This window comes from Schistocerca serialis, chromosome 9 (assembly GCF_023864345.2).
Source record: "Schistocerca serialis cubense isolate TAMUIC-IGC-003099 chromosome 9, iqSchSeri2.2, whole genome shotgun sequence".
Lineage (NCBI taxonomy): Eukaryota > Metazoa > Arthropoda > Insecta > Orthoptera > Acrididae > Schistocerca > Schistocerca serialis.
Window position 1 is genome coordinate 247,086,245 of NC_064646.1, and position 288,358 is coordinate 247,374,602.

The window sequence follows — 288,358 nt, forward strand, 5'->3', positions numbered from 1 at the left end:
GCGCCTCTATGGGGTTACAAGTCAGACTTGCTTTAAATACATGCTTTAACGGTGGTGAGCACTTTGTTGGTGGTGAGTTGATGTTAGTCGAGAACGCCTTTAAGGAGACAGAGAAGCCATTATCAAAACCACATTGAATTTGAACGAGGTCGTGTACTAGGGCTACGAGAAGCTGGATGTTTCTTCAGCGATACTGTACAATGACTTGGCAGGAATGTGGCCACTGTACATAATTGCAGGTAGCAGTGGTCACGAGAGTCTACGATCTAAAGAAGACAGGGTTCCAGCTTGCCACGTGTTACTTTCAAGAGGGAAGATCATCATGTTCGATGTGAGACTCTGGCGCATGGTACTGCATCTGTAGCGGCAATCTGAGCCGCAGTTGGCACCTAAGTGACACAACGAACTGTTATAAACCGGTTACTTCAACGACAGCCCCGAGCCAGACAACCTGTAGCTTACATTCCACTGACCCCAGTCCATCGCTTTTTGCGCCTTCAGTGGTGACAAACGAGAGCACATCGGAGGGCAAGGTAGAGGTCTGTTGTATTTTCTTTAAAATGTGGTTCTGCCTCGGTGCCAGTGATGGCCGAATGTTGGTTAGACTGAGGCCAGCTGAGAGCCAGCAGACATCCTGTCTGCGCGCTAGAGACACTGACCCTACACCTGGAGCTATGGTGCGGAGTGTAATTTCGTATGACAGAAGCAGTACTCTCATGATTATCCCACGCAACCTGACTGCAACTTTATACGTCAGTCTGGTATTTCGACTTGTGCTACTAATCATGAACATCATTCAAGGGAGGCCGGCCGGGGTGGCCAAGCGGTTCTAGGCGCTACAGTCTGGAACCGCGCGACCGCTACGGTCGCAGGTTCGAATCCTGCCTCGGGCATGGATGAGTGTGATGTCCTTAGGTTAGTTAGGTTTAAGTAGTTCCAAGTTCTAAGGGACTGATGACCTCAGAAGTTAAGTCCCATAGTGCTCAGAGCCATTTGAAGCCATTCAAGGAGGTGTTTTCCAACAGGATACGTACTCTCACTTACTGCTGTTGTAAGCCAGCATGCTCTACATAGTGTCGACATGTAGCCTTGGCCTGTTCGATCACCAGATCTTTCTCCAATCGAGCACACATGGGACAACTCTAGCGTCATCCACAACCAGTATTAACCGTTCCTGTCTTGCCCGACCAAATACAGCAGGCATGAAATTCCATACCACAAACTGACATCCGGCTTCTGTACAGCACAATGCACGCACGTTTGCATGCTTGTATTCAACATGCTGGTGGTTACACTGATTGCTAATGTAGTAGCTTTGCACATTTTCAATGACTTATCTCGGGTTTACATTAACGTGTGATCCTGTAACGTTAATCACTTACGTATGTTACCTAGATAAATGTATTCCTTAAATTTCAATACTCTACGTTAATTATTTTTTGGTGTTGCGATATTTTCTCCGTCAGTATATGTCTGTCCAACTGTTGAATTCACTATCACACTGCCTACAGCGTTAGCGAATTTCACATGTATCTCATCATTCCTTAGTAGTTCAGTATACGACTTCTTTCCACACTGATTCTTCTGGTTGATCCGCTCAAACTTCAATCCACTCTCCATCATTACTAAATTGTGGAATGAATCTGTATGCGATCACCTTACAATCCAGTGTCTCCTTACGGATTCGCTGTCTCGCCATGGTGTGATTCAGCTGGAAGCTTCCCTTGTTTCCGGGACTTTTCGAGTATATCTCCTCCTCTCGTGACTATGGACAGTGTATTCACTATTACTAACAGAATTTTGTTTGCAGATTTCAATGAGTCTTTTTCTTCTCTCAATCGCGCTACCGAGCTCTTATACTTCCATAGCTCCGTAATGTATTCCTTCTGCTTGCATGACGTTACCGTCACCCAAGATTATTTTATTTTCATCTCCGTTAGCATAATTAACTACACTTTCAGTATCCTCGAACATCTTCCCTATCTCCCCATCTTTTGCCTGACTTACTACCTTTGCCACTGGTTCCCTTTCGATTTTCATGGAAATAATCCTATTACTGAACTGTTCGCAGTATCTTACTCTCTGTCCTGCCTTCTTCTTATTTATGACAAATCCTAGTTCTGTATAAAGTAACTTCCACTGTAGGAAAATACCACATTTTTAAAATGTGGTCGGCTGAATTACCTGTGGAAATCCAACTTTTGTCCTCGGCTGCAGAGGATATTTTGCGATGCACACCCTGTCTCGCTACTGACTGAAGTAAAATTCTATTTTCGTGGCTCCCCCGCGGAACGCAATTGGCCATTGTTGATTGCCACGTCGGTATTTTTATCACCCTGTGGTGGAAGACCGATACAGCACCGAAACCCAGATACCATTTGAGAGGTGAGAAAGGCCTTTGAAACTGATTTGCTGGATGCGAAATTGGAGTATCTCATCAATGCTTAGCTCAAAACTGGGTATTCGTCCGGTGAGATAGACTTTTAAGACAACCACCAGAAGAAAGGTGTCCGCGAAGGCGAAGGCCTAACTGCCGTCATTAAAGACGTTACTGACCGCTTGACGGAATGGAATATCACTTAACGTACAAATTCACATGGAAGACACAAGAATACCTCACATCAGCCATGAATGCTCATAAACCGATGCAAAACAAATATTTACAGGATACTGTGTGGTTGTTGAGAGGTATAGTACCAGAAGAACGTTCGAAAAAAGTCTAGAATAACATGATGGCGTCTAGAAGTAGAGAAACAGGCAGATCATCTATTTCGAAACATGCTTTTCAGCCAGGAGACCACCAGAATAGATTTGATGAGACTAAAGTTATGGGAGGCTGAAATGGAGACTATGAAATGCTACAAGGAGAAACGGTTGGGATCCTAAACACCTTAATAATTTAGTCGGAAGGAGGAAGATCTGAAATTAAGTGGTATCAGGATTCCGGTGAAGAAGAAGTGCACCTACGTACTTTGCCCTGTTAGAAAGCTTGTATCTTACAAATTACCTCTCTCCCTTGCATATGCAATATTTGTCGCTTACCACCAACACTCATGATAGCTCGCAACAAATGGAATAAAATTTCGCTACGATAATGTTTAATGCTCGTATTGGCTAAGTGATTCACGGTAGAGCACTCATAAGACTACTGACAGCACATTGGTTCTCAGAGATTGCGTGACGTAGATACACAGAGGAAGCTTAAACTCTACCGCCGTCGTTCATATCTCCAGCTACAAGACCTGTGAATCCTACTCCTGTTATATTACTTTTTGTTAAGTTTGACATTACTTTATTACGCCCTAAATCCTCCCCACTGAACCCTACTGTGTGTAGACTGATGCTTGTATACCCTTTTTCATATTTGCCAACTTCGCTAACACGTTGTGGCATCTGACATTTCACTCATTCGTAGAATATTGCCATTTCATGGATATTTTTTATTTCATTGCCAAAAGGTACTGTCCGTTGGCAGACATCTGCCACACATCCGCAATCTTCTTTTTGCCAATGGAGAGATCATCACACCACTTTTCATTTACAGGTGAAATGCCCTTCGGATGTTTCAGTGCCTCATGCATTTCTATACTGTTTACTGTTATTGATCCTTCGACTATTAGCAGAAATTTTTCCACCTCAGGATGAAGAGGCTGCCCAGAAACCCTGTACGCTCTTCATTCTATGATACAGCCGCTGACAGAACTAGGGTGACTACTTATAAGTCTTTGTCATAGCTCATAAATTTTATTCAAAATTTAAACAGTGGTTGGAACTGAACCCGAGGCACACAACATATTTGTTATTAGTGAAATTCGCTTCTCCTAGACCTGTTCAAAATCAAATTGAAATGAAACTGGATTCAGGACCACCTTAGTCTAATTACTATTCAAAATTAAATTGAAATGAAATGCGACTGAGAAGCATTTCTTGGATGAGCAGTTACCATTCAAATAGTGCATCTTCCTGGAGTCTTGCACTTCTAGTAGCTCATTTTATTTTCTCAGACGCATTTATTAGTTAGGTGTGGGGTTTAGTGTAGAAGAGTTCAAAGTAACATCAAAATATGAGAATGAAATTATAGCTCTGTAGACAACCAATGCAGTATTTTTCGTTTTTTTCCCTTTTTTCCGAGATTTTGATAAGACACTTAACAGACTTGTTTATCAGGAACACCTTTCATTTAAGTATTTGCGAAAAATTACAGCGCAAGTAAGATTAAAAACTACATTTCAACATGTCAAAGATATAGTACAACGATTTCTCTTTGGTCGGAGTCAGTGTGCAAAGGTACAATTTTTCGAATGTTTTACCAAGGCAATGCTATCACTAAATGATGGCACAAGATTTCATCACTGTATATTAATATTTTTAAGAAAAACGTAGATAGTTTGTGAGGCAGCTCATCTTCAGTAAAATGTTTGCGCAACTCACAAAGTACCACAACGTTAATTCTTGCTTCTGTTTCATAATTTCGATTTCATGGCAGCTTCTTATCTTTACAATTGTGACCTTTCTATTTCAGTGCTCTCTGCAGTTGTTCTGCATTTAGGTTATATTCTCAGAAATTAAATATCTGTTAGTTTGGATTCCTTACACGCCAGAACCATGTGGTACGTTCGTATATTCGCAGTGATCGTCACCTCTGCGTTTTCAGAATGGGTGTCTTTCACAGACTTCGTTTTCAAACATTTAATGTTTGTGAATTTATGAATGCCTGCTGATTACTGAGAGGAAAGTGTGTGCTTTCCCTAAATGACAAAATTTATTTAGTTACGTGGTCAAAAAAGTATTGTTCCTGTACATGTACCGTTCGAAGCAGGATATTTCTAATCAAACGTTTTTTAACCAAAACATATTTTACAACAAAATTGTAATCAGTTATTGTTTTTTCACGTAATAATAATAGATGTATATTTGATTCCACTGTGAAAACCAAAACCACAACGAATAGACACTGTAATCTTGTAATAGGTCTTAAGCTGAAAACCACATATGTTGTCCTCCCTACTCACTTTAAAATATAGTATTACAGGTGATTCAAAAATATTTCTGTTGGCTGATGACACCACCTTGGTAGTGAAGGATCTTGTGTGTAATATTGAAACATTATCAAATAATGTAGTTCATGATATAAGTTCGTGGCTTGTGGAAAATAATTTGATGCTAAATCACAGTAAGACTCAGTTTTTACAGTTTCTAACCCACAATTCAACAAGAACTGACATTTTAATCAGACAGAATGGGCATGTTATAAGCGAGACGGAACAGTTCAAGTTCCTAGGCGTACGGATAGATAGTAAACTGTTGTGGAAAGCCCATGTTCAGGATCTTGTTCAGAAACTAAATGCCGCTTTATTTACCATTAGAACAGTATCTGAAATAAGTGACATTTCAACACGAAAAGTAGTATACTTCGCATATTTTCATACGCTTATGTCATATGGTATTATTTTTTGGGGTAATTCTTCTGATTCAAAAAGGGTATTTTTGGCTCAAAAAAGGGTATTTTTGGCTCAAAAACGGGCTGTTCGAGCTATGTATGGTGTAAGTTCGAAAACCTCTTGTCGACCCCTATTCAATAGTCTGGGAATTGACATTGCCCTCACAGTATGTATTTTCTTTAATGTCGTTTGTTGTTAGCAATATTAGCTTATTCCCAAGAGTTAGCAGCTTTCACTCAGTTAATACTAGGCAGAAATCAAATCTGCATGTGGAATGCACTTCCTTGACTCTTGTGCAGAAAGGAGTGCAGTATTCTGCTGCATCCATTTTCAATAAGCTACCACAAGAACTCAAAAATCTTAGCAGTAGCCCAAACACTTTTAAGTCCAAACTGAAGAGTTTCCTCATGGCTCACTCCTTCTATTCTGTCGAGGAGCTCCTGGAAGAGCTAAAAAATTAAGCAAATTCCAGTGTTACATTCTTGATTTTCTTTATTTAAACTAACGACTTGTCGCCTGAATATGTTTCTTATATTTAATTTTATCTGTTTCTACAATCGTGTTATAATTTCATGTATTGACTCGTTCCATGACCATGGAGACTTCTCCTAAATGTGGTCCCACGGAACAATAAATAAATAAAAAAAAATGGAAGTCAGTTGGAAAATGGAAGCTTTATTTAAACGGTTTCAACGTTTATAAAAAGTTTTCTTTAGAGAGAAAAGAGTGACAACTGGGCTACGTGTTTTAACGGAAGTACGTTGAAATATGGCCGAAAGTCTTCAGTAAAATGGAAAATTTCAACTCCATAATATTTAATACACTAACAAGATGATGGTCGTCATTAAGTACTATTTGATGACTACCATCATATTGTGTTTTCAATATTATGAAGATTAAATTTTACATTTTACTGACGTTTTTCGGCCATATTTCAACATATCTACGTTAAAACATGTAAACTATTTGTCATTACATCCTTCATAAGACGATATTTATATAAACGTTGGAACATGGTCTAGGGGTTTCAACATACCTTCCATTCTGCAACTGACAGGCTCTTTATTATTTTTCACTGAGATCTTATCCTACAGTTACTGCTTAAACCGTGCACAAAATTTTAAAATTTAGTTTTAATTTGTTACAGTAATCCATATAATAATGCATCAAAATTATCGGTACTAAGACCTATAGCTTCCTAAAGTCACTTAAGAAAATACTGATCCGCATGTTTCCTGTGGCCACTTTGAGCTGCAGCTAATTTTAAGCACAGTGTCCAGAGGAAAAATTGGGTGTTAAAAATTGGTTCAAATGACTCTGAGCACTATGGGACTTAACATCTGAAGTCATCAGTCCCATAGAACTTAGAACTACTTAAACCTAACTAACCTAAGGACATCACACACATCCATGCCCGAGGCAGGATTCGAGCCTGCGACCGTAGCGGTCGCGCGGTTCCAGACTGAAGCGCCTAGAACCGCTCGGCCACTCCGGACAGCGAAAATTGGGTGTGATTATTAAGTGAATGTTTATGGAGCATGAGATGTAGATAATAATAATTACAATGCTAATAGCAGTAATAGTACTAACAATAATAATAGTAATAATAATGAACGCAGATATAAAAAACAAACACATTTAGAGTCCAAATAAAAGTGCAGCGGATTTTACAATGCTCAACTGTGAGACCAATGATAATAGCGTATATGATAGCAACTCAGTCGGCCATATACCCTGAGGGTGTGGCAGTGCCTCTGCCAAAAGATAAAATAGTAGCATATTATTAACCTCACGCACAGCACAAGGAATTTACAGATCTTGTAGCAATACAGAACCGATGTCTGTTGCGCAAATGCTGCAGGAGCATCTCACAAATAAAATAAATAAGGTTTTTACTGCATTGAGCTACAAATAAGATAATGATGTAGGCGTTGTGCTCATTAGGAACACAGCGCAGCAACCTCTGGACCGCCTGTAGCAATCAGCGACACGACAGCCGTAGGTGCGCCCACGACGGTTCGGCTTACGAAGTCCAGCGAGTGCGAAGTCGTAGACATCTGGGAGCCGCACACAGCCCGCCTCCTGCTGGGATCGCCCGGTGCCGCTGCCGCCGCTGCTCTGATGTGCGTTCGCGTCGCTGCAGCTGCTGTGATCTTCCCACGCGCTGCCGCTCTTGCCACACAACACGGGCTGCGACGGCTGCACAGCGGGTGGCGGCTACTGCAGGCGCTCAGCGATCACAACGCCGTCCTTCACCTCGCTCCAGGCACGCTGCTATCCTTTGGTCCAAACGACTTAGCCAATCACATGAGACCTGTAGTCGCAGCAAAATCTCGCAGTTGCGAAGCCCACAGTCCCACCACTATACCACTAGCCTGTCGCACTAAGCTTCCGGCAGCTGCTGTCTTGTGGCAGCGTGGGTTGTGAGCAGAACAGTTATGTGTTCATGACTTACAGTTGCGGGGTAAATATTTTATCTGCTGTTACTACTGTTTCTCGTGTGATTCTGAGCAATGTTGAAAGCAAGTTCGTTAAATTTTATCCAGTTTTTATTTATTCGTATGGCTGGAGCCCCCCGTCGGGCAGAGCGTTCGCCGAGTGCCGGTCTTTCAATTTGACGCCACTTCGGCGACCTGCAGTCGATGAGGATGATACGATGATGATGAGGACAGCACAACACCCAGCCGGGAATCGAAACCGGGCCTAGAGGATTGACAACCCGTCACACTGGCCATTCAGCCACCGAGGGCGGAAATTTTATCCAGTGGAGTAGTTCGATGTCCACTGCTGGCCAGGGTATTGCCGCACCATACCATTCGAGAGAAATGGGTCTTAGCAATAAGTGTAGGCACCATCCATCATTACCCTGAATAGTACTTTCGACCATTCTGTCGTAACTGGCCATGGCAAAGTGAAAGGAGAACATCGTTGATTTGCTTCAGCCACTAGACTGCTTCCCTCTTACTGCAATTTCAACCAGGTATACAGGGCGACGCACGAGAAACCGGCCCCCAGTACAGGGACTGCACATTGTCGCCCGCCAGTTGTCATCTATTGTTTCGAAGCTGTTGCGACTACGTTTTGTATTGTTAGTACAAAAGCCGTTGGGACTTGGTTACGAATGTGGAGTAAATATCTTAGCGAGATGCATCCTCTTCAAGAAGAAATTACGATCGTGGAGGCGTACATGCCTACTGGATCATAAAACGAAAAGCCGGACACTTTTGCAAAAAAGTTTCCGGTTGATTCCGTACCAGTAAAGAGCACTGTACAAGATTTGGCGACAGAGAGGCCTACTACAGGGTCAGTTGGAAGTGGAAAAAAGATAGGGTCCGTTCCGTTCGTACACCTGCTGCAGCCCCGGATATTCGAGCACGAATGATCCAGAGTCCAAAGAAGTCGCGACGTAAATTGCCGCAACAAGTAAACTTTTTGAGAAGGTCTCATCAACGTGTTTTATACCAAAGATGTATACAAGTGAACTGTCGCAACAAGTTAACTTTTTGGGTAGGTCTCATCAACATGTCTTATACCATGTAGGGGCGAAGTAATGAGTAGTAGTAGAAATGAGAACAGTGAGAAAACTTAACATCAGGATTGATGGTCACGAAGTAAATGAAGTTAAGGAATTCTGCTACCTAGTCATCAAACTAATATATGACGGACGGAGGAAGAAGGTCATCAAAAGCAGACTGGCACTGGCGGAAAGGGCATTCCTAGCCAAGAGAAGTCTACTAGTATCAAACATATATCTTAATTTGAGGAAGAAATTTCTGAGAATGTTCGTCTGGAGTACAGCATTCTATGGTAGCGAAGCATGGACTATGAGAAAACCGAAACAGACGAGAATCGAAACTTTTGAGATGTGGTGCAACAGACGAATGTTGAAAATTAAGTGGACTCTAAGGTACGGAATGAAGAGGTTCTACGCAGAATCGGAAAGGAGAGGAATATGTGGAAAACACTGATAAGGAGGACAGGATGATACGACATCTGTCAAGACATCAGGGAATGACATCCATGGTACTCGAGGGAGCTGTAGAGAGCAAGAACTGTAGATGAAGACAGTGATTGAAATACATCCAGCAAATAATTGAAGACGTAGGTTACAAGTGCTACATTGAGATGAAGAGGTTGGTACAGGAGAGGAATTCATGGTGGGCCGTATCAGACCAGTCAGGGGCTGATGATCCCAAAAAAAGGGTGAAGCCCTACATAATGATATTTGGTCTGGAACTGAAGGAGGAAGATAAAGCAAAACTTGTGAATTGCGGTCGTGACCATGCCAAACAATTGAGCCTGGAATGTTGGATTCCCTGCAATATTTCACGAGTGATGATGCGTGGTTCCATCTGACAGGACATGTAAACTCGCAGAACACCAGATACTGGTCAACAAAAAATGCCTATACGATTAATGAGGAACATATTCAGGGTGAACGAACAGGAGTGTGGTGTGTCACGTCAGTATGCCGGATTGTGGGTTCCATATTATTTTGAACAACAATAAACATTGCTGTGCGTATGTGAATGTTTGAGGAACTTTACTCACAACTGACTACCCCCTTGCTCTCCACGGCTGCCACCATGATGCTGCTTCTCAACAGCGCAGGGGAAACCTGTTACATTTCACGTGCGTCAGTCTCGCGAATTATGAAAAATTCACAGAAGAAACGACTGTCTGCAAAGGATTGTGGCCTCCGCGTTCGCTGGACCTAACCACCATGTGACTTCTACATTTACAAATACATCTACATAGATACTCCGCAAGCCCCCGTATGGTGCGTGGCGGAGTGTACTCTGTACAACTACATGTCATTCCCCATCTTGTGCCACTCGCAAATAGAGCGAGGGAGAAACGACTGTCTGTACGCCTCCGTACCAGCCCTAATTTCCCGTATCTTATCTTTGTGGTCCTTGTGTGCGATGTATGTTGCCAGCAGTAGAAATGTTCGGCAGTCAGCTTCAAATGCCGGTTCTCTAAATTTTCTCAATAGTGTTTCTCGAAAAGAACGTCGCCTTCCCTCCGAGTTTCCCATTAGATCTTGGGTATTAATAACCACTTCAGCTGTATTTAGTCTCTTATTACTGGATCACTACCGGTCTCGTGCTAAAAGCCACATCTTCAGGTGAAAATGTGTCTAAAACACTTGAAGATGTGGCTTTTACTACCACGAATCCGGTAGTGATCCAGTAATAAGAGACTAAATACAGCTGAAGCGGTTATTAATACCCAAGGTGACTACTCATGGCCGTGGTTGCCCATCTTCAAGATTGTCTGCATTCCCATTTGAGTTCCCAGAGCATCTCCGTAACATTTACGCTTGGATGTCTTCCTTCAATCCTACCTGGTACGGATCCCAAACGCTCGAGCAGTGCTCAAGAACAGCTCGCACCAGCGTCCTATATGCGGTCTCCTTTACAGATGAACCACTCTTTCTTAAAATTCTCCCAATAAACCGAAGTCGACCATTTGCCTTACCTACCACAGTTTTCACATGGTCGTTCCACCTCGTATTACTTTGTTACGCCCAGATATTTAAACAGACTTGACTATATCATCCAGGACACTAATAATACCGTAACCGAACATCATAGGTTCCTTCTTCCTACTCATCCGCATTTACTTACATTTTTCCACGTTTAGGTCTAGCTGCCATTCATCACACTAACTGGAAATTTGTCTAAGTCTTCTTGTATCTTCCTACATCCACTCAACTTCGACACCTTACCGTACACCACGACATCATCAGCAAACCACCGCAGACTGATGCCCACCCTTTCACCCTTTCCGCCAAATAGTTTATGTGTATAGAGAACAACAGCGGTCTTATCACACTTCCCTGGAGCACTCCTGATGATACCCTTCTCTCTGATGAATACACGTCGTCGAGGACAACATACAGGGTTCTACTATTTAAGAAGTCTACGAGCCACTCGCATAACTGTGAACTTATTCCATATGCTCGTACCTTGTTTAACAGCCTACAATGGGGCACGGTGTCAAATCTAGAAATATGGAATCTGCCTGTTACCCTTGTTCCTACTTCTCTGTATGAGAGAAAAGGGTAAGCTGAGTTTCACACTAGCGATGCTTTGTAAAACCGGTAGTCTGATGACAAAAATTTGTTACCATAGACGTGAAGTAAAGGAAATTTATTTCATGTACCTATCTAATTATGCATTAACAATAGCAGGCCGGCCGCTGTGGCTGAGTGGTTCTAGGCGCTTCAGTTCGGAACCGTGCTGCTGCTACGCTCGCAGGTTCGAATCCTGCCTCGGGCATGGATGTGTGTGATGTCCTTAGGTTAGTTAGGTTTAAGTAGTTGTAAGTCTAGGGGACTGATGACCACAGATGTTAAGTCCCATAGTGCTTAGAGTCATTTGAACAATAGCAGTTTCAGTTTAAAGTGGCCTATTGTAAAGGCCAGAAGCGGGCGTGGAGTTAATAAAGTTCTTATTATCAACGTAATAAATTTTGTGTGGTTTCATGTGTAAACGTCGACTCAGCGCACCCCAGACGGACATCGGGGGCATGTTGAGTTGTCGAGCTGCATGGCGAACGGATTTCTTCGGACTACTTGTGAAACAATGGCAGATGCGTTCGACGTCTGTGTCAGACACTCGGGGAAGGCCCAGCAATTTGCCTTTATAGAAACAACCTGTTTCTCGGAGTTGTTCATGCCAGCGTCTAATGCTCTGTACTGTAGGAAGATGCACACCAAGCCTGGTACTAAAGTCACGCTGAACGGTTATTACTGATCCGTACTAGGTAAAACTTAGAACACAAAACACTCTCTGTTGTCTCGACACCATTTTTGCTAGAACTGAAATGGGCACACACTGCTGATACCTAGCGGGAACCATGTAAAACTCGAGAGTTTGTTCTTTCCAACAGTACGTCGTTCACGCATATATCTCAAAGAACATAACAGTTATGATTTTTTAGAATCGAATGAATCTTTTTGATACACCCTGTAGTTTTTAAGGGGACCCGGAACGTCCTATACCTCCAATGTTAAACGTAAGGAACATTTTCTTATGAACTATTATCACTAGAATGATGAAACTTTTACAGTATAATATTACATATATTTAATATCATGTACCATATGGATTTTAATTTATTGGTGTTTTTTGGGAAGATATTAATTATTTTGTTACTGAAAATAATTGACACATTTTTTGGCATAGTATCTGTGAAATAAAATCTGTTACCAATTATGTATCACAAAAAGGCTATGATACAAGATGTATATTGGCACTGTTTACATTCCTTGAAAATTTTAAGTCATTATCTCTAATAGTTTAGCAGAAAATGTTCCTTATATGGCAAAAAAGTGAACTTGTGGAAAACGAGTTTCAAAGTTTCACTAACATTTTAGTGGAGTCCAGCACTATAAGACGGGTTTTCACTGTCACTAGACATCTCCCCATCTAGCTTTCTTTTCACACCTTTCATTCTTTGTCTGGCTTGCCTCCCACCTTCCTTTTCTTTCCTTTCAGCAACCCGTTTCCTCTCATTGTCTATCGGCATCATTGCACTCACCATGTACTTTCCGGGCATTACATCGAACTTCTGCAGCACATTGTACTTTATAATGTTACCTTTGTTGTACGTAGCAATGGCATCTTATATTCCAAAATGAAGAGTATGAATTTCCACAAATACGTTTTTTGAGATTCTGGTCCAAATTACATTATTCACACTCTCATTTTGCTTTTGTGTACGTCTATGGAGACATTTCTTCAAAATTTAAGTTGCAGAAAGATCTATGAAAATTGGTTTTATAGCCTTCGTGACAGTTTCTGGTAGACTGTGATGATGCTTGTATACATGTTTACATCCCTGATATTTTTTGTACTTGCACCAGGAATTGGGCCCTTGTGAGCATAGTCCATGTAGTGGTTCCTCGTCAGTCGATAAGGTGTGGTAGTAAAGTGCCATTACAGCCTTTTCCATTGCATCAACACTGTGAGTATTTTGTCTTATTGCCAGTCCATAGTCTCTCTGCAATCTGTAGATTACCTCGTCTGTCAATCTTTTAGCTCCACCAAAAGGTTTTCAATCACTGAGTACTTGGCCTTTAATTGTGGTCTTCAGTCGATGCAGCCTTGTTCCCATACGTTTCTGAACGTGACTTATGCACTCCTGTTTAGTAATGGTAACATCATTTCCGTAAGGTTTCAGCTCAGATACAGCACAAAACACTTCGAATCACCATCACCCTGGAACTACAGGTATCTGACCTTGTGCCACAGAAGAGAGCGACTGAAAATGTCTTTCACACCGGAAACTTCCGTGGCCCCACTAGACCCACTGTAATTCCTTCACAGTTTTCTGCATGCTCGTCCTTCACTCTTTTAGGATACCTACAGTGCTTGGATTTAATTATGACATCTATAACTTTTGTAGTACCAGCACTTCTTGTCGTTATTACCCCATTACGTGAAGTGTGCCCGCGCTTCTGCCACGTACCATCTAGTGCGACAGTCAGGTCCCGAGGATTCTGAACATCTGGAATTTCTTCATTCACCGCCACAGCCTCCTCCACTGCTTCTTTCATGGATTCTTGGGCAATATCTTCTAAACACAGGATCCAACAACCGAGTTATATTTTGAGAATTGCGTTGGTGGTGGTGGTAGATTCATTACACCAGAAAACATTTGACCTGCAGAGTAAACCTTACCGATTGACCTTAGAGTATAAACACATCTAATATTTACACCACAGTACTTGCTTTTCTCACTATCAGTTTCACCTTGGCCTATTTCGACATATTCTGAGTTCCAAAATGAAATACTGTAATGACAACTAGTACAATGGAGACAGATTTCTGCTGCGAGTCCTATGTGTCGCTTGACATTTACTGACATACTCAATTTGCAACATTCCTTGCACAGTACTGAACTCTCAATCACCTTTGAGAGCAATGAAATGTTAATTATTTCGTTCACATTATCCTCACTACACTTCTCCAATAAACTGCACTATTTTTCAGTCGATCCATGCAATTTCTTGCTTGTGCTAGAGACAGAAGTAGATTTCACTTCATGAGTAACCTCACTATTTTCACAATCATTTTCCAAGGTCGGAGAAATTGTCACAGTTCCACTAGTGTACCTCGGAGGAGGCTTCGTCCTCTTGTAAACTCGGTTAATAAATCGAGGTATATTTGTTAAGTTCCAGTTACGCAACACAAATCGTGCAATAACCACCAAATGTATCCAAAGACTACATTACGCAGACAAAACAATTGCCTATCAAATCGCGTTGCCAACATAATATAAAGTCTTTGGAAAGACCGGAAGTTTTGAGAAACGATGTTTTCAATGAACATGTATCCATGGAAATTCAATGTCGCGACATGCCCTCTACAGCACATTATTGAAAATAATATTTTCAATACTTGGAGTTGAGCTACAGGTAAGATTAATATGTCATTTTAAAGAGGAAGATCTGTAGTATTTTATTTCACAATAAACTGAAAACCCAAAATTTCATCATTTTTAGGTTCAGGGTTCCCTTAAAATGGAAGTATGTAGTTTCTAATCGAGTTACGTGCTTACGGATTAGATCTATACAAAGGTCTTAAAAAGAGTGAATAAAACTGTAGAGGTAATACTGGGGTGTGAGTAGGCATGATACTCTGTTTGCAGTGACGTTGGTAATCAGTGTGGATAGACGACTGCCATAGCTACCTCGGGCACGTGCAACAACGCCAGAATGCTACAGTGCTTAGTAGTTTCCAGTTTGTTTACAACATCTACTATTGCCGTAATTTAAGGTACGACCTGTACATATTTTAATACTTTCATGATGTGTCTTTGTGAATTTTGTGGATAGTAATGAAACGTTATTTACAACTTGCCTTTAAATACGGTTTCTCTAATAAATCGAAACTAGAAATCTTCAGAAAATCCGCATTTGTGATACTAACGGATAATAAGTATTCTGTTACCGTATAACTGTTTCACGTTGGGCACTGCAGAACTAACAAGCACCATTACTTTGCCTTTAGAGCTAGAAGCCAATTTAAATTGATCGCAGCGTTATAGTTCGGATCCAATGATCTGAAACTAAATCAAACGTTTATTCTGCTATTTTATCGGAGTAAATATTTAAGATCTATTGAGGTTCTAGGTTCTAGTAATTTTTATGGCAACTGATCGCTAAATCATTAAAAAGTCTTTTATCAAGTATCAAATTCGGCTATTACTCCTAGAATTATTATTTATACATATTTGCGTACCACTATACAGTTTGGGTTGCAATACTGTGGATAAATCTATTTTAGGTGATAAATTTGTCCTGATTTAAATGACAGGAACATTGTTTCCAAATGTCTCTCCAATATGAATTCCGTAACTATTTGCATCATATAAATTAGTGAAAAGACGAAAACTACTTGACCTTCCCCTTAGCCCCCTTCATTTAAAACAATTTCAATAGTTAATTTGGTGTGAACTATGTTCAGTAAACCGGGCAGACTACAAAAGAAAAAAAGAACTCATTTTAAGGTTTATTCTACCGTTGGTATAAAGATTCGTGTTGAAGATAATATAGCTCACACCTCTTTAGTTAAACTGGAAATTACTTCTTACATGAATTTGGTAAATGATAAAATTGATCAAGTCTGTCATTTCATCGAAACTGAAATAAGCGCTACGTAATCTATGTAAACAAAGAATATGGTGCTTGATTTTTAGCTGTTTATGAACTAAACTGTTTTAAATAATGAAAGTAGGCAATCTCGCATACTGATTACGTTAAAGCTCATAGCAACGTCAATTAGAATTTTTGTGGAACAATATACTTAATATCAGATCTTATTTAATGTGGAGTTTTAACTATTATAATTATGAACAAGATGATGGCAGCAAAATTTAGTTTTACACTGTTTCATTGTCTGATAATAAAATGATGTAGGTACCTGACTTATGGCACGAATGATACAAGAAGTTACAACAATAATTATACTACACAACTATTGTGTTGAGAGGTTTGACAAAGCTTTTCGTAAGGAACAAATAAACGCGTAGCATGGGTCCAACTCCGAAAAATTAAACAATTTTCATCTGAGAAATAATAGTAATTAAGAATTAATATTGCTTTGCATTACCTTTGTTTCACCACTTGGGCACATAACAAATCCTGTGGTTTCATCAGTAAGTTCTTCCCTACTTCATCTTGCCTATTTCTTTACCTGTATCTCTGGCGTCGTCTTCCTTCGTAATGAGCAGGTGGAACGAACGCCTACGTCTCTCAATGTTCCTGTCAGCTGGATTATACTTGCTTACGTGGGCCATGCTAAGATTGTTTATGGACAATGTTCAGATATCGGACTACTTCGCTGCTATCTTGCAGTTCTTCTTGTGAGCTAAATCCTATCTACAGGCTGTATTCGGGGACGCCGTTGTCACTTTGTGGATAATTAACGGCGCACTTAGAGCGTCACTAAGCAGGAGGGTAGGAGTACAAAATCCGGTTCTGATTCTCCCACGCCGTGAGACTGCTGCCAGGGCGCCTTTTTTTCATGAATTTTGTGAGGTCGAAACAGATGTCTGTGTTACTCCCGTTAAGATGTCTAAGTGGCAGCGTTACGCAGAAACTGCAACTTAGAGCAAGCATCCATAATATAATAATTTCCGTTCTGAGAAATTAGTTCTGAATTCTTCCTTTTCTGCCGATTAGATTTTTTCAGCTATTCTCATTATTGATGTACTCAGTCAACATATAAACGACTAGGTGAACAAATTCTACTTCACAATGAACCAGCGACGAGCGCCAGTAACCTAACGTCTCTCGATGAGTGTCGCACTGTAAGTCTTTCTAAATTAATTTTGTGAATGAAATTTGCTTGTCAGCAAAGTAGCGACAGGTGCGGTAAACATTATGTATAACTGCCACTGGTGAAACAAAACACGATAAAGAGTGTAAGTACAGAGCTACATCAGGGTTAATATTGAAAAGAAAATATTGTATGTTTGAGGAAAGCAAAGTGAATTACAGCATGTCACCCTGTAAAATCCAAAACCTTAAATTAATGCAACTTCACATGATCAGTCACAACAAACTGGGTCCTCGTATTATAGTTTTAAGCCTAAGAAATTGAATCAAAATTGTTATAAATTTTGCATAAATAATAAAAAAACTGAAAAAAAGATCGGTAAAATTTTAGTGAAATGGCCTTTGTGAAAGTAACAAAAATAGATTAGAGCATCATTTTTCTCGTAAATCCTCCATTTTGTACTTGATTCTAAGGAAGACTTTTTGACAGTTAAATGTCACATCAGTGTGGTTTTTATGTGAGAATTACTATTTCTTGAGGAGATGAACTTTTCGACACTTGATACTAATTAACTTTATCTAAAATGCCCTGACTGATTTCAAGTAGTTAAATATTTTGTGGTAAACTAGATCCCACGCTTGTCACTTTCACATCGAGTTTGTCCATTTCTCCCTCTTCATTTGGTCTTGAAAACTGGAACAAAGCCACTTAACTTTTGACTAATCCTATTTCACCAAAAATGCGCTGCACACGTATGTGTAAGTAATGAGTAAAAGGAAAAACATGGTGTACTGTATAATGTAGATCTAGAAAAGAAAAGCGGGTGTTTATACTCGCAGCAAGATGTTAAACAAGGCATAGAGTTTACGTGTGTTATTAGACTGAAAAGAATTTCATCATAGCTCAGATTCAAAACTGAAACAGGAAGCCGATAGGGAGGCTCCAGATTACCAAAACTATTCTTTAACCTCAACAGCCCTAGAGAGTTTTCTGCCCTCACAACTGGGGAAAAGAAGAACGAATACGTGTTAATGGAGGATGTGTCAACCAGCTTCCTTTTGCTGATGAAAATGTTGAAATGTATGAGGCTAATTCGGAAAGTAAGGGTACAAGAATTTTTTGAAGTATAAAAACTAAATTTATTTTAGTAAATTTACATCCTTTGTAACATAGATCTCGCATTATTTTTCCACATAATCACCATATACCTCAATAGATTTTGTCATCCGTGGGATAGTTTTTTGACTCTGGTGCTTTCCGCTGCCTTTTTCAGCCAATTTTTCACTTCGAGTTTCATCTCGTTATCGTCGGATAAGAGTTTTTCACGAAGATGTTCCTCCAATTTAGTGAACAGATTATAGCCACTAGGTGCGAGATCGAGGCTTAGAACATCCCAAGCAAACGAAGTCAACAACTCTTGTGTTGCATGAACAGTGTACGGACGCGTGTGTTCATGAAGGAGACAAGACTCCCGTTGTCAGCATCCGGCGACGTTTCTTTTGTGTGTATTCTCACAATATCTTGCAGCATTTATTGTTCCACCTCTTTGCAAAATATCAACGAGCAGAACCCCTTTACTGCCCCAAAACAAAGATGCCACAGTTTTCCTCGCTGTTTGCTGGGTTTTGAATTTTGTGGTTGGAGAAGAATGAGTATTGTGCCGCTGCGTTGATTGTTGTTTGCTCTCTGGAATATGGTGATAAGTCTAAGTTTCACCTCCCTTCACTACAGAGTTGAGAAAAGCCTCGCCTTCAGTTTCAAAAGGGTGAAGAAATTTGCCATTGGCAATGACTGTTCATTTTGAGTGCTTCGACAAGCATGTTGGGCATCCATCGCGCAAACAAGAACAAAAGTTCGTGAAATGTTTGGACAAACTGCATGCAAGTCGTCAATTCTCGAACGACGATCAGAGAGATGTTATTTAATTTTTCGATCCACATCATCAGTCACAACAGACGGCTTCTCGCTTTCCGCTTCTGTCATCATCGCGAATTTCCACCTAGCAAAACTGAAATTCCGTACCCATTTCGTTACATGCTGCCTTAACGTTGCGTCGTCTCCATAAACTGAAATAACCTCGCGATGAATCGCAGCGGCGTTCATGCCCTTAGCATAGTAGCGAATTCAGTTATTCAGCGCGGACACGGGAGCCGGAAAGATAACGCTGATTTCTGACAGTCACCACAACACTAATCGACGAGCTACTGATTGTTAGAAATGGTCGTTCCTTCCGCTGGTTTACCGCTACACGGCAGTTCTACCAAATTCCCCCATGGACATTCCATGCTAAAGCTATATGCCTCGTAAGTTTCCGTATAACCAATTTAGTGTCCAGTATAGACAAGCTACATCAACTAATTCAAGAATTCGACAGAACAAGCTGTCAATTAACTACAACAAGAATAAAATCACCTATAACCAACAAACTGAAAAGAAAAAACACGTCTTGAAAATGAAGTCGTAGAGTCACTTGACGAGCTTTTATATGTAAGGCAGTTTAAGAGAATGACTGAATGGACAACAAAAATAAACAGTGGACTAGAAGGCTGTTTCACAACGTAACTTCCGCTGTATGTGTATTTACAGTTTTAACTTATGGCTATGAAACACAGACATTTAATGACAAGATGATTCGATAACTGACTGGTGCTTAGTCAGCAACGGTGAGATCGAAAAAGAAGCAAATGAACCTTAGAGGCGTAGTTGTGTCTACAAGGAAAACTTTATAAAAATAGTCATGTAGCTGAAGTGACTGTGCTGGTTGTGGGACCAAACTGCTGAGGTCATCCATCCCTAAGCTTACGCACTATTTAATCTAACTTAAACCAACTTACACTAAGGACAACATCCATGCCAGAATGAGGACTCCAACCTCCCACTGGGGCAGCCGCGCGGACCGTGACGGGACGCCCTAGAGCGCACGGCTACAGCACGCGGCCACAAAATGATTTTCAACACATCTGTTTAGTAACCAGGACACTCGGGCTCGAATCCCGGTCCGGCGCTAATTTTCAACCTGCCCAATTGATTTAATCAACACCAACTCGCAGTCGAAAGAACAAAAACCTCATATAAATAAGTTTTCGCATGTTCGCCTAGAAGACATGTCATCAAGTACTATCACCGTCAGAGGGTGGTACGGGACTACAAGTCCCACCGCCACACCTCCAAAGTGAATTGCAGTGACGCAGTCATTGCCCTGTGGAAATTTACTGCCTCACCAACACAGCTAGACCGCAATAGACCGGTGATGCTGTATTGTACCATATCACCCCGGACTACAAGTTTAAGACATGTCATGCAACGCATTGAATATACCATCAGGTGGGCATTAACAAGGAGGACTAGTATCTGTAAATGTGTGTGACATAAATGTGCGCAAAAAGGTACCGATATCAGGTGGGCATTAATAAGGAGGACTGTAGTATCTGTAAATCTGTATGACATAAATGTGCGCAAAAAGGTACCGATAGTTGAAAAAACCATCAGGTGGGCATTAACAAGGAGGACTGTAGTATCTGTAAATGTGTATGACATATATGTGCGCTAAAAGGTACCGATATTTAAATGGCACCCTATACCTTTCATTCGGTATTTCACTTCCTCTTCCCACGACCCGATAAGTAACGTACTGTAGCGTAACATCAACATGTACATCTGCATCACACCTCGCAAGTCATCTGATGGAGTGTGGCGGCGGGCACTCTGGCACCACCAACTGATAGCCCTACTCTGCTGCATTCGCGAATGGTAGGTGAGGAAAATGATTCATGGCAACACTCTGTATTGGCTGCAATTACTAGAATTTTCTGTTCACGCTCATTACGCTTGATGTATGTAGAAATAATATTTTGTCCGACTCTTCCTGGAAAGTGCTTTCTCGAAATTTCGATAGTGAACGTTTGCCGAGAGAGGTGGCGCAGTGGTCAGCACACTGGAATCGCATTCGGGAGGATATCGGTTAAAACCCGTGACCGGCCTTTCTGATTTAGGATTTCCGTGATTTCCCTAAATCGCTTCAGGCAAATGACGGGATGGTTACTTTGAAAGGGCACTGCCGATTTCCCTCTCCATCCATCCCTAATCCGAGCTTGAGCTCCGTCTCTGATGACCTCGTTGTCGACGGGACGTTAATTACTCATCTCCTCCCAAACCTCACCGTGATGCACAACGCATCTCTTGAAACGACTGCCAGTGGAATTTGTTGATCATCTCGGTAATGTTCTCGCGCCGACTAATTGACCTCGTGAGGAATGTTCCGCTCTTCGTTGGATCTTATCTGTTCTATCAGTTATACCTGCTATGGATCCCATATCGATGAGCAATTCTCAACAATCAGTCAAACAAGAGCGTTATAAGCCACTTCCTGCGTGGGTGATCATTTCCTTAAGATTCTTGCTATGAATCTCAGTCTGGCATCTGCTTTTCCTACTATTCGTTTTTTATGTGGTCGTTCCACTTAACGTCGCTCTGCATAATTACTCTTAGATTTTTACGGCAGATGCTGTTCCCAGCAGATTCTCATCAATAGTATTGTTGTGTAGTAGTGGCTTTCTTTTGCTATGTATGCGCAATATGTTACATTTACTTACGTTCAGGTCGTCAGAGTCTACACCATTCAGCGATCCTCTGCAAGTTATTCTGCAAATGGAAACTGTCTTCTAGCATTCTACTTTGTTGCATACAGCCGCATCACCTGCGGTCAGTCTCAAAGAACATTCGATGATTTTTACCAGATCATTTATATCCACTGTAAACAATAACGGTGATATCACACGTCGTTGGAGTACTTCGGAAATTACTTTCACCTCTGTCGATTTTGTTCCGTTAAGAACGAAGTGTTGAGTTCTATCTTCAAATGGCTCTGAGCACTATGGGACTTAACTGCTGTGGTAATCAGTCCCCTAGAGCTTAGAGCTACGTAAACCTAACTAACCTAAGGACATCACACATATCCATGCCCGAGGCAGGATTCGAACCTGCGACCGCAGCGACCTAGACTGTAACGCCTAGAACAGCTCGGCCAACTATCTTCAAGTAAGTCTTGAATTGCAAATCTGATCCGTTTACTCGGTAATCTCGTTCTTTTCTTTTTTCCACTAAACGACAGTGCTGGCCGGTGTCAGATGCCTTCTTCAACGCAAGGAATACTGCATCAACCTGAGCGCCGTTGCCTACGGCACTTCGGATCTCATGGAGGAACAGAGCGAGCTGAGTTTTGCAGGATCTCTGTTAGCCGGAACACTTGTTGATTTTAGTAGTGGGTATTTTCGTTCTTCAAAAAAGTCATAATCTTGAGAATAAAACATGTTCCATAATTCTACACTAGATTGACGTCAACAAAATAGATCTATAATTGAGGCGTTGAGATCAAAAAGGGAATATGTCACTCAGTTGATGTTCTGAGATATATTGAAAAAACCGTATAATTCTGAACAGCGTTATTCCCAAACCTTATAGTTAGTCCCACAGACTCTCGAGGAAGAATGCAATGTTATACCAACAATCTGTAATCATAGGATGATGACAACTAAGAGAAAACGGTAATAGAAAATGACTGACATATCCCCTTTGTGATTTAAACAACAGTCATTGTACTGAAATATTGACTTAAGTGGCACAGTCTCTCCACTCGGCGTTTTGATATGCCATGGAGTGCAATAAAAGCATGCCATGGAGTGCAATAAAAGCTTTCATGCATACCATAGTTTCCATGAAGCCAACTTTAACCTGCAGATACAAGTGAATTAGTATCATAAAACACAAATCTACATAATCGTAATACTGTAACCCTATTAATTATATGCCTTACCTATTTGCCGCCGGCCGGGGTGACCGAGCGGTTCTAGGCGCTACAGTCTGGAACCGCACGACCGCTACGGTCGCAGGTTCGAATCCTGCCGCGGGCATGGATGTGTGTGATGTCCTTAAGTTAGTTAGGTTTAAGTAGTTCTAAGTTCTAGGGGACTGATGACCTTAGAATTTAAGTCCCATAGTGCCCAGAGCCATTTGAACCATTTGAACTATTTGCCTTAAAGATTTTACGAAAGGTGGATCAAAGATGTACCTAATTCGGGAAATAAATATTACACTTGTCATGCCAGTTACCTCATAATAATAATTTGCTGTCCTTCCACGATTTGTAATGGAATTTAGGCGCGGTCACCTTGCTTTCGGAAAGAAGGGAAGAACGTGAGCAATGAAGTACCCATCCTGTCCATCTTTGTTGGCCGTATTGTTGAATTCTGTCAACAATAGTTCCTTCTCAGCAAATGAGAACTCAAAACATTTACGCCGGCATCTGTAAACAGATATTAGCGTTTTATTAACCTACATACTAGGCATATAACGTATTTTTGCCGATTTCCTATATTACAACTAAAACATAAGTTTAAACTTTGTGTCTATGAAAGGAATTTATATTCACGTTTTAGTACAATGTTTTTACACAACTTTCCTCTGCTACAGAATATTACGTTACGTACAGAGAATTTAAACAATGAACATTGTATGGCTATTTACCCGCAATCTGCACCTGTTTCCTTCCTAGGAACAATGTTTCCTTTCCAGTTGGCACGATCCAAACCATTGACCTTCTTTTGTTTAATCAAATTCCTCTTCTACATTTCGGGGCTTCTTTTCTTCCTCCTAAATTCATATAAATCGTCTTCGGACTCTGACGGTTGGGTCCCCGAAGCCATTTGGAAATCTCACGGCTGATCACTGCAAACCACTACAGTGCTGCCCTCACGTTCTTTCGTGCAATATAGGGACTTGTATCTGTGACAAGTCCTCTTTCTGCACGAAATGTAATTTCAGAACTGAATTTGACAGGAAAAAATCACTGAGAAAGTCCAATTTTACAACCAACAGATGCGGAATCGTGCAAAAACACCAACTAAAGTAATAACTCATATACTCCAAAAACGATGACAAGTCCCGTTTCGGATCTCAACGCCTCAATTGTGTGCATCTGTTCTGCAGCGGCCGGCCGCGGTGGTCTAGCGGTTAAGGCGCTCAGTCCAGAACCGCGCGACTGCTACGGTCGCAGGTTCGAATCCTGCCTCGGGCATGGATGTGTGTGATGTCCTTAGGTAAGTTTTTTTTAAGTAGTTCTAAGTTCTAGGGGACTGATGACCACAGATGGTAAGTCCGATAGAGCTCAGAGCCTTTTGTTCTGCAGCCTTTACTGAAAACAGGAATGACCTGCGCTTTTTAGCAGTCACCTGGTACCATTCGTTTGTTCCAGCGACCTACGATAAGCTGCTGCTAGAATGGGAGCAAATTCATTTGCATAATCCTTGTAGTATCGTATAGGTATCTCGTCTGGTCCTGTAGCCTTTCCACTACTGAGTGATTGTAGTTGGTTTTCTGTTCGGCGGTCGATTTCTCAGCATCTGCCATTTCGGCGATCGTACGATGGTTGAAAGGAGGGTGGGTGTTACGGCCTTCCGCCGTGAAACAATTTCGGAAGACAGAGCTCAGTATTTTGGCCTTCTCTCTGTTGTGTTCGTCCCTGTTCCAGTATAATATCTGAAAGAATAGATGAGTTCGAACCTCTTACTGATCTTACATAAGTTGGAAACTTCTTGAGGTGATTACACAGATTGACTGACAAAGTTTTACTTTCATAGTCGTTAATACTCCTCTCATTATTCTCCTTACGCTCATTTCCCTTCGTTCAGCTTTTAGTTGTCACATTGGTTTTGACTTCTCTTGAATCTGACATGAAGCTCTTGTTGTTTACGGAGCAGATTTTGAAGAAGACCAGTGAAGTTAGGAATATTTACAAAGTTATTGCAACTACGACAGTCTAAGAAAGTGTAAAGCGAGATATCTGAAATATTTGAGACTCGAGTACAGAACACGGCTATTAAACAACGATAGGCCTTTCCCATCCCTTAAGACCTTAAACGTAAACGTCACATCCACCAGTTCGACGACGTAACACAAAAGTGACGTTGATTATCCTGTGCTAGGACACGGCGCAAGTGCAAGGGCGCCCATAGCCTGGGCAAGGAGATACTGTATCCCTCCTAGCTTTCAGGGAAATGAAAGAAACATAGTGCAATCAGGTGTGCGTCTTTCAAGAAAATGGTTTAAAAAACGATAATAAGCAGATTTTTAACAGAGTCGTAACTGGAATTTCTTATGGCTACTTACAAGTCGTCATTCGTCTCCATACACCGAGATCTAGCCCCCCTCCCCCCCCCCCCCCCCTTTCTCCCACCTGCAACTCGTATGGGCGCCCTTGGGCAGGTGCCCTAGATAATGTAAGTCGTCCACTTTCAAATACAAGGAAAATGGTAACTTACATTCTCCACAGATTAGACACATGTCTGTCTTCGCTTCCAAGATGTATACTGTATTCATACAAACTTACAACCGAAGACGGCTGACTGAATGATCGGTCAATGTTTTTCTTGCTTTTCCATTTGTTTACCTTCAACTCCAGCAATTACATCTCTCCTCTTCCCCGACCACCCTCTCTCCCTTCCCTACCACTACTGCACGGAACAGTAGGGAGGAGCAAAGTCAGTTTTATGTTACGTTTTCAATAACGTGATACTTCCAGTAAAAAAACGGAAACGAAACGATAATGCTAACTCACATTCTCCACACGACAATAGCCTTCTCTTCGTTGAGGCACCTGTTACTCATACAAGATCTTGAACTGAGGACAGTTGACTGTGTGACCGGCGTGTTTCCATCTGTTTACTGTTAATGTTCACCTCTCCAACGGCCTTGCCTCGTTGAATACGCCGGTTCTCAGTTAATCTAAGTTAAGCCACGTCGGACGTAGCCAGTACTTGGATGAGCAACAGACAGCGTACGTTCCGTGCTTATGGAAATAAAGTTCCCGATCACCAGGTTCTGCGCCAGTGTTCTGGATTAAATTCCAGCTCTCTTCACAGTGACTCATTAAGTGAGGGCTGCGACACAGCTGATGGTGATCCATCCATTTCTCTGCCTCGTGATGACTGGGTGTTGTGTGATGTCCTTAGGTTAGTTAGGTTTAAGTAGTTCTAAGTTATAGGGGACTGATGACTATAGATGTTAAGTCCCATAGTGCTCAGAGCCATTTGATCCATCCATCGGTTGGAGATGTTATGCTCGGCAGCTCCCTTGTTTCTGTTCGAAAGGATTAGACTAGGTGCCAACACGTGGTTTCCCCGTCTCCCTTCTCTCATCAATATACAAAACACACACGCACGCACGCACACACACACACACACACACACACACACACATCACAGTCACTTGCACTTAAGGGATGCACTCAAACACACAATCCTCGCATTCGCGAAGGAAAGGTGCTACTGTGCCTGTGGACACGAAGATCTTTCCAATTAGGCGGCTGAGCATGCCATTCGTGTTCTACTAGCCAACAATTATATAATTTTTACGTGAAACCCAGCAAGTGGGCGATCTACGTTACTCCCCGTACCTGTACTGTGTGTCAGTAGAGAAGAGTAAACGTCAAATTTGTGTTACGTTCTTAACAGGTTTATGTTTGCGTGAAAGGTGTTCCATGGCACAGTTTTCAACAGATCTTAAGGAGAGGAAATGGACTATCCAAAAAATATGATGTCGTATTTTAAAAAAAGAAGACGTACTGCTGTTCATGTCTCGGTAACGCACAATTATACAAGAAAGGCAAACATGCTGGTTAATGTTTCCTTAGTAGCTAAGCAACATTTGCTTGATACATTTTTTCTTCTCCTTCTGGACAAAAACTTATTTGGTGTGGCCAACGTCAATGGCACAAGAAATAATTATTTGCCGAAGTCTGTACAATTACCTGAAATCCATTTCCACAATTTTCCCGCAAATGTTGGCACGCTTCCTATACGAAGTTTTCTTCTTCTTCCTTCTGCGGGTTTTCTACACCACGCCGAGTATCTCGAAACCAAGTTTCCAGCTTCTTCGATCTTGCCAGTCCTTTTCTTGCATGGCTTTGTCCTGCATCTCACGCCTCACTGCATCCTTCCTATGTAACCGGGGCTTTCTTCTTTTTCTGCGTCGTGGAGGTCTCCAAAGCCATATTTTAGAAGGCCATCTCTCCTCTGGCATTTTTCTAAGACGCCCGTACCATGTCAGTCTTTTGTTTTCAGTTGTGTTCAGAAAATTGTGTTTAACTCCATTCTATTCTCGCAGCACTGCATTTCTTATTTCGTCTCTGGTTGTTACTTCAAAACTTTGTATCCAAACTTCTGTTTCCATTGCCTTTGATTTCTGTTCATCAACTTTGGAGGCTTCCCACTGTTCAACACCATAGAGAGCAATGCTCTCGATTATAATTTTGTATTCCCAACTTTTCAATTTTTTTGGCACAATATTTTCTCGTTGTTTCCACCCTTCTCTGAAATGATTACCCTAAATTTTTATGTGGTGGACTAGACTTCACTGTAGATTTATCATCCTTCACAAGATCCGTTCCTATACCTACGATAAATAAGAATTCAGTCTTCATACCCCACTGCTCAAATTCTTATTAAGCTTTATTGGCATATAATATACATCCTCTTTTTCCTCAGCGAAAATGACCCGACCATCAGCGAAATTTGTGGAGAACAGTGTGTCGTCACGTATCCTTATTCCTATGTTTCTGAACTTACTTTTCCTATTTGCCTTGCTACATTCAAAGCCATTTTAAAGAGGGTAGGTGCCAAGCAGTGTTCTTGTCTCCTTTTCTAACCTTAAATTTCTGTGATAGTAACTTTCCACCTGCTACTCAACAAGTGCTCTCTTAATACAGCTTTCCACCTGCTTGTACGTAAAATTTGTGAATGTTCTGATGATTCATTCCTTCCCACATCTTAGAAAGTGGTACACTTTCAAAGATCTTATGCAAGGCTATACATACCGTGTATCCAAGCAACGTGCAGTTCTCTTATCAGGTATTATCTATACAAGACCTACCTGCCTGGATGACCTTCTGGTTTTTTACGTCCTGAATTTCTCTTTCAATTTCGATTTTAATGATCTTACTATATCGTCTCCGCATAGAACTGAGATCTGTGATGCCTTGACAATTTGCGCAGTCATCCGTGTTTCCTTTTTAAACTTATATTTTATCAACCATTCTTTAAACACTAGTAGAATTCCCCTCCACTAAGAGAGAGAGTAAATAGCTTCGCGAGATGTTCAAATAATATGTCTGGTTTGGCCCTCAACAACTCCATAGAAACAGCTCGAGGTCCTGGTGATACGCCATTTAAGAATTGTTTAACTGACTGCTGTGCCTCCACTATTGTTATATCCTTGTTTTTTGTGTCATGTTCTATGCCTACAAAGGAGCGTATGTCTTGAATGTAGGATCGTTTTCGAAACAGTTCTTTATAGTATGTCGTCCATCTGTCTAGGCCTATCGTCTGTGAGCTTATACTACTTCTGTTATTTATTCTTGGCTTTTTAATCGTCTTCCACGCTTCGTTGGAATTTGAATCCTCTATGTAGTTATTCATTTCTTCACATTTAAGTTCCTGTACTGCATTTTTTGCGCTAACTACATCTTTTTTCGCCTCTCTCCTCACTCTTACATGCCTACTTGTGACACTAGTCTTACTACTCATAAGCCATCTGGGATATGTCTCTATTTTTCCCTTAACCCTTCTGTGGTATCATCATTCCACCTATCGCTTTCAAATTTGCATATTTGTTCTCAACTCCTCCGAGATTTTCGTTTGCCGTTTCACGAATAACTGTCACAACTTTCATCATCAGTCTGATGTAGCTTCCCATTGAATCTAAGCTTGTATAAGAGGGCAACTGAAGGATCCCACGGTAAACGTATATTGTGGTTGATCAAATTTCTCTCTATTCTCATTGCTGTTGTTTTGAAACTTACTGATTTTCTGGAAGGGGAACAAAAGTGCACACAGAAACAAATCATTTTCATGTTCCATGGATCATACACATATTGTGCAAAATGATCCATAGAACAGTCGGTGATACTTTTAAGAAACTTGTTTACTATTTCTTCTGTTACTGGATGTATGCTTGGACTGATAACAATACTAGTGTCATCCGCAAAAAGAATTAATTCTGCTTGTATGTTAGATGTAAGATCGTTTACATATGTGATGAACAATAGTGTACCCAAGACTGAACCTTGTGGAACGCCATACGTAATTCTTCCCAGTCAGAAGTATGCCCCTAAACTATACTGGTTGAATTACCAAATAAAAGCTCTTGCGTTATTTTGGTTAGATGTGACATTATGCGATGGTTAGCTATATTGTCAGTCCCAACAATTTCAATTTATCTAGGAGAAAACGGTGAGTCAAATACCTGATTTAATGGTTCTAAAATTTGGTGACTCAAGGTGTAAATGACATTCTCTGTAAAGCAACTCTTTTTGAAACCCAAACTGTGATTTGTTGAGGATATAAGCTACACACACTCGCTAATTGAACAGTGACCCGAAAATACAATAAATTTCCTTTACTTCGCTTCTACATTCACAAATGTCTATAATGACCATCTTCAGATCTCTTTCATAAAAATATGTCCTAATATTCTGGAGTCATAGTAGCATTTGACTATGCCACTACGGCTCTTGTAAATTCGGACATGTTTTTATGGAACAGGTATGAAGATGGTCATTACAGACCGAAACCGGTAGTTTGATGACATACAAATTGTGACCATAGACGCGAAGTAAAGGAAATTTACTGCTGACAATAGTATTGTTGCTAAGCTGAGATACTATTCTACAATACGTCACCTTCTAAAAAATTTTGAAAAACGACGTCAGCAGTGAATGGTCGATCCACTTTCCACTCGCCGGTAGTCTCTGCAATCCTCTGCCTCGGCACGATTTCTTTCCTTATAGTAGGCGCTTTAAAACATTTTTCGACGTGCCCCATCTTCTGAAACAAAAATTATTCGCCCCTCCCCCTCACCTCCTATTGCTGATAGGAACATAAGAAGACACAAAAAGTAATATATATACTTTCATTAAATTCGATTGTTTTTTCCTTACAGTACTCCATGAATCATTTCCTTGAGAGATCGTGTTACCGCTGTGAATCAGTAACACATCCATGGGAATGACGAACCTTATATCTCTTTATTTTAAATAATCTAAAGAGCCAAAGGAACTGGTACACCTGCCTAATATCGTGTAGGGCCCTCGCAGTCATGCAGAAGTGCCGCAACACGATGTGGCATGGGCTCGACTAATGTCCGAAGTAGTGCTGGAGGGAACTGACACCAAGAATCCTTCAGGGCTGTCCATAAATCCATAGGAGTACGAGGGGATGGAGATATCTTCTGAGCAGCACGTTGTAAGTCATCCCAGACATGCTCAATAATGTTCATGTCTGGGGAGTTTGGTGGTCAGCGGAAGTGTTTAAACTCACAAGAGTGTTCCAGGAGCCACTCTGTAGCAATTCTGGACGTGTGGGGCGTCGCATTATACAGCTGGAATTGCCCAAATCCATCGGAACGCACAATGGAGATAAATGGATGCAGATGCTCAGGCAGGATGCTTACCTAGCTGTCACCTTTCAGAGTCGTATCTAGACATATCAGGGGTCCCAACTCCAACTGCACACGTCCCACACCATTATAGAGCCTCCACCAGCTTGAACAGTCCCCTGCTGACATGCAGGGCACATGGATTCATGAGGTTGTCTCAATGCCCTTGCACGTCCATCCGCTCGATATAATTTGAAAGGAGACTCCTCCGACCAGGCTACATGTTTCCAGTCATCAACCGTCCACTGTCGGTGTTGTCGGTCCAGGCGAAGCGTAAAGCTTTGCGTTGTGAAGTCACTAATGATACACGAGGGGGCCTTTCGATCCGAAAGCCCATATCGATGATGTTTCGTTGAATGGTACGCACGCTGACAGTTGTTGATTTTCCAGCATTGAAATCTACATCAATTTGCGGAAAGGAGGCACTCCTGTCACGTTGAACGATTCTTCAGTCGTCGTTGGTCTTGTTCTTGGAGGATCTTTTTCCAGTAGCAGCGATGTCGATGATTTGATCTTTTCTGGATTCCTGATATCACGGTACACTTGTGAAATGGTCCTACCGGAAAATCCCGACTTCATTGCTACCCCGAATATGCTCTGTCTCACCGCTCGTGCGCCTGCTGTAACACCACGTTCAAACTCACTCAAATCTTGATAATGTGCCATTTGGCAGCAATGACCGATCTAACAACTGCGCCACATACTGGTTGACTTATATAGGCGTTGCCGACCGCAGAGCTGTTTTCTGCCTTTTTAGCTATCTCTGTATTTGAATACTCATACCCGTAAAAATTTCTTTGACTCTTCAGTGTGCCACCACTGAAAGTCAGCCACTATTTAAGTCACTGTTTTGGAAGTGACTCCTGTAGCGTGACTGAAATCAAGTTAATAGTAACAATGGCTGTGGTCAACAATGTCTCCTTGCGGTCATTGTTGGAAGGAAGTGACTGCCATATTGTCAAGCGGCTTATTGTCATTAGTGATTGGCAAATTTTAGGTAAGCGAATGACCGGTGAGCGGGCTGTGTGATGAAATAATTACTCTTAACTTTTCTTAGAATTCCTGCTGACAGGATCTACTGGTCGATTCTTGTGAAATAAGACAGCAAATTAACTATGGCGGAGCTGCCTATCTTGCTTCATGGCTATGATAATCATATGCTAGCAATATTTTCTCATTGGAAAGCTTTTTCTTAGCTAATACAAATATTTCAATGGAAGTCGGCGGCTTCCTACTTTGGAGACAAGTGCTCCAGCCCTATAGCGTAATGAACAGCAAATTAGGGGTGGATATTGTGAATGATAACGCAGACAGGCTGGCACAAATCTATGAACAGTACTGTCTTAAGGTATGGAATGATTTTCTCAAACGGTTCAAATTGCTCTGAGCACTATGGGACTAAAGATGCACAGCTGATGTCATCAGTCCCCTAGAACTTAGAACTACTTAAACCTAACTAACCTAAGGACGTCACACACATCCATGCCCGAGGCAGGATTCGAACCTGCGACCGTAGCAGTCGCGCGGTTCCGGACTGAAGCGCCTAGAGCGGCTCGGCCACCGTGGCTGGATATGATTTTCTCCTACACTATTATAGTATATGTGTACTGAATGATCCGCATTTAACTTTTGGTTCCATAAGACGGCCCAGCAGTTGTCACCGTTGTGGGCAGAGTGGAGCCGTACAGAAGCGAGCGGCCGGCTGTGGGTGTGTTGGCCGCGCGCGCCCGCATCCTTGCCGCTCCGGTCCGCTATATAAACGCGCCGGCCGGCGGAGTCCTCACGCACTCCATCCGCAGCGCGCCACTCTCCACGCACCGCGCACCACGCACCACGCACCCGCTCCTCATGGCTCCGCCGATGATGCTGGTCGCCGCGACGGTGTTGCTTCTGCTCAAGGTCAGTCACCCCGCACGCTCCACTGTCCTGAACCAACCGCGTGGATTACTTGTGCAACCGTTCCGTTCAGTGTCAATAAGAACACTGCTTTTATACCACAAAGTGCGTCTGTTGCTTATTGCTAATTCTAAACACGAACAGTATCGCGATCCCGGAGGAGAAGAAGGTTCTAACAAAGAACCTGCACAGATTTAGGACAAGAAATAATACGAAATGCAGCTTGCTTTTTCTTGTAAATACTAGACGCTTCTTCCCTGACTTCCGAAATCTTTACGATACTGTGCCACACTGTCAGTCGATAACTGTTATACAGAGCGACCGAAAAGTGATAGTAAGTATGTCTATAAATTAAAGATGCACTGCATTGTTTCGATCAACCATCCCAAGATAACACCACAGTTATTACTGATAATAAATGAAGAGAGCAATGTAACGGGTACAGGTCCCAGTGTCTACGCAGTTCAGCACACGATAAAATTACCGTTCGCCCTTGAGCAACGAGTCTTCATTGTTGATGAGTATTACCGGAAATGGACGACTCATGTCGCTGTTACTGAGAGACAGAAGTGATGACACTTTCTGCAGGACCTGACCATAATTTTGCAGGACAATGATCAAGCACGTACAGTGCAAGCTGTTGCTGATTTGTTTAGCTGATGGGGCTGCTAAGTGCTATACCACCTACTGCACTCCCCTGACTTAAGCCCCCGTGAGTTCAAATCGATTTCTAAACTGAAGGAAACACTTCAAGGCATTCGCTTCAGAGCTGCTGCAAATTCGTCTCGTAGTAGACCGCAGCGCTAGAAGTGTCAACGCAACTGGCACTGCTAAGAGTATCCTACGACTTCCACATCGCTGGCAACGGGTTATACACAATGCTGGTGGCTACTTTGAAGGTCAGTGAAACTGTGAAACACTTGTCTATTTTGTACGAGCTGTAAATAAATAGTTGCCACTATTAAAGTTCCAACCCTCGTAATTGCCTGTGACAAATACGTCCAGATTCGATAGAGTTTTACCAGTTGTTCGTGCCTACATGTTGTAGGACCATTTCGTAGGAATGATGCCACAATGCTGAATAATTCAACAGTAGTGAAATTGATCATCTATTCCCGTGAATACAATAAGTAAAGCCTATAAATCGGACATTTTGACAGACGCTAAACTGGCTGACTGGTATGATGTTGCGATCGCCGTCGAAAGGTCTGAGGGGATTATCTGACCAAACTCATGTTTCGTGTGATAGAGCTCAGAAAGTTAAAATTTTGAGTTTGTCATGGTTGCAGTGTACAGGATCTGAAGGCGCTGGATGAAGAAAAGCGTCTAGCGTACTGTGGGCTATGTGGCTTCCGTAATTTGTTGCCGTCCATGGAATCGCAGAATTAGACCATTCTCTGATGAGGTATGCATTCTCCTTAGTGCATACTTGAATACGCAAAAAACTAGAATTTAGTTAAGAGAAAATGCGTAAGTCTTTCATGAAATCATCTCCCGCTGTCAGATAATTTAAGTATGATGTGTCGTACCGTGTCGTCGAATTATGGCCCCTATTTTGTATGAAGCTACGGTGAACAGTGTGTTGTACCAAGACATCACTACACAGTTTATTTCGCTTCTTGACGCTGATGAACATTATTTTTGGTTTCCGTCAGATCTTGTAACTCCGTGGACATCTATTAATTTTTTTGTGCGTCATACAGAGTATCACCGGAAATACATGACTGGCTCAAAGAACACAAAACAAAATAAACTATAGTAAGGACAGGTGTCCTATAAGGAAGCGTAACATGATCTCCATTACTTTAAACGTGAATAAAGCTTTTGTCAGACAGCTATATTATCAGATTGCGGGTTTATGCTGTCTTCAGGAAAGTAGTGTCCCTATATGATTTTATGGAAATATGGGACGGTTGTAGACAATGTTTTCACAGGTGTTCAGAATTTAAGGTTCCGTGAGTCAGCCACAAAAAGAGGGTGAATCGTACATCATAAAATTACAAGTAGTAAACTTCTTGCGAATGTTACATTGTTCAAATGTTTGTGGGAGTAATACTGCGAAGCCATTTTAAATTGGGACAAAGGGACAGAATAGATAGTAGGGAATGCCGATGAAAGACAAACTTGTTGGAAGGGTTCTGAGAAGATAGGTGCCTGTGTACAGAAAACCGCATACGATACACAACGCTACTTCTGCAGTTCTAGAGCACTGTCTCAACATTCGGAATTCCTGTGAAGTGCGCTTGACAGCAGGCACAGAAAGAATTCAGCAGCTATAATGGGTACAACACATTCGAAATTGTGCTAGAAATGTAACTACGTAGATTTCTGCGGGAAAAGAGATGCTCAGATAGCTTAAAGGGTAATCTCTGGTAGAGAGATGACTTTGTTTCCGCGATACCTTGTCGGGAAAATTTTAAGAATTGTTACTCCAGGAAGACTGTGCAATGATTTTGTTCCTTCGTTCGTATATCTCGTGCGTATCTCACGAGAACAACGTGTGAGAGACAGTGGCGTGTCCCAGAGCATACTAACAATTATTTCTTACTTTCTACGCACGCGATGGAATAGGGCAGGAAGTGGCTAACCTTGGTACAAAAAACCCTCCGCCATATATTGTATAGTGGATGCCACTCTGTCTAATTTCAACAAGCTTCTCTAACAAAATAAATATAAAAAATATCTGACTGGAGAGCGCACGAGAATGCTAGTCACATAATTCCCTAGAAGATCCTGAACATCTTCAGGTCTGCGATATATCATAAAGTAACGTCGGAAATGTTCGGATATTCGTAGCTATGATTATGACGCTAGTATTTTCTGACGGTATTTTCTGAGCCAGAAAATCACTAACTTCTGATAATTTTCATTGGATATGTGTCTCACAAGCGCTCACAAGCCCTAACTTTAATTTTTGCTTATAAATTGGTCAATCCAGCTACGTGTTACTACTTGTGCCTAATTATTTCATACAGAACTGGAACAATCATTCTGGTCCCAAATATGAAAACAACTGATTATTTTCAAAGTTATATATCTTCCACTTAAGTGCTTTGTGACAGAAAAGGATAGACTAGATTTCTGTCCCACGGATGTTGATTCTTAAAGGTTAATGTCCTATCCGCCTATAAACGTAAGAAGCAATGTATTACCACAGTAGCTCCAATACAAATAAGTTTTAGTTGCAGCCTTGTCGAATTAATCGACCCAACATTCACGTGAAACTAAGTAGCTAAATCACGAAAACGAACTACTAATAGCTACACTAGAATATGTTCTCGACTTCTTCGGAGCTGAACACCTGTATTTTACTGCTACTTAATAGATTTGTTTTCTTGGCAAGTGCGCTGCCCATTAAGCAGCCATGATTTACGATTTCCGTGACTACGCGAACCGTTTTAAGCAATTAGTAGTGTGGATTAGCTCTCGAAAAGGCAAGGCTTGACAACTTCTACATTCGCTGTCCATATGAGTTCGTACAATGTCACTTAATGGAAGCCCTGTGTTGACAAAGCATTAAAAACTAATAAACCATAGAAGGAAAGACTTTTCCACAGTGTTCGGAAGTTAATAATAGTGACTTTTCAGTTGGTAGTTTATGGTTCGTCATTAAATGTGTCTACTAGCTAAGTTGTATTTTCATTGAGACGTCTTTTATCTATGGCTCTATTTCCTTCTTTACGCTGTAATGAATGTTAAATCTGTAAACATCGCATATTACTCATGAGACAACACATGAACATAGTGTTGTCGTACTGAAGCAATACCTGATCTCTGCAGCTATGAAGTTGTTGAGACTTTTACTGGTTAGATTTTCTACTAGATAAAATTCAGCAGTAATCGCGAAATATTCTATCCCAGTGCTTTGTTTAAATTGTAAGACGTTCGAGAATGGATAAAAGAGGCATGCTCTGGTCCGTTGTATTTGCAATCATATTTTTACTGAATTACAGTGAACGAAAGTACTCGTACTATGGATGCTACATAAGCTATGCTCGCTGTCTTCCAGTAGCAGCTTGTCAGCCCTGGTAGTGTAGTGGTAAAGCGCCTGCCTGGACACCCCTGAGGTCGCAGGGTCAATACCGGTCGGACCACGGAAATTTTCAGTTTGGTCCTGATCTATCCCTCTCCTCTCAACAATGTGAACAGTCGACAGGAAAAAATACTCATTCGAATTCGGCGTTAAGCTGCAGGTCCCTTTACCTCGGTTAGTTAGGGACATACAAGTCGCCGAAAAAGCGTCCAATTGAAATACCATTGAGCTTCGCTAAATTATTAATATTAGTAGCAACTTGCAGGTTTCACTACAATCTACGATATCAGAAAGGCTGACAGCGGCGGTAGACGGTAAACCTGAGTGTAAGTTAACTAATGCCTCCGTTGTGAGTCAGCGATTACACATTATATTCATTTAAAGACTTCAGTTAGCAGAGTACCGAGACGAAATGAAATGAAAAATTGTTTGCTTACAACTAGAACACATGAATCATATAACTTAATATATTCTGGCAGTAAGTAGAACGTTTGCACTTCATAGAGGAATGAAATCACTCTTTTCACTTATGACATATCATTATAAACACAACTGTAAATGTGTATAAAGGAGGGGATGTAATAAGTGTTTTGTTGATCTTCGGAAAGAAGAAAAAACTTAAAAATGTATACAAGTGCGCTATTTCTATCGTGGCAAAGGCAGTGACTGAGTGTTTACGAAAGCCAAATACTGTTACTTCACCTTGATAAGAACAAATTAGGTGTTACATGGGCCCAGAATATTTTCGTCAGAATTCAGGTGAAAATGGCAAGAAAACTCTGCGCTGAAATATCGTGGCAGGAAGTTGCAGACAAACGGCAGGTCCTGAATCTTACTCGAGCACCAATGCATATAGCCACATCAGAACGCCCCTACGGAGGTTCGACCTTCCAAGTGAGTTTGTAACATACTTACACAATTAAAGGTCGAACTAAAATCGCCATTAAAATAATAATCTTATTATGTACTAAACTGTCGAAAACTGAGTTGACGAGACCTTATCTGTTTGAAGTACGAGACAGTCATACTGGAATGAGGAAAAACTAATATCCATTACCCTCTACGCTTAAGTTCTATACAGACGTTATTAATTTCGAACTTCTGTTATTGATATCCGAAAGACATTCATGATTTGCATTTCGTTGGTGACAGAGAGGCGTGCGCACAGTGTAGCCGAATATCTATTGAATAGTTGTGCCGTGGGTAATTATATGAGGAAGACATCCAACAAGATTCATACAGTGGATAGGACACAGAGATCACACACCTAGCCGTTTCCCACGATTTCTTCAAACCAGGTCATTCCAGTGTCTGAGTGCCTCCTTTGAAAAAGTCACAAATTTCCATTTAAATTATAACTTTATGTATAAGTGCGTTAAAGTCATATTTCATTTCACCCTTCATTTTTTTCACTCCTGCAAGAAACTAAATGTAAATTATCATAACCTATGGTCACCGGAGCAGATAGAACAGCCACGCAATTACATTGTTTCCTCTTTATCGATAAGAGTGGATTTCGTTTTGATGTCCAAAACTTCCAAATTCAAATTTTTATTGCTCGATCAAATAGTAACATCTTTGTCATTATTGTCCTAATTTTTGTATTGTACTGGCATTCATGTTGCACAGTGATTCTGTAGAGTTCTGGTGGCGAGGCCATTAGACATTGGTTTTGTCCATGTTTCTTCCTCTTTAACCCTTGCCCCGAGAATTGTTGACAAGAGCCATCAAATGGTAGAAATGACTGAGCACTATAGGACTTAACGTCTGAGGTCATCAGTCCCCTAGAACTTAGAACTACTTAAACCTAACTAACCTAAGGACATCACACACATCCATGCCCGAGGCAGGATTCGAACCTGCGACCGCAGCGGTCTCGCGGCTCCAGACTGTAGCGCCTAGAACCGATCGGCCACCCCGGCCGGCCGGCAAGAGCCATCAGTAGAAGGGATGTTGCAGTATCTACAGATATCCATGTAAGTAGAAAGTATCTGAAACATTTCTATTACTCTGTTGCTAATGAACTACAGCTTCATTTGAAAGCTTTAGTTTCCCTCCTTTCCTCCTAGCGGGTAATTGAACGGTAATGTGATTCGTTCTCCAACTCAGGTTACAAATCCGTCACAGCTTACCTCAGTGAAACCTTCTGTCACTGTTGCTGTCAGTATGGAAGGCGTGTAATGAAATCAGCCGTTCCCTTTTCAAAGGAACCATTCGGGAATTTCCCTTAAGTAAGTAAGTAAGTAAGAGCTCGTGATCATTTTTGCACTTTTTATTATAAAGTTCCTACAAGGGCACAATTTTAATTTCATTGATAACTAGTTTCATTAGATTCTGTTGAAACATTAAATGAAAACAGAAAATTAGAAACATATTACATAACATTACAAAACTGCTGGATAAGTACAGTACAACAAAAAATTACGTGTATTTTTTCGGATACGTTGTAACTCGTTAGATTTGAATGCCACACACACGTGTTCTGTGAAAGATAGCAGACGAGTACTTTTTAAATCAAGGACAAGGGGGGATTCAAAAAGTAAGTTACACGTTATTTTGGCAAGCCAAATAAATTTCATTAAATGCTGCATTACACTTCAAAGTTACACATACATCGCACTATTTTTCAGCACAGACACCATGAATCTGTAAACAACGGTCGGAACTTTCTACAAATCCTTCAGTCCCTAGAATACAGAAATCCTCTCCCCGTTCACGGAGCCGTCCCAGAACTGCGTGTGAACGTCCTCACCGCTGGAAGATCTCCGATTGCTGCGTTACAGGTCCTCGATTGGCTGGACATTGCAGTCGGTGTAAATGGTCTTACTCCACGTTCAGTACCACCCACGTCTATGCAGCCTTGGTTAACTTGTTGGCACTATTCCACTGTGATTGAAGACGACATTGTGTTTGCCCCATGTATCTCCAGTATATCAGCGCGAAACAGCGTAGAATTAAGACCTAGATATCCATCCCCACTTGCCCATTCTCACTCACTCACTCAGCCTAATTAATTATCTCTTTGTGTCCCTTTGTCCCCTGTCTCACAGCCACACTCTCCTTCATTCTGTTTTGTTACTACTGTCTCACTTTCCACTGTCTCATTTTTGCTCTCTCTTACTGCTACCATCTCATTTATTCCTTTCCGCTGCCGCTGTATCTTTTCGCTGTCATTATAACTGTCTCTTACTCACTGTCATTATGACTCTAGCTCTCATTGTCACTGGCTTTCAGCAACTTCCACTTCCTCTTTCTCTTTATGTCTCTCCCAGTGGTGCTGTCTTCTTCACACTTTTCCTAGCACTGTTCCGTCACTGTTAACCATGTTCCACTGCCACTGCTTCCCCCTCCTTCTCTCGCGCTACCACTGCCTCATTCGCTCTTTCTAACGACTGTTTACTATCTTCCAGTATTTCTTACTGGCAATGTCTCCTTCTCTCTCAGCATAAATGGCGCGAATTTATCGCATTCCAAACTTTTCGGAAAAGTTTTTGAATTAGCTGAGAAAAGCAGAATGAAAAAAGCTGATATCCACTTTTCAGTCACAGTCTTTTAAACAGGAGCATATTCGCCTTTCTTGCGCTCCGTTAGGTGCATTTTTTCCGCCCAATCCCTTCTTTTCTCTGCTACAGAAGGATGTGTCATTCACATGAAAAGAACTTTATAGGTCAGTATAATTTTTATAGTTTACTTATGTGAAACTGAAGTAATGCAAAAATAATTTCACACATCATGCCAAATTTTAGGAGCACAAAAAATTTGCATGTGCATCAGTACTGCAATATGGGGTTCCCGGAACCCATACAATGATAACAGTGATGCTTTACAGCATGTTTCTCCGTCCACTCCCCTGTATAAACTAAGTTTTCGCCTCATGCCGGATTTCACGTGTACAAGTTACCCACTGCATCTCCGAAACGAATAAAGATAGAAGAAAATTTTCAAGGTTGTTAGAGATCGGGATCTTATGGATATATGGTAAACATTTCAGCCATTTTCTGTGCATAGCCGTCTTGGAATCAGAGACTACGTTTTGCTACCCAAAAACCATATTCTTGGAGTGTTTCTCGATAAAGGATAAAGATTTTTGAAAAAGAGATGACGACACTTCTAGATAACTGTATAGAGAATATCCCGTCAACATTAGAACAATGTTCTGCGATTAGTTATTTATATATCGGCTGCACACCGTAGACCACGTCTAATGCAGAGGAAACCAACAGATATGTTCCGTTTGCCTGAGCTGGAGAAAGTGTGTTGACCCTGTACTGCAGAGTAGTCACAGTAAGTTGATACTTCTGCTGGTTATACAAATGAAATCTAGGGCAAGGGCTATCCAAAACAATTTTACACTACCTTTCTATCACCAACAGCGCACGACGTATGAGCCCTGGGAAAATGTCGTTTTTGCGCGCAGTGTTTTGGAATAGCATGGTAAAATCATAAAGATAAGTAATAAGGGAAATATAGAAAATCTAAATTTGGATAGACGAACAGAGCTTTCAAATCCGGTCCGCCCAAATACGAGTATAATGCAAACCGCTCCGTCACCTCGTCCGCTGATGGCGGTGAGAAACTGTCACACATTTGGCAGGTTTTATGATTTATGGGTCACGAATGAGAATTTATGGTGGCTGTCAGCGGTTACAGCATACTTAGGTGGTTGCTCGTGTACGCACAGTCAGCGTCGCGGGGCGTGGGCCCCGCTTTGCAGGGGTGGAGCCGCCAGCGATGTTCCCGCGCCGCAATTAGGCATTCGCCGCGCCGCCCCGACCTGCCCAAGGCGGGCGACCTCGGCCCATCCGCGGCCGGCCGCCACTTCGCTGCGCGCCTCCGCCGGCCCAGCGCCTAATGCCGTGATGACCACTCCTTACATTTCTTATACAGCCTGATGCGCATGTTGCGTGGCGTTTAATGAGCAAGAGGGTCGTTGCGCCAATTTTGGCTCGTAGCCAGCCTAGGACGTGGCGCCCAAAGTTGTTTGCCCCTGAGAACACTCTTATTTACGTTGATATGTTTCTTTGCCGGTCTCACTGTTCAGACTCAAGCTTCGCGTTCTGGCCCCTAAGAACCATCTAGTGTGAATAAGGCACCGAGTTCTTGTCTGACAATGTTATGAGGGATATACGGATGAGTTATGGAGGAACATGTTGTTAGCACACCCTCGAACTGCGACTTCCCAGTCAGGTATCTCCTCAATTGTCGTCACGAGGATGAGTGCCCTCTGTTCTAGTCCTCTCACTAAGAAAAAAAAATCTGTTACAATACCTAGAACTGACCGTGCCATCCGAATTGTAGACAGACACGTTGACCGTTCAGAAGTGGACCTCATTATCTACATGTTGTCGGCTAGTCGACAAGTACTTTTGTTGTGGTGTCGTTGCTGTAGTTATCGGTCGATTCTAGGACGTAGTCGTCAGCATTCAGAGTTCACCACAATCTGGTGTCAAGGAAAGCTGTACTTGGTTCTCAAATATACGTCTGCTATCCGCAATATGTCTATCCTCTGCCTTTCCAGTCCCATTCGCGATTCCCTGTAAGTCTCCGAATTAACTCTAATGTCTCTGATGTTTACCTCGCGGCAGTTTTATGACACCAACAGCGTAAACCATAACTTAAAAAAAAAAGAAAAAGAAAAAAAAACTGACATGAGTGGAAATATGCGATAGTAGAGGCTAAAATCTGCGCTAAACACGTTGGCGAGGTAATTCCGAATTTGTGGTTACAAGCAACCACAGACGTCAGTATGAGTTATTGTCCTATTTGCTACAAATTTATTTTAATTTAAAGGTCCGAGTTATGTCCTCTTTCTAACTGCGCTCAAATCTCACCTTTGTCGTACCTGAACAAGAAATACCCAGTACAGTTCTACGTTGACATGTAGTAACCACTCAAAGACGGCAGGTGGCAGCACTAGCAGTGGAGGGTGTATAAAGCGAGTCGGAGGGGGGAGGGAAGTGTGGAAAACAGTACAGTCGATGTCGTAATGCGAATAGGAGCGATTTATCTGATGTCCAGAAGGGAATGGTCACTTCCTTTCGGGCCAAGGGTGGAAGCATTTCCGAAACATCTAAGACCTTAAACTGTCAGCTTGCCGCCTTGGTTCAAGTGTACCTTGCATAGCAAAAGGGCATTATCCAAAACGGTACCCAGGCAACAGTAGTGCGCCATACGCCTTAGATAAAAGAGGTGAACGATGGCTGCGGATGTGAGTGCGGGGGTAGGGATAGATATGCAACTGTTGACCGGCAAGATGAACCAAGGGGACACCAACACGGTGTCCTCAACGAACGTTCAGAGAACGTAGCTGCGTACGTGCCTCTGCAGCAGGTGCCCTGTCCTTGACCTATGCTGACAGCTGTTCATCGGCGACGAAGGCTGGAATCTGCACGTCAACGCCCGAACTGTACGTCCATTGAGTAGTTGTAGGTGGCCTTTCAAAGGAATCACGTTTTATCCTCCCTCGGATGGACGATCGTTGGCGTGTACGTCTGAAAGCAAAGGGGTCCAGGCCGGAGGAAGCGCTATGATTTCGGGAATGTTTTCGTGGAGTTCTCTGGGTGACCTCGTCATTCTGGAAGGCATAATGGATGAACACAGGTATGCATCTATCCTGGGGTGGTGTTCACCCCAACGCGCAGTGTATTTTTCGTTGGCACACCCGGAGAATGCAAAGTATCACACAGCTCGCAGTGTACTCGAAGAGCATCGGCCACCAAACTACCCGGATTAAAACTCAATCGAGAATTGTTGCGCCAGCTGGATCGGCCTGTTCGCGCCATGGATTCTCGGAAGAGAAACCCGGCACAGCTCGCCGCGGCACTGGAGTCGACGTGGCTCCACATCCCTTCCGGTACCTTCCAGAACCTCAGTGACTCTCTTCCTGCACGTCTCACAGTGGTTCAGTGTAAAAGGTGGGTATTCAGGCTTTTGACAGGTGGTCGCATTAATATAACTGGACTTCAATACTTTATGTATTTTAAGTTTCTGCACACTCACACTTGTTAAATGTGTCATCTCCACGCATGGATTCAATACTGCACTGTATAGTGAGTTAAAAATTCTTTCAGGCAGCGTCGGATCATCTCATAGAGCTTAATAAGACTGTTCAGTTCGTTGCTCCATCTTTATCAACGGCGGTGCAAAATCCACATACGGTTTTTTCTTGGAAGAATGTGATCGACTAGAACTCCTAAACACATTAAATGAGAAGCGCTGCTTATGTGATGACTAATGAACTGTATGTGGGCTAGCCCAAATTTAAATGCTGAGTTAATCGAATATTTAACGTGCTTTTGCACTAAATACGACAGTATCCCTTACTGCGGTGACAACGGCTCTTAAACACACATTCGCAATTATCTCGCAAACAATTCGCTGGCTTTAACGTCTTTGCTTCTATTATCGTATCCATTCAGCGGTATCAGTTTTCACCAATAACTATGATACGTCCTCTACTGTCTACAATCCAACACTATCATTTCCTCCAGCCATCCCCCATCCTCCTGCTATCCACATTTCCACGCCCTATTCTCTCAATGTCATTCGCGACTTTTGTTAGATCTCCACATGAATTTATCTGACCGAGCGAGGTCGGACCGTGATTAGTACACTGGACCTGCACCTGGGAGGTTGGCGGTTCAGATTCTTGTTCGTCCATCTAGATTCAGATTATCCGTAGTTTTACTGAATAACTTAAGGCAAATGGCGGTGTGGTTGTTTCGGAAACGACGCGGATGATTTTCTTCCCCATTCCATCTTTAACATCATTGACGAGGTAACGTTATACCGTAATTTTCCTTCCTTCCGTCTCATCGTGTGTTTACGCCCCTCGTGGTCGTGTTGTGAGATGTATGTGGGTGAAAGTAACGTGTTTCTCGTAAATATGCTTTCGCGAAGCGTAACACCTCTTCTATAACATCTGCCGTTGAAATCAGATGTAGATATATGTTCTGCTTTAACGCTCATTATACAAAATAGTGAGCAGGCAAGTTGCGCCCCATAAAATTTTCCCTATTATTCTACCTATTGAGCGATCCATATTGACGAGTAACACTCAATAACAGAATGAAAATTTTATAGGCTATCTTCTATACTGATCAGCTACATTTCAGCGGGATTCATCGACTCTGTCATCTTCACTTCCTTTTACTAGTGTCATACGGTCGTTCCACTTTAAATCGCCCTGATACCAAATATTCGAGGGTTTCTTTGTTTCCAGTGTTTGTTTGCTAATCCTGTAATAAAATCTTCCGCCTGTTCACGCGCATTACATGACATTCTGAGGGCCAACTGTCAGTCCCTGCACCAAGTGAATGTTCTCTGGGGCGTTTCTTAAACGCTACAATATTCTGGCGTTACGACTTCCCTTTTGACGTTATCCACTGGTCATTTACGTATGTCCTAAGGAGTAACACGCCCTCATTGTACGACCAAAGCTCACCTTTTCGCTAGTTGAACTGGAGGAGGGCGGGAGTAGATAACGCGTTTTGCTAAATCAAGTGAACCGTCCAGGCATTAGACTGTAGCCGGGCTGGATTCTCGGCCGGGTTGGGGATTTTCTCTGCCCGATGTTTGTGTTGTTCTTATCGTTTCATCATCATCATTATCATCATTCGTGACAGTGGATAGAGTGGATTGTGTGAAAAGTGGACTGTGTAAAAAGTGGGACTTTCTACAGGCGCTGATGACCGGACAGTTGAGCGACCCACAAATCTAACATCATCATGATCATTAGACTGTATCGATATAGGCAAATTGCAAGAAACCTAAAGGACATTCACCAGAGGAGCCTTTGAACCACCGCGTCTCGAATATGAGTCTAGCGTCCACCGTCGCCCCCTTTCATTCTCCTTTCCTTATTGTGCCATATGTTTTCGGAGAATTAGTCTTCTGAAGGAATTAATCTTCTGAGAACGGCACTGCGTTCAACCACAACTACACTGGTATGCAAAACTTAAGGACTATAGTAGCTTTCGCATGACGTGTATCACAGTTCGAAAATGCTTCAAATTGCTCTAAGCGCTATGGGACTTAACATCTGAGGTCATCAGCCCCCTAGACTTAGAACTACGGTAATTAAACCTAACTAACCTAAGGACATCACACACATCCATGTCCGAGGCAGGTCTAGAACCTACGAGCGTAGCAGCAGCACGGTTCCAGACTGAAACGCCTAGAACCTCTCGGCCACAGTGGCCGGCTCACAGCTCGATTGAACATACAAAGAAGTTTTATAGTGTACCACGGGAGGTAACTGAAAGAAATACCCAATGAAACCAACAAAAACGTCACTTTTATCTAAAGACAATAATTACACTGAAGTCACTGCGATTCATAATGGTTCCTTGTACATTACAAGAGGCAGGTTATGGTTCTTAAACAGACATGCGAGCACCACAGACGGCAAAGCATGTTCTGCAACGTCTTCCCATTCTGTCCTGGAGGTTGGTAAGGAGTTCTTGAGGTAGGGCGTTCCATTCCCCAAACAGCGCTATTGACATCTGCAGAATGTTCACTGGTGCATGTGCATGTGCAAGTGGACGTCAGGGCCGAAAGGAATCCCAAAAACACTCACGTGGGGAAGGTTACAGTGTCACAATATCGTTGACAGGTGATTGTACCGTGTTCAAAAATATGCAGCTCAATAGTGCGTCGGTACATAACGGTTACTGCTACTGTAGTCGCTCTTCCAAACTGCATCCCATACGAGCAAACCATTTGCGTCTGTATCTGTGGTTACTCGTACTTTGGCTCTGTTTAGAAAGGAACAGCTCGATGTAGTCGTATGGTCAAGACGCATACGTCTGCTCTCATGCCACATTGCTCATTCGCTGCAAATAATAACCTGTAGGTTTGATTCTGCAGTCAAATAGTCTATGCATTGGCTAGAATTGAGATTTAATAAAATACACAGAAATACAAAATAAAAGTTAAATGAATAATTTAATAACAGAAGTACTATTCCAACGTCTGTACTTGTCGCAAACGACAGAGAATTACGTTGAGAACGGACATCTCAAATAAACCGCAAGTGGTCCTATAATATTCAGTTAAAGTACAGACAGAAAATACCCTTATCAAATGCAGTACAGTTACATTGAGAGTGTTACGAGAACAGTAGCGAATTCCCGAAACTAAACTGTAATCAAAGATACGCGAAAACTCAGCCAATTTTGTAATCACAATGTACACAATATTCACCAGCTCAAACAATTCCAGATGTAAGTAGGCTGTTTAGGTTTTTATATTGGTAACACCAGGAAGCGCTCTGTATGAAAATCGCTGGCTGTGCTGTGTGCAGTCTGTGGCTGGTTTGCATTGTTGTTGGCTATTGTAGTGTTGGGCAGTTGGCTGTTAAACAGCGCGTAGCGTTGCGCAGTTGGAGGTGAGCCGTCAGCACTGGTGGATGTGGGGAGTGAGAGGGCGGAGTTTTGAGAGCGAATGATCTGGACAGAGAGAGTAAATTTGTAAGACTGGGTCTCATGAACTGATATATGTATATACGAGGGCCGTTCAGAAAGTAACCTCCGGTTGATTTAAAAAAATACACCAAGTTAAATAAAAATATTTTAATATATACATCTTACAACTACATCTTTGCAGTATTTTTCTACATAGTCTCCATAGCGATTGAGGCACTTATCGTATCTCTTCACAAGCTTTGAAATTCCTTCTGCATAAAAATCACCCGCTTGTGCCTGGAGCCAGCCTGTAACCGCATCTTTGAGCTCTTCGTCGTCATCAAACCGCTGTGACCCGAGCCATTTCTTCAAATGCATGAAGAGGTGATAATCACTTGGCGCCAGGTCTGGGCTGTAAGGTGGATGGTTGATAACGTCCCACTTGAAGGACTCAAGAAGGGCCGTTGTTCTGCGAGCAGAGTGAGGACGGGCGTTATCGTGCAAAAAAACGATACCGGAAGTCAGCATACCACGGCGTTTGTTCTGTATAGCCCGTCGTAACTTTTTTATTGTTTCACAGTACACGTCTTGATTAATGGTCGTACCACATTCCATGAATTCAACCAACAACACCCCTTTGGCATCCCAAAACACCGTTGCCATCAGTTTTCTGGCAGAAAAATCTTGCGAGGCTTTTCTTGGTTTGGTAGGCGAATTTGAATGTGCCACATCTTTGATTGCTCTTTTGTCTCAGGGTTCACGTACTTAATCCAGGTTTCGTCACCGGTCACGATTCTGTTTAACAATGGTTCTCCTTCGTCCTCATAACGTGACAGAAAGTCTAATGCAGAGGCCATTCTTTGAGTTTTGTGGTGGTCGGTAAGAATTTTGGGCACCCATCGTGCACAGAATTTACGGTAACCCAATCTTGCTGTCACTATCTCGTACAAGAGAGTCTTAGAAATCTGTGGAAAACCAGTAGACAACTCCGACATTGAGAAACGTCGATTTTCACGAACTTTTGCATCAACTGTCTGAACGAGTTCGTCAGTCACCAATGATGGTCTACCACTCCTCTCTTCATCATGAACGTTTTCTCGCCCACTTTTAAATAAACGTACCCATTCACGGACAACTCCTTCACTCATAACTCTTGGTCCGTACACGGCACAAAGCTCACGATGAATAGCTGCTGCAGAATATCCTTTGGCTGTAAAAAACCTTATGACAGCACGCACTTCACATTTGGCGGGGTTTTCTATTGCAGCACACATTTCAAACTGCCACAAAAACTAAACTAGCGCAGGTACGACGTTCACTCGACCACGGCTTGATGCCGACTGACCTGCTGAGTGCGTGAACGCACAGATGGCGTCGTTACTCCCCCCACAACCCGCACTGTGACCAATCGGAGGTTACTTTCTGAACCGCCCTCGTATATATATATATATATATATATATATATATATATATATATATATAATGACTTTTGAACACTATTAAGGTAAATACATTGTTTGTTCTCTATCAAAATCTTTCATTTGCTAACTATGCCTATCAGTAGTTAGAATCTTCTATTTAGCTGGCAGTAGTGGCGCTCGCTGTATTGCAGTAGTTCGAGCAATGAAGATTTTTGTGAGGTAAGTGATTTGTGAAACGTATAGGTTAATGTTAGGCCATTCTCTTGTAGGGATTATTGAAAGTCAGATTGCGTTGCGCTAAAAATAATGTGTGTCAGTTTAAGCATAGTCATGTATAATTTTTCTAAGGGGACGTCTCACAGAGTCGAACATGATGATTTCCAAATTATCACACACAATACAAATCATAGTAACCTGTAATCTGTCTATCCTCCGTTCCGTAAAATAAGCAGAAAAATTTAGAAGTCTACTCTGGAGCACATTCAGACCTCTAGAAATATAAAGTTTCTTCAAAAGTGTGGTAGCGGACGTTCACCATCCAGAATCAAACACCTACACCATCGAATAACACTCGTTACTACAGCCAAGTTTGCCTGTTTCCAGAACTCGCGTCAAGGTCCAAAATCAATCCCTTGAGCTCTTCATTCGAAAAGTCTGAGTCTCCACGTGACTCCCAAAGGAAGAAGGAAGGAGGATTGGGTTTAAAGTCCCGTCGGTATCGAGGTCATTAGAGATGGGACTTGATTCTCATAGTGTTCCGCTACTGGCTGCCTTCCCATTGGTTGAAGGCCATCCCCCCCCCCCCCCCCCACACTAAAAAAATACATCGTTCTACATTATACAGACATAACGTAACTCATCTTGACCACTTCCTGAATGAAACTAATATATTACACAATATTTACATACAGACATGTTGTAAACATTCAGTCACACTCAAATCATTCACAGTAAATGTAAATAAAGCTTTGTCCATTAATAAATAAGCCAGCATTCTTGCGTAAGTGCGCTCACGGTGATGAAAACTGATTATTGTTAATATCATTTAAGCAATAATTTTGGCATGCTTGTCAGGAGTGTCATTTGGCACTCTTTTCCAAAGGTGGCATCAGCTAACAAATGCGACTGACCACTTCTAAAATTACCGTGATTTTGTGTTATGTAGTTAATATGTAAATAAAGTTGCTGACAAGATAGTAAACGGTTCGTTAGGTAAATATACGAGTACGACGAAATATGAGGTATTCATGCAGTATTCATTTGCTGTGTAATTGTGGAGGATACAACGTTCTGACAAACATTTGCACGATGAAACGTATACAAAATGTAATACATCAAGAAATAAAGTAGACGCAGATACATAGCTTTCAGCGACAATAACTACAGTGCAGAGCTATCATCTGAGATATCGTTAGTTGAAATCGCATAAAGCACTTAAAATGTATTAATTCAGAGGTTCATTATGAAAATATTTGGTCACTATAAATTACTAACTTTTATTGTTTTATAGGTACTGAAATTATTGTTGTGTCATTGTATGCGGGTCATTTTTCTGTGATCTCCATTGTATTCAGATTTGCATAATTTTTTTTTTGTACACTATTAAAGACTCTCAAAGCGCTTCACCTTGTCTGACACTCTGTCATTTTTGGAGTATAGTCTGCTGCATAAAGGTATTGCTAGCAACAGCCGTTCAAATTCCCAGCTTTGGGTTTTACCCATTTCCGACGAGCTGCTCGTCAGAAGCTTATGTAGAAATATGTGTTTCAAGTTTTCGTCTTGTGTATACAGAACTTCACATCTGTAGAAGGCCGCGTGGGGTAGCCGCGTTGTCTGGGCGCTTTATCACGGTTCGCACGCATCCCCCCGTTGGAGATTCGAGTCCTCCTTCGGGCATGGGTGTGTGTGTTGTTCATAGCGTAAGTTACTTTAAGTTACATTAAGTAGGGTGTAAGCCTAGGGACTAATGACCTCAGCAGTTTGGTCCCAGAGGAACTAACCACAAATTTCCAAAATCTGTAGACGCTAACTGTAGGTACACCATCACATTTTTTTCTTCCCACTATGGTATACTCAGTGATAAAACAAAGCAGTAAGCTTTTACCAAAAATATTGACCCTTAGACAATGTGTCTAATAGTGTATTTTAAATACGACAGTATGCCATCTTAGGCACTCTATAACATTAAATCACTTGATAATGGCACTTTGAAGCCGAAATCATGATCATGTAAATGTAATACTGCAAATAAAAAACAGTCTAATGGGGGTACTGACCTTAAAGAAATATATTATGACTTTGGCCCCACATTATGAAAAAATTATTACACATCCAGGCTGGCTGGCCCTCGCCGTTAATCCGCCGGGCGGATTCGATCCGGGGCCGGCGCGCCTACCCGATTCCAGGAAGCAACGCATTAACGCCCTTTTTTTTCCACTCCCGGCTAACCTGACTGGTCGTGGTTTTGACAGTGATTATTATTAGTATATGTATCAGTGCACAATTTAATAAACAGTCTTTATTACCCTGTCAACGATGTTAATGTTAGGCTAGTTCAGTAATATGTTCTGACTACCAAGTTGTTAATTATGCCTCCAAACGTGCAAGAAAACTGCTCATAACAATTTCTAAATATTTATTCAAGAAGCTTCACTGCAAAAACAGACTTCTGTCGTGCTTTTAGGATAATTTTCTACTTTTCACTTAACTTTGATAGCATATTACTTACAGGACTTCATTTGTGCTTCGAAATACATTGTACGTATTACTCGTGTTCTTAATTGTGATTTAGAGTACTGTGGTATACAGTACGTTAACCTTCATCCAACTCCGCAGTTTTAATAATCTCTTGTACTACTATGCCTTACACTAAGATATGATATCTTAGCTGCTCTGATACTTCAGTAATTGTCAATAGTTCAATGAATAATTACTTTCGGCAGTTTTAATACTCTCTTGTACTATTATGCCGTACACCAAGATATGTTATCTTAGCTTCTCTGAGACTTCAGTAATTGCCAATAGTTCAATGAATAATTACTTTCGTGGTATTGAGCAGGGAGCGAAGTGCGAGTAGGAGGAGATGGAGCAAAAAGCATTCACAAATAAGTAGGAGCATAAATCACTGCGTAGCATGAGGTGTCAGCTGCAGGGCATCCGAAAATCCACATGATGCCAATTACAACTGGGATTTATGTTCTGTCTACCACCAAAAGTTATTTACTAGCGATGCGGCGTCAGAACTCGTATTCCGGACGTCAGACATTAGTTTTACTTTCTACTGACCATGAATAACGAACCAAATAAAACGGCTTAGGAAGTGGAGGTCAACGGACTAGACACGGTGACAAAATGAAAGTGAATGTCTCCAATTCAGAAGGATAGTGCTTACAGGTAAGTCACCTGTTAACAAAAGCTACTTTCGTTGGCAGGTTAACAGTATTCTGTACGTCGATATTCGCGATGTGACATAAAAATATGATACGTAGGTTTTTTTCAAATGGCTCTAAAAACTATGGGATTTAACATCTGAGGTCATCAGTCACCTAGACTTAGAAATACTTAAGCCTAACTAACCTAAAGACATGGCATGCATCCATGCCCGAGGCAAGATTCGAACCTGCGACCGGTTCCGGACTGAAGCGCCTAGAACGTCTCGGCCACAGCGGCCAGCCATCTAGGATCAGCGTTGGCAATAATAGAGATAACTGACTCATTCAGTATTTAAGAGTACGTATGGAGAACAAAAGTCTGCCATTTTGTCAAACTGATAAGCCGATCAAGGAAAACCGACATGTCCCAAGTAGGGGGCTCCATAGCGTGTGGAGGCGTAGTAGCTGCTCCAGTGCTGTGCCGTCTGAATTGAATCCGTTCGCTAGTTTGACGAACATCGGCATCGTGCAACGACCATTGTAATAGCTGAAACTCGAAAGAAACTACTTTGCTTTCTTTTGCCGGAAAAACGGTAACGTAAAAAAAATGAAATAATGGAAGAATAGAGAGAGTGTGTGAGAGAGAGAGAGAGAGAGAGAGCATAAAAAAAGTGATCGATAGAGCAGTAAGAATTCTATGGAATTCGGTGAAACAGACCATTTAAGTTCGATAGTACCCAATGTAGAAAATTAACTACAACGGAGTTTGGACTGAGTTTTAACGTACGAAATCAAATTATATTACTGCACCGTATGCATGGTGTCCGAACACAAGTGCGCTTTTAGGTTTCGTTGAGTAGCATCACTAAGCACTAAGCGCTCCGTCGTCAGGCCACGAGTGGCCTGCCGGGACCATCCGACCGCCGTGTCATCCTCAGAGGAGGATGCGGATAGGAGGGGCATGGGGTCAGCACACCGCTCTCCCGGTCGTTATGATGGTACTGTTCGGTCGAGTAGCTCCTCAATTGGCATCACGATGCTGAGTGCACCCCGAAAAATGGCAACAGCGCATGGCGGTTAGGTGGTCACCCATCCAAGTGCCGGCCAGTGGGTAGTTTATAGATAAACGGAAATTTATTGCAGTTTACATCTATTACGAAGACTTTTTTGTTGCCACTCTGATTCACTTGAACATCATATTAGGTGGTCCACTTTTCAACTTTTTCGCGTTCTTCACTGAAAGGGCATATATTTTGTTAAGTACTGATTAATCGTTAGGTGCACTAGCAGTAGACATAATTCTATATAATATGGAACGATCTTACGTATGAAAGGTTTTAGCTAAGATGCTGTGTAACGTTCATTGAGTATTTAAAAACACAGAGTGAAAAATTTTAGTGGAAAGATTCCATTAGGACTCGAGTAGCCATTAAGGGTAAGCTGTCGGAAACAGGCGAGGTATGCAGCGAAATAGGTCCGTCAGTTACTGTGACAGTTTGGAGTGACTTGTTTTCTGTCTTACGTTGGCAAGTTTCTGGAGCTTGTACAGCTCTGACTATAGGAGCTGCCTGATTGGGCTGTGTCCTGTTTGAAATCATATTTCGATATCGTAATGTACTGACAAGAAGTCCGCATGGATCGTATTGTATATGGATGACGTTCATTATCACCTCTAGCAACCTAATCTCCCTATTCGCAAATGTCCCCTGGGTTGAATATCTATGTAAAATTCTCTGTAAGTCATGGTGACAAATCTAATACTTCCGTGATGCGGGAAGTCTAAGACCTCTCATTGTTATATCTGTCCTCAGCTGTACCGAACAATAACTGAGATAGCACTTTTGGTCTGAAGGACGGTAAAGTGATCAATGTTTCGGGAGGCCGCCTTTCTTTTAGTCAGGTACGTGTAGCATGCAGGATTGGGATCTGTATCAATAAATGGCTATCCCGGGTCATGGTTCATTGTTCAAGGTCCCTGTTACAGTTTACCTAACCAAATGCTTCGAGGGCCAGCAAAAATTTGATTTCCAATGTTTGACGTAATTATTGATCAAATTTAAAGGGTTAAATGTTGCATAATGCACTCATTAAGCAGTACAATCTTATGATAAACTTTTAACCCTTAAGAGACGGTTGCTAACTGTTTGTATGCTTTGAGGCGCTAATATCCAGATTATAGTCTTTCAGCATTTGAAGATGTGAACACTTAGTTCGTAAACTGTACACATACTTTCAAAAGTTTTCGAGACCTCTTCTCGCTGACGCCCCCTTCCTCACCCCGCCCCCCTTCCCCACACACACACGGGCAAACACAACAAAAAGCAATGAATAAAATGTATTCTTTATTATATTTGCACTTATCTTGCAGTAAAACTGGTGCATCCGACATGACGATTTAATTTATTATTATTTTTACTACTAATTCTATTCGTAATACATTTTACAGACAGTGTCCACATATTCCAGTGAACCTAACTGCAAAATTATATAATTTGCCACACATATTTCCGGAGATGTGACTGCATAAACGCTTAGATGAGTGAAAAGTTAGATTTTGGTTAAAACGGATCCCAAATTATCCAGATATATTCAACCAGTGTTTGATAGGTAGAGCACATAGTGTCTTCCAACAAACTTTAAAAATAGTTTCTTCGTCTAAATGCCTTTGATCAAATGCGAAGATTTGTACACTTAGAAATACATTTTATTGAATATTAGTAGGGAATGAAGAAGTCCTCATATTGTGCATACGATATTGCAGCGCCTGTGTTATTCTGATGACTATGCACTGCGGCGACCACAGCCGTTACGAAACACATCAGATGAACTCGCAACTGCGAATAATGACTACCATCAGCTGTATAACGCATAGTGACGATTAGAAAGTTGTCCGGGTCGAACACTACTTCCATACGCCCTAGGAAATGACCTGCGGTGCAGCCACTGTTGAAGAATGGACCAGATGCCGTGCTGCCAAGTCCCACACGGGCTCACTACATCCGGATTTTCGTAATGAGAAAGGAATCTGACAAACAGCACTCAAATCTCAGAATTTAAAAGGAAATAGATTTCTACTAATTCTCCCCGAGTAAAATATGTTATCGTAACGGTGTTCCTTAGTCTGATACGGAGGTAATCGGGCAAACTCACTATCTTATTATGAATGTGTCCTGCACTATTCTTGCATCATACACCGTAGTAGGAAGGTCACGGTATGCTGCACGACGCCGACTGATGCACTCGGAAGGAAAGTAGGAATGAAGATTGGTAGTTAAGCCCCTTTTGCATCGAGGTAATTAGAAACGGAGCGCAAGCTCAGATTAGGGACAGATGAAAAAGGAAATCTGCCGTGCCCTTTCAAAGGGATGATGCAAGCATTTCCCTTAAGCGATTTAAGAATTAGGAGAACCTATATCTTGTTGGTCGGACGTGGGTTTGAACTCTCTTTTTCCAGAATGCGAATCCAGTGTGCTAAGCACTTCGCCACCTCAATCGGTGAGGTACTCTTGTTGTTACTTAAGTTCCCCATTAGACGCCGCACCCGCAAGTCATGTTCATTGACGTGAAGAAAGAATCGGTCTTATTGTTGGATAAGTACTTTATACCATCTGTCGATTCATCCGTCTCTCCATCCAAGCGTGCCGGTGGTTTGTAGAGGGATGGGAGAAGAGACCGGGCGAGAGCGCCTTCAATTGTAGCCCCGTTTCCAGCCGCAATTCTCAACTAAATTTTTACTGTCCTGTACTTAACCACATTCGACAAAAACGTTACACCTCTCAAGGGGACATCATGTTAACTCCGGCTCTGATCTTGGTAATGAAGTCAGCTAGGAAGGAGCCCTCATATATTTTCATGTATGCTGAAACCGTTTGATAACCATTTGATAACGCAGAGCTATTAAATTATCGGGTTATGCTGTCCCAAGTTATGGGATAAGATGTGGTGATTTAGCGGGTCAAGCGAAGTGTTAAAGGACGCCTTAGTTCAAATGGCTCTGAGCACTATGGGACTTATCATCTGAGGTCATCAGTCCCCTAGAACTTAGAACTACTTAAACCTAACTAACCTAAGGACATCACACACATCCATGCCCGAGGCAGGATTCGACCTTCCTAGATGGTGGAAAGGGCAACTTTTTGTCGCCAAGAATATTGAAATAAACATCCTGGCTCCAAGTGATGGTACGAAAACCGTCCTCAATACATTACAGAATCACCTCCAACCTGAGGTGAATCGCCTCAGTGGGAAGTCGGTGCTCCCGGTGCCTGGTATCATTTAAATGTTATCATTTAAATATAGACAAAATCCCGACTCGCCGAACGACGCTACACGCGTCCTGTCAATTACTTCCCAGTTTCTGTATAGTGTGATTCCCTGAAGACGTGCAGCTTTATGTGCTGCTGATAGCAACGGCCTACAGCGAGAAATAGGAAACTGTTGAGATGGATCTGCATTGAATGACAGCAGTAACTCTTGTCGAACTTCAAATCGATTGTAATTGACAAGGCTGACACTCGTGTCTGGTCCGTGTAGATTTGAAACTTTTCACGCCCACTGTTCTTGCTACATGGTGTACAGCGTGAGTCAGAAGAAAAGGTACATGCTTTGAGCGGTGATGGTAATTAGTGATTCAGAACGAAAAATTTCGAGGAGATGTGCCCTACTCCGAATGGTTTTCGAATTAGAACATATTTACTGCCACTTTATTTACGTATTTCTTAAGCAATTCGAAAACCACATCCCTCAGTCGAAACGAGTCGCAATACAAAATTAAACTACACTAAATTTCCTACAAAAGCTATCCTATTCATTTTTCTCTAAGACTAAGAGTGTTCATTAAGAGCGCAAGTATACTGAAAATCGCACGCGACGCGCATACGTTGTAGCTTAGGTACTTCTTGTAACCCAGTTTGAGGTAGTTTCCCGACTTGATGGACCACAAGTGTCCTAAATAGTTTGTCTCCTCTACACTAATGTGGTACATCGTAAGCAATGATAGTGTTTGAATAACACAAAAATTAAACAACATTATACATTAAATGTGTTCTATCAAGGAATTTATTCGGAATGGGGCATATGTTTATTTTATTTATTCGTTGGGGGCCATCTAGGACCACGTTAAGTCTAGTTGCACGTAGCACTGAGCCTGGCTTTTTTCTGAGCCCGGACTTCCCTCATTCGTTGTGAGTGGGCCTGCTTGTGCTCTTCTATCCAATGGACACCGTGTCTTCTTTTCGATTGCTCGTCTCAGGTTATTCCGCTTGTCACTATCTTCTTTTGGAAAAGAACTGTGTCAAAAGCATCTTCGGGTTTGACATGTAGCATCTGGAGGTCTTCTTTGGAGTTTTTAAACCATGACACCTCAGTTTTTGAATAAAAAAAGAGAAGTATATTTTTGATTAAACTACTTCCGTCCATTCGTTTGAGGTGACATCAAATTGTGCCCGTCTCATACGGATTGTGTCTGTATTTTTTTGTATTTTACTGTAGGTTTCGTTGTAGGATCTGTTTTAATGGATGCCATTCTTGTACTTGGATCCTAGGATTCTTCTAATGATTTTCCGTTCTTGTTCGTCCAGTTCTTCGAAGAGTCTTTTATCAGCGTTTAGGGATAGAGTTTCGGGTGCATACAAAACTACTGGCTTAAAAACTGTTTCGTCGTGACGTATCTTAGTGTTTTGTGAAAGGCATTTCTTGTTGTAGATAGTGCGGGATGGTTGGTAAGCTGTTTCTAGTTTGCGTATCCGTGCCCTAAGCGCTTCTTTGCCCAGTCCATTTTTCATGCCGATTTCACCAAGGTACCTGTATTTCTCTACCCGGGCGACGACCCCATATTTCGTACGGAATTTTGGAGTGGCATCTTATGTGTTAATTATGACTTCTGTTTTCTCAAATGGTATTTGTAGACGAGATTGTTCAGCGATTTCCTTTAACAGTTCGATCTGAACTCTAGCGGAGTCTACGTCGTTTGACAGAATGGCAATGTCATCGGCAAGAGCCAAGCAGTCTACATGACTCCCCTTCGGTTTGTCTCCAAACAAATGTCCGTATGTCCATATGAAGTTTTTATTTTTATTTATTATTTTTTTGTTGAGAATAACTATTACCCCTCAAAGTATGTGCCATTCCTCCTGACTCACCATGTATAAAGAAACCGGTCAACTTCACTCACAGTACTGTCATGGGCACATTGTCGATAGCTCATCTTTGCCTTTCTGTTGCATTTCCACGTTGTGGACCTGCTGGCACTTTCCACTGTATTGCTTTTCCTTTGGCCTGCGTTAGTGGCAGTCGGCCATGTTTTCTCGTAGTACTACTTGTACACCATGTACCAGGCTCCAAAGCGACTGATGTATTTTTTTAAGCGACTGACTAATATTTGACGAAGGTTGATTAAGAATTTTTTTATGTTTCCGTTTTACCTTACCCAGCGTATGATTCGTATTCACCGCATGTAGCGTTACTTATATCGCTTTTCTTAACATAGTAGGATTAAGTCAGTAACAGCATATCCAATACCAACAGCCGTGCCTTCTGCGAGACTGTCACACATAAGCCACGGAGGAACGTCAGACCTATGTACACGGAACCGCCTTCTTGGAACTGTTCATACATTTTGATCCAACCATGCTCCCGCCAACTTGTGCGGTACCGAGCTAGTTATCGGGGCAGCGGCAAGGCTGTTAATCTGACTCCACCCACGCAGCTGTAGTCCCACCTTTGCTGGCTCATCGCTGGCGATCACGTGGCCGCGCGCTTCGCTAGATTTACGATGTTGCCCGCAGCCAGTTCGCTCTAGTTGTTTTAATTACTGTGGCCTTCATATGGCGTCCTGAGTACGTAGGAGCGTCACACACGGGAGATGTCGTTTTGGCTGCCGTACCATAAAACTGGTTTTTCCGGCGACCCACGTGGTCCAAAGAGCATTGACTTTGGAAAATATGAGTTATTTCACCCTGATATCGTGCAGGGGCTTGCGTGGGAACCTGTATCAATTTTGAGACAAGCTTCGAGTTAAATTATCAGTGTTAATTTCCTGAGTGGACATAATTTAGAAACTTTTGAAATTTAGTCTGAATGTTTCACAGTGAGAGGGGCGGAAATGTTATGCTAAGTCTTATAAAAACTTAAGAACACACAACAGTTAATGGAGACACTGCAGACGTCCATATATTCCTTCATATTAGCTTGAGGGACTATTTGCTACAGGATAGTTCGGAACTACATATGCAGAGAGTGCCAACATATATCAGCCTATAGGCTTTGATGACCGTCGTCAGTGAAGGCAAAATTTACGAGGCTTTGAGGCTGCGACATAATCCCCTTCAAATTCTTAGTTCACAGTAGAAATTTTGACCCCTCTGCTGTGATCTCCTGGAGTCCCAGGTTAACTGAATACTCTTATGTGTTCATTTATGACCGCCCGGGGTGGCCGTGCGGTTCTAGGTGCCTCAGTCTGGAACCGCGTGACCACTACGGTCGCAGGTTCGAATCCTACCTCGGGCTTGGATGTGTGTGATGCCCTTAGGATAGTTAGTTTTAAGTAGTTCTAAGTTCTTGGGGACTGATCACCACAGATGTTAAGTCCCATAGTGCTCAGAGCCATTTGAACCATTTTTTTGTTCAGTTATGTTTCGCAGGTACAACACTCATGAAATAAATTATAGCACACTTAAGGCAGGAAGAAAGATATGTAACATCTCCTGCAGAGGCTGCTCAAGCACATACACTGTGTATGCGATTGCAGTCTTTCTCGACGTATTCCATAAATGAATTCTTCTCGGGTTATCAGCCGAGTGGTGGCGAAGTGAAGATCATCATCTTCGCCAAAAGATGATGGGTACGAAACCCATTGAAACGTCGCGACAAGACGACGCCACCACCCGGCTGATAACTCGAGAAGAATTCATCCCATACACAGTGTGTCTCAGTTCGTTAGGGCTGCTTGGGTGATGTTCCAAGTTGCAGTGCTATCTCGTGACGAGTTGTGGCGTTACGACGCTTGAATTTTCATTATCTGTGTAGAAGGTCAAAGTGGTAGCTTCTTTGTAGCAGGCGAGGCGTCCTGGCCGCAGACGTACCGGTTCGTGTCTGACACGGGTCGGGAAATGACGGTGGAGGAGCGAGGTAACATCAAGTTTTTTGAGTTCTCCATCGTTTGTGGGAGAGAAGCTGGTTCCTGATTGCTCCTCAAAAACGATGCCAGACCACACAAAGTGAAGGCAAGTGCGTGTTTTTGGGCACGAAATGGATCCCCCGCCGTATTCGTTCCGTTTACCCACAGCCGAATTCTGGTTGATCCCCGAAATGACGTTGACAATGGACAGCACACATTTACAATTCAGTTAAGGACATCCAAGGAAATTGTACTGCAGTACTAAATGAAGTTCTAAAAAAGACTGCAGTCTCTATTTTAGAACACTTTTAAAACTATTTTAGCTGTGTATTTATTCATGTGGAGACTATTTTGAATAAATACAGCGATTTTGAGAATATAATCTATCACTTTTATTTTTCATAGCCACAGTCCTAAAGGAACTGGGACACACTGTGTAGGAATATATTGCTCGTCCATGCCATATGTTCAATAGTGAAAATGATTGAAACGTGTTTGTCATGACTGATACTTGAAAGTAATTAATGAGCTCTCGTATAACAATGAAGAAATGGTACTGAGCCCATCTGAGACACGTCAGTGTGTTCTGGACTGACTCATTTATATTTCATTTCTCTATTTCATCCTGTAGATTCTGGTACCGATAAATGTATTAATGCTGATTATGAGTAGCCTCCATGATTGCAAAAATTAAGCCGTGATTTCTTGGTTAATTATCCTCTCTGTACTGGATAGCTTTTGCATGTGAATTTCCTGTAGCTGCATGTCTGGGACGCGTAATGAGCTCACAAAGGGATAGGCGTGGATCGAGGACCCCAGCATAGCCTCCAGGAGATGTCGGTCCTGTTCTAAGAGGAGTACTGGCGAAGACCAATGGATCACGTGCACGCCAGTTAGGCCGCCGATTGTTTTGTTTAGACAGACGCCGATAAGGAATAGCTCGGTAGGCAGTTAAGTTGAAGTGGTATGGACAGCTCTGAGAAGGACAATCATGGAAGCTGTAAAGAAAAACATATGCACCAAAATGGTAACTGCAAAGAAACCATGGGTAATAGAAGAAATACTTCTCTTGAACGACGAAAAAGGAAGTGCAAAAAAATTCATGGAAATTCAGGAATACAGAGATACAAGTCATTTAAGAATGTAAGCTGGAAGTGCAGGGAAGCAAAGGCGAAATGGATACATGACAAATGTGAAGAAACCGAAAAAGAAATGACGGTCGGCAGAACTGACTCATCATACTGAGAAGTCAAAACAACTTTTGGTGAAATTAAAAGGAACGGTAGTAACATTAAGAATGCAGTAGCAATTCCGCTGTTAAATGGAGAGGAGAGAGCGGGTAGGTAAAAGAGTACACCGAAAACCTCTGTGGCTGGAAAGACTTATCTGAACACGTGACAGACGAAGAAACGGAAGTCGACGTAGAAGAGATAGGTGATCCAGAATTAGAAACAAAATTTAGAAGAGCTTTGGAAGACCTGAGATCGAATAAGGTAGAAGGGATTGATAACATTCCACTGGAATTTCTAAAATCTTTGGGCAATTGGCAACGAAACGACAACTCAAGTTGGTGTGCAGAATGTAAGAGTCTGGCGATATACCATCTGACTTTCGGAGAAACATCAGATGAAGGTAGCAATAGCCAACAAAGGCGAGAATTATCGCAAAATCAGCTTAACAGATCATGCATACAAATTGCTGACAATAATAATATAGAAAAAATGGAAAAGAAAAATTGAGGATGTGTTAGATGACGATCAGTTTGGCTTTAGGAAAGGTAAAGACACTAGAGAGGCATTTAGACGTTGTGGTTGGTAATGGAAGCAAGACTAAAGAAAAATCAAGACACGTTCATAGAATCTGTTGACCTGGAAAAATCATTCGATAAACTCAAACGGCGCCATGTGTGAAATTCTGAGAAAAATAGCCATAAGCTATAGGGAAAAACTGGTAATATACAATATGTACAAGAGCCAGGGGGGAACAATGAGAGTGGGGGGGGGGGGGTCAAGAACGAAGTGCTGGGATTGTGTAGGGTGTTAGACAGGGATGTAGTCCTCGCTCCTGCTGTTCAGTCTATTCGAAGAACCAGTGATAGAAATATAAAAAAATTCAAAATTGGGATTAAAATTAGAGGTGAAAGGATATCAATGACACGATCCTCTTATGACATTGCGAGCCTCAGCAGTAGTGCACAACAACTATAGCATCTGCTTAATGGAATGTACCGTCTAATGAGTAAAGAATATGGACTGACAGTAAATCGAAGAAAGACGAAAGTAATGAGAAGTAGCATAAATGAGAACAGTGAGAAACTTAACACCAGGATTAGTCATCACGAAATAGATGAAGTTAAGGAATTCTGCTACCTAGGCAGCGAAATAACCCATGACTGACGGAGCAAAAAGAACATGAAAATCATACTAGGTTTCAGCAAAAGGGCATTCATGGCCAATAGTAATCTACTAGTATCAAACATATGGCTTAACTTGAGGAAGAAATTCCGAGAATGTACACTTGGAGCACAGCGTTGTACGGTAGACATGGACTATGGTAAACCTGAACGAAGAGAGTCGAAACATTTGTGATGTGATGCTAGAGACGAATTCTGAGAATTAGGTGGACTGAGAAGGTAAGAAATGACATCAAGGAATAACTTATGTGATAGCAGAGGGAGCTGCAGAGGAAATTGGGACACATTCCGCAAATAAATGAGGACGTAGGTTACAAGTGCTACTCTGGGATGAAAAGATTAGTACAGGAAAGGAATTCGTGGCGGGCCGCATCAAACCAGTCAGTAGACTGGTGAATATCATGGTCAGTAAAGCATGAGGGTGCTCTGATCCACCATAAAACGCCGTTATAATCAGCCATGAGGAAACCCTGTGAAGACAACTACCTATTTTTCAGAGCCAAAGCTAATCGGCCTAAGGTCTGTCACCGGGGACACAGCAAGAGACTGTGTAAGTAGGCTCTATAGGTTTTTATGTTGGTAACGCCACGTAGCGCTCTATATAAAAATCTCTGTCTGTGCTGTGTGAAGTCTGTGGCTGGTTTGCATTATTGTAATATTTGCTATTGTAGTGTTGGGCAGTTGGATGTGAATAGCGCGTAGCGTTGCGGAGTCGGAGGTGAGCCGCCAGCTGTGGTGGATGTGGGGAGAGAGATGGCAGAATTTTGAGAACGGACGATCTGGATGTGTGTCCATCAGAAACAGTAAATTTGTAATTCTGTATATCATGAACTGATATACATACATGATGACTTTTGAACATTATTAAGGTAAATACATTGTTCTCTATCAAAATATTTCATTTGCTAACTATGCCTATAAGTAGTTAGTGCCTTCAGTAGTTAGAATCTTTTATTCAGCTGGCAGTATTGGCGCACGCTGTATTGCAGTAGCTTGAGTAACGAAGATTTTTGTGAGGTAAGTGATTCATGAAAGGTATAGGTTATTGTTAGTCAGGGCCATTCTTTTGTAGGAATTATTGAAAGTCAGACTGCGTTTCGCAAAAAAAAAATATTGTATGTCAGTTTAGTTATGATCAGAATAAGTAAAGAGAGAAATGTCTGAGTACGTTCAGTTTTGCTCAGCTGTTTGAAAATCAAATAACGCAAGAGCACAGTAATTCATAAATTTTTCTAAGGGGGTGTTTCAACTAGAACGCCACTATCAGATCAAGATGTCTGTCCTTTTCATGTGAAAAGAAATAGGTGGTTTCCATTTAGAATTTTTCTCCGTTTGCAGGACCGAAGTGCCGCCACCTAGGCGTTGTCTCCACGCAGGGTGAACGGTCTGTCACGCCATAGGAAACGTGAAAAGCAACTCCATCGGGTGGCCCTAGCAAATCACTCGGGAGTGGTATGTACCAAGGCTCTTAGCTGCAATTAGAGACGAGCAAGGCCAGCGTACTGGATGAAATTATTACATCTGTAAACAGTGGAAATTTTGTATTTAACTTTGAGAGAAACGGTACTCGCAGTAACATAAGCCACTGGGTAACTGACAAACTTTTCCCACGGAGGGGAGTTTACCAGTTTCCATACAAACATATTCGTTGGACAGAATTTAACGGAGCCTTGGCTTTGGCGAAACGTAGCCTTATGTGTACTTCAAAGGAGAGGGGCGTTACTGTGGGACAGGAATTTGGATACAGCTCTGCGAACTGTGAGGACACAACCCTGCTGAGGTGCTCTTTTTCGACAGCTCTAGCGAACTTGCATTATTGAGCCACCAATACGTCAGGAGCCGTCCACACTACTCCTTCCTGGAGCTTACAAAGGTGTTTTGGATATCTGGAAGAAAGCAAGCAAAAAATGTTTCTTTTTTTTCCGTAAACATCTCACCTCACTTCTCTACATAGTCTCCTATGAGGGATATACAGCTGGTCCAGCGATCCTCCCATCGTAAATACAGGTTCTGTCAGACTCTGCAAAGTAGTCTTTGATTGCAACTATCAATTCCTCATCTGACGAAAATTTCTTTCCATCAAGCCAAAGTTTCAAGTTAGCGGATAGGAATAAGTGACTTGAGGCTATGCCTGGCGTAAATGGTGGATGAGAAACAGTTCAAAGCCCAATGCATTCATTTCCGCCGTTGTTATCGCTGATGTGTGGGGTGGTACATTATTATGGTGAATGATTACATTTTGGCGTGACAACCTTGGTATTTTCAGCCAACGCCAGTTTCAAACGATCCATCAATGAACTAAAATAGGGTCCAGTTATGGTTCTGCCTTTTTTCCAAGTAATCTATCAGGATTATTACTTGGCAGTTCCAAAAAATCTTACCAGCTGATAAAATGGTCTTTGCATCATTCGGTGCACTTACACCAGTATTGACTGCCAATTTGATTCTGGTGTTTAATCTGCTGCCACAAATTGGCGTAAAATGTCTTGCATACTGCAATGAAACCACGCTAGACATTGTGTTGAAATGCTGAGCCGGATGTGCTTTTGGTCGACTGTGAGCAATCGCGGTTTCCACCTCGCACATAGCTTTTCCACAGCCAATTCTCGGTGCAGAATATGACACACTCTCTCTATTGAGATGTTTACAGTCTTATCACTCTCACGAAATTTTGTTCGACGGTCTTGCATTGCTATACATAGATGTCACCTGTGTGGTGACCTCAATTCGACGGCACTTCCTCTTCGTTGCTTGGCCGACCACGTTTAAATTCACCAGTCCAGAAGTAAACGGTCTTCACTGATGGTGCAGAGCCCGTGTGAAGTTCATCCAGTTCTGCTTTGATTTTTGCAAGAGTCCAAGCCTTCAAATTAAAATGTTTATTAACAGCACGAAACTGTGTTTTCACCATTTTCAGTCACAATCGACGCACTGATCAATACAGACGCCTGTCAACAATGAACTGTACACTATACAGTGTTGACATTCTTTAATGATCCTTGGAATAATCGAAGTTACCAACCACGAAGGCGCTACAAAAATGTTCCATTCTTTCACGAATATCTACCCGAGCCATCAAGCCATCCTCGTAAATCATGGGTTAAAATTTGATGCACATGCGAGATATAAATTGTCGTTGAAGGCGTAATTTTGACTTCTTTTGATTCGGCTCCCAGAGGTCATTAACGATCAATCACTATAGTTGCATGTGATATCCTATGTCTTTTGTGGAAACATCGGAGCAAAGACTGAGCAGACATCGCGATCGTTTCTTTTTATGAATGATGTGTAAAGTTGTAAGGAGACGTTTATATCCCTTGTTCTTTATTCTCTCGTTGTGTTACTTTCTGTGTGTGTTATTTTTCCAGATATCAGTTCTTTTTAATATCTGATGTTAATTATCCGTCATAGACGTTTGATAATAAAATAATGGAGATAACACTTCCCGATATTTTATTTCAGTAGATAAATGAACCCACTTTTATTGAGATTATTAATGCTTATTGAAAGAAGCAACACCCCAGGTTCATTTGTCAGGGCTGCCCTTTTCAACACGTTATTCCGTTCTGAATACCACATCTGAGAGGAGCGATTTTCCTATTGGAATTTCAAACCAACGCAGATTAGTGTAGTTGCCAGAAGGCATGTGCAACTTGTTTGGCATCTTTAATATTCCTGCAGCGTTCGACTACTTCCAGAAGTTCACCGTAACTTCACTGTAACAGTAAGGCTACTTATGTTTAGCTTGCGCATTCTCGCAAACCATTTTAACTTTAAAAAACTTATTTGTTTCTATATGGGATGTCTGTTGAAAATTTATGATAAAATATCAGTTGATGGGAGGAGCCTTTGAACTTAGCACAATAATGTCTACATTCAACCTGATGTGCATGTCCAGCTAAATGTGATGGAACTCCTTCCAGGCTGATACTTTATCACTGTTCAAAAACTTATTGAATTACCTCGTTCCAGGAAGTCGTATGTAGAAACAAAACTGGCAGGAGGATTAATGCTACTGCACGTAGTGACCGTAAACCACTTCTTGTTACGCTACAGGAAACGTGGTTAAATAGAAAACGCCGAGTAAAGCTGTCCTCAAACATTACAGTGTTTTGCTGGGCATGGTCCTATAGAAAGCGGTCTGTCCTCGCTTTCCTTGAACGCTGATTGTAGGGGACCTGGAGTATAACGTGGAGTCTGACACAAGACGCTGGTTGGCATATTCTACAATAGAAAATCGTTGAGAGGGCTGGAGAGGTGTAGGAAGTAATAAGCGATAGGGAAAACCGTGGGACAGCTTGGGGATCGAATTTCAGCTCTTTAGATTTATTTTCTGACTCATGTTCATCGAATTACATTACACACTCTGGAATACTAAACGCCACATAAATGGAAACACTGAGGTAACATGTAAAACACTTATGTGTGCGTATTTGCCGTTATTTCGCAACTAATTCAAGTAATCTACTGTGACCAGTGGATGAAAACCTGTGACTAATGGAGGGGATCAAATATTTTGTTGAACGCAGTTCGAAGATGTTTGATCGTGCCTACGTTAGCGATTAATGTTTCACTGAGTCTTATTCAAAAATTGTTATAAAATGAATATAAGCAAAGGTAAAACAACGGTAACAGAATGTAGTCGAAATAAATCTGGTGATGCTGGTAGAATTACATTACGAAATGAGGGACTAGAAGTGGCAAGTGAGCTTTGCTATACCGACGATGACTGAAGTAGAGAGGTTGTAAAATGCAGACTGGCAGTAGCCAGAAAAGCGTCTCTGAAAAGGAGATATTAGTTATCGATCATAGAATTGTAGGTACTTGTACTTGCACGCAATGTAGACGAAAAGCGATTTAAAGAAGAAGATTCGAGAAGCTTTTGAAATGTGGTAGTACAGAAGAACACTCAAAATTTGTTTTTGTCATTCGCATTACCGGCTCAGTGAAACTAATAGGAATGACCTAGTTTAATGCGATTTGCATTTTCATTATTGCACAGTATAACAAGAAGAAGCGCATTTTCAGTTGCCACGTTGAACACTACTCTTCGAATTCTATAGGAAACGTGAAAGGATCTTGTATCTATCGCTCTATCATCTCGTACATATGCAGCTCAAAACAATTAAAGGGACTAGCAGTTGATCAAAAGTAGCATGGACGTAGTCTGTGCTTAAGACATATATTGTCGCTCATAGCCTTCCGATGTGTTTTAATAATGAGAACAATACTCCACAACTCTTTTGAAAGCCATGGCTTAGTGCCACCATCGAAATGCATCATGCTGTGTCTTAAGAGTGAAACGGAAGGAGCAATGTCTCACTCTGTCATCTAATGAGTGTCAGTAACGAGTGCGTCTCTATACAATTTAAATTGATGGTAAGATCCTATGGGACCCAACTGCTGAGGTCATCGGTCCGTAAGCTTAACACTACTTGATGTAACTTAAACTGACTTAAGCAAATGACTACACAACCATCAATGGCCGAGGGAGGACTCGAACCTCCGACGGGGGAAGCCGTGCGAACTCTGACAAGGCGCCCCAGACGGCGCGGCTACAAATCGCGCCCGTTTCTATACTATTTGTGCACGTTTCATCAGTTAACATGAGGCATTTGCCTGAAGCAGCAAGTGACATTACTGGAGGAAGACTGGGCTACTCGTGCGGTGTCTGCAGATTTTAGCTTCATCTCTTGTTGGGAGGGGTTGGGAATGATTTCGTGAAACTGGTACGCATACCACGAGAACCAGGAAAAGGGAGAAAACAGAAAACTTCGACCAGAGACGGCCGATACGTGGTTAACTTTCGTCTTCGCCTGCGGACTGCGACTGTACAGGACCTATAAAATTAATTAAGAGCAATGACTGGTTGCAGTGTCAGTGATTAAAAAGTAGGCAACAGACTACGAGAGGCTGATGTAAGATCAAGAAGACCTCATCACGATCCTCGATTAACAGCTCGACAAATGAGACATCGATTTCGATTCGCTGAGGAAAATAGGCACAGGCAGTTGCGTCACTGAAGCAATGTATTGTTTACAGACGAGTCCCGCTTTCGTCGAACATGGCGCGATGGACGCATTCGTGTGTATCGTTGTCATGGTGAATGTTTGTAACGAAGCAGCAGTCCAGGGCTCACTCGTGTGGTGCGGAAACATCGCAACTGGGCAGTTCGGACGTACAGATACTCAGAGGCCGAATTAATGCTCAGAGATACATAACCAGGATTGTGCTGAGCCATGTTATGCCCACTGTAGTTGTAAAGGGTCCCCACTTTATTCTGCAACAAGACAAAGCGAGAGCGCATTCAGGAACATGCACCACGGGAACGTTACAGGTCCTTGCGATTCAAACAGATTAGCTTGCTTTCAGTCCTTTCCTGAGTTCTTCATCTTTTGGATCTGCAGCTCTTGCAGATGAAGGACCATTCACAACAAAACGTGAGTAATAACGAATACATACGACACACCAAAATCACGAAAAATCGCGGGATGTGTTAACTCGCTGGTAAAATTCACGTTTACATAGTTTGACTTGCAGATGACAAGCCATCAGCGCAAGACACAGTACAGATGATACTGCAAAACCAGATAATGTAAAATCATAGTAATAACAAAAACGAGCAAAAACTGTCTTTAGGCCTCATTTTGTTAGATCGGTTACAACCTAAAATATGTTCACTATTTACAGTTTTTCAATAAACGAAAACCACTGATGATGGCACAGAGGTGCCGAAACATGTTTGGAAACAAGGAAAAACAGTGTTTTGCATAAAAGGCGGACCCTGTAACCAGTAATTCCCGAATTCTGTTGATCATTTATGAGATACACTCGACAACCAACTTCGGGCTCGTCCTGTAGCAAAACAGGCTCTTGATAAATTTGCAGAGGCCTTTATTGAGGAGTGGAAAAAAAAAATCCACAAAAAATGTTGGCGGACATATCAGCAGCATGCCTCGAAGACGTGAGACTGTAATACCGGCACGTCGATGATCTACCAGATGTTGAAATGCTCCTTCTTCTGGCTTAAGTGAAGTATTTTCCGCTCTGATTTACTAAATTGTGTTAAATTTCTGGTCGTGGTGAGAACAGGATATGTACATTTCTGTTTAACAAAGGTTTCATTCTCCAGAACAAAAATCTCTTTCACTCCAAACATCCCTGGAAAAAGTATGGAGGTGTTTGAAATGTTTTCGTTCTAATTGTTTCACCAGTGCGTACGGATGTCTGTATTGTGGGAAAATAACCAGGTCTCATGTAATAAAATCACACTCTCGTTTTGCGTGTATTAAGTGATAAATCCTGAAAAAAACAAAGAAACTTATTTGTTAGCCATTTGTTTTAAGTTTCATGATATTCGCGAATTAGGTTGTCCGAAGCACTCTGTACTGCTTGGTCTTTATGCTTTTTTCCGACGTGTCGTGTGTGTTTGCTAATTGTCGTCAGGTAGGTGGACTGACGACGCGTGAACGCGGCAGCAATTTACGTCACGTTAGGCTGCTAGGAATCCGCGGCGGCCCGGCCGGAGGTGGTCATCTGTCAGGGGTAAACGGCCGTCCGTGGCGTCGCGGCCGCGGTAATTACCCCGTGGCAGCGCCGCGCGTCCCGTCCGGCCGGACCTCGGATTACCATAATTGCTGGCGTGGCACCCCAAGCGGCGGCAGCGTGGGCCAGGTCTTAATGGCGGCCGGCTCTGGGCCGAGGGCACCGACCAGCGGACACCGGCGGCCGCACACCTCTCCCTGCTCAACGACCCGTGGACCTTTCCTTATCACCTCGCTTTGCACCGGATAGAAGGTTGAATGAGTTTGTGCTCTGGCTGATACACTACTGGCCATTAAAATTGCTACACCGCGAAGATCACGTGCTAGAGTCGCGAGATTTAACCGACAGGAAGAAGATGCTGTGATATGCAAATGATAAGCTTTTCAGAGCATTCACACAAGGCTGGCGCCGGTGGCGACGCCTACAACGTGCTGACATGACGAAAGTTTCCAACCATCTCATACACAAACAGCAGTTTACTGGCATTGCCTGGTGAAACGTTGTTGTGAAGCCTCGTGTAAGACTTTGATAAAGGTCGGATTGTAGCCTATCGCGATTGCGGTTTATCGTATCGCGACATTGCTGCTCGCGTTGGTCGAGATCCAATAACTGTTGGCAGGATATGGAATCGGTGGGTTCAGGAGGGTAATACGGAACGCCGTGCTGGATCCCAACGGCCTCGTATCACTAGCAGTCGAGATGAAAGGCATCTTATCCGCATGGCTGTAACGGATCGTGCAGCCAAGTCTCGATCCCTGAGTCAACAAATGGGAACGTTTGCAAGACAACAACCATCTGCACGAACAGTTCGACGACGTTTGCAGCAGCATGGACTATCAGCTCGGAGACATTGGCTGCAGTTACCTTTGACGCTGCATCATAGACAGGAGCGCCTGCGATGGTGTACTCCACGACGAACCTGGGTGCACGAATGGCAAAACGTCATTTTTTCGGATGAATTCAGGTTCTGCTTACAGCATCATGATGGTCGCATCCGTGTTTGGCGACATCGCAGTGAACGCACATTGGAAACGTGTTTTCCCCATCGCCATACTGCCGTATCACACGGCGTGATGGTATGGGGTGCCATTGGTTACACGTCTCGGTCACGTCTTGTTCGCATTGACTGCACTTTGAACAGTGGACGTTACGTTTCAGATGTGTTAGGACCCGTGGCTCGACGCTTCATTCGATCCCTGCGAAACCCTACATTTCAGCAGGATAATGTACGACAGCATGTTGGAGGTCCTGTACGGGCCTATCTGGATGCAGAAAATGTTCGACTGCTGCCCTGGCCAGCACATTCTCCAGATCTCTCACCAATTGAAAACGTCTGGTCAATGGTGGCCGAGCAACTGGCTCGTCACGGTACGCCAGTCAGTTCTCTTGATGAACTGTGGTATCGTGTTGAAGCTGCATGGGCAGCTGTACCTGTACACACCATCCAAGCTGTGTTTAATTCAATGCCCGGTCGTATCATGGCCGTTATTACGGCCAGAGGTGGTTGTTGTGGGTACTGATTTCTCAGGATCTATGCACCCAAATTGCGTGAAAATGTAATCACATGTCAGTTCTGGTATAATATGTTTGTCCAGTGAGTACCCGTTTATCATCTGCATTTCTTCTTCGTGTAGCAATTTTAATGGCCATTAGCGTACAATGGAGTCTTCTTTATGCCTGCCTGTATTCCGCAGCTTGACGGGTTCAGCGTGTCAATTAGTGGAATTGACAATGATAACTGAGCTATATCAAAATTACCCAAGATGGTATACTCAATTCGGTAGTGGAAGACATCAAAATGTGTCGTTTCCGGCACTATGGTCATGTTGGCTATACTCTCTTTTGTTGCTGAGGTACCAGAAGAAGGGGAGTGACTCAGTACAGTTGCGCGTCTCGATATATGTACGGTCAGAGCAGACAAATAGTTTACTTGGCTCTAGACGGAAGGCGCCGTCAATGTCTTACTAGAACTCGTTATTGCGTATATTGGTCACGAGAGTACTGAAGGGTGTGTAAGAATAAGACGTGCAGAAAGTATATACCTTAACGGTGTTGGAGACTCAGTGTTTTCAGGAAGTGCGTAATGATCATTGTGTCTCAGTTTCTGACTTTTTGCTTTCAAGTTCTGTGACTGTTCTTAAAGCAACTCCTAGATTTGGTGCACCACGTGTGACACTTGCATTGCAAACTTATTCTTTTACTTGTGCTCCAGTCTTAACCGCCTCCAGACTATGTCACTGATCTGAGTAAAATGGATATAAAATGCGCATGTTCCATTGCCAATATTGCATTTAAACAAGTGCAATGTATTTACTTGATTCTGCTGAGATACGTTAAGCTTGCTCTGGTATCATATATTAGTGAAATATTGTACTGTCTTTTCTAAGACTGCGTTGATTCTGGTGTAGGATGATATATTTTCTATTCTGAAGGACTTTGATCAGACGAATACTTGGATGTCTTCACCTACAGCTTTTATCGTCTACAACTCCCTCTAATACTAAGGAAGTTATTCACTGATGTCCTACTATTCTGTCTCTTCTCCTTGTTAGTGTTTTCCAAATATTCATTTCCTCGCCGATACTCTGAGGAACCTCATCAGTCCACCTAATTTTCAACACTCTCCTGTAACACCACACCTCAAATGCTTCTCATTTCTGTTGCTTCTTTCATTTCTCTTCGATTAACTCTCAGCCCATATTCTCTACTTATTAGAGACAAGACCTACTCTTTAAACTGATGAAAACAATTCACTGTCAAAAAGTGACAAAGCTTATTGGTAACATGATTGGTAACAGAGGATTCCAGTTCCTCATGGGAAACGAAGTCAGTAGCCAGAAATTCCTTCAAAATGGTTTACCTCAAGGCTCGGTTCATCCCCATTGCTTTTGAGCCTATACATTGCTGACATGCCAGAAACAGCTTCTAGGAAATTTGGCTACGTTGATGACTGTGCTATTGCAACAAGGCACACCGATTTTGAGACAATGGAAGAAACCCTGTCATCCAATCTGTCTGCCCTGGTAGCATACTTCTGCAAATGGAGGCTTAGGCCAAATGCCACGAAGACAGAAGTAACTTGCATCCACCTCAACAACAGAGAAGCCGACAGAGCTCTGGAAGTATATCTTGACGACACGCGCCTCAACCACAATAAGGAGCCAAGGTACCTAGGGGTCACGTTAGACAGAACCTTGTCATTTAAATCACACCTTACAAAGCAGCTGCCAAGGTGAGAACAAGAAACAACCTTATCCAGCCCCAGCCTCACTGCGGCTGAAATCAACTCTTTGAGAATAGAATGGCTGCAAAATGCCCCAACAACTTACCACCTAAAGCCTTGTACTACTGAGGCAGTTCCTGGGTTTGATCAGCCCCGCAAGATCTGGTCAACTCTGAACGGACCTAGAACTGGCCATGGAAGATGTGCTGACTCACTCTTCAAATGGGGACTGCTGTATTCACCAGCATGTGACTTCGGCGAACCTAAGCAGACCATTCAGCACATCAGAGAAGAATGCAGTGCTAGAGCTTTCAGCGGGGACTTTGAAGAATACCTCGTGGCATCCCAAAAATCCATTGAATGTACACAAAGACTAGATGTTTTTTTGTCATTACATGTAATATTATGTAATGTATAATACTTATTAGACTACTCATTCCGTTCATCAGATCTTGTAATTCTTCTTCACTTTCACTGAGTGTAGCAATGGCATGAGCGGTGCCAGATACCGATGGTTATTTTGTTGTACCATTACCTACTTTTATGGTGGAATTTTCATCTTAAAATTCCAACCTTAGTAGAATTATCAGCACCAAAGTGACGTTACCCAAAGACTGGGACTCCTCAAATTCTGTTGTTTGTAGTGGAACTTCAATTTCAAAGTCTTACAAGATGCTCTTGTGAATATCTGTTCATTGAGATCAATCGATTTTTAATTCCGTCAACTGTTTTGCTGTTGGGTGAATAATTGTTTGATGAGCAGTTTAATACACTCCTGGAAATGGAAAAAAGAACACATTGACACCGGTGTGTCAGACCCACCATACTTGCTCCGGACACTGCGAGAGGGCTGTACATGCAATGATCACACGCACGGCACAGCGGACACACCAGGAACCGCGGTGTTGGCCGTCGAATGGCGCTAGCTGTGCAGCATTTGTGCACCGCCGCCGTCAGTGTCAGCCAGTTTGCCGTGGCATACGGAGCTCCATCGCAGTCTTTAACACTGGTAGCATGCCGCGACAGCGTGGACGTGAACCGTATGTGCAGTTGACGGACTTTGAGCGACGGCGTATAGTGGGCATGCGGGAGGCCGGGTGGACGTACCGCCGAATTGCTCAACACGTGGGGCGTGAGGTCTCCACAGTACATCGATGTTGTCGCCAGTGGTCGGCGGAAGGTGCACGTGCCCGTCGACCTGGGACCGGACCGCAGCGACGCACGGATGCACGCCAAGACCGTAGGATCCTACGCAGTGCCGTAGGGGCCGCACCGCCACTTCCCAGCAAATTAGGGACACTGTTGCTACTGGGGTATCGGCGAGGACCATTCGCAACCGTTTCCATGAAGCTGGGCTACGGTCCCGCACACCGTTAGGCCGTCTTCCGCTCACGCCCCAACATCGTGCAGCCCGCCTCCAGTGGTGTCGCGACAGGCGTGAATGGAGGGACGAATGGAGACGTGTCGTCTTCAGCGATGAGAGTCGCTTCTGCCTTGGTGCCAATGATGGTCGTATGCGTGTTTGGCGCCGTACAGGTGAGCGCCACAATCAGGACTGCATACGACCGAGGCACACAGGGCCAACACCCGGCATCATGGTGTGGGGAACGATCTCCTACACTGGCCGTACACCACTGGTGATCGTCGAGGGGACACTGAATAGTGCACGGTACATCCAAACCGTCATCGAACCCATCGTTCTACCATTCCTAGACCGGCAAGGGAACTTGCTGTTCCAACAGGACAATGCACGTCCGCATGTATCCCGTGCCACCCAACGTGCTCTAGAAGGTGTAAGTCAACTACCCTGGCCAGCAAGATCTCCGGATCTGTCCCCCATTGAGCATGTTTGGGACTGGATGAAGCGTCGTCTCACGCGGTCTGCACGTCCAGCACGAACGCTGGTCCAACTGAGGCGCCAGGTGGAAATGGCATGGCAAGCCGTTCCACAGGACTACATCCAGCATCTCTACGATCGTCTCCATGGGAGAATAGCAGCCTGCATTGCTGCGAAAGGTGGATATACACTGTACTAGTGCCGACATTGTGCATGCTCTGTTGCCTGTGTCTATGTGCCTGTGGTTCTGTCAGTGTGATCATGTGATGTATCTGACCCCAGGAATGTGTCAATAAAGTTTCCCCTTCCTGGGACAATGAATTCACGGTGTTCTTATTTCAATTTCCAGGAGTGTAATTTTAAGCTACTGCAGGTTTTGAATAGGTATCATATTGCAACATAATAATTTTTTTCTTATGAGATGTTTGATGATGAAAAGCAATTATTCCATGGAACACACAATTGTAATTTGCTGAGCTGTGGAAAATCTGCTTCATGTAACGTATCTGTCACTGAATCAATCGATTCCCCTTTTCCTAATCTACGCGTCCCAATGCTTCTGCACAAAACGCACCTACGAGGAAAGAAAGTACAATTTTTTCATAATTTTATTTTATCAGTAACTCTCCTAATTCGAAATAGAAAACAATAAAGGCCACCAACAAGAACAATAACATTTCTTTAAAACATACAAAGTGTAAACATTACATTACATAAAATCCCTTTGTGGAGTACAACATCTCACAACAGTTTCAAAAATAGCCGCTGGGTATAGCTTTCCAAAATGTTCCTCTCTCAAACAGATTAATTATGATACAATGAGGATCACATTCTTCACTGATCCAAAACACACATGAGAAACAGTTATACACACGTCTTAAAGTGAAATAAGCAAGAAAATCCTCTACAGTCTAAAAAGAGAGGAACTCTTTCTTCGGTAATGTGGTCTGAAAACCAAACAATGGTGCTATAACATACCTTAATTTAGGAGCCCCATTGAATAAAAGTCAGCTCTTAACTTAAATTGACAATACTTGGACAAAATATCGGGCACTAAAGATCGAAACATTTTCCAACAATGTGATTTCAAAAGCATCTTGCCTGACATGAATAGCTGTTTAGTCAAACCTTCTCAATAGAAAACGGATCACTAATCTTATTCGAGAGCAGAGCTATAAAAATATAATTGCCTTTAAAACAGTTTTAAACAAATATTTAGCAAAATGAAGGCACCTGTTCACACATAATTTCTTAAAAACACTGTACACAAAACTTAACAGCAGCCCCCAAAACAAAGTACTGAAAAGTCTGGAAACCGAGTGAGCACACAGTGTATCACTAACCATATAGACTATTAAACAAGATTAATTGGTGGCGAACGTTAATACCAAAATCTGTCCAGTGTTTGCGTGTCAAACCATAAGACTTCTTCATTCTTTTACTGCGATGAAAATCCACAAGCAACACGGTGAAATCCAGATGACTTGGGCCGTGCTTGTTGCGCCTGCTGACCGTTTGACACAACAGACATCACATTCAGCAGCAGCACACACACACACACACACACACACACACACACACACACACACGTAATCTCGCTGGAGAACTAACTGAGCCAGCAAGCATAACGCTTCCACGTCAAGTCAAAGTTAAATCTCCAAACATAACTCGAATTCCACTTCAGTTGCAGATGGCCCTGTAAGCTGCTACTGTAGACAACATGTAACTAGATGAATATATTGATAAATCGGAAAGATAATATCGACATATACCAGCGATATATAAACAAATAACCGCAAAAGCTTATCCACGATATATCGATGCGTAGATATGAAAATGGCAATATCGAGTGCCTGTATTTTTATTTCATATTATATTCTTTTCGTAATTTGCGGTAAATATTTGAAATAGTCCTTTTGAAAATGTGGTAGAACATAATTTTAGTTTCACTGTGTGGAGTCTTACTACTTTTTGAGCTTTCATCACGTCCAGTCTTTCTCTTTGACTGCGTGAAGCATGTATTAGTTTTTTTTCTTTTTTTTTTGTCATCTGTCTGCTGACTAGTTTGATGCGGCCCGTCACGTTTTCTTCCCCTGTGCCAACCTCTTCATCTCAGAATAGCACTTGCAGCCTACGATCTAACTATTTGCTGGATGTTTTCCAAGCTCTGTCTTCCTCTACAACTTTTGCCTTCTACAGTTCCCGCTACTACCATTGAAGCCATTCCTTGATGTCTTAACAGATATCCTATCATCCTGTCCCTTCTCCTTCTCAGTGTTTTCCACATATCCATTTCACCTCCGATTCTGCGCAGAACCTCTTCATTCCTTACCTTATCGGTCCACCTAAATTTCAAATTGTTCAAATGGCTCTGAGCACTACGGGACTTAACTTCCAAGGTAATCAGTCCCCTAGAACTTAGAACTAATTAAACCTAACTAACTTAAGGACATCACACACATCCATGCCTGAGGCAGGATTCGAACCTGCGACCGTAGTGGTTGCGCGGTTCCAGACTGTAGCGCCCAGAACCGCTCGGCCACACCGGCCGGCCCTAATTTTCAACATTCATCTGTAGCACCCCATCTCAAATGCTTCGATCCTCTTCTGTTCCGGTTTTCTCACAGTCCATGCTTCACTATCATACAATTCTGTACTCCAAACGTACAGTCTCAGAAATTTATACCTCAAATTAAGGCCTATGTTTGATAGTAGCAGACTTCTCTTGGCCAGGTATGCTCTTTTTGCCAGTGCTAGTCTGCCTTTGATGTCCTCCTTTCCCCGTCCGTCATTGATTATTTTGCTGCCTAGGTAGCAAAATGTCTTAACTTCATCTAGTTCCTGACTATCAATCCTGATGTTAAGTTTCTCGCCGTTCACATTTCTGTTACTTCTCGGTGCTTTCGTCTTTCTTTGTTTTCAAAAATATGGCTCTGAGCACTATGGGAATCAACTGCTGAGGTCATTAGTCCCCTAGAACTTAGAACTAGTTAGACCTAACTAACCTAAGGACATCACACACATCCATGCCCGAGGCAGGATTCGAACCTGCGACCGTAGCGGTCTCGCGGTTCCAGACTGCAGCGCCAGAACCGCGCGGCCACTTCGGCCGGCTTTTCTTCGTTTTACTGTCAGACCATATTCTGTACTCATTAGACTGTTCATTCCATTCAGCAGAATGGAAAATTGTATTTCTGTATTCCTGAATTTCCCTGAACATTTTTGTACTTTTTTCTTTCATCGATCAACTGAAGTATTTCTTCTGTTATCCATGGTTTCATTGCAGTTACGTTCTGTGTACCTATATTTTTCTTTCCAGCTTCTGTGACTGCCCGTTTTAGAGATCTCCATTCCTCATCGGCTGTACTGCCTACTGGACTGTTCTTTATTGTCGTATCTACATCCATAGAGAAAATCAACCGTATCTCGTCATTCCGTAGTACTTCCGTAACCCACTTCTTTGCGTATTGTTTCTTCGTGTCTAACCTCTTAAACGTCAGCCTTGTCTTCATCACTACTAGATTGTGATCTGAGTCTGTCTCTGCTCCTGGGTACGCCTTGCAATCCCGTACACCCGGCCTTTTCCAAGTATACCTCCTCCTCTTGTAATTCTTGAACAGAGTATTCGCTATTACTAGCTGAAATTTATTACAGAACTCAATAATTTGTCTTTATCCTCTCTCATTTCTTGCCCCAAGCCCATATTCTCCTGTAAACTTTACTTCTACTCCTTCCCCTCCAACTGAGTTCCAGTCCCCCATGCGTATTGCATTTTCATCTCCCTTTGCGTATTGTATTACCCTTTCAATATCCTCATATGCTTTCTCTCTCTCTTCATCTTCAGCTTGCGACGTCGACATGTATACCTGAACTATGATTGTCGGTGTTGGTTTGCTGTCGATTCTGATAAGAAAAGCCCTATCACTGAACAGTTCAGCGTAACACACTCTCTTCCCTCCCTTCCTATTCATAACTAATTCTACTCCAATTATAATATTTTCTGCTGCTGTTGATATTATCCTATACCCATCTGACCAGAAATCCTTGTCTTCTTTCCATTTCACTTCACTGACCCGTACTGTATTCAGACGGGTCCCTGTACCCTTTTCAGATTTTGTTGCTTTCCTACCACATTCAAGCTTCTGACATTCCACGTCCCAACTCGTATAACTTTATCCGTTAGCTGATTATTCAATCTTTTTCTCAACTGCTACAAAAGTATTAAAATTACAGTACTATAAAATAACTGCAGGGCAAGAACTTAAACCGGGTTACCCTGCAAAGAGATTCCAGCTCTGTGAATGGATTTTGAGTAGGATGTATAACGGAGTAAGAGACCGTCACCTAACTGGATACGTTAATCCACTAAAGTATGGAGTTCCTAAAAGCCTAACGTAATACACGAGGCACCCCTGCATGATGAAAAATAGGAGTGACATGTGGTATTGTTGGTAAGAGAATAATAGATCCTACTTTTACCAGCAAATAATTAACAGTGAGAGATATGTGGAAACTATTTTGCGTCATTTTTTGATCACTTGTTTGAGAGAGAACGTGCTTTTGCAACCTTTCATCAGAACACAGCGACGACACATACAGCCAACTCCTCGTTACAGGAATGTCCTGACGGTTTTCAAGATAAGAGTTACCACTAACATCAAATGATTTCCTCGTTCTCCAGCTTCATCAATAAGGGGCATTAAAGTGGTGTACAAGTCAAGTCCACGCACTGTAGATGAGCATTTAGAAGAAACTGCTGCCATTTCTCAGAGGGAACTGAAGAATGTAAAGAGCAATATCCTAAGCAGGTGGCAGAAATGCTTGAACAATGCAGGGAGGCAGTCACAGTATCTCCTTGCTTAACAGACGTGAGTAATTTACTTTTCGTTTTAAGTTTCTTCCATTAAGAATGTTAGAAATAACTTACGCGACAAACCGTACTACATTCACTGCGGACCTTGCGTCCAGCTGGTCTCGCTGGCAGTGCCGCAGGCCGCATAAGCGGTTGTGAGAACGATTAATCACCTTGTACAAAGTTTGCTAAATTTCGAATTGCTGCTTTGCGGTATAACATTTTCCATTATATTCAGTGTACAAACAAAAAAAATTATATACAACTACACTGGTGTACAAAATTAAATCAACAAACCTCTGTTTCCCCGTCCTGTGTCTAATTCACGATATAATCATACGAAATGTCAATAGACTACCGTGGGATCCCGTACCGCACGGAAGATGGCATTCCAGTCAACGGACAACAACACCAACGATGTCGCCAGGGCACCTCTCACACGGAGTAATGTTTGCCGTGTAGTCCCACATCCACAATCGCTGTGTTCACAGTCACAGACGGTGAAGTATGACACAGAGAAGACGTCTACCTGGCTCTCTGCGATGGATTTCCATAAGAAGAATGGAAGCAGGACAGTAGCAAATTGATGTGGGCCGACAGCTTAATGTGAATCGTTCTGTTGTTTCTCGGATGTGGTGACAGTTTGTGTGTGTGTGAAATCTTATGGGACTTAACTGCTACGGTCATCAGTCCCTAAGCTTACACACTACTTAACCTAAATTATCCTAATGACAAACACACACACCCATGCCCGAGGGAGGACTCGAACCTTCACTGGGACCAGCCAACAGTTTATAGAGACCGAAACGTTATTCCGAGGACCAGGGCACAGCCGTCCACGTAAAAGGTGTACAGAAGGTATCGGAAGAGTGGACTTTATTGCCGGACACGTGCTGTATGTGTACCTCTGACCCCTCTTCAAAGAAGAGAACGTCTAAAGTACGATCTGAACGGTCGAACAGTGGGCCCATGTTATCTTCACAGGTGAGTCCCAGTTTGGTCTGGAGAGTGATTCTCGACGAATTCGCATCTCGAGGAAGACGATTTCGGAACCCAAACGTTGTATAAAGAATAGATACCGAGGACGATCCCTAATGGTGTGGGCTGAGATTGTGCTGACTACTCGAACACATCGCCATGAAATTGTACGGGTGAATCGGCAAGGTTTACGTATCGTGACGATATCTTGGGCCTCATGTGCTGTTACTGCGACGTGGTTTGGGCCAAGACTTCGTATTCACAGACGACAATGCTCGATCTCATTGAGCACAGGTGGTTGATGCTGTCGTGGAAACGGAAGATACTGCACGCATGGCGTGACCTTCTCGCTCTCTCAATTTGAATCCAATAGAGCACATTTGGGTTGCACCATGTCACCATTCACCCACCCCTCTCCAAGACTTGCGAGCAGCTCTGCGGGAAGAATGGGCGTTATTGCCTCAACATGAGACTGATGACATCATTCATAGCATACCCTATCGTTGCCAGGCCTATATCGCCGCCATAGGTGGTCAAACGCACACTGAGCACATTAACGAGCTGTATGGAAATCCCTTAAGTTTGAAAAAACGAAGACTTTTTTCCGTTATACATGTTGCAGTTGTTTACGTTCTGTATTTTTTACATTGTTTTTAGTTTATTATCACCTATTTATACAGTTTTGTGGCAGAATAAACGCAGCCTTGCAAAATTTCCGTTTGTTGCCTAAATTTTGAACACCAGTGTAGACAAAAGAAAGAGAGAGAAAAATGACTGTCAAGCTTCCCCAACCATTTATTGGCTTTATAACGGACTTGTTTTGCCACACGCACCAGAGAAAAGGCACATTTCGGGCTGTCCTGAACGATGTGTGCCACCATCTGCGCCAACCTTTTGCGATCACTGCTTGGAGAGTCTCGCTGCCCCAAACTATAGAGAGTAGTAGCTGTTCTCTCTGTTCCATGCTTGATTGGATTCAGTTTGCACCAGGTGAAAGACTGTAAGCGCTGGCTAATAGTCTCGTGGCCGTTTTCCAGGCTGGTTGAGACTTCAGATGGATTGTAAATCTTCCTCAACATTCCATGTTAAATTACCCTATACGTCTCCTGTCGGTGGTGCTGACAATAATCAAAAGCAGCCGTACAGCCGTCCTGGTCCTCGCGGCTCTTCAGTAGTCTTTGTCAAACATACATTCGGCTCTTAACTATCTCCAAACTTAATACCGAAGGCGTAAACAAAGCTAAAAACGGTTACTTACTCTAGATCAAGGTGTTAGCCTTAAACAATTTAGGGAAATCACGGAAAAGGAAAATCTATATCTGGATGGACGGAAAGGAATGTGAACTGCATACCGCTTGGTCAGTTTTATGGAGGTAAGGTGATCTGACAGCTCAAACAATGAAGAGTTGCATTGTTCAGTGAATACGTAAACCGCCAGTGAAGTGTTGTAGGCGAGAGATATATGCATATCGTCAGGACATTAGCTTTTTGTGTCGTGCTACTGTCAGACGATGAAAAACATATCAACAGTCCATGAGACTGCTTCCACCTCTTGCCCTAATCGGTGCCATTTAGTGGATAGGGTTACGTCGCCTCTAGTAACTTTCAGAGCAATCGTACCCCGCTGTAGCACATACCAACGTGTACCAAGCAGCATCAGACTGTTGTTGTTTCTCCTTACTATCGATCAGTCCGTCCAGTGTAATTGATGGGTGTGAGCGGTTTTAGGGAGCGAGTTTACTGTACTGATGTTATTCCTGTGATGGTCTTCATTCCGAACACTGCTTTCATGACGATCTCTTCCCTTCTTTGCGTTGTGCAAGCCTCTTCATCTCTGCAACTTACATCGATACCGTATTCGAGACTTGGTCTGCCTTCACTATTTTTACCCATGCTTCTGCACTCCATTACCAAATCTACGATTTGTGATGCATCAGGCTGTGTCTCTTCAACCGATCCCTGTTTTTTTGTCAGGTTGTATCAAAGACCGTTATTTCCTTGTTAGTGGTTTCATTTGCCCTCGTGATCTTCAGAATTCTTCTATAGCACCAGGTTTCAGAAGTTTCTATCCTCTTCTTCTCTGAACTACTTACTGTTCATATTGCACTAACCAGAAAAGGATTACTAACACGGAAATTTATTTTCCATCTTAAAAAAATCCCTCTTTTGAGAAATGGTTTTCGTGCTGTAGTTGTCTGTATTTTATAGGGTACTTAGTAGGTCGATCATACGTTACAAGCGGAAAAGTGCTGGTATCAGAGCACAAAAAGGCGAATGTGCTCCTGTTCAATACACCGTGACTCAAAAATGGAGTACCAGTTACCTCATCCTGCCTTCCTCAGCACCTTCCAAAATTTTCCCAAACATTTTGGCATACGAGCATATTCGCGGTTTTTTAAAATGCAACTCCCACAGGGTTCCTTAACTGTAAATCACTAACAGCCACTAGTCCATCGGTGTAAGTCGCTCGTACCCTTCCACTTCCATTTGCCCATCCTCAGTCACTCGGTCAGACGAACACATTGTCTTTCTCTGTGTCGCTAACTGTCACCGTCTCTTGTCTCACAGCCACAGTTTTCTTCGTTCTGTACTACTACTACTACTACTACTACTACTACTACTGTCTACTGCTTCCTCTCATTGTCACTGTCTCCGTCTTGCTCTCTTTTATTATTTCATTCCTTCCCACTGCTCCTGTCTCTTCTCACTCTCACTATTTCTTTCTTCAACGTTGTCATTGTCTCTCGTTATCGCTAGCTGTCACCTCCTTCCACTTTCTCCTTCTCTTTATTCATCTTCCACTGGCACTGTCTGCTTCAATATTTTCTTAGCACTGTTCTGTCACTGTCAACTGTATTCCACTCCCAGCGTGTCCCTCTCTTTTCCTCATATTGTCACTGGCCTCTTCGCCCTTTCTATACCATGACCACAGTCTACTATCGTCCAGTATTTCTTATTTTTCGGTCTCTTTCCCACTCCCAATGCCTCCTTTTCTCTCAGCATAAAATGGCGCGAATTTGTTCACATGTCACAATTTTTGGAAAAGTTTTTAAATGGTCTGAAGAAGGTAGAATGAGGCATCTGGCATCCTACTTTTCAGTCAGTCTTTTAAAAGGGAGCATATTCGCTTTTTGTGTTCCGTTAGGCGCCTTTTCATTTTTCCACTGGTTTCCATCTTTTCGTTGCCTCATATGAAAGAACCTTGTGGGTCAGAGAAATTTTGATGGTTTACTTATTTGCAACTGAAATAACGCAAAACCAATTTCACACCTCAGACCGGATTTTACGTGAACGAGAATATTGCATGTGTTTCAGTACTGCAAGATAGCGTTCTCAGAACCCTTCCGTCAAAATGGAGACACTTTACAGCATTTTTCTCCGTGCTACTTCGTTTAATATGCTACGTTTTTGCCTCACGCCGAATTTTACTTGCCAATTTTACGGTTAGGATAGCTCTGAAACGGAAAAAAATATCAAGAAAATTCTTAAGGTTGTTCGACACTGGGATCATACGAACATATCGTATAAGTTTCAGCATTGCTGTGCGTAGTCGGCTTGGAATCCGTAGCTTCTTGTCATTACAAAAAAATTATAAAAATTCTTTTTTTTCTGTGGAAACACCCAGGAATTAACGTTGCCTCCGTAAGCTCTTTAAGGTCCACCGTAGACGACATCAGATGCAAAAAGAGCCAACCGATTTGTTGTCTTTGCCTAAGCAAGACGAAGTGTTTAATAATCATACTTTGACCCTAAACTTTAGGATAGTGACCCTAAGACGACTCTTCTGTTATGTACACAAATGGTCCCTATCTGAAGGGTTATCCGAAACACTTGATCTCACCTTAACATCGCCAATAGAAGCCGAGGTATGAGACCCGGAAGAATCCCGTTTTTAAACGCGGCGTCTTGGAACATACTAAGGTAGCGCACGCTGTCACGTGCGTACCCGTTTTGCTTCCAAAACATCAAATAAAGTGCTCTTTCCGTCATTTGATTCTCTTGGCGAAGCCTGATTTAGAGCCACTTTGTTGATGTTCTTCTTACAACTTCTTTCGAAGACTATGCGTTTCATTCAATAGCTCTTCTAAGTCTTTTGCTGTCTCTGAGAAAATTACAATGTCACCGACAACCTCAAAGTTTTTATTTATACTCCATGAACGTTAAGCCCCTTTCCAAATTTCTCCTTGATTTCCTTTATTATTTGCGCAGTGCATAAATTGAACAAGATAGGGTGCAATCGTGTCTCACGCCATTATAAACTGCTGCTTGCCGTTTATGTTTTTCGACTCTTTATAGTAACAGTCTGGCTTCTGTAAAACTCGTAAGTAACCTTTCGCTTCCTGTATTTTATCCCGGTCACTTTTAGAATTTCAGAGAGTGGATTCCCATCAACATTGTCAGAAGCTTTCTCTAAATTTACAAACTCTGTAAACGTAGGTTTGTGTTTCTAGAGCCTATCTTCTGAGATAACAGGATGTGTCAGTAATGTCTCACATGTTCCTACACTGATCTGGAACACAGTTTGAACTTCCCCGAGATCGTCTTCTACCAGCATTTCCAATCTTCTATAGAGAACTCTTGTCAGAATATAGAAGCCATGACGTATAAACACAATAGGTCGATACTTTTAGCACCTGTCAGGGCTTGTCTTACTACATCCTTCTGTGTTTCTGGGGGTATTTCGAGTATCATATTTTTTCACAGCAGGTGCAATAGAGACGGCCACCCGCTCCCAAGGATCTCAGTAATTCTGAGGGATGTCGTCTACTCCAGAGGGATTGTTTCGTGTTAGATGTTTTAGCGCTTTGTCACATTCTGCTCTCAGTATCGCATTCCCTTAATCATCATCAACTTCCTTTTCCCCTTCTGTAACAGTGTCTTTAATTTCATTTACCTTGCATAGCCCTTGTGTATATTTTTTCGACCGTTAAGCCTTCTGGTTTTTGTTTGGTATTGGCTTGTATATCTGCTCATAATATTAATACCGCTTCATCTCTTTTTCTCCAAATGTCTCTTTCTTTTTCCTGTAGATGGTATCAACCTGCCCTCAGTCATACATGCTTCTAAAGCCTTCCATTTGTCCTCTAGAAATTCTAACTTCTCCATTTTACACTTTCTGTCAGTCTCATTTTTAGATCTAGTGTTCATACCCTTCTGCCTGCTTCATTTGCTACATTTTAAAATCTTCTCCTTTCGCTCCTATGCGATCCCCTTTTATGCTTGAGAGATCAGATGTCAGTGTTCTTGCGTGGGTGTTGATGTTTGTGCTGTGTGTCATACAGTGATCAAAGAAACACGAATTGGCCTACAGTTTCTGTATGCCACAGGGAAGAAATAGATCACTATAATGTGGCTGTTCATAAGTTGGTGTTCTCAGCAGTGAACTAGTGAGTGTTCCGGTCCGCTGCAATACGTGTGTGCGCTGTTAAAGACCGCGGTAGCCTCCGGGACCTCTGTCACCATCACGTTGTTGCCTACGGCAGCTTGGAAGCGGCATTTTTCCGCAAGCCGAGTTTCTTTCGGCGCACCCCCGACAAGTCCGCACATCTGCAGCTCAGTGCGACAACTTTCAGCACAGCGATCGCTCCCGGACTGTGTCAGCCAGCAATGTTCAGGGCAAAATCTGTACATTTTGTTGTGGTGAGTCCTGTTATTGACTCACCGTAGATTTCTGTTGTTTCTTGACGGAATTCTGAACAGAAAATTCCCTGAGCATCAACCTGCTCATCCCCTTGGTGTTCTGGTCTTTCACAAGGATGTTTCCCATGCAGTCTTAAGTTCCCAACGCAATGTCAGGGATAATGTTTAATGATCATCTTTTATTCTCCCAGTCTGTACCATCACCAAACTTCATTGAGCAGGTTTGGAGATGATGGTACGTCGCAGCTCAGATATCCATAGTTGACATCATACGTTGACGTTTCTCGTGCAGTATTCTCCGAGCTGATCTCCGACACAAGTATGATCGTCTTTTAACAGTCTTTCAGGATTCCTTGTAGCTAGAGGAGGCTGTTACATAACGTTTCTATAAAGAAAATATTTATACAGGTACATCACTCAGAGATTAACGATGATGTAAGATACAAAACCTGTACAATAATTTGTGAATAACTCTTCACTCATGTATCACTGTTTCTTCTGCGGGACAGGTTTTCATGTTCCATTGTTACTGTAATAGAATGCTATACCATTTTTAATTATGAGGATTGTCTTCCTGTTAAAATCTTCCATTTACTGCTTGTTCGCAGTAAGCCATAGTAATTTGGAAATTTGTGGTAAGCTCCTATGGGATCAAACTGCTGAGGTCATCGGTCCCTAGGCTTACACACTACTTAACCAAGCTTAAACTAACTTACGCTAAGGACAACACACACACACACACATACCCGAGGGGGGGACTCGAATCTCCGACGGGGGTGAGCCGCACGAACCATGGCAAGGCGCCAAAGACCACGCGGATACCCCGCGCTGCAAGTAATTTATTTTTCAAGAAGTTACTGACAGTTTTAATGAAAATAGAAAATTTTATTTTCGTTAATATTTATTTATTACATATTTGTATATAAATTAAAATTAAGAGACGAAGAATACAGTTTAACACAAGTTAGAAGGCAATAAATGTAGAATTTGTTTTCGGAAGAGTTCGTCTATGAATCCAGCAGTTTGACACATTCTATGGTTCCACTGTAGCACTTTTTTCCTCTGTACCTTCTTTTTTCTTCAGATGGCGTACAGATAGTTTTCGAATTTGAATTTGCATTTTGATCAACGTCGTAATCTAAAGTTCCCTTTTTAATACACGTCATGAAGTCTATGATGACTATTTTTTGTCTTTTCTGATTTAGAATAAAGTATTTCTTCTGGTTTCAACACAGCCCGTTCGTGATTGTTGGGTGGTTTTTTTCTTTGTATTGTTAGTAATTTATTTTCGGCTCATAACCAGTTATTCAATTATTTTTGAAACCTTCCCGTCTCCTCTATATCTCTTTTGTTACGCCACCTTCCCTTCTGCAATAACCCATGAAACCTTCCCTTAGGATTTCTATCTCTTGCTTAATAATAACAAATGAAATCTTCCATTTGAAATTTATTCTGCTTATTAAAAGTGTTTTTCTGATTATTTCGACGAAACATAGAATGTGTCGTCGTCGTGGCCCTCACTCGTTATCTGCAATAACCCAAAACTGTTCCTTGCCTTTTTTACTGTTACTGGATCGCGATCTGACTGCTACATAGAACTGCGACATGAATATACTTACTCTGTTTTACTATACTTTATTAGCTGCTGGTGGGCTGTCATAATAAGTGGCTGTATGTACTACTGACGTTATGCATTAATAGCAAAGCTGACGTTATTCTTTAATTAATTTGACTGACGTTACGTAATTCATAGTTAAACTTTTTCTTGACAACAATAAAATTTTGCAAAGTTTTACGTTGATGGTTTTTGGGATGGATTATAATCAGTAATGTAATATTGCTGGTAAAAATTAATTATATTCTCAATGAAATGATTTTACAAACGTTCAAATGGGACTTACTTTTTACAGTACTCTTACAACTAGCATTGCGCAAACATACCTTCAGTAGTCTTGAGTTTCTCAAAAAAATAATTCAACAATATTAGTTCCTGTTATGATAATAGTTAGCTGACGTCTCTGTACATCCGTTTATAATCTCTTGTAAATCATAGCTGGTGGCTGGCAGGCACACCGCTCCTCTCAACCTCTCGCTTCAAATCTGCTACCGACTCGCTTCACTTATCGTTTACTACTGACTTCCTACGAACGCTAAAGTGCGGTCTCTCCCGCCAACAATGCTTTCTGGTTTAGACAATCCCTGCTACCATTACAAAATATATCAATGCGCTGTTTTCTCCCGCTCTTTTCATAAAATGTATCCAACGCCGTCCCTCCCGCCCTTTTTAAAATTATATCAATGTGCGGCCTGTCCTGCCAACAATACTTTGGTGCAGAAATTCCCTGTTACCACAATGATTTCCAACATGACAAATATTAATTATTCCTACTTAATCCTATTAATAAAATATAAGCATCTTTCATAAATTGTGGTTTGACAGTAGACAATAGAAATATTACATTCTCCACATACGAACTTGTATGCGAGACTACTACAAAGGAAGTTTGATGTTAGTTACAGACGTGTTGTGTATTTAGCTTTTCGTTTGTGAAGCATGCGAGGTATATTGTACGTTTTCGGTCACAGCTGTACACAACCCTATTTGTATAACATTAAAGCAACAAGTAGGATGGAGCGCTTGGAGGCCTTTGAGCAAACAAAAGATTTCGATTACTGAAGTGTGGGAGGTGGGCCGAACCATACAGCGGAAACAGAAGAGAAATAAAACGGCACAGTTAATTTTACAAGCCCGGCCTGTTGCTGGCGGTCTGAGAACCGCGGGCGAGACATTAAGCAGCGCGAGCAGGTGTAACCTGACAGCGGACCGCCCCCTCGTTCATCAAATCCAGCGCGCCAGATGACCTCATTTTCTTGCTGCTCCCTGGGCTCCACAGCAGTACGTGCCTGCGAATACCGCTGTTAGTATACCAACACTAAGAATGAATTGTAAAAAAGAATATGTAGCTGCACGATCAGGCTCAGTGGACAACTTGATGTAGACCGGCTACCGTGTCGTCCTCCGCCAATCGGGCCGGTGGGCGTTGTTTTATGCGCTGTGGAGGGGCAGTGGGGCAGCATATCGCTTTGGAGCTGTTACTTCTCCTTCAAGTAGTTCCCCAATCAGCTTCTCGAGGCTAACAGTTTCATCTGTTCAAGGAGAAATCCTTGGTGGCGCCGGAAGTTGAACACAGATCCTCCGAGCGACAGCTACATTTTTATACCCTGTTTGAAATCTTCTGTTTGAATCTCTTATTTCTACGAGGGCTAGAAATTCAATAGTAGCAAATATTTATTCACAACCGCTACAAAAGACGTACATGTTTGCACCTGTTACTGTTCTTCAGAGTAGTCACCAGCGGTTTGTAGAACCCGTTGCCAGCGATGTGGAAGGCGTAGTATTCTGTTAGCGGAGCCTGTTCTGTTGATCGTGCGAATGGACAGTCTACTACTGCCTGTCGAATCTCTGAAACAGTTCAGAAGTGAATGCCACGAACTGGTTCCTTCATCTCCGGAATCAAATCAAAGTCACAAGGACTCAAGTCCGGGGAGTATGGTGGACGGTACAGTACTTCCTAGTGCCATCGACCGAACAGAGCGGCCACAGCTTGCGCTGGATGTACCCGTGCATTGTCGTGAAAAGTGTTGGGTGGTGGGTTGCGCAGAAAGTGCCGCCGCTTCTTTCGCAAAATATCGCCTTCTTAACGAACTGAGTTTTATAACAAAAACTGGAAATTCAAAACATTATGCCCACTGCCCATCGCGACGTTGGATACCGCCTGGAGGCGACGCGCGGCAACAAAAGCATGTAAGCGGAGCAGACATTGACGGGGGGTCACTTTAGCGAAGTTAAGGCCTGTCAATGGGGAAATCCATTGAGACAAGTGACTCTGACAAAGTGCAGATTATTATTACGCAGATTCTGTGAACGTGTCCATCTACATACATACTCCACAATCCACCATACGGTGCGTGGCGGAGGGTACTTCGTACCACAACTAGTATCTTCTCTCCCCGTTCCACACCCAAACAGAACGAGGGAAAAATGACTACATATATGCCTCTGTACGAGCCCTAATCTCTCTTATCTTTGTGGTCTTTCCGCGAAATGTAAGTTGGCGGCAGTAAAATTGTACTGCAGTCAGCGTCAAACGCTGGTTCTCTAAATATCCTCAGTAGCGATTCACGAAAAGAACGCCTCCTTTCCTCTAGAGACTCCCACCCGAGTTCCTGAAGCATTTCCGTAACACTCGCGTGATTATCAAACCTACCAGTAACAAATCTAGCAGCCCGCCTCTCAATTGTTTCTGTGTCCTCCCCCAACCCGACCTGATAGGGATCCCAAACGCTCGAGCAGTACTCAAGAATAGGTCGTATTAGTACTTCGAAAACTGCGGAACTGTATGAATGTTCACGTGCTACTGTCGTGAGCATCTATGGAAAGAGGTAGGACAGGGAAGCCATCAATAGGCGCAAAACGATTGGACGTCCACGACTATTCACAGAACGTTTGATTCTGCGGCTTGCCTGCCCTGTAGGATAGACGGTGATCTTTGCCATCTCTGCCGAAAGAGCACAATGCTGGTGCTTGCACAAGTGTTTCGGAGCACACCGTTCATCGTACATTGTTGAACATGGAACTACGCAGCAGACCACCCCTATGTGTTCACGCGTTGACCCAACGACATCGCCAATTTCAATTTCTGCGGGCACGAGACCTCCGGAATCCGACTGTCGATCGGTAGACGCCTGCCGGCTCTTCGGATAAATCACATTTTTGCTACACTAGGTCGCTAATCATTTTCACAAGCGCAGTCTTCGAGATGAAAGTCGGCTCGAAACGTGCATCGCCCGAAGGACGCAGACTGGTGGAAGCAGTATTATGCTATGGGAGACATTCTCCTGCGCTTGCGTGGAACGTGTGGTAATAATCGAAGACGCGCTGACAACTGCGAACCGACTACAGCCCTTCATGCTTGATGTCTTGCATTTTGTGCAATTGATTAAAACATTAAGAGAACACGAAATTATAATGATAATTGGGTCATTGTGTTGTAGCGTATGTACAAATCTCATTTCCTTCTTTTATCTATGTTTAGGTAAGTTTTAGCATATATCATTAAAAGGGAGACTTAGGGAGAAATTCTCTTTCGGTGCCTATCCGTTTTGGAGATAGGCGGTAATGAGGGCCGTTCTTCTCTTGTCGGTAACAACACGGAAAAGTTCTTTTGAAGACATACTGAAACGGCATCGAAGATTGTCAAACCAAGATATTCGTCTTTCTCCAGGACCTCTTTCGTTGTTGATTTTCCCTTGAAGTATTTTTTGAAGCAAATTATATCTATTTGTATTACGCATGATACGCCCTAGATATTGCAACTTTCGGTATTTCACTGTCTTGATTAATTTAGGTGTGCTCGTTTTTCTCAAAACTTCTACGTTTGTCAGTCTATGTATTCTCAGGTACTCTCAGGATCTGCCTATAAAGTCACAGTTCAAAGGCTTCCAGTTTCTTATCGGTGTTTTTATTTAAGATCCATGTCTCCACCCCATATGGGAGGACTGAATACACAAAGCGGTGCAAAAGTCTGATTTTTGTTCTTAGAGTTAGGTTGCGGTTTTTTAAGACAGCATTGATTTTCTAAAACAGACTTCTTGTTTTCCCAATGCGAACCTTAATTTCTTGTTAGTTATCTTAATTTTAATTTGTTAAGGTTCCAATGTATGCATATTGTTTAACCCATTGTATAGTTCTTTGGTTAACAACTAATTTTACTTCTATAATATTTTTCATACTTGCAACCATGTTTTCTCTTTGTGATGTTTATTTCAAGCCTATACTGACTGCTGACACAATTCCGTCCATTAATAATTGTAGCGCTTGAATAGTGTCAGCAAATACAATAGTACCATCTGCATATCGAATGCTGCTTGATCGTATTCCATTTATCAAAATTCCTTCTTCTACTTCTTCCAGGACTGCTCTAAATATGAATTCTGAGTATATATTAAATAGCATGGGTGACAACGTACATCCCTGCTTCATTGTATTCTACATTAATACGCAACACCGCTGTTTGATTCCAATACAGATTCTTAATGATTAGCTAATGATTAGCAGATTTCGTGCTTCCATTCCAATGTTTATCAAAATCTCCATCAATTGGTCGTCTTTTACTCTATCAAAAGCTTTCTGTTAATCTAATAGATTAGCAAATTCACTTTTATTTACATTTTTACATCTCTGGAACAATATTTGTATATTGAACAAGGTTTCTCTCGTATCTACCACACTGACAAACCAAAGCAGATTAGGGGCTATTTGTTCCTCTCATAGTCTATATATTCTTATGTGCATCGCCCTCAAAAACCATTTCAAGATAAGGCTCATTAAGCTTACCATACGATGATATCCGCATTGTTTTTCATTTGTCTTTTTGGGCAGAGTAATGAACCCTGACTTCAGCCACTGCAATGGAATGTTTCCAGATACATAAATTTGATTGAAAATTTGGGTTAACCGTTTCACATCATTTTTATCCATCAATTTTAAGAGCTCTGCTTCTACTTTATTGACCCCACAGTGTTTTCGTCCTTCATCTGATAGACGGCGGTCTGAACCTCTACTTCTAGTATATCTGTATCACTTGTACGTCAATTAAAAGCACATCTAGTGTCGTGAAATAAATTTTCTATATTTTTTCCATGTCTTTTTCTTGTCTTGTAATCCATCAAGTTTTCTGCTTCGTCCATTAGTTTTTCATTGATGCCTTTCCTGTATTTCCCTGTTATTTCTTTAGCTTTCTTATAAATATTGAAATTATCGCATATACTTTGATAAAACTCGATTTCACCGAATTGCTCCGCTTTTTCATTTTCTTTTGCCTCCCTTTTTTTCTTCTGACTTCCATATTTATCTTCCTGTATTCCATTGGCCTTCCTTTATGTAGCTACCTTTCCTCCATTAGATTCAATATCACATTCGTCATTCATGACTTCCTCTTCTTTCTCTCTGGTTTCATGTATTTTTCTTTTATTTGTTGTACAACATTCTGTTGTTTCAAATGGTTCAAATGGCTCTGAGCACTATGGGACTTAACTTCTGAGCTCATCAGTCCCCTAGAACTTAGAACTACTTAAACCTAACTAACCTAAGGACATCACACACATCCATGCCCGAGGCAGGATTCGAACCTGCCACCGTAGCCGTCGCGCGGTTCCAGACTGTAGTGCCTAGAACCGCTAGGCCACCCCGGCCGGCTTCTGTTGTTTGTTCAATTCTAAATTGACATTGTTACGTGCAATATTCTTCATGTTAATCTCCAAGCTGAGTTCTGCTTGCATATTCTGTTTTACTCTCGAGTCTTTCCTTTTCTTCAGATTGTAGATCTCCTCCTTATCTCTTCACCCTGTTCATTCTAACTTTAAAAACTCCTACAAGCGCTGGGTGAGGAGAGTTTTCGTCTGCCCCTGGTTAATTTTTTACTGATGTACAATTGTTCCTGAAACGTTTATTTACTAGTATGAAACCAATCTGATTTCTCACACATTTCCCACGTCTACCCATTGGAGACTTGCATGAATAGAGTCTTCTAGGCGGACGTTTAAACTAAATGCTCATAATCACTGGGTCATTTGACACAGCAAATTTCTCAAGATCACCCCTCTATAATTCCTCTCTCCTAGCGCAAGTGGTCCTAATTTGATTTATGTTAACATAAAATTCTCCTGGCCCTTCAACGTCCTTGTGCATTGTAGGGCCGAACACTGGTATTATTTTTATATCACTAGTCCTACCACTCAGCTGCAATAATGTTACATGGGCTGATACAGGTAGGAAACTTTTGAGACATCTTGCTAGTCTCATTGATAGTATACACCGACTCTAGGCTCGTGCATCCCGTCTGCTCTTCCTGAGTATAGCACTCTATGTCCATTTATGTAAATATCTCCTGTGTTCGTTCGGTCATCGCTTCTCTCTAACTCCACGTATCTCTATTCCTACCTCAAAATTTTTTGAATTGTTTGAGTATTTTCCCTCCTTGACTCATTGATTTTACATTTAAGGTTGCCACTTTTATTTTTTCTTGCCGTTTGATATTCTTCATGCCTATATTCATTACAGTTCTTCCCGAAGATCCGATTGAATAACTAATTTCGCCATGATCATAACCGTGATGATTATTAGGACATTCCATAAGGCCTTTAATGTATTGGTTGTCCAGTGCGATCTACATCCTCATGGTTCCCCCGCCTTTACAGACAGTTTCCCAACTCTAGGGCAAAAGAGTGCCCTAACCTCAATCCGCTGTTTGCAAGAGAGGGGGTCTCCTTGTCCCGTGAGTCACTCGGTTGCCAGAGCCTCGTCAGTCTAAAGCAGGTGAGGGTGACATTTGGGTAGAATCTACCCATTACACTCCTAAGGAGAAGTAGTGGTATTAAAAATACACTTTTAGCTTATGTGCTTCATATTCTTCCTCATTACCAGAAGACGCTTGCCCTAGTTTCTCTTCATAGCGTTTAGTGCAAGATGTTGTGGTGTTTGTGACAAATAACGTTTCTACGTGTGGTTGCCTAGTGTTATCTCCATAATGGAATTCTCACACCTACATATGATTAAGAGACCCTCCATTGATAGACCATACCTAGTGATTCCCATACAACGAAGTACCATGTTTTGGTTTTACTTCACTTTAGTGAAACCAGTTCCCATTACGATGCTACTGGAATGAACCAAAACGTGAACACCTTAAATTACTTGTTGTCAAAAAATAAAGAAGTAAATAAAAATTAATAAATAAGTAAATAAATAAATCATAAAGAGTGAATAAATTGTATAAATATTAAATACGTAATATCGAATTTTTTCTAGATTGGGAGTACTTATTTTTTTACTTTCTTTAGACCGTTCCCTCCGTTATTAGATGGACACAAAGTTGACTGATACTGTTTAGCACTGAGAAACGGAAGTCCTTCATCGTTACTGGCAGTTTCATAAAAGGTTTGGAGGACAAACAAATAAAACTCAACACATTTATTGTGAGTGTTTCCCAATCCACACAACCAGAATGCTCAGTACGGACTGCCCAGGAACAGACATTCGGCCCAAGTATACTTCCGTAAAGAAGCACTTCAGTGCATGTCAAACTCCACAGAGAGCTAAAGAGTCTTCACTATATTAAACAGAATAAGAACTCTGTCGTGGAGAAACGACTTAATGTGGTCCCTGTGTCGAAGGTAACATTTCTCAAAATGTAAGCGCCAGATTCTCCACTGTGGCTCTGGCCATCGAAGCCTCTAGCTTGATCCTCAAAGGGAACTGTCCTTGATCGCTCCCAGTAGGGCAATGCTCTTCATAAATCCCCAGAGGCAAGACCTTGCTCATTTCATACTCTGCACCCTATTGGACATGTGGCCTCTACGTTTTCTCTCAGGCGACAAATCCAATTGGCCGTTACAAGAACATTACCTCTACTAAACGGGTCCTCAATCTTCTATCCAACCACCTGAAGCTCATACTTCTTTTAGAAGATTTTCTGGAAGGTTCCATTTCTCCACTTACGTTCTTAGCGCTTCGGATAAGAAGATTCCTTGGAAGACGGCTTGCGACCATCGTTTATGCTCTCGTGCATTCCTTTTACCTTCTTCCGCCCCTGGCGCTCGTTTTCAATGTACACTATAATGAAATAATTTTCCGTCCCCCAGAGAGCAAGCTTCCTCCCACTGTGCCCTCATACGGGAGTTCTGCGGCCTCTAGCATCGTAGACTGCCGGCAGCACGCTGTGCTCTCTCTCGGGGCACGTAGTGTGTGCCCCTGCAAAACACAAGTCTCTTCCTAGCCGCTCTGTAGCTAATAGTAGCTTCTGAGGAACGCATGGCCCACTTAACCCTTTCTGTCAGTTCTCAACACTAATTAACTCCCAGACATGTGGTACTAGGAAATTTTTTGTACGTCGTGCTAGCCATTATCATGCAGTGAAACGATTAATAATTCGATTGTGCATCGTAAACAGTGATCTAATATAAATATAAATCTGCAGGAATACCAAATGTATGGTGGAAAAATTTTGCCACCTTACAAAGTGAAGAAATCGAAACTTAAAAGAACGTTGAGACTACTGACTCAGATGACAGAAAAGTCAGAACAACCTTCAGCGAAATTGAAAGCAACGGTGGTTACCTTAAGAGCGGAACAGGAATTCCATTACTAGACGTAGACGAGAAGCAGTTAGGTGGAAGGAGTGCGAAATACCAATCGAGCAAAGCCTTCCTTCTGAAATGGTATGACGATCAGCATAATTTGTGGTGCTGAGAGGCATATTGCTCCCTGAAGGACTCAAATAATGAAATAAAATATTATGAAACAGATTTTAGTCAATACTATTAAAAAAGAGGTCGCCCTAGAACTGAGTATTGGCGATTAACGCTTCCATAATTCAGTATGGGCTCTGAGCACTATGGGACTTAACATCTATGGTCATCAGTCCCCTAGAACTTAGAACTACTTAAACCTAACTAACCTAAGGACATCACACAACGCCCAGTCATCACGAGGCAGAGAAAATCCCTGACCCCGCCGGGAATCGTACCCGGGAACCCGGGTGCGCGAAGTGAGAACGCTACCGCACGACCACGAGCTGCGGACATAATTCAGTATCAATATACTCCATGGAAATTTGGAAATTTGTGGTAAGGTCTTATGGGACCAAACTGCTGAGGTCATCGGTCCCTAAGCTTACACACTACTTCATCTAACTTAAACTAACTTACGCTAATGACGACACACACACCCATGCCCGAGGAAGGACTCGAACCTCAGACTGGGGATGCCGCGCGGACCGTGACAAGACGCCTTAGACCACTCGGCTACCCCGCGAAGCAATAAACTGCATGGAATGGCGGGATTCACTAATTATGAAATGAAGATCTAGGCCCAAGTGAACCCCGATTTTTGTTACGAAATATTCAGTGTGTACGTATTAATAAGGACATTACATAGAACTGGGTTACTGTATTTTAAATTAACATTCGATTTATCCAAAGACAGCGAATTGCAATAATGATTATAATAAACTGCAGTTGTTTTTCAGACTCTAAACGTAACCAAAAGCTAATATAATACATAAAAATAAATTAAAACTTGGTAACTGTGAAATGTGGCAATCAACAAAAGGAAGTCCGCAGCTCGTGCTCTAGTGGCTAGAGTTGTTGCCTCTGGATCACGGGGTCCCGGTTTCGATTCCCGGCCAGGTTGGGGATTTTCTCCGTCCGGGAACTGGGTGTTTGTGTTGGTTCAAATGGCTCTGAGTACTATGGGACTTTACTTCTGAGGTCATCAGTCACCTAGAACTTAGAACTACTTAAACCTAACTAACCTAAGGACATCACACACATCCATGCCCGAGGCAGGATTCGAACCTTCGACCGTAGCGGTCGCGCGGGTCCAGACTGTAGCGCCTAGAACCGCTCGGCCACTCCGGCCAGCTATTTGTGTTGTCCCCGTCATTTCATCATCTTAAACGTGGCGAGATTGGACTATGTAAGGATTGGAAATTTGTATAGGCGCTGCTAACCGCGCAGTTGAGCGCCCCACAAACCAAACATCACCATCAACAAAAGAATGAACGAAATGTTTAAAGCAGCTTTCACCAAGTAATACATGAATAGGTATAAAGTAAATTTGACATCGTGATAGTCTGCATCTTGCGTGAAATCTGGTGTTCACCACACAACAGGCAGCGTAGAATGTTGACATTGTTTGTACTTCCTAATAGGGCTTTCATCGATTTAGATAGCTACACGGATCTGCCTATTTTCTAGGTTGTAGTTGCACAGTTATGTCACCATTGAACTATGCACAGTTGCGATCTAAGTCGCATATCACAGGGTATGAGACCGTAGAGTTTGGAGTTGGTGTGTTGGACATCTGACGCATCTGCATTTGCGCCACAGTTCCACACGTGTCACTTTCGAGCGTGATTTTATATGTACGATTCAAATTCCCTATCTAGAGCGGTCTGTTGCAGAAATATCCCTTTGTGGATCTGGACTCTTTCCAGCCCGTTACCAGAAGAATTTGATAGAACACTGAAAGATCTAAGTCGAAACAAGAGCCCGCGAGTAGACGACATTCTTTTATAAAAAATGGTTCAAATGGCTCTGAGCACTATGGGACTTAACATCTATGGTCATCAGTCCCCTAGAACTTAGAACTACTTAAACCTAACTAACCTAAGGACATTACACAACACCCAGTCATCACGAGGCAGAGAAAATCCCTGACCCCACCGGGAAGCGAACCCGGGAACCCGGCATTCTTTTATAGCTACGGCTAGCCTTGTGAGAGCCAGCTATGTCAAACCTCTTCTATCTGGTGTGCAAGATGTATGACATAGATGAAATACCCTCAGACTTGAAGAAGAATGTAATAATTCCAATTCTAAAGAAAGCATATGTGAATATAGCCGCATTATCAGTTTAATAAATCCTGCTTGCAAAATAATAACACGAATTCTTTACAGAAGAATGCAAAATCTTTCAGAAAACGATGTCGGGAAAGATCAGTTTGGATTCTGGAGCAATAGAGGAACATGCGAGAGGAAAACTGACCCTACGACTTATCTCAAAAGATATTTGAAGGAAATAAAAACCTACGTTTATATAGCATTTGGAGACTTAAGGCTTTTGTCAGTGTCGACTGGAGTACTCTCTATGAAACTCTGAAGCTAACATGGATAAAATACAGGGAGTGAATGACTATTTACGACTTGTATAGAAGCCAGATGACAGTTATAAACCGCGTGACTGCTACGGTCGCAGGTTCGAATCCTGCCTCGGGCATGGACGTGTGTGATGTCCTTAGGTTAGTTAGGTTTAAGTAGTTCTAAGTTCTAGGGGACTGATGACCACAGATGTTAAGTCCCATAGTGCTCAGAGCCATTTGAACCATTTTGACAGTTATAAGAGTAGAGGGGTATGAAAGGAAAGTGGCGGTTAAGAAGGGAGGGAGACAGAGTTGTAGACTATCCCCGAAATTACTCAAAGTGTACATTGAGAAAGCAGTAAATGAAACCAAAGAACAATCTGGAGTATATCACGGAGAAGAAATAAAAACCTCGAGGTTTTCAGATGGTAGCGAAATTCTGTCAGAGACAGCAAATCACTTAGAAGGTCAGTTGAACGGAATGGACACTTTCTTGAAAGGAGGATATAAGATGAACATCAACAAAAGCAAAACAAAATGAGACAATTAAAGTAGTAGAGTTCTGCTATTTGGGTAGCAACATAACTGATGATGGCCTAAACGGAGAGGATATAAAAGTAGACTGGCAATGGCAAGAAAGGTGTTTCTGAAGAAGAGAAATTGGTTGACATCGACTATAGAGTTAAGTGTCAGGAAATCATATCTGGAAGAATTTATATGGAATGTAGCCGTGTAACAGTTTAGACAAGAAGAGAGTAGAAGTTTTGAAAATGCGATGCTACAGAAGATTGCAGAGGAAGTACTGAAGAGAACTGGCAAGAAAAGAAATTTGTGGCACAACGTGACTAAAAGAAGGTATCGGATGACGCATTCTGAGACGTCAAGGTTTCACAAATCAAGCACCAGATCGATGTGTTGGGAATAAAAATCGTACAAGGAGACCAAGAGATGAATACAGAGCAGATTCAGAAGGATGTAGTTTGCAGTAGTTAGTCAAAAATGAAGGGGCTTGCACAGGATGACGTAACATGGAGAGCTGCATCAAACCAGCCTCCGGACTGAAGAACACAACAACAACAACAACAACAACAACAACCAGGCGAGCTAGTAGAGGCAGTATGTCCCCAATGGGAGTATATGGGAGAGGATTCCCAGTTCCAGCCATGGGAAGTATGCCGGGAAACCTTGCTGGAAACCATGTGACCTGCGTTCCCAGCGATACTGATTAATTGAGTGCGTCTGGGTGTTCAGGAGAGTTGTTGTCTGCAGCTAATGTGCAATACTCTGCAGTGTGAGGAAGCAATTGTATAAATAGACAGGCAATTTAAGGCTGGGCGCGGAGAAACCGTTAAAGTAAGCATGGGTGGCCAGGTTGGAGTAATGGTGCGAAGGAAATGGTGGGTCTTTCTGGAAAGGCGTAACGTTGGCAAGGTACTGCCACTGATGTGGAGCGAAAACGTCTCACATTGCTTAATAGAGGCGTCTCTCAACCAACCCTCTTTCGTTGTTCGCCAAAGGTAGCAGGTAACGGCCGAAATATCTTCCATTAAGTCTTCTGGGGAGAATTATGAGTCTTATCAACCCTGCAGTTGATGTAACAGATAATACTGGAAGCTCGAGTAAGGTAGAAGGAAATGCCGGCTTCACGAAATATCGGGAGTAAAATGGAAACAACAACTCTGCTGACCACCAGGAAGCACAACATAGTTGTTCATGTAATTCTGGATCAGTATGTTACAGACTAAAATTTTGCAAGTATAGTGTACGTGAAGGTTTATGACTTTCTCGACACGTGCAGAGGGCGTTATCGGCATACCCACGTCAGTAAGCCGTGTGATGAGGGCTACACTGCCATTGAAAACATCAATTACGAGCATTCTGCATTCAGACATTATCGCCCAACTGCTTCACTGTCTGATGTCTTTTGCAACAAGGTTACGCGAGATCCTATCACATAATTAGTTTATTGTGTCTCATAGTTCTGTCTCTTTTATTAATGCGTCCGGGATGACATACTTCGACGTTTATGTAAAAAAGAATACTTCAGCACGAATTGTTCTCGTGTGCCAAGGTCCCTATATTTTCCAAGCGTCTTATTGTGTACAGCTACGAGTGAACTTGAGTGTCCAGCTATGTCGTGAGTCGTGAGGTGACTAGAGTTCAGACGTTTATTTTTGACCATTCCTACATTTAATTTTATTCATCTGCAGGGTGAACCAACGTTCACACTCTTGGCCGCCGCAGCGAAATTCCTTATCCCCTAAGATTATAAAAATGTCTGAGACACAATTTTGATACAAAATAGACGTCGAAGAAAGTAAATCCAATAACGCTGCAATCACATGCATTCCAAGTATCTTCACTCGGGACTTCATAATTGTGTTGCTGGCTTAGGGAAAGTAGCCTATGGCTTTTGCAACCGAGCAGCGCTGTAGGCCCGCATTTCGGCCTGCAGAGCGCGCGTGCTAGTCTTGTTTACCCTCTGCGGCTGTCACTTGTGCACCGTCTGGTACTTCAGGGCAATGGTGAAAAAATTCCGTAAATCAATATTCCGTTTCACGTTCTGAATAACTACGCAAGACAAAGGGCGCTCAAGGTAAAGCTTTCTTGGTGATAGCCAAAATATCGACAAACGACATGTAGGGCATCGACTTATCAATACTTAACAGTAAGTTGTATGTTAGTCACCGATGACGTGACTTGCTACATGAACCTTCGAAAAGCGCAGCAGGAGCTCCGTTTCTGCCACGCCGAATGTAACATCGGGCCGGTGACGGTGAGCACGCAGGATTAGGCATGCGAACAGTTCGGGACTTTGAGTTGCGGTTCGAAATCAATCCTTAAGACACCATTCACGGCCATGTAGCCCGACGGTGGGTGCAATTTCGAACATACCCGGTCCTCAAAGACGTGCGCCAGGTAACCATCGACCTCCATCAACACGTGCCGTCCTACTTCCAGAAATGAGGCTGCTGCGCGGTCATCATTTACTGCGGCCAAACGCGGACTTGTTCAGGATGCTTGCAAGGAATGTCTCCAGTATCGCATCACACAACTTCCGGCTTCTGACGTGACGCCCAAATCGCAACCGACGTCCTTTCCAGTCTCCTACGCGACGGCTCTCGTTGCCCCTGCAACTTCGCACCAACGCCTGGATCCTATATTGGCGTCCTTAACTGACGCCGCAGATACCATCGCTGCTCAGCAAGAAACGGCCATGTTGACATCCACGGCACCACCATCTACGGAAGTCGATCATCCGTCAGACGACCTGATGAAGTTTACATCAACAATAGTACCGATGACTACCTTTGTGCCAGAACGACGCGATTCATTTCTGTCTTCTGACATGAGAGGCCGGTCACGGAAGCAACGGTCACGTAGACCCGTTAACGCAGACATCGCACTTTTCCGATCGGGATGTGTCGCCTCCCGGTGACGCCCACTTGCCCTTCCTCTGGACGACGACCGCGTCGACTGAAGTCGAGGACACCAAAGTAATCGTGACTCCAACAAACGAACAACCACCAGCCCTGACAGCTAGTGAAAGGATAGTGAAACCAGAGGACGTGTTTATCACTGTGGACGTTTCTTCATCATTCAAGCATCGTGTACTGCCGGAGTGAACACATGATTCGTTAGTATTTCACATTCCTGCGTGGAGCGACGACATTGAAATCGACACTGAATTCCGGTCAGCAGCGGCGCTTCTGGCTGCCACGACATGAACATACCTGGGTTGCTACCTTGGAGGATGGACGGGACGGTCTATGACCTGTTTCTCGTCGATCACTTACAAGGTGATACAGCACATCCCCTTACTGAACCGCCAATCATACAGGATTGCAACGATCAATATCAACCCCGTCAGTTCAACCCTGAAATTACCTCTGTTACGATACATGATCTAGGCATCCGACGTTGACATTGCACCCCTACAGGAAGCATAACTGGCTGCCCTGCCTTGCACCTCTGCTATTGACCCCCGTACCCCCATGGCTGGGGCATGAGTGTATATGCTCGTTAAGGAATCCCCACTATAGTTCTCACCATTCTCCCAGTAGCATGAGCCGTGGATTTCAACACTATGGACACACGTATCAACAACATCTGCATCCAGTCTGATCCCAACCACCAACAGGAGAGAGCCACAATCTACTCCAAAGTCATTGCCCCACTGTTCTTAGGGCGTGAAGCTACCTGCATATCTGGAGACGGCTTGAGCTGTGTCTTGCAACATAAAGATAAGGCGCCTCACTTTAACACCTGCCAAGAACTCTGCATGATCGTCTGAAACCTCCGGCTCAGTGATCGATGGGAAGAGAAGTTTGGAATGCTCGTGGGCCCACATATCAAACAAGCCACTCAAAAAGTCGACTTGATAGAATTTACGTCTCCAGGGAGTTAACATACGATTTCCAAGACGACTACCCACTCGCAGAACGATTTTATAGTGGTGGTTATGGTGTGCTAAGCCCTCCTTATGGCAAACCTTGGTGCGATACGGAAAGGACATGGCGGAATGGCGCCGACACACAGCTACGTACTGTTATGCCATCCTCCAACACTTACTCAGGGACCCGGCCCGACCATCGAGAGAGGATGGCAGCAGATTAAGACACGCGTAGTAACGATGGTCCGATGTCATGACGTCACCTACAGGGATTCCTCGTGAGAATGCGTCTACAGGACTCGCTGGACCGACGACGACAACGACGACAGCTCATCACCAATCTCGTTACGCCACAGGCAAAGACCCTCACCCAGTGATATTCCCCAATGTAGAGAATACCCAGTTGATGGAACTAATCATCGAGGACGAAGTGGAGGCTGCCATTGACAAGGGTGACAATAAAGAATCTCCCCGTATGGAAAGTCTCCCTGTGAAGTTCTGTCGTGCCATTCAGGTTATCACTCCCAGCTTTGTCACACGCGTCATAATTCCTAAGTATAAGCTACGCCGTGGAGCAGGTGTTACCGACTACTGTCCAGCAGCTGGAGAATGTCGCTATGAGATAGCACTGACCGCAACGTGCCGGCTCTGGGCAGCAATGGTCGCAATGGACTTTGGTAGTGCATATGACAAAGTGTTTCCCAACCCCTCTTCCTCATTGTCATACATGGTATTTATGAGGGCGCTAGCTCACACGTAGCAGTCAACGATCGGTTAACGAGTCCAATTCTGATAGGGGATCTATGCGACATGGCTGTCCTCTATCGACCCTTCCATACGCCTTCGCGCTGGAGCCCCTCATTGGGATCCTCGAATCTACGCTCACGTGACTCAAGTTACAACAGCGACAACACGCCTTCCGTTGTCGGGCATACTCCAGGAAACCGGCTCCTCTTGGTTCTCTCGGAAGCGGAAACACGACATATCACTGAAGCAGTCATGAAGTCATGACGTATGGGACAGCGGCCGGCAGCTCGATGAACGCGAATAAACCTGCAGCGCTGCCTGTGAGATGCAGCCTTCCCGATGTCGGGTACACGCAATGGACTTTATATGACAATGTGTTTCCCAGCCCCCCCTTCTTGTACGTTGTCTTCAACCCCAATATGTCCTGTATGACGGCCACTAATTTTCGTCGCGCTTGCAAATTGTTTTCGCCGAGACCTACAACAATCTGCTCAACCGTCCCGACCGTTCAGAATTTGGTCTACGTCAATCGCCATGTTGTTTTGTAACTGGTGCATGTTACACAAGTTCTAACCTCACCAAGTACGATTGGACTTCGTTTGCAAGCGGCCTTCGGCTACTATCTGATGGCGGGAGCAATCTGTGATGTCTCATATTAAACTGTTACTCCCTCCTCCCCCTATGTGAAGGAGAAGATGGTCTACAGAACATACAGCACAGGGCTGATGTTCTGTACATGCGGATGATGCGAAAACAACGGCCAGGACCGGAAGCATTCACTCTACACAGCTTGATGGACGTCTGCATGCCGGCGTTCATCCTTGTACTAGTGATGGTTGGTCACATTCATAACTCATTGTCACACCCTGCGACCTTTATTGTGGCCTACAGTTACGTGTAGACCGCGCTAATAACCATACGTCCTAATATGGCCAAAAACATCTATCTCACTCCATTACGTCGTGTGTCACTCAACATTGAAGAACGGAAGTATCCTGCGGTCTGTTATTCAATTGTGTGGCGCCACATCCGCCAAATTGATCACTGCACGTATGTTATAGCAACACTATAGATGGTTACCAACGGCAAAAACTTCGACACGACAGAAGTTACATGAAACCTGATTAGCTGACACCCCACTGTGTACTGCCTACCAATATCTCGAAGAAGACATCCACCGCCTCACATGCCCATCGGCCCTTCACGTCGGGGAGCCGAGCCGCAAGATCGTCGGCTGCTTTCTCCGAATTCCTCCGACCATGGTTGAACCTCAGACATACATCTTTCCTGAAGACATATACTTCCCAGTTGCCAAAATCAGCTCCATACTCTTTGACAAAAGGTTGGACGCTCAGTTTCATCTACGGCGACGGCGACAAATCAGGCCTTAGCTTTTGGCGCAGGTTGCAAAATGCATAGACCAGCTTTGTGCGACGACCCAATTACCAGACCCTGTCTGCCAACTACTTTCGTCGTATATTCATGTCCCCACTGTCCTTTTGAACTTCTCCGCCCGCTATTCTCGCTGCATCTGCATCTTTCATCTCCATTTTCTGAGGACGTCATAAAGGCGAGCGCATAAGGCAGCCCACATACTTTTCTCTCTCCTCACATGATACCAGAATTGTTATTAAATAAATAAAACGAAGTCACCATCAACCCTCCCTAACTTCCACATGCAGTCCCCTCCAATGCATCCTGCTGTGGAGGGTTCCTGGTGCACCGAGCCGTCAGTTATGCCCTCGCCCTCCATGCCCACGGGCTCCGCTGATGGACGAATGAATAGCCCTTACTGTTTCTCCTCTCCCCTTCCTTCCTTTGTAAAATTCGCTACAGGTAAATATGTTTAACTGTTGTTCATTATTGGTTTTTGCTAATAAAAACAAAATTAAAAAACTAAAATAAAAATGAAAAAAGTGGTAAGTTTTGTGCTCTGGAGAAGAAAGTTGCACTTGTCTTCAAAAGGCAAAGGTCCCGAATTCGTGTCTAAGTACACTAAATGGAAAAAAAATCAGTAGTTTGAGTTTTGTGTTGGAGGACTCGATTTAGAGTGTTCTAACGCGTGTGTAGTTGTAATTTTTCCTATTTTCTGATATTAGGCTGCGTGTTGTGGTGTTTGGCATCTTATCCGTTACACGTGCAATTATTTGATACTAAACCAAGAATGAGAAAATAATTGTTTTTAATACTCCATTGTTAAAGCCGCATTTTACCTTTAAATATTTACTTTGTTCTTTTCCACTCAGTGCATCGCTTCAGGTTTTCCAGTCCCTTACCAGCTTTGCTTCCCTTTTCTTCAGTTGTACCCCTTCCAAAAAGTAAAAAATAACAATTCCACTTTCTCCCTCTTGGTCTATCCCTGTTCCTTTTGGATAAAAGAATCAGGGATAGGCGCTTTTTACTTTATGGGAAGGGGTATATCTGAATAAAAGGGAAGCTTTTTGTGAAACCATGCAAATCATGCATGCCTCTATTCCCACTGTCAGGAGGCTGGTGGCACTAGCTTCTCAAATACCCTGTTTGTTCACACCTATTACGCCATCTGTTTAATCTACACTCCAGTTGCCAATACAATTTCTTCAGATTATGTTGCTAATCAGACAGCTGCAAGCAAATTAGTCCGTACTCTGAAGGCAGTTCTCTTAAAAATGCGTCAAGTGCCCTCTGCTCAGCCTCTCGTAAAATCGCCTCATTCAACATAGCATTCTGTCCTAACTTGTAAGATCATCGTTATTCTGTCTGCAGATTCTTCCGCCGATTCCGCGTGCTTATTCGTTATCATGTCCAACTGTTCCCTAAAATGTCTGGCACTATTCTACTTCGAGTACCTCTGTACTAAACCCTTCTTAAATTCCCCAAATATTGTACCTCCCTCGAGACCCTCTTTATCTCAGCTTTGCTGTCCTTAAAAGTTCCATGACACACCACCCTTCCACCTCTGCCAGATACTTAAGTTCTTCCACACATGCTTGCACATCCTACGTTGATTTACCAGAGGAAAGAGTAACTAAATTTACGGCTGACAAATTTCTACGTTGCTGTGGTGACTCTAACAACTAGATCACGTAAGTAACTTTGTACTGTCAGCTGTCAATTGCGCTACCTTTCCCAAAAATATGCAAACTGCGTCTTGTTCTGACACACCTTGCATTTGTGACTCCTGCAGAAGCATTGTCTTCTGGACAGTCATCTTGAAACAGAAGAAATCACAAAACTTAGTTCTTACATCTGATCAAAACCATTTAGATTCTCAGCACTGCCTGGTCTTATGCCTATAGTGTACAGATGTTAAACATGCCACTGATACTGATTCTCTACAGTTATGTCGTATGACCCACGTTACACTGCATACATCTAACATGTACTATGCAATTGTGGCTCCCATTACCTCTGAAGCGCGACGCATCTAATGATTCTTTACCTGCAACAATAAGCATGGCAGTCGAGCTTCTTTTCCATGACTAAAAAACTCAACAACAAATAATTTTTTGACCCTCCACGCTGTACACTGTGGATTCAGACAATGCTCTGAAAAGGCGTCTACATTATTCTGACGCCAGTGAAGAAGGCCTGAGTTAGAGAGATTGTTTCGTACTTTTCAAATTCCTTTACTACGGTTCTTCGTTGTGATACAGTACAAGCAGCGGAGGTGTGGCGGAAGCATACAGCTGTCTCATGCGAGCGCACGAACTGGCCGATGTCTGTGTGTGTGTGTGTATGTGTGTGTGTGTGTGTGTGTATGTGACTCCAGCAATACTGACAGAGTGCATTCTGGCCGAGCGGTGGCCTAATGGCATTGCTTCTGTCAGAAACGTCCTGAGACTCAGCGGCGGCCGAGGTGTGCCTAACGCCTCTAGCGCTGCCTGGATGCCGGCAGTGGGTGACGCAGCAACCGTGACCCACAGCAGAAGCGCTGTGGTCGGCGCGCCGTATCCCAATGCTCGACCGGCCTCGCGGAGGCGGCAGCTCTACACATAATGCCTCAGGGCAGGCTGCCTTGTCTCAAAGTCCCGCGGTGGTAGCGCTACAATACTATCACGAGGTGATTTCAGTATAGAAGCGGCTAGGTATTTATATGCTCATGGGCTGTACTTTGTTGGACTCCGCTATGCCTTGCCGCACTTATACTGAACACTTCCACACTTGCTGTAGTGGTCCCACTTTGCGCGGCTTTTTACAGTGTTTCGGTTTGACAGACTGTTCTCAACAGCCGAAGTCACGCAACCATCTCTATAAAGATGTAAAGATGAACATAGAGGGACTTAAAGGTGAGCTTCTTGCTAGTGTATCACTAAGTGTCAGCAGATGCGAATGACAACGAATCTCTTCTATACAATGCCCTACTGCAGACACATATTTGTTATATTTTTTCCCTTAAGATAAGGCCTTATTCTTGGTTTGCCGAGGCTTTTCGCTTTATTTATGCCAGTCTACGTTTTCTATCTTCCTTGCTTCGTCCGTCACTTGTCATTTTGCTACAAAGGTAATAAAAAAATTCATCAATCAAGTGGTCCTAAATTCTAACCTTAAGTTTTACACTAGTCTAATTTCTGCTTCCCCTCATTACTTTCGTCTGTCTTTGGTGTACTCTTAATCATTTTTTTCCCCAAGAGACTCTTTATTCAGTTCAACAGATCGTGTAATTCTCTCTCACCTTCACATTGGACAGTGGTGTCATCAGCGAATCTTACCATTGGTATCCAAACATCCTGAATTCTAGTCCGAATTCTGAATCTTTCTTTTGTTTCATTACGCTTTGGATACCTGTTGAAAAGTACTGAAGATAGACAGCATCACTTACTTACGAACTTTCTAATCGAAGCATGCTTGTTTATTGTACACATACTACGTATCTATTTATCCGGGATTTCGTCCTCCACTTTCCAATATCATCAAATCCTATGAAAGTGAACTGGTTGTACTTATATCTGCGTTAGACTATAATCGAATGCCAGAACTTTTACCTTTTCTAAGCCCAAATTGTTTGTCACCCAATAAATCCACACTTTCCATTCTTCTGTGTGCATCACACTAATGATGTGGATGTCAGTATGCACAATTATTTTAATAATTCCGAAGGTACGTTATCTATCCTTTCTGCACTGTTTGTTGGAAACTCTCTCTCAAACTCTGGGACTGTTATCCCCTATGTTTTCCAGATGAACTATCATTATTTCTTCTGTCAGGTTAGCAGACACTTCATCACTCTCGTAGAGGCCCTCATTGTTCGCTTTCTATCAGCTCTCTCCTCTGCCCTTAAAAGCGGCTTAACGTTAAAAGCTCCTCCGAGACCATTTTCATACCGTGTTCTCCACTTTTTCCTCCATTCATTTCTACTTATCTTGATTGTACTTACTAATCGCTTGGCCGGCTGATGTGGCCGAGCGGTTCTAGGTGCTTCAGTCTGGAACTGCGTGACCGCTACGGTCGCAGGTTCGAATCCTGCCTTGGGCATGGATGTGTGTGATGTCCTTAGGTTAGTTAGGTTTCAATAGTTCTAAGTCTAGGGGACTGATGACCTCAGATGTTAAGTCCCATAGTGCTCAGAACCATTTGAACCATTTTTTACTAATCGCTTCATTGCTAATATATTTTTATCTTTTTCTTGTCCTGAATATTTTTACATTTTCTTATCTCGACTAACCGAAGTAATTCTTCTGTTACATATTATTTCTTAACAGCGGCCTTCCTTACACCTAATGCCAACATGATCTCCACTATTGAGCTTATTTGGACATCACTCAAACTATTCTTTGTTTCTTCCCCAAATGTTTAATTTAAGTTTGCATTAGAAACAACTCAGGAATTAAGTGTATGGAAGAAGGAAGCAGGGTTGAGATTAAACGCCCCGTCGACGATGTGTTTGTTAGAAACGTTACACGAACTCAGGTAGACAAAACTTGAAAATGAAACTGATCGAGTTGCTTTCCACGCTAACATTCCTCCATTCGTCTTATCGATTTAAGCATGCCACGTAAGCAAAACAAAAAACTAAATCCGGGTGGTTCGAAGGGAGTATGAATCCCCGATCCTTCCGAACGTGAATCCGGTACCTTAAGGGGAGTCAGAACGGAAATTTTTTTCACGTTTTCGGATTTTTATCTCATTTTAAAATTTGCAGTTTTCCCGATAAAATGATATGTACATCACTTATAAACTCGCAAGTGAAGTATTTTATTTTATTCTGTTTAATTTAATCTACACCAGTTGAAAACGTTAAAATTTTTACGTACATTCCTTCAAGATCTAATAAAATTGGTAATTTTTTATGTTTTTTTTTTCATGGAAGGCTGTGGATTCCTGTGTTATAAAGGTCATGTCCAGAAGAGGATGGGCACCAGGCTGAGGGAGCTGAAACAAAGTTTGAGAGAAAAGAAATTTTCTGACGGTAAAACCATAAGAGGGAGGCCGACAGGCAAAGTGATTGATGAACTACAGCAGCATTATGGGATGGCCATTAGAAATAATACTGAGGATTTGTTAAAAATGAAGCAGGCATTATGAGCTACCTTCTTCCACAGACTGTCAACTGATGAAAAACCAGTACACCACCCTTGCCCTCCTGGACCTGATTATAGTGCAATTACCTCAATAGCCAGTACTCAAACAGTTCATACAGCCATAAACTTTCCATCCAAGTAGCAGTCATGGATATCATAAAACCTGTTTCCATAGACCTGGCAAATCCCGAATTACTGAAGAAGTGTCTGCATGGTCAGACTCAAAATTCCAATGAGTTGTTCAATAATCTTATATAGAGTCGCTTACCAAAAAACTTTTTTGATTGAAGACACTACAGTCGAGGGTCAGTGATGCTGTTATTGCTTTTAATGATGGCAGTATTGCTAGGGTGAAAGTGCTACTGCATATGGGAATTAATCCTGGTGCAAACTGCGTAATAAAACTTGAACGGATGGACAAGGTTCTCATTGATAAAGCAGAGTATGCAGCACAGTTGGTCACTAAGGAGTCCAGAAAGACGATAAGGAGAAAAAACTTGGAAAAAATCAAGAGGCTGATGTACAGAATGGTGCAGGGTGATTCTGAGTGACTAAAAATAAACTATTCAACATATATTAAGTGAGTCATAGTCTTTTGAAACTTTAGAAGCCGTTCCTGAAAATTTACATTTTCTGTTGCATTTTCCCTAAATCTCAGAAACAATTTAGAATATGATATTCAAATCTTCATGGAGAAATAACATACATATCCTGGGTCTACTGAACTAAAAGAACATATCGTTACGTATAATTAAAATTATTTAGCGTAACGTACAAAAAAGTACACAAAATTTTAAGCGTGTAATTAAAAAATTGTATTTCCGAAAGCAGTGGCTGAGATGCAATTATTCTAGTTCAGTAGACTCAGAACATACAGTCCTGTAAAAGTTTCATGTCAATGGCTATAGTGGTTCCTGAAACATAGGGAAGCCCAGTCACTAAATTTAACATTGTCGGGATAGGGCGTTCCAAGTCTCCTTAACAACTATGCGACCTCGAGTTCGAAGGGAATATGAACCCCTGATCCTCCCGAACGTGAATCCAGTACCTCAACAACTGTGACACCTCACAGGGAAATTTAAAATAAAAGAATAATTTAATTTCTTGAAACATTCTGGAAAATTGAAACTGTGTGCTGAACCGTGAGTGGAACCCCGGAGCTTGTCAACTGCAGTAAGTATTCTTACCATCTGACCTATCGAAGCACGACGAACGACCCAACCTCATAGCTTTGCTGGGTCACTCACCGGCAACCAATTTGAATCTGCCAGTATGTTTCGTAATAGCGCATTATCGGCTGCAGAGTGAAAGATATATTTCGGAAATCAATTTTCATTTTGTCATAAGTTTGTATAAGTTCTGTCAGCAGAAGTACATAACTCTTAGAACTGTGAGTAACCTCCTGGTACTTAACATAGGTTAAGCAAACAGCTCTGCGTTTTCTCGGATTGGTAAGAGGTGCGCAAGTTCTAAAGTCTCCAGTTTCCCTTCTTAGGGGTAAATAGGAATATTCGGGTTGACTTCAAATACACTCCTTACACACATGACACACATGGCAACACCGAACGACACTTCGAACACCTAGAGGTGGGGATTTGAATGGGGGGGGGGGGCCTGTTTTAGACACAAGAAGAGCGAGTAATCATATGTTTTCGCCACTTGTGCTGTGCGATGTCCATAGAAACTCACCGCCAGTGAGTGAGAAGTTTGGTGCTGGAGCGTGATGAGCGAGTGGACGTGAGTTAGCAGTTAAAAGAAGGTTCAATCTGATGAGACAACGGACCAAAACAATCTTGGCGCTCCACTAGCTGGTCTGACAACACAGTCATGCGAGTTGAGAAAGTTGTTTTGGAGGATCAGTAGTGGTCATTATGGTGACAAGTGCAGCTACTAAGATGTTGTATAGAAGGAACTCAATTCTGTGTTGCGGGAAAAACGGCCGGAAAAAGCTTCACGTGTGATCTTTCGTCAAGACAATTGATCAGAGCTTCGGGTGAACGTGACGCAGTAGTTTCTTCGTGTTAATAACTTTGAAGTGGTTATTTTACTTTCCTGCCTAACTTCTGGCGATTTTTGGCTTTTTTTAACTATGAAAGATGCACTCCGCAGTCGCACTTTCTCCAGTAGTGTCGGTATTCCAACATCGATTCTCCCGATGAAACAGACACCTAAAGAAACATTCGGAAAATAATGGTGTAGACTTTATGAAATGAGTACACAGTTCTAAGGCGATTATGTTGACCAGTTACTGAAGTTAATAATGGTTTTGTGACTGCTATGTAACGCAGTGAAAATCGATGGCAGAGGGGAGGGGAGAGTAGTTTCGGACAGTGGATTGCATCCGAGAAGAGCTGTTTCTAAACTATAGTGCTAGTGGAAGTACCTAAAGCGTCTGTGTAGTGTGAAGTACAACAACAGTGATCCCTGGAGAGGCAACATATTATGTGTTTCTAGTGATATTATCTGTGCACGAACTTAATATTAGATTGTTGCATTTTCTTTGCAGTTAAGTAATATTTCATTTTTATTCTATCTTCAGATACAACCTATAATATTCTCTATACTGTTGGTCGTGACAATGACTAGTCTGATTAATGCCAACAGGAATGTTAAATTACTGCAGCAGGATGATCACCATGAATCGCAAAGCAATTAGGGGCTGCACCAGACAAAACAGTTACCGTAAAACATTTATGATTTATCCTTTAACAGGCAAATATAGAGACGTCACGACATAAATGGGATCAAAATAACATGAAAGGCAGCTTAACAAGTCAGACTTCTTGAAATGACAGTCAGGGAAGCGAGTGAGAAATATTCATGTCATTACCACATTTACGGCAAAACAAAGAGGTGGTCATGAAACGGTTTTAGAATACAGTAAATTATTTTCGCGAGATCATTCAATGACGAACAGGAACCGCACGATCAATGAAACATTCGAAGACGACTGAAGTGAGCGCCACATTTGTGTGGGTTGGGCCCATGAGAACTGTGCCCATATGGAGCTGAATAGTGTTTGCTATACCTGTGATAAATGGTTCGCTCTAGTTCAAATTAATATTCTGATTTAGGCCTAATCTATTCATAACTTTAAGTTATTATGTTTACTACGAATTTTAATTTATTTGAGTCACTTTTCTTCTGGTGTAGGAACTTGCACTTATACTGAGGTGACAGAAGTCGTGGAGTACCTCCTAATGTGGTCTCGGACCTCCTTTTGCCCGGCATAATGCAACAACTCCCCTGTCGTGGACTCAAAAAGTTTTTGGAAGTCCACTGTAGGAATATTGATCAATGCTGCCCCTATAGGCTTCCAAAATTGCGAGAGTGTAGCCGGTGCACGATTCTGTGCAAGAACTGACCTCTTAATTATGTCCCACAAACGTTCGATGGGAGTCATTTCGGGCTATTTGAGAGGCCAAATCATTTGTTACAACTATCCAGAATGTTCTTCAAACCATTCTATAATAATTATGGCCCAGTGACATGATATCGTTGTTTGGGATCATGAAGACCATTAATGGCTCCAAATAGTCTGAAAGTAGCTGAACACAAGCATTTCTAGTCAATGATAGGTTTAGCTTGACCGGAGGACCCGCAGCATTCCATGTGAACCCACCCGACATCGTTATGGTGCGACCACTAGCTTGCGTAGTGCCTTGTTGATAATCTCGGTCCATGGCTTCATGGGCTTTATTTATTTTATTTACACGTCAAGATCGGTAGGACAAAATTGAGGAGCAAATCTCCAAGGTAGTGGAACGTGTCAGTACATGAAATTACAACATAATAGTAATAACAGATAAAAATAAATATTTATGAACCCGAAAAAGTCAGTCCACAAGTTTAAGTAAACGCAATCAACAATACAATAAGAATCACCTTAATTTTTCAAGGAACTCATCGATAGAATAGGCGATTTGAAAGCGCATGGGTTACTGCTAAGATTTTTGAATTCTTGCGGTAGCTTCTTGAAAATAGATGCAGCAGTATACTGCACACCATTCTGTGCAATAATTAAGAAGTCCGATCCAAATGCAGCTTTGATTTCTGCCGAGTATTAACTGAGTGAAAGCTGCTTATTCTTGGGAATAAGCTACTTTTGCTAACAAGAAATAACAGTAAGGAATATATATATATATATATATATATATATATATATATATATATATTTTGAGAGACCAAAGTTCAAAACGCCCAGACTCATGTACAAGGGTCGACAAGAGGATCGTGAACTTACACCACTTTTTGCCCGAACCGCCCATTTATGAACCAAAAATATTCTTTTAGAATGGGAAGAGCTACCCCAAAATATAATACCATACGACATAAGCGAATGAAAATAAGCAAAGTACACTAATCTTTGTGTCGAACGATCACTCACTTCAGATATCTTTCGAATGGTAAAAATGGCAGCATAAAGTCTTTGAACAAGATCCTGAACGTGGGCTTTTCACGACAGCTTACTATCTATCTGAACACCTAGAAATTTGAACTGTTCACTTTCACTCATCATATGCTTGTTCTGTGAAATTAAAACGTCTGCGCCACACTCGAATCATACCATCAGCTGTCGTAAACTCAAATAGGAACTCGTCTAGGATTTAACCGACATGCCCAGGAGCCCTGGACAGGGGCCGCAGGCGAAGCCATGCAACCGCGTCTTTCGTCTGCTGGCACAGCACATTATCGCCTAATTTCGCCGCACTGTCCTAACGGAAACGTTTGTCATTGGTCCCACATTTGTTTTTGTGTTTATTTGACGCAACGTTGCTTGTCTGTTAGCACTGACTACTCTGCGCGAAAGCCCTTGTCTCGGTATTTAAGTGAAGGCCATTGGCCACTACGTTGCCCGTGACGAGAGGTAATGCCTGATATTTGGTATTCTCGGTACGCTCTTGACACTGCGGATCTCGGAATATCGAGTTCCGTAATAACTTCCGAAATGGAATGTCCCATGCGTCTAGCTCCAACCAGCAGTCCTAGCTCCAACTACCATTCCCCGTTCAGAGTCTGTTAATTCCCGTCGTATGGCCATAACCATGGCGGAAATTTCTTACCATGAATCACCTGAGTATAAATGACAGTTCCGCGAACGCATTGCCCTGTTATACTCTGTGTACGCTAACTACCGCCATTTGTATATAAGCATATCGCTATCTCATGACTTCTGACACGTCAGTGAACTTTGATTTAAAGTTAATAAACATTTACGGCTCAGTTTTTGTTTTATACGAAAAATTTTCCTCTTACAAGTCGAGGTTTCATGTTCGATACAGCTCTACAAAACCCTGAACGACCAAAATGTAAAGGGTGGAAAAGATATAAAAAATTCAACTAACGTATGTTTACTACACTCATGGAAATGGAAAAAAGAACACATTGATACCGGTGTGTCAGACCCACCATACTTGCTCCGGACACTGCGAGAGGGCTGTACAAGCAATGATCACACGCACGGCACAGCGGACACACCAGGAACCGCGGTGTTGGCCGTCGAATGGCGATAGCTGCGCAGCATTTGTGCACCGCCGCCGTCAGTGTCAGCCAGTTTGCCGTGGCATACGGAGCTCCATCGCAGTCTTTAACACTGGTAGCATGCCGCGACAGCGTGGACGTGAACCGTATGTGCAGTTGACGGACTTTGAGCGAGGGCGTATAGTGGGCATGCGGGAGGCCGGGTGGACGTACCGCCGAATCGCTCAACACGTGGGGCGTGAGGTCTCCACAGTACATCGATGTTGTCACCAGTGGTCGGCGGAAGGTGCACGTGCCCGTCGACCTGGGACCGGACCGCAGCGACGCACGGATGCACGCCAAGACCGTAGGATCCTAAGCAGTGCCGTAGGGGACCGCACCGCCACTTCCCAGCAAATTACGGACACTGTTGCTCCTGGGGTATCGGCGAGGACCATTCGCAACCGTCTCCATGAAGCTGGGCTACGGTCCCGCACACCGTTAGGCCGTCTTCCGCTCACGCCCCAACATCGTGCAGCCCGCCTCCAGTGGTGTCGCGACAGGCGTGAATGGAGGGACGAATGGAGACGTGTCGTCTTCAGCGATGAGAGTCGCTTCTGCCTTGGTGCCAATGATGGTCGTATGCGTGTTTGGCGCCGTGCAGGTGAGCGCCACAATCAGGATTGCATACGACCGAGGCACACAGGGCCAACACCCGGCATCATGGTGTGGGGAGCGATCTCCTACACTGGCCGTACACCACTGGTGATCGTCGAGGGGACACTGAATAGTGCACGGTACATCCAAACCGTCATCGAACCCATCGTTCTACCATTCCTAGACCGGCAAGGGAACTTGCTGTTCCAACAGGACAATGCACGTCCGCATGTATCCCGTGCCACCCAACGTGCTCTAGAAGGTGTAAGTCAACTACCCTGGCCAGCAAGATCTCCGGATCTGTCCCCCATTGAGCATGTTTGGGACTGGATGAAGCGTCGTCTCACGCGGTCTGCACGTCCAGCACGAACGCTGGTCCAACTGAGGCGCCAGGTGGAAATGGCATGGCAAGCCGTTCCACAGGACTACATCCAGCATCTCTACGATCGTCTCCATGGGAGAATAGCAGCCTGCATTGCTGCGAAAGGTGGATATACACTGTACTAGTGCCGACATTGTGCATACTATGTTGCCTGTGTCTATGTGCCTGTGGTTCTGTCAGTGTGATCATGTGATGTATCTGACCCCAGGAATGTGTCAATAAAGTTTCCCCTTCCTGGGACAATGAATTCACGGTGTTCTTATTTCAATTTCCAGGAGTGTATTCTGTTCCGTAATGCATCATAGTACAGTTTAGTGTGTATAATGTTCCTATACAGCCTTCAGAAAGAGTTATAATTTCGATAAAGCCTGCACGTCCCCTAAACAATTTTCCATCAGGGACTTGAATGCATATTCACACTACACTTGAGACTACATTCACCGCCTCGTTTAGAATAACTGTGTCGCTGTGTCTCCGTGACGTCAGCAGAGGGCGCCAACATTGCTGGCGCCTGGAGCAGGTGTTCGACCCGTGGTGGCCCGCATGCTGTGCATCCTCAACGGGCGCCGCCGTGGCCCAGGTTTCTCGCCGCCACTGCAGATCTGCACGGGGCACTCAGTTACCCTGTACCTGCGTTACAATACTGGCCACAGCGACAACTCTTTTCTAAACCCAAGATAAAACAATCCTTCCTTTAATCCTGCCACAAATGCACCATTTTTCGATAGTCTGCAGGACTTCGAGAGTAATAGAACACGAGACTGAAATGATTTTTTGTATTACTTTTAATACATACCGGGGAGGGTGTAGCATTACATGTCCAATCGAACGACAACTTACTGCCGAAGACACCTTAGGCAGAAGGCAGCAGTATAACTACACAGAACTTTAAAAAATCAGCTATGAAAATTTCACTTAGAAGGACCCTCATACATGTCACGATTGAGGTGACGTGCTCCTAGGTCTTCCTTCCCAAAGAGAATACGACGTTCTGGCTAAATTTCAGGTGAAGATAGTTACTACAACCGTCACTCCGCTCTATAACGGGTGGAAAATCTATGATATATATCGAGTTTTGGTTTCCTGGGCAGTTTTACCATCGGCTACACAGTTCCTCTGGGTTGACCCACAGTACATAAAGCTGTGTTCAGACTTTACATTGCAAGAAAGCAAGGTAGTTAGTAAATTGGTTACAACACTGCATTCATATACGGCCCAAATCTCCTTTCAGCAGAGTCTGATATAGGCCTTCCGCAATTCTTCTGGGCCGTATTCGGATAGTTGCACTGTATTTCGTTCTTCAGCTTAGGGTTGATTATTTCTTACATCTCTTCCAAATGAGTTTTTGCGCTCTCCCTCTAACGAAATGTTAAGACTCTGACAGTCAGTCCTGTCAACTGACGGGATGCGAAGGTTTCGGTGGACCGTCGATCCCGTTACGTGATGGGGTGTGATTTCTCCCGCTTTCAAATACGAAATCACGTATATTGATGGGATCCATCGGTCTTCATTGTTAGCTAGTTTCATTAGTAAATACTGAAAAAACATAGAAATTGGCCGTTCTAAGGAGTGGTAAGGTTTACGTGGCTATCAGTCAAAGTGTTAAATTCCACGCTTCTTTCTGATTTGCTATGGTATCTGCAAAGTATCAGTGAGAACATCACACTGAGGTGACAGAAGTCGAAAAATACCTCCTAATATTGCGTCGAACCTCCTTTTGCCTGGCGCACTCCAGCAACTCGACGTGGCATGTCCATGAAAACGTCATTAATCAACCTTTTTAATTGATTTGTAAGTTTGTGTACAAAAAAACATTGGCGTCTTGTAATGTAACTGATATAACCATATACTGAAGAGAGATATACTGAAGAGAGCCGCGCGGGGTAGCCGAGCGGTCTAGGGCGCCTTGTCACGGTTCGCGCGGCTCCCACCGTCGGAGGTTTGTGTCCTCAACGTAAGTTAGTTTAAGTTACATTAAGTAGTTAGCTTAGGGACCGATGACCTCAGCTGTTTGGTTCCGTAAGACCTTACCACAAATTACCAAAAAATTACTGAAGAGAATATAAGGACTCTAATATTGACGACTGTGCATGTCACTTTAGTCGTACGATGTTTTAACTACAACCCTAAGTGGCTGCAGCTGTAGCGTGGACTTCTTCATGTTGAGCTTTACACTACAAAGATCATTTACGATCGCAAAAGGATTTTTCGTGCGCAACAGTTAAAGAGTTGCTCAACAGATATATCCTAGTCGCTCCTAAAAGGAACACACTGGTCGGCTTGGAGCACTGCAGACGATGTAGAAGTTACGATATATAAATTACGTAAATTACGGTACCGAACTTACCCGAAACTGTCACATAAGCGGCCGGCCGAAGTGGCCGAGCGGTTAAAGGCGCTACAGTCTGGAACCGCACGACCGCGACGGTCGCAGGTTCGAATCCTGCCTCGGGCATGGATGTGTGTGATGTCCTTAGGTTAGTTAGGTTTAAGTAGTTCTAAGTTCTAGGGGACTTATGACCACAGCAGTTGAGTCCCATAGTGCTCAGAGCCATTTGAACCATTTTTTTTTTTGTCACATAAGCGTCCACCACTGACGTAAGCCATGGCAGTGAAGTTGTGTGTGTGTGTGTGTGTGTGTGTGTGTGTGTGTGTGTGTTTAAGTGGGTTGTATTACATCAGAACAGTAAAACAGAGGCGTGAGAGAATGGCAGCAAGGTGCTACCGCGTTTGGTTATGCTCATGACCACACCGTGAACGAGTTTTCCCTGTTTGTTAGTGTATCAAGGTGGACTGTGCGACGTGCGTACAGTGAATGATCTACCACAGGTAGCCAGGTAATACGACGCAACAGGGGCCGCAGACGCGTCACATCTTGTCACTCTAATCGGTTTAAAGCTCGACATTAAAAACTTTTACCAGTAGTTGCAGGTCCTTCTCAAGAAGTTTCTAAGCGAACACTGTAAAGAGGAACTGCATGCAATGGATATATGGAGTCGAGTACCTGCAGGAGACCATTTCTGTCAACGGCAAATCTCCTGGACCTCCATGATGAGTACGCTGTGGATGTTCCCGTTTGGAAAGATTGACGACAGACATGTTAAGAGAGTTGCACGCTTACGTTCTATGTTGGATGAACACTGAAGAACCCTGTAGCAGGCCATAGACTAACAATAATATCTGACTGTAATATTGTGCAATATGTTGAGAGTTGGTGCCCAAAAATTAGTCGATATTGAGCAATGTCATTGTCAAATCTCGGACCCGACTATATGATGCAAGCAGACACTAACTGTTATTTTGTTCTTCAGCGGCTTTGCACCACGTAAAGAAGCGGAGAGAGATGAAGCTTGAGGGTAAGGGATCCCAATGATTATCGTAACTTTCTGAGGATGGATACTCGATCTTGAAAAGTAAATTTGAAAATGGCTGCACCTGTATTTGCGATGACACCAGCGTGATATTTATTTATTTAGATATAATTTTATAAACGAGAAATACACACATTTTATCTTAAATAGTGCTAAAAATTTATTGCCTTTGAAAAACGCTCAAGATATCAAATTACCAGAGTATTGGCTCCAATAGCTAATCAACAACAGCTCCTCTTTTCGATGCAATTCTTTTCAGCTATTTGCTACAATTTTTTCGCAATGGATACACTTTATTTACTAGCTGAAGCTAATCTGCATCCCTGCACATTTCTCTACGTTCCGACAAAAACTGCTCGTAATTCTCCGTTTCTTTTTGACGATTAATACATGCGTTTCATTTAACACACCATGAAGCTTGTCAAACTCCGAAATAATTCCAAAGATTCTCAAATGAAAGTCCGTTCCGCTGATTCCGAACTTATTTTCAGTTCACAACACAACAAATAGTGCAGAATAAACATTTAGCACAAGGAACTGATCTGACAAGGACGTACAACATTGGCCAGAGAGTACACATTCCAAACAGTTTGTTCAGTAAAATCCAATTTCAGTAGATCCCTCAATACATTGCATAATATTTTGCACCTTCGATTTTATCTACAGATCATTAATATAACGCAGTATGAAATACTGCACAATTATATTGACAGTTTAGGGGCCGCTTATCGCACTTCGACATGTCTGCTAATTCAACGTAACATCCCCGCAATTTGGTAGCTCTAAGACATAGTCATCAGTCAGTGGCTTCAGCTTCATATTTTTGAATAAACTTGTGGACTTATTTCTTCATCGGTTTGAGACCGTTATATGGGCTGCAGGTGGCGTTACACGTATAATTGTGTTGTCTCCGGGAAGATGAAAAACATTTTGTAAGGTTTGCTTATCTATGACACCAGAATTAGTTGCAACTGTAGACTCCAGCCAGCCGAAGTGGCCGTGCGGTTCTAGGCGCTACAGTCTGGAACCGCGCTTCTGCTACGGTAGCAAGTTCGAATCCTGCCTCGGGCATGGATGTGTGTGATGTCCTTAGGTTAGTAGGTTTAAGTAGTTCTAAGTTATAGGGGACTGATGAACTCAGCAGTTAAGTCCCATAGTGCTCAGAGCCATTTGAACCATTTTTTGAACTGTACACTCCGTTACTTGTGTGGAAGTAAAATGTTCGTTTGATAGCATTGAACTACCCGTAGTTCTGTTTTAGATTATACGTCCCTGCTTATCCACGCAATTACAAAGCAATTCATACAGGGTGTCCATAAAGTCTGCGTACATGGAGAATTCTAATAAATAATAATAAAGCTCATTTTACTCACTTTAGTGTTAATAAATAATATTTTCAACATGATCTCCGCGCTTTTCAATGTATAACTTGAAGCTCTTTGCAAGATTAAGGTGAACTGGATAGAATAAGTCTGAATTGTCGTCGATTTTAGCACACTAACTGGTAATGCGTTCTGTCAGGTGGTTTAAATTTGTAATCTTCATCGAGTAAACACTAGAAAATTGAGAAAAATTGTCGTTCACCCAATCTCTCAAAGCTGCAGCAAAATGGACAGGGGCCCTATCCTGCTGAAAGCAGTGTAGAAGACCCTCATCCAAACGCTTAATTTGAGGTATCAATTTGTCTCTCAGCATATTCAGATAAATCTCACCCTTTACTTGTTCACCAAAGGAGAAAGGTCCTAGCATATGAGCTTTCCAAAAACCAACCACACTGTCACCTATTGGCGGCCTTGCTGTTTGGATGGACTCATACAATGTGGATTGCCTTGAGACAAGTGTCGATGATTTTGTCTGTTCACTTCATCATTGACATAAAACACAGCCTCATCACTGAACAAGACACAGTGTTTAGTAAAATTGATATTTTCATCGAACTTCTGTGCAAACTATTCGCACATCTGCATGCGTCTGTCGGGGTCATCTTCATGTAACCGATGCAATATCTGTTACTTTTACGGCTGAAACCTTTCCTCTGACTGGATTTTGTGCATGGTTGACCTAGGAACATGCAGTTCCATGCATGTCCGAACAAGCGATTTCTCTGGCCTAGCATGCACGTTAGCCACGACAGCTTCTTTCGTTTCGTCTGAAGTCTTTGGTGGTGCGGTACGTGGTTTGTCCAACACAATGTCTGTTTCTTTAAACTTGGTGGTTAATTTCCCGACAAACAGGTTGACGATGAGGGTGGCGAAGGTTAAAGTCTTCCGCAGTTTTGCGATACGACCACCCTTCTCGTCCACTTAAGTCTATTAACTCCACTCGTACTTCTTTTAACACAGTCATCATTCAGTATGGAAATAAACAAAATTTATTAAAATTATTCGAATTTATTTTATTATTATTTATTTATTAATATTTATAGAATATAAATTATTTGTTAGAATTTATTAGAATTCCCTATGCACCCAGATTTTGTGGACACCCTATTGTGTATTCTGGCTTCCGAATGACAATTTACATTATCATAAGCGATGGAAACGATACATGATGGAAAAGTGTAACATCAATTATGGATTGAAAACTGGGTCATAGAATTTTTAGTCCGTTTCACTTAACTGCTAAAAGGTATTAGCAGCCTCTAGAGGAAATATCAATCCGTCGCAAAACATTGACAGCTAGGTCTTAATACAGAGGGAAAAGAATCTGAACTTTACGAAAAATAATTACTAACGATGGCTGGAGTACTGACATCACAGTTACAGATAGTCTGCGTAAACCACTGATTCAGGGTATATGTGGAACATGATAGCCCCTACAGCATCAACTAAGGCCTGAAGATGGCGGGTTGAAGTGCCGAAACTACTAGTTGTTGTTGTTGTGGTCTTCAGTCCTGAGACTGGTTTGATGCAGCTCTCCATGCTATTCGATCCTGTGCAAGCTTCTTCATCTCCCAGTACTTACTGCAACCTACATCCTTCTGAATCTGCTTAGTGTATTCATCTCTTGGTCTCCCTCTACGATTTTTACCTTCCACGGTGCCCTCTAATGCTAAATTTGTGATCTCTTGATGCCTCAGACCATGTCCTACCAACCGGTCCCTTCTTCTTGTCAAGCTGTGTCACAAACTCCTCTTCTCCCCAATTCTATTCAATACCTCCTCATTAGTTATGTGCTCTACCCATCTAATCTTCAGCATTCTTTTGTAGCACCACATTTCAAGAGCTTCTATTCTCTTCTTGTCCAAACTATTTATCGTCCCATGTTTCACTTCCATACATGGCTACAGTCCATACAAATACTTTCAGAAACGACTTCCTGACACTTAAATCTATATTTGATGTTAACAAATTTCTCTTCTTCAGAAATTCTTTCCTTGCCATTGCCAGTCTACATTTTATATCCTCTCTACTTCGACCATCATCAGTTATTTTGCTCCCCAAAGAGCAAAATTCATTTACTACTTTAAGTGCCCCATTTCCTAATCTAATTCCCTCAGCATTACCCGACTTAATTCGACTAGATTACGTTATGCTAATTTTGCTTTTGTTGATGTTCGTCTTATATCCTCCTTTCATGCCATAGTCCATTCCTTCCAACTGCTCTTCCAGGTCCTTTGCTGTCTCTGACAGAATAACAATGTCATCGGCGAACCTCAAAGTTTTTATTTCTTCTCCATGGATTTTAATACCTACTCCGAATTTTTCTTTTGTTTCCTTTACTGCTTGCTCAATATACAGACTGAATAACATCGGGGAGAGGGTACAACCCTGTCTCACTCCCTTTCCAACCACTCCTTCCCTTTCATGCCCCTCAACCCTTATAACTGCCATCTGGTTTCTGTACAAATTGTAAATATCCTTTCGCTCCCTGTATTTACCCCTGCCACCTTTAGAATTTGAAAGACAGTCTTCCAGTCAACATTGTCAAAAGCTTTCTCTAAGTCTACAAATGCTAGAAACGTAGGTTTCCCTTTCCTTAATCTTCCGTCTAAGATAAGTCGTAAGGTCAGTATTGCCTCACGTGTACCAATATTTCTACTGAATCCGAACTGATCGTCCCCGACGTCACTTCTACCAGTTTTTCCATTCGTCTGTAAAGAATTCGCGTTAGTATTTTGCATCTGTGACTTATTAAACTGATAGTTCGGTAATTTTCACATCTGTCAACACTTGCTTTCTTTGGAATTGGAATTATTATATTCGTCTTGAAGTCTGAGGGTATTTCACCTGTCTCATCCATCTTGCTTACCAGATGGTAGAGTTTTGACAGGAATGGCTCTCCCAAGGCCGTCAGTAGTTCTAATGGAATGTTGTCTACTCCCGGAGCCTTGTTTCGACTCAGGTCTTTCAGTGTTCTGTCAAATTCTTCACGCAATATCGTATCTACCATTTCATCTTCATCTACATCGTGCTCCATTTCCATAATATTGTCCTCAAGAACATCGCCCTTGTATAGCCCCTCTATATACTCCTTCCACCTTTCTGCTTTCCCTTCTTTGCTTAGAACTGGGTTTCCATCTGAGCTCTTGGTATTCATGCAAGTGGTTGTCCTTTCTCCAAAGATCTCTTTAATTTTCCTGTAGGCAGAATCTATCTTACCCCTACTGAGATAAGCCTTTACATCCTTACATTTGTCCTCTAGTCTTCCCTGCTTAGCCATTTGGCACTTCCTGTCGATCTCATTTTTGAGACGTTTGTATTCCTTTTTGCCTGCTTCATTTACTGCATTTTTATATTTTCTTCTTTCATCAATTAAATTCAATATTTACTCTGTTACCCAAGGATTTCTGCTAGCCCTCGTCTTCTTACCTGCTTGGTCCTCTGCTGCCTTCACTACTTCATCCCTCAAAGCTACCCAATCTTCTTCTACTTTATTTCTTTCCTCCATTCCTGTCAGTTGTTCCCTTATGCTCTCCCTGAAACTCCGTAAAACCTCTGGTTTAGTGAGTTTATCCAGGTCCCATCTCCTTAAATTCCCATCTTTTTGCAGTTTCTTCAGTTTTAATCTACTGGAAATGTCTTACAATTTAAAACCTGGTTCCTAAATCTCTGTCTTACCATTATTAATCTATCTGATTCCTTCTTTTACCTCCAGGATTCTTCCATACATACAACCTTCTTTTATGATTCTTGAGCCAGGTGATCGCTATGATTAAGTTATGCTCTGTGCAAAATTCTACCAGTCGGCTTCCTCTTTCATTTTTTACCCCCAATCCGTGTTCATCTATTATGTTTCCTTCTCTCCCTTTCCCTACTCTCGAATTCCAGTCACCCACGCCTATTAAATTTTCGTCTACCTTCATTATCTGAATAATTTCTTTTATCTTATCATACATTTCATCAATTTCTTGATCATCTGCAGAGCTAGCTGGCATATGAACTTGTACTACTGTAGTAGGCGTGGGCTTCGTGTCTATCTTCGCCACAATAATGCGTTCACTATGCTGTTTGTAGTAGCTTACCGGAACTCCTATTTTGTTATTTATTATTAAACCTACTCCAGCATTAGCCCTGTTTGATTTTGTATTTATAGCCCTGTATTCACCTGACCAAAAGTCTTGTTCCTCCTGCCACCGAACGTCACTGATTCCCACTATATCTAACTTTAACCTATCCATTTCCCCTTTTAAAATTTCTAACCTACCTGCCCGATTAATGGACCTGACATTCCACGCTCCGATCCGTAGAACGCTAGCTTTCTTCCTCCTGATGACGACGTCCTCTTGAGTAGTCCCCGCCCGGAGATCCGAATGGGGGACTATTTTACCTCCGGAATATTTTACCCAAGAGGACGCCATCATCATTTAACCATACAGTAAAGCTGCATGCTCTCGGGAAAAATTACGGCTGTAGTTTCCCCTTGCTTTCATCCGTTCGCAGTACCAGCACAGCAAGGCCGTTTTGGTTAGTATTACAAGGCCAGATCAGTCAATCATCCAGGCTGTTGCCCCTGCAACTGCTGAAAAGGCTTCTGTCCCACTTCAGGAACCATACGTTTGTCTGGCCTCTCAGCAGATACCCCTTCGTTGTGGTTGCACCTCCGGTACGGCCATCTGTATCGCTCTGGCACGCAAGCCTCCCAACCAACGGCCAGTTCCATGGTTCTGAGGGAGGTGGCGGGGGGCGGGGGGGAGTGGGGGGGGGCACTGCTAGTTATGCAATAAATAAGATCGTAAAGACTGAAGTAGGCGTTTCATTTTCTTATAATATTGAACGCTTGCTCCCCAACACCTGCAGTCAAAATGTCGGACATACAAAAAATTACTAATCAGTCTTTTCACTACAGTCGGTTTCTGGTCCATAGGTAAAGATAAGTGTAGGGCGTCGCTAGCCAAGCGAGAGATACTCTAGAGGTGCCGAGATTACCTGTACAATAATATACTGGCGTCAGTGCTATTATACCATAACTGTAGGGTGCGAGAATTGATAGCGATGACGAATAATGCGTTAACACTAACTTATCTACTGACTTGATGTTTCGCATCGCATCGACGTTATACATCCTTCAAATACAGAAATGCACAGTATATAAAAGTCTTAATGCTACGCGTTTTCCTACCATATGTCACATAAAATTTCGGAATCTTTTATGATCGGTTTTTAAATACTAATAACACCAATCTAGTTTACTGAGCTAGATGAAAACGCTACTAAACATACTGAAGTAAAGTTCTGCAACACCGTCCGTTTAAGCTGATTTACGTTTTGTCTTAGAGCTCGTTTTCACTATTTAGGATGAGAAGATTAAATCAGATTTCTGCCTCCTCCTTCACCCATGTGAACTCATGCTCTGCCTGCAACGTCTTCCAACTCAAATCTTTAAATACCCTTCTTCCTTCTTTTCACTTACCAGATTGTTCCAAGAGGTCGTACGCATCGTGAAAAACAGTCAATTTGTAATTTTGTCGACGACTTTGAGGCCAGTATAAATTCGAATAAAACAAGGATATGTGAAGAAACTGGCCAAGGCCTTCTTGAAAGAAAACAGAGCGAATTGTGTAAGACGCGAAGTGAACCGCTCTGGTCCGATTACAGGTCCATAATGTAACAACTATTCCATTTCGCTCGGTTTCCGACTATAAAAAGGAAAAAATAAGGAAGAAAACTCCCCAAAAATTGAAATGACCATAACTCGTTTTAATGGTGACTGAAGGTATACCCAGTGTGAACCATATTCCTAGAAAGTCCTGTAAATGTCAATTCGGTTCATGGTACCAGCAGTGTGATAGCTTTGTGATTAACTCACGGGACTAGTGTGCAGGACTGTGGCACTTTCAAATACCCGTTCATCCACCCAGATTCAAGATTCCCGTGGTTTCGCTAAATCTCTTAAGCCGAAGGCTGGAATGGTTCCTTCAAAAGAACACGTCACATTTCCTTCCCCATTCTTCCACAGTTCGAGCTTTTATTCCGTCTCTGAAGACCTTGTCGGCGGCAGGACGTTAAACTCCAGTCGTACATTTTCCGTCCAAGCTATTCTACAAACGTGCTCGGCGTTGAAAATTAACTCCCAACACTACATCAAAGCCCCAAACTACTCAGTTCAGCGTCGTCGGAGGAACGCACATATTTCCGCCCCCTCGCACCGCTGACGTTATTTAAAAATGAAGGAACGGATAATTCTGTATCCACTTCCTCTACCGTAGCTGTACACTCTTGACAGCGCTACTCGAAACGAGCAACGAATGTTCCTCGAGAGCCCTTAAGCCCCAGACCACCGGGCGCTGGCGCTTTTGTACGATAATGGCTCGTCCAGCTGGAGCGCCTTCCAGCTGGAGAGCGACTTCTGGACTCGTCAGACGTTCGGCGACTTTTTGTCCCTCATTTAACGATCCACCCACTCGCCAACAGTTTACAGCAGGCGAACACCACTACTGACATGTTCTGCCTACGAATTACTAGCCTCGTATATTCTCGGGTCCTTCCCTTTTTGTGCGACGTCCAGCGAAATGCAATTTCCCACAACCTTCTATGGATAATCTTCGATCTCTGCTCTCGCATTATGGTTCTCACGATTTACAATGAATGCCAGAGAGTGGTCTCGTATGCGTAATGCGCACTTTAAATTTTAGCACCCTCCAAGAACAAGGTGCAGCGCAAATAAAATTTCCATTATTTACACGCATTATCAGGTACGTGAGAAGATTTTCCTCTCTAGGTAAATAACAGTGGAATAACTTTTCGTATACGACTATTCCGATACACCTTCGACATCTACTTACATACCTTCCGTTATCTCACTTCTGCGTACGTGGTAAATATCATTCTCATTGGGTCACAGCTACGTCTTTCATTCCAGCGTGTTCCCTGGTACATTTGTACGGGGTGACAATTACTGAACTATATGAAAAAACGTAAATTAGTTACGAACTACGGCGAGCACACACTTTATTCGACATCTAAACATCACTACAGATATTCGGATTTAGGTTATGTTCAATATGCTTGCTATCATTGACAATTATGTGCCACAGACGAATAGCGAAATTCTGCATGACCCTCTGAAGTGTCGGAACATCGTTGCTGCCGATGACCTCCTGAATGGCTGTTCTCAGCTCAGCAATGATTTTGGGGTTATTTATGCACACCTTGTCTTTAGTATAGCCCCACAAAAAGGGGTCATATGTGTTCCGATCCGGAGAATGTTGTGGACAATCGAGGCCGCTGCAGTAGTCCCGGGTACCCCAGAACTAAAATGCGGTCCCTAAAGTGCTCCTCCAGGACATCACACACCCTCCTACTCCAACGGAGTCGAGCTCCGTTTTGCATGAGTCACGTCTTGTCGAAATCAAGGTCACTTTGGATAAGGGGGATGAAATAATCTTCCAAAAGCTTCAAGTACCGTGCGGCGCCATCAAGGAATATCGTACCGATTATTCCGTGACTGGACATTGCACACAACACAGCCACCCGAGCCGGCCGAAGTGGCTTTGCGGTTAAAGGCGCTGCAGTCTGGAACCGCAAGACCACTACGGTCGCAGGTTCAAATCCTGCCTCGGTCATGGATGTTTGTGATGTCCTTAGGTTAGTTCGGTTTAACTAGTTCTAAGTTCTAGGGGACTAATGACCTTAGCAGTTGAGTCGCATAGTGCTCAGAGCCATTTGAATTTGAACAGCCACCCGTTGAGAGTGAATAGACTTCTCAATCGTGAAATGCTGATTCTCAGTTTTCCAATGCGCCTATTGTGCATATGAGGAACCTATTCAAATTAAAATGGGCTTCGTCGCTAAGCCAAATCATATAATTTCCACCGTGCCCCGCGGCCAGCCGTGCAGTTTAAACGTCCTAACGCAAACCGTTTGAAGTTATGACGATTTTATTTCTTATAGTTCAATAATTGTCACCCTGTATATTTTCCTGTCCCTCTCGTTGGTTATCAACATGTATCTCTGTATTACTCCCTGAGAAACCCTTTTTCATTAAAATTGTGGTCGCATTTAAAGAGCGAATCACAATCCCCGCAACTTCCTGTTCATTGAGTCGTTGTTGCCAGGTTCCCCACATTTACAAAAATTTCAACAGTTCTATAACTTCATTCTCTGTTTGTGCTATTATCTTCCCGATGTGTTGATTGTAGAATGTTTCAGTCTTATAATTGAAGAAGTCGGCTGTGAACTGTTGTAAGGGAAAATTTACGAGAAACAGAGTTTTGCATGTAAGACATAATAAGTGGTATGGTCTATTCATTTAGTTGAGTCTTCCACGATAGACCGAGAAATTACAGCTCTGTCTCCCATTTCAGACTCTCAGTAACGGCAGCTTTGTCAGTATGAGTGCATGTAAACAGTGGTCGGTACAAAACATGTCTGACAGTAGCAGTAATGCGTGCGGTGTTCATGGTAGGAGAATGTTATCAGGGACGATTTGTACGAATCTGAGAATGATGTCGGTAACTACGACTCAGAATATGTTCCTGAGAGCAGATGTGCTTCAAAAGTTGTCGTTTATCAGGTAAATACTACTATAGTGCGTAAAGGATATAAGTACAGATATTTCTATTGGTGACTGAGGACGCTGTACCGAACAACATTACATCAACGTTTATATCATTTACAGACTAATTATTATAGCTTTTACATGTCATATGTTTTTCGCTTGGGTAGTACCTCCAAGTTCCTGTGGTAAGAGGAAGCCATTAGTGCTTATATTTCCCTGGGAAGCATGTCAAGTGTTGAAGCGTGGACCCATGGGCCCAAAACGTTTAGTCTGTACTCGTAGAGATTGTCCACTTAGTGCTGCAGCTACCTCCGTGCAGAAAACATCGTCTCGTAAAGTTGGTGACGATGTGTGTACACATTAAGGCACCACATATGAAGCATGTAAATAACGTTAATTCGTGTTCCTTATCGCTGTTTACATGAATTTACGTGACAATGTCATGTTAGACATGTTAAGGGCCATCGTTAACATTGTTTATATGCTGAAGTTATATACCTGCCAAAATTAATTTCTTATTGTGCTCAGTCATAAATTAAGTATTGAAGTTTTTATACTTTCTTATTGCAGAATCAGGTAACACAAATCATACTGTCAAAACCGGAAACAGTATATTGATTTAATTCGTGCAGCAAGTAAACAGTGATAAGCCAAGACTAACCCATCTTAAATTCATTCAGTTTGCAAATAAACAGTGTTAAGTACCCATTGTCTGTAGAACTATCGTTTGAAACATTAATCATTGATGTAAATATATTTGAAAACAATGATTTAGCTGAAAAATAAAGAATATCCTTGCTTATACCTGAATTATCTTGTTTACGACGTTTCACTGAAACTTTAATCTGCAGTTTCTCGAAACAACCAGCTTGTTCATTACCAATGTTTACAGCCGATATCTACAATTTATTTTCAGAGTTACTTTCAAAATGAAGTACCCTTATCTCTACTAAAGGCTAACAAAACAGCATTATCAGCAGAGTTAATTTGGTCCGGGATGTTCCATTAAAACGTGTCCCATCTTCTTTTTCGTAGCTTAGGAACATAAAAAATTTTTTAAACTGAATCATTAGCTTTTGCAAAAACCATTATTCCCACACACGGCCATTATCCACACTTATAGCTCCGTTCTATAACTTCGTCATTATATGCAAAGAAATCAAAAGTGATGCGTATATCGAAACGAGAGAAATCTTTTAGTATAACTGTCAACAATCAGGAACTGGAGAATGTGATGCAGTTCAAGTACTTGGGATGCTTGTTGACAAATTATGTCCATTGCACAAACAAACAAGTGAACAGATCGGGTGACATAGAACTATGTACTGAGAAGAGAAGGAGAGAAATGCCAGCTGGATCGGACACTTACTTAGGCATGAAGGGCTCATACACAACGTCATCGAAGGGAAGAGCAAAGAAACTACTGGACGAGGAAGAAGACGAATTCAACATCTGGGTGACACGAAAGACGGAAGGAGATAAAGAAGACTGAAAGAACAATCTCAAGACAGGGAATATTGGCGTCAGAAATTCTTCGCGCGAGGACAGAGACCTGCCAATAGGCAGGGTACTGTATAGTAATAATAATAGCAATAATAATAATTCATACGTACATACATACACACAAATTGTGGACTGTACTGATACTAGCTTATTATTTTACCTCTGAAAATCACGTTTGCCCTATATAGTCGTTGGGAATTTTAGTGCTTGTCTTAAACAAAGAAATTGTCACCATTGTATATGGTCTCCAAAACACTGTAATCTGTTGCTTTTCCCCCAACGTTATTAAATTCCATTGGAGATGATTTCAGATTATACGTCTACTGCCCCTGTAGATTATCCGCCATTATTTTCGAAATTTCATTAGCTACATTCTGTATCTTCTGCTTTTCTGTTTTTGAACTGTACAGATATTTGAAAGACTCTTCTCAGGTATTCTAAATTTCCTCTGTGTTTTGAGTTACTGTCTCATTTGCCATCTCAAAAAATGAAAAGTAATCTCTAGCCAGACAAGTTCCGGGTTTATTTTCAATCATTTGCCTTGTTAAATTTTCTTTGCACTTTCTCTCTTTTTATCCTAGATAGTTTTATTAAATTCTGCTTATTTGTCATGTTCCTATTGTAAATATTTGCAGCAATTTTTCTTCAGTTTTTTGTCATGCAAAAAAGAAAATTTACGCCATTGGAAACTGAATATTTTTTAACTGAACATATTTCGTCCATTCAAAGTAGGCATGATCAGTGATTTTCGTTTTGTTGTTCTTTTCATGTATCAATTGGTTATTCTGTACGAACTAGACGCACACAGCACAGGTGACCGAATAGTAATTAGAAACTTGTGCTGTGTACATCTAGTGCGTGCAGAAGAACCAGTGGGTACATGAGAAGAATAACAAAACGAAAATCACTGATCATACCTAGTATGAATAAACGAAATATGTTTGGTAAAACAAAATGTACATTAAGTTGAAACAGGCTTAATTTTTCTTATCTACATGATAAACATAATTATCATGTTCCTATTGTCGTTTAAATTCACTCGTTTTCTTTAATAGTGGTCTTGTACCAACTGATAGTTTTTTCCCGTTTTCTTCTTCATACTTGCAGCGTGCTTCGACATTTTCATAGTTACCCTTCTTAAAAGTGGTTTCTGTAAATCATTTTGTTTAATCTGATATACGTCAATATTCTTTAATAAGTATACACATTCTACATATCTGTTTTTCTGTCTCATGAGGTTTTTTTCTAGCTTTGTACAAAAATTTTCGCTTCATATTCGTAGTCGCTTACAGGCTTACGATCGTCACATCCTGTTCGTTATTTTCTTTCCTTCTTTCTTTCTTGATAAAATGTAGTAAACTTTATTGCTTCTAGGGCTAATCGAAAAGTAAGATCCGATCTGGCGCGATATGGAAACCACAGTGAAAATCGAAAGAAACTTCGGACACATGTGTCAGGCAATGTCTGTAATGTAAATGGACAATTACAGAGCCCCAGCTTTGGGGAAGTTATCCGCGTTAAGAGTCAAACAACACTGATGGGTCGGCACAATAAAATTGAGTACACCCAAAGATACTTGTCGAAATATACGATGCATGACTGCTCAATGAGCTGGGCCGGAACACCCCAGAGGATATATTGTAAGATCCGTTAGGCAACAGGTGTATAAAAAATCAATGAAGAAAACGCTTATGCTCCATCTCTATTGACATCGTCATGCCATCGACGGAAAATTAAACGCTAATTTTTGTTTCACGTCGACCGGAGTGGCCGTGTGGTTCTAGGCGCTACAGTCTGGAGCCGAGCGACATCTACGGTCGCAGGTTCGAATCTTGCCTCGGGCATGAATGTGTGTGACGTCCATAGGTTAGTTAGGTTTAATTAGTTCTAAGTTCTAGGCGACTGATGACCTCAGAAGTTAAGTCGTATAGTGCTCAGAGCCATTTGAACCAGCCATTTTCTGTTTCACAGGATTCGTACTTCCAGAAGTAAGCAACAGCGACGCCAAATACAACGAGCAATGCAGCCCAACATGAAACGCAGCTGTTCTCGACCGCTTTGAGAGAAAAGAGCCGCGATGTACATAGGAGATAGGGCCACGTTTGGCCGGCATTCCCGTCCCGGTTTTACGACAGGTGTCCGCCATTACCTTCGCCTACGCAGACGCGTTCTCTCTGAACGATGTGGAATTGGCTGCTACCAGAAACGGCTGCTGCGCCCCAGTGCTATTAACGAGATCCGAAAACTTACTGCAGCAATAACTTTGTGAGTAGGCTGTACTCCAAACATATCATTACCTGAACCAAAAGGCGAAATTTCAATTATTTAACCACTTTACAACCCGCCGGCGCCCCACTTGATCAAAGTCTTCCAGCGTCTTTGCATACTGATTCGAAGATGCATTAACGCCCACAGCTTTTTAATATCCAGTACGCGGTAAATAAGGAAGACGTTGTGAAACGTTTTCGTTCCATGCACACATTCCTCTTTCTCCGAGATAGGATCGGCAGCGACTAATTTTACAATGTCGTTGAACTGCTGATAAGTAGCATGGCCTTCCCAAAAAGTTAAGCGTAGGTGTTTCGAAGTATTTGTTAATGAAACACGTTTCATTCATGGCTATGTAACTGATGCTAACAGAAAAAGAATCGCTCCGTTCATTGTCTGCAACTGTTTCGTTTACTAGATTGGACGAACGAGTGCTGAAAAGTAAGCCTTCGAATTTCTTATGTGAAAACGTTTAAAGCTAAAACAAACGTTATTAACATTCCACGTCTTATATTCTTCATGCCTATATATTTATTTCTCAACATAGCCACTGACGATGGACTCGTTTCTCCCATTTAGAGAAAAGTTTGTTGAAAGCGGCACTGTAGAATGTTTGACTTTGTTGACGGAGCCAGAGTCTCACCTCTGTTTGCACCGCTTTATCACCTCTGAAGTGTTCTTTATGTTTGGAAACAGGTGAAAACCCGATGGGGCCAAGTTGGTGGTAAGGGGCGATGATCGATGAAAGTGAAACGAAGGGTTCGGATTGTTAGAGATGTCGCAACGCTCGTTGTGCTGCTGTCTTCTCATGCTTAAGAAGAGGTTGCTCCATGTGCGAACGCACCCTTCGATCTCGTGCTTTCAGTATTCTCAGGGTCTCTCACGCACCGACACAGTTATGTTACGATAAGCTAGACGTCGCCACCTTACACGCGACAGATGGCTGCAACTTGCGTCAGCGAAGCGGCTAAGTCTACCGAGTAAGACGCATAACCTCAAACAATATTAAGAACAGAGTAAAAATTCGAAGCATTACTTTTCAGTGTACCTTCGTAAATATACAGGGTGTTACAAAAAAGTACGGCCAAACTTTCAGGAAACATTCCTCACACACAAAGAAAGAATATATGTTATGTGGACATGTGTCCGGAAACGCTTACTTTCCATGTTAGAGCTCATTTTATTACTTCTCTTCAAATCACATTAATCATGGAATGGAAACACACAGAAACAGAACGTACCAGCGTGACTTCAAACACTTTGTTACAGGAAATGTTCAAAATGTCCTCCGTTATCGAGGATACATGCATCCACCCTCCGTCGCATGGAATTCCTGATGCGCTGATGCTGCCCTGGAGAATGGCGTATTGTATCACAGCCGTCAACAGTAAGAGCACGAAGAGTCTCTACATTTGGTACCGGGGTTGTGTAGACAAGAGCTTTCAAATGCTCCCATAAATGAAAGTCAAGAGGGTTGAGGTCAGGAGAGCGTGGAGGCCATGGAATTGCTCCGCCTCTACCAATCCATCGGTCACCGAATCTGTTGTTGAGAAGCGGACGGACACTTCGACTGAAATGTGCAGGAGTGCCATCATGCATGAACCACATGTTGTGTCGTACTTGTAAAGGCACATGTTCTAGCAGCACAGGTAGAGTATCCCGCATGAAATCATGGTAACGTGCTCCATTGAGCGTAGGTGGAAGAACGTACTGACGAAACTAAAATGAGCTCTAACATGGAAATTAAGCGTTTCCAGACACATGTCCACATAACATATTTTCTTTATTTGTGTGTGAGGAATGTTTCCTGAAAGTTTGGCCGTACCTTTTTGTAACACCCTGTAATTACATTCTCATTTACAGATACCTCTGCATCATGATATGTTGCTTTCAGTGAAACTGGATGATTCAAATGCTGCGGACTTTTAAAGAATATACTATTCGTTTAGTACCTGGTGTTCTAGACGAAGATCGATGTACGAAAATGGTTAGTTTCCATGCTGTTTTACAGAAGATTTATTTACAGCGTACAGTGCCCTCACTTCTGCTCGACACTGGACTCCTTGAATAACAAATTCCACTGACGGAAACTGAAAATCAATATGTTTAACGATCGTTACCAAACTTATATTCCAGTATTTGCGTGCCTATGGGATACGTTGATTAAAATGTCATCCTTATGTTAGCTTATTTTCAGTTTTTCCAAAATAGATAAAAACCAATTCTACGCATGAAGACTGATATGAGTACAAAACGCTAGTGAGAGCGTTACTTTAACTTTTCAGATGGAGATCGCAACACAGCATGCCCAGAGTTTGCGGACGTGCAACTTATTACCGTCTTTCGGAATGTCAGAAGGGTCAAAGTTTTGACGCCAGGAGGGACGTGGGAGTACAGCGTCGTCGTGGCAGATCACACAGTTATACGTAGTGAGATTATTGCGAAAGGAGAGGGACCGAGAAGGACTCAGTTCAAAAGTGTAGCGAGAAGAGCAGAAGGACTACAACAAGAAGAATTCGTACTATTGTTTGATTGGCTCTGACGAATACACGGTTGACAGCTGAAACCTGGTTGAGGGTACAGACAAGAGTGTCACCATTAAACATCTGGAGAGCCGCGCGGGATTAGCCGTACGGTCTAGAGGCGCTGCAGTCATGGTCTGTGCGGCTGGTCCCGGCGGAGGTTCGAGTCCTCCCTCTGATAGCATACCACATACAACAGATTTCAAAATAGTTTTTGTTGATTGTGTTCACTAACGTTGATAAATCTTAACGATATATTGCAACACGTGAAGCTGCTGTATAATTTATTTTTAATTAGACGGCCGGTTTCCATAAGATACCATTTCCCAATACAAATTTTTGTCAATAGCAGGATTAAAAATAAATATCGAATTATTACTTACAGATATATATTTTGACATTTGTTTTATGATGTATGTACTGTATGAAACGTCTGCTGTCAACAAAAATATGTAACGAAAAATTGCCTCTGACCAAAAGCGGTCGTACAATAAAAAATAGATTTTACTACAGCTTCACGTGTTTGCAACATGCCACATCTAAAAACAGACGAAGACGCTTGTAAGGTACAGGTCCAGGGTTGAACAGAGCATGCATGACGTGAAGGAGTCGTATAGCCCCGCTTCTGGCATCTCTGGTGTGTGGCAGCCTTGTAAGCCACCGATCGAGCGGTGAACCCGAGATATTTAAGTAAATTGAAGGAAGGGGGTAGAAAGAATAGGAAAGGAAAGGAAAGGAAAGGAAAGAAAAGGAAAGGAAAGGAAAGGAAAGGAGGGAACTGATGATGTCAGCTCCATTGGAGCTTCATGCGAAATCAGCGACGGCGACTGAAAATGTCCACACATGTCCGAAGAAACAGACGCCATAGACTCCTATAACATAAACACGAGGTATTGCTGGTCTCCTCCATGTAATGGCGGCCACCTCGTCCTCACAGATGATGTCGATGTTGTCGTCCTCTGCCACGGCTATCAGGAAGGCTAGCAGCTCATCCTCCATGCCGTGGACGTCTTCCTGATCGACGATGTCGTCCATCAGCATGAAGTTGGCCGCGAACATGTCTGCCAGCACTCTGGCTTTTTCGTCTGGGTAACAGACAGCGTCCTGACCGAGTTGCAGCTGTCGTCATTGGAGTTTAGTGTTGCCAACAGGCCATCCAGTGTCGGTGTCTGTGGTGTTCTGGCACCGGTTTCATCTCGTGCCCCATATGAATTTGGCGGCGTTTCGTGTCGGCTGGCAGATGTGCTGCCACTTCCGGAATATTCTGTCTTCTGTCGGATCGCTTCCGTGATGCGAGGCAGCAGTTGTTTGAAGAAATCTTTCGGCTGTTGCGGGCGTCTCGGGACTGCTCTGTCAGTCGCTCGCAGCAGCTGACTGATGAAGAATGCTACTGCCGCTTCGGACCCCACGGCGTCCAGGTCTGGTAGAACATCGAGAAGTTTGACAACTTCTGCTCTGAAGCGCCCGTCGTCCTTCCGTCAGTGATTTCTGCCTCGGGCGGGCAGCGATGGCGCTGCACCGATGACGTTCATGGCGTAGATTACCAGCAGGTGATCGGACAAAAGGGCGCAGTGCTTTGTGGCAGACGTCAATTGCCCGACGCCTTTGCGGATAGCGACGTCGAGCACCTCCGGCTTTCCTCTGCTGGTTGGGTGCGTTTTCACACAGCCCAGGATGATGACGTCGTTTTTCTTGCCAGTACGCAGGAGGGCAAGGTGTATACAAAAAGGAGGTAGATCATTCCGGCTCCTGGCGAGTAAACAATCCCAGACGCTCTTGCGCGCCTTGAGGTTACATTAAGAACTCTCGTGGCTATGCATTCGGCAAGGATGTCGCGGTGTGCATCCAAAGAAAAGAACTAATTTCGTGTCAATCATGAGCAAGTGTCAGTGTAATCACGCTGCGCTACAATATATTAATATTGCTCGAAGTACGATAAACGTTATTTATCGTGGTTTTTCCAGGGTAAACATTCCGAACTGGATTGGGGAATAAATTATATAAAGCAGGGATGCAAGTGGAAAGATATGAAGTCAGTACATGAATAACACTCCAAATAGTTATAACTAAAAAATGGCTCTAAACACTATGGGACTTAACATCTGACGTCATCAGTCCCCTGGACGTACAACTACTTAAACCAGACTAACCTAAAGACATCACACGCATCCATGCCCGAGGCAGGATTCGAAGCTGCGACCGTAGCAGCAGCGCGGTTCCGGTCTGAAGTGCCTAAAACCGATCCGCCACAGCGGCCGGCGGTTATAACTCAAAAATTAGTTTAAGGTAAATTAATTCACATAAATTTAATGCTTTCCTCACAAAATATTGGATTACTCTATCTCACTATAATTCAGGAATTAAATCACTTATTTTGCGCATGTTTCAAATGGTTCAAATGGCTCTGAGCACTATGGGACTTAACAGCTTTGGTCATCAGTCCCCTAGAACTTAGAACTACCTAAACCTGACTAACCTAAGAACACCACACACATCCTGTAAGGTGTCAGGCAGATCCAACATCTTCCATGAAAACCCTGACATGATAAGCAAATCCAGTAGTATGTCACATAGCTCCGAATAAATCGTGACATTAAATTAACCAAAGTAATACGAGTAACGAGTGAGCAAATGGAATACCACATACTAACACAAGAATGCCTAAATGCATGTCATACCTTCCCACCATGAGACAGACGCAGTTCCGAGGGGAGAAACGAGAACAGAAGCCGAGAGCAGAACCGTGTTAAGCTAGAAGGTCCTATGATAAGGGACAGACTGGACACCCACGTCGCCAGCTAACCACTAGGACCACCCCAGTTGCAAGTTTTAGCGTGAGACTTTTTCGCGTCTCTGTTACGTTAGGACCACCCCCCAGCCCATGTTAAAAGCTAGAGCCCTCCAGAAGAACAGTATAGATCTTACGATAACACAAAAAGGGCCACACCACCCGCAAGTTTTTAGCGTGAGACTTTTTCGCGTCTCTGTTACGTGAGGACCACCCCCAGCCCACATTAAAAGATAGAGCCCTCCAGAAGAACAGTATAGATCTTACGATAACGCTAAAAGGACCACACCAGCTCCAAGTTGTAGCGTGAGAGTTTTTCGCATCTCTATTACGTTGCAAACTTTAAAAACATTGCCCCACCACGAGAAGTATAACGTTTCTCATTGGATAGACAGAATTTTTGTAGGCAGAGCTTAAGGTTAACATTGAGACCCTGATTGGTCAGATGAAATCACAGCCAGATAGTTTTTTTAAACCAACTTCGGTAAATTGTAGTAAGGAGAAGTTAGGAGAGAGTTGCTTCCGAGACGGCGAGGTGAGCGGAGCTGTGCTGCTCGCCGCCCCCTGACGAACACCGACAAGCTAATGAACGCACACGATGCCTCGCATAAAGCTTCACTCAGAACTGAAGATGTCTCATCTGTTACACCCCCTTTTTCCGTAATACTAGTGTCGATCGTCAATTTAAGCTCACGGTGTTCACATTTGCCACTTGAAGTAAAAATCTGAAACGCAATGATTTTTCTGTTACATAGTTATTGAGAAGCCACATAAGCCACTGAAATTTACGACAAGTTAGATAAGTAATTAAAGATAATTGGGGGTCACTGTAGACCATTTTGATAGTTTTCTCTCTTGTGAAAATTAATTTAAACCTAGATTATAGATGTGATATGGCATAGGTCATCCTTCGATCCACTGTAGAACCTGGAAACCCACTCAGGGAATAATCGTTCACATTTTTGTTGAGCGCAGTTGGTTTTTACCATCCTGTATTAAAACATTTCCTTTTATCAATAGTGCAATTTATAAACAATGTTTTGTGAGTAGAATAAAATTTCCAATGGTAAACTTAACTGCTTTTTCGACGTTATTTTACCAGCTAACTAAAAATAGGAAAGCCTTGAACCCCTTCCACTAAATTTAGTTAGTATTAAGATTCTTTTACGGGGAGTGCAATGGAGCTGACGCTGAAATCATTAAGTATTTGGTTATATCATCGCTAGTCTCACTGAACTCTTCTGAATTCTACATGTCATGTGTGGTCTGACGTCTCCTTACCAGCAACAGGTCTCAGGTTCAAACTAGTCAATTCCCTAAAAAACACACTCAGAGCGTCGTTGCGCGAAAGTGGTAGGGAGACACGATATAGAACAAACAGACACCAAGCAGAATGTTAGAATCCATGCCCAAAGCAGGATTCGAATCTGCGACCGTAGCGGTGGCGCGATTCCTGACTGTAGCGCCTAGAACCGCTCGGCCACTGCGGCCGGCTTGCTCAGATTTAATAGTGTTAGTTTTTGTTTCTGGACACTGTAGCTTCATTTCTCAATGTGTATTAACTTCTCCAGAGAAGGAAAATCTCGTACAACTTGCGACTGAACTCCTGCACATCTTGCGTGCTGTCTGAGAACTTAACAATAACAATGTGTAGTCAATAAAATTTTTCTGGATTTTTTCACCGCATTGTCAATAAGTAAAAATAACCGATGTATCGATCACTGTTGCAAGTGATCTTCAGGGTGTCACTTAACGGGTTGGCAAAATCCTCCGCCGAGCAGGCAATAGCCGATTTTACAAAGCAACAACAGGTTAAAAGATGTTCTTCGCACAACGAAAGATGCAGCTGAAAACTACATGCTGTTGCGCTTAACGAAATCAGGTGCAAATGTGGATTACTGTATACAGGCAAGACTGGGGGACCCACAAACACACCGATGTCTGAACACGAAAGATATATCTAACTAAGACATACCAAGTCAGCGGTGGCAGAACACCAGGTTGAGTGCCGCAAACAGACTGATTATGGAGAAGCTCGCGTACTGGCGAAACAGCCTCTTATTTCAGGAGGAAGACTAGAGAGGCAGTAGAAATAGCCAACGACCCGCCAACATAAACAATGTCCGCAGCTCGTGGTCCCGCGGTCGCGTTCTCTCTTCCCGAGGACAGAGTCCCGGGTCCGATTCCCGGCGGGGTCGGGGATTTTCACCTGCCTCGAGATGACTGGGTGTTTCTGTTGTCCTCATCATTTCATCATCATTCATGAAAGGTTGGGAATTAGTACGGGCGCTGATAACCGTGCAGGTGAGCACACCACAAACAAATCACCATAGTCGGCCAGCCGGGGTGGTCGAGCGGTTCTAGGCGCTACAGTTTGGAACCGCGCGACCTCTACGGTGGCGAGTTCGAATCCTGCCTCAGGTAGGTTAGGTTTAAGTAGTTCTGAGTTCTAGGGGACTGATGACCTCAGAAGTTAAGTCCCATAGTGCTCAGAGCCATTTTTTGAATCACCGTAATCATCAAACATAAACAGAAATAACAGCGTTAGGGGACGACAGCTCACGTGAAGCAATACACAGAGGCGCCGCAGGTACACAGAGTACTGGCGCGCCTCAGCCGTGCTAGAAAGCAGGAAATCAACGCCTGTTTTTCCATTCGCCTTCTTCAACCAATCACAAGCAGTAATGCAAACATCAGTCAAAACGCCGGGTTTCCACCAATGAAAAGAAATAATAAAAACACCAATAATAACTTCTAATATCCCCCCCCCCTTCATCCTTAACAGCCTATCAGAATTAGATAACAGCCACGCCTGCAGGTATATAAAAACATTGTTTTCTCATTCAGCAGTAAACAAGAACACCCTGAAGACGGTAACTTGCAACAGTGACCGAAACGTCGGTAGTTTAACATATGAAAATGCGTTCACAAACCCAGAAAAATTTTATTGACTATGAAAATAGCAGCGGAAGCCGGCGTTTATAATGTGTAATAATGTGTGCCAGAACAGCTGCGTAGCTCAGGCAGTTGGCCTTTGGCCGGGCAGCAGTGCGGAGGTGCTGTTTGTGTCCTCCCCGAGCGCTGAGCGCTCATGTTTGTTTACTCAGTACTCGACCGTTTCATGCGAGCCGGCTTAAGTGAATACAATGTGATAATTACTGAACTATATGAAAGAAAACGTAAATTAGTCACAAACTACGTCGTGCAAACATTTTATTCCACATGTAAACGTCACTACAGATATACGGATTTAGGTACTGAAATGTTCGATATGACTGCCATCGTTGAATATGATGTGGCGCAAGCGAATAACGAAATTATGCATGACCCGCTGAAGTGTCGGATCATCGATGCTGTCGATGACCTCCTGAATGGCTGTTTTAATCTCAGCAATTGTTTTGGGGTTATTGCTGTACACCTTGTCCACGAAAAGCAGTCACATGGGTTCAGATCCGGAGAATATGGCGGCCAATCGACGCCCATGCCAGTGGTCTCTGGGTACCCCAGAGCGAGAATGCCGTCCCCAAAGGGCCCCTCCAGGACATGAAACGCTCACCTGCTTCGATGAGATCGAGATTCGTCATGCATGAGCCACATCTTTCCGAAATCGATCACTTTGGATAATGGGGATGAAATCATCTTCCAAAATCTTCAAGTACCGTTCGGTTGTCACTGTGCCATCAAGGAGTATCGCACCGATTATTCCGTTATTGGGCATTGCACACCTCACAGTCACCCGTTGAGGGTGAAGCGATTCTCGATCGTGAAATGCGGATTCCCTGTCCCCACAATGCACCAATTTTTCTTGTTGACGAACCCATCCAAATTAAAGTGGGCTTCGTCGGTAAACCAAACCGTGCATGCACATACTAATTCCCGTCATTCCCCGCGGCCAGCCGTGCAGTTTGAACCTCCTAACGCAAACCGTTCAGAAATTATAGTTCAATAATTGTCAAATGGATCAAATGGCTATGAGCACTATGGGACTTAACTTCTGAGGTCATCAGTCCCCTAGAACTTAGAACTACTTAAACCTAACTAACCTAAGGACATCACACACATCCATGCCCGAGGCAGGATTCGAACCTGCAACCGTAGTGGTCGCGCGGTTCCAGACTGTAGCATCTAGTGCCGCTCGGCCACCCCGGCCGGCGGTGCACTGTGTGTTCAGACATAATTGTACTCTGACCGGCATTAAAGCCTGATGTTAATTCCACCATAGTTCACCGTCTGTCCTGTTTTACCAGTGTGCCCAGCCTATAATGTCAGACATCTGTAACCCCAGGACGTCTGGACGTAGTTTCACCTTGGTTTCGCAGCGTGTCGAACGCACTCACCACAGCACACCTCAAACAAGTCGTGCAGTTTCCAGATTGCTGGTGCCAAGCCTCTGGGCCACCACAATCTGCTCTCGGTCAAACTCAGATAGACTGTGCGCCTTCCACTTTCAACACTCGTGCAGCACACTCACTGATTCTATATGTACTGTGCGTGTGTCTGCCTAGCACTCATTCCTTGCTAGGTGACGCTGCTATCGTCTGGACTGGTTAAGGGGCTCCGGAACGCCCTATACTTGCAATGTTAAAATAACGCTTATAAATTACATCTTTCCTCACAAAGTATTTGAGATAGGAAGTTGAACTTCTTACAGATTATTTATTGGAATATGGGCTACAACTTAACACAGGGATTTTACAAAATTTTAGTTCAGTTATTAAAGATGATTTTTTTTCAATTGTAATGAATATTCACAACATTTTTTTGCAATTTTTTATTTATATATTCAAAAATATACAGTTTTTTGGAAAAAGGCTGTGTTAAATTATGCAGAAGGTACTGTGTAACATTTACTGAAAGTTTGAAACAAATATGTTTGGAAGATCCTTAGAAAACATGTAATTAGTATGAGAATATAAAAGTTTTGGGAATCGAGCGACAAAGATTGGATTAACTTTTTAGTGCATTCCAGGTCCATAGGATGGATTATCTTCATCCTCTGCAAACTCCTCCTCCAGCTTCCTCTTGTTCCTCATCCTGTTTACTCTTGCTTGTATTTCTAGACTCTTTACAGCCCTGTCTGCAGCCCGAAGGCGTTCCTTGTCTAAAGCAAGCATCGCTCGTTGTTGTGTTCGTAGATTTTTCTACCATTTTCTTCAGTTGCAGTTACTGCAACACTGTTCCAAAAGGTGGTCATGTATGAACACTTATCACATTTCAGTTGCATTTCACTAGCAAGTCCTACGTGCTTTATTATGGAGAGTTCCAGACCAACTTCACTACAATGAATACATCTTACACAGTTTGAAAAAATTCCTTTGAGAACCGACATATCAAATATTTCATTCACATCCGATTCGCCCATAAAACATTCATAGTTTTCACTCATTGAACCAAGCTTCTTCTGTGAAGTATTTTCTTTCCCACTTTGACTGATATGGGCAGGTGTACGTGAGAGGTTAGGTTCACTCACTTGGTTATCGTCTTTATTGTTTACAGTAATAACACATACCTTTGGCTTTCCAACATTTCTCCTTTTCTTAAAAGCCTTCAGAGGATTTCTAATAACTTTACTTTCACTCATTATTATACTTCAACAAAACAGAGACTCAAGAAACAGAATTAATTACGAATATTTTCGAGAAAACGACAGAGTAAATAAACATGAAACAATCGACAATCACACCAGCGATATATATTGAACCATCACAGGTTATCCACAACACATACTTTATCTCACATCACTAAAATGTACCTGATGAACACGGATGTTATTAATAACACCATTTGACAGCAGTTTAACAGCGCCACAGTGGGTCACGCCCATGTAGAACACATTTCAAAAAAAAATTTAAAAATAGTTGTAGTCTTCGGAATTGAATAAATTATATATCTATTAAAAGATAATAGTCTGCAGATTCAGAAAACGCAAAAAAGTGAAAATTGAAATTTTCATGATTTTGAGCCTTTCCGGAGCCCCTTAATATCAATAGTAGGACGATGGTCATAAAATTTTGGCTGATCAGTGTATCTACCATGGCTATTTTAACTGTCTGCTCCACCAAGACCAAGTGTCACACTTTTCGACCTGCATCTCATCAATACTTGGTAGAAAGGGCCAAGGTGACCTCCCTAGACATACATGTCTTACTGGTCACGCGGCAAGTCGTCTTGATCGGATCTATATGTCACACGATGTCAAACGATGGCCTATTGTCTTTTCAGACCGTAATGCCTTCATATACACCGTCACCCTCCAGCAAAAGCTGATGAATGTAGCACACTTCTAGGACCCTGAATGCCGTCAGATTATCGCCACCACGTTTTCAGAATGCGAAACACGTCTTCCACGATACCTTTCGACTTTGGGATGGTTGACAGACCGTGAAATACCAGCGTTCCAGCGGTTGCTAATACAATATGGAAAGGATATCGGTGCATGGCATCGTCACACTTTAAACTTTTATTACAAGATCCTTTGCGAACTCGCATACCATCCTCCGTCACCAGACCGACAGATGGCAAGCTGCAGAATTAAAGTCAAAATATCTCATACACGGGGAAAACAGGAAGGGGTCGTCGTGTCGTCGCGGCGTCAAGACCGAGCGAACGGCGAATGCATCACATCGTGCTTGATAACTGTTGACGCCGACGGCAGCTAGTCACGGACATCACTTGGTCGGGTGGTCGATCCTTAACCACGCGACAGCCATTGTGGAAGACTTCGAAGACAGTTATCGACGTTTTTACTGGGAGAATAACGTAGAAGAGGGGGACGATAACAACGTATGCAGCACGTATCGCACACACCCGACGTCACAGCAGAATCGTAACTTTCAGTGGAGAATACGCAGGGCTACACTGAGGACGCGCTACATAAGGGTGTACTTAACAAATCGCCTGATCCAGACGGCATGCCTCTCGAGTGCTTTCGGAATTTCTGCACCATGATGATGCCACGCTGGATCGCCATGTACCGAGAGCTGATGTCACGCGAATTCTGCGTGCCACCTGCCTTCGTCGACTCATTACTCATCCCGATACACAAGTCTTAAAGAGTTTGATCAATCGAGAACTACTGCCCGATTACAATATTAAATTCAGATTATAAATCTTTGCTCGGTTCCTGCCAGCGCGCATAGAGATCCTGCCACTAATCCTTCTAATGGAGCAAACTATATGAGGAGGACCAACACGCAAACGGTTACTGGTGAATATCGCGAATTGATAACTCTCGTCACATCCTGTAGCCTTACAGCTGCGGTGATTGCAACTGACTTCGACCACGCTTTCGACAGATTCTACCATTAGTTTCTTATGTCAGTTATGATCTTCATCGGCTTCCCATGTGACTTCCCTGGCGTAATTTTGCGTCTCTTTGGCGGAGCATCATCCCATATACTGGTAAATGGACGCACGGTGGGTCCCGATCCGGCATTCGGTTCGACAAGGATGCCCACTCTCCACGATTTGTTACGGGATCGCCGGCCGGAGTGGTTCTAGGCGCTACAGCCAGGAACCGCGCGACCGCCACGGTTGCAGGTTCGAATCCTGCCTCGGGCATGGATGTGTGTGATGTCCTTAGGTTAGTTAGGTTTAAGTAGTTCTAAGTTGTAGGGGACTGATGACCTCAGAAGTTAAGTCCCATAGTGCTCAGAGCCATTTGAACCATTTGACAATTATTGAACTATAATTTCTGAACGGTTTGCGTTAGGAGGTTCAAACTGCACGGCTGGCTGCGGGGAATGACGGGAATTAGTATGTGCATGCACGGTTTGGTTTACCGACGAAGCCCACTTTAATTTGGATGGGTTCGTCAACAAGCATTGCTGTATTTCTCACCCTTCGTGAAGGTCTTCACAAAGGTACAACCGCGGGCTGCAGCCTTATATTTGTGCAACAGTCTGTTGGAAGAACTGATGCCAGCGTCCATCCTGCCACGTGTTTTGACTGTGCACGTGAATCCCTTTCTTTTCCACATCTCGGCATTCATCCTCGAATATAGCTGTGTAAACGCTGATCTGCACACCACTCGAGCTCTGAGGGCGAGAGACAGCTATCGTTTTCTTCTGATATCCATTCTCGCAAAGTGATTGAGAGCGAAGGCCCGGCTACACTATGGCCTGTGTTATGGAGAGCTGTCCAACGTCCTTCCTCTCCATACGGGTACAGGCAGTGTAGTACCATGTAGTCAACTGCAAATACACAACGTGACACAGATTGTGTGTTACTGGGCTGACGGGTTCCCTCCTCTGTCCACAGTGACATCTCCAGGACACCGTTTAACCCCGTCGAACGGCGTTTGGTTTATGGGCACTGGTACAGAAGAGACTTGCCTATTACCACAGGCCGCTATTGATCGTGAGGCATGAATTTCATTGTGTGTTCTTTGCTTCATAAGAGTCCCGCCAATGAAAAGCTGCCACCTCTTTGTAGATGTGAGTAGAAAGCGGCCTCTTGCAGGTTCACCCTAAGTGACTGGTAGGCTGCATCAAAGGTGTTGCCTGCTATGCTGTTGATGGCCACCCCTGGGGCTTCCAGTGTGGCTAACTCGGGCAGCAGCACCTGGTGGTGCCGCGGCGACTTCTTGATGAAGGTGGCGGTGCTTCCACCTGCATTTGGTCCCAGCTTTTATATGCGTTTTGCATAGACGGAAGTCAATTACCTCATCTAGAATTGGCGAAACCCACCCTTCTGACGGCAGAGGCCGTACGCATTCACGGAGCAAATCGAGAGGCCATAGCGGATTCTTGATGCGACGCTACCGGCCTGGAGCCCAACCTTGGCGGCATTAAGAAGAACTGGCTGTTGCTGGCGATCTGAGTTCGGCAACGCCTCCTCTCAGGGCACGGGAGGCCATAGGGGTGCCCTCTGGGGCTAGGGGCTGGCTGCGCCATTGCCGCGGGTGACGGTTACTGTGGCGTTACTTTCCGCAGTCGTCCGCGGCCGCATTCAACGGCCTGAGGGGCAACTGGCGGGGCGGCACGCCATCTTCCTCTGTAGTCTTCTGCTGAGCCAGAACGGGTGTTTTCACCAACTGTTGGTAGGAAGAGTGTCGACGGATGTCACTGTCTTGGCGGAGTTGGCGAAGCTGGTGCCTAGCTGCGTTTTACTTGTTGGTACTGCCTTTCCTCTCTGTTTGTTGTGCATTACAGCCCCTTAACCTAACCACAAATGGATGGCTACAATGGCAGCACTGCGGTGTTTTCTCCTTCGTCTTCTTCTTTGGACCGTCTCTGCTGTGGTTTGGACACACGCACTTCACGCAGTGCGCCAGCATCGTGTAGTATTGTGTAATATGATCGAGACTCTGGCACAACTAAGACGGTCACACACACCTGGGCGACGGACTGCAGATGGTCTACCTTTCTGTTTTGTGTGTTGTCGAGCAGGACAAGAAGGAATGGGTGCATGTGCCTGTACACTGTGTGTGACTTAAAGAGGCTGCTGAACAGACGCCATAGCCCAGATGTTCTAGCTCTTTCTTGAGGTGGTCAGGTTCCATCGGAAGGTGGCAGACCACCACCTTCTGGAGCTTGAGGGGACTCAAGTTATGGGTGTGTCAGTGGAGTTCCTCTTTCCCAATCAGGTTCTCCACCCTTCTGTAGTCTTCATTGGTGCTAAGTGTAATCTTGTGGATGTCATTCCCAGCCATGCAGATAGATATTGCTGTGGCTTCATCTGGAATTGGTTGAATGCACCAGTCCAGTGTACGACAATGGGAGGTGTTGGTGGTGGTGATGGTGGTGGGGGAGGCCTCTTCGCTTGCAGGCCAGTCGCCTCATCCTCCTAGACAGTGGCACGCATGCTAGTGTACCAGTTTGCCGTGTGCAACGGTCGCTCTTGCCCTAACATTACGGACGTTGCGGTGTTTTTCCGCCTGGGGGATGACACACATCGCCTTCACTCTGGTGGGCACCTTGTGCTGTTTCCTTCTCCTGCGTCTTTTTCTTGCTCCACTGCCTGGCAGTGGGCGGACTGGGGTGACGAACTGTTCTCATTAGTGGCTGCAGGGTTCTTTCTTGAGGTTGGGTAAAGGGTTTACGGTGTTCAATCATCTAAAGTGTTCAGATGAGTGAAGCAAATCAAATCTGCTGTCATGTCAGGCGACAGACATCCACGACTCTACAATGTAAATTATATTTTTACATTTTCCGTAAGTCGCAAGTAGCCATTAATTTATGCCAAGTGCATTGTTAATTTTCGTCTGGCGATGAGCTATGGCTGAAAAGCAGAGCCATATTTTTTAAGGGCACCGGACAAGATATTAGTCACTCCCGTAAAGGGGCACAAAAATCGCTTTGGACACCCGGAGGTAGTGTAGAAACTGTACCAGGCAGTTCTTTGACCGTCCATCAGTGACGTAAATCATTGTCAATCGGTTGTGTGGAATCAGTGCAATACTGTGAATTGAGATGGAGACGTGGCTAAAAGTTTTTGGTGTTGCTTCGAGGCACTCTGTGTAATAATGTCTAAATGAATTAGTTCGGTAATAAAGATAACTGTAGCTTACTTTCACAGTCAACTCACAGGAAGAGAGGAATAAGCAAAGAGGAACCTAGCAACACGACAGGATTTGTTTCGTTCACTTCGCCGGAATAATAGAAGCCATTCAGGCAGTATTCCAGTTCCGGATTCAGATAGAAAACATTACTGGAATAGAAATATTCAGCTGAATTGATTATTTGCGTTATTTCGATATTTTTGAACGGGGTAGATTGCCTGTTTAAGATTAGTTACCTGGACGTAACTAATCTTACCTCCAGGTACTTCCTGTTACCAGAGCGAAGGGCATGGAAATTAATTTTCAGAGCTATCTAACTTCGGCAACTCCAGAAAGTCGGATGCCACATCTAGTTGCGGACGCTACAGAAAACAACAAATTACTTACGACAGTGTGGCTGCTGCTGTATCCGTACCTACGACAGTCACGCGTACCTGCTGCCCTGAGCATCGGGACATAAACAGGAGAGCTGTGTGGGCGGAGAGATAAAGGAATGGCTGCTCGCGCACACGCGGCGATTATTTCCGATTGTTTTACGGCTGTAACAGCCCTTCAGTACAGCCTCGGTTTACGGCGCCACTCCCACGATTTACCAGCACAATGCTGGGCCATTAGTCTAATCTTCCACACAGACGGTTTGAGACTACCCGCGCACAATAGCTGGTTAATGGCTTGATGTCTTCATGGCTTTTTATTGCTGCATCGTCGAGATTCAGGCTCCTTATCTTTTAGTTTTGTTTTTAAACTACTTCAATGCCCGTGCATCTGTTGAAAATGTGGAGAGGTGAATAACGCAGGCAGGATGCCATTAAATAACAGGTAGATGTGTAAGATAGATATTAAGCTTGCGGTATTAAATAACATGATGTATGCGTCTGGAAGAAGCGGCGAAATAGCTAAGAATGATGGCTGATAAGATTCTTTTGGAAACACTTTCCACTGCATAGTATTTTTATATTTGTATGTGCGTCAACTACTCCAGCGAGACTTAAGTTGGCGTGGAACTCTCTTTTAGACGTATAACAGACATTAAACAAAATTCATATGTAAATTCCCTTTCACATTCGTTCCGAATAACGGATAAGCAATTAAAACTGTAGCAATAAAGCCTTTGTTCACATTCTTTCTATAAAAGCTGATAGTAGTACAACATCTAACAGTTTACTGTTTCCACATAGCGCTATAATGAAGCTTTGCAAGCATAAAGTAGCAGTTGCTTCTTCAAAATGACGCCGCTGAAATAATAAAGACGTTGACAAAACATTACGCTGCACAGAATAATGAAGCCGTTTGACGAAGAACTACACTACACAGAATTGGAAGTAATCATACAGGAAAACAATTTGAAGAGAGATGTGGTCAAACAATTTTCTGACAGAATGGGGACCTGAATAAATACATGAGCTTAACGTGTACAGGTTGCCGGCACAGATCCTGTAATCAGAGTAGTATCACGGCCATGGTTATGGCGAAGGAGAAAACGGAGAGGAACGGAAAAAAGGAGAACCCTAATATGCGAACGAAAGACGAAGAGTGCGCTACACTTCACAGGAACTGTACATATGAGGGCGGAGTTTGCTGTCTGGAAGAGGTAGTTTGTTGAAGTTTCTTCAGATGAGAACAGCAGGGATGTATAGGTTAACGTAACGGAAATACTTTGAAGTGCGCCGAGGATTAAAACTCGAGAAGATATATTAGGGCTTTTAGAGTCACGAATGATGCTTTTTTCAGATGTATGTACAAGGAATCAATTTAATCAATGAATGAGGGGTAGTTGATGAGATGAGAGAAAAAACTGTGTTGAAAGCAGAGTAGAGTAGCCGCAAGTGCGATTAAGAGGAAGGGTGGAGTGATATGGCAGGACGTGTCCCGTTCTCCACCCCCTCCCCTAGCATGCGCGTTTAAAAGGCATAGGGCGGAGTGATATGGTAGGAAACGTCCTTGCCATCCCCCACCAAAAAAAAAATTCTAAAAGCGTTTGTATTTTTACACACATCAATTCATACATTTCCCAATTGATTGCAGTTCAGGGTCCTCCCTGTTATCTTGAATGTAGGTTCACAGTAATAGAAGCAGTGGCCGTTACGTTTGTGGAAAACGTTTGCAGCGGACGCCGGCAGGTAGAACATTGGTGACCCCAGTGAAAACAATCGCGATGAGCCGGGGTCATGGCACAATAGATGACGATAAGTCCGACTGTGGTGCTGTGCAAGACGTGGAACACCTCCTGGCCTCTCAAAACTGTCCCTACATATGCAAGCTTGATAGTTTCTTGCAGGGAAAGAATGGAGCACCGCACGTGCCCCATTTGCTACCAGTCCGTCCCACCTTTGCACAGGTACCAATGAGAATGTATATCCAAATGGCGTATTTGATGTTGTGTAATTTTGTTTATAGGACTCTACATACAATTATGTTCAAAATTCGGGAAACAACATTAATTAATTGCATATTATAACTTTCATATAACGACATACGCGGTGCACGTCAGAAAAGTTCTCAGAGACACGAATGTTACCATTTTCATATTTAACTTTCGTTTAGAGTGACAGCTTGTGGTAGCGATAGGCGACGTGAGCTACTGCTCCACCCGGTCCACCGGACTGCAGTGCAGTGCAAACAATTGCCACTTACTCGATTCCCGCACTAGCTGCAAAATTCTCTCTCGTATTTGAACCTACACATCAGTTTTTCAGTTCAATCGCGTTTCATTAGAAAATGGTATAGGTGAAATCTTCCCACAGGAGATCGAGCTAGCTAAGATGATCCTCTCTTGGATTAGAGTATCGGCGTAAAGGGCTTTTTCCTAACTGTAAGAAGCTCTCTTAGATGATGTACCCAAAATCAGATCTGGTAGCGCACTGGATTCTTCGGAAAATGCGAGCACGTAACTTTCGATTCTAAGTAGTGGTGCGGGTAGCTAGTTTCTATTAAATGACTCTCGTGACGTCATTATGATGGATTTACGTCCATTTCCTGCGACCACAAATGACCCTCATGATGGTTTATCTGTTAGTGGAAACCATATCATAATCCCTAAAGTAGTGCCTGAGATTGAAGTTCAAGTATAAAGAGCAAAACGGCAGCAGTGGCAGGGTGCTCTAGGGCACAGGGAACAAGGGTAAGGCTACGGCTCTCGGGAGACAGGCACAGGAGATAGGCATAAGGCGCAACGCCAGACCAGCACGAGCCGCCGCTACCGGGAGGTCAGTGTGAAGATGTTCTGCAGTCCTCCACTAGACGACAATGACATTGTTTTCACAGTGGGAATAGACTTAAATCTTCAGAGTTCAGCCAGTTTCCATGACTCTACTGGCCATTAAAATTGCTACACCACGAAGATGACGTGCTACAGATACGAAATTGAACCGCCAGGAAGAAGATGCTGTGATTAGCTTTTTAGAGCATTCACACAAGGTTGGCGCCGGTGGCGGCACCTACAGCGTGCTGACATGAGGAAAGTTTCCAACTGATTTCTCATACACAAACAGCAGTTCACCGGCGGTGCCTGGTGAAACGTTGTTGTGATGCCTCGTGTAAGGAGGAGAAATGCGTACCATCACGTTTCCAACTTTGATAAAGGTCAGATTGTAGCCTATCGCGATTGCGGTTTATCGTATCGCGACATTGCTGCTCGCGTTGGTCGAGATCTAATGAATGTTAGCAGCTATGGAATCGGTGAGTTCAGGAGGGTAATACCGAACGCCGTGCTGGATCCCAACGGCCTCGTATCACTAACAGTCGAGACGACAGGTATCTTATCTGCATGGGTGTAACGTATCATGCAGCCACGTCTCGATCCCTGAGTCAACAGATGGGGACGTTTGCAAGACAACAACCATCTGCACGAACAGTTCGACGACGTTTGCAGCAGCATGGACTTTCGGCTCGGGGACCACGGCTGCGGTTACCCTTTACGCTGCATCACAGACAAGAGCGCCTGCGATGGTGTACTCAACGACGAACCTGGGTGCACGAATGGCGAAACGTCATTTTTTCGGATGAATACAGGTTCTGTTTACAGCATAATGAAGGTCGCATCCGTGTTTGGCGACATCACAGTGAACGCACATTGGAATCGTGTATTCGTCATCGCCATACTCGAGTATCAAACGGTGTGATGATATGAGGTGCCATTGGTTACACGTCTCGGTCACCTCTTGTTCGCATTGACGGCACTTTCAACAGTGGACGTTACATTTCAGATGTGTTACGACCCGTAGCTCTACTCTTCATTCGATCCCTGCGAGATCCTACATTTCAGCAGGATAATGCACGACCGCATGTTGCAGGTTCTGTACGGGCCTTTCTGGATACAGAAAATATTCGGCTGCTGCCCTGGCCAGCACATTCTCCAGATCTCTCACCAACGAAAACGTCTGGTCAATGGATGCCGAGCAACTGGCTCGTCACAAATGCCAGTCACTACTCTTTATGAACTGTGTTATAGTGTTGAAGCTGCATGGGCAGCTGTACCTGTACACACCATCCGAGCTCTGTTTGACTCATTGCCCAGGCGTATCAAGGCCGTTATTACGGCCAGAGGTGGTTGTTATGGGTACTGATTTCTCAGGATCTATGCACCCAAATTGCGTGAAAATGTAATCACGTGTCAGTTCTAGTATAATACGTATATTTGTCCAATGAATACCCGTTTATCGTCTGCATTTCTTCTTGGAGTAGCAATTTTAATGGCAAGTAGTGTAGTATTTGTAGCTTATATACAGAAAACTTCCTCATGAATGAGTCTGTCTATTAAAATCGCATCAAAATCCCTTTCTAATTCCTGAGATTTGCCTGAGCATACTAACAGAGACTGTGATGGTTGTTTTCAGTTTGTACGTGCGCTAGAGAAAGAGGAAGAATATAGGTAGAAGAACACTTGTTGCTGAGCTAAACACGTAGCTTTTTAAGAGAGTACCTCAGAACAACACGACCTCGACGAAGGTCGTATCCCCCAGTCAGTGGGAGCGGACAGAGCGAACCGGACAGGTTTGGGAGCCGGCGGCGCTGGTGAGCAGTGTATGGGGGCGGCACGGGCGCGCCGCGCCGTGGTAATTGGCGGCTGCAGAGGGCAGCAGACGTCTGACTGTGGGGCGCGCCCTGCCGTCTGCCAGCCACAACACCAGACACGTCACGACGCCACGGGACAGGGACTTGGTCCCGGGCCGGCGACGCCTGTCACGCAGCTGCTGGCCTTGCACACCATGTCTCCTCCGTGGATCACCCTTCTTGAGTTTTACGTACATCCATTTGTTTTGTTGAATCACCAGCCTCGCTCTGACCAACGAAGCAGGGCTTAGCAGTCTCGTCATCTATACGTACATAGAGGTGACAAAAGTAATGGGATTCTTCCTAATACAGTGTCGGACCTCCTTTTGTCCAGCGTGGAGCAGCAGCTCGACGAGACATGGACTCAACAAGTCGTTGGAAGTCCTTTGCAGAAATACTGAGCCACACTGCCTCTATAGCCGTCCATAATTGTGGAAGTATTGCCGGTGCAGGATTTTGTGCCCAAACTGAACTCTCGAGCATGTTCCAAGAATCTTCGCTGGGATACGTGTAGGGCGATATGGGTGGCCAAATCACTCGCTTTATTTGGCCAGAATGCTCTTCAGTGTGCCCCAATGACACGACGCATTGTCAACCATAAAAATTCCATCGCTGTTTGCGAACATGAAGTCAATAAATGGTTTGAAATGGTGTCCAAACAGCCGAACATAACAATCTCCAGTCACGATCGGTTCAACTGCAGCATAGGACCTTGACCATTCCATGTATTTTTTTAATTTTTTATTATACACGTCTAGTTCAGTAGGCCCAAATAAGGAGCAAAACTCCAAAGTCATAGAACTTATCGGTACGTGAAATTACAACACAAAAGTAATAACGGATAAAATCAAATGTTTATGAACCTAAAAAAAGACAAGCTATAAGTTTAAGTAAACACAATGTAACATAGGGGTCAGCTTAATTTTTCAAGGAACACGTCGACAGAATCGAAGGAGTGACCCATGAGGAAACTCGTGTGGTAGCTTATTGAAAATGGATGAAGAAGTTTACTGCACACCTTTCTGCAAAAGAGTCAAGGAAGTGCGATCCAAATGCAGATTGGGTTTCTGTCTAGTATTAACTGAGTAAAAGCTGCTAATTCTTGGGAATAAGCTGCGATTGCTAACAAGAAACGACAGCAAGGAATATTGTCACGTAGGAGAAGCTGTAATTAGATGAATGACGAAAACTAACTTCACTTAACGAAGGTTTATTCAGCACTTGCACATACAAAGCGCGGGACGAACTGCCTCCGGCCAGAACACATACATTATACACTCCTGGAAATGGAAAAAAGAACACATTGACACCGGTGTGTCAGACCCACCATACTTGCTCCGGACACTGCGAGAGGGCTGTACAAGCAATGATCACACGCACGGCACAGCGGACACACCAGGAACCGCGGTGTTGGCCGTCGAATGGCGCTAGCTGCGCAGCATTTGTGCACCGCCGCCGTCAGTGTCAGCCAGTTTGCCGTGGCATACGGAGCTCCATCGCAGTCTTTAACACTGGTAGCATGCCGCGACAGCGTGGACGTGAACCGTATGTGCAGTTGACGGACTTTGAGCGAGGGCGTATAGTGGGCATGCGGGAGGCCGGGTGGACGTACCGCCGAATTGCTCAACACGTGGGGCGTGAGGTCTCCACAGTACATCGATGTTGTCGCCAGTGGTCGGCGGAAGGTGCACGTGCCCGTCGACCTGGGACCGGACCGCAGCGACGCACGGATGCACGCCAAGACCGTAGGATCCTACGCAGTGCCGTAGGGGACCGCACCGCCACTTCCCAGCAAATTAGGGACACTGTTGCTCCTGGGGTATCGGCGAGGACCATTCGCAACCGTCTCCATGAAGCTGGGCTACGGTCCCGCACACCGTTAGGCCGTCTTCCGCTCACGCCCCAACATCGTGCAGTCCGCCTCCAGTGGTGTCGCGACAGGCGTGAATGAGGGACGAATGGAGACGTGTCGTCTTCAGCGATGAGAGTCGCTTCTGCCTTGGTGCCAATGATGGTCGTATGCGTGTTTGGCGCCGTGCAGGTGAGCGCCACAATCAGGACTGTATACGACCGAGGCACACAGGGCCAACACCCGGCATCATGGTGTGGGGAGCGATCTCCTACACTGGCCGTACACCACCGGTGATCGTCGAGGGGACACTGAATAGTGCACGGTACATCCAAACCGTCATCAAACCCATCGTTCTACCATTCCTAGACCGGCAAGGGAACTTGCTGTTCCAACAGGACAATGCACGTCCGCATGTATCCCGTGCCACCCAACGTGCTCTAGAAGGTGTAAGTCAACTACCCTGGCCAGCAAGATCTCCGGATCTGTCCCCCATTGAGCATGTTTGGGACTGGATGAAGCGTCGTCTCACGCGGTCTGCACGTCCAGCACGAACGCTGGTCCAACTGAGGCGCCAGGTGGAAATGGCATGGCAAGCCGTTCCACAGGACTACATCCAGCATCTCTACGATCGTGTCCATGGGAGAATAGCAGCCTTCATTGCTGCGAAAGGTGGATATACACTGTACTAGTGCCGACATTGTGCATGCTCTGTTGCCTGTGTCTATGTGCCTGTGGTTCTGTCAGTGTGATCATGTGATGTATCTGACCCCAGGAATGTGTCAATAAAGTTTCCCCTTCCTGGGACAATGAATTCACGGTGTTCTTATTTCAATTTCCAGGAGTGTATATACAGCTACAGAACATTCCAGTACAATGATTCTTGACATTTGTGGATATTAATAGAATGTACTCGAACCGAATATACAAATTAAAAGTGTACAGGCAAGGGGAGTTTTGAATTCATGGCCCTCCGTGTAACAGTTTAGTATCATAACCACTACACCACGAAAGTCCTCAGCTTCTTCTGTGACAATAGGTATCTATTGCAAGACCAGTGTCAAAATACCCAGACTATTGAACAGGGGTCGACAAGAGGTTCGCGTACTTACACCATTTCTGGGACAAGAACATCCTTTGAGAATGGGAAGAGTTACCCCAAAATATAATACCATACGATATAAGCAAATGATAATAAGCGAAGTAGACTACTTTTCGTCTCGAACGAACATTTACTTCAGATACCGTTCCAGTAGTAAAAATGGCAGTGTTAAGTCTTTGAACAAGATCCTCATCGTGAAATTTCTACGAAAGCTTACTATCTATCTGAACACCTAGAAAACTGATCTGTCAGTTTCACTAAGCAAATGCCTATTCTCTAAAATTGAAACGTCTTCTTTTGTTGAATTGTGTATTGGAAACCGTAAAAACTGAATCTTATTGTCAATTAGCGTTAGTTTATTTTCTACAAGCCATGATCTCATGTCATTAACTGCACTATTGGAAAGAGAGCCAATATTGCACACAACATACTTTATTACCAAGCTAGTGTCATTAGCAAACAGAAATATTCTAAAATTACCTGTTATAGTAGAGGACATTTTATTTATCTAAACAGGAGTGGCCATAGCGCTGTTCCCTGGAGCACCGTCCTCCCCCCCCCCCCCATTTGACCGTTCCGCACTCAGACCCTATATCACGGCCATTCTCAACACCGTCTGTTGTTAAAGTAAGACGTGACGTGTACCAATTATGAGCTGCTTTCCGTATTTCATAATGGTACAACTTATGGAACAATATTTTGTGATCAACGCAATCGAACGCCTTAGTTAAACAATAAAAAAATATGCCTAGCGGTCGAAACCTTTTGTTTAATCCATCCTGTACCTCACAGATAAAAGAGAATATGGTATTTTCAGTTATTAAACCACTTCTAAAGCCGAACTGTACATTTTGTAGCAAATTATGTGGTATAAAATGATCAATTATTCTTACGTACACAGCCTTTTCAGTAACTTTGGCAAACACTGATGACATTGAAATAAAATTGTCTACGTTGTCCCTTTCTCCCTTTTTATAAAGCCGCTTTACTACTGAGTTCTATAATCTTTCACGAAACTGACCATTCTTAAAGGAAAAATTACAGATATGGCTAACAAGGGAACCTCCCCATCGCACCCCCCTCAGATTTAGTTATAAGTTGGCACAGTGGATAGGCCTTGAAAAACTGAACACAGATCGATCGAGAAAACAGGAAGAAGTTGTGTGGAACTATAAAAAAATAAGCAAAATATACAAACTGAGTAGTCCATGTGCAAGATAGGCAACATCAAGGAGAATGTGAGCTCAGGAGCGCCGTGGTCCCGTGGTTAGTGTGAGCAGCTGTGTAACGAGAGGTCCTTGGTTCAAGTCTACCTCCAGTGAAAAGTTTACTTTCTTTTTTTTCGCAAAGTTATGATCTGTCCGTTCGTTCACTGACGTCTCTGTTCACTGTAATAAGTTTAGTGTTTTTGTTTTGCGACCACACCGCAAAACCGTGCGATTAGTAGACGAAAGGATGAGCCTCTCCAATGGTAACCGAAAACATTTGACCGCAAGGACATAGGTCAACCGATTTCTCCACAGGAAAACACGACTGACGTATTCTACACGACACTGGTGACGCCATGTGCCTCACATAACAGGAATATGTTGTCGACCCACCTAACTTGTACACTTTGCGGATGGGTAAAATGATTCTTCCACCTTTCTCGATTTAGGTTTTCTTGTGGATGTGATAATGACTCCCAAAAAAGTGATCGCATCGGACGGACGGACAGATAATCACTGTCTGAAAATAAAAAATTAGACTTTTCAGACGAGGTAAGACTTGAACCAAGGACCTCTAGGTCCACAGCTGCTCACGCTAACCACCGGACCACGACGGTCCTGCGCTGGTACTCTCCTTGATGTTTCGTATCTTGCACATGGTCTACTCAGTTTGTATATTTTGCTTTTTTTTATAGTTCCACACAACTTCTTCCTGTTTTCTCGATTGATCCGTGTTCAGTTTTTCAAGGCCTATCCAATGTGCTAACTTATAACTAAATGTGAGGGGGGTGCGATGGGGAGGTTCCCTTTTAAGTACAAGGTTAACAAGTAACAGCACAGTACTTTGATATTCTGCTAGGCACTCCATCATACCCATAAGAGTCCTTAGTCTTCAGTAATTTAATTACTGACTCAAGCTCCCTTTTGTCATAATCACAGAGGAGTATTTCAGACATGAACCTCGGAAAGCCATTTTCCAAGAGTTTTTACTTGATGCAACAGAATTGCTCAGAAAACGAGTGTTAAATACTGTACATATATCTGACTTATCAGTAACAGAAATATATTTACTGAGAACTGGCTTTATATTGTCGACCTTGTGCTGCTAACCAGAGACTTGTTTCACAACTGACCATATGATTTTAATTTTCTGCTGCGAATCATCTCTGGTGGCCGAGCGGTTATAGGCGCTACAGTCTGGAACCGCGCGACAGGTACGGTCGCAGGTTCGAATGCTGCCTCGGGCGTGGATGTGTGTGATGTCCTTAGGTTAGTTAGGATAAGTAGCTCTACGTTCTGGGGACTGCTGACCTCAGAAGTTAAGTCCCATAGTGCTCAGAGCCATTTGAACCATTTTTGAATCAGGTGTCCCGATTATGTAAATAACATTTCTTCATATTATGTGCATTTCAATATTAGTAACGCTAGTAGCGTGCATGGCATCCTCAGGCCTTTGTAATGGCCTCATTTCGGTGAGGAACAAGTCATCATGAGGTCCCATAAAGCTATTAGAATGCGAGCCCAAGCCATTATGGCGCCACCACTAGCTTTTCGTGTTGACAACTTGGGTCAGTGGCTTCGTGGGGTCTGCGTCACACTCGAATCCTACCAACAGCTCTTACCAGCTAAAATCGGAACTCATCTGACCAGGCAACGGCTTTCCAGTCGTCTAGGACCCAACCGATGTTGCCTCGAGGGGCTGCAGGCTGTGTTGTGCTGTTAGCCAAAGCACTCGCGTCGGTGGTCTGCTGCCACAGCCCATTAACGCCAGATTTCGCCGTAATCTCCAAACGGATACGCTCGTCGTACGTTTCTCATTGATTTCTGCGGTTATCCGAGCAGTGTTGCTTGTTTGTTAGCATTGACAACTCTACGCAAACGCCGCTGCTCTCGGTCGTTAAGTGAGGGCCATTTGACACTGCGTTGTCTGTGGTGAGAGGTAATGCCTGAAAATTTGTATTCTTCGCACACTCTTGACACTGAGGATCCGCGAATATCGAATTCCATGACGATTTCCGAAATGGGATGACCCATGCATCTAGCTCCAACTGTCATACCGCGTTTAGAATCTGTTAATTCCCGTCGTGCGCCCATAATCATGTCGGAAACAGTTTCACGTGAATCACATGAGTAGAAATGACAGCTCCAGCATTGCACTGCTCCTTTATATCTTGTTTACTTGATACTACCGCCATCTGTATGTGTCCTTAACGCTGTACCATGACTTTTGTCGCCCCAGTGTAAGTTCCAATTATGTAAATATCAACACTTCTTCATATATTGCACATTTCAGTATTAAGCACACTGGACTAACGTTTAGTAATTCCCAGAAGATATTACGCTAGTAGCGCGCAAGATATACTCAGTCCTGTGTAATACCTTATTTCGCTGAGGAACAAGTCCTCATCATTAGGTCCCGTAAAGCTACCAGATTGCGAGGATACTGACTGCCACATTTCACACGGTTCTCCGAACATAGACATATTCTTCAGTATTAAAATCGTATGACTTGACGGTCCAGTCGAGGTGTGATTTTGTAACCGAGCGCCGGCCGCGGTGGTCTAGTTGTTCTAGGAGCGCAGTCCGGAACCGCGGGACTGCTACGGTCGCAGGTTCGAATCCTGCCTCGGGCATGGATTTGTGTGATATCCTTAGGTTAGTTAGGTTTAAGTAGTTCAAGTCCTAGGGGACTGATGACCACAGAAGTTAAGTCCCATAGTGCTCAGAGCCATTCGAACCATTTTTGTAACCGAGCGTTCGTCAAACGGGGAAAGTATATTTCTGAACCCAGTGCCCGGATACCACTATATAATGCGGAATTGGCCACTACGTTCCACGAAAGGTTCACCTGTTAGTATAAAAGGAGGCACGCGGCATTGTGATGTCAGCTGAAAAGCAGAAACAGCAGAATGTGCCGGTCAACAGAGCTCAGTGAAGTGGTCTAGTTATAGGATGTCGTCTGAGTAACAAATCCATCAGGGACGTTTCAGCACTCGTAAAGTTACCCAACTCGGCTGTCGCGGAAGTGATTAAGTGGAAGCCCGGATGGACGACCACAGCTAAACCACTATAAGGCAGATCTAGTGCCCCGACGGGCAGGGATCGTCGACCATTTCCGAAGGCAGCTGTACAAAATCTTGTGAAATCAGCGTAGGGAATCGTGCGTAATTTGCAGAGTGCTACCAGCAGCCCAGATAGAACAATATTTGTGCGTGGGGTGTTAAAAAGAATAGTCTAGCGGCTCTTCATAAACCACACATTTCTGTAGTCAATACTAAGCGATGCATGAGTTGGTATAAAGGGCGATGGTACTGGGCAGTGGATGCCTGGAGTGATGAATCAGACCATACTCTGTGGCTATTCCATGAAACGGTTCTGGGTTTGACGAATACCAGGAGAAGATTACCCGCAATCATGTGCAGTACCAACAGAGAAGTACGAAATGGGATGTTTTTCATGGGTAGGGTGTGGTCCTCTTATTGCACTTAAGAAACGGTAACTGTGGAAATATATTACCACATTTTTCAGCGTAGTGTACTGCATACAACAGAGAAACTGTTCGGAGAAAATCACAGCATCATTCTAATATAAAGTATCACCTGTGGGGCAACGATTTTTGGTCAATTATATTCCTTAAATGGGCTGAATCGGATGAAATACCTTTGGGATGAGTTAGCGTCCAGATTATTTACCTTCTGTGATTTCGGCTCTTGAGGACGAATGCCTTGAGACTTTCAAACACCTCACTGAAAGTGTCCCAGAGTTCAAGCCATCATAAAGCCCAAGGATGGACTCCCCCCCCCTCTCCCCCATATAAATGGTGTCCCATTACCTCTGATCAGTCATTTTCCTGAGGATCCCAAAAGTCCGGCGCCATGACTACCGGTTCATGATACAGCCTTGAATTTTTTTTCGGAGGAGACGTGGTGTGCCACCGCTCCATAGATTGTCCTTTTGTTGCCGGTTCGAAGAGATGAACCCATGTTTCATCGGCTATGGCAATGTTAGACAAAAAAATTGTAACGTTCAGCCTCGTAACGCTCGAGCAATTCCGCGCTGATGGTCCTTCGTCGTTCTTTATGGTCTGCTGTCAGGTGGCGTGGAACTCAGCGGACACACAGCTTTGAGTACCCCAACTTTATGTAGAAGTGTATCAGGACTACCAATAGAGACGTCCAGTTGTGCGACGAGGTGTTTCATTGTGATCCGTCGATCACCTCGAATGCGAGTGTCCGCGCGTTCCAACGTTGCATTAGCCCCAGTTATGGGCGTCCGACCAGCATGCAGAAGATTGGACAGGCTTGCGCGACCTTGTTGCGGTGATGGCAGACTCTTCGTCCAATGACTCAACATGTTCTTGTTTACCGGCAGGTCTCCACAGACATTCTGCTAGCGCCTATGAATATCCAAGATGGTCTGATTTTCCGTCAAAAGAAACTCGAGGACAGCTCTCTGCATGAAACGCATCTCAGGTACAGACGCCATTCTGAAGCCTACATATAGCACCACCACCTCTAGGAACTTCATGAAACTACAGGCGCTGAAACGAAAATATTCCACAATGTCCCACAACAAATTCCGCATTTTCTCAACCCAAACAGGCATAGAAAAAAAAGTGTCTTTCATTGCAAACCCTCCGTTGCTCTCGCGGATGACACTCGTCATCTACATGACTTTCCTGCTCAATTTTGTCTGACAGGGCTGGATTGGATTCATGCCATTTTCAGTATCTTTCTGACAACTCTCCAGCTGTTAGCTTCAGTCATTTTTGGCTTTCACTAACGAAAGATACATTGTTTATGAAACATTATTACAGTCTGGAGGACACTGGTCATTCGTATGAGCTCTTCTGCCACAAACTGGAACAAAGTAAATCTATATTACCTTATTGCTTTCCTCGATTCAATCGATCTTTCATGTTCGTAAATTTAGTCATATTGAAACTGATTCCAGTTACCTTCCTTGTTACCTAGTATTCTCTTTATTTTTAAATTGTGGAAGTAATGTCTAAGGCCAAAAAAACCTCGGACAGAGTTTAGTAGAGATCCTAATGTACGGCTGCAATGGTTCAATGAGCTGAGTGATGAAGATGTTGACAGTGATAGCGCTGACTCAGAGGATTGTGTTCATGTAAGTGTCAGAAAATGATGAATATGAGTCACAGGAGAAAGTAAATCAAGAGGATGTGTTTTTTAGGGAAAGATGGAATAATTAAATGGAGGTAAAATAAATATCCTACAAGTGCTGGAAGCAGATCTTGTAACGTTATTACGCATTTTCCTGGACCAAAAAATCAAGCTCGAGAAAAAAGACAGAAATAGAAATTCTGAATTTGTCTCCGATAAAAACATAATAATCACTATCGCAACATGTACTAATATATACGTCAATGAAATTTTTGGTAACTTTTCTAGGGAAAGGGATGCTAAAGAAACACATGTGATAGAGATCAGAGCTTTATTGGTTTGTTGTATCTGTGTGGACCTTTGAGATGTTCTAGGAAGAGTATAACGAAATTGTGGGATAACTCAAAGGGAAACGGAGATGAATCATGTTATTTATGCATGAGTGAAAAGCGATTCAGGTTTCTCTTGACATGTCTGAGGTTTGATAATATCTGCAATAGAGGTGTTCGCAGAGAGATTTAGAAGTTGGCTGCTATCAGAGTGGTGCTTGAACTATTCACGAACAATTATCAAAAATACTTTTCACCTAGTGAATATCTTACTGTTGACGAACAGCCTTTGGCATTTAGAGGAAACTGCCCATTCAGGCAACATGTTTCTAGCAAAACTGCAAAGTATGGGTTAAAAGTGTTTGCTCTGTTTGATGTAGGAACAGCTTACACTTTGAATTTAGAACCGTATGTCGGTAAGCAACTGGAGGGACCGTATAACGCCAGTAATTCAGCTTAAGATATTGTTCTTCGAATGGTCGAACCAGTACAAGGTAAAAACAGGGATATTAGTGGTTACAACTAGTTTACTAGTTTGTCTTTAGTCAAGAAACTTCAGACGCAGAAACAGACATACGTCGGAACAGTACGAAAAAAGAAGACAGAAACGACGAAAGAATTTCAATCAAAAAGAGAAAGGGAGCCAAAATCTTCTATCTTCGGATTTCAACAGGATTTTACATTAGTCTCATACTGTCCAAAGCAAAACAGAACAGTGTCGGTGTTGTGAATCATGCATTTTGATAACGTTATAGATCGTTTAACAGGAGAACAAGATAAACCTGAAATGATTACTTTCTGTAAAGTGTCAAAAATGGGGGCAGATCTTGTAGATCTGCTTTGTCAGAAGAACAACGTGTCACGTAATTCAAGAAGGTGGCAGATGGTACTGTTTTAAATATTTTTAACATTTCAGCCATAAATGCTTTATGCATATACAAGAACCACTGCATGGCTTCAAATCAGGTTGGAAAAAGGGATGATTTTATAGAAAAAATCAGCTGGAAACTAATGAAGCTTCAAATAAAGCGACTTTCCCTTATTGAAAGCCTTCCATGTGAAATTTGGAGGAAAGCTAAATTACTGTAAGGCACTCAAGAAATTGTGGAACAGCCAGAAAAATGAACTGGATCACGTGGAAGGCGTTATATATGTGGAAGAGCACGAAATAAAACAACTCGTAGGTGGTGCACTACATGGAACAACTGGACATGTATAGATGATCTGAAAGACATATGTGTGAACTGTGTTGTCAAATAATGTCTTCTGTATTTCGGTTTTATTTTCACTTTTTCACTAAGTTACTGTTTGTAAATGCTTATTAGTTAGGTTGTTTTCAAATAAACATTTTCATGTTCTTTTGATAAGTAGTTGCATTGTTACACACACATCAATGTGAACATGGAAAACAGATGTAAATTTGTTATTCTGAAATGTAACCTTGTTAAATTATTGCACAAACTGTTTGAAACGTTAGAATATACTATACTGTATACGAATTTTAAATATATTATTCTTAGATTTAATAAAAAATCATAAAATCAGTCATAGAAACCATTAAAATTACACAAATAGACCACTTGCTTTGTGGATGACACCTGTCGTCCGTGCGAGTGACCACGTCACGAATTTTCGGGCGAGTAACTGAGGGTTAATAAATGTCCCTCCAATTTTCATGTTCTGCAACATAACTTCCCCCATCCTTGCACAACTTGTATAAATCCACGTTTTCATTTAATACAGATGATCATTTATTTGCATTCGATCTTCCTCGCACAGCTCACTATATCATTCCTCTGTTTTATGAATGAGTTTGTGATATTGCGTTTCTGCAGTGTCCAAAACTCTTCGTGTTGACAGGTAAGCTGTAGTTACAGATTTATTATCCTTTGCTGAGGTTTCATTTTTGTTTTTTACCTGAAAAGGTCCTTGGCTAGGCCTTGGAAGTTTTATTTGGAGATTTCATCATTTCCCTCGGATTCGGCGACATTTTTTGGATGGAGACTATCAACTCACTTTTTGGTTGCCATGTCTTCTTCTCGATTGATACTATTGGGAAATTCGTTTCCTTCAACAACGTCGAATGCTAGTTTTCTTACGTCCGACATGCCTAAGCCCATCACCATCTCTTCAAACGTAAGGTTATGTTCTTCCGATTCCGTTTCAGCTTCGCTTGAAATCACTTTACTGTGAGCAAAATTTTGTGTATCACATTTTGTTTTATCGTTTTCATTTTCAGCGCGTCTCTTGATCGTTGGATTGGACCTATTTCATGTGCGAGCACATACATTTAATCCATGATCCTCATTTAGATATACAGTTAGACGTAAATGCAATTCATCTGTTCCACTTTTCATAACCCCTTTACGTGCCATACTTGCCATACTATAATGTAATGAACACATCAGAACACCACATCATTTCTAAACATTATGTTGCACTAACATTGCTAAACGCATTTCTTAAAGCTCACTATAGGAGCAAGTTTCTCAAATTGGCCCGTTACAATATCAGAAACTTACAGTGGTGCATTATAACAATGTTGTCATTTTCTCTTTGTCATTACCCTACAAGTGAACCACGACGAATACAGATTCATAACTGTATCAAACTAAGATTATTTCATGTACGTTCTCCCATAAATAAAATACTATGTTACCAATCACTGTATAACAGTAAATCTCTTCGCCATGTTCACAAAAAATAAGATGAAAACGACAACAAAACCAGCGCTCTTTCCAGGCAATCTGTTCCTCAATACACAGAGCTCATTGCTGACAATATGACTCCAAAATCATGTAGTTCATGCTGACCACATTAAACGTCAGTTAGTAAAATGTTATAGCAATGGTACAAATTAGGAGCCGGTGAAATATAGCCAACTCCATATTATAGGAGGTCATTATCTAAGTAAAGGAGTGATTATATTAAAAACTCTTAAATAACCTGTTCCTGCATCCTCACATGAAGAGCTTAGGTGCTCAACAATGTTCTTGTGTCACCAAATCTGACAAGGAAAGCAATTTTACAGTAGGTATAAACATTTCCGACAGAAATAAAGCTTACCTGAGTTAGTCTTTTCTTAGGTACCCATTTCGTTAAATAAAGACGAGTGAGATAGTTGGTAGTATTGCCCATATCTTCAGTCATTGTTGGCATGTGGATGAAAAACCTTACTGGTTTCTAACGACAGTGACCTTTCCCTCTAGCGCTCCCAGTTCTACAACAGTTTCTGCGAAAAATGCCTGGTAGGAGCGTCACCCTCCGCTAAGTTCAACGAACACTTGTTTTTACCAAACAGCGAAGCAGAACAGTGACGAAAGTCATGGTCGCGAAGACAAAAAGACACCGCCAATGTCCGAGGAAATTTAACGACCGACACTGCAATTAGAGCCGCATTAGCGACAGAACGAGAAACCAGACAAGTTCACAGTCGTATAATTAGGTGACAGCAGACTATTCATTACGAATGTGATTTGACGATCCCCCGGCGAGAGGAAAACCCTACCACACAGGCATCCGGTAGCAATCAGTGACTTTTCGCTTCCGAGTGATGTGCTGTACAATTACTACAGGCAAAAGGTCAAGAATCTCATCGAATGGTCGGTCTTATATATTCTCGTTCATTATTTCTTTTCTTAATTTTATGTTTCCGTCACAAAGGATCTGTATGCAGCAGATCTCCTCCAAACATGTAATTTAAGTCGGTGATCCGGGTGCGGCTGAACATAGCAAGAGTTTTGTAGAACTCGAATAGACACTAATGTGGGTATGAAGATACTCAGTGCTCAAGCTATTGATATTACTGGCTTTTGGGCACTAGACTCGCCACTTTTAAAGTACCAAATGTCTTTTTACAAGTACCCCTTATTATTGTTTTATTTAGTTGGTACAGTAGTTTTCTTATTGTCCATTCTCAATCGTCATACGTACGTATTTGCGTGGCACTTGATGCAACAGCTATGTAGGACACCCTTAGGAAAGTTCCATTTGAAACTCATGTGCATGCCCGCGGCGAGAGTCTAGCCTACGAGCTGGTTTGTGGCCCAGTCGGACTCCAGAATTTCGGAGTTCCCACTGGAGTCGATGTTGACGTACCACATTCGGAGACAGCCGCGATCGCGTACACGGTGTCTACGTAGGCGCCACGTCATTCAGTCGATCGAACCAGAAGCTCAGACGTTCTCGTGTCGACCAAGGGTACGAATTGCTCCAGGTTCACTATCAGTTGGAGAACTGTGGGACCTCTCTTAATAGGTTAGGCGTGCACTATACGCAGGACGTGGCATTTAGACTAGTGGAGCTCTTGTGACATGCACATTTGGGTTTTACAGAATAGGTAAATCCGCATACACGTCCTGTTAAATACAGAGAGTAGCATTCCTCGTGTCTAATCGGAGAAAGTGGATTTTTATGCAGTGTTAGTTAATTGTAGGAGTGTTGATCTAAATATCTCACAACTTGTCTCGCTTATAAATGGCCACATAGGACTGTTAAATTTGAGTCGAACTATGGTAATCTGGTCGCCCAGAGTGGCCGAGCGGTTCTAGGCGCTACAGTCTGGAACCGTGCGACCGCTACGGTCGCAGGTTCGAATCCTGCCTCGGGCATGGATGTGTGTGATGTCCTTAGGTTAGTTAGGTTTAAGTAGTTCCAAGTTCTAGGGGACTGATGACCTCAGAAGTTAAGTCCCACAGTGCTCAGAGTCATTTGAACCATATAGTAATCTGATGCTTTTACAGACTGAGATATAACAAAGAAAAATTTCAAGAATAACTGGGAGAACATTCAACGTAAATTTCTTGGACGCCTTACAGTATGTGGAGCAAAATTTCGGTGAGTTTGGTATTTGGCTTGCGGTTATATACGCCTGGGATTCTGACCGCATCATTTGTTTTATTAGCAACGTTTTACATTGCCAGAGAACATATATAAGTAAATAAAGCAACATTTCGTTCTGTTTTCACATCAGGCAACTCCAAACGAAACAATAATTTTAAAAAATACTGGCCTCACAGTAAGAAATAATAAAAGCTTGATAGCGGGCATTAAGATCCTACAATAGTACTTAACGTAAGACACACGTATAGACATTGTTCATAAGAAATATGGCTTCAACACGCAGAAAATAACTTTACAAGAGTCACAAAGATAATACTGTACAACAACGCTATCTTATCAGAAAAAACAACAGCACGCAATTTTAACGAATAGTTTAACTACACCACGAACAGGCAACACCACTGAAAGACACAATCTACTCTGATACTAGGCACTAACACACAATAAAGCATAAACGGCTGATATATTTACAAACCTTCTATCTATGACACAATTAGACACACCACAGCTTCGCCGTGCCCTTTCGCTTCAATTACAGTATTAATGCAGTCAGAACACATAAAGCACTCACCGTGATTGATCTAGTGCTAGCGTCTTTGATTAGTAATCAAAACGCCCCACCACTGCTTAAATTTTGAATAAAAGTCTTTAGCAATGGTGACCGAAAACTTCCGTCATGAGGAGTCACCCTCAAACAGCCAACGGTTTTCTCAAAGAGGGCGGAGGAGCGGACAGAAGTTCAAGGCATTCCCTTGCCCTTGGGGTGGAAAACTGCTCCTAAAGGTCGGAAAAATCAGTAATTATCGAACGCATGATGATGCAGAAGAAATGACAACTACTGCATTAAGCATCCATATTATGAATCCATAGAAGATGTGGCCTGTAATTAAAAAAGTGTCTTGATTGGCAAAAGATTCCAGACTAGTCCCCCATTCGAATCTCCCTTTGGGGACTTACAAAGAGGAAGTGATCATGAGAAGAAGATTAATAATGAACGAAAAGATAACGTTCTACGAGGCGAGGAATGATGTGTCAGAAGTTCTAACGTGGCAGGGAAGTTAGAAAATCTAAAAAGGGGAATTCTAAGGCTCAATGTAGATATAATGGGGGTGGGGGTCAGTGAAATGGAAGGAAAATAGGGGTTTCTGGTCAGATGAGTATTGGGTAGTATCAGTAGCGGCAGAAAATCATACAACGGGAGTAAGATTCGTTATGAATTGAAAGATAGAACAGAGAGTGAGATATTGTGAACAGTTCAGTGATAGGGTTGTTCTCATCAGAATCGACAGCAAACCAACATTGACAACAGTACTTTAGGTATATATGCCGAAATCACAAGCTGAAGTGGTAAAGTATATCAGGACACTGAACAGGTGATTCAGTTAGATGGACATGAAAATCTAATAGTCATGGAGGATTGGAATGTGGCTATAAGGAAAGGAGTAGAAGAACGGGTTACGGGAGAGTATTGGGTTGTCACTAGGAACGAGAGAGGAGAAAGACTAAATGAGTTCTGCAAAACATTTCAAATGATAACAGCTAATACTCTGTTCAATAATCACAAGAGAAGGAAGTATACCTGGAAAAGACCGGGAGATACTGGAAGATTTCAGCTAGATATCATCATGGTCAGGCAGAGATTTCGAAATCAAATATTGGGTTATAATGCACAGCCAGGAGCAGATACAGAGTCAGATCACAATTTAGTAATGGTGAAGAGCAGGCTGAAGTTTAAGAGACTTGTCAGGCAGAATCAACGTACAAATAAGTAGGATACGGGAGTACTAAAGTATGAAGAGATAGCTTCTGTGGAGTGTGGAAAGTATGAGACGAGGTACTGGCAGAAGTAAATCTGAGAGGAGGAAGCGTGAGTCGTGCTTGGGTAGCTCAGACAGTAGAGCACTTGCCCGCAAAAGGTCCCGAGTTCAAATCTCGGTCCGGAAGTTTTATGAAGAGATAAGTTTGAAGTTCTCTGAAGCAATGGATACTGCGATAACGAAGAGCTCAGAGGGTACTTTAGTTGAAGGGGAATGGCCTTCCCTAAAAAGGCCAATAGTTGATGTTGGAAAGAAAAACGTGAGTACAATGAAGGTAATGACCATCAGACCATGAGTAACAGAAGGAAGTACAAAAGCATTCCAGGAAATTCTGAAATACAGAAATACAAGTCACCTATGAATGAAATAAATAGGAAGTGCAAGAATCTAAGCGAAATGGCTCCATGAAAATTGTGAAGAAATCAGAAAAGAAGTAATTGTCGGAATGACTTGCTCCGCATATAGAAAAGCCTAAATAAGCTTCGATGAAATTAACAGCAAGAGCGGTAACTTTAAGAGTGCAAAGAGAATACCACTATTAAATGCAGGAAAGGGAGCGGATGGATGTAGGGAGTACATTGAGAGCCTGTGTGAGGGGAAGGCGGCGCCTGTTGAAATACATAAGAATCAGGAGTCGATAGGGGAGAGAAAGGGGGCGGGGGGTCCAGTGTTCGAATAAGAATATAGACGAGCTCTGGAAGATTTAATATTCCACCGGAATTTATAAAATCATTGGAGGCAGTGGGGTGTAGAAAGTATAGGGCTGGTGAAATGCCATCTCACTTTCGGAATAAACATCACCCATACAATGCCTAAAATTGTAAGATCCGGCATGTGCAAGAATTATGTCACAATCAGCATAACAGTTCATGCATTCAAAGTGCAAACAAAAATAATATACAGAAGAACGGAAAAGAAAACACAGGTTCTGTTCGATGATGACCAGTTTCACTTTAAGGAAGGTAAAGGCACCGAGAGGCAGTTCTCACGTTTCGGTTGACAATGGAAGTAAGACTGAAGAAAGTATTTGTCAACCTAGAAAAAGCCTTCTACAGTGTAAATTGCTGTAAGTTGTTCGAAATACTTAGAAGAAATAGGGGGTAAGAGGTACTGGAGGGAGCTGCAGACGGTAACAACTGTAAAGGAAGACAGAGATTGGAACATGTCAGCAATAAGGTGGCACAGGGGAGAATTAGTGCGGGGGGGGGGGGGGGGAGGGGTCGCATCATCAAACCAGCACATATGCAGTTGTGAGCACACTGAACTGCACGTCACTCTTATGCTCTTGTTTAAAATCGTCGTGATGGAAACTCTCTTCCGCAATTCCTCCCTGCCTAGCAGATGCCATACCTTCTGGAAGTACAGAGGGAACACCGCCTGCTTCCTCAGCCAGGAGGAGTCCACATGACAGCTGGCCACACTGTGTGTCGACCGTTGCACTCCCACTGCTGTCCTACCTCCATCATTTTCCCCAACTCCAGGGTGCTCTCTGCTTCTATAGGGTCTGTCACATTTCGCTGGCAGAAACTCACTGCCAACTGCTCAGTACTGCTTGCAAGGCCCTGTCTGCTGCTGCTGCTGCGCATGATACTCAGAGCTGGCTGCTGGACGTTGTTGCTTTCACATCGTGCCAGCATACTGTTCCCTGTGTGATCTGAGGGTCTCCAGGCGTACAGAAATCTTGAAAATTTCTCGGGTATTCAGCCAGGTAGCGCCTTTTGGACGACGCTACCTGGCTGAATACCCGAGAAATTTTCAAGATACTGTTCCCTGCTGTGCCACAGCGACACAGCTGGGCCGAGCATGATACTGCCTCCTCCCATACACCGCTGGCAGGGCTGGACTGCCTGGCCCATGCTGGTGCGACCATCTTGGCATGCGAGAGTATTAAGGTGCCGTCAGATTTACCAGTCATAGACTGGAAAACTGAAGTAATTAGCATATGTAGTAAACACAGGGAACAGTGCGAACTTTTCTAAATGGCTTATTTGAAAATTACCTTGAGCTGTTAACTTTCTAAATGGCTTATCTGAAAATTACCTTGAGCTGTTAACTTTTCAGCTCAGATAACGTAGAACGGGGATCAGTGAACATAAGGCCATTGTATAGCATAACTGATTACACATGTGAACAATAATGTAAAGAAAGGTGGCAAGACATATCTGCTTAATGAATGCAACAAAAAGTTGTTTTCGCACTACCTGAAGGATCAACATGAAACATTCATCTCTGAAACTGTAAATGTATGAAGGGGCCTTAGACCAGTATGTCCAAAGCGAATTTGTGAGGTATGGAAAGCCCTGACTTAGTTCGACAGCTGTTTTATAAGCATACTCCGAAAACAAAGAGAACTTCGCTGCACATTTAAACATAGAAAAATTCTCGTACACGAACAGAAACTGAACGAGCAAAACTGATGTGAGGAAAACCATGTGCAAAACGTTCAAAGTCTCACGTCGTGACAGTACATATTTTAGTTTCGCGTTAAATCAGTAAATGGATCAAAATCATCTGTCCATACACTCTGTGACTATAATGGCGTCGAAACAGAAAATGACAAAAGGTCGAAATATTTTTTTCCAGAATTGTTTCAATGAGGAAGATCACACTGCTCCTTTCAAATGACACACGAACGTCAATGTGACAGTTACAGAAATAAGTGCCTTTAGGGTAGGAAAGCGACCTAAATCAATCAGCAGAGGAAAAGCGACGATTGTTAGTCTGAGACTGGCCTTCATCCTCTCATTTTTAATCCTTTTCTTCGTGTTGATATGCTGATTTGGGAACTAACTGAATCATGCTCGAACAGTCCACAGGTGTACTGCCGGTCCATAGTGTCCAACGGGCACAATATTTCGGGGATCAGACATGTCGCCATCGTCAGCTGTGCTGACGAACTGAGCTCCTGAGGGCGGGCAGCCGTCCTAAATCCTTTCTCCCCGCGAGGCGTTCTCTCCGCGGTCCGCGCCCGCGGCCGCGCGTCGGCGGTCGCTGAGAGGCTGGCGTCGGCGTCTGAGGTGGCGTCGGTGTAGCTGCCTCGTCCGCCCTGGTCGCTCGTTCGTTTTCTTTGCCGAGCCTCTTTTTAATTAGACTCAGTGCTGGTTCCCATGCCTTGCTGAGGTTATAGCCGCAATCTCTGTCGATGAGTCCGTCCCTGCTACGAATTTCGATAGCCTCTCTAACGACGCTGTCCCAGTATTTAGATGTCTGTGCCAAGACCCTGGTATGTTGGTAGTCCATTTCGTGATTTTCGGACAAACAGTGCTCTGCGACTGCCGACTTGTTGGGGTACATAAGTCGAATGTGCCTCTGATGTTCTCGGCAACGATCTTCGATGGTGCGCACTGTCTGTCCAATGTAAGTCTTCCTACACTGACAGGGAATCTGGTATATGCCGGCCTTCCGTAAACCGAGATCGTCTTTGACACTTCCCAGTAATGCTCGTGTTTTATTGTTTCCTCAATATTCGTCCTATTTTCCACGATAGTGCGCCAGTATACGGTATATAGGCGGTGGCTATCTCTTCCTCCGTGACTTCTTCCATCTCCACACGCTGTACTGTAGAGGTGGGGTAGAGAGCGCGTCTGATCTGCCGTTCCGAGTACCCGTTTTTCCGAAATATAGTTTTGAGGTATTCCATCTCATGGGGCAGACTCTCTGCGTCCGAGATGGTGCACGCCCTGTGCACCAGTCATTTTAGTGCCCCATTCCTCTGCGAAGGGTGGTGGCAGCTGTTTGCATGCAAATACAGGTCGGTGTGCGTTTTCTTCCTGTACACCCCATGGCCCAGGGTGCCATCCGTTCTTCTTTTGACCATGACGTCCAGGAATGGTAAATTTCCTTCTGCTTCTGTCTCCATAGTGAATTTGATGTTCGGATGTATGGAGTTCAGGTGTGTAATGAAGTCTAGGAGCTTGTCCCTTCCATGGGGCCATATCACGAACGTGTCATCAACATAAGGTAGAAAACAAGTAGGTTTCCACTTGGATGACGCCTAAACTTCCTCCTCGAAATATTCCATATAGAAATTCGCGACCACAGGCGAAAGAGGGCTCCCCATTGCGACTCCTTCTGTTTGCTCATAGTATTCTCCATTAAATAGAAAATACGTGGAGGTCAGAACGTGCCTGAAAAGGTCGGTCGTCTTCCCGTCAAATTTCTGTGCAATGAGCTCAACTGACTCTCGAAGAGGCACCCTGGTGAATATCGAGACAACGTCAAAACTCACCAGAATATCTGAGTCTTTCAGCTTGAAGTTCTCGAGACGTTTTACGAAATCCATAGAATTCCGAACATGATGAGGGCATTTACCCACGTAAGGGCGTAGTAGTTCTGCCAGGTATTTGGCCAGCAAATATGTAGGTGCCCTAATGTTGCTGACAATTTGACGTAACGGCATCCCTTCTTTGTGGACTTTAGGGACTCCATAAAGTCTTGGCGGTACACGTCCTTGAGGTGTCAGTCATGCTCGTGATGTTAAACCAACTCATGGGAATCGATGAATGGTTATGTGATCCACCTGCAGTCTCAATTCGTCACATTCTTCCAGTTTCCTTAGATTCAGGTCCATATGTTGCATTTTATTAGCAACGCCAGCGGCATGCTAGTTCGGTGGTTCTGTATGGGCTGCAGCGACAAGTGGAAGAGGGAAATTGTTCGTAGTTTTTGTGGCGACCATTGCAAAGGGGAGACACCTGGTGTAGAAGGGGCTAGCACATTATCAGGGACCGGAATGACGCTGTCAGTGTGGTTCTGGGATGCCCCTGTTGTAGAAAATGCTTATTATTTGGCCTTGACGTAAAATATTTTTCAAAGTCCTCTAGCCGTAGAAAACACGAAAGCAGTTTTACACTAAAAGGGCATCTTTCTCGAGTGCTAGCAGAGAAATTTTTCACCAAGATAGGATATTTATATATCGCGTGAGAAGCAGACACCGTGAAATGTCTTGTTTTGTGGCCCAGCCTGGGAAAAGATTTACGCATTTCTCTGTATGTGGAGTGCAACCCTATTGGTTCAATCAGAAAATTTCCATAAGTGGGAGATATAACTTTGTTACTAAACTCTCTACTCCACAGAATGGAGGTAGCCATCCGATTGGCGGAGGAAGGTGCATGACACTATATGACTGATCTCTGGAGCTGAGAAGGGGAGGAGTCTGAGGGGGACGATCACGTGGCAGGTACTCTTGGAGACGTGGCTTCCATTTAGCATTTTACGCGCTCGCTGCAGACTTAGAAAATGTTGCGCTTGCGTACTATAGAGGCGGAATGACACGAGAAACGATGGACATCTGTCAATAGTGTATTTGATTTTGGGGCTTATTCTGTTGCGGCAACGCATGTCTTGCAACTGTAATTTACAACATGCAATTGGTAAAATGTATATGCGGCGTAAGTTTCGAGACTTTCATGGAGTTTAGGTGCTATCGTACCATAGGTTTTATTCAGTCTTTCATCAGTTAATACAATGACACACCAACGATTTATTGGGAAAAGTTTGGTGTCTGGGTCTACGTATTACATTACGATCACATTTGTCTAACCACTAATGATAAATTCTGTGGTTGTCGTTCCAACCCAGTTCGGTATTATCCATTTGGTCACCCATTATCAGTATGGTCTTCCACCCTTACATTCTACTAATTAATTGCATCAATTTTTGTAGGTAGTGTGATATGATAAATAATTAGCGTTTCTGTTGTGTAACAATTTTAATATGTAGTTGGGTTCATGGGAGCTGCCTGTCTCGCGTACGCCCAACCAGAGTGGACCATTTTTATCGAACTCTGAATCAGAGCTCTGTCGATATCTTGCACCCTATAAGATCCCTCATACAGTATGGAAAGAAAGTTATCCTCTTCAAGCAGCAGTGAACCATAGGTTTCTGGAGTAGCGACGAGCGGAATTTTTGTACTGTAAATATGTGCTAATTATTCCTTTATTCAGTGGTACAGAGCATTGATAGTGGAGATAGGCGACGCCATTTTTCTTTAGCTTCTCTAGCGGCGTGCTATGGTACTGCGGTGCAGGGATTTCTGTGTAGCTGGAAGTGTAGAAATATACCTGAAAAAGAACAAAAATTTAATCACCTAACTTTATTTTTTCGAGATGATAGTTCATGAATACCTCATGAGTGCTCCACTTTATCAATGGGCTGCGCCAAACTATTTGTCCATTGTATTCGCCTGCTTAAGTTCTGTATCTCTCTGGCCTTATTTGTTGTCAGTTTTGTAGAGTATTCAGGAATTTCTCACGACATACTCCCCGCTATTCCATTTCGTCTGATAATTTCAGTAGAACATGTCAGAAAGCTAATCCAGCTTCTGTTGGTTATTGTTTTCATTTTAGTGGCTCGTTTCGGTTTCTGAATGGTATGGCTTCGTTTGTTGGGATTTTATCTAAATGGCCATTTCTCCATGCAGAACTGTAGTCTTTTTAAGTAACAGTCAGTCTGTTGTGTGCTCGTTCATGAACCCAATGGGCAGTGTGGAGAGCATAAAGTTGAACACCCTCATTATTTTGAGTCGTCGTATGTATTGTATGTCGGTGGTGCATAATGAGTTTGGTGGGGTGGGGGAGGGGAGAAAAGGTGGGGGAATTTGAAACATCTTTATTGGCGTTTATCTCACGTTGTTAGCAAACTACTACATTTCGTATAAGTCACACTGTCTCGGGGGACAGCAGAATAGCCCGCCAGACCGAATTTTGCCAAAATACCTCTAGATGTCCAGAAAGGCAACGATTTTACGCTGAAAGATTACCGTCAAGCCTCCTTGCCCAGGGACGTCAGATGAAAGTTGATGTCGTCAAGCCCTGAATGAAGATTGCGCAACGGATAACTGGGGAGGGGAGCTTGAGACGGCTACCTAGGGAGCGTGCCCTTTCTGTACGATACTAGAGGCTAGGGGCTAGAGGGCTTACACGCTGGTGTGTGGGTCCGTGCATTCTATATCTTTTATTTTAAATGAATTCCTTTAACTTGTTTCCTATGTGATTTTTGGGGTATGTTAATGATCGATGACAATTGATTACCTATTTATTTTAAACATTATCACTCGACTTTACAGCGATTGAGACAATTGTTCCAGTTGACAGATATTACAGTTTTACAATTATAGCTCGGGTACATTATATACTAATCTGCACGCACATTTCTACGGACAAGGCGGAATTGCGTTGGCCAAATGTATACCACAAAAGCCTCCCAATATGTTACATGGGACATCCATTATGTGAGGAGGATAACGGGCAAACTGGGGACCAGATACATTAACACAGGGGGTCAAATTTCCGAAATTAAACGAGAACATTTATTTACTTACACAATCCGAAGCTGTAAATAAAAGAATTAGTGCAAATATTCAAATACCTCTCTTCCATGCGTGAACATCGAGACAGACGCACCGAGGGCACGTCTGCTCACTTACCCGTCTTCTGTAACACTCCCAGAATATCGCGGGCACCCAGAGGTCTTCCTGGGCCCCGGTGAAGGGGATGGTCGAACCACTTGGCGGTGACCAACCTCTCCACTCCAAATTGTGACACTGGAACGTCTTTGACTTTTACCTGCTTGTGCTGTCTCTCTGATCCCCTACCCAGGAGGAAGGTTGGCACTACTATACTACAGAACTACTTCCCAACTAAGACTTGGCCACGCTTTATGGAAATGTGTGAGGAGGATTAGGAAAGTTCATGTGCTGATTCATATTGACGTACAAGAAATGCATAATACACGACACATATAAATATGTATTATGAAGCCTGACACATTTCTTTTCACCCGTCCACATGGGTTCTGTTGCACCCGCGGCCGGCTGCGTCGTGCAATAAAATTGGCGGCGGAGCCGCCTCCGTTTGTATTTCCCGGTGCGAGGGAACAGCGAAACCTGCTGCTTATGGAGCGGAAACTACTGTACCGTTTCACTGTGATGCCCAGTCTTGATGGCTTTAGTGATGTCAGACGACAGTCGCAATAGAGGATCATTGATCTTAGGCTGGGTCTAAGGATCCATTCAAAGACCCTGTCGTATCACCTCTGTTAACGAAATTGGTGGGTATGATTTAGGATCTGCCCCGTTTATCTTGCGGATCATGATCTCACACGATTTACGTCAATGTGATGATGTTGATCATAAGGCAGTTGTACAGTAGTGTCAGTATGGAAACGACGGTCGTACGGGGTGCTTTCCGAAGAGTGGAGTTTTTTTATACCAGTTCTTGCTGTGGTTAAGATTTGTTCGTAATCATTAGGATTCCATCACACCACGTGAGCTATTAACACGGTCGCTACCGGTGCCAGAACTCACTATTTTGTCGGGCATTAGTCTGTAAAACGTAAGTGGACATGGTAACTCTAATGACAAGAAAGAAATCATACGGTTATGACTCATCCATGGTAGTCATCTCGAGTATTGGCGATTGTGAATAGACGAGATTAAAGACACTATTGTCCACAACAGCGATGAATGTTCTGAGTAGCAGCGTGAGACATAGTAGGGTGACGCTATTGGTGACACAGTACCATTCAAAACCAAGTATGGAGGCTCGAATCACAGTCTGTCACGATTTGTGATGTATGATTAAATTACTCTGGATGTAGTTTAAGACACATAAACATCGTGTATTTGACCACCATCACAGACGGCATGTGAGAGCGGTAGAAGTGGAGGATACATGAAGCGTATCCGGGAGACGTGGAAAACAGTGCTTTCGCTGTTCTAACGTGGAACCGAAGCGATTTATCTGACGTCCAAAACCCGGCCGGGATGGCCGAGCGGTTCTAGGCGCTACAGTCTGGGACCGCGCGACCGCTACGGTCGCAGGTTCGAATCCTGCCTCGGGCTTGGATGTGTGTGATGTCCGTAGGTTAGTTAGGTTTAATTAGTTCTAAGTTCAAGGGGACTGATGGCTTCAGAAGTTAAGTCCCATAGTGCTCTGAGCCATTTGAACCATTTTTGACGTCCAAAAGGGCGAGATCATTAACTGTCCGGGCAAGGGTGGAAGCGTTTCAGCGTTTCTGAAATAGATAAGTCTGTAAAGTGTTCCATGCCGTTCCGTGCAAGGCAAAATTGTGCTATCCAAAACAGGTGCATAGGTAGCTGCGGTGCACCATAGGCCAAAGACGACTACGGTGAGCGACGACTGCAGAGATGTTTACGCTGGAATAGATGTGCAACTGCTGAGCAACTGAACGTCCAGATGAACCACGGGGTTGCCAAAAATGTCTCCTCAACGACCATTAAGTGAACGTAGCTGCGTAAGGACCTCCACAGCAGGCGCCTGGTTGATGCACCCATGCTGACTGCTGTCCATTTATGACGAAGGCTGTCGTTTGCACACCGGTGCCGCAACTGGACGTATACTGAGTGATGACAGATGGCCTTTCCAGAAGGGAGATGTCATGAAACGTCTGAAAGCAAACCAACCTACAACAGTCGTCGGAAGGGTCCAGGCGGGGGAGGGAGCGTTATGTAAAATTGGAAATTTGTGGTAAGTTCCTATGGGACAAAACTGCTAAGGTCATCGGTCCCTAGGATTACACAGTACTTAATCTAACTTAAACTAACCTACGCTAACGACAACACCCACACCCATGCCCGGAGCGTTATGGTCTAGAGAATGTTTCCGTGGCATAACCTAGGTGATCTCGTCATTCTCAAAAACGCAGTTGATCAACATAAGTCTGCATCTATTCTAGGGGACCAGGTCCAAACCTGCATGCATCTTGTTTTTCCTCGACCCGATGACGCCTACCAGTAGAACAATGCAGCATGTCACCCAGCTCGCAGTGTACGTGGTTCGGCGTGTACCAGGATGAGTTTACCCTTCTCTCCTGGTCACCAAACTCCCTGAATTGAAACCCAATCGAGAATCTGTTGGAGCACATTGATCGCGTTGTTCGCGACAGGCATTCTCAACCGAGAAACGTAGCGTACCTGGGACAGCACTGGAGTCGGCAGGGCTCCACATCCCTGTCGGTAGCTTCCAGAATATCACTGATTCTCTTCCTGAGCGTCTCGCAGCGTTCCGCGCTACAGAAAGTGAGTATTCAGGATTTTGACAGGTGCTCACATTAATGTGGCTGGACTACATCGAACTGTGATAAGTTAAGGGTAAAGCTTTAATCAAGCCGAAAGTTAGTTTGAACACCACGGTGCTTCACTAGTCATGGTCCAACAGGAGGTTGTGTGCCCTTACTATCCACCGACCTTCAGTCTGGTCCCTTGAATCCCCAAATCAACCAACCAACCCATTCACCGACCTTCGAACTGACGTACCCAGCGAGTTATAGGTGGACCTACAGTGTAACGTGGGCACCGAACCACGGTGCCACTCAGCATTTTTCGCGTAAACAAACATTTCCAGATTTGAATAAAATGATCTGAGAAGAAGAGATGATCGCAGATCGAACCCGAGACCACTAGGTTAAACTCGAATATACCGAAATATGTAGCCCTTGTGCTATTTCTGGAGCGAGGCCTTGCTTACAGCGTCCGCGGCGCGGTTAAGGCAAGTAAGGAATGAACCAAACTTCCACCACAATTGGTATCAAAGGATAACATTTTAATTTCTAGTCGACTGAATCCTGTGAGCCGACGTGCAAAATATGATTGTGCAAGGGCAATGAAGGAAAGAGATAGCCCCACTGGAGCGTTCAATATACGAGTATTTAGAGCAAATTTGGAAAACCTAGAACTGGAAGACTTGATAGAAATTAGCGCCTCGCTCCTACTGAATAAAATTCCAATTCCCTAGCCTTAACGTTAAGTCATTCGGATGAGTAAATCTCTTATCGGACCTACTGGTTCTCAGTAAAAGTAAGATCTACAGAAGGTCATCTGATTTCTTATAAATGTAGTGTACACATTTATGTACAAAAGTCTAGTCGCGTTTTGATCTAGTTATTGTTAACGGTTGCGGATCTTAAAGTTTTAAACTAAAATACAAGAGGATTGGTGATGTGACCAGCGTCAGCTCTTGTACGTCGTTACAGTTGACGTGACTCTGCAATAATTTAACCGATGGCTGAATATCCGCGACGCGGTTAATGCTTGTGAAAGACCCCGACCAGCGCGCCGATATCTGCATTATGCGGGTACTGGTTTGTCAAATGTGTGGGCGCAAGGTTTCAACGGGTGAGCCTTCTCTATCTCTGTACTCCTGACCAAAAGTCAGGTCTGGTGGTCTAGCGCTGAACAGCATACCTGGCAACCGAAACATCACGGAATCAAATCCTTGCTGGATCACCACTTTTTCCAATATTTCTTTTACGCTAGCATTCACGTCTCAGTGAAGTGTAAATTTGCCAGAAACGACACGGTTCGGATTCCACGTCAAACTGTAGGTCACCTTTCCGCGGTTGCAAAACTGTGGTACATTAGGGACAAGCAAGTGACCGAAGTGGCGTCTAATTGAAAGATGTCCACCAGGCCAGAGAGTCACATGAAATTACTGTTTCTTTCTTCAGAAATCCACAAAAATTGCTCATCTATTCATTAACGACAGCAGCCATGGGAGAAAATTAAATACCTTGTGAATAGAGCGGTTTGACCAGGTCTGCTTGTCACTCCTAAGCGTTCCACACACATAATGCTGGATCAAATTCTGTCACTAACCGCTACGGTCGCAGGTTCGAATCCTGCCTCGGGCATGGATGTGTGTGATGTCCTTAGGTTAGTTACGTTTAAGTCATTCTAAGTTCTAGGGGACTGATGACCTCAGAAGTTAAGTCCCATAGTGCTCAGCGCCATTAGAACAATTTGTCACTAACGTTTATTCCCGGGTTCACACTCCATTGTGAAGTGACGCGAGTCACATCGTTGGTAAAAAAAATTAATATAGTGACCATATTGGAAAGGCACATAAAACTACTTTTATAAAAAAAAAACAGCATGTCTGCAGCGAGAAATAAACTGACGCTCACAGTCGACTCTGCGCGACGTATGCGAGACGTGAGGAGCAGTATGTGTCTGAGCTCGCTGCATCTTTAAGGGTGTGATCAAAAAGTTTCCGTCTGAGGGCGTCGCTGATGCATACCTGCAGCTTAGCGACTTCGATGCCGATATATAAACACTGACATGTAGACAAGAGATAAGTGCGGCGTTCGTGTCTTTCTGACGAGCGTGCGGTAAATGCGGAAAAGTGAACTATAACGACGTTACTACCAAATGCATCCAAACAGGACCAACGTGGTGTTATTCTTTTCTGGTATGGCGAAGGGCAAACACCCGTTGACATCCATTGCAGAATTAAAAATGTGTATGGGGCAGCATGTCTGTCGAAAATGCTCGACAAGGAGTGCTACTGCATTACGATAACGCACGTCCGTATGAAGTACATGTCGTAACGCAGAAGTTACGCCAAGTCGAGTGTGAGGTGCTCGAGCACGGGCCCATGAGATTATCACGCCTTCGGTTTCTTGAAAACGTCCCTGAAAGATCGACGATTCGTGTCGGACGACGATGAGCAGTAGGCAGTTATGACTGCTTCAAGCAGTAGGACACGGTGTTTTTCCAAACGGTATCTACAAAGTGGTACATCGATGAGACGATTGCCTCAATGATCAATGTGATTTTACCTGTTTGTCATACCGATTCTGGACTGTACGGCCTTCGAACGGAAACTTTTTAATCGCCCCTTAGACGTATCGCGAAATGAACTTGCAAAGTTCCAGATAGATTCCGCCTTCAGCAAACGATTTCCTTTCCTCTTTTTACCTAGACATATTTCGCATCATCAGTGGATATTCGTTTCCAAAGGCATCAAAGGTTTGTAGCAGTGAAATAGACTTCTCCGGGATGACCGAGGTGCAGCACCTCGCTGACCGCAGTACGGGAGAAGCCCATAGCCACGTGGCGCCAGCAGCATATAGTGGTCCAGAGGTCAGACGGCGGTAGTGGGCGGGACCACCGAAACCTCCTCCGCCGCGGTAGGTCCGCCCCTGTAGTCACCGCTACGAGGCGCTCCACGCCGCGCCGCCTTGTTACGAAATGCCGCCGTTTCCGCGACGCCCACGCTGTGCTCGATGGCCGGCCAGGAGCTTCCTATCCTGCCTCGTCTTCCCAGCACCTCACATGCTTCATCATGCTGCCATGTGTTTGAGTTTTGTGTACGTATTTTCACAATAGGATGTAAGTAGGCTCATTGGGTTTTTATATTGGTAACGCCATGAAGCGCTCTATATGAAAATCACTGACTGTGCTGTGTGCAGTCTGTGGCTGGTTTGCATTGTTGGAATAGTCGCCATTGTAGTGTTGGGCAGTTGGCTGTTAACAGCGCGTAGCATTGCGCACTTGGAGGTGAGCCTCCAGCAGTGGTGGATGTGGGGAGAGAAATGGCGGAGTTTTGAGAGCGAATGATCTGGACATGTGGCCATCAGAGACAGTAAATTTGTAAAACTGGATGTCATGAACTGCTATATATATTATCACTTTTGAACACTGTTAAGGTAAATACATTGTTTGTTCTCTATCAAAATCTTTCATTTGCTAACTATGCCTATCAGTAGTTAGTGCCTTCAGTCGTTAGAATCTTTTATTTAGCTGGCAGTAATGGCGCTCGCTGTATCGCAGTAGTTCGAGTAACGAAGATTTTTCTGAGGTAAGTGATTTGTGAAAGGTATAGTTCAATGTTAGTCAAGGCCATTCTCTTGTAGGGATTACTGAAAGTCAGATTCCGTCGCGCTAAAAATATTGTGTGCCAGTTTAGTATTGATCAGAATAGGTAAAGAGCGAAATGCCGAGGACGTTCAGTTCTGCTCAGCTGTCTGAAAATCAAATAATGTAAGACATTTATCAGCACAGTAATTCATTAATTTTTCTAAGGGGACATTTCAATGATTACGTCAGTTATTGAAGTAATCTATATCTATATCTTCTATACTAATAAAAAATCTGTAAAATCTGTTACTGAAGTAATCTATATCTACATCTTCTATACTAATAAAAAATCTGTAAAACCGGCGAATCCGTCTATTTTAACACGCTTCTCCAAAACCACTAGACGAATTTTCATGGGATTTTGTAGGTAACTTGAGCATAGCTTGGGGCACCGTGTAGGCTTGATTTCGCCCAAAATCACCGGCCGGTGTGACCGAGCGGTTCTAGGCGCTTCAGTCTGGAACCACGCAACCGCTACGGTCGCAGGTTCGAACCCTGCCTCGGGCATGGATGTGTGTGATGTCCTGAGGTTGGTTAGGTTTAAGTAGATCTAAGTTCTAGGGGACTGATGACCTCAGATGTTAAGTCCCATAGTGCTCAGAGCCATTTGAACCATTTTTTCACCCAAAATCGGATCGCGAAAAACAAAATAACAATTGAACGTTTCATTCGCAATCGACAATATCACTATAAATGTGAAAGTTTAACTCTGTCGTTTACAGTTTCACGACTAAGACACTGAACCGATATCAATGAAATTTTGTATGAAGATAGTCTGAACCTCGATGAAGAACATAGGCCACTGTCGAATGTGTTTAGTACAAGATACTAATTGATTTGAACAATTTACTCGCTGAGCAGTGATCTTGCTCGTCCGGGATTTAATCCCGCTTAGTATTACCATTAAATTTGACGAACGACGACTTGGTTCTATAGCTACTACAGCTCTACTGGCTGGTCTAAATTAGGTAATTGTAGGATTCTTTCAGAGCACTTCCAAAACTGCTCGGTTTACAACTAGAAAGACATACGATTGACAATTCTCCATAGGATGGACCATACATCAAAATATAAAATTTTCTACATGACTAAGACTAAACAGAAAGATAGAGAATATAATGGAAAATCAGTGCTCCTGGCGGCTCCTGCGACAGTTACCTTTGACGGAGCGAGGTTTGTGAAAACATTCGTCACAACAAACATTGTTGTCAGCCGCTGTCGCTACAAGAATATTACGCGCATTATGGAAAATATATATTCTTTGAAAAAGCTATTTATTTTTTTACTTACTATTCGTGAAAATGTTTTTTAGGTTGATGCGCGCTACGTGATACAATTCAAAGTACTGAATGCAATGCTTATACAATCTTGACTGTGTTCAGTTCACACTTGCACACTATTTGTTGCATAATTTACACGTTGAATAATGCATAGTGCGATACATAGACACACGCTCCTGCCCACGCCCTTGTGTATGCACTTTTCGGCAGCGATGCTGAGTGTGCCTATGCATCGTTCGTAGGGACAATTTTTGAGGGTTGTGCATCACGAGCTATCCTTACCAGAACAGGTAGACACGTGAGGACAGCTGACATTATTGAGCGTAGAGTATCTTACTTACACCACTCATCGTAACAAAGCTACTGATGTATGAGTGCAGCCACAGTTAACAGCTAGAATCAAAATAAAACGCATTTACGTTATTATGTATTGAGTTGCTGTTACTGCGTACTAATGGTATTTTGCAAAATGGACGAAAAATTATTTACCCTTGGGAGACATCTCGCCAGTATAGTGCAACACCGCATTTACCCTAGATAATGGCCTCAATTCGATAAGGAAGAGTCGACAACTTTCTGGAGGTATCCCATACCGAGCCATATCGAGCTTGGGGATCAGACCCTGTATGGGTCTTCTCGTACCTCACTCCTACTAATGAGTACTTTTTATTTCTTAATATATTTCTAAATCTAATTCACACTTTTTTGTATATGCACTAGTTGTCCAAACGTATCTACTTATTATTTGCGCCATATCCCACTCAAAATTTATTATTCAGAGGATAGTTTTCGAGGTGCTAGTATAGGAATGTATTTAGTTTTCCTAGAAACCATATTACTTAAAAATAATGAGGAAAATTACACTACTTCTTGCATATAGTGAGGAATTTATACTGAGGTAATAAGTAATCTTGGTAATACTAAGACCTGCTATTAGGAAGCTAGAAATCCAGACTTTACAATAATACGCTTTAATTTGCCTGAAACTAATTAAATTACCTGATAATTATTGTTGAAGCTCAACATCAACCAAAAATTTCTGTAGGCTTTTGTGTCATTGTACCTACGTAGTGCCCAAGTTTAACGCCATACTTTGCTGGCCTAATTTTAAGGGACTGAGTGACACCCTTCATTAATTATTAAACCATTAATTAAGAATTTGCATAATTTATCATAATTTCAAACTCTACTTGTAAATACAGGCTGTCAAATCAAACACATTTCAGCCTTCTTATTTGCAAACCGTTATTTTATTTGGCTACCAGTTTCGGCGATTCCCTACCCAAATCGTCAGTCACATGACCGACGTGTAAGAGGATTCACATCCCGGTTCCGATCAAAATAGTGGCCAGCATTCAAATACTGCTATTTGAAGATTTCTGCTTACTACAGCGATCACTTCAACCATCATCTGCCGTCTCAAGTACGCCTAACGAAAATAACTCCCTAAAATCTACCTGAACTGCACCTATTGAAACGAAGAGGGCAAAACGCCTTTTGTTGCTGTCGTACCGCCATCTCGACCGGTTGCAGAGTGTGTAATGGACGAGCGAGCTGGCTGCAGCATGGAGACCCCGGGCTCCAACCTCGTGCACAGCCGAACCGAGACGGGCTTCTGCCCAGGCAGAACTGCCAAAGACGCCTCCTGAATCTATCCCCTATCCTATGCTTACTGTTCAACGCAGATTTAGCCTGCTTTATACTGTTGTAAGTAGGTTTAATGAAAATAAAGCACGTCCAAATCTAATTTTCAGGTCGATTTGACACAAAATTTTCTCAATTTGCTCCGCAGCACCGGAGTGGCAACACTACGTTTTTCCAACGAACGCTCTTTACCCAAGAAGCCACTCTTACGAACAGCGATAACAATCATTATACAGTGAAGCGTCAAAGAAACTGGTATAGGCATGCGTATTCAAAACATGAGATATGTAAACAGGCAGAATACGGCGCTGCGGTCGGCAACGCCTATAAGAGACAAGTGTCTGGTGCAGTTGTTAGATCGTTTACTGATGCTACAATGGCAGGTTATCAAGATTTAAGTGAGTTTGAACGTGGTGTTATAGTCGGCGCACGAGCGATGGGACACACGATCTCCGAGGTAGCGATGAAGTGTGGATTTTCCCGTACGACCATTTCACGAGTGTTCCATGAATATCAGAAATCCGGTAAAACATCAGATCTCTGACATTGATGCGGCGGAAAAATATCCTGCAAGAACGGGACCAACGATGACGCAAGAGAATCGCTCAACGTGACACAAGAGCCACCCTTCCGCAAACTGCTGCAGATTTCAGTGTTGGGCCATCAACATGTGTCAGCGTGCGAGCCATTCAACGAAAGATCATCGATGTGGGCTTTCGGAGCCGAAGCCCCACTTTTGTATCCTTCATGACTGTACGACACAAAGCTTCACGTCTCGCCAGGCTCCGTCAGCACCGACATTGGGCTGTTGATGACTGGAAACATGTTGCCTGGTCGGACGACCTTCGTTTCAAATTGCATCGAGCTGTATGGCTATGGAGACAACCTCATGAATCCATGGACCCTGCATGTCAGCAGTGGACTGTCCAAGCTGGTGGAGGCGCTGTAATGGTGTGGGGCATGTGCATTTGAAGTGATGTGGAACCCCTGATACGGCTAGATACGACTTTCACGGGTGACACGCACGTAAGTATCCTGTCTGATAACCTGCATCCATTCATGTCCATTTATTCCGACGGACTTCGGCTATTCCAGCAGGACAATGCGACACTCCACACATCCACAATTGCTAGATGGGGTTCCGGGGACACTCTTCTGAGTAAACACTTCCGCTGCCCACTAAACTCCCTAGACATGACCCTTATTGAGTGTATCTCGTACGCTGTACAGAAGAGATCGCCATGCCCTCATACTCTTACGGATTTATGGACAGCCCTGCACGATTCATGGTGTTAGTTCCCCCCAGCACTACTTCATACATTAGTCGAGGCCATGCTGCGTCGTGTTTTGGCACTTATACCTGCTCGAGGGGGCCCTACATGACATTATGAAGGTGTACCAGTTTCTTTGGCTCTTCAGTGCGTCACTTACACGTCCCTTCTACCACAAAATTCCATTTTTAAAAAAATTCGTACTTCCTTCAGTATGCCGATCGATGTAGGAGAAAAGACTCTATACCACACACCGAGGTACGTGTCCCTTAGCGTACTATCTTTTGCCAAAAGCCTTTTTTCGATATCGGAAACCGTTCACGAAATAAAAGGTGTCTTACTTCTTACACCACTCACCTTGTCATTTTGCTCACAGGAATTGGCTGTGGTTTCCACTCCCTTCTGCTGTCAAGATGGATGTGAACGTTTACAAAACAGTGCCGAAATAACGACTTTCTGTCACTTCCTCCTTCAACCTTTACCATGCTGCAGAAAAGACTGAGTTCAACGATCTGGCGCACGGAATACGCCCGCAGTTCCCAACACATTATAAACACGGCAGCCACTAACGTGCCAGACAGCCATCGTCGATTCTCATAAGGACATCCTTACTGCACAACAGAAATACACTCCTGGAAATGGAAAAAAGAACACATTGACACCGGTGTGTCAGACCCACCATACTTGCTCCGGACACTGCGAGAGGGCTGTACACGCAATGATCACACGCACGGCACAGCGGACACACCAGGAACCGCGGTGTTGGCCGTCGAATGGCGCTAGCTGCGCAGCATTTGTGCACCGCCGCCGTCAGTGTCAGCCAGTTTGCCGTGGCATACGGAGCTCCATCGCAGTCTTTAACACTGGTAGCATGCCGCGACAGCGTGGACGTGAACCGTATGTGCAGTTGACGCACTTTGAGCGAGGGCGTATAGTGGGAATGCGGGAGGCCGGGTGGACGTACCGCCGAATTGCTCAACACGTGGGGCGTGAGGTCACCACAGTACATCGATGTTGTCGCCAGTGGTCGGCGGAAGGTGCACGTGCCCGTCGACCTGGGACCGGACCGCAGCGACGCACGGATGCACGCCAAGACCTTAGGATCCTACGCAGTGCCGTAGGGGACCGCACCGCCACTTCCCAGCAAATTAGGGACACTGTTGCTCCTGGGGTATCGGCGAGGACATTCGCAACCGTCTCCATGAAGCTGGGCTACGGTCCCGCACACCGTTAGGCCGTCTTCCGCTCACGCCCCAACATCGTGCAGCCCGCCTCCAGTGGTGTCGCGACAGGCGTGAATGGAGGGACGAATGGAGACGTGTCGCCTTCAGCGATGAGAGTCGTTTCTGCCTTGGTGCCAATGATGGTCGTATGCGTGTTTGGCGCCGTGCAGGTGAGCGCCACAATCAGGACTGCATACGACCGAGGCACACAGGGCCAACACCCGGCATCATGGTGTGGGGAGCGATCTCCTACACTGGCCGTACACCACTGGTGATCGTCGAGGGGACACTGAATAGTGCACGGTACATCCAAACCGTCATCGAACCCATCGTTCTACCATTCCTAGACCGGCAAGGGAACTTGCTGTTCCAACAGGACAATGCACGTCCGCATGTATCCCGTGCCACCCAACGTGCTCTAGAAGGTGTAAGTCAACTACCCTGGCCAGCAAGATCTCCGGATCTGTCCCCCATTGAGCATGTTTGGGACTGGATGAAGCGTCGTCTCACGCGGTCTGCACGTCCAGCACGAACGCTGGTCCAACTGAGGCGCCAGGTGGAAATGGCATGGCAAGCCGTTCCACAGGACTACATCCAGCATCTCTACGATCGTCTCCATGGGAGAATAGCAGCCTGCATTGCTGCGAAAGGTGGATATACACTGTACTAGTGCCGACATTGTGCATGCTCTGTTGCCTGTGTCTATGTGCCTGTGGTTCTGTCAGTGTGATCATGTGATGTATCTGACCCCAGGAATGTGTCAATAAAGTTTCCCCTTCCTGGGACAATGAATTCACGGTGTTCTTATTTCAATTTCCAGTAGTGTACAATAGTTTACCATTTGTCGGTGGATAAGGAAAACCCATGTCGGCTTGAGGATTCTATATTCAGTTTCATGCAACAGAAGTGCGTAGTAAAGTACAGTTGAAAGAACACAGTCATGCTGTACTATTGTTCTCTACATCTATACTTAGAACCAACACATCAGTCAATAAAGCAGATACCATTTACTGCTGTAGAAGAAAGAGAAAGAAGTGTGAAATTTCATGGTCTAAAAATCTAATTTGCAAGGTTTGGATCTTGTCGAAGACTGTCAGCGCAACACAGTGTCACGTGCAGTCACAGAGCTCTGAATTATGCATTCCAGTTGGCACGCTGCACAATAACATGACTAACGGGAAGACGATGATTACATTTGTGCAGTCCTAAGCCGCTAAAAGTTGATTCTACAGCCAAGTTTGAGAATGATTTTGGGAGGTTTACCATAATGGTATATTCGTATATTGTCCTTGTGCTACACTTTAATTAGCCAGGTTCAATAATAGTTATTTAAAGTTTATTCCCAGTTTCTCCTCATCGAGGTTTGTTTATGTGGAGTCTTCGCTTATGTTCAGCGGGACTTTTATAATATTTCTTTTTTTCAGTTTCAACGTAACGTTGTGGAAGTATGAATGGTAGTCCAGTTCCCAAATTAATCTACAGTAAAGTTACTAATAAGATAATCATGAATGTCTTAAGATATGGTAAGTTTTCTGTACTTCTACTCAAAGTTAGTTCTTAAGGCACAACACCAAATTAGTTATTTTCAAAATGGCAGTTGTCAATTTTGCCCCTCCTGGAAAAATTTCTGTGGACATCCATCAATAGGAACGACACTTGCGCCTTTCGATGCTTTAGTATGAGTCAGTTTCATTCGCTTTAGAATAACAAGAAACTTGTACGTAAGTACAAGTTACACGTACGTAGCGCCTACTTTCAGTAGACTTACGACAATGGACGCTCCAGTTATGTAGCCGATGATCAGTCAGCGCTCGTTTGTTTACTTGAGGGTTCAACTTCGCTCAAACAGAGAATGGGTGTGTATAGGCACAACGACTAACAACTCCTGCAGCATTATTAGTCAGCAGCAGAAGACGTAATCTTGTATTACGTTTTATTCACACAGCAGACCTTACCAACCGAAAGATCGAAGGAGCAAAAGTACTAACTGGAGTGAGTAAATTACATATGCTCTCCACAATTTTTTCTTCCTTCTTCCGGCTAAAGGCCTTGCTTCCACCATCGCGACTCGCCACAGTCCTCCACCGGCAGGAATTGGCAAAAATCGGAAGCCTTGGATCAAATAGTGTATTTCCTTCAGTACCCGGTCGCCAACCTTTGACATCCTACAATGTCGTGGCAATATCTCCATTGTTGGTCATGAGGTATTACACGCTTCATCCACGGTCCCTGCTGTCGAGACATCTGCGCGGGTACCGGGCGCGGTTGGGTCACCCCCTCCCCAAGGGGATTGGCGGGTTCAGCGGCGTTCGCGGCGCACGAGGCGGATGGTCAATGTGGAGACTGCCCGTGTGACATCGCCTGCTCTGCCTGTGAGTGGACATGTGGCCGCTCCTCCAGCAAGATCCGAGCAATCACACGGGGGAGGGGTTTATTAGTGATTGGGAGCTCCAACGTTAGGCGGGTGATGGTGCCCCTTAGGGAAATAGCGGAAAGGTCGGGGAAGAAGGCCTGTGTTCACTCTGTCTGCTTGCCGGGGGGGTCTCATCCGAGATGTGGAGGAGGCCCTGCCGGCGGCGATAGAGAGCACTCGGTGCACCCGACTGCAAATTGTTGCTCATGTCGGCACCAATGACTCCTGGCGTCTGGGTTCTGAGGTTGGCCGAGTTGGTGATGGCGGAAAGCCTCGCTCGCGGGGTGGAATCTGTGCTAACTATTTGTAGTATCGTTCCCAGAACCGACTGCGGTACTCTGGTTTGAAGCTGAGTGGAAGGCTTAAACCAGAGGCTAGGGCGATTCTGCGGAGATCTGGGATGGAAATTTCTCGACCTCCGCTATCGGGTGGAGAAATGTAGGGTCCCCCTGAATAGGTCAGGAGTGCACTACACGCAGCAAGCGGCTACAAGGGTAGCGGAGTACGTGTGGAGAGCACATGTGGGTTTTTTAGATTAGAGAATTCCCTTCCTAGGCCCGACAAGACACCTCCTGAGACGCGGCAAGGTAGTAGTAGGCAAAACGCAACAGGGAATAACAATATTAATGTGGTAATAGGTCTGTAGAAAAGTCCCAGAACTGTTCTCATTAATAAACGGTCCCAATGCTGACATTGTACTGGGGACAGAAAGTTGGCTGAAACCAGATGTAAACAGTAATAAAATTCTAAACTCAGATTGGAATGTATACCGCAGAGAAAGGCTGGACAGTGAAGGGGGAGGCGTGCATATAGCGGTAAAAAGTGCAATAGTATCGAAGGAAATTGACGGAGATCCGAAATGTGATATAATTTGGGTGAGGGTCACGGTTAAAGCAGGCTCAAACATGGTAATTGGATGTCTCTATAGACCCCTTGGCTCAGCGGCTGTTGTGGCAGAACAACTGAAGGAAAATTTGGAAAATATTTCGAGTAGATTTCCCCACCATATTATAGTTCTGGGTGGAGATTTTAAGTTGCCGGATATAGACTGGGAGACTCAAATATTTATAACGGGTGGTAGGGACAAAGAATCCAGTGAAAATTTTTAAATGCTTTATCTGAAAACTTCCTTGAGCAGTTAAACAGAGAACCGACTCCTGGCGATAACACATTAGACCTTCTGGTGACAAACGGACCCGAACTACACTCCTGGAAATGGAAAAAAGAACACATTGATACCGGTGTGTCAGACCCACCATACTTGCTCCGGACACTGCGAGAGGGCTGTACAAGCAATGATCACACGCACGGCACAGCGGACACACCAGGAACCACGGTGTTGGCCGTCGAATGGCGCTAGCTGCGCAGCATTTGTGCACCGCCGCCGTCAGTGTCAGCCAGTTTGCCGTGGCATACGGAGCTCCATCGCAGTCTTTAACACTGGTAGCATGCCACGACAGCGTGGACGTGAACCGTATGTGCAGTTGACGCACTTTGAGCGAGGGCGTATAGTGGGCATGCGGGAGGCCGGGTGGACGTACCGCCGAATTGCTCAACACGTGGGGCGTGAGGTCTCCACAGTACATCGATGTTGTCGCCAGTGGTCGGCGGAAGGTGCACGTGCCCGTCGACCTGGGACCGGACCGCAGCGACGCACGGATGCACGCCAAGACCTTAGGATCCTACGCAGTGCCGTAGGGGACCGCACCGCCACTTCCCAGCAAATTAGGGACACTGTTGCTCCTGGGGTATCGGCGAGGACCATTCGCAACCGTCTCCATGAAGCTGGGCTACGGTCCCGCACACCGTTAGGCCGTCTTCCGCTCATGCCCCAATATCGTGCAGCCCGCCTCCAGTGGTGTCGCGACAGGCGTGAATGGAGGGACGAATGGAGACGTGTCGTCTTCAGCGATGAGAGTCGCTTCTGCCTTGGTGCCAATGATGGTCGTATGCGTGTTTGGCGCCGTGCAGGTGAGTGCCACAATCAGGACTGCATACGACCGAGGCACACAGGGCCAACACCCGGCATCATGGTGTGGGGAGCGATCTCCTACACTGGCCGTACACCACTGGTGATCGTCGAGGGGACACTGAATAGTGCACGGTACATCCAAACCGTCATCGAACCCATCGTTCTACCATTCCTAGACCGGCAAGGGAACTTGCTGTTCCAACAGGACAATGCACGTCTGCATGTATCCCGTGCCACCCAACGTGCTCTAGAAGGTGTAAGTCAACTACCCTGGCCAGCAAGATCTCTGGATCTGTCCCCCATTGAGCATGTTTGGGACTGGATGAAGCGTCGTCTCACGTGGTCTGCACGTCCAGCACGAACGCTGGTCCAACTGAGGCGCCAGGTGGAAATGGCATGGCAAGCCGTTCCACAGGACTACATTCAGCATCTCTACGATCGTCTCCATGGGAGAATAGCAGCCTGCATTGCTGCGAAAGGTGGATATACACTGTACTAGTGCCGACATTGTGCATGCTCTGTTGCCTGTGTCTATGTGCCTGTGGTTCTGTCAGTGTGATCATGTGATGTATCTGACCCCAGGAATGTGTCAATAAAGTTTCCCCTTCCTGGGACAATGAATTCACGGTGTTCTTATTTCAATTTCCAGGAGTGTATTTGAAACAGTTAACGCAAAACAGGGAATCAGCGATCATAAAGCGGTTACTGCATCGATGATTTCAGCCGTAAATAGACATATTAAAAAAGGTAGGAAGATTTTTCTGTTTAGGACAAGTGACAAAAATCAGATTTCAGATTACTTGACGGCTCAACACAACAGTTTTGTCTCAACTACAGATAGCGTTGAGGATCAGTGGCTAAAGTTCAAAATCATCGTACAATATGCATTAGATGAGTATGTGCCAAGAAAGATCGTAAGAGAGGGTAAAGAGCCACCGTGGTACAACAACCGAGTTAGAAAACTGCTGCGGAAGCAAAGGGAACTTCACAGCAAACATAAATATAGCCAACGCCTTGCAGACAAACAAAAATTACGCGAAGCGAAATATAGTGTGAGGAGGGCTATGCGAGAGGAATTCAAAGAATTCGAAAGTAAAGTTCTGTGTACTGACTTGGCAGAAAATCCTAAGCAATTTTGGTCTTATGTCAAAGCGATAGGCGGATCAAAACAAAATGTCCAGACACTCTGTGATCAAAATGGTACTGAAACAGAGGATGACAGACTAAAGGCCGAAATACTAAATGTCTTTTTCCAAAGCTGTTTCACAGAGGAAGACTGCACTGTAGTTCCTTCTCTTGATTGTCGCAGAGATGACAAAATGGTAGATATCGAAATAGACGACAGAGGGATAGAGAAACAAATAAAATCGCTCAAAAGAGGAAAGGCCGCTCGACTTTATGGGACACCAGTTCGATTTTACACAGAGTACGCGAAGGAACTTGCCCCCCTTCTTGCAGCGGTGTACCGTAGGTCACTAGAAGAGCGTAGCGTTCCAAAGGATTGGAAAAGGGTACAGGTCATCCCCGTTTTCAAGAAGGGACGTCGAACAGATGTGCAGATCTGTAGACCTATATCTCTAACGTCGATCAGTTGTAGAATTTTGGAACACGTATTATGTTCGAGTATAATGACTTTTCCGGAGACTGGAAATCTACTCTGTACCAATATGCATGTGTTTCGAAAAAGACGGTAGTGTGAAACCCAGCTCGCGCTATTCGTCCACGAGACTCAGATGGCCATAAACACGGGTTCCCAGGTAGATGCCGTGTTTCTTGACTTCCGCAAGGCGTTCGATACAGTTCCCCACAGTCGTTTAGTGAACAAAATAAGAGCATATGGACTATCAGACCAATTGTGTGATTAGATTGAGGAGTTCCTAGATAACAGAACGCAGTATGTCATTCTCAATGGAGAGAAGTCTTCCGAAGAAAGAGTGATTTCAGGAGTGCCGCAGGGGAGTGTCGTGGTTTGTGGATAACATCGAAAGTTCACTGAGGCTTTTTGCGGATGATGCTGTGGTACATCGAGAGGTTGTAACGATGGAAAATTGTACTGAAATGCAAGAGGACCTGCAACGAATTGACGCATGGTGCAGAGAATGTCAATTGAATCTCAATGTAGACAAGTGTAATGTGCTGCGAATACACAGAAAGAAAGATCCTTTATCATTCAGCTACAATATAGCAGGTCAACAACTGGAAGCAGTTAATTCCATAAATTATCTGGGAGTAGACATTAGGAGTGATTTAAAATGGAATAATCATATAAAGTTGATCGTCGGTAAATCAGATGCCAGACTGAGATTCATTGGAAGAATCCTAAGGAAATGCAATCCGAAAGCAAAGGAAGTAGGTTACAGTACACTTGTTCGCCCACTGCTAGAATGTTGCTCACCAATGTGGGACCCGTACCAGATAGGGGTGATAGAAGAGATAGAGAAGATACAACGGAGAGCAGCGCGCTTCGTTACAGGATCATTTAGTAATCCCCAAAGCGTTACGGAGATGATAGATAACCTCCAGTGGAAGACTCTGCAGGAGAGACGCTCAGTAGCTCGGTACGGGCTTTTGTTGAACTTTCGAGAACATGCCTTCACGGAGGAGTCAAGCAGTATATTGCTCCCTGCTACGTATATCTCTCGAAGAGACCATGAGGATAAAATCAGGTAGATTGGAGCCCACACAGAGACATACCGACAATCTTTCTTTCCACGAACAATACGAGACTGGAATAGAAAGGAGAACCGATAGAGTTCTCAAAGTACCCTCCTCCAAACACCATCAGGTGGCTTTCGGAGTATGGATGTAGATGTAGATGGCTGTAAAAAATAGCACGAATTTAGCGGGAGGAGTGACTCATTAGTTCCAGAGTGCCACCAGCAGTCCAGCTAGCATAATGACTGTGTGTAGGGAGTTGAAAAGAATGGGGTACAACGGTCGAGAAACTCATCAGAAGCCACATATATCTGTGGACAGTATCAAGCGACGCTTGACATGATGTAAAGAGCCACACCACGGGACAGTGGAGACTGGAGACGAACGACCTGGAGTGATGAATCACGCTATACCTTATGGAAATCCCACCGAAGGATTTGGGTTTAGCGAACGCCTGCGGAACGTCAAATGTCTTCCTGAATAGTGCCAACGTTGAAATTGGGAGAAGGTTACGAGGTGGAAGGGTCTTTTTTTGTTAGGCTATGGTCCTCTTATTGCCCTTGCGAAGACGAAGAATATGAACAAATTTTACGGCATTCAGTACTGCATACAGTAGAGGAACAGTTAGGAGACGATGGTCGTTTGTACCAGCATCTCATAAAGTAGAATAGAAGCACTGGGTTGTGAGCAATTACATTCCTGGAATCGACTAGCCTGCCCACAGTCTCGGTCTGGGCCCAACAGAACACTTTTGGCATGAGTTAAAACATTGATTTCGCTCCGACGCAAGTGTCCAACATTACCATCTATTCTGGTTTCGGCTCTTAAGGATGAATAGACTGTCTGCTCACCAGATATTCTCCCCACTGAAAGCGTCCGAAGCCGCCATAGAGGCGAGAGGAGGACAGTTGCATATACATGGTTATATTTTACAAATTATTTCTTGTGTGATAAAAATCAGTGGACTTTATTCGCTTTATTTGTTGTGGTAAGTAAATTTTAATCGTAAATTTTATTTGTGCATATTATATAACTTATTTGTTGTGCTAAAATGATAAATATGTTGGAATAGAACAAATGCCTACATATACTGGAGACTGGACTTATCGGGATATTTTCACTATTTTCTTGAAGGGGAAAATGATGACGGATGTAAACATACAACAAAGCACACAGATTGTGTTGATAAAAGTGTCAGTTGGCTGAACGAAGTTGCAAAGAGGGAGGGAAACGTGTAGACGACATAGCTTAAGGCTCTTTACCGGAAACGCGATCCAGACCGAACGCGGCGCGCAGTGGTAGTCTGGCGGCCGTGATTACGCAACACAACTCCGCGTAGGTGCGTGGGCCGCGGCACGCATCTCTGCATGTGGGAGGCGGGTGGCAATTAAAGCCACGACCGTGGCAGTGACCTACGGATCTTTCGAAACCGCCCCCCACGGCCGCCGCCGCCGTCAAGACGAAGCAGAAATATAGCCGCGGACGGCATGATTTGTCTCACCGCCTTCCTGGGCTTGGGCAACTCGGCGACCCGTGCTGTTGACCCCGCAGGCGGAAGAGCGAACAGCGGCAATCACACGGTGGCGGAGACGAGGTTTCGCCACGCTCCGCTGGGTGCGAGCGTAACTAAAGCCAGCTGCCTCAGCGGCGACGGGAATATCGACAGCGGATGCCCGTTCGGCAGGTAGGTGCTGCATCCACAGTTCGCTTGTAACTTGCAGCCGTTTGTTTTAGAAAGGTGAAGTAATCGGTGCGATCGCTATCCTGTCTTTTTACACGATAGCCACAATTACCTCAATTACGTAACTAAACTGGTGTACCTGTCGCTACAACACCAGCTGCTCAGTTGGAAAGGCTGCCTTCGACAGGAATACAGAAAACAATTGTCGTATTTGTTAAATACTCTCTTTAAGCTATTGGGGGAGCGCTAAGTGAAAGCGAAAGGCGGCAGTGGCCGCGCTAACAGAGCAAGTGTTCCTCGTGTATATAGATACATCGCGCAACTGCTGTGTGCGAAGTGTTGCATAACCGAACGGCGTAAAGCGTCTTCATCAAGCACCGTCATGTATAGCTCACAGTTGCATAAAACAGCTTCAGCCTTTTGATTAGTCTACTTTACAAACGAGTTAGTGTGATAAAAAAGTTTACAAAAACTTTGAAATTATGTTTAATATTTATTTAAAGTCGTTAAGTGCTCTTATCCTCAAACACTGGATGACTATATTCTGGGAAATCTGAATTCCGTTTCAACCGAAAGCTAGTTTTTCACGCATCTCAACTTTTAGAAACATCATATCTGTTGAACTATGTGTCATAGAAACGTATAAATTTTCCATTTACAGTCAGTGGTATGAGTGAAGACTGTATCTAAAATGCGTTTAAGAAACAGATAATAAAAAACCAGTAATATTTTACAACATCATGCTTCATGTCGCAATTTTACTGCATGAACAACGAAAATGTAGCAAGAGATGAACATTTTTCCTTCCATCATATTGAGGGGCGTTGAGGGTGGAGGTGCGGGGGTGTCGGCGAGAAACGTAAGATTTGAAATTAGGTCTTAAGTTCGTTGGAAGTCGCTAACTGCTCTCGTTATCAAGCACTAGGTGAGTATATTCTGGGTAATTTGCACTTCGTTTAAAGAGAAAGTTGGTTTTTCGCACATCTCAGTATTTCTGACATCATATCAGCTGAAATGTTTGTTATCAGTTCATATAATTTTGCAGGCAAATTCAGTGGTATATGTGGATATTGTCCGCAAAATGCGTTGCGAATACAGTTTGTAGCAAAGAAATGATAAATTTAAACGTCACGCCTGATGCGGCGGTTTTACTTTATGAACAGCGAAAATGTAGTAAACGATAAACATTTTTCCTTTCATCACTTTTGTGTGTCTGTGTGGAGGGGACGGGGTGGGGAGGGGCGAGGGGAGGGATCACTGACAGCGATAAAATATTTTTCAAAAGTTTGAAATTATGTGTAAAGGTTGTTGCAAGTCAATAACTGGTCTCATTCTCAAACACAGGATGAACACAGTTTGGGTATCTGCACGTAGTAAATTCCGCTGTCTGCAGACAAATGCAAATTTTTTAACTGTAATATTTATCTTACTGCCTTGAACATTTCACATAAGAAATGGTTCAAATGGCTCTGAGCACTATGAGACTTAACTTCTGAGGTCATCAGTCCCTCAGAACTACTTAAACCTAACTAAGGACATCACACACATCCATGCCCGAGGCAGGATTCGAACCTGCGATCGTAGCGGTCGCGCGGTTTCATATTGTAGCACCTAGAACCGCTCAGCCACCCCGGCCGGCCATTTCACTAAGGCTATGTCTGTTAATGAGTAGATTACATCAGCATTTTTAATTTTTGAGTTCGGTCTCTATTTAGATGACATATTGAAAACCAGATTTTTGTTTTTCCTGAAAGTCATTAGAAAGGCAACCTGAGACTGGGTCCGGATTTCGTGCCCCAGATGTAGATGTTATGCAGCGCTTGATATGCATCTTTAGCTAATGGAGTATACTGATCTTCTGTAGTCGACATCACAAGGAAAAGTTAGTGTTGTGATGCACAAACCTGAAGATTTGGTTGCAGTCCTAATTTTAGAAAATACTTCTGTCTGTTTCTTGGTTGTTCCTTGGGGGCGAATTCACGTATTTAGATCCTAATCTGTGCTTCAGTACCCTATTGAAAACATTAACGTGGTTTCATTCTCCCCGTGCATTTCATCCCCAAAATTGCGAGGGGTTAGAGCTCGGCCGTGATTAGGGAATACCTTTAGGAGGCATCTCTGTTTAGTTGGAACACGAGGTTGACGCCCCTACCACCACCCTTTTGAATCACACCCAGCATCTGTGCCTGCTGGAAAGAATGTTGCCAAGGGTATGTTTTCGCTGCTGGCACGCAATCCCTGCTTGTATCTGAGTGAATCTTCCTAAAAATGTCTACCAAAACTTCTTAAAAACGGTTACCAAACAAACTAATTCCTAACCTAAAGTCGTGTACTGTGCAGAACTCTGACTATACTGAATTATGTAAATACTTAATATGATTTGTTCAACGTTTTATAAAAATTGAAACTAAATTCTTCTATAAAAACGAAATGCTACCCTCAATGTAACCTGACTTCTGAAGTAAATGCGCAACTAAACTTACAAACAAATTCCTGCCTTGAACTGTGTTTTCACTTGCCTCGTGTCCTAGAAAACAGTATTTACAGATTTCTTAAAAGCAGCGCACAGCATAAAGCAGGAAATTAGCGTTAATAGCAACTCCTGAAAACGTCGTACCACAAAGTGCTATGTGCGTACGTACATAACAAACGGAATGAAGGGTAGGAATTTTAACTGATAAGAAATGGATTTTGACAAAATTCAAATGAAACTCCATATTCAAAAGTAATGCCTTAAAAATCAACTGAATGATCACAGTAGTATCTACATGCCGTGACTTCAAGGAATATGCAAGGGGAATCTCATTTTCCTATCACAGCATTCCATATAACAATCCCATCTGAAATTCGTTACTATAATCTCAATAACACAAAAGAGTCCTACTCGCTTACATGCTTACCTCCATCCCTCAACATTCGAAAATAACTCACAAATAATCTCCTTAGCTTCTCTCTCCATAAAAACATCAAAAATATTCATACTACAACAGCATCGTACTCGTATCACACTTATAAAGAAAATAAACTGACAATCCTTCAAAATATATCTGCTTGGTTGAAATGGCTCTGAGCACTATGGGACTTAACATCTATGGTCATCAGTCCCCTAGAACTTAGAACTACTTAAACCTAACTAACCTAAGGACATCACACAACACCCAGCCATCACGAGGCAGAGAAAATCCCTGACCCCGCCGGGAATCGAACCCGGGAACCCGGGCGTGGGAAGCGAGAACGCTACCGCACGACCACGAGATGCGGGCAATATATCTGCTACTCAAAATTGAATGCGAGTAGCTTTGATAGCCCTTTCAGGCAGAGGCGATGCAAAAGTCGCAGATATTGTAGCAATTGTCAAAGAGTACTCGCCTTCATGGTTTTGGTCTGCATGAGCTATGAATATCAGGCACAGAATTTACAGAGTGACCAAACTAATATGCATACCTCACACACCTTGAGAAGGTTTCTCGATGCTGGGAGTCCGGTGTTCAAATAGCAAGCTGAATGCGTTATTTTCGGAGGGGTGAAATGAAAACGGCAAAACTGTGACTATTGACAATGAGAAGGAGGAAGAGGTACGGATTGTATCCTCTGTATACAGAATGTCCACACAACGTATGCTTCTACCAGTTATATCTAAAGCTCAAGTTTAATTGCAGAGAGCTTTTTCAGACAGTTGGAAATGTCACAACAAGCTTTTCACTAATTACGCTGTGGGAAATAATGCAACCAGCCACTATTTTTATAGAAATGATTTTATTGTAATGTTACTAACTTCGCGACTGAACCTATCTTCAAAAGATAGCGCTGATTTCTTAGCAGGTTTTATGTTTATGTCCTCATAAAAAGCTCTTTCTTACACATTACAAGAGACAGGTTTGTTCTCTTTTTCAGTCCATTCTGATCCATGGACTAAACTAAACCTTGTATTTAGTTCATTCAAGGAATAACATCGATTGAAAAGGAGAAACTAAAACAAAAACTAATCCTTGTGGTTTGTTCGCCTCATGGAGCAGCATGGATCGAAGAAGAGAATGAAATCTCATCTACATCTACATCATACGCCACAAACCACGTAATGGTGTGTGGCGGAGGGTACTTTCAGTACCACCAACTGATCCCTCCAACCTTGTTCCACTCGAGAATAGTGCGTGGGAAGAATGATTGTCGGTAAGCCTCTGTATGGGCTCTAATTTCTCGACTTTTCTCCTCGTGGCCAATACGCGAGAAGTATGAGGGAGGGAAGTAATACGCTCCTGGAAATTGAAATAAGAACACCGTGAATTCATTGTCCCAGGAAGGAGAAACTTTATTGACACATTCCTGGGGTCAGATACATTACATGATCACACTGACAGAACCACAGGCACATAGACACAGGCAACAGAGCATGCACAATGTCGGCACTAGTACAGTGTATATCCACCTTTCGCAGCAATGCAGGCTGCTATTCTCCCATGGAGACGATCGTAGAGATGCTGGATGTAGCCCTGTGGAACGGCTTGCCATGCCATTTCCACCTGGCACCTCAGTTGGACCAGCGTTCGTGCTGGACGTGCAGACCGCGTGAGACGACGCTTCATCCAGTCCCAAACATGCTCAATGGGGGACAGATCCTGAGATCTTGCTGGCCAGGGTAGTTGACGTACACCTTCTAGAGTACGTTGGGTGGCACGGGATACATGCGGACGTGCATTGTCCTGTTGGAACAGCAAGTTCCCTTGCCGGTCTAGGAATGGTAGAACGATGGGTTCGATGACGGTTTGATGTACCGTGCACTATTCAGTGTCCCCTCGACGATCACCAGTGGTGTACGGCCAGTGTAGGAGATCGCTCCCCACACCATGATGCCGGGTGTTGGCCCTGTGTGCCTCGGTCGCATGCAGTCCTGATTGTGGCGCTCACCTGCACGGCGCCAAACACGCATACGACCATCATTGGCACCAACGCAGAAGCGACTCTCATCGCTGAAGACGACACGTCTCCATTCGTCCCTCCATTCACGCCTGTCGCGACACCACTGGAGGCGGGCTGCATGATGTTGGGGCGTGAGCGGAAGACGGCCTAACGGTGTGCGGGACCGTAGCCCAGCTTCATGGAGACGGTTGCGAATGGTCCTCGCCGATACCCCAGGAGCAACCGTGTCCCTAATTTGCTGGGAAGTGGCGGTGCGGTCCCCTACGGCACTGCGTAGGATCCTACGGTCTTGGCGTGCATCCGTGCGTCGCTTCGGTCCGGTCCCAGGTCGACGGGCACGTGCACCTTCCGCCGACCACTGGCGACAACATCGATGTACTGTGGAGACCTCACGCCCCACGTGTTGAGCAATTCGGCGGTACGTCCACCCGGCCTCCCGCATGCCCACTATACGCCCTCGCTCAAAGTCCGTCAACTGCACATACGGTTCACGTCCACACTGTCGCGGCATGCTACCAGTGTTAAAGACTGCGATGGAGCTCCGTGTGCCACGGCAAACTGGCTGACACTGACGGCGGCGGTGCACAAATGCTGCGCAGCTAGCGCCATTCGACGGCCAACACCGCGCTTCCTGGTGTGTCCGCTGTGCCGTGCGTGTGATCATTGCTTGTACAGCCCTCTCGCAGTGTCCGGAGCAAGTATGGTGGGTCTGACACACCGGTGTCAATGTGTTCTTTTTTCCATTTCCAGGAGTGTATATCTCCTCTATCAGCCCTACCTGATAGTGATCCCAGATAGATGAACAATACTCAATAATGGGACGAACAATCGCCTTATAAGCCACTTCTTTCGTGGATGAGTTACATTTCCTTAAGGTTCTTCCGATGAATCTGAGTCTTGTGTCTGCTTTTCCCACTATCTGTTTTATATGGTCATTCCACTTAGGGTTGCTCTGGATAGTTACGCCTAGATACTTTACGGCAGACTCTGTATCCAGATGTTTATCATCAATAGTGTAGCTGTACAGTAGTGGATTTCTTTTCGTATGAATGAGCAGTATGTCACATCTATTTACGTTCAGTGTCAACTGCCAGTGTCTGCAACATTCATCAATCCTCTGCATGTCGTTCTGCAAATTCTTACTATCTTCTGGCGTTGCTACTTTGGTATAGACAATCGCATCATCTGCGAATAGCCTTAAAGAGCATCCGACGTTTTCTCCTAGATCATTTATATATCTATTGTGATCAGCAAAGGTCCTCTCACACTTCCCTGTGGTAGTCCGGATATTACCTTTATATCTTTCGATTTAATCCCCTTAAGAGGAACGTGTTGAGTTCTATTTGCAAGAAAGTCTTGAATCAAATCGCAGTCTACGATGTGAAAACGAGAGTTTTTCAAGAAGACAAAAATGTAGAAACTGCCAAGAAATCAATGCTGCCGTCTGACGATGTGCCCAGGCCCAAAACCAGAAACGGTACAAAGAAATCATTTCTAAAAAAAACTCCTGGTTGGTGCAGTATTTACTACTGCGTAATTTACGAAAACAGCTATAATGCTCTCTAATGACAATGGATAAAATCAAACTTTTCACTCTATCATAAGTATTGCTGAAACAGAAATAGTTAAAGAACTGAAAGTTCGATACAACATGCAATTTTGTTCGAAGAGCGATTGTCTGATAATACAAACGGCGACCAAACAATTGTCGTTCTAAGGCAGTACAATCAAGAATGGGAACGCCAATCAGGCCAAATCGCCGTGAGCACTGAGGCAATAATTCCACCGACGCACCAGATTGGAGATACCCATTTGGTAAAACACCGTGCCCTGCTGCGTGGAGAAGTTCGTAACTGCCTGCTGCGCATCGTCGTCCGATACGGATCGTGTCCTCTTCAAGGCTTTTTTTTTTCTTGAGGTACCAAAGGCGCGATAATCGCTTGTGTAAAGGTAGGTCCATCGGGTGTATGCTCGTCTTCAACTTGAGTTACCGTAACTTCCGCTTTTCAACATTTGCGATGTGGGGACGTGTGTTGTCGTTAAACAGCAGCGTCCCTTGTCGTACCAATCCATGACGGTGGACATGTTGCCCCATACACGTGCATTTCTCCGAGCGATGTCTGCCGTTGTTTGTCCTTGGTCAGCCAATGAAATAGTAAAAGAGTAACGGCACATTGGTCATTTTGAGACGCTTTTGGTAATAACGTTGCTACTGTTCACGTTTCAGCATCTCCCGCACCCGCACGTCGGAAATGCACAAATGCCACACTAATCCCTTGCCTACATGTCGGTGATTATATACCCACATCAGAGTCTCGCTGCGTTGCATGTACATTGCACCAACGCTCTCAGACGGAATCTTTTTGATAGCCGCTTACATTTCATCGTTTATTAGCTACATCTACTTCGGGTACTTAATCATCCCAATATTTTACCGAGTAAAAGTAAATTAAATGAAACGGAAGCACGAATTTTTAACATTTGCTACATATAATATTATCCAAAGTGATGTAGTTGTGATGATCTGCCTGATACTGATCTCAAGTAGATTCGTATTCAGATAAGGCTGGACTAGACGTTTGTATAAAACCTTCACTAATAATTTTTGCTCTGGAAATTACTTCCCTATCTTACAACAGTCACTACTGTTTGCATATGATGCCTGACAGATGGAGTAACAAGCAGCAGTCTAATAACAGCACGGCTAGAAGCAGAAAATCAAAGTGCAAGTTTCGTGATGGGCGGCGATGGTCGCAGTTCTGAATACAAACAAGCCTAACATCCCGAACCCGAGTTTCTCCCTGCATATACAGTGTTCAGATAACTTGCGCAAATGCAGCTGGGTGACGTCTTCGACATCCGCCGAAATTTCGTTTGGTTTAACCACACGCCAATGATGGCCAACGTCAGGAATAATCAACTGTAAAATGCTTTTTTATTCCAGTCTCTGATCATAAATGAATTCTTTAGACGATGACCCGTTTCACTCTGCAATGACCATTCTCAGATCTTTTTTACACCATTTCCTAAAGTGATACGGCCATAAAGGCATCGTCAAAACATATAAATATAATCAGCATAGCATCGTCACATAGATTTAAAATATGGTGTATAATAGGCCACATCGTCCGCATAGTGATTATTGCCAACTATGTGGACGATGTGGCCTATTCTACACCATATTTTTATGTGACGATGCTATGCTGTTTATATTTATATGTTTTGACGATGCCATTATGGCCGTATCACTTTAGGACATGGTGTAAAAAAGATCTGAGGATGGTCATTGCAGAGTGAAACGGGTCATCGTCTAAAGAATTCATTTGTGATCAGAGACTGGAATAAAAAAGCATTTTACAGTATTGGATCACTGTTTGTACACGCGATTATGTCGCAGTTCGTGATAATGAACTGTGAATACTAATAACCAACTGATGAGGTAGCATCAACTACGTCCCTCTGATATTTGAGAAGTGAAAGAGCAAGATTCCATGGGGAATTTAAGCAAAAGCCTCCATTTCATTCATGAAGAGCACACAAACCCACTGACGGTACAAAACCTATTGGTCATCGGACAAAGAGACCAGTGGTGCATTCGCCGTGCCATTGTGGATCGCGCGCCTGCGTATCTTTCAGTGCGGACAAACGTGGTTGTAATGCGACTCGCCCTTTGACGTGGGTCCCCTGTTGCTCGTTGCACAGCGTAGCGGACGTCTGCTGCTGTAGATGACAATGGTAGACCACCACCTCTTCTGCGTTTCGGAACGTCAACCAATGCTGTGAGCAAAGCCAAATTCCTGGTCTACTCGTCAAACTTCATCCGTTTTCCAATTTCTTTGTGAGGCTTCCCAGTGTAAAGTCATCCAGATGTTAACCCTGTTCTACTGTATAATGAAGAACGCCACCACAGTGCACCATAACTGCTCACTGACTCAGAAGCACTGCCTTTTGACGTTCCTTCAACTGCCTCGTGTTGCGGGGCAGTCTCATTTGGCGCTATAGATACGCTGACTTCACGCGATTTCACGTCCAGATTTCAGTACACGTCTGAGATACCTTTGGCAACACGCTCCCGCACTTTCATTCATTTCCACCTAGTAGTTAATATGCAGTGTTGCCTTGTTACTTTAACTACTCTGAAGAGCCAAAGAAACTGGTATACCTGCCTAATATCGTGAAGGGCTCCCGCTAGCACACAGAAGTGCCGCAACACGATGTGGCATGGACCCGACTAATGTCTAAATTAGTACTGGAGGGAATCGACACCATGAACACTGCAGGGCTACCCATAAATCTGTAAGTGTACGAGGGAGTGGAGATCTCTGAACAGTAACTTGCAAGATATCACAGATATGTTCAATAATGTTCATGTCTGGGGACTTTGGTGGACAGCGAAAAATGTTTAAAGTCAGAAGAGTATTCCTGGAGCTACTCTGTAGCAATTCAGGACTTTTGAGGTGTCGTTGAAATTTCCCATATCCGTCGGAATGCACAATGGACATGAATGGATGCAGTTGATGAGACAGGATACTTATGTACGAGTCATCTGTCAGAGTCGTACCTAGACGTATCACACCAACTGCACACGCCCCACACTATTAAAGAGCGTCCATCAGCTTGAACAGTGCCCTGGTGACATGCAGGGTCCATGTATTCATGAGGTTGTCTCCATACACCTCCATCCACTCGATACAATTTGAAACGAGACGCGTCCGACCAGGCAACATGTTTTCTCTCAACAGTCCAATGTCGGTATTGACGTGCCCAGGCGAGGCGTAAAGCTTTGTGTCGGGAATCAAAGGTACGTAAGTGGGCCTTCGCCTCCAAGAGCCCATATCGATGCCGTTTCGCTGAATGGTTCGCACGCTGACACTTGTTGATGGCACAGCATTGAAATCTACAGCAATTTGCGGAGACGTTCAACAATTCTGTTCTGTCGTCGTTGGTCTCGTTGTTGCAAGATCTTCTTCCGGCCGCAACGATGATGGTGATGTTTTACCAGATTCCGGATATTCACGGCACACTCGTGAAATGGTCGTCCGGGAAAATCTCCACTTCATCTCTACCTCGGAGATGTTGTGCCCCATCACTCGTGCGCCGACTATAACACCACTGTCAAACTCACTTAAATCTTGATAAGCTTTCATTGTAGCAGCAGTAAGCGATCTAACAACTGCTCCAGACACTTGTCTATTTAGACGTTGCCGACCGCAGCGCCGTATTCTGCCTGTTTACATACCTCTATATTTGAATACGCATGCCTATACCAGCTTCTTTGGTGCTTCAGTGTGTGGTATAATGAAGAAAACCCTCACGGTGCACCGTAACTGCTCACTCACTGAGAAGGACTGCCTTTTGTCGTTCCTTCACCGAGCAAGGTGGTGCAGTGGTTAGCATTCGGAAGGACGGCGGTTCAATCCTGCGTCCGGTCATCCTGATTTAGGTTCCCCGTGATTTTCCTAAATCGCTGCAGGCAAATACCTGGATGGTTCCTTCGAAAGGGCACGGCCGACTCCCTTCCCCATTCTTCCCTAATGCGACGAGACCGATGACCTCGCTGTCTGGTCTCCTCCCCCAAGCTACCCAAACAACCCCAAGCGTTCCTTCAACTGCCTCGTGTTGCGGGCCCATTCCCATTTGGCGCTACAGTCACGATGACCTTAATCGATTTGAGGTTCAGCTTTCTTTGAGCGACTGGGAGTTCTTTGGCAACACGCTCCCTCACATTCACTGATGTCCACCGAGTAGTTAATATGCTACGTCACTTTGTTATTTTAACTATCTCTTCTTTAAGCCTTGCAGAGCGTTGCAGGTAACGGTCAGTGTGTTTCCTTAAGGCAATATTCCGGGGCTTTGTCAGCCAGATATTTTCGTCAGTCGAGGATTGGCGCGTGCAGTGAAGCGAGGAGCGATGGAGCAGTTTAAATGCTCCACTAAGACTCAGGGGGCTTGTTTGTTCTCCACAGTGTCACTCTGGCCATGTGCATGCAACGAAGCTGTAGCGTAACCGTGCCCTGTGAAGACATTCACGTCGCAGTGACACTAAACCACGCTTTGCCGTGCTTGTGCAGTGGCCGACGCGGGCGTCGCCGCTGAGCCTGGCGGAGGGCAGCACGTCGTACCACGAGGTGGAGCCGCACGGGCCGGGCACGTACGCCTGGGGCTACGACGTCGAGGACGCCGCCACGGGCAACACGCACTTCCGCCAGGAGGAGCGCCACGCCAACGGCACCGTCACCGGCAGCTACGGCCTCCTGCAGACGGACGGCGTCGTCCGGGTCGTCCACTACGTCGCCGACGACGCGGGCTACAGGTGCGTCTCTTAGCCTTCCCCAGCCTCCTCCCACGTGTCACTTACTCCTCCGATGAAGCACAGTCGTCACAGACGGAGTTCACTCTTCAGCAGATTGTGCGCTGTTTTAAAACTTCGCTCGTAGAATGAAACTGTATACCAGAACAGGACTCGAACCCAGAACCTCGCCTTTCTCGGGCAGTGCTCTTGCCGACTGACTTACCCAGGCCGAAGTCACGATCCACCCTCACAGCGTTACTTCCACCAGCGCCTCTTTCCGAATTTCTAAACATCACAAAAGCTGTGATTCTTCAAATTCTCCAGGCGTATTTCATGACGAAGTAAATCTCGGGTGAAAAGCCTGGTGTGCGTATACAAACGACTGTATCATCAAAGAAGCTATAGAGATCAGAGTAAGAAAACCTGAATTGAATCGTGACAGCGGCTATTCTCTTAACCAAGCGTTGGAACCAGCCATTACTCGGATTAAGGAGAAAATAGAAATATCCCAAAATGTACTGACTTCGAGAGCAGGGGGAGGAACCTCCAAAACACCGCCAGGAAACCTCCCTGGGCGCGGACCTACGAGGGAACACCCAGACGCTGTGCCACAAGTCGGGCGTCAAACCCCGGCGCGGATAGCCGAGAGAGCTCCCGCGGCGCGGACGGCGGAGGGAGCGCCCGAGGGAGGGGGGAGGGTAATCCGATATATACCTCACGCCTGCCGTCCCTTGGCAGTACATCAGCACACCTGGCAACAAGGTCAATTGCCAAAATATTGCGTCCTTTGTACACTCACACCAGGCTGTTCAGCCGAGATTTATTTCGTCATCACATAAGTTCTCCCGCATGCTTTGCGCAATTCCTTCTTTCCACGGGATGCACGTGAAATCAAAGGTTTCGGCTTCGTTTCCCGATTTGGCACTCCGTTTTAATCTACCGGGAAGTTTCGTTAACCTGGTTTTTGCACTAATACAAGTTTATTGCGATAGCGTAGTAGAAGCTCCGGGGGTGTGGGTACAGATACAAGCCGGCCGGGGTGGCCGAGCGGTTCTAGGCGCTACAGTCTGGAGCCGCGCGACCACTACGCTCGCAGGTTCGCATCCTGCCTCGGGTATGGATCTGTGTGATGTACTTAGGTTAGTTAGGTTTAAGCAGTTCTAAGATCTAGGGGACTGATGACCTCAGAAGTTAAGTCCCACAGTGCTCAGAGCCGTTTGAACCATACAGATACAATGACAACAATAGAACAGCAAAGTCGACTAAGCTGAAGAGGCATCTGATGTAGCAATTTCGAGCAATTACAGTCTGTAGCACAAATTCCAATACCACAATGATGAACGAGGCAACGAAGAGCAGTCCAAGCGAAACATATTTGTAGCCATTACCCTGTAACTGACATAGGAAGAAGGTTTAGACAGCATCCATGGCAAACACATCACTTGTTATCAGATATTTTTGGCTCGTTCTTAAAGGCTGACTGTGCAGTTCGAGCTCTGCCCCCTTGCACAGTCATCGACTTTTCAGCCAAATATCAGGCGAATTGACAGTGAGGCTAAGGGAGTCCCAAATGGGAATATTTCAGAGGGCGTTTGAAGTTGCAGCGTTGTGTCTTACAATCAAAGGGAATGTCCCGAAATCCATGGTCAGAAATACAGAGTTGGAACACATTTTTATTTTAATTGTGAGACAATAAATACCATACAAAAATATGAAACTGTACTTCATATTTCTTTACGCCGATGACTTGCTCCATAGCTTAGCGTACAAACGTCACTATCAACTGCAGACGAATTTAGGATTTCGTACTTCTTTCTATGATGCCCGGCTTCAGTAACAGTACGTTTACTGAGTCGTTTGGTAGACGACTTCGATCCATTTACTGATAACCGGGGACCAAAACCTCTTGGAAGTTTTTATCAGACCGGTACACAGAATTCTACTTTAGCTCCGTTGAACGCTTCACACATGCCTCTCCTGACACTAATTTCGTCTTCGTTCATATCTGCCATTCAGCAAGATTGTGGCTACGTTTAAAACTGTGATGGATCTCTCTTTACTTTCGGAGCAGCGTTGTAATGCTTTTGTTTACAGACGGATGACCTTTCTCATCCCCCACAGTTTCACTTGGAACACGTCTGCATAAAGCGTAGCCCTATCGTACAGTACTATTAAGCTTCATCGATTTACACTGAACATTTTCTGTCCCAGATTCGAATGTTTGATGTTGAATGCTCACCTAATCTGAAATGTGTTTCTTCTCGCACTTACTAAGCAGATATTTCTTTTCATATTTCTGAACGTTCCTACTCACACCAGCAGCTAGTGATGTTATGATAGTCTTGTAATTAGATTCTTAATTATCCTTCTCTAGGTGGATAAATAATAGTTGGTAGGCGTGATTTTACATCTGAAAGATGATGTCTATTCAGATTTCGCGCCAATCAGGTAAGAGTGTCACTAGTAGCGTCCCTGTGAGGATTCAAATCAGGTTTGTTTTAACAACACACTGTAACGGTCGAGAACGTTAGTTACCATCGAGATAGGCCGTGGTGAATTGATGGCAGCCAAGAATGCCTTCAAGGCGACAAAGACGCCATTATCAACACCTCACTGAGCTTAAACGAGGTCGTGTAATAGGGCTACTAGAACATGTATGGACACTGCAGAAGGACTTGGCAGGAAGGTAGTCACTGTCCGTGTCTGCTCGCAGCCGTGATCACAAGAATGCACTGTCACAAGAAAACCGAGCTCTGCACGACCACATGGCGCTACTAAGTGAGAAGAGCATCGTGTTCCGTGTATGGCTCTGGCACATCGTATTGCATTTGCAGCAGCAATTTGAGTAGCAGTTGGTACCAAAGTGACACAACCGACTGTTACAAATCGGTTATTTCGAGGATAGCTCCGAGTAAGGCGCCCTGTAGCGTACATTCCACTGACACCAAATCGCCGGCCGAGGTGGCTGTGTGGTTCTAGGCGCTCCAGTCCGGAGCCGCGCTGCTGCTACGCTCGCAGGTTCGACTCCTGCTTCGGGCATGGGTGTGTGTGATGTCCTTAGGTTAGTTAGGTTTAAGTTTTTCTAAATTCTAGGGGACTGATGACCACAGCAGTTGAGTCCCATAGTGGTCAGAGCCATTTGAACATTTGACACCAAATCACTTTAATTTGCCGCTTCAGTGGTGTCAGGCGAGACCTCATTGGAACTCAGGATGGAGATCTGTTGTGTTTTCTGACGAAAGATTGTCTTGCTTTGGTGCTACTGCTGGTCGCGTGTTGGTTAGAAGGCGGTACGTCTCACCTTGCTAGACACACTGGACCTACATCTGTAGTTGGGGTGCGATTTCGTATGACACCAGGAGTACTCTCGTCGTTATACCATGCACCCTGCCTGCCAATTTGTATGTCAGTCTGATGATTCGACCTAATGTGTGTCACTCATGAATAACATTCCAGGTGATTGTTTCCAAACAGTGTAAGCTCGCCGCCATGCCGCTGTTGTAACCCGAAATGCTCGACAATGTGTCGACATTTAGCTTCGCCTACTCGATTGTCTTCAGTCGAGCACATATGGGACATTATCGGACAACAACTACAGCGTCATCCACAACTAACATTAACACAAACTTACATCCGGCACCTATGCAACACAATGCATGCACGTTTCCATGCTTGCATTCAACATTCTGGCGATTACACCGATTATTTATGTACCAGAATTTCACATTTGCAATGGCCTATCGCGCGCTTAGATTAACGTACGATTTTGCAATGTTAATTACTTAAATATATTACCTAGACCTATGTATTCCCGACATTTCATTACTCTACATCAATTACTTTTTGGTGATGCGGCTTTTTTCTGTCAGTGTATTTGGGAGTGGATTTCCAGTACCTGCATATGCCTCACAACTCAGGGAAATGTCCCGAAAACACCTGTCGGAATAGGGGGATGAAACTACATTTACTTTTATTCTAGAACAACGTATCTCAAGTTAAAAAATTGAAAACCTTGTGTATAAGTATGAATCATTGTTTATACATGTACAGAGCAAAGTGTTGCTCGCGGTGCAGCTGGCGGTGTTCTATGAGTTGCCGATCGGGCCTCTTCATGCACCCACCATTACACGAGGGATTCCCAGCGACGCACAGTGAGAGTAGCACTTATGACACGCCTGGAATTCGCACAAGCTACCCCTACGGTAGCGTGCGATTATTTCGAGCTACAATTCGCTGTCCGCTGATAACGCTAAATTAACTTTTAGCTGTCTCTGGACAAGAATGGGGGAAGATATGCGCATTATCCGACTCGGTGCCGAAGGTCTCTAACACCAGTTTCAGCAGTGACACTTGACTCGGTAGCGACAGCTTACAATCCAAGGAGTGGCAGAAATTTTTGTCGTCCGTAATGAGCTAGCTTCGGAAGGGGAGGTTGTTGAAGCAAGTTTCTGATCACCAAGCTACGTGGCAGTATCCTGTATTAAATTCCGCCTTTTCCGCAGTGTCAAATGTTGTGAGGACGTATGTCACTGTTGTTCGTGATCCGCTGGTCGGTTGGAGCATTAAACTGCGTGGCCACTACGAGGTATGATTGGAAAGTTTTAAGTATGGGCTTCTAATTGTACAATCTTGGTACTTACATGCTACTGTGATGCGTATCCTTCAAAATAGTCGCCTTCTCACTGAACACACAGACTCCAACGGTGTTTCCACTTTTGGAAACGTTCCTGGAAATTTTTTTCCTGAAGTGTGATAAGGACGCTCTCCGTGTTTCGTGTTTGCCTGGATGTCTTCAGTCGAATCAAATCACTTCCCTTTCAGTGAAAATTCCAGTTTAGGAAACATGTAGAAGTCTGCAGAGCCCAAATCCTTGGAATATGGCGGTTGTGGAAGCACTGGAAGTTTGAATTTGGTCAAAAATTCAACGATGGAGAAGGCACGATGAGCCGGAGCATTGTCGTGGTGTAGCACCCAACTCCTGTTTTTCCACAATGCAGGCCTTTTCTTCCGCACCTTTTCACGAAAACGCTCAAGGACACATTTGTAATATTCCTGGGTGTCTGTCGTCCAGGGGTACATTCATGATACACAATACCAGTAGAATCGAAAAAAATCACCAACACTGTCATCACCTTCGACCGACTCTGCCATGCTTTTTTCGGTCGTTGTGAACCTAGAATCTTCCACTGCGAAGACTGCACTTTGGTTTCAGAATCATATCCATATAGCCACGATTCGTCACCTGTATTTACCCTATTTAACATCCCTGGGTTATTTTTAGTCCGATTAATCAATACTTGGCACACTTCAAGCCAGTATTGTCTCCGGTCATTTGACAACACTTTTGGAATTAATTTCGCGGACACTCGACACCTGTTCAGATCTTCAGTTAAAATTGCCTGAACTGCATAGAAACTTAAATGAAGTTCATCAGCCATCTCCCTAATTGCAAATCTACAATCAGAGAGCACTAAGTCATGAACTTTCTCAACATTTTCATTCGTTTTTGAGGTGGAAAGAAGACCGGACCGTGATTCATCTTCAAATCACTCGCGGCCGTTTTTAAATCTGTTGAACCTGACAAAAACATTTGACTGGCTCATACAGTTATCTCCGAATGTTGTCTTTAATACTTTGTAAGTCTCAGAAGCTGAGTTCCCGGTTTTACAACAAAATTTCACACAAACTCGTTGCTCCATTTTTACGTCCATTTTCGCGCAGACAGAATCCGGCAACAAGCACTAACAGACCCGCACTCAACCAGCTGCCACAACAAACTGAATAAAGGAAACGCAGGTTCCTGTCAGAGGGCGTTCAAGGACAAGGCAATGACTCACTCCCACCCTCCGTGTACCTGCCCGCCAAACCAGTAATCAGTAGAGGATCCATTCTTAAAACTTTCCAATCACATCTCATATAATTTTTCTTGACAGGAATAGTCTATTTAATCTACATCTACATCTACATTTACATCTACATTTATACTCCGCAAGCCACCCAACGGTGTGTGGCGGAGGGCACTTTACGTGCCACTGTCATTACCTCCCTTTCCTGTTCCAGTCGCGTATGGTTCGCGGGAAGAACGACTGTCTGAAAGCCTCCGTGCGCGCTCTAATCTCTCTAATTTTACATTCGTGATCTCCTCGGGAGGTGTAAGTAGGGGGAAGCAATATATTCGATACCTCATCCAGAAACGCACCCTCTCGAAACCTGGCGAGCAAACTACACCGCGATGCAGAGCGCCTCTCTTGCAGAGTCTGCCACTTGAGTTTATTAAACATCTCCGTAACGCTATCACGGTTACCAAATAACCCTGTGACGAAACGCGCCGCTCTTCTTTGGATCTTCTCTATCTCCTCCGTCAAACCGATCTGGTACGGATCACACACTGATGAGCAATACTGAAGTATAGGTCGAACGAGAGTTTTGTAAGCCACCTCCTTTGTTGATGGACTACATTTTCTAAGCACTCTCCCAATGAATCTCAACCTGGTACCCGCCTTCCCAACAATTAATTTTATATGATCATTCCACTTCAAATCGTTCCGCACGCATACTCCCAGATATTTTACAGAAGTAACTGCTACCAGTGTTTGTTCCGCTATCATATAATCATACAATAAAGGATCCTTCTTTCTATGTATTCGCAATACTTTACATTTGTCTATGTTAAGAGTCAGTTGCCACTCCCTGCACCAAGTGCCTATCCGCTGCAGATCTTCCTGCATTTCGCTACAATTTTCTAATGCTGCAACTTCTCTGTATACTACAGCATCATCCGCGAAAAGCCGCATGGAACTTCCGACACTATCTACTAGGTCATTTATATATATTGTGAAAAGAAATGGTCCCATAACACTCCCCTGTGGCACGCCAGAGGTTACTTTAACGTCTGTAGACGTCTCTCCATTGATAACAACATGCTGTGTTCTGTTTGCTAAAAACTCTTCAATCCAGCCACACAGCTGGTCTGATATTCCGAAGGCTCTTACTTTGTTTATCAGGCGACAGTGCGGAACTGTATCGAACGCCTTCCGGAAGTCAAGAAAAATAGCATCTACCTGGGAGCCTGTATCTAATATTTTCTGGGTCTCATGAACAAATAAAGCGAGTTGGGTCTCACACGATCGCTGTTTCCGGAATCCATGTTGATTCCTACATAGTAGATTCTGGGTTTCCAAAAACGACATGATACTCGAGCAAAAAACATGTTCTAAAATTCAACAACAGATCGACGTCAGAGATATAGGTCTATAGTTTTGCGCATCTGCTCGACGACCCTTCTTGAAGACTGGGACTATCTGTGTTCTTTTCCAATCATTTGGAACCCTCCGTTCCTCTAGAGACTTGCGGTACACGGCTGTTAGAAGGGGGGCAAGTTCTCTCGCGTACTCTGTGTAGAATCGAATTGGTATCCCGTCAGGTCCAGTGGACTTTCCTCAGTTGAGTGTTTCCAGTTGCTTTTCTATTCCTTGGACACTTATTTCGATGTCAGCCATTTTTTCGTTTGTGCGAGGATTTAGAGAAGGAACTGCAGTGCGGTCTTCCTCTGTGAAACAGCTTTGGAAAAAGTTGTTTAGTATTTCAGCTTTACGCGTGTCATCCTCTGTTTCAATGCCATCATCATTCCGGAGTGTCTGGATATGCTGTTTTGAGCCACTTACTGATTTAACATAAGACCAGAACTTCCTAGGATTTTCTGTCAAGTCGGTACATAGAATTTTACTTTCGAATTCACTGAACGCTTCACGCATAGCCCTCCTTACGCTAACTTTGACATCGTTTAGCTTCTGTTTGTCTGAGAGGTTTTGGCTGCTTTTAAACTTGGAGTGGAGCTCTCTTTGCTTTCGCAGTAGTTTCCTAACTTTGTTGTTGTACCACGGTGGGTTTTTCCCGTCCCTCACAGTTTTACTCGGCACGTACCTGTCTAAAACGCATTTTACGATTGCCTTGAACTTTTTCCAAAAACACTCAACATTGTCAGTGTCGGAACAGAAATTTTCGTTTTGGTCTGTTAGGTAGTCTGAAATCTGCCTTCTATTACACTTGCTAAACAGATAAACCTTCCTCCCTTTTTTTATATTCCTATTAACTTCCATATTCAGGGATGCTGCAACGGCCTTATGATCACTGATTCCCTGTTCTGTACATACAGAGTCGAAAAGTTCGGGTCTGTTTGTTATCAGTAGGTCCAAGATGTTATCTCCACGAGTCGGTTCTCTGTTTAATTGCTCGAGGTAATTTTCGGATAGTGCACTCAGTATAATGTCACTCGATGCTCTGTCCCTACCACCCGTCCTAAACATCTGAGTGTCCCAGTCTATATCTGGTAAATTGAAATCTCCACCTAAGACTATAACATGCTGAGAAAATTTATGTGAAATGTATTCCAAATTTTCTCTCAGTTGTTCTGCCACTAATGCTGCTGAGTCGGGAGGTCGGTAAACGGAGCCAATTATTAACCTAGTTCGGTTGTTGAGTGTAACCTCCACCCATAATAATTCACAGGAACTATCCACTTCTACTTCACTACAGGATAAACTACTACTAACAGCGACGAACACTCCACCACCGGTTGCATGCAATCAGTCCTTTCTAAACACCGTCTGTACCTTTGTAAAAATTTCGGCAGAATTTATCTCTGGCTTAAGCCAGCTTTCTGTACCTATAACGATTTCAGCTTCGGTGCTTTCTATCAGCGCTTGAAGTTCTGGTACTTTACCAACGCAGCTTCGACAGTTGACAGTTACAATTCCGATTGCTGCTTGGTCCCCGCATGTCCTGACTTTGCCCCGCACCCGTTGAGGCTGTTGCCCTTTCTGTACTTGCCCAAGGCCAACTAACCTAAAAAACCGCCCAGCCCACGCCACACAACCCCTGCTACCCGTGTAGCCGCTTGTTGCGTGTAGTGGACTCCTATCCAGCGGAACCCGAAACCCCACCACCCTATGGCGCAAGTCGAGGAATCTGCAGCCCACACGATCGCAGAACCGTCTCAGCCTCTGATTCAGACCCTCCATTAATCGTATTGTATTTATTTCCCTTGCGGCAACACTACAAATTCAGACGTTTGTCTTGTGGCGTTAACAGTAGCGTCGCATGGGCCTGTAATTCCCTACCGCCGCCTGCTGCCAGTCCCTGACCAATGGTGCGGGATCACACAGAACACTGCAAGGCGTCAATTAGGCGATCTCGGATGGAAGACGCGGGGTTTGTAGAGGTTTCAATGTGCATGGTGTAAAATACGGGGTTACTCTCTTATGGGCACATACGTGGTCGACCGGAATCTTATCGACGTGTTTACTTGCTCTCACGGTCCCATTCAGGCCGACACCGATCCACTGTCACATCCGAATGCTCCGCAAATCGCATATGCACGATGCCATTAGTCAGCCAATTGGAGATCCACAATGAGGTCCCTTCCAAACTTTGTTAGTTGCTGATAACGCTGTCTCACACGAGTGACGGAAAGGTAGTAAATCAATTAAAATCGTCCGACAGAGGTTCAAATGGCTCTGAACACTATGGGACTCAACTTCTGAGGTCATTAGTCCCCTAGAACTTAGAACTAGTTAAACCTAACGAACCTAAGGACATCACACACATCCATGCCCGAGGCAGGATTCGAACCTGCGACCGTAGCGGTCTCGCGGTTTGCAGCGCCTAGAACCGCACGGCCACTTCGGCCGGCGTCCGACAGAGGAAAAGGAGAGTGTACCTGATTTTATACCGTCATGATAATGTATACATTATGTGAATGAACTTGGCCTTTTTCTAACAGCGCTCTGTCTTACAGGGAACCCCTTGAATGATAGGTTGCATGTTGAATGCTTAATAAGGCTCATTTGAAGATGTTCTCTTAAAAATTGCAACAGGCAAAATATTAGCTACTAGTGACTCACCATGTGCATAAGGAAGGTTACAGAAATTTAGTGTCCAGGATGTATGTATTACGCAGAATGGACATCGTCGGTATTCAAGAAATGTTCAAAACAAACCATTCACTTGCACATGAACACCTAACTAAGACTGGCGCGCCACAGTGATCACAAAGGTTCGTACTAACAAGAGCGAACTCCATAGGCGTTGCAAAACATGCAGGACTTTCAGGTAGGAATCCACTCTAAAAAAAATGCATATAGAACCATATTAGTGTAACGAGTTGATGTGAACTGATGGAATGTGACGGTATGCAACGTAATGCGAAATAATCTATCGTGAAGTTTATAGTGAAAGAGACTATCCTTTAAGGTGTACTTGCGGGTGGTGCGATAGTATATTTTTTAGCAAGGAGACTGAATTTGTCCTGTGATTGCAGGTCGAATGGACTACAATGTCACATACTTTTCAGGGTTTGCTCTAAACGAGTATAATTTTTATACGCAGACCAGTATTCAAGTAAAAGCAGTTTATTTTGGACAGATATAGGCCAAAAGCATGCTCATACCGTAGTTATAGTTCTCTTGTGCCCATTTTTCCACCCTTTCTTATAGTTTCGCAAATATTCCCTGCTGTCCTTGCAAGACCATGCACACGAGAAAGAATCCTAGGGGGAATAGTACCCCGAACTTCTTGTAGAACAATAAATAACCTTCCAATTTACCATTCAGATTAACAATTGGCAGAATTATATACGAATGCGTTAAGGCATTGAGTTTAGTTGCTCTTGATACGACTATCTTGGTACTTCTAATTTGCAGGGTTCCTTTCACACGCACTTCCTTTTCAAATCCCGACTGGTCGGAGTGGGAAAAAGTTCCTTACTGACCGATGGGATGAGTTTGTTTATCTCAACAACAAATTTTCGGGCCGTTTCCGCAGTTTGCTGTGCATCGTCAGATTAACACATTGTCTGAAATTTCGTTCTCATACAACTTCCTATTCTTTAGTACTGTTCAAAGTTATGCAACCACCCACTCCCTCCCTTGAAATCACTGTAATCTACGTCTCGTGCAATTTTATGTACATAACGCAGTAGACCACTATCATGAACATCCTGCAAATTGTGTCGACCATCCTTGAAAAACGCAAACACTAGTTTTTGTAAGAAGTGCTCCTTGTCCTCACTTTAATATCCGTAGTTTTTCTGATGCATTACACGGTCTTATTGCTGTGGACTTACTCGTATCTGTTCATAATTATTTTTTTTACTATGCTGTGGATGATCTTCCATTTACGTAATTATGTTCAGTACTTGCTCCTTCGACTACGATTTGTCCTTTACTGTGTTTCACTGTAGGCGGGATTTGTGACTCCCCGTCTGACAATGATGATGAATTACATGGCTCGACCTTGTTTCAGTATCACTTTCAATTGTTAACCACATATCGTCATTATTGTACTCCTCATTTACATTGTCAGCACAGTCGACCATATACAACACCATATATTCCACTGACTCATATTATAGAGACGGTAATATGCCACTTCTTTCGCACTGCGGAATTCCTAGGGGTTCCTTTCTGGCGAAATGTCAACGTCGGTAACTGTTGTTGTATATGTAATGCCATCGTAGACAATATGTGGGCAGTCGAATGCCGAAAGATCACTAGCCTTTTGAGAGCTCGCACACAATGGGCTCCTTGATAGTTCGCTGGATAAATACACATGTAATTCCCAGTGTCAACAACAGACGTTAATAAATACAGAAAACTAGATATATGTGGACTACATCCTATTCTAGTGTGGAATCATATCAGTGTGGAACCATTATCCTAGCAAATATTCACGAAATAGCAATTCATAGTTTGGTATTCTTTGGCGAACTGTTTACAAGTTCAGTATTTATTCTGGTATAACCTGCAGGCTTCTTGTGTTTGTTAAGCATCAATACTATTCGGAACTCTTGTAGTATTACTGTGTCAATTTTTTATAGTATTATTCTATTCATTTTATTATCTCCTTCTACCAAGTGTTATTTTCACTGTACCAAAACAGTGTCTTCTTTATTTAAATATTTCGTTAAGTGTGTGTGTGTGTGTGTGTGTGTGTGTGTGTGTGTGTGTGTGTGTGGGTGGGTGTGGGTGTATGTGTGTGCGTGTAAGTGTGTGTGTGTGTAAGTGTGTGTGTGTGTAAGTGTGTATGTGTACATTTTATATTTGTGCAATGGGTACGACGTTACAATTATGGAAATAATCGGAAAAGCACCAAGACGAATCTGCAAAGTCACAAAGCTTTCTAAAATTCATAGTGTCATCCAATCAGGACGCTTCATTCTATAATCACAAAGCTGTAAATTATGTCTATACACTTGGGAAGCTCATGACTTTTCTAATAGTATGAGGTAGCATTATACCTCACATGAAAGTCAGGAGAAGGAAATGGGTACTTTAGGACCATTATCAAACATAGCTTGAATGGAATCTGAATAGTCAACTAAAGCATGTCACAGTGCGTATTCCTTAAAAATAGTTTATGGGATCAAGAAAAGTCAACCAATCAGCTACTTTCCAGTTCGGAACTAATACATGAAACACACCAATAAGATGGGACAGGGTGACGTCAAGGAATAAGTTTCACTGCGGACAGTGGTTCTACTCGGAGAAGATATTACAAAAATGTCCGAATACCAGCGAATTAAGAAACTCAGGTTACATGCTGGTGAAAGTGTGAATTGGTGTGTTTTCTACGTATCTGAAAGTATTATCAATACAGATTAATCCACATTTAAGTGTTGAAAAGATTCTTCTGTAATCGAGTAACTTTTTCTGTTGAGCAAAAAAACCAGACGTATTATCATGCAGGTAACGACGTTCTGTGATGCTGAGCCACTTTGTTTCAGATCGAGGACGGAGTATCGCCAAACCAGAAGCCGCACGTCGCTACCCAGCCCGTACCCTAGTCTCTTCAGCGCTGAAAATTACGTCTTCACAAACCAAGTGTAATGCTCTTCATCACGACAGACCATATTCATCTTAGTGCCGTAACGGACAAGCTTCCTGTAACAATTACAGCAAATCTTTTAGTTACTGTGGGACTCTAATCACGTTACACTCTCTTTGTGGAGAGGTGTAATGGCTTTAACTAAACAACGCTAAGAACATATCGCACACGCAGAGAGAAGAAACAGATGAAGCTCTTTATTTACTCAGTACAAATTAGGCGTAACGAAGCATTTTGTCGTCAGTGATAAATCACGGTACTCGTCTTCATCAAACATAAAAACGATCAAACTGTAAGAATAATTCAGCTGATTCTTATATTTATTTTGTTATTTATTATTTAAATTTTTTATTTCAGAGCTTAATAAAAAATAGATACACTGAAATTTGAATTTGATGATTTGTTATTTCATTTTCATATCCTTACCACATTTAGATGGTTCCAGCATCCGTCAGTTATTGCGCTTATCGAACTTCTCTTTATTACGAATGCAGTGCTTCTCAAATTTTCAGGGCACAGTAGTACCTCTGGCTGTAGTTACACTGTTTTGATGTGATGGAGATATCCGTCAAATAAGACATTACATAAATATCACGTACTGCTCGAATAAAAATATTATTATGAGTTTAATTTATTTACATTACGCAGCATTATATCACATTCCATGGGTTCCATGGCGATGGGTCCTGTGATGTGGAGAGAAGTGAAGGATACACATTGTATTTACATCCTATGAAACAAAATAACTCAGTATAATTAAATATTATAGTTTTACAGTGTTAATATTATTCATAAAATGCCTGAAATAGTCTGAACTACTAATGTTAAGAACCACGGTGTAGGAATATTTGGCCAACTGAAAGTTTTTAATAATATACAGCTTCGTAATTTAACCATGTAATTTAAACGCAAGCCTTTAATGACATTAAACGCTTTCCAATAGAAAAACATTAAAGAAGAAACATGTATCTATATACAAGATGGAATGTTGTTGTTTATTTATTTAAGTCTTTAGGCTACATTACCTCACAGCCAGGATTATGTATGGGAAGTTCCATTTGAACATTATTTTGTATGACACAAACCGCTGTAGTTGTAATGCAGTCCTACATTGTATTTTTGTCTTCGTCAGGACTTCAACAAATTAATTATGTAATTTAAAGTGATACAAAAAATCAGAAACACTTATGGGAAGAGCAGTCACTCTTGAAATCAGTTTCTTGTACCATCTATCTTGTGCGCGCATCTGCTTTGTGCATGATAGAACGATATTTTAGTCTCGATAACAATTTGCAGAATCAGAAATTTTTGCATTAAATACGAGTAAATGATAGTTTTAAGGAAGGCCATATCTGATATAATAAACTGTTTTCTTCTTTTATTTACTGGATGACAGCCACAGGTTTTAATTACACAAATACTGATTTCAGCTGTAAGTCATGATTATAGAGTAATCTAAATACCGGAAATCACATAGGTAAAACTGGTGATAGTCGTCAAGTAGACAAAAGAAGAAAAGAGGAAATAATATGTTATTCCATGTAAATGAGTAATATCCAGGTTGCATCAAAAATTAAGCAATTAGTCATACTGGCTACGAATTTATTTATTTAAAGCATTGCCGGTTGCGAGAAATTCCAGTTACTCTTCAGGAGATACATGGTGTTCACATAACAGCTGAGCACGAAATCTTCACATAAACTGGTCATAGTAACTTCTAGATCCTGCTTGAATTTCAAAACTGTGGTGCAATTTCATCCGTCCACAGTAGATGATGTTTAACACTGTCAAATCATCGCCGTCTCTAACAGCGTCGTATTCATTTGTGCTGCTTTAGACTCTTACCATTCCTGATTTCCCCATTAAAAGCAGATTTCCGAATTAACTTTCAAATCGCTGTAATTAATCTGTATTAGTTGGAACTAATCTTTCCAAATAGCCTCCTTTGCTAAATCGTTAATACTTTCAGTACGAGAGATGTAAAATAGCCTTATGACGGGTGTCCTAGTAATAAAACATTTGAGATTCACAGATCCGATAACAAACAACACTGTAACAATCTGCTGGCTAATTTTCTAGGCAGTGGAACGGCTCAAAAACTGCCATTTTGTAGGGGGAAGAAAAACAACGGATACAAGTACAGCTGAAATTCACGGAGGTACAAAATGTCTAATTAGAGAAGAGGCAACGCTTTATTCTTGAAATCAGTGCTTCATCTATCTAGACAAAATCTGACGTATGTAGAAGCTATGAATTTATTCTGAAGCCATTTGTTACAGGCAGTAATGACGCAGGAAACTGAAGGAAACGCTCTGTACAGATTGCCAGATGAAACATGATTGCCGAACAGCTTCGTATCTCATTGAGTAGGCGTCCAGTCTAGTAGCTTTTTATGTACGTTATTACACCAGGTACTCTCGAATTATGATAACATCCTTCTGACCATGAGGAATTTGAAAATGTTCTGCGTAGCTGTCGCTAAATTGGTAATGCAATATCGCCCACTTCCTACTTATTACGAAACAGCACAATTATTATGAAACAGTGTCTGCTCGACGTATAAAGTACTTCCTAGATGTTTGCTCGTTAGGTCCGATGTCTGTGGCGCTCCCTGTTAAGTGCAGAGTCCTGTCCACGGACGATACTTCAAGCTGCGTGGGCAGCGCATTGTAAATGATACTTGTCCTTCCTCGCCACATGTTTCACACATGCGGTAACATCGTCAAGGGGATGATTCATACAGGGATGGTCGTCGTGACAGGTATCATACAGTCACTCTGACGCAATTAGCATAAACAATTCTGGGGTCGGACTTAAACAGAAAAATATTCGAGAAATATCATGGTTCTCTTAGTGTAACCAAAGAAATGACGTCCTTGTGCACAATAGTTAATTTTATCATCGCTTAAATCCATATACGACATGTCGTAACACTGACTCGTTCCAGCTTTCATAATTATTCCTGCATCAGTCCGAGCACAGACACTGCATGCAGAGTGGGCTCCACATAGCAGCAGGGAATACAGAAATCGACAGTGTACTGAAATTACTCGTTTGTATAGATTTTACTACTGATGACAGCGACAGAGAATTGTTTTTTATAACTGAAGAGCCCACGGAAAAGAAAGGGATGAATCTCATTTCGTACAGTTTTCACGACAGGAAACCAAAACTTTCAAGATTACAAAATATACTTAAAATTTTCCTGTCGATTATAACCAGTATAATTATGGTTCCAAATTTAATGTTCGTACAAGAAATACATTAGAAAAAAACAAACAGCAGTAATTATATGGCAAAAAGACAAAACATGCTGAGAAAGTACATCTTTACCACGAAATGGAAATTTCTTTTTGCAGGTGTTTGATTTTCGTCCAATATGTGGTAGGCTGGAATAAAAACTTCTTCCATATTGGCCTCAAAACGGTTTAAGTTTTTGAAGGTCTGCATATATTTCATAAGATTTATTGGAAAAGCAATCTTGATTTATTTACAAAAAGCTTCATATTACAAAACACTTACACGTTCGATGAGGCTGTAAGAAGTCGTCAGATCCCTGCGGTTGATACTCAGGTTTGACGTATACTTGCAGACTAACAGAACGTTCCAAAACTTTTGGTGTCCAGGCTCCATTGTAGGTAACCTCTACGTGAACAGCTTATCCTCTTTCACAGCCAGAGCTTCTCTGAGCGGTCGTGTCTTGAAAGAACACTTCTGTTTGTAGGATTCTTTTAAAAAGGTAGTCCAATATCGTGTAATTTCTTGTTGAACAGGAATGGTTTTGTAAAGCTTTCGCTTCACTCTTGCGGTGTCAAAAGCATTAACCCAGTCTTTGGTAATACTGTAACAGTTTTCTTTTTTATGAAAGCAAAGTTTTTATCACTTTCCAAGTAACAGTGTTCTCTTATTGTAAATATTAGTTTGACTCTATCTAATCTCTTAATGGTGCGAACGAGATAGTGAAGGTATTAGAATACAGCGTAGTTATATTTTATCTTAGCACCACCCTTTCTTTTGGATCGAGGATTTCACTTACATAACTGAGCTATAAACTAATAACTTCATTCGCTCATTTATTCCTTGCACCTTCAATGCAAGTATAAAGTACTGTTTCACCGTTGAACATTTCATGTGTGTTGAAACTGTAAAACTGTAAATGACGCTTGTAGTAAACATCATTAGCTTTGATATTTGGTAAACGTAGGTTTTTTTTTTTGATAGTTCATTCTTATTGTTTTATTCTCCACTATCACTCTACTATCTTGCCTAGCTTTTCACTTTTTTGAATAAAATGTAACAGTCCTTAGCTTGTGAACCCGGTCTTCCATACTAAGTACATTAATGTTTTTGTAACTTCTAACATTTCTTTCTCAGAGATGTTTTGTGAAAGTTTTACATTCAAACCTTTTAATTCTGCTTGAAGTCTGTCACATATTGAACAGGTATCAGCATGTGGGTATGAAAATAAGTTGAATTTTCTGTTAAATATTTTGCGGTGGGTCTCATATGCAACAAGAAGTTCAGGCTGTATCACTCAAGCGTTACTTTTATTGATAGTTTTTCTGGAAGGTTAATTCTATCTGCCTTTCCTTTGGCATACTGGCTCTTTCTTTCCTTAAGTAGACCTATGTGGTTTATAACGACGGTCCTCTTTTCTTTGGATAGTTTCAGAAGCCAGTTACCACGTATGCCTCTTTTGGTTTTGGTAGATATTCCAGTATGCTACATACTCGATGTGTATAGTGTGCAATCTGCACTTTGCTAGTCCGTGCAAAGCAATGAAGGTCTTTTGGCAAAAAGGAATTTCACTCATGCTATCGTTTCGTTTGATTCTTACGATGTACCTGGAAGAGCAATCTCTGGCGTCTGAATCATCATACCTAGGCCTTCTACAAGTAATTACTGTCACTGAAATTAGCTGGTTAAATAGGGATATTTATCATTCCAGTTACATAACAAATTAAAGTTCGTATTAACCTGTTCTCTTTTGTGGGGTCTAATTTGTTTGAAACACTCAGACAATGAGCATTCGCAGTCACTCCCTACCTCATATGGCATTGGCCTAAGGTTCCTACAAACACTACTCATTCTGACATTACTTTTCTTTTGTTAGGTGACTGATTAACAGATGGATTCTCACATTCATCTTGTGATGAGACAGACATCTTAAAGATTTTAAAAAGACCACACTATTATCACACAACAAACTAAACACTGTTACTATAAGGAAGCAACACAGAGTAAGAAACTTAACTGATCACGTTTGCAGCCCAACTGACCTAACAGGTGTAATGAAAGCAAACCTTGGACTTGTCCCATTCTTTACGTGAGAAGACCGGCTTAGAATGTCGTTTCTGTTACCACTAAAAGTGAAACCTTTTCATCACGGTGACAGGTCACATTATTTGAAAGTAATTTCGACTTCGTAGTAACACCGAGGGCTGTTCATCAGACTGTACCATATACTCATTTCTTCATCGAATGGACTTAGCCACTTTTCACAGGGCGGTGATCATTGTCTTTTTGTTACTTACTCCACAACAGGAGTACATACCTAATGGATAAGCTTAATTAGGAGCATTATGAATTAGAGTGCTGGACATATTTTCTGTCGCTTACCGGTGACTGCTTCAATAGACATTCTTTAAATATACAAAACACAATCCAAATCGTGATGTCGGAGACACATCACGATTACATTTTACAAGAGAAGTAAGTGACACTTATAACTCAAACATTTTACATTGTATTTAACTGCAGCTATTACGAATATCAGTTGGAACACAGATTTGTCTGTAATTATTCTATCTATTAATGCTTCCACTCCACAGTAGAACTATGTTTACAGCAGCTGGATTCGGTGACAACTAACATAGCATATATTACTTTTTCGTGCAAATGATTTTGTGGGTAACCTGTTTCACTGCCTCCGGACAGAAAATGAAAACAATTTGCTTGAGTCTATGGAGTCGAACATTAACACTTAATTGCAGATGAACAGCAATTTTAATACCTTTCTGCGTTTACTGTATGCTATATCCACATTACACGTTTGAACTGTTCTAAAATATGTAATGGTTTTATATTGTAATGAATACAGTAAAAGAGTCGAACATAGCAAGTTTTACATGACAACTGAGTGTGTTAGTGGATGACATAAAAGTAGAATAGAGAGGAGAAACGGTAACACAGACAGAGCGGGGAGAGAGCAGAAGTTAGAGAGTAAGAGGAAAGAGGTGCTGGAGACGGTTATTGTCGTGAGGAGAGGGAGGGGAGGGGGCATACAAGAAGAGGGAGAAAGATGTCACATAGACGTGGTTTAAAATTAGCAGCAGAGCCCATACAACGAGAAGTGAACAGGTTACAGATACTGCCGGTTGAAACGCAGAATATTTCTTGCGATTTAGAATTATGAGCAACCTTGTACCTATTTTGAAATTTAATTAGTTTGTATCAGTTTTACAGACGATTATACGCACATAAATCAGAAATCAACAGATCCAGGTTATGAGAGTTCTTAAGTAACGCAACGTACTAATGGAAAGGCTGATGGGCTGTATTTTAGCAGATAGTGATACACTGTACGCCAAAGCCTTTTCCGCAGTGGTAACGCCGGTTCCCGCCAGATCACCGAAGTTAAGCGCTGTCGAGCTGGGCTAGCACTTGGATGGGTGAGGGTCCAGTCTGCCGAGTGCTGTTGCCAAGCGGGCTGCACTCAGACCTTGTGAGGCAAACTGAGGAGCTACCTGATGAGAACTAACGGCTCCAGTTTACAGAACCTGACAACAGCTGGGAGAGCGCTGTGCTGTCTATGTGCCCCTCCACATCTCTGTTGCTGCCTCAGGATCGCAGGGTTCTGGGTTAGATTCCCGTCTGCGTCGAGGGATTTTCTCCACACAGGACTGGGTGTTTGTGTTGTCCTCATCATCTTACTATTCGGGAAGTGCCGAGACTGGAAATGGAAAGATTTGGAACTTGTAAGGGCGCTACTGACCACGATGTTGAGCGCCCCACAAACCAAATTCATCATCATCCACATCCGCATCCAGTGACGCCAATAGACTGAGGATGACACAGCGGTCGGTCAGTACTGTTAGGTCTTCCGAGAACCAGTTTAGACGACGTTTAATTTAGTTTCGGTATGCTGTATATTCAAGGACACAAGTGTGATGTCGTGTGTGTGAATTCGTTCACAGTTATGAGGATAAGCGAAATATTATATGTAAATTGAAGGTGGAGGGGGGAGGGAGGGAGGAAGAAAGTAAAGGAAACGGAATAGATTACTATGTCAGTTGCATAGGGACATTACGCGGAATCAGCGGCGACGACTGAAAACGTGTGCTGGACCGCGATTCGAAGCCAGGACCTCAAGTGTACTAGGCAGGCGCGTTAACCACATCGCCATAACCGTGTTATCGCAGCTACGCGGACTATATAGGTACGCCTCACGGCCGAGCCGCGTTCCCATCGAGAACCACCTATCCACAGTCACTGTTCATTTCCTCCGTACTCGCTACTCTGAAATTCCTGCAGAAGGTCAGACGTACTTGAGTATCCACAAAGAAGTAGGTCGATCCACTGCCCAACTAGGCGAGTCAGTTATACGGATGAGTGGTGTCTGTTCTTTTGGACATGTCCGAAAGAACAGACACCTCGCTTTCATATAACAGATAACTGAAATTATCAAGGGCTGATTATTTTGTAGGAGTAGCGAAGTAAGTAAATAGCGGAGATTTGATCGTACATGGATATGTGTGTGTGTGTGTGTGTGTGTGTGTGTGTGTGTGTGTGTGTGTGTGTGTGGGTGGGTGGGTGGGTGTGGGTGTGCGTCTGTGTGGAGAGAGAGAGAGAGAGAGAGAATGAATGAGAAATTATAAATTGCCAAAGTCATGCTGCTAAATAAATTGACAATTGTATCACAACTTTACTACTTTTTACTGTTTTCCCAATACCGTGATATAACTGTGATTCTTCGAATTGTCTATTAAAATAACTACGAAGTGACTTGTTAATACAATTGTGCTTTTTATGTTACATATATTATTGGTGTGACGTCATTCTCTCAGAATGGAACTGAAATGTGGGTGAGAAACAGTTCATACAAGCAAAGAACAGAAGCTTCCGAAAGCTGGTGCTTCGGAAGAATCCTGAAGGTTAGTTGGGTAGATCGCATAATTAATGAGAAGGTATTAACGAAGGATGAAAGAAATTTTTGACACAAGTGTGCTAAAAAAGGCATCGATTGATCAGGCATATCCAGACACGTCAAATTCTAAATCACTGACCTGACTGAGCAGCAGAAACATTTATATATTGAGTTTATGCATAAATAGTATCACAAACTTTTTGCAGAAAGACTGGAAAATACACATTAAGCTCTGACGTAAGTTCAACAAAAATTTTATAGAAAACGTTCTTCAGTTTATATTTTCCACTCAATGAATTTTTGTAACTTAATATAAGTCTGAGAATTCGTTTAGTGCTTTAAAGTTTTACGTTTAATATTAGCAAGAAAATATTTAATCAGAAGAAGCCAATTAAGGCAATCTGAGTTTCTTCCTCTTTTGTTCTCTTAAATTTTCCCTACTTTCTAAACAAAAAAAGGAAGGCAGGTATTCACCTCTTATACACAAGCAAAACAATTAATATTATTAAGACGCAAATCTCAAATTAGAAAGTAGAAAAGACGCGAGCTAAATGAAGAGGAACTCATACCGACAAAACATAATCTTCAGTGATTGCCACACTACAAGTCTGGAGGTTCAGCACGATTTTTATCTCGTATTTCACCTATAGAAATTACTTATATACGTGAAAATAACGCTATTTTTCGAGATACACATTAAACTGTAGGTCATGCTATAGCTGTTAAAGTACGTTAGTTCAAAGGTTGAAAGAAGACGTTAACATGCCACGTCCAAAATAAGTAATACTACTAAAATACAGCTCTTTCATACCACGTTATTGTTTCTGATACGCTATGCACTACGAAGAATTCTATGATGCATACCTATATTACCTAATCCTGTTAATCCTCTCCGTTTCTGGGTATTTGTTGCAACCTGCATCCACTTGAACATGCTTACTGTAGTCAAGCCTTGGATGCCCTCTACATCTTTTGTCTACCACACTTCCTCCTATAATCAAATTGATGCTTCTTTAATTTATCCGGATATGCCTCATCAATCGATGCCTTTTTAGTACACTTGCGTCATAAATTTCTTGTATCCTCCGTTCTGTTTAGTACATTCTCATGAATTATGCGATCTACTCATATGACCTTCAGCACTCTTATAAAGCACCACCTCTCGGAAGCTTCTGGTCCTTTCTTGTATGAACTGTTTGACAAACACATTTCAGTTCCATTCTGAGGGAATGTCGTCTACTGTAGGGGTCTTATTCTGACTTTGGTTTTTCAGTCCTCTGTCAAATGCTTCTTGCAGTATCATAATTGTCTTCCGTCTCATCTACATGTATTTCTTCTTATTTTTATGCAAAATTGCCTCTACAATTTCTACATATTCTTTCCACCTTTATGATTTACGTTCTGCCCTTAGAGTTTGTTGACCATCAGAAATCTTAACATCCTTACAGGTGCATATCTTTTTCACAAATGTTACTTTAATATTCCTCTGGGTGGCGTCTATTTTTACCGTAGTCATACGTGCTTAAAAAGCTTTGCATTTTTCATGTAGTCATTTCTGCTTCGTCATTTTGAAATTTCTGCCAGTCTCATCTTCTAGACGTTTGTATTCTCTTTTATCCGTTTCATTTGCTGCATTTTTATATTTTGTCCTTTCGTCAACTAAACATATCATATTCCAACCTAGGATTTCTACTGGGTCCTGTCTTTTCTTTTTATTTTATTGTTCACAACCTTCATTGTTTCATCTCTCAAATGTTATCATTCATCTAATGTACTGATCTCCCCCATTCAGTCTGTCACTGCCCAATTCTGACTTCGAAATTCTCAACAACTTTGGTTCGCTTTACTTATCCAGGCCCAATCTCCTTAATCTGGTACCTTTCCGCAATTTCTTCAGTTTTAACCGGAATTTCATAACGAATAAAAGATGGACAGCTTTCAAATCTGACCTTGTAAATGCTTTATGGTTTAAAATCTTTACCGATACCTAATCTTTCTGAAACCTAACAGTGTCTCTAGGTCTTTTAAACGCATACAACTTTCTGTCATGATTCTTTAACGAACTTTTAGCCGTGATTAAAGTGTACTCTGTGCAAAGTTCTATCACGCAGCTTTCTCATTCATTCCTTTATTCCAATCCCTGTCCTTTTACTACTTTTTCTTCTTTCCCTTTTCTCTCTAACGAATTCCAATCCTCAATAACAACCAAATTTTCGTCTTCTTCAACTACTTGAAATATTTCGTTGATACCATCATACATTCTTTAAAACTCTTCCTCATATGCGGAGCTAATAGGAGTGTAAATTTGTACTACGGGGGTGGATGTTGTCTTCGTGTGTAACCTGGCGACGATAACAGGGTTCACTATGCTGTTTATAGTAGCTCATTCCTTACCGTGTACAGACATAAGAAGGTGGCTTGAAAATATTCATTGTTTTAAGAGCGAGCAGTAACTGAAGAAAGGTAATTGAGCAGCGAAATAATAAGTGACGAACCGGCCTTCAAGATCGTGAAAATTCCGAACAAATAAGATTTCCTGCAGTTTCAAACAGTGTAGTTTGATAGTTGCTGCAGACCGAGTAATCATGTCGACGGTGTTTTAGGGGTTGACAATAGCGAGAGGTATCATAGAGAATGAGGATAAAAGCTTTTTGTTAATTATCGAAATAAGGATTTATTGTATTCCCGCTGATTACTATAAACGTTAGAACAATGTTTGCCATAGCTCTGACAAAACGATCTAGATACTACGTCGACTTCTTAATAGGCATATAACTGCAACTTCACAGTCACGTGATAATGAATTGTGTTGTTGTTGCTGCTGTACTGATCAGTCTGAAGACTGGTTCTATGCGGCTCTGCAAGCTAGTCCACGCAGCAGTGCTGTATAGCTGCAGGAAGTAAAGGAATTGTAGTTTCTACATCCCCTCACCCGTGCATTAACTAAATAAATTATATGTTCCAGAAACGTATTAAATCTCAACTTTATCTGTGATAATGAATGCAGGCCGAAGCAAAGAATTAACATTTGTACCAAGGCCGGAATTTGAACAGGCGTCTCCTTCTAATTAGGGAGGGAGCCATACTAGGGTAATGCGTGCAGCTGTGTTATCCGCTGTGCTGGCATGGCGCGGTGTTCAGAGCATGTGCCTAGTCATCAGGAAGCCCGGGGTATAATCCCGGCCTTGGTACAAATTTTAATCCATTGCTTCAGTCTGTGATCATTGTCATAAATGTGTTGATGTTGTCTCCGCACAGATCTCCTCCACACGTAAATGCCTGCAAGTACTCTGAAAAACAAGAACTCGTGTGCTTTTAACCGAATTTCGAACAAAATTCTGAAAAGCAGTTCCAACTTCAATAACTAACATCCTTAGCGATGTATTAAGGCATCACTGGTACAGTGAATGTTTAAAGCCAGGTTAAAATATGCAATTATTAAAACCTCTTCTCAAGGAAGGTGACAAGTTAGACTTAAACGACTATCAATGTACTCGAGAATAGTCTCACACTTAAGTAGGAACAATTTACTTAGCATATCACAGTTTGGTTTCCGGAAAGGTTGCTCAACCGAGAATGGTACTTACAGATTCACAATAAAATTTCGCCAATTGTTATTTTTTGTAATCTTTTTAAGGAATATGGTTATGTAGATCATGTCACTCTCTTAGAAAAATCAAGTTTTATGTGACTGATGGCTTTAGACACACCTGGTTTCTATCATGCTTAACAAAAGTAATGCAAAACGTTGTTCTAAATAATTCACACAATGACTGAAAGCAGAAAATTTTAGTGACTGAGGATAAGTCACAAATGCAGTCCTACAGGAGTCAATATTTGGTCCACTTCTGCTTCTTATATACGTGAATGACCTCTCACTTAATATTCTACAAGCAGAATTGGTACTTTTTACAGATGATACTAGTGTTATAATAAGTCCCATTAGAGAGAAAGCACCAAAAGAGATTGTTAATTATATCTTCGAATGAATTATAAAATGGGTATAATCCTTGAAAACAAAAGACAAACGATATTCAGTTCTGTGCAGCAAATAGAGTCATACGAACTCCTGATGTAGCACATGAGCAGGAACCTGCAAATAGAGTAGAACGCTTCAATTTTTCGGGTGTACATATTGATGAAATCGTGGACTGGAAGCAGCATGTTATTGAGCTTCTCAAACAATTAACTTCAGCTTCATTTGCTCTTCGTATGATTGCTGATCTTGGAAACAAAGGTATTAATCTCCTGGCACATTCTGCATATTTCCACTAAGTAATGTCTTACGGAATAATTGGCTGGGATAGCCCGTCACTTGGGAAGAATGTACTGATTGCACGAAAGCGAGCAGTAAGAATAATATGTGGTGCTCACGCACGAACATCATGTCGGTACCTCTTCAGGTAGCTAGGTATTTTAACAACGCCACCGCAATACATGTGTACCGTAGTGAAATTGGTCATAAATAATCCATCACAATTTGAGAAGAACAGTAAGGTCCATACCTACAGCACTAGAGGGAAAGATTACCTTTCTTACCCATTATCAAAGCTGTCAGTGGCTCAGAAAGAAGTACAATAAGCAGCAAAAATATCATAGATCAGTTTCTTATCAACACAAACTAGCCTATATGACATGTAGCAAATGAAATCGTAAATCTAATCTAAAATCATTTCACCTAGACAACTATTTCTATCCCTCGTACGAATTTCTATTTAAAAACTAGTAATCTGTTAAGAAAAAAGGACTAGTTTGTAAGCGAAGTTGCATGATGGAACTGAAAAAGAATGTGCTCATTAACGTTAGCACTGACCATGTGCATGTATCCTGTCAGCTGATATGTTCATCACAATTTCGGTCCAAGAGTCATTCAGGTGGTCTATGGAACACGTAAGTAGCTAACTAACTAAGTAACTCTACCGTCGAGGTACACAAGCTAGCTCACTGGGTCAAAATTCATTGTTAGTGGGTGGAGTACAGTGTGGAGTGACCAAGCGCACTAAGGAAGAGGATTCTGCTATGTAAGGTATATCATAACGAGAAGAATTATAATGATACACAATACATTTAGAAAGGAAATATTCGTTTATACTAGATAGATGTCAATAATTAAAAACTGGGTTTCACTGCATCACCGAGTCCAGATTTGCGCTCTGCTTTCGGCAGCCCTCTACAGTGAAATAACTGCGGAGCAGTATCCAGTCGACGACAGATTATTCGTGATTGCCAAGTATCGCGGCTGCTGTGGAACCTGCGCGGCTCGCTGCGACAGCGAGGGCAGGCGTCGTCAGTAGACGATGAAGGAGATGTGCGCGGGGACGGCGCCGGCGTCGGTGAGCGCCGCGACGAGCCCCGGCGCCAGCGCGAGGCAGCCGTGCGACTGCAGCGCCGCCGACGGCGTCTGCGGGCGGCGCAGCGACGCCACGGGGCCCCGGTAGGAGGCGCCTAGCGCGCCGCGGCACGCCGTCGCACTGCGGCCAACACAGCCAGGGCTAGCGGCTCTGCACCGACCTCAGCACTTGGTGAGGAAATTCATTTGCCACAAGAGTCAGCAGCCTAGCAGCAGATTAGTCACCCTCCTACGACAAATGAAAAACGAGCTTCCACTCATAAGATCTATACTGGCAAACCACATCCACATCGAAATACAAAAGTAACTGAAATTATGCAGTGGCGGGAAGGCCATTGGTCCAGACGAGATACCAGTACGATTGTACGCGTAGGATGTGTACCGTGGGGTTATGGAGGAGCGAAGAGCTCCTGATGATTGGAAAAAAGAGCACAAGTCATTCCCGTTTTCAATTAAGATACCGACACTTAAGCCGTCGGCACACGGACCTCGCTGTCGGACGTTAACGTTGAGTGTGCCAAGTTCAACGTGCAGCTGAACGCTCAGGAACGATGCGACTTGTGCATACGGTACGTTGGCCCCAACGTGGTATACACGATCGCAACGCACTCCAGCGGCAGTTGAGGGATGTTTCTAGTTTCGCCGGCAGAAGTGGCCGAGCGGTTCTAGGTGCTACAGTCTGGAACCGCGCGACGGCTACGGTCGTAGGTTCGAATCCTGCCTCGGGCATGGATGTGTGTAATGTCCTTAGGTTAGTTAGGTTTAAGTAGTTCTAAGTTCTGGGGGACTGATGACCTCAGACGTTAAGTCCCATAGTGCTCAGAGCCATTTGAAGCCATCTTTTTTTTCTAGTTTCCTAAATCACACTGTTTACTCAACGCAACCGCGTAAAATTCCCACGTTAGCTCTATTAAAACGTACATTTCCTCCATCGTCCACGAAAAGGAAAGTACCATGTCCAGTCAATAAGGACACAGGCTTCCATTACAAACAGTGCGGCACAAATTTGGAATACTTCTTCGCATAAGAATAATAAATAATGTTTATTATTTCATCATTCCCACATTTTAGTAAAACCACAAGGTGAGTCTTACTTGATCACTGTTCCTACTCAGTAGCATAATCTTTGCAACATGTGACTTACGAAGCGTAAAAGAAAAAGGAGCAAAATAGCGTTATACAAGTAGCGCAAGCTGTCTAGTAGATTAAGCCAATGGAACAAAGTTACCCCTCAAAAAAAAGGTGAACTTATATTTACATAACATCAAATATTATAGTATATACTTATATTAAACTAATAATAAAGTAACAGAACCTAATAAAAACGCAATTGTTAGGAAAACAATTAGGAAGCCCCAAGAAACAACTCACTACCAGACGGTCGGTGATTCTACTCATTACGCTAAGCCAACTACACACCTGTCTTTTTACCATAGTACGTTAGTCCTTGCTGAAAACCTTAACCGTAGGTATGTTACTAACTGAAATTTAATTATAACAAATTGTACCAAGAACAATGCGTTTTGGGTGGATCTTGAGTGTGTCGCCGGCCGGTGTGGCCGAGCGGATCTAGGCGCTTCAGTCTGGTACCGCGTGACCGCTACGGTCGCAGGTTCGAATCCTGCCTCGCGCATGGATGTTTGTGATGTCCTTAGGTTAGCTAGGTTTAAGTAGTTCTAAGTTCTAGGGGACTGATGACCACAGATGTTAATTCCCATAGTGCTCAGAGCCATTTGAACCATTCCGTCTGTCGCTGCCTTCAAATAGCCTACGCTCATAATACGCAAGTTACAATAATTCTTTTGCCACGAATATGATGTTTCTCATTATTTTATTGGAACGAATCACACAGTTAACAATGAGTTTTCCAGTGATTCTCAATTTGCTGGTGCTCAGAAACGGCATATATACATATAAGTTTGAAATGAATGCCAATATGGCGCCTCACAACTCTGTACTGAAGAGAGACGGCGTGCGTGTGACGTAGGTGGCGTTGTGCCATCTCATTGGTCAACGCTCAGACGCACGCTCAGAATATCTGACTACACGTTCGGAAAGACTCCCGAACGTGCTATTCCACGATATGACGTCAGAAACTCGGCACGCTCAACGCTCAACGTTCGGATGCACGGTCCGTGTGCCGATGGCTTTACAAGTACTGCAAACATGTCTATCCAACGTTATAAACTAGCGAAAAATGAGTGAGGAATAGGACTTAGCTTCTTCTCGATGGTAACAGACGGAGTATTATCTCAGATGAACAGTGGAATGAATCACCTTGCTCATTATTGAAAGAATAATTTCAACACTTAAGACACGACGTAAATTCTACAATACTAGCTCAGTGCCGCAGTGTGTTGTGGCTTTTCTACATCTACATCTATATGGATACTCTGCAAATCACATTTAAAGTGCCTGGCAGAAGGTTCATCGAACCACCTTCACAATTCTCTATTATTCCAATCTCATATAGCGCGCGGGAAGAATGAACACTTATATCTTTCCGTACGAGCTCTGATTTCCCTTATTTTATTGTGGTGATCGTTCCGCCCTATGTAAGTCGGTGTCAACAAAATATTTTCGCATTCGGAGGAGAAAGTTGGTGATTGGAATTTTGTGAGAAGATTCCGTCGCAACGAAAAACGCCTTTCCTTTCATGATGTCCATCCCAAACCCTATATCATTTCTGTGGCACTCTCTCCCATATTTCGCAACAATACAAAAAGTGCTGCCGTTCTTTAAACTTTTTCGATGTACTCAGTCAGTCCTATCTGGTGAGGATCCCACAGCGCGCAACAGTATTCTAAAAGTGGACGGACAAGCGTAGTGTAGGCAGTATTATAGCTGAGCGCGGTAGCGCAGTGGTTAGCACACTTGACTCGGATTCGGAAGGATAGCGGCTCAAACGCGCGTTCGGTCATCCTGATTTAGGTTTCCCGTGATTTCCCTAAATCGCTTAAGGCAAATGCCGAGATGGTTCCTTCTGGAGGACAATGGGAACTTTCCTTCCCAACCTTCCCTAATCTGAGCTGCTGCTCTGTCTCTAACGACCTCGTTGTCGACGGGACGTTAAACACTAAATCTCTTTCTCCTCCTCAGAGTATTACAGAGATTAAAAGGTATTATACTGAATTTATTTAGGTGCAATCGCGTGTCCGATGTGTGCCGTTTTCAACTGATTGTTCGCTCTATAGTGCGTCAATGTGATTTGTACTAAAATCACTTCTGTCAGCACCAAAGTTTCGCCACCACATGACACGTGCCGCCTAGCCACCGTATTGGATGCTGCTCGAGAACTGCAGTTTTTGTTTACGTCAGCGCAGCGCACCCTGAAACTGTTCGGCCCTGCGACGGTCGCTACAGGGGCGGACGCCGGCCCAGGGTAGCAGCACGCTGACCACCAGCACGGGGGCCGTGCGTCTCTGCCTACTACGTCACCGATCGCCTGCTTTCCGACAATGTGGCGAGTCGGGGTGTGGAACGCACCGCTGCAGCACAAGGGACATGCAGGGGCCGCTGAGCATGAAGTAGAGCCGCTCGTGGAGGAGTTTGTGTCGCGAAGACCGTGGACGTCCGAAGCTGCACTGTGTCAGCATTCTTGGGCGTCAGTAACACCCGAGGCACCAGAATTCCTTGGCCAAGCTGCCGTCGTCCTGTACTGGGCTGCGGCAAGACACAATAACAAAGAGGACTGGGTACGTGCCGACTGTTCTCTGATGCCGCAAGGCGTCCGTCCAACCACACCCAGGTGCTGTCACCCACAAGTTGGTACGACAGTACGAAGGTGTAGAAGAGACGTTGATCGACTGAGGAATAGCGCGAAGGAGGTCGGAACGGGTCAAACAATCAATCATTGAAGGAAAAAAGAAGCAATGCATATGATAATTCCTATCAGGATAATGTAAATACTAAATATTTAGGAGGGGTGTACAATAGGTAATGAAACACTTTTTTTTCTGAAATCAGGTAGCTCTCATTCAGAATTCCAACACGTCACATAATTCTCACTCTTTTGGCTACAAAACCCTATTTTCCAACATAATCTCCTTTCAATGTGACGATCTTATGCCATCTTACTGGGAGGACCTGTATGCCACCATGGTACCACTCTAATGGTCGACGTTGGAGAAAACGTGTTGCTGCATCAATAACCTCCCCGTCATCTACGTACAACATCCCACAGAAAGCATCATTCGTTGGTCTTTAGTTGCTCTTGATTGTCTTCTGTTAGCAAGGAACTCAGCAGGCAAACACCTTTGATGTCCATTATAATTATGCGGGCTGTTATACCGTGGTCGGTTGATGAATTGTGAGTCGATTCCCAACGTTTCGTCTCCGACTGCGGGAGACATCTTCAAGGGGGTCCGTAGCTCAATGAAAGGTCCAACACACCCACTGGCTCGCTACTGACTGCCGCTAAATTCCGTGTCCGCGCGCTCCCACGCCGCGGCGTGACGTCGCGTGTTTTGAAAACGTCAGTGCAATTGGCCGCCTTCCGTCGCCGTCGATCGCAGTTGCCATCAACCAGTAGTGGGCGGGTGGTACACATCTTCTTTAATACCGGCATCCATATGCCGTTTAATTTCACACCCTCCTCCTTACGGTTGAAATTATTTGGGTGTTTAGCGATTTCGATTGCCTCCCTGTAGAGCCTTTAGTAATATCCGCTTGTGGCTGCTAGTACTTGCGTCTCCTCGAAACGAATATTGTGGTTCCCTGGCTGGAAAGCATGTCCGCAACAGCTGATCGTTCCGTTTCTCCTCTTCTGCAATTTCCCTTATGCTCTTCCAAACGTTTAGAAACAGTTCTTTTAGTGGTACCCACATAAACATCACCACAGCTGCATGGGATCCTATACACTCCAGCTTTTTCCAGTGGTTTGCGAGTGTCCTTGGCAGGCTTAAGGTATTCCTGTATCTTCCTGGTCGGCCTGTAAATTACGGTAATATTCCGCTTCGTCAAGATCCTCCCTATTCATTCCGTTACATTTTTAACAAACGGCAGGAAAACCTTAGATTTTGCAGTAGCCTGTACGTCAGTATGATTTCTGCGTGGCTGCCTCAACGCACGTTTTATTTCGGTGGACGAATATCCGTTCTTCATTAGTGCATTGTGGAGATGTTCCATCTCAGCGTCGAGCAACTCAGGTTCACAAATATTTCTAGCTCTGTCCGCTAACGTCTTGATAACACCCCGCTTCTGTTGTGGGTGGTGGTTCGAATCCCAGTGCAAATAACGGTCCGTGTGCGTGGGTTTGCGGTATACTGAGTGGCCGAAACTACCATTTTCGTTTCTAAAAACAAGCACATCGAGGAAATGGAACTTGCCGTCTACCTCCTCCTCCATTGTAAACTGAATTCTCGAGTTTATTTACTGTTCAGATGTTCGTGGAAGCGGCTTAGTTCCTCCCTACCATGTCTCCACAGCACAAACTGGTCATCCACGTATCGGAACCATACATTTGGTTTTTTGCTGGCAGTACCTAAGGCCTGTTCTTCGAATTTCTACATAAAGAAGTTTGCAATTACGGAATTTAGCGGCAGTCAGTAGCGAGCCAGTGGGTGTGTTGGACCTTCCATTGAGCTACGGACCCCCTTGAAGATGTCTCCCGCAGTTGGAGACGATACGTTGGGAATCGACGCAGAATTCATCAACCGACCACGGCATAACAGCCCGGATAATTATAATGGACATGATATTTCCGGCCGTGAAAGTCTACATTTTAGTAACACACCTTTGAGTCCCACAACCGGCGGACGAGCTTGCCAGCACTACCAACAGACACATCCAGTTGAGCAGCGAGGAGTTCGTTTGTCATCTGTCGATCACCTCAGATGAAGGTGTCCTCACGTTCCACCATCGCAGGAGCCTCAGTTGAGTGCGGTCGACTGATACTCTGGAGATCAGAGAGGTTTCTGCGACCTTGCTGCAATGATGACAGATGGCTCGCCCAACGACTCACCATACTTTTGTTCACTACCAGGTCTACGCAGAACGTCTGTAAGCCCTATGAATATCTACGATGCTCTGGTTTTCTAAGAAAAGAAACTCAATGACAGCTCTTTGCTTGGAACACACCTCCATTACACTCGCCATTTTGAAGGCTACATACAGCGCCGCTGTCTGTATAGGTGAAACTACAGGGGCTGAGGCGGAATTATTCCACGATGTCCCACGCCAAATTCTGCAATTATCCGACTGAAATTGGTGGAGAAAAAGAAACATCTGGTCTGGTGCTCCGTCGACTCGTGTCTGGTTCTCTAAAAGACAGTGCGGAACTGTATCGAACGCCTCCCAGAAGTGAAGGGACCACTGACAGATCTGGAGGTGACGTTACCCACGGGACGCCACACCCTTCCTTCGCACGCAGCCTGTGGTGTGGCCCACCTGTAGCTGCAGCTGCCGCCGTCGACGTCGCACAGCCAGACGAGCAGCGCGGCGCCCGGCGCGCCCTCTGCTTCCCCCGCGGTGGCCTGCTGTGCAGGGCTGGCAGCCGCCATCGGTGGCGAACCGCCCAGGAGGCGCGTGCGTGACGTCAGCACCGGCAGCGGCACCACGGTCCGCGCTCCGTGCGACGATCGCGAACTCCTGCAGATAGTGTTGTGTTCGCGCTCACAGGGTGCCCAACAAAGGAGTGCCTCATCTTACAATTCAGTCACAAGAAAGAAAGACCATCTCAAAAAAAAAAAGCATCGTGGTAAATGCATGCTTGAACACACTGTAGTGGCCCCAGAAAGTCTGGAGATACTTGTGTTACAGCCGTTCCGAACACGCGTTATTTTAAAGAAGGGCGTAAGGATGAGCATGGGATACTGAACCCATTTATTGTTTGTGCAGGCGAAACTGGAAGGGAGATAATTCGTCGGTGCTGGCAAGTGTTCAGCGCGACCTGCCAAGAATAATTAACTACGTCCCGGAAGCTCCGTGGCCTGCTGCAAGGAGTAATGTAGCTTTGTATTGTTGAAAAACAAATGGAGTGACTCGAGATAGTGACTGTTTAGTACACGTTGAACTGTTTGTTGGAGAGTACGTGAACTGGACGTAGATTGTCAGCCACGATAAGAGCTTATGTATTAATTGTGTTCAAAAATGTGCAATTAACTGATCTTGGGTGCCCGGTAATGTGTGGGCTTACGTCATAAAGTTTAGTTGTTTTTGTGTACAAAGTGGAAATAAATATGTTCGGATGCATTGAATGATATTCCAAGAGTAGCGTATTTTTTAAATAAGAAGAGAGAGAGCGAGAGAGAGAGAGAATTTCCCCTTCCTAACAGTGAAATCTTTGGAGAAGCGTCCGGTGCTAGCAGAAGACATCGGCGCTGCAAGAAAGTAGAACCAGCATTCTTCAACAAGTAAGTCCATGAAAACGCTTAAGCTGTATAGAGGGAGCTTAACATTACACCGGGCCACCGCAACATGCTAGCAAACCCTCATGTTGCGCTGTTGTATTTCACCCCGCACGTCAGCTGTACAGTGCCCTCAACACGTTGCAAGTGTCAGTCGTGGTCAGAATAGTGTTCTTTCGAATTGTGAATCTACCATGTCGGAGCTAAGTGAATTCGAGAGTGGACAAATTCTTTTTCCTCTCATGGTGTGCTTCCATAACCAAAGCAGCCGAAATGTTTGGTGCTTCAAGAGACACCATATCGAAGGCTTATATCACATACAAGGAAAGCGAAAAAATATCATCGGCTACAGTCCCAATTCGAACGAAAGTGCATGCTGAATCATCCTGACAGACAGTTATTCAAGAGGTGAAATATGGAGATGATCTTTCCAAAAATTGCTGCAGAACCGCATGTCATACTCGCGGCACTTGTCAGCACCTAAACAACAAGAAGGGTGCTCCATAAGCTGAGAATTGCAGGGCGGCTTCGTAGCAGTGTGCTTCAACGTTAAGTTCCTTGAGCGCACATTCCTAAAAACAGTCAGTCTCCAAACAATAGGTGAGAAAATCAGTATGAAGAAGACTCATATGAGTTGAAGGGAAAGGTATGTGAGATGTCTGCTGTAGTATCTAGTAGTTGGAAATAGTTAACGTGGCAATGGAAGGAGTAATAAAGGGGAAAAACAGTTGGGACATGAAAAGGGTAAAACTGATTTATATGTGTATTTAAACCACTCAATCGATTTCATCTAAATTTGTTACCTATATTAGTTGTCTGGAAAGAAGTGCTGTGGAGATAAGTACCACATAGCTTAGCTATATTAATGGGGTATGGGGTGAAAAAGAATTGGTAACGCCTGACATCCTGACTGCTTTGCACGACTGGTATGTTATGCAGGTAGTATCAGAATGCATTCCCGCAGATACAGATGTAGATGGGCATGGCTGAGGGGAAAGAGAGGAGGGGAGGAGGACATGGATGGTGAGAGGCAGAGTAGGAAGAAGAACAGACAAAAAGAAGGAGAAAGAGATAGACAGACATGGGGGAAGAGGAGATGTGCAGAGACAGGGGTATGAGGAGCACATGGGCAAAGGTAGGAGAAGGAGGAGAGAATAGTGAAAGGTGGAGCAGGAGACAGACAGGTACAGGAGGGAAGAAAAGATAGAGAGGTGGGTGGAGGAAATCGAAAGAGGTAGTAAGAGGATGAGATGTACTCGTGTAGAAAGAAGAAGAAAGAAGAAGGGAGGGCGGGAGGGAGGGAGGGAGAGAGAGAGAGAGAGAGAGAGAGAGAGAGAGAGAGAGAGAGAGAGAGAGAAAGAGAGAGAGAGAGATTTTAGCCATTCTCTTGAAAAGCGTCAAGTTTTGTATGTCGAATGCTTTGCGGAGACTAATTGCAGCTCGTCCACAAGCACCAAAGACCATCCAACAGTTATCAACCGGGCTGATGGAGGAATGGAACGCTGTGACACTGAACTCCTCACCAACTTTGTGGCTGGCAAGGGAACACATTGCAGGTCATACACTGCCATCCTTGGTTATAACACAACCTGTCAGAAACCATGTCCTGCCTTTTTTAATGTCCAGCGGCTATCATAAATCGCGGGGAGTTCAGTATGATTATGATATTTGAACGATAGTCGAAAGTATTATTTCTGTTCGACTCATTGCGTATTTCTTTCCGTTACCTTACTACAATGATGCAGTTCTTTGGTTATGTATCCAAGTTTCATCAAAACCATGTTACTTGGAAGTGACACACAATGCGATAGTTAATTTCGTGCTTCAGCTTTGCGCACCAGTGTAAGTGTGGAATCGAATTCGTCCAATGTGACTCAGCCACGATAATAAGTTGTGTGAAAACCGCTGCAGCTCTGATCTGATGTCGTGCCCTCCTTTGGGACGGGCGTGTAGCTGACGTGTGGTCTGACCTGTGGACGAGGAGCAGTGCGACGCAGGTGGCCATCTCGAGCGGCACTGTGGTGGGCAGCAGCGCCAGCGTGGTCTCTGCGCCGCGCACCGTGTTGGCGACGGGCACGTCCGGGTGCTGGAAGCGGAAGTGCGACAGCAGCGCCGTCACCGCCACCAGCCGCCGGCACGGCTCGCGAGGGCAGCGCAGCGGCCGGTGCGACGACGCCGCCGGCGGGGAGCCGCACTCCGACCTGCCGGCCGCCAGCGCGCGGTGGAGTGGTGGGTCGTGTACATGGCTCTCACTGGACACACAAGTTCTCCCACACGTCCAAGTGCCTTATATCGCTCACTGGTTCAAAGCAAGCGGACAGCATCCGGCCAGCTGCCAGAAACGCAGTACATTAACAGTCCTCGGGAACCGATTAAAAGACCTGATCATATCTATTCTTGATATAAGTTACAAAGTAACAAACACGGAATTCTTGAAGAGCTCCTGAAATCAGCACGCCCAAAATCTATCAAAAATTACATTGATAACATGCAAATATCATTTCCCTGTTTCTTCAGCTCCTGCAGTCTCCTTAAATTTTCTTTTCCCAGAAACGTGCTATATCAGGAAGCAATTACTTCAAATAACTGTGAATTGTTTTTATATCTATCACTATCATTATTGTTATTATCGTCTTTATTATTATTATTATTATTATTATTATTATTATTAGTATTAGTAGTATCAGTACCATTAGTAGGAGCAGTAGCAATAGTACTAGTGGTGCTAGTACTAACACTATCAGTTCAGATTTAGTATTACTTACTCACATTGTCACTATACAAGATGGTCCATTGATCGTGACCGGGCCAAATATCTCACGAAATAAGCGTCAAACGAAAAAACTACAAGGAACGAAACTTGTCTAGCTTTAAGGGGGAGACCAGATTGCGCTATGGTTGGCCCGCTAGATGGCGCTGTCATTGGTCAAACAGATATCAACTGCGTTTTTTTTAAATAGCAACCCCCTTTTTTATTAGATATTCGTGTAGTACGTAAAGAAATATGAATGTTTTAGTTGAAGCACTTTTTTCACTTTGTGATAGTCACAAACATATGGCTCACAAATTTAGACGGCTAGTTGGTAACAGGTAGGTTTTTTAAATTAAAATACAGAACGTAGGTACGTTTGAACATTTTATTTCGGTTGTTCCAATGTGATACATGTACCTTTGTGAACTTATCATTTCTGAGAACGCATGCTGTTACAGCATGATTACCTGTAAATACCACATTAATGCAATAAATGCTCAAAATGATGTCCGTCAACCTCAATGCATTTGGAAATACTTGTAACGACATTCCTCTCAACAGCGAGTAGTTCGCCTTCCGCAATGTTTGCACATGCATTGACAATGCGCTGACGCATGTTGTCAGGCGTTGTCGGTGGATCACGATAGCAAATATCCTTCAACTTTCCCCACGGAAAGAAATCCGGGGACGTGAGATCCGGTGAACGTGCGGGCCATGATATGGTGCTTCGACGACCAAGCCACCTGTCATGAAATATGCTATTCAATTCCGCTTCAACCGCACGCGAACTATGTGGCGGACATCCATTATGTTGAAAGTACATTGCCATTCTGCCATGCAGTGAAACATCCTGTAGTAACATCGGTAGAACATTACGTAGGAAATCAGCATACATTGCATCATTTAGATTGCCATCGATAAAATGGGAGGGGGGGTCAATTATCCTTCCTCCCATAATTGCGCACCATTCATTAACCTGCCAAGGTTGCTGATGTTCCACTTGTCACAGCCATCGTGGAATTTCCGTTGCCCAGTAGTGCATATTACGCTGGTTTACGTTACCGCTGTTGCTGAATGACGCTTCCTCGCTAAATAGAACGCGTGCAAAAAATCTGTCATCGTCCCGTAACTTCTCTTGTGTCCAGTGGCAGAACTGTACACGACGTTCAAACTCGTTGCCATGGTGTATAGAAATATGGTACAGGTGCAATCGATGTTGATGTAGCATTCTCAGCAGCGACGTTTTTGAGATTCCTGATTCTCGTACAATTTGTCTGCTACTGATGTGCGGATTAGCCGCGACAGCAGCTATAACACCTACTTGGGCATCATCATTTGTTGCAGGTCGTTGTTGACGTTTCACATGTGCCTGAACACTTCCTGTTTCCTTATATGAGGTAATTATCCTGCGAACGTTGCGTACACTTGTATCATGTCGTCCAGGATACCGAGCAGCATACATAGCACATGCCTGTTGGGCATTTTGATCACAATAGCCATACATCAACACGATATCGACCTTTTCCGCAATTGGTAAACGGTCCATTTTAACTCGGGTAATGTATCACGAAGCAAATACCGTCCGCACTTGCGGAATGTTACGTGATACCACGTGCTTATACGTTTGTGACTATTACAGCTCCATCTATCACAAAGTGAAAAAAGTGGTCCAACTAAAACATTCATATTTCTTCACGTACTACACGAATATGTAATAAAAATGGGGGTTCCTATTTTAAAAAAACGCAATTTATATCCGTTTGACCTATGTCAGAGCCATCTAGCGGTCTAACCATAGCGCCATCTGGTTTCCCCCTTCAAGCTAGACGAGTTTCGTTCTTCGTAGTTTTTTCGTTTGATGCTTATTTCATGAGATATTTGGCCCGGTTACAATCAATGGACCACCCTGTAGACACTCAAATAATTTTATTACTATTTCTCATGTGAAAACTGATGTTTCTTAGCTGTCTATCTCTTCCTCCCTATTTTCCTCTGTCCTTCTTCTCCTCTCTCTTTTCTCTGTGTATCGCCCCATCCCACTCTGTCTGCTCATCTTCCCCTCCCCTATTTATACTCTGCCTCTGACCATCCATGTCCTACCCACCCTCTTTCCTCTCAGCCATGCCCATCCGCATCTATACCTGCTGCCATGCATTGTAATACTACCTGCACAACATACCAGTTGTGCAGAACAGCCAGGATGTCAGGCATTAACAATACGTATGTGTGAAACCCTGGTCCCACACTGGACTCGCATTCGGGAGGACGACGGTTCAATCCCGTCTCCGGCCATCCTGATTTAGGTTTTCCGTGATTTCCCTAAATCGTTTCAGGCAAATGCCGGGATGGTTCCTTTCAAAGGGCACGGCCGATTTGCTTCCCAATCCTTCCCTAACCCGAGCTTGGGCTCCGTCTCTAATGACCTCGTTGTCGACGGGACGTTAAACACTAACCACCACCACCACCACTCTGGTCCTATCTAACACAGGGCCTGATGGCCCTAATCAGATCAGGTTACACAAATAAAATAAAACATTTTGAAAACTGAGGAATTCCAGAGGACTGGAAAACTTCATATATGCTGATAGAAACGAAAGCAAAATTTATGTTTTTAAAAATACAGTGGTTTGCTTTCTTCCCATCCTATACAAAATTATATCTCATTATTTCCTGAGACGAGCACAACAACAGTTTGCATGTAAAACTGGCGTATTTCAAGCAAGCTTTAGTGCAAATAGATCTCGTGCACAATAAATCAAAGGTTGTAAAAAATATATAATATGAAAGTACTTTGTACAAGTATAGATTTTTAAAAGAACCTATCAATCAACGAACTCCAAGTTATCTCTTCCACACACTGAAAAAATAAACTGGGTTTGAAGCTGAAAACCACTGTAGGTATTAGTGAGACACAAAATGAGAAAAAATCTAAGGTAAAATTCAGTGGCAAAATAACGGAACATTTTAATAATAAGATAGGTCTGAGAAAAGGTGACGGACTACTCCTTTTCAAATGTGCCTTAGAAAAAGTCATGTAGAGAGTAGTGATACTAAAATCGGAACTTAAAACTGACAATTCAATGAAATTATAACCAATATTACAATAGAATGATTATCTTCTGGAGACGATCTAATGATTCTAGGTCAGAACATATGCTGGAAAATAACGTTTCTCAGTTCAAACGCTAAGGTGAAATCATGCTGGCAAATAGCCTCGAAAAGATTGGTTACGAAATTCGTTGTCGCAAAAACGAAACAGCTTTCAATTTTACAAAAGATATTCATTACAAAAAATTCATCTCAGAATACACAAAATTGAGAGACTACACAAATTGAGGTACAAGACAGCAAATTTCCTAGACAGTAAATATACGACTGGGCAGTTGTACAGTCAGAAAAACTCAAGAAGAATAGCCTGATACGACGATCTGAAAAGAGGTCATTCTGAGAGAATGAAAGTAATATGGGCACAAAGGAATTCTAAGGCAAAACTTCGAAAATGCCCAGTGTTGTACATTGTGTGCTCCAATAGGGCCTAAACATGAATACTAATTACAATAAAAACAAAATCTCTATAACATTGAGTTGTAGACAAGAAGTATATCTACTATCAAAAATCATAAAATTTCCCATACCACAGACAGAAAATTATATTTTAGGAATGTATGCGAAATATGGGATAACAATTGGGAACGAGATGCTAACTGATCACATGAGATGGAAGAACCAATAATAGAACTGAGTTCGATAAGAGCTCAGTTCGATAAACGCCATCGTTTAGTTACTTATAAAAATACAAAGAACGCCTCAGGGATTCCTTTTTCGTTTGGTTGTGAAGTTCCGCTGCACTCTTTCTGTTCTACTTCCTTTATACACTTAATAACTTAAGACGGTATTCTAGGCGTAATCTAAGGAGACTTTACATATCCACTGAAAGATTATACACTAAATGAAATGCTAGAAAATCACAGTTAAGTTCGTATATTACCACGATGCATCTTTGAATGCAAATATAATCAAAATTATCTGGTTATTTGGAATATTGCTACTTTAAATATCTTTGCATGCTGAAAACATGGACAATATATAGTCTCTGGTTTCCAGATATTGCGTTATTGAGACAAGCGCAATCTTGTTCAGTAGTGGTTGTGGAGAAAAGGTATTGGACCATGGCTGAGTGAGCAGCTTCCATGTCAGATGTGCTGCACAGAAATTTACACTTGAGATTTTCTGTATATGTAACCTGAGGATGAAGGATGACTTTTAAGATGATTTTACCTATAAAGAGAAAGCACTCCAGAAAAAGATAACTTATTTTGAGTTTGTTAGCAGCAAGCTGGAGATCAGTAACTATTGCTGTGCAAAGATTTCATATTATCTAAATGATACCTACATGCTGGTAACTAGGGAGAACCACATGTTCAGTATTATAATTAGCCCTTCCCCATTTAGACTGGTTAAATAGTATTACATTACGAATTCAAGAAAGCAGATTTTTGTAATAGATATATTTTAAAGAAGTAGACATTATCGAGTATGACAGTGGGGAGGGAGAGAATGCTATTTGTTCACATTAGTTGGGTTTACTTCTGTGTCATTAAAAGACTTCAATTGCATTTCCATTCGTCATTTATATACATTTCACAAAGCATATCGAAACTACACAAAACCATATTTTGTATAAAATTTGCATTGTGACGGGATAAACAAAACAAAAAATATCGAAATCGTGGTGAGAGTAATAAAGAACAGGAAGTTGGCATTTTTAATTGGCAAGATGATAGCATTGATATTTATGAGATGGAAGAGTGTAATGAAGAGATAGGGTAAACGGAAGATGATCACAGTGAACGGAAAAATCTGCATATTATTGCTATTTGTGGGACTGAAGAGTGTAATGGTGTGACAAAGAAATTAGTAGATGAAGACAGTTATTAGGAAGATGAAAGTTTCTGCTATTAATGTGAACGAAGAATGGAACGAAGATATAATGGAAATGGTTGATGAGAATGATAACAGCTGCGATGAGAGTACCATGGAACAAGAAGAGATGACAGGGTATCCGAACACTTTGAAGAAAAATATAGTGTATTATGGTGAAGGCTGTCAACAGTTCTTTTTTGTTGGCATGTAATAGTGACACACGGTATGTTCACAACTGCGAGGAACTTTATTTCTGATTTTAAAATCAGCAATATCCTCTCTTTCCTGTTTTTAGATTGAGGTAATAGTAATAACTATTTCGTAAAACCGTTTGAAGGACTTCCCAGAATAATGGAAGGAATGTGTAATACGTACGAGGGGCGTTCAGTAAGTAAGGCAACACATCTTTTTCCTGAAAGCAGGTTGGGTTTTTTTCAGGGTTCAAAACCCCACTTCTCAACATGATGTCCAGTCAAGGCGATGCCTTCACGCCATCATACTGAGAGGGCCTGTGTGCTCGCATTCTAAAACTCTATTGTTCGACGTCGGAACCAACGTTTTACTGCATCAATAACCTCCACATCATCCACGTACTGCTTCCTGCGGAGTACATTCTTCATTAGGCCAAAAAGGTGGAAATCAGAACGTGCCAGACCCGGGTTATAGAGTGGATCGGGTAGAACAGTCAATGAAGTTTTGTGGCCTCTTCTCGAGTGTGCAGAAATGTGCGTGAGGGAGGGGCAAGACGCCTTCTGCAACAACTGCCATGAGGTGCATAGCCTCAAGGTGCTCAGCCACCAAGTCCTGCATGACGCTTAGGACCAGGGGCCTAGGACGACGACAGGGGGAGCCCGCCTCATCCGTCCCCCGGGCCTCTGAGGTGCAATGACTTACAAGATGTGTACCAGTTTCACATCTCTCTTTTCCTATTCAGCTCGCCAATGATTCACGGATAGAATGGTTGCTGATAAACCTCCATGTGACATCGAATTTCTACTTCCATCTTGGCGGTCTTTTGGTGAGATATAATTAGAAGGAAGCAATATATTAGTTGAGCCTTCTGGGAACGTACGTTCTCAGAATTTTTAAAAGTAGTCCATACCGTCATATAGAATGCTTCTCTTACAGAGTCTGCCACTAAAGCTGGCCGAGCATCCACGAGACGCTTCCGTGCTTACTAGACCAAACTGTAACGAAAGGTGCTGCTCTTCTTCGAATTTACTTTATTTCCTCTGTCAGTCCTGTTTGGTATGGATACCATACTGACGAGCAGTATTCAAATATTCGTCAAACGAACTCTTGTAAGCTACTTCCTTTGTCGAAGAACTAGATTTCCAAGGATTCTTCTAAGAATCTCAGTCTGGCATCTGCCTTACGCGCGATTAATTTTATGCAGGTTTTCCACTTCAAATAACTCCATACGCAGAGTCATACAACAAAAGATATTCCTGTCTATGAACTCGCAGTAGGCTACATTTGTTTATGTTGAGGGTCCATTGCCACTCCCAGCACCAAGCGTCGATTCTCTGCACGTTGGACAGCTCTCGGACAGTATAATAGTAATGTCACTTGGTCAGCAATATCCTTAATAACAACGCAGTTACAAAAATTGTAGCAACGTAATATGCATTTGGAACATAGAACTGAACTAAATTATCTACAACCGTGAACATTATGTTAATAGAAGAAGTTAAAAACTTTCTAGCAACAACCGAGCTGTGTTTTTCAATTGAGACATAAATGAAATGATCGTACGGCACTTACGCCAGAGGTCCCCACCTGGGGAAATTCGGCCGCCGAGTTGCAAAGTTTTTGCAGTTGATGCCACATTGAGTGACTTGTCGATGACGATAAATGATGAGACAATACAACAGCCAGTCTCCGAGCGGAGAAAGTCTCCGACCTGGCTAGGAATCGAACCCAGACGTTCTGCATGACAGTCAGACGCGTGGTCATTCAGGTCACGGAGCGGACATTGAGACATAAAAACCCACGGAACAATGTCACGCTCTTGGAGGTGAAAACGTTTGATTAAATGCAAATGTCACTCACAGCACACTTTATTTTATAAGGACACAGTATTTGCTTCACATGTTCGCCACTACAGAGGAGGATAAATATTTACAGACTAAACGCAGACTCATGACTTAAATAAAGTGATCAGTTTCTCCACTCATAGCCGTGAGATCTCGGAGAAAATCAATAGCGCTGATGAGAGCACACTCATAGAGGTTAAGAGCTGACTTAGTTCCTCCACTAACAACCCAGTCATAGTCAGGGTAACAGTAGCAGCAACTGTTCTATCATTTACCATCAGCTATGTTGCGTGTAGCACACACTTGATGAAAAGCCAGTTATTAATAAACGTGGTGAACTAACGTTGTAGTAGCGTTTCCATAGCAAGACTCTTTGACATGGTACCCAAGAAAGGATATTTTTCCTCCAGTGAAGCAAATCTGGACTTTCAGTATTAATACGAAACATGTGAGAGATCCTTTCAATGTAATGTGTGCATGCATTTCATTCTTTTAGCAGTAACTCCCTCACATGAGTGTCCATCACGCATGTAACACAAGTAAACAATAATTATACATTATGTTAAGTGCGTATACATTCTGTGCTGGAATGAAAGATTAACTGGATGTATGTACATATTTAGTTAAGTGTGCCGAGGATCAGCTGTATCATAAAGACGAATTTGCTTCTAATACCTTGGAATTTTGTGCATACTTCATAAGTATGTCCATAGTGTCTATATGTAATGAAATATGTACAGTAGAAGTCGCAGCTTGCGTTAAAGTTATTCCACAGATATTTAGAGTAAAATTAACCTTGTGTACCTAAAGGATGATATACTATGTACATCTTGTAGAGAGCTAAATTAGTAAGTAATAACAAAAGAGGAAAGGAAAACCAATTGCAGGGTACACTTCAAGACATCTATTTACATAGAGAATCCAAACTACAACGCGAAAGCACAACATATACGACACAAGGATATGGAAAAGGAAAGGTGCTTACCATGGCTTTGGTAACTACTGTGTGCTCATCATCAGAACAAATAACACATCTGCAAAAAAAGTCAGTTAGTCATCAGTCACTATTCTTATTTCTAAACTGGTACTATCTTAGTGCTCAAGCGTAGTGTCATCTTAACATATCATAAGAAAAATTGTAAACTATTAGTGTTGTATTTGTGTGACAAATTGCCTCTTAATTCCTAATAACTTATGTCTCAAAACATATCTTCACGTTATTCATATTCAATACATAATATTAACTTCGTCTCTTCACATCTACAAATACTTCAAAAATTCTTAACATGCGTTTTGTATGCCATGCGTAGGACGTTTCAAGCGTGTTCCCCTGTTTTTTTTTTTTTCGTAATATAAGCGTTGTACTAGCTCGTCACATTGGCAACAACGTTGAGTCGTCGCCTCTCGTCGCCTCCACGGAGAGTATTTTTTGAACATTACTAGTTGAGGGAGTTGAACTAAGATTCTGAGCCGTTCATCTCCCGGCCACAGTCCGGGCTCATCTTCATACGCTACCTGAGTTTGGGGGAAACTTAAGTGTATCAGTTGCGATAGTGCGACTCACATTCTGAGTAGCTCAGTGCTTAAGCTACCTACTTTGCCACGCAATTTCTGTAACTTAATTGGCTATAGTGTGTGGATTCCTTGCTTAAGCTACCTACTTTGCCACGCAATTTCTGTAACTTAATTGGCTATAGTGTGTGGATTCCTTTTATCTCGTTCCCTCTGAATTAGCGAACTGCCCAGATGAGGAGATTTTTCTTTCTATGGTATTCCGTACAATTTGGTACCCCTCCACGGTGTTAGCGTCATTTTGTGATTTCATTTCAACATTTAGAGAACTTTTCTCTGTTTTAATTATATGTGAATTATGTCAATCATTAAGAGAAAATCTATATCTATTACTCTTCACTTAAATTTGAAGGTCCCTTACTGTCCTACAACTTTTCCAATTGTTAGGCCACCCGCAGATAATAAAGAAAACCTATTGTATTCCTGAGCTGTTGATCTCAGCATGACCGAGTTTCCGTTGTGCACAGTGGCAAAACTCAACAATCAGCTGCTTTAAAAAAATCAGAGAAGCGAACGAGCATTGCACTCGCTCGTCTTGTTTACTGACCAAAGAGAGTGGTTTCGATTTCGTCTTTGTCTATAACTTACTTTTGTTGGGTTTCGTGACACTGCGGCTAACGAACTTTAAGACTGAGATCACAACTTTCAACAGGATGTAGACTGAGCGCATATTGTTATGCTCAGCGAAAGCATGTTGTTGTTGTGGTCTTCAGCCCAGAGACTGGTTTGATGCAGCTCTCCAAGCTACTCTATCCTGTGCAAGCTTCTTCATCTCCCAGTACCTACTGCAACCTACATCATTCTGAATCTGCTTAGTGTATTCATCTCTTGGTCTTCCTCTACGATTTTTACCCTCCGCGCTGCCCTCCAATTCTAAACTGGTGATCTCTTGATGCCTCAGAATATGTCCTACCAAGCGATCCCTGCTTCTAGTCAAGCTGAGCCACAAATTTCTCTTCTCCCCAGTTTTATTCAATACCTCTTCACTAGTTACGTGATCTACCCATCTGACCTTCAGCATTCTTCTGTAGCACCACATTTCGAAAGCTTCTATTCTCTTTTTGTCTAAACTATTTATTGTCCACGTTTCACATCCCTACATGGCTACACTCCATATAAATACTTTCAGAAACGACTTCCTGACACTTAAATCTATACTCGATGTTAACAAATTTCTCTCCTTCAGAAACGATTTCCTTGCCATTGCCAGTCTACATTTTATATCCTCTCTACTTCGACCATCATCAGTTATTTCGCTCCCCAAATAGCAAAACTCCTTTACTACTTTAAGCGTCTCATTTCCTAATCTAATTCCCTCAGCATCACCCGACTTAATTCTACTACATCCCACTATCCTCGTTTTGCTTTTGTTGATGTTCATCTTATATCCTCCTTTCAAGACACTATCCATTCCATTCAGCTGCTCTTCCAGGTCTTTTGCTGAGCGAAAGCATATACTAGCAGAAACAAAGGAGCTTTTCAAAGGCACAGACGATTCGTCCACACATCCACATTCTTAAGACGGTGGTTTTTCAGCAGCGGAAGCCTGTCTTACGTGAATAACGAAATATGTAATTGGGCGTCTACCTGGAGGCGTCGTCCTTGACGCTGTCGACTCGAGAGGTGGCCATGGACGAGGTGGATGCGAGCGTGGCGGTGGAGGGCGAGGGCCTCATGGCGGAGCCCCTGGGCGCCGGCGACCCCGCGGCCACCAGGTGGCACAGCTCCTCGGCCAGCAGGTTGCGGCCCTCCCTCACGGGCTCGCCGCACACCACGCAGCACGGCGGCTCCGCACTGCATTCCTCGTGGCAGCACTCCCCGTCGCTCCAGTCCAGGAAGCAGTTATCTGCGCGGCACACCCGCAGCTTCAGCGACGTGTTCGATTCACTGCACAACCGTCGTGTCACATCATTTCGTGTCCGCCTCTGCGTGATCTTCTTGTGGCTACTGTCTGTGCCAGAATCGGTACCAGTGGGAAGGAAGTTTCTCCAGCTTGGAGGTGATGCTCTGGTGTTTCCCCAAACCTCCTAAATGGATTGTTTCAATCCCTGCACTGCCTCAAGGGCAAGTAATTTTTTTCCAGAATGTTCCAATCAAGTGGTTGGAAATAAACATACGAAAAGTCCAGACAACAAGCAATATTTTGAAGTGGATTGATTTTCAGGAGTGGGTAATGACCGATAGAATTACCTACTTGCGTTTACTGAGTCTGGCTGTCAAAAAGGCAGTCTGGGGCTTGAGAAGTCAAGGGATAGGTCTGTAGCCCTCGTGGTGCGTACGTATTACACTACTGGCCATTAAAATTGCTCCTCCAAGAAGAAATGCAGATGATAGAAGGGGATTCATCGGACAAATATATTATACTAGAACTGAGATGTGATTACATATTCAGGCAATTTGGGTGCATAGATCCTGAGAAATCACTACCCAGAACAACCACCTCTGGCCCTAAAAACGGCCTTGATACGTCTGGGCATTGAGTCAAACAGAGCTTGGATGGCGTGTACAGGTACAGCTGCCCATGCAGCTTCAACACGATACCACAGTTCATCAAGAGTAGTGACTGGCGTATTGTGACGAGCCAGTTGCTCGGCCACACTGACCAGGCGTTTTCAATTGGTGAGGGATGTGAAGAATGTGCTGGCCTGGGCAGCAGTCGAACACTTTCTGTATCCAGAAAGGCCCGTACAGGACCTGCAACATGCGGTCGTGCATTATCCTGATGAAATGTAGGGTTTCGCAGGGATCCAATGAAGGGTAGAGCCACGGGTCGTAACACATCTGAAATGGAACGTCCACTGTTCAAAGTGCCGTCAATGCGATCAAGAGGTGAGCGATAGGTGTAACCAATGGCACCCCATACCAACACGCCGGGTGATACGCCAGTATGACGATGACGAATACACGCTTCCAATGTGTGTTCAACGCGATGTCGCCAAACACGGATGCGACCATCACGATGCTGTAAACAGAACCTGGATTCATCCGAAAAAATGACGTTTGCCATTCGTGCACCCAGTTTCGCCGCTGAGTACACCATCGCAGGCGCTCCTGTCTGTGATGCAGCGTCAAGGGTAACCGCAGCCATGGTCTCCGAGCTGATAGTCCATGCTGCTGCAAACGTCGTCGAACTGTTCGTGCAGATGATTGTTGCCTTGCAAACGTCTCCATCTGTTGACTCAGGGATCGAGACGTGGCTGCACGATCCGTTACAGCCATGCGGATAAGATGCCTGTCATCTCGACTGCTAGTGATACGAGACCGTTGGAATCCAGCACGGTGTTCCGTATTACCCTCCTGAACCCACCGATTCCATATTCTGCTAACAGTCGTTGGATCTCTACCAACGTGAGCAGCAATGTCGCAACACGATAAACCGCAATCACGATAGGCTACAATCCGACCTTTATCAAAGTCGGAAACGTGATGGTACGCATTTCTCCTCCTTACACGAGGCATCACAACAACGTTTTACCAGGAAACGCCGGTGAACTGCTGTTTGTGTATGAGAAATCGGTTGGAAACTTTCCTCATGTCAGCACGTTGTAGGTGTCACCACCGGCGCCAACCTTATGTGAATGCTCTGAAAAGCTAATCATTTGCATATCACAGCATCTTCTTCCTTTGTGTTAAATTTCGCGTCTGTAGCACGTCATCTTCGTGGTGTAGCAATTTTAATGGCCAGTATTGTATGTGCCATCTGCGGTGGAAATGGTGTTTTCGTAGCGTAGCTCAAAAGCCATGAGATGGACTTCCTACGTGATCGATCGAGTTATTTCTTACAGTATTGAAAACTGAGGAATTGCGTTCGGTTGTATGGGTGCGGATTCCAGACTGACCTGGTGAAGTTAAATAGAAGCCACGAAATTTTACTTGTGTCGATGGGAACTTGACATTGATGCTCTGCCCCTGCTGACTTTGAACCGTATTCCAGTTCGTTGTCGTGGTAATGATTGGCAATAGTGGTTAGTAATCAGTTGGAGGGAATGTGCTAAACGTTAACGGTGAACATATTCCAGGTCGGCGGTCGAATCTCAGGATCTTTCCTGAAAGTTGGAGTTGTGAGAAGTTTAACCGTGTCTCGCAGGTCAAAGCGAGGGTAGAGACCATTATTTACAATGACTGCTAGTGTAGAAGAGCAGAGAACTAATCCGGTCCGCAAGCAAGTGTTTCTGATTAAATGCGTGTAGCAGTACATCGTATAGCTGGTGTCGCGCGCCGCACGTTGTGAAGAGCGCGTGGATTCTGTGTGTGACTTCACAAGATGCCAAAGAAACTCCGAAGCAGAGATGAAAGGAAATTTTCCCCATAAAGTGCTACATTTATTTATTTATTTGCACTGCATCATAATTTATTACGTAATATTCTGCAACAGGGGCTTTTTGTGCATACAATTCTATTTTTATAATTGTGAATATATTTTTACAAATCATGCAAAAATTACTGTTAATGTCGTTATTACTGCTGGTAATACTATCACCATCTGCATCCATACTGTTTCTGTGGTATCAACATATGCCTACCACCACCATTCTTACAGTAGGTGGACAAGAAGATGGAGACACCAAAAACATACGGTGTAGCAAAATCGTTGGTGTTCAAAGTAGCTTCCAATCGTCTCCGAATGGATAAATACAGGTCTTGTATCGTTTTCAAGGAAATCCTATACCATTCTTCCTGAAAACAGAGGCAAATTCAGCAAACGATGATGAAGGTGGATAGCGATCATCCATCCTTCTCTCCAAAATAAACCACGAAGTCTCAGTAACACTGAGATCATGTGACTGCGATGATGAGGGAAGGTGCCACACTTCACCCTTGTGCTTACACAACCAACCTTGACGATGTGAGCTGCTTGAGTGTCGGCCTTGTCGTCTTAGAACACAATATCACCACTGGGGAACAAAAATTGTTACGATGGGATGAACAATGAAACCCTACAATTTTTATTGGGAAGTATACTCGGTCAGAAACTGTCTGAAACAAGACTCATCCAACCGAATGATTTTCTCCGTTTCTCCATACTCCACTTAGACCTGTATGAGATCGACACCGCGTTTTCCTCTTACGGGCATTTGTATCACTGATGAATGGTTCTCAAATTCCAGCTAGTCCTGCGGTTCCCTGCTTATGGAGTTCCCTTAGTGTTATTTTGACGCTGAGACGGTTCGTGAGTGCGGCTTTCAGCTCTGCAGTGACTTTTGTAGCTGCCGTTCTCTTATATTTCGTCATAATCCTCTTCAGTGACCATCCATCAGGATCACTCGACACATACTCGGACTTCCGTTCGCGTTGTGACTTACCAGATGACATTTTTCCTCTTCCGTTTGTAACGTAGCAACTACGTTACGTTGCATTGCGTCAATGTATCCTTCTCTACTTTCATTTTTTACTTACAATTGATAATAATAGCAATAACCACAATATCCTGCGGTATGTGAGACTGAATCCAATCAGAGTAATGGACCTGCCCAGACTCCGTCACACTCCCCTTAAGACTCAATGTTAAGTGCAAATTACGAAACGGAATTGCTAACTTGAAATGTCTTAACATAGAAGCATAAAGTGGAAAATCGCAGTAATCCTACTATATAACTATCTGTTCAAGCAGTATAACAAATCAGAAAACTGAAGGGAACTACGAGCTCCTTCAAATAAAAAGGCAAACATAAACCAATAATTTATTATATTAAACAATTAAAAAGTATTGGCATCAACATCCTACTAGAAACGAAGCTACTGCTCACAACAACTAACAAGATAGGCAAGCAGAGGACGGATACGGTATCCTCGCTGCATATTAAATCATTAGTCCAATACAACTCAACTATTAATTTAGAAACGCCAGAGGCCGACTGAATATCACATCAAACGATACTAAGGGATGAATCTGGATTAGCGGAGCTGTGGTAATGGTAAGCTTCCTGTCTAAACATTAACCTCCATCTAGTATGCCGTGGCGCTGTATGTTCTCACCAAAATCTGCTGTGGAGGAAAGGTGGAGGACCGTGGTCTTAGTGGAGAATCAGAATCACACTCGTCAGGACTCGGAGACCTCCAAGCGCCGCAACATCTCGCACCAGTAATCTGTCTGCATCCACAATCAATTCATTTTCCACCAGCTCCCGACTGAGCAGTTATCGTCAATCTGCCCGCAAACGCCAATCAGGAAAAATGTAACTCTTTCCGGCAAATAGCATGCCCGTGTCGTTTTTATCAAACTTCCCCCCCCCCCCCCACCCCGGAATGCCGCCAATCACTGGCCAATCAGAGTTCAGCTCCCTCACTAGTTTTTCCTAGAAATTCCAGTCTGACGATAGCCGGCGAAGGGTGGAGCAGAGCGTTGTTCAATACTTCTGAATTTCCCGAGGCCAAACCAACGGGACGTGCCCTCTGCGAGGTCCCTTTTCTCACCGCAGTTTGCCCCAACATGGCAAGACTTGTACTTTTCCACCAAAAACTGTGGTGCCCCACCAAGCACTTGAAACTGTGGCCCTTGGCGATTTTAAGAGACTAGTCGTGCGACAGACCGCTAACCCCTGCTTAGTGAAAAGGGCCGGTAGGTTTCGTGAGCTTCAGCCAGTGGCCATTTGTCACGCGCAAACAAGCACAAAGCTTTGAGTGCCCACGACACGCTTACCGTATTCAGAGCAGTGTGCGGGCTGTGCGTTTCTCGCGTATTGACAGACCAGAACTATTAGCTTCTTTACTGATGAGCACTGTAATTTTATAAAATACATTTCCCGTAAAAAACAACGAAATTAGATTTTAAACAGATACAACTAAAGTGTCCTGCCAGTAGTGAGAAGGGGCAAATAAATGTAGTACAAATGGAGGCAACCCAGGCGGCTTGTAACCTTCCATAACTAAAGACTTCACTATAGTTTATAGAAAAGAATTGAGCGCCATCCATAAGGCGACGTGAAATAAATTATTTACTTTGCATTCCAGTTAAAGTAAGAGGGAGCACTTGAAATTACACGAACCAGGCGGGCGACGAACAATACATACGTGAGGCGGTTAGTTGCTTAGAGCGGAAACGCGAGAATAAGGTAGACGGAAGTTACATGGGCGTGGCGTTTCCGTCGGAACACAGAAAACGTCTTGATTGCTCTAGAAGGATCTTCAGGTTAAAACTATTTATTTTAATTGTGATATAAAGAAGATAATTGAGGACAGTACCTAAAGTGTCAGATTCCGCTGGTTCAGTTCACATATTTTCATTCATTTCCAAAGGATCTACATCTGCTGTGACTCTTGAGAGTGGCAGCATATGTATAGTGGAGGGGACATCAGCTAAGGTGTTGACACGCTCGGAAGTAGAAGTCGCTATTGGGATGCCTGAGTGTCAGGTCACAAAGATGAATGCTTGGCAAAAATGTCCAGTTTCTTATCTAATACAGTAATTTCAGTGTATTGGTGCTTTTCGGAGACTACTCCGAGTGACCGAAGCAGCATCTGAGTAGCGAAAGGTTATTCCGCAAATATTACACTCAGTAAGCTGTACAACTAGGAAACGACATTGAATGTGTGTAGAGGTATCGATCCGAATCCTTTATTCTATTCATTATGTGTATACGAGCAAGAGTATACTTTAGACTCGTTATTGAAAGACCCGTGTGGCAGTGCAAAATTGATTAATACAAGTGAAAGTTTCTCTACATATTATTTTTCCGTGTTGTAACAATGTTAAACTGCCAAGTTCTTGGGATAGATTTCTGGAGTTCTGGAAATGGCGTACGTGAGTAAAGATTCTCTTCGTAATGAGTACTTGATTTGTAAGAAGAATTATATTTACCATAACTGATGGAAGTAGCATACAAGGCACGTAAGAGAAGACGTTCGCCTAGTATTTCTGTCTTTCATGTGCTCTCATCTTAAACATTAGGTTCCAAACATAACTAAACTGTCAATCCCTTGCTATTGTAATTGCTGTTTATTAAAGGACAAAGCGCCCCTCACCTTCATTTGAAGCATATCGCCGTTTGTTACTTTTATTCGTGGTTAACCAACCTTACTTCGCAAGTCGACACAATATAACTATGATTTGGATAATTAATGTGTACCTACGAGAGCGAATTAGCAGGACTGTCCTTGAGTGCCTCTTAGATGAGATGCTGAAATATCGGGGTTTGTGGCGCTAGCGGCATCTCACAAACGTAAGATGGCCTTTGGCATGCTGCCCACCGTGGTAAAGGAAGAGAGTGGCGCCTGTGCACATAAGTAACTGGTCAATGGCATTCATCCGATAGGGTTCAAAGGCATTTACGTTTAGGTTTTGAAAGTAAAACTACCATTCTAAAAGTTACAGAGATAGTCATGTGGATTTGGTTGGCACAGTTTATGATTTTCCACCGTGCCTGCTAATTTCCATCCTGTATGCGGTATAAATCGTCGATACGGTGCCTCTTTAAACATCAACATTTCAAATACGTTGGATACGAAGATATCTACCATATGAACACCAATAATTTTCCCACTTTCAACTTCAATTAGCTCCGAAATAATGCACTCACAACTAAACTAAACACTGTTCTGACCACGGGTGACACTTGTAACGTAGTGAAGAAATCTCAGACGTGTCGCTCATGATCTCTGCATTTGTGTTCAAGAATGCATTTCTCGTGGTGCTTCCATATTTTCGTCAAATCCTTGTATCTAGCACTACTGTCTACTGAGCATCTGAGATTCCTCAGAGTCACTCAGTAGCTCTCTATTCTGTACATTCACTGCAGGTTCCGAGGGCACTGGCGAGAATATTGTGAAGGAAGTTGCACCTGCGCCCATTTTAGTTGCCTGCACACTTTGCTCCTCTGCTTTCTAGCTGGAAGGGACATTCTTTTGATCCCTGGGCTTGTTGCGGTATTCAGCGCCCGTCATCACATGACAACGCGCCTTACTCCGGTTATTCGTATTCGTTGGGTACACCGGTTCGCGATCCAGTGGCGCTGTTATTTCAGTAGTGCAGGAGCGGAGGGAGGGGGGGGGGGGCGTGTTGCTTCAGACGACGTTGAGCCTCATATGTCTTGGTGGACAATGTTTCAGCAACGAAGGTGAAGCAGGTGGCAGATGTCGGCACACGTTTAGCAAATTTGGAAGTTCGAACATTCCGCAAAAGAGAAAAAAACAGAAATACATGGAGATACAGAAAGCATACAAAAAAGGCTCTGTGAACGGCCACAGACTTGTTTGCCCAATGGGAGAGCGTCAAGGAGACACAAAGAAAGCTGAACTGTCAGATCCTTGAAAATAATTGCGAAATATACTGCGAATGACTACTTAAAGAACTTCAACTTAGATCCCTACATTTGCCTGTCATGGAGCGAGTACTGCAGAGCGACGACAAGACACAAATTTGCAGCCGTCAGGAAAAAAATGGACACTTTGTGCTAGGCACCGTCCTCTGATGTATCAGCTGTGATAAACGTACTGCAAAATAATAGGATAAATGTAATGATAGATTAGATAGATTTATGGTCCCTTTTGTTCGAGTATTAACACCCACAATACAGTAATGTAAAAGAAGATTAATAAACTCTCTTGGAAACTCTAGACTAGCCTCTACAAGTCAAGACAGCGATACAAAACGTTATCCGAACTCATAACGCGTAGGCTTTCACGGCCGGCGTCTTCATTAGTTAAAAATTCCGGGCTGAGAGGCCGTGGTCGATCTGTAAAACTTCTTCTTCCTGGCGTTTCGTTCCCAACTGCGGGCAATATCTTCCGAGGTGAGTTTTTCTTCATTTATTCGTAATATTACGGACTGTATTGGGAAAGTTCTGGCCAAGTTTCAAGTTGAAACAATTTTCAGACCCACCAAGAGAATTAGCGAGTGTTTAATATCGGCGAAAGACGCACGACACCTTGGGTGTATAAAATTCCGTATAGCTGTTGGAAGGTTTATATTGGAACAAGGACAACAAGTGTCAATACCCCCTTACCCGAACACAAAAGGAACTGTCGACTGGCAGATACGGACGAATCAGCTGTAGCAGAACATGTTTTTAAGGACGGTGATCATGAAATAAAATTGAGTGAGACGAGCGTGCTAGCCAGGACATCGCATTATTATACACGTGTGTGTGGGGAAGCTATAGAGATTCAGAAACACAACAATAATTTTAATAGAAAAGCGGAAGTTTTAAAGTTAGACAAGATATGGCGGTCGATTTTGCACCAACGATGTGACAATCGATTACCTTCAATCGAGAATCGGGAATAATGACGTATGGTGGTGCCCTCTATGCACTCTATATCAACGGGACCTCTACGGCCTGGCAGCCAGTCGTTGACTCACCTCGGAAGATGTTACCCGCAGGAGGCAACGAAACGTCATGAAGAAGAAGTTTTACATATCGACCAAGGTCTCTCAGACCCGAAGTTTTAACTAATGTTATCAGAACTGATGAGGAACTGCACCGGTTTATGTTATCCTTGTTGAAATAGTTCACTACTGGTAAATTTATCTTGTACCTTTCTCGAGCCTTAGGGCAACTTGTAGACAGTACAGAGTAACACGACCAACATTCTGCAGGTCGAACAAGTGCCATGGACTGTTCAGAAATAACTAGTGAAACAGAAAAATCACTGACTGCGATTACTCACCCTCGTTTATTTCTTCATGACAGTTACAGCACACTTCCGTCTCTGAAATTAAAAGAAAAGACATTATTACACATTTTGTAGCTACATACTACAACACATAATTTCATTTAAAGTAGGTAGTTAGAAACAGACGCTACTTTCATTAGTGCCCAAACAATATATCAGTATAGTGAGGCGTCAGGAAGTAAAAGCAGCTATTGTTTGATGTTATAACGCGTCTGACAAATCATTACCGCTAAACAATGCGTGCTCACGTTTTTGTTGAGGCACAAATGACTTAACCATATTCGCTAGTGATAGTGCAGGCCTATGTGACTATGAAACATATTTGGCACTTTTTGAAGTATCATCATACCTATCCTATACCTGTAAGTCGTTAGTAATAATGTACATTTTATCAACAATCTTGACTAAACTCTATAGAAAGACTTAAGGCCATATTTTACAGTAATTCTGTGGTAAATATAGTTACGATGTTCGATATCGGGGCCTCTAAGCTTTACATTCCGCTGTCGGGACGTGAGACACTCTCTCTACCCAGCGTACTTCAGTTAGTACCTTTAGTTCGCACTGCTGTCAGCAACAGTGACATATCAGTCGGCTTGTAAATGCAGTGCGATGATATATCGATGTAAAGACTGCCTACAGCATCAATGGAAACCGCAACAGATGTCTCCATTCTGACAGTTCCCGGTGCACCAGAAGTTATGGCATTGTTCGCTTGGGTATCTACGTCTACATGGATACTCTGCAAATCACACTTAAGTGCGTGGCAGAGGGTTCATCGAACCACCTTCACAATAATTCTCTGTTATTCCGATCTCGAACACCTACGGCTTTCGGTGCGAGCTCTGATTCCACTTATTTTATAGTGACTGTCGTTTTCCCGTATGTAGGTTGGCGTCAGCAAAATATTTTTGCATTCGGAGGAGACAGTTGGTGATTCAAATTTCGTGACAAGATTCCGCCGCAATTAAATACACCTTTGTTTTAATGATGTCCACTCCAAACCCTGTATCATGTCCGTGTCACCCACACACCTATACCGTGATAACAGAGAAAGTGCTGTCCTCCTTTGAACTTTGTCGATGTACTCAGTTAATCCTATCTGGTAAAGATCCCAAACCGCGCAGCAGTAGTCCAAAAGGGGACGGACAAGCGTAGTGTAGGTACTCTCTTTAGTAGATTGGTTACAATTTGTAAGTGTTCTGCCAATGAAACGCAGCTTTGGTTTAAATATCCCACAACATTCTCTATGTGTTATTTCCAATTTAGGTTGTTAGTAACTGTAATTACTAGGTATTTAGTTGAATTTACAGCCTTTATATTTGACTGATTTAACGTGTAATAGAAGTTTAACGGATTCCTCTTAGCACTCATGTGGATGACCTCACGCTTTTCATTACTTAGTGTCAGCTGCCAATTTCCGCACCATCAGACATCTTTCCTAAATCGTTTTTCAGTTGGTTTTGATCTCCTGATGACTTTGCTAGACGACAAACGACGGCATCATCTGCAAACAACCTAAGAAGGCTGCTCAGACTGTTTCCCAAATCGTTGATATATTTAAGGAACTATCTTGTGGAAAACCAGAAATCACTTCTGCTTTACTCGATGACTATCTTGGGGAAAACCAGAAATCACTTCTGCTTTACTCGATGACTTTTCGTCAAATGCTGCAAACTGTGGCCTCTCCGACAGCACATCAGGACTCCACTCACATAAGTCTGACGATATTCCATATGTACTCAATTTCACTACAAGCTGATTATGTGGTTTTCTAAATCCTGCTTATGTGATTTTATAAACACAATATATGTACCAAAATCCTGCTGCATATCGACGTTAATGATATGGGCCTGTAATTTAGAGGACTACTCCTATTACCTTTGTTGAATATTGGTGTGACCTGTGCAACTTTCTAGTCTTTCGGTACGAATCTTTTGTCGAGAGAACGATTGTATATGATTGTTAAGTCTGCAGCTATTTATTCAGCATACTCTAAGAGGAACCTAGTTGGTATACAGTCTGTACCGCATGACTTGCTTTTATTAAGTGGTTTATGTTGCTGTACTACTCCGAGGATATCTACTTTTAAGCTACTCATTATGGCAGTTGTTTTTGATTCGATTTCTGGAATATTTACTTCACCTTCTTTGGTGCAGGAATTTCTGAAACTGTGTTTAGTAATTTTGCTTTAGCAGCACTGTCGTCGATAGTATTTCCATTGCTGTCGTGCAGAGAAGGCATTGATTGTATCTTGCAGCTGGCGTACTTTACATACGATCAACATCTCTTTGGATTTTCTGCCAGGTTTCGAGACAAAGTATCGTTGTGGAAACTATCATAAGCATCTCGCATTGAAGTCCGCGCTAAATTTCGATCTTCTGTAAAAGATCGCCAATCTTCGTGATTTTTCGTTCGTTTATATTTGCAAGTTGTTTTCGTTGTTTCTGAAACAGTGTTCTGACCCGTTTTGTGTACCTATGGTGATAAGCTCCGTCATTTGTTTATATATTTGGAAAATATACTATTTCTTTTAATTCAAGCCATGTCTGGTCTACAATTACATTTTTAATTTGAAAGGAGTGGAGATCGTCTCTCAGGAAAGCGCCAAGTGAATTCTTATCTGCTTTTTTGAGTAGGTCTATTTTTCGTTTATTTTTGTAGGATTTCGGGGCTACATTTGACAGTCTTGCTACGATAACCATGTGTTCACTAATCCCTGCATCTGTTTTGATGCTAGATATTAGCTCAGGATTATTTGTTGCTAAGAGGTCAATTGTATTTTCACAACTGTTAATTATTCGCGTTGGCTCATGAGCTAAACCTGGAAATAATTTTTACAGCACGCGTTTAGCACGATTTTGGATGATGTTTTATGCGTATCTCCGGATTGAAACTCGTATTTTCGCAAATATATCTAGGACAGATTAAAGTTACCAACAATTATAACAGTATGTTTGAAATTAAACTTGTGGTGTCACCGCCAGACACCACACTTGCTAGGTGGTAGCTTAAATCGGCCGCGGTCCATTTAGTACATGTCGGACCCGCGTGTCGCCACTGTGTGATCGCAGACCTAGCACCACCACAAGGCAGGTCTCGATATACGATAGAGCACTCGTCCCAGTTGTACGAGGAGATTGCTAGCGACCATACGGACGAAGCCTTCCTCTCATTTGCCGAGAGCCAGTTAGAATAGCCTTCTGCTAAGTCCATGGCTACGACCTAGCAAGGCGCCATTAGCCTTACCTACTTTGAGAGTTATAGTATAAATGTCTCAAGAAGAATGCTGTAGTCATCAAATAATAAAGTTAAGTATAAAGCAGCTCCGTACTTTTCTTGCTACCATTCAATAGTTATCCTGTTCCAGAATTGACGCCCGTCGGCGTGAGTGTGTACGCGTGCCTTTCTATCGGCTACCCGTCACTGTGGACTGGCTGCCTTGTCAGTCCACTTCACAACTCAAGTTGCTTTTTGAACTTTTCAGCAATTTTATCACCTGAGATGGGAGGTCGGTAAAGGGATTCAATTATTATTTTGTTTCGGTGCCAAGAATGATCTCTGCCCAAACTAACTCAGAGGAACTATCTACTTCAGTATCAGTACAAGAAGACCTACTTGTAATAACAGCAAACACACCACCGCCAACTGTCGTTAGCCTGTTGTATCACATGGGTTCCGACTTCTTACAAACATACTGTTCTTTCTTTTTACCCGAACATGTTTCAGCACCTCTGCTCGATCATCAGTGGGTTTTCGTTTACTGAAAACTGTAAAAAGTGAAAGTATTTTGTGATATAACTGATTTATCGAAGTTAGGCCTAAAGAAAGTTTTTGTTCGTTTTGTTTCGTACCATTATTTTACATTATATGGTTTCCCAGGACTATCTCTATGGTATCCTACACTGATGGCTTGTCATCTGCAAACCAAACGATGTAAATGTAAATTTCATCGAGGGGTTAACAGTTCCCTAGATTTTTAAAGAACGTAATTTTGGCGTGTCAAAACATATTGCGTATGTACTTGTTACTACTCACGTTTTAATGTGATTGATCCTTCTCCTTTTGGGTTCCGAGGGCAGTACACATACATGTCAATGTACTTTGTGTAATTTATTTCTTTCTAAATGCATTTTTACTTCGCAAAACGCGGTGAGAATTATGTTGTTGTGTTTCCTAACCCCGTCAGCGTTCATTTGTTCTCGAGAGAGATTGGCGCCGAATTTGAATTTTGTTTACTTCTCCCTCTTTCTGTGTGTATGTGTATGCATGTTTATGCGGTGTGTGTGATCTCCTTTAGCTGTATGTGTTGCCTTTTTTGTAAAGTTTCTTCAATGTGTTAAATAATATGTCTTTACAGAGTGTAGTATTTTGATTTAAAACTTATTCTGAACACTGTTTGTCCTTCACTCAAATTTCGGCTGAACTTATCTTCCGCTTTAACCACCTTTCAGTGCCTATTAGCTCTTGGAGCTCTGGTACTTTCCCAACACAGCTACGATGATTTACAACTGTTATACTGATGGTTCCTGGGTCCAGATTCTTCCTGTGTTCGACCTTCCCTTTTGAGACTGAAGCCCTTTTTGTGTTTCCCAAGGCCCTCTAAACTACAAAGTCTTCCAGTCCACGTCACACAGCCCCTGAAAGCAGTGCAGCCACCTTCTGCACGTAGTCGACTCTAAACCTATTCAGCGGAACTCAAAACCCCACCACCCTACGGCGCATGTTGAGGAATCTGCAACTTAAACGGTCGCAGAACCGTTTGAGCCTCTGATTCAGACGCTCCACTCGGCTCTGTACCAGTGGTCCGCCATCGGTCCTGTCACCTATGCTGCATCTCGCAAGCAAGACTGGCAGCCTTTACCTCTTCTGTTCGCCCCTTCAAACCAGGGAGAATCTGTCCCGATCGAAAGGGAGCCAACACCTGCAGATGGGTGCACTCTGTCCTCTTCATGGCATCCAGAAGGACCCATTACACATCTGGAATGACTGCACAAAGGATTGCGCACTGACATTCTTCCCCTCCTTGGCAACCATGTCCCTAAGAGATCCCATAACTCACCTAACATTGGGGCTCCTAACTACCAAAAATCCCACCCTCCGTGATTTCCCATATGCTGTAGCTGAGAGGTTTCCTCTGAAACAAGACAAGGCACTACGTCTGGCAGAGGGACAGTGTCAGCCACAGACAGCACCTGGAACCTGTTTATCAGGCTAGTTGGGGAGGTCTTACATGGTTCTCCCTAGGAAGATTTTCGCCGTCTGCCACGACTCGAGGCGACCTCCACCACAGGTAGGGGTCAACCTCAGTATGAGCAATAACTAGGCTGGCCACCACATGGGACTAGTCGGAGGACTCAGACGTGCTAGACGTCTGTTGGATCCCCACGGCCGGCCCACAACAGTGATGCCCATCCATTGCAGCTACAAGCTCAGCAACTGAAGCCATCACAACCTGGAGCTGAAAGCGAAATGTCAACAACTTGGCTTGCATCCTCACGCAGCAATCGCATTCCCTCTCCATAATAAAGTCCGAGGAACCACACAGACTAATAACGACAATCGATATGTACTACTAAACCCTACTGTGGATACAGAGGAAAACGCAAGACCTGTGTCCAGTAAATTAGATTAACACGCAGATACTCAAAAACTGAACCACCAAAGCATTCAGGTGAGACTAAATGATTCGCTCTTAATTAGGAACTTGTAATATGTCACAAAATTGGTTTGCTTTTCGATGCAAACTAAAACGCGAGAACTGTGGCTATTATACATTAAATTAACACGCAGGAAGTCAAGACACTAAATCATCAAAGCACAGAAATGAACTCATATAATTCACTCCTTGTTAGCAACTCGTAAAATGTCACAAAGTCGGTTACTTTGCTATTGATGCTTGTGTCTCGGTCGTTGGCTGCTGCCTGACTAGCTGACTAACGGGGTCACTAGCTTTCAAAGCAAACGAACAAACAATTATCGTCACACGCTGCGGAACTTTACGGTAGACACGGGGAAAAAAGCAAGAACTGTATCTAGTAAATTCGATTAGATACTTGCTTTGTAGTAAACAAGCAGATTTTCTAACTCTGTGACGTGACTGAACGATTCTGCACGCTAGTCACGTTGAACTGTTGACACGCCGCATGGCATTCAGTAATCCCCCTAACGCCCATCAATCCACATGACAGTCGAAGCCCGAGCAATGCCAGCAGCGGTATCGCTAGGCCCAGATACGGCCGCTGTTGAATTCCGAGACATGCTGGCAGACGATTCTCATTTTTATACGAGGCGTAACAAGTTCTTCTCACAAACGACGAACATTCAGATACGATTTCTAAATGAGATACTTGCTGCGTAATCGTTGTTTGCATATAGATTGCATATGGCGTTACTCCAATCTGCTTCCTGTTGCTGCGTTGAAATACTAATCCGGGAGCGTATAAAGTGACGCAGAAAGTTATATTTGCTGGCGACCAGGTAGACGCCATGTTCCTTGTATTTCGTAAGGCGTTCGATACAGTTCCGCTTGCCGCCTAGTGAACAAAATAAGACCATACGGAATTTCAGACTAACTGTCTGATTGGACTGGAGAGTTTCTAGTAATCACAACACAGCATGTCACTCTCAATGGAGATAAGTCTTCAGACATAAAAGTAACATCGAACGTACCTGAAGAGGGTGTTATGGGTCCATTACATATAACAATGTATATATATATATATATATATATATATATATATATATAGGTACGTTCGATGTATATATATATATAAATATAAATATATATATATATATGTTCCCAGAACTCTTGAAGATAGACGTTGGCTGTGGATATTGTATCACAGACACAGTCCCTTTGACTGTGCAGAGATGTCACTAAACCCACCCAAAGATGTAAACAACCATGGATGAGCAGCGCCTGTTAGACGGAGGGGGTCCGACAGCCGGTAAGTATCGGTCATTCCACCAGGAAGGAGGTACACGACTCGTGTTGTCTGTAGTTCAACTATGCCTAGACGGTCAATACCGCGGTTCCATCGTGTCCGCATTGTTACTTTGTGCCAGGAAGGGCTCTCAACAAGGGAGTGTCCAAGCGTCTCGGAGTGGGCCAAAGCGATGTTGTTCGGACATGGAGGAGATACAGAGAGACAGGAACTGTCGATGACATGCCTCGCTCAGGCCGCCCAAGGGCAACTACTGCAGGGGATGACCGCTACCTACGGATTACGGCTAGGAGGAACCCTGACAGCAACGCCACCATGTTGAATAATGCTTTTCGTGCAGTAACGGCTTTACGATACGTGAATGCCATTCTCCGAGCGATAGTGCAACCATATGGGCTGCATATTGGCCAGGCATTCGTTTTCATGGACGACAATTCGCGCCCCCATCGTTCACATCTTGTGAATGACTTCCTTCAGGATAACTACATCTCTCGACTAGAGTGCCCAGCACGTTCTCCAGACACGATCATGCCTGGAATAGATTGAAAAGGGCTATTTATGGGCGACGTGACCCACCAAGCACATTGAGGAATCTACGCCGAATCGCCATTGAGGTGTGGGACAATCTGGACCAACAGTGCCTTGATGAACTTGTGGATAATATGCCTCGAAGAATACAGGCATGCATCAATGCATGAGGACGTGCTGCTGGGTATTAGAGGTACCGGTGTATTCAGCAATCTGGACCATCACCTCTGAATGTCTAGCTGTATGATGGTACAAATGCACTGTTTCGTTTTCATGAGCAATAGAAAGGGCGGAAATGATCTTTATGTTGAACTCTATTCCAATTTTCTGTGCAGGTTCCGAATTCTCGGAACCGAGATGATGCAAAACTTTTTTTGATGTGTCTATAAATGATGTACTAAACAACTTCTGAAGCCCCATTGTGCTTTTCGGGGTTGTTCCGAGAGCGTATGTTCCTAGAAGAGCCCACAAAAATTTTGCTTCCTACTAACTACATCTCGCGAAATATAATAAGAACAGCCAGTGAAGGACAAAGAAGACTGGGCTAGCTCAAGATAGCGTTTTTTCCCTTTGTCGATAACATCTACACGAACGATCAACCAGTTCATCTGGAAGAGAAACAATACATCTATGTTGATAAAACATCGTTGGCTACACAGGGCGACACATTTCAAGAGGTGGAAGACAAGTTGATAAAACCACTGGAGAACTCTCAAAATACTGCGCGCGCAACCAACCGAAACCCAGCCCCAGAATAACCAGAGTGTATGACCCCCATGACAGAGAAAAAAAATCGAGCTTGATGGAATCTACAGATAAGCTTCAAACAGCAAGACCTTGATCACTGCTCTAAACCATACCATCTTATCATAAAACTAGATGTAAAATTATGCTTCAGATTAGACTGCCAGGATCTGAAATAGGGGCTGACTGCTGAAAGCACTGGAGTGTGCGGCCTCACGTACACTCCTGTCACCCCCCCCCCCCCCTCCCCCTCTATCACATCAGCCAATACGCTCTGCTTGTCCGCTGCAGAGTATACATCACCAGATTGAAAAATTCCACCCACCCCCATCATGTTGATGTCACAGTTAATGTGACCGGACGTATTGTATCGGGCTGTTTAATACAGAAACTGAGAAAATTTATCCCATTATGTAGGAATTACTCCACCTCATAGGAGGAGGAGGTCGAGCGGAAAGAGCAAACTGTGATCTGCGCCATCCGCTGCATGACCATAGGAAGCAGCCATCCAGGCTTAGATCATGTGACATCTTTTTAAGAACTTTTGAGCCATTTACTGGTGGTGCTGAGACTCGTAGAATGGAACTATGTTGAGAGCAAGCACCAGGACGCTCCCTCTACCGGCTTTTACATTCCATGACTCACTTCTTGGAAGCCCCTTAATCGACTGATAACGAAATATTCAAGATTTGAAACGAAACCTATTAATTGGGGATACATGAAAGGGTATGAAAGATATGACTACAAAATGATACAAACTGAATGACTTCTAGTCTGCTAGAACACAATCTCCGCTTGGTGGGATCTTATAATACGCAGTGACAAAGCAGTATTTGTAGCTAGATGTTGATAGAACTAAATTTGAAACATTTTATTACCATTATTACCCTTGTCTTGATGAATTAGCCGCGTGGGGAAGCCGTGCGGTATTGGGCGCCTTGCCACGGTTCGCGCGGCTCACCCCGTTGGAGGTTACAGTCCTCCCTCGGGCATAGGTGTGTGTGTTGTCCTTAGCGTAAGTTTATTTAAGTTATGTTAAGTGGTATGTAAGCCAAGGGACCGATGACCTCAGTAGTTTCGTCCCATAGGAACTTACCACAAATTTCTTTTGATGTGTTATCATTTGAGTATGTATCCGCACATGAATATAAAATAAATAAATGCCCGTTCGATGTTTGTTGTATGCCACTTTCATCGTTTGCAAATGTAATGGCCAGAACTGTAGTTTAGCCTATCCCTTGTGTACACCATGTATGTATATGTCAACAAAGACGGAAAAAGATGAACAGGGCAAAAGTAGAGTAAACGCAATTTTTTGTAATGTAATAGGAGGGAATGTTATGAACAATACAAAATAAGTCGCCACTGGTGGAGTGTGAGCATGGGTGGGTAGGTTCAAAAATGGCTCTGAGCAGTATGGGACTTAACTTCTGAGGTCATCAGTCCCCTAGAACTTAGAACTACTTAAACCTAACTAACCTAAGGACATGACACACAGGTTCGAAACCTGCCGCCGGAGCGGTCGCGCGGTTCAAGACTGTAGGGGTGGCTAGAGGGGGGGGTGGAGTTGTGGTGGGGAGGGGAAAGCGTTAAGAAGTTACTTTTCATGTATTACCTGAATAACTCAAAAACCGCGGGTTTTAGCAAAAATCTTTTCCAGTACAAAGTTAAAATGCATGAAGTTTTCTACAAAAAAATAATTTTCTTTCCAGGACTAATAGTTTCCGAGTTGCAGGGGATGGAAAAAAATGCAGGTTATTATTAATAATAGTGTTTTAGTAGTATGAAAGTAATGATTACTTTAAATAAACTACGTTAAGAACAAATATTACATTTGTTTACCAAGTCTACGTGCAGTAGACCCGTTTTAAGGGAGAAACTCTGCTCTGGCTGTGTAGTAGTGAGGAGAGGGAGACGGTGAAGGGTAAAAGAGCGAGGGAAGGGAGGCGTCTGCATTGCGGGTATCAACTTACCACCTTATAGGTCCTACAAGTGAAGAGCTACCAGACTACGTCACAGGAAGTAACTGGAGGGTGTTTCACAAAGCTATGCGGGCCTTCCACAGCGTGCCTTTTGAACCAATGGCGATCCGCTGCACAGACATTTCCGGAGAGCGTTTATTTCGTACAAAACGCATTAAAAATACATGGAATGCAGATATAAGTTAGTAATACCACTAAGGCAAGTAATCCCTATAGACAGAATCTACGTAAGTGTCTGCACACTGTTGTACGCTGCTGCAGGGGAAATTGATCCTGAGTCACCCTGCACGGGAGCAAGAGCTTTTTTTCTCGCTTTTCATTTTGCAGACAGACTATACCTGTCCTGATTTTCCTGCCCAGTTCTCTTACGTGAGTAGTCAAAGCGATTTCGTGCTTCTGTGCTGGAGTAATTTCTGTTTATTAAATACGTGTTTATTTGCAGTAGTTAAGTGAGCTGTTTTGTAAAATAGTTTAACAACTGGAGCTGTCAACTGCCTACCACACTGTTTCAAGTTCCAAGTTTATCACGCTCTCGATATGTATCCGATAAAGTCGATTTCTTACGCTCCACAATCACTTACTGGAATACTTTTCACAGCATGAGGAATATGAGCCGGTCGTTGTGGCCGAGCGGTTCTAGGCGCTACAGTCTGGAACCGCGCGACCGCTACGGTCGCATGTTCGAATCCTGCCTCGGGCATGGATGTGTGTGATGTCCTTAGGTTAGTTAGGTTTAAGTAGTTCTAAGTTCTAGGGGACTGATGACCTCAGAAGTTAAGTCCCATAGTGCTCAGGGCCGTTTTTGAGGAATGTGAAGTGCATCACCCCAGTCTCAGCTTTCGCAACTTCTGGAGGGATCCAGAGGCCTAATTCGCATCCGTGTACAACAGAAGTACGTCACCTAGGTGTTAAGAAAATTCACATATATTTCAACATAAGTCAAGCAATGCATTACAGTCTATTACTGTTCTAGACTTGAACATGATTAGTTCAATTCTAACAGATGTATTCGCATTCACCATGGAAGATATACTGAGGATGTGTGACAAGTGGCTTCACTCTACAAGTGACAGAAATTCCTGACTGGAAAATATATATGCAGTCTACCAGTAAGACAATTAATGGTGAGACAAATCAGTAACTTACCGGTCATTCGTTGGTACACCATCAAGTGACCACCACACAGTTATCCGGTTTTACAACACGCTGCCAACAATAGACAGCAGCAACGTGCCGCATTTACCAATGCAATCCCTTTCCTACCAAAACTATAAAATGCATTAACAACATAAGACTTCCAAAGTAACACATCTTAACCATTGTTTAGAAGAATGTATTTTACATAAAGCTCATTCATTTAATAAACTGAAAATAGCTCACCTACACAAACACGAGTTCAGTGAAATTATTTTGTCTATTCACATAAGAGAATTGGGCAGTCTGTCTGTAAATAGAAAAGCGAGTGGTGTTCGTGATTGGGGAGGTTAGCTTTCCCTGAAGAACAATACAGCTAGCATGCGAGATGATTAAGAATCAGTATCCCCTCTAGCAGTGTACAATAGTGTACAGATATTTACGTAGATTAATATGCGTTAGTAATTCATATCTTCAATCTGTATAATGTTAATGCATTTTGTGGAAAATAAACAGTCCCAGCCATGTCTGCACACTGTGTTGCCGGTGATTCATAAGGCACAGGGGGGTGGAGGTTCGGTATAACTTCGTGAAACTCCCTGTAGTTGGTTCTTGTGACGTAGTAAGGTAGATGGAGGGAAAGTCATCTACTTGCTCTTCGCTTTGCCGACTCAATCCAGTGAGCTACCTTTCCTCGTACTTCCACCATCCACCAGCTGCTCATCGTTCCTGTTACTCCTGCAGAACACGATTTATCCCTAACACTGTTTATCCTTTAACACGGTCTACTGCACTCACACGTGGTAAACGTATTTAATATTTGTTGTTGTTGTTGTTGTTGTGATCTTCAGTCCTGAGACTGGTTTGATGCAGCTCTCCATGCTACTCTATCCTGTGCAAGCTTCTTAATCTCCCAGTACCTACTGCAACCTACATCCTTCTGAATCTGCTTAGTGTATTCATCTCTTGGTCTCCCTCTACGATTTGTCCTTAATGCAGTTTATTTAAAGTAATCGTTACTTTTATACTATTGAAACACTATTTTTTGTATTCTGCGATTTTTACAACCAGTGCAAGTTTGGAACTGTTAGTTCTAGAGAATAAAGGAATAGAAACATTTCTGTAGAAAACATTAATTTTGCACTGGGAAACATTTCGTTTGAAGCTGCGATTTTCGAGCTATTGCAGAAAAACTTTAGAAGTGCCCTTCCACCCAGGCTCACACCCCACTGATGGTAATTTTAGTACGTTGTTCGTGACGCACTCTCCTGCCACTGTACAAAAATTTGCGACTATACGAATTTTGTCCTGTTTCCTTCATTGGCTGGAGTGTGGAGGGTACTGACGCGTGCTGAGGTCCTGGAAGCAGGTGTGGCAGAGGCTGTGGCCGTTGGCGCAGAGGCGGACGGGCGGCGCTGGCGGCGCCTGCTGGCAGCGCGGGCAGCGCAGCAGCTCCAGCAGGTCGCTGCGCCACACGAAGCCGCCCAGTCGGCGGGCCCTCGAGGGCCAGCACAGCGCCGAGGCGGCGGCGGTGGCGGTGGCGGAGGCGGCGGCGGAGGCGGCGGGGGTGGCGCCGCCAGAGGGCGACGCCTTGCAGCTGCAGCTGCTGCGGCTGCTGCTGCTCGCGCGGGCGCTGTCGCCGGCCGCTTCTGTTCCTGCAACACCAACAAAGGTTCAAGGCTGATCATTAAAATTTCGACACTCAAATTATACACTTTTTTGCCAATTATGATTCGCAAGCACGCTGATGATGTTCCCTGCCAGGTGACCGATTACTTCAAGTGTCACCGTCTGTGAGTAGTCCAGTAAAGACATGTCTGCGAGAGAATACTTTCGAGGCAGTAGGTATGAGACAATAACGGGCATGCACGGGCGGCGAGGAATGTCTGTGAATCGCACTCTGTGAGAGCAAAGCGGCACTCAATTACGTAACAGACTCTCATTCTGCGACTAAGCATTGAAGTCAGCTGTTTGCGACACAGGAAAATTTGTTCCGGAGTGGGACACCAACCTGGATTTCTCGCTTATCGCGAACGGTCGCCTTATCCACTTCGGCTATCCAATCTCGCATATCTGACCGATCCAAACTTCAAATGATTCAAATGGCTCTGAGCACTATGCGACTTAACATCTGAGGTCATCAGTCGCCTAGAACTTAGAACTAATTAAACCTAACTAACCTAAGGACATCACACACATCCATGCCCGAGGCAGGATGCGAACCTGCGACCGTAGCGGTCGCTCGGCGATCCAAATCTCCATACGTCACGTAGTCACAGCACTTATGCTCGCACAGTTCGTGATTCTTGCGTAGGGGGACGAATATTACGTCATCATTTTAGCCCAACGAGGCATATACAGTGTATAATCACAATAATGTGACGATCTGCTCAGAGCGTGAATAACCACCGTTTGCAGCACAGACTACTGTGAGACGTGCAGAAAGAGAGTCAATGAGTTTCTGGAAGGCATCAACAGGGATGGGGGCCATGCCAACTCCATTACTATAGCCAGCTGCACTAGGTTTCTCAGTTGATGATTGATATTTCGAACAGTGCAGTCACGGTCTCCCTAGGCCTCTGGATTGCGTTTTATTCTGCAGAGTTTAGAGAGTTTAGGGGGGGGGGGGGGGAAGGTGCAGCGTAGCATGGTAAACTCATCCTGGTCCTCTTCGAACCGTGCACATACACTTCAATCTGTGTAACAACTTGCATTGTCTTCCTAGTACATGCCATCGTGCAGAGAAAAAAAATGCATGTTTGGGTGGATATGGTCCCCAACGACAGATGCACACTTGTGCTGATCGGTTATACCTTCCAGAATGACGAGATCGGTCCGGGATTGCCACGGAAACGTTCCCAAGACGTAATGCCCCCTCCTGGTAGCACTATGTCTGCTTTCATATGTTTCACGTCGTGCATACCCACGGCCATCTGTCCGATAGAAACGTGATTCATCTGAAAAGGCCACCTGCTGCTATTCAGTCGACATCTAGCTGCAAACTGGAGTGCAAATTCCAGCCTTTGTCGCTAATGAGCAGCAGTCAGCATGGATGCGTGAACTACGTGCCCGCTGCGGAGGTCCAGACGTAGCAACGTTCGCTGAACGGTCGTTAAGGAGACACTCTTGGTAGATACTTAGTTGAATTGGGCGGTCAGTTGCTTAACAGCTGCACGTCTATTCGCCCTTACACATACCCGCACCCGTCGTTCAACCCTGGCTTGTGGTGCACCACATCTGCGACGGTGCAATTTTTAGATAGCGCCGTTTTGCCACGCACGGCATACTTCAACCACAGCAGTACTCGAACAGTTTTCAAACTTAGCCGTTTCGGAAATGTTCCCACTCTTAACCCCAAAGTCAATGATCGTGCCCTTTGGGGCGTCAGATAAATCTATCCATTTCCACATTACGACAATAACTGCATTGTTTTCTGCGTCTCCACGACACGCATTATATAGTCCCCAACTCTAGTGCTGCCACTTGCTGTCTGCGAGTGGTTAGTCGAAGGTAGGCGGTGGTCACATCAATGTGACTGGATTGTGTATATTTGTGCCTCGACGGACTAAAATGGCTATATAATATTTGTCTCCCTGTGCGTGCATCAGGAATTGGACGAGCATAAGATGATGATGTTTGGTTTGTGGGGCACTCAACTGCGCGGTTATCAGAGCCCGTACAAATTCCCAACCTTAGCTTAGTCCAAACTCGTCACTTTCATGAGTGGTGATGAAATGATGAGGACAACACAAACACCCAGTCATCTCGAGGCAGGTGACAATCTTTGACCCCGCCTGGAATAGAACCCGAAACCCCGTGCTCGGAAAACGAGAACGCGACCGCGAGACCACGAGCTGCGGACACGAGCATAAGGGCTTTGACTAAGTGACATATGGAAGCTCGGATTTGTTCGGGGGTCGTGCTTTGACGGCCAACCTATATAAGTGTGTTGTGCTGCTGTTGACAAGGGATTTCAGATCGATTCCGTATTTCTGGATTTCCGGAAGGCTTTTAACACTTTACCACAGAAGCAGCTCGTAGTGAAATTGCGTGCTTATGAAATATCGTCTCAGTTATGTGACTGGATTTGTGATTTCCTGTCAGAGAGGTCACAGTTCATAGTAATTGACGGAAAGTCATCGAGTAAAACAGAAGTGATTTCTGGCGTTCCCCAAGGTAGTGTTGTAGGCCCTTTGCTGTTTCTTATCTATATAAACGATTTGGGAGACAATCTGAGCATCCGTCTTCGGTTGTTTGCATATGGACTAATAAAGTCACCAGAAGATCAAAACAAACTGCAAAACGATTTAGAAGAAATATCGGAATGGTGCGAAAAGTGACAGTTGACCTTAAATAACGAAGAGTGTGAGGTCATCCACGTGAGTGCTAAAAGGAACTCATTAAACTTCAGTTACACGATAAATCAGTCTAATCTAAAAGCCGTAAATTCAACTAAATACCTAGGTATTACAATTACGAACAACTTAAATTGGAAGGAACACATAGAAAATGTTGTGTGAAAGGCTAACCAAAGACTGCGTTTTATTGGCAGGACACTTAGAAAATGTAACAGACCTACTAAGGAGACTGCTTACACTACGCTTGTCTGTCCTCTTTTAGAATACTGCTGCGCGGTGTGGGATCCTTACCAGATAGGACTGACGGAGTACATCGAAAAAGTTCAAAGAAAGGCAGCACGTTTTGTATTATCGCGAAATATGGGAGAGAGTCTCACAGCATTGCTACAGCATTTGGGCTGGACATGATTAAAAGAAAGGCATTTTTCGTTGCGACGGAATCTTCTCACGAAATTCCAATCACCAACTTTCTCCTCCGAATGCGAAAATATTTTGTTGACATCGACCCACATAGGGAGGAACGATCACCACGATAAAATAAGGGAAATCAGAGCTCGTACGGAAAGATATAGGTGTTCATTCTTTCCGCGCGCTATGCGAGATTGGAATAATAGATAATTGTTAAGGTGGTTCGATGAACCCTCTACCAGGCACTTAAACGTGATTTGCAGAGTAAAAGCGGGAAGTCCGGGTTTCGAGTCCCGGTAGAAATTTTCCTGTGTCGCGAACAGCTGACGTCAACGCATATTCGCAGGATGAGAAACCATTTCGTAACATTTACCACAGCTTTAAACGTCAAGTATATGTTTTTTTAAACATGCATACATGTCTAACAGTCGTTGCAAGTGCACATTCCGCTGTAGTGTGTGTGTTTATAGTGAAGGGAACCCTAGGCTACTGCTCAGTCATCTAACAGCAGTATCCTTCTCTCCAGAGACGGTAGTTCGGCAGTTCATGTATGAGAGTGTCAGATGAGACTAGAAGGCTGGAGATGGACTATGAATCGTGTTTAGACAATTCAAAAGGTAAGAGGCAATATGCTAAATGAGCCTCCTTCGATTCCTGCTAGGGCATTCATTTTCAGTTCTCTTACTGTAATGCCATTATCCTTTTTACAAATCGGCCTGTACTCATTTCGTAACCTGTACTCATTTCGTTTCTTATGATGGGCCCTATGAGAACTTTCGCTCCAATGCACATCTTGTTTACATATCGAGGTGTGAAATTCAGCCGATGCTGTCATTAAATATGTTACGAATATGCATTACAATAGTCAATCTGTAGTCAATGTAGTCTTTCATCACAGGAAGAGAAAGCGAAGTCTGTACCTCAACAAACAGGTTTCTTAAGATGGGCCTTATGAGAACTTTCGCTCTAATGCACGTCTTGTTTACGCATCATGGTGTGAAATTCAGCCGATGCTGTCATTAAATATGTTAGCAACATGCATCACAATAGTCAGTCTGTAGTCAAAGTAGTCTTTGATCACAGGAAGAGAAAGCGAAGTCTGGACCGCAACAAACAGGTAAAATAGTTATAACCTAAGGTATGATGTATTATCGTACATATTATCGTTTTTACGCTGTTTACCCCAATAATTCTGGTTGATTCCCCATTTTTGCCTCATGCAACGACCGTTTAAATACGCTTAAAATAGTGTAGGAATTATACGAGAAGGTATATAACACAGAGTTTTCTGCGTAGTTTTCTCTTGATTCTATCAAACATATCTACATATCTATTGTACATATAAAAGGCCGCGCCAAAATCGTGTATTTTTAAAAACAGTGCTCACAGAAATTAGTTGTAAGGAAATGCTATGATGAAGGGAAAAAATTAGATAAAATAAACATAAAAATAAAAAGAAACATTCAGTATTTATTGTTTCCCATATCATCTTAATTTTTTGGACGTTATGATAACATCACTGCTGTATCTTCATCGTTACACTTATTTTCTGAAGTTGCTGACGGAACTGCAGTGGTTGGTATGCACAGCGCTGCCGCAGATTGGTGGCAGACATTAGAAGGTCGTTATGCAATGAAACACTTATTCTACAGCCTTAGCAATTGAGCCACCCTCTTTCTCAATCCAGTTTCGACAGGATTTCCTGCACATGTTGATCAGCTAAAGCAACTCGTCGAAAGGGTTTCATTGAGAATGGTGTGCCACAAAAAAGGGGTTGACCGGAAATTTTCATTTCGTAACTGAATTATGAAGGAAACCGCCAATAATATCAGCTCTGAACGGGAATAAGATTCAAAAATTAAATTTTTTCCCACAATAAGGAAATATCACATTTGTAGTGTAGTTCCTGTACATAGTTTGAATTTGTCAACAATGCCCACTAATGCAATACTTGTTGCTTATTATCTACAAATGAGTATCTTTCTTTGAACGGAACATCAGACCAGTGTGTTTTGTTTCTGTACACTTTCATATCTGAGTGAGGACCACACTGCCTCATTCAAAAGCATTTTTACAGATGTAAATGTAATTTCCGATGCGGAAAAAGCAATTAACTATATTACTGCAGCTGCTAATATTTAACGCAATTTAACGAATCCTCTTGGATAATTTGTATTCAACAATATCTCTCGCCGTAACGTAACTGCTTAATTATGGAAAATTGTCTAAAGAAGATACTTCCTATTTCGTATTATCCTTTTGAACTACGAATTTCTGTTGAGCAACAAGTTCCTCTTTTAGATTAGTATCGTATAAGTAATATGTGACTAAATTTTGATCAACACATGAATGCATATCATATAACTCATCAACAGTGACATGGAATTTTATAAGCGATATGAATTAATATTCATCAGAATTAGATAGAGGGAACATTTACGTTACAGATGTATATCGCAGAATATTATGTTATTATATTTAGTGAACAACATAATATCGGTTTCATGTATTCACATTCAATAAATATAAGGAATACTCACCTTGACTTTCAGCACTGTGAGTTTGACTGCCATCACCGGAATCACGTAACTCCATACGCACTATTGCTTATCACTACTATCGTTTGTGGTGTTGCAGTCCACTTCTTTGCTTGTCAGACGTTTTCACATCGAAATGCGGCAAATTTTCTCGTAAAAACAAGTCGAAACTATGAAGATACCATCGACAGGTTATTTGACACAAGCACAGCATTTCACTGCATCCGTATACCATCGAAATACTTTCTATACGACGCAGGTAGAAGGTGATTCATACTTATCAATCTTAGACGCCTCTACAAGGCGTATTGTCAAACAAAAGTTCGAGGCAAATAGTATCGCTGGTATTGAAAGGTGAACATCGGAAACCTACTGAGCTCATGGAGTAGGAATATCTATGATGTGACGTAGAGTAGAAATATCTGTGAAGTAAGTCAAATAGTGGCAATATCTCTGGAGTAGGTATCGATTACTGCGCGTGTCCGCTACATCAAACGTGGAGCGTCAAGTGACGTCTGTATAACGCTGTTTGTTCACGCACGTTTTCACTAAGACATAAACTTTAATACTATATGTGTTTGCCCTGTTTTTCATATTTATTCATTATTTACTCTGAGATAAAGAAATAGCCACATGAAAGCAATTCATGGCGGGACGCGTCAAACCACTCAGAAGATTTGTGATAAAAAAAAATCTGATAACGAGAATAATTGTTGCCGCTCTGAATGCAAATCAAAATACGTCTTAGCTCGAAAAGTAGCGCTTTGCGTGTAAAACAATATCGGAGATAGTGTAATAAAGAGATAAAAGTAGTAGAGTTCGTCTATATGAGTTTATACCGTATAATACAAGTGTGCGAACACTCCTCAGTTGAATATGTTGATTTTTTAGAGATTTCGAGCGATATTCATCTGCAGATAAGTTTTAGGTATGATAACCGGAGTCATGTACTCCACGGTACACGGACTTCAAAACCGTTTGCCGCGTGGCGTAATCGCGCGGTCTGTGGCGTCTTGTCGCGGTCCGTGCTGCTCCCCCTGTCGGAGGTTCGAGTCCTCCCTCGGACATGTGTGTGTGTGTGTTGTCCATAGCGTAAGTTAGTTTAAGTTAGATTAAGTTGTGTGTAAGCTTAGGGACCGATGACCTAAGCAGTCTGGTCCCATAAGATCTAACCAAAAATTTCAAATTTCCACACCGTTTTACTTATTTTGAAGTATTCTCAATAGAAAGATATACCACTAGTACCCACGGTCCTTAAAAATGTCCTTAAAATACTTGCCTTAAGCGCACGGTGCCCGTGTCTCCTCCGTGGCGCGCAGCTGTTCTTTATCGTTGGTCGATGCCAGTCGGGTGATAGTATACGATAGCCAATGAGAATCGCTCAGTCTTACAATCGTGTTATCTTTTCCCCGAATATATTACGATTTTACAAGTAGTGGTTAGATTGGAATATAACAGCACAGCTCATGTTGCTGCGAATAGCTGTTTGTGTTGAGCGAGCAGCAACGAAAGCTATATTCTTGATTCTCACTATTATTCGGGAGAATTTTCGGAATATGTCACTATTTTCAAGGTACTAGTTAGTGTGGAACCTAACGGCTCCGCTGAAATTGCTGCGAGTGAAACAAACTACCAACTAACTTTATTTACGAAGCATAAGAAATGACAACCCAGCAATGTTCCTGGCTTTCCGCATTCGGTTCACTATTCGTCGTGCCCATTTGCCACTAATCATCTAGCGAATGGTTTCCAATGGCAGAACATAATGGAGAAGAAACCAACACTTTTAAGTACATTTTCACCAAATATTTATAAGTGTGGTAATACACTTAACAGTTTGATAACAACCAGCTGGCAAGTTGTGTGGTTTTGATTGTACATAAGTCATTTGGCTTCTTTGTATATTTATTCAACTCTTTAAATTTCTGCACATTATTTATCATGTAATGTTGTCTACACTTGTAGATGAAATACGGAAAAATACTATAAAATGAAAGATATGTCTTTGGGCTTATTGTTATACGAAGGATAAAATAGTAAACAAAATCAGTTAAAATGGACAATCGTAAATGGCTAATTTGTTCATCTCACAGCTCCAAATCCTACTTTTTGGTGACATTTTCAGTTTCTCTTACTAAGTATCCCCTAAGTAAAAAAAGCCTCAGCATAATCTGTTGAAAATGAAAATCGACAATGCTATACGGTGCAGTTCAAAACCTAAAAAAAGCGGTGGCTTCTTTTTTACGAAACAAATACTGTCATCTGAGCTCCAACACTTGTCACAAACGACCGAAATGACCTTTCATAGAGCTCATCAAAGCTTTAAAGCAAGTTTATTTCGGGTAGCCATTGTAAACAGTTAAAACGTTTTTGTAATGTATCCGCAAAATTTATGGAAATTTTGAACCCAATCTCTCTGTACTGGCGATGTTATGACATTGTTCGTAGTTTATAAAGCACTTACGGTCATATCTTATTCCGTATCGAATTCCCATTACCAGGTAGACTTTGTATATTGCCGACAAAAATCCTGTTGAATGCATTTGAATGATCACTATGTAGATATTGCTATTTCATGATACAATTCAGATGCTTAACAAACCGTTTGTACCACAGAGATCACAGGTTTGTACATATGTCATCTTCAGTATGATTTGAAGTCTTGAATATCAAGCGTATCAGGGCTTAATTTTCATTTCGTTTGAAGAAATAGATTCAAAGCTATAAATAGATCATTCTAGTGTTGTAGTTTAAAGTATTCATAATGATACGATTCGAAGTATAAATGACAAACATTAGGTTCAATTTTAATCAGTGTAGGCTTCATGAAAGCCAATACTACACAAATCAAAATAATTGTTTACACTGTACTTGAGCTACACAAAATCGAATTGTTCCTATAATTTTTTTACTGATCTCGGTTTTTATCACACATGCTGTGATATGATGGTCACCTGAAATTTATGACTGGATTGAGGATTTTTTTTTTGTAATGAGAGCGCAGAATGTTATCTTGGATAGAGAGTAATCAACAGATGTAGAAGCAACTTTGGGTGTACTCCAGTGAAGTGTGTTGTGATCCCTGCTATTCATTCTATATATTAATGACCTTGCGAACAATATTAATAATAACCTCAGACTCCTAGCAGCTGATGCAATTGTCTACAACGAAGAACTGTCTGAAAGAAAGAAAAGGGGCAAGGATTCGCAACTTGCTTTAAATGTTCAGAAATGTTAAAACTTTCACTTCACAAAACGAAAAAACGCAGCATCCTACGATCAGTGAGCCACAGTTGAGATCAGTCACCTCACACAAATAAATGTGTTACAGGGATATGAAACGGAAGGATCACACAGGCTCAGCCGTGGGTAAAGCAGTATATTGATAGAATACTTGGGAAATACATTCAGTCTACAAAGGAGAATGCTTACAAATCACACGAGCGACACATCCTACAACAATATTGCTCAAGAGTGTGCGATTCTTGCCATAAAGGACTAACAGGAATACTAAACACATATTGAGAATGACAGCACGAATGGTCTCAGGTTTTTTTGATTCGTAGTAGGTGCTGAAGAACTTGAACTGGCAGAC

At 43.2% G+C, this 288,358-nt stretch overlaps 1 protein-coding gene across 1 annotated transcript; it reads left to right on the plus strand.

The window, feature by feature from the left end:
• The first annotated feature begins 32,515 nt into the window (after nt 1-32,515).
• Nucleotides 32,516-223,780, plus strand: LOC126418978 (cuticle protein 10.9-like). The gene is made up of 3 exons (XM_050086025.1): nt 32,516-32,617; nt 210,287-210,528; nt 223,289-223,780. The coding sequence occupies exons 1-3, from the start codon at nt 32,567-32,569 to the stop codon at nt 223,389-223,391; spliced, it is 396 nt and encodes a 131-aa protein (XP_049941982.1). The 5' UTR covers nt 32,516-32,566; the 3' UTR covers nt 223,392-223,780.
• Nucleotides 223,781-288,358: the final 64,578 nt, after the last annotated feature.

What these genes read in the sequence shown, in the direction of transcription:
- LOC126418978 (XM_050086025.1), top strand. Translation starts at nt 32,567, where the DNA reads ATGGCTCCGCCGATGATGCTGGTCGCCGCGACGGTGTTGCTTCTGCTC. An exon ending in CGGTGTTGCTTCTGCTCAAG is followed by an intron (nt 32,618 to 210,286) that starts GTCAGTCACCCC and finishes GTGCTTGTGCAG; the next exon opens with TGGCCGACGCGGGCGTCGCC. An exon ending in GCCGACGACGCGGGCTACAG is followed by an intron (nt 210,529 to 223,288) that starts GTGCGTCTCTTA and finishes ACTTTGTTTCAG; the next exon opens with ATCGAGGACGGAGTATCGCC.